This window comes from Centrocercus urophasianus, unplaced genomic scaffold (assembly GCF_019232065.1).
Source record: "Centrocercus urophasianus isolate 14NV4802_14NV808 unplaced genomic scaffold, USGS_Curo_1.0 seq_51, whole genome shotgun sequence".
NCBI lineage: Eukaryota > Metazoa > Chordata > Aves > Galliformes > Phasianidae > Centrocercus > Centrocercus urophasianus.
Genome location: NW_024885100.1, coordinates 318,738 through 601,806, shown reverse-complemented (window position 1 = coordinate 601,806; position 283,069 = coordinate 318,738). Strand labels below are relative to the sequence as shown.

General features: G+C 46.9%; 11 protein-coding genes across 24 annotated transcripts; 1 reads left to right on the top strand and 10 right to left on the bottom strand.

Annotated features, from left to right (window-relative positions):
• Window positions 1-11,940: 11,940 nt before the first annotated feature.
• JPT2 (Jupiter microtubule associated homolog 2) lies at window positions 11,941-21,363 on the bottom strand. Its single transcript, XM_042835385.1, has 5 exons — window positions 21,259-21,363; window positions 17,727-17,875; window positions 17,122-17,264; window positions 15,139-15,184; window positions 11,941-14,388 (listed from the first exon to the last, which is right to left on the bottom strand). The coding sequence occupies exons 1-5, from the start codon at window positions 21,300-21,302 to the stop codon at window positions 14,204-14,206; spliced, it is 567 nt and encodes a 188-aa protein (XP_042691319.1). The 5' UTR covers window positions 21,303-21,363; the 3' UTR covers window positions 11,941-14,203.
• Window positions 21,364-23,137: 1,774 nt separating this feature from the next.
• On the bottom strand, window positions 23,138-66,591 carry CRAMP1 (cramped chromatin regulator homolog 1). 3 transcript variants are annotated; one of them, XM_042835379.1, is made up of 21 exons: window positions 66,524-66,591; window positions 64,188-64,537; window positions 55,367-55,560; window positions 53,789-53,942; window positions 52,567-52,650; window positions 50,608-50,656; window positions 47,712-47,797; window positions 46,899-47,022; window positions 45,762-45,843; window positions 44,047-45,306; window positions 41,841-42,018; window positions 38,686-38,867; window positions 37,809-37,883; window positions 37,158-37,239; window positions 36,302-36,406; window positions 35,129-35,307; window positions 34,503-34,583; window positions 30,702-30,936; window positions 30,273-30,437; window positions 29,445-29,590; window positions 23,138-27,686 (listed from the first exon to the last, which is right to left on the bottom strand). In XM_042835379.1, exons 2-21 carry the CDS (start codon window positions 64,534-64,536, stop codon window positions 27,522-27,524), a joined length of 3,975 nt encoding a protein of 1,324 aa, XP_042691313.1. In that variant the 5' UTR covers window position 64,537; window positions 66,524-66,591; the 3' UTR covers window positions 23,138-27,521. The 3 variants fall into 3 exon arrangements, with proteins under 3 accessions (XP_042691313.1, XP_042691312.1, XP_042691311.1); XM_042835378.1 differs by lacking the exon at window positions 66,524-66,591 and having other exon boundaries at window positions 45,771-45,843; window positions 64,188-64,769; XM_042835377.1 differs by lacking the exon at window positions 66,524-66,591 and having other exon boundaries at window positions 64,188-64,768.
• Window positions 66,592-70,132: 3,541 nt separating this feature from the next.
• IFT140 (intraflagellar transport 140) lies at window positions 70,133-148,820 on the top strand. The gene is made up of 31 exons (XM_042835396.1): window positions 70,133-70,170; window positions 70,362-70,545; window positions 72,122-72,283; window positions 73,257-73,478; window positions 75,443-75,564; window positions 76,860-77,002; window positions 84,496-84,671; window positions 85,837-85,928; window positions 87,788-87,894; window positions 88,681-88,829; window positions 91,150-91,353; window positions 91,695-91,767; window positions 93,446-93,537; window positions 94,348-94,475; window positions 96,258-96,375; window positions 96,834-96,961; window positions 99,384-99,531; window positions 100,622-100,753; window positions 103,163-103,356; window positions 140,295-140,472; window positions 142,929-143,119; window positions 144,139-144,234; window positions 144,594-144,726; window positions 144,818-144,961; window positions 145,363-145,491; window positions 145,668-145,850; window positions 146,784-146,990; window positions 147,201-147,413; window positions 147,498-147,664; window positions 147,984-148,125; window positions 148,305-148,820. The coding sequence occupies exons 3-31, from the start codon at window positions 72,137-72,139 to the stop codon at window positions 148,506-148,508; spliced, it is 4,362 nt and encodes a 1,453-aa protein (XP_042691330.1). The 5' UTR covers window positions 70,133-70,170; window positions 70,362-70,545; window positions 72,122-72,136; the 3' UTR covers window positions 148,509-148,820.
• On the bottom strand, window positions 103,638-130,741 carry TMEM204 (transmembrane protein 204). Its single transcript, XM_042835400.1, has 3 exons — window positions 129,698-130,741; window positions 118,421-118,576; window positions 103,638-105,773 (listed from the first exon to the last, which is right to left on the bottom strand). Exons 1-3 carry the CDS (start codon window positions 129,975-129,977, stop codon window positions 105,529-105,531), a joined length of 681 nt encoding a protein of 226 aa, XP_042691334.1. The 5' UTR covers window positions 129,978-130,741; the 3' UTR covers window positions 103,638-105,528.
• On the bottom strand, window positions 146,413-166,646 carry TELO2 (telomere maintenance 2). 4 transcript variants are annotated; one of them, XR_006171549.1, is made up of 21 exons: window positions 166,381-166,646; window positions 165,803-166,080; window positions 165,209-165,277; window positions 164,482-164,629; window positions 164,023-164,125; window positions 163,605-163,673; window positions 162,541-162,682; window positions 161,191-161,327; window positions 160,140-160,228; window positions 158,830-158,943; window positions 158,163-158,251; window positions 157,779-157,870; window positions 156,763-156,879; window positions 156,080-156,151; window positions 155,352-155,522; window positions 154,580-154,671; window positions 153,751-153,850; window positions 153,318-153,382; window positions 152,451-152,566; window positions 147,858-150,162; window positions 146,413-147,491 (listed from the first exon to the last, which is right to left on the bottom strand). XR_006171549.1 is itself a non-coding variant. In XM_042835398.1 (21 exons), exons 1-20 carry the CDS (start codon window positions 166,644-166,646, stop codon window positions 150,059-150,061), a joined length of 2,433 nt encoding a protein of 810 aa, XP_042691332.1. In that variant the 3' UTR covers window positions 146,413-148,316; window positions 150,052-150,058. The 4 variants fall into 4 exon arrangements, 3 of the variants coding, with proteins under 3 accessions (XP_042691332.1, XP_042691333.1, XP_042691331.1); XM_042835398.1 differs by having other exon boundaries at window positions 146,413-148,316; window positions 150,052-150,162; XM_042835399.1 differs by having other exon boundaries at window positions 150,052-150,162.
• Window positions 166,647-166,797: 151 nt separating this feature from the next.
• RNPS1 (RNA binding protein with serine rich domain 1) lies at window positions 166,798-176,596 on the bottom strand. Its single transcript, XM_042835388.1, has 7 exons — window positions 176,516-176,596; window positions 172,799-172,954; window positions 172,333-172,524; window positions 171,008-171,110; window positions 170,065-170,218; window positions 169,480-169,621; window positions 166,798-167,893 (listed from the first exon to the last, which is right to left on the bottom strand). Coding segments are annotated over exons 1-7 (855 nt in total). The 5' UTR covers window positions 176,518-176,596; the 3' UTR covers window positions 166,798-167,787.
• Window positions 176,597-181,699: 5,103 nt separating this feature from the next.
• Window positions 181,700-194,888, bottom strand: LOC122169313. The gene is made up of 14 exons (XM_042835375.1): window positions 194,857-194,888; window positions 193,054-194,145; window positions 191,135-191,351; window positions 189,763-189,920; window positions 189,290-189,391; window positions 188,206-188,403; window positions 187,208-187,767; window positions 186,276-186,534; window positions 185,915-186,125; window positions 185,057-185,199; window positions 184,572-184,685; window positions 183,165-183,368; window positions 182,643-182,736; window positions 181,700-181,994 (listed from the first exon to the last, which is right to left on the bottom strand). The coding sequence occupies exons 2-14, from the start codon at window positions 193,922-193,924 to the stop codon at window positions 181,931-181,933; spliced, it is 3,195 nt and encodes a 1,064-aa protein (XP_042691309.1). The 5' UTR covers window positions 193,925-194,145; window positions 194,857-194,888; the 3' UTR covers window positions 181,700-181,930.
• Window positions 194,889-219,267: 24,379 nt separating this feature from the next.
• LOC122169328 (UPF0488 protein C8orf33 homolog) lies at window positions 219,268-224,871 on the bottom strand. Its single transcript, XM_042835395.1, has 7 exons — window positions 224,762-224,871; window positions 223,033-223,170; window positions 222,816-222,869; window positions 222,139-222,710; window positions 220,648-220,738; window positions 220,414-220,560; window positions 219,268-220,277 (listed from the first exon to the last, which is right to left on the bottom strand). The coding sequence occupies exons 4-7, from the start codon at window positions 222,496-222,498 to the stop codon at window positions 220,093-220,095; spliced, it is 783 nt and encodes a 260-aa protein (XP_042691329.1). The 5' UTR covers window positions 222,499-222,710; window positions 222,816-222,869; window positions 223,033-223,170; window positions 224,762-224,871; the 3' UTR covers window positions 219,268-220,092.
• A 281-nt stretch (window positions 224,872-225,152) lies between these two features.
• Window positions 225,153-231,961, bottom strand: AMDHD2 (amidohydrolase domain containing 2). Of its 5 annotated transcripts, none has more exons than XM_042835392.1 (12): window positions 231,863-231,961; window positions 231,653-231,789; window positions 231,204-231,343; window positions 230,784-230,838; window positions 230,184-230,396; window positions 229,066-229,154; window positions 228,585-228,729; window positions 228,218-228,325; window positions 227,462-227,530; window positions 226,797-226,898; window positions 226,315-226,395; window positions 225,153-226,176 (listed from the first exon to the last, which is right to left on the bottom strand). In XM_042835392.1, the coding sequence occupies exons 1-12, from the start codon at window positions 231,943-231,945 to the stop codon at window positions 226,031-226,033; spliced, it is 1,368 nt and encodes a 455-aa protein (XP_042691326.1). In that variant the 5' UTR covers window positions 231,946-231,961; the 3' UTR covers window positions 225,153-226,030. The 5 variants fall into 5 exon arrangements, 3 of the variants coding, with proteins under 3 accessions (XP_042691326.1, XP_042691327.1, XP_042691328.1); XR_006171548.1 differs by having other exon boundaries at window positions 226,036-226,127; window positions 226,252-226,395; XR_006171547.1 differs by having other exon boundaries at window positions 226,056-226,145; window positions 226,252-226,395.
• A 6,873-nt stretch (window positions 231,962-238,834) lies between these two features.
• On the bottom strand, window positions 238,835-249,411 carry ATP6V0C (ATPase H+ transporting V0 subunit c). The gene is made up of 3 exons (XM_042835386.1): window positions 249,295-249,411; window positions 240,762-240,945; window positions 238,835-239,668 (listed from the first exon to the last, which is right to left on the bottom strand). The coding sequence occupies exons 1-3, from the start codon at window positions 249,368-249,370 to the stop codon at window positions 239,464-239,466; spliced, it is 465 nt and encodes a 154-aa protein (XP_042691320.1). The 5' UTR covers window positions 249,371-249,411; the 3' UTR covers window positions 238,835-239,463.
• A 6,767-nt stretch (window positions 249,412-256,178) lies between these two features.
• TBC1D24 (TBC1 domain family member 24) lies at window positions 256,179-282,875 on the bottom strand. Of its 5 annotated transcripts, none has more exons than XM_042835369.1 (9): window positions 282,816-282,875; window positions 280,303-280,356; window positions 271,676-272,698; window positions 270,018-270,035; window positions 265,829-265,987; window positions 265,012-265,075; window positions 262,978-263,073; window positions 262,110-262,344; window positions 256,179-259,968 (listed from the first exon to the last, which is right to left on the bottom strand). In XM_042835369.1, exons 3-9 carry the CDS (start codon window positions 272,632-272,634, stop codon window positions 259,814-259,816), a joined length of 1,686 nt encoding a protein of 561 aa, XP_042691303.1. In that variant the 5' UTR covers window positions 272,635-272,698; window positions 280,303-280,356; window positions 282,816-282,875; the 3' UTR covers window positions 256,179-259,813. The 5 variants fall into 5 exon arrangements, with proteins under 5 accessions (XP_042691303.1, XP_042691302.1, XP_042691304.1 ...); XM_042835368.1 differs by lacking the exon at window positions 282,816-282,875 and adding an exon at window positions 282,096-282,500; XM_042835370.1 differs by lacking the exon at window positions 282,816-282,875 and adding an exon at window positions 282,270-282,500.
• Between the last annotated feature and the right edge of the window lie 194 nt (window positions 282,876-283,069).

Here is a 283,069-nt window from a genome sequence, read left to right as displayed (position 1 = left end):
CACATTTTCATTAAGTCGTGTTACTCACCTCCTAATTGGTTTATGATTAAGTGCTGTTACAATGTTAGCATTTGAGCTAAAATTTATCAGTACCATTAAAAATTATCAATACCTCTTGAATTGCTGATGAATAAAACCAAGTGAAATGCAGTTGTCATTTCCTATGATGCCAAACTGGTGGAGTCAGCAGGATTACAAGCAGACTCACCAAATAGTTACAACAACGTGAGATCCAACCTAAGCCTATGTTCCCTGAGGATTTGGCTTTTGTTAAATGGTGTCCCTCCCTCTGCCTTGCAGTCAGATTGATGATTGAAGCCACAGGGCCTTGGGGTTGTGCACAGAATCACACTAATAAACAACTCCATTTGATGCCATCCCCAATGCCAATTTACACCATTATTTTTGCTGCAGCCCTGGAGAAGCTGAAAACGACTGTCTGTGGGAGCATTTCTGACCAGGGGAAACAGAATGTTGCTGGAGATGGCGCCAAGAGCTTTTGGGGTCCTGTTGCCCTTGTAAAGGCCAGTCACAGCCCCCGGTTGACCGCCACTCAATAACAAGCATATTGGCATAGCTAAAGAGGTCTTGTATATGGACTGACCTAGGCCACAGGTTTAAATTACTGTGAGAAGCAGAATCTTCACTACGTTTCTTAGTGAATCTCCTTAGGATCTGTGTCTTTAGGATGCTCGAGTTGCTGTCCCCTGCTTTGTGCAGAGATGATCTGCCTGTAGCAGAAAAGATGAATTATTTCACCCTGCAGTTAAGTAGTGCCATTATGTCTTCAGATGCTGGAGTGGTGGTTATGAAGATCTGCCTCAGGATGTCCTCAGGGTTTATAGAAAAGTGTCCTGAACAACAAAGCAATATGAGCAATCATCAGTGAAAAAGGGGACGTGTATGTGAACTAAATGTCCTCCGAAACTAACCTGCTTGTTGCTCTCTTCTGTTGATGCCAGCACTTGGAGAGAAACTGACAGGCATGGCATGCTGCACCCCATCTGGCACCACCAGTTTTGTGCTCACCTGCACTTGCAAGTGCAGCACAGCAGCTTTGGTAGCCCCTGAAGGGACAGGTTCATCAGATGAGGTGTGCGTGCAGAGATTGCTTTGGCTCTTTGCAGAAGAAAACAGATATAAATCTGTTTCTGAGAGAAGGGTGTTGTCTGCAGCACATGCCCATTGCCAAGGTTGCTTCTGGCACGTAACCTGACTCAAGTCTATGGAGACTAACACACACTAACAGGTGAAATTGATGTGATGCCTGCAGTTGGTCAAGTGAAGAGGTACAACTTGGCTGCCAGTACCAACCCAAGTGCAGCGCCTCTTTGTGCTCATCGACATTTCTCAATCTCTGCGCTGTGTTTACCTTGGGCTTGCTAGGCACAGGCCTGCTGCAGTTCAGAAGCCATTCTGATCACAGCCCAACAAAGTGGCCATCTTCAGAGAGGCGCTTCAGTGTCACAGGCCTCTGGCAGTTCCAGAGGGTGGAAATTTTAGTGGACAAAGAGCTTGAGGATTGTCTTAGAGGGTGGTAAAAGGTAAACAGTCCTACTGTGAGACTGTAGCATTAATGTTAAGAGAAGCTGAGAACAGTCATAGGGAATTCTGTGTATTATATGCATGACATGATTTTGTCACTTGATTTTCTAACACCTGCTGTGTCATTTCCTGCTTTGTGTGCTTGGTTTTATTTCAGCCCTCGTGGTCAGCACACCCGATAATGTGGGTCTGAACTAGCTTGGCTTGGATGGGGTTAACCAGCAAGAATCCAAAAAGGTGGTAGGCTGTACACAGCTTTCCCATCTCTATTTCTGACAGGCTGAGATGCAGAGGTAAGCACTGCTACCGGCCAGGAGAGGGCATCAGCACCGCTGCATTAAATCTTGCATAGGACTTCAAGGGTATCTAAGGATACGGCATCTGCAAGCTGTCAGGCAAATGCAACTTTTCTCTTCAGATCACGTGTATTTGGAGCCTTTGGAGAGCCACCTCAGCACTCTGAATAGCATTACTTCATTGAGGCAGGTATTTCTTACTGGTCACCACTCAAAGGAGGCTTTTCTGGATAAAACTAGATAATAGTCTCCTTCTGAAACTGCTTTCTATCTCAAGATCTGGAATAGAAAGTAGGTTATCTGGCCAATACCAAACTATTTTCTGCCAGCCTTCATCTTCCATTCCTCATTGCATTCATCTGTCTTGGAATAAGCATTAAGACAATACAATACAACTTTTTCTGGCACTTAAAATTAGACAGCTTTCTTCTCACTATGTGTTGCCACTGGCTTCTCTTTCCTGCTGTAGCCGTTTATATGGTATCTTTTGGTTTCTCCAAGGTTGTGCAGTAGGCTCTTACAGCCTGCTCGGAGTAGTGTCCTGCATCCATAGCCTTTATAAAATGGCACTGTGGGATGTTATTTGTTGTGGGTTTTTTTAAATTGAATAAAGAACAGATTCTTCACACTTACAGCACGTGCAGAATTTCTGTCAGAGGTGTGTGAGCTGCTTTTGCATTCTCTGCTACTACTTCTTAAGACTTCAGCATCCTTTGATGGCCTACAGCAGAGTGCTGACTGAGGGCATCTTTTCTTTGCAGAGGACTCAGGACAGCCGGCATCTTCCGCATCACCACTGGCTCCTGGTTCTCACCATCATGTTCTTCCAAATGGAGCTCTCCCCTTTGCAGCAGACGCCATGTGTTACTCAATGGCTGCAGCCCCAGCGACCGACACAGACCTCTCTGAGCCTCACACACCTTTCATTTTTAGCTGACTGGGAAATAGGGGAATGACATACCTTTTCCTTCCACTTGTGAAACACAGAGAAACATGATTTTAACACTTAGCTGAAGAGTATGAGGATTCTTTGACTTTCCCTTCAAAGACAGTTTGAAGGAGGCTTCTGAACAACAACTTAAAGGGAAGTGATTCATTCCATCTGGGAGAAGGGGAAGAAATGCCCTGTTTGAAAAACAGCCCATAGACATTTCACCTTTGAGCCAGTCCCACAAGCTGGCTGCCTGTGCAGACGGGTGGAGCTTCAGCTGCACCGCCGCAGGCAGCTCTGCCCGCAGTTCCAGCTCGTTGTCTGCTGTGCTTGGAATGAAGCTAAGTTTGCATCAGCCTTGCTTTGGAAGCGAGGAAACCTTTGCATCCCAACCCAAGTCTTACAGATTTCCTTTGTTTCCTATTTCCATTTGTTTATGACAGCTCAGCTCAACTGGGACTCCCTTTTCTGTCCTGTGGCTCTGCTTCACGTTTATCATTTTGCTGCTTTCTTCCTATTTGTAAAACATGGATAATGTGGCTTCTCTCTGGTTGTGAACTTTTAAAAGAGCAGAGGCCGTCAGTAAAAACACAAACATTATTTTGGTACTATTTCATTAGTGATACATAGCACAGTCTGCCCTGAAGCTGAGAATGAAGAAATGCCATCAACTGCTGTAACAAATGTAGAACAAACTCTAAATATTAAAACAAATAAATTCAAAGCAAAAAAGGTTCACCTTGATGAGATGGACTTCCTATGAGCTGCCTTCTCATTTTGACCCCAAAACAGTTAAAACTGAAAATGGAATCCTCATTTCTGCAATTCTGCCTCCTTGCATTCTGTTGCGCAGCAAAAACTCAGCCACTAAGTCACACTTCAAACATCTTTTCTGGCAAAATATGCTCTGCATCTTCCCACTTGGAAAACAGCGGGCCCACGGCCACAGGAGGTTGGTAGCTATCACTGCAGTAAAACATCAGAGCACAGCATTGTTCCATGCTCGGATGAGCACAAGCTATAAAGGCTAATTACTACTAATTGGGAGAAGCCATGCAAAGCCAAACGAGGTTCAGGCAGGTACAGATCTCTACACTGGTCTCTCAAAGATGCTATGACTGTAAACCGCAAAGAATCTAGTAAGTTTTTATGCCATTTTTGCGTCCCCCTAGAGAAGGTGAAAGGCTGACTTCCTGACCACGAACACTAAATCTGGTTTGTATAATTTCTGCTTTAACAAAAAGGATCCTTGGAGACTGAGGGAGAATGGGAGTGTGGTGGGAGAATCCCCCACCACATCCTCATCTCCAAATTGGAGGGAAGTGGATTTGATGGGTGGACGACCCGATGGGTAAGAAACTGGTTGAAAGGCCGCAGACAGAGGGTGGTGGTCAATGGCTCTATGTCCAGGTGGAGGCCGGTAACAAGTGGTGTCCCCCAAGGGTCTGTCTTGGGACCGGTGCTCTTTAACATCTTTATTAATGACATCGATGAGGGAATTGAGTGCATCCTCAGCAAGTTTGCTGACGACACCAAGCTGAGTGGTGCGGTTGATACGGTGGAAGGAAGGGATGCCATTCAGAGGGACCTCGACAGGCTGGAGGGCTGGGCTCGGGTGAACCTGATGAGGTTCAACACGGCAAAGTGCAAGGTTTTGCATTTGGGCCGGAAGAACCCCAGGCACCCGTACAGGCTGGGAGGAGTGGTCCTTGAGAGCAGCTCGGCAGAGAAGGACCTGGGGGTCCTGATGGACGAGAGACTGAACATGAGCCAGCAGTGCGCTCTGGCAGCTCGAAAGGCAAATGGGATCCTGGGCTCCATCAGGAGAGGGGTGGTCAGCAGGGACAGGGAGGTGATTGTCCCTCTCTACTCGGCTCTTGTGAGGCCCCATCTGGAGTACTGTGTCCAGGTGTGGAGCCCTCAGTACAAGAAAGACATTGAGATTTTGGAAAGGGTCCAGAGGAGGGCGACTAAGATGATCAGGGGGCTGGAGCACCTCCCCTATGAGGACAGGCTGAGGGAGTTGGGCTTGTTCAGCCTGGAGAAGAGAAGGCTGCGGGGTGACCTCATTGCAGCCTATCAATACCTGAAGGGAACCTACACCCACGAGGGGAGTAAACTCTTCAAAAGGGCTGACAACAGCAGGACTAGGGGAAATGGATCGAAGTTGAAGGAGGGAAGATTTAGGTTGGATGTTAGGGGGAAGTTCTATACAAGGAGAGTGGTTAGGCCCTGGAACGGGCTGCCCAGGGAGGTTGTGGATGCCCCGTCCTTGGATGTGTTTAAGGCCAGGTTGGACGGGGTCCTGGGCAACCTGATCTGATTGTGTATGTTTGGTGGCCCTGCTAGGCAGGGGGGTTGGAACTACATGATCCTTGAGGTCCCTTCCAACCCGGGTGATTCTGTGATTCTGTAATTCCTGGTACCTTTAAGACACAGATGTTCAATTTCTACACTGATCTGTGCTGACATTATTTTGAAATACTTTCCTGCCCCTCAGTGTTCTCACCCTTGGAATGAGAAAGTTTCCTGCCTCTTCAAAGAGAAACATTACAAATCCTGCTTTGGATAAGCAAGGGCAAAATTCTTCTTGTGAGCTGTGCTGAAGTTTCTGAACATAAGTACAACCTTAACCTGCAGTTTTTTGAGTGCAAAAACCCTTTCAAAGCGGCACTTTAAACTAGCAGCTTCCATCTGATGTGTGTCGATTAAAAAGGAAACAAAGGCAAACCAGACTGTACCAAAGTTCCTTACAAATCCTCTCATTAACATCCTTGCTGTATGTTTGTGCTCAGGTTTACTTTCCATCAAAACAACCAGATCAAGTGACCTCACTTTCTTTGTTTTAATTTTTAGCAAGTTTATTCAAGATAAATATTCTGGTTACAATCAGCAGGCTGCTGTGTATACTGCTGTGCAACAAGCACTGCACTGTATATGCAGTAAATATTGCTGGTACAGCACCTCAGCTCCCCTGTTCTCTCTGCAGCAGTTGGCATATTAGTTATGAGTACCCAGTGCGTTTCTCCCACCTTTCCAAATGTCTGCTACAATCCCTCACCAGATTTTGGCTTGTTACTCCTGGTCAAGCACTCTTTTCATTCCCTGTAGCCTGCAAGATGCTCTTTGATCTGAACTGGAGGAAATAACATAAACCCACCTGTATGCAAGCCTCTGTTCCTGCAGTAGCACCAAATGCTAGCAAACGGAAGTATGATTGGAGAAGTCGAGCCTGAGCTCATTTCTATAACTGTTAAGAGCAGAATGGTTTTTCTTCTTCTCTTTATTAAAGCCTGCCACTTCACCTGAATTCTTGACGCAGGTTCTCTGGTAAGGTTTTGTCCCAATTAATGAGTGGAATTAGCAATAGCCTGCTACAATATCAGCCACGTGTCCTGATGAGCAAGTTGAACAGGAATGGTTTGAAGTCACTGGCACTCCAAACCTGAAGAACTTGGCTAGCTGCAAATACCCAGCAACAAACCACCATAGCACAAAACCCAGAGTAAAGGACTGTTTGTTACAGCATGAAGCATTAAGCTTGTTTTTGCTTTTCCCAGTGATTTTGCTTTTCTCAACCAGACTTCCTTAGAGGCTTATGTGCTAAGCCATCATGTCCCATTCAGGAATCTAGTCGCCTTATTCCAGTTTGAAACTACACACTGTCTATGCTCTCTCAAGCTGCTTGAAAAGGATAGAGAACAGTCTTGAACCTGCCATTGGCTGGGAGGGATGTACACCATATTTCTTAAAGAGGAAGCACAGATGTTTATTTAATGGAAATAGTAAGTTCTTAATTCCTCTTAGAACCAATGACAATCTAACACCTTCAAAAACTGCTAATTCTTCTTTTCATTACTCCTGCCAGGCTATCTATACCTCCTGTGGTCTCCCAAGCAACTTTAGGAACAGCTATAAGGCTTGCAACTTCTGTCCAGATGATTGGAACTGGCCTTTCAAATCTTGCTGGGCACATTCTCAGAACAAAGTGCAGGTGGGAATGCTTCCCCTGCCACTCCATACAGAGACATCAGCAGCACGTTAATGGAATATTGTGAAGAGAAATCAGCGTCTTCACAACCTGCATGGAACTAGAGAGGTGCCTTAAGACAGAACAGTTGGTCCCTTGAGATGTTTTCTGCCCTTTTCTAGCAAATTAAAGACTCTCCTGCAGCTCTGGCAACACGCAATGGTCCTTATGTTGGTAAACACTATTTGTGCCTCGTTGCTTCCATAAGCCTCAACATCGCGGACAAGAAACAAGTAAACGTGACAAAGGTGGAAAATAGCCTTGCATCACCAGCTTGCCTTTATTGATGTCACAGCTGTTGGATACATGTATGAGTAATTCCCCAACACAAAAAGAGGACTCCATAGGAAGAGTCAGCTACTAGAATACTGACGCAGCACTTACTGGTCTGACCCAGCATCAAGCTACTGGTGGGTGTAGCATTTTTGAAAGGAGGTGAGGGGAAAGGCCTCCTCACCCTTGTGATATTTGTGCAGGAGGAACAATGACCTTTTTGCCACTAAGTGCTTCTGTGAATTTTTAGGGTGGGCCGCAGAACAGAACAAGAAAGGGAACCTTGTGCAGCAGGAGGGCAGAGTCCCTGCGGGTACCACACTGCTCCTTGGTGATGCAGCAGGAGACAGAGGCTCTGTTAGCTGAACCTCTGAGAAGAATGACAGCTGCCAGACACAGCACTAACCCATCTGAAAGTTGATTTCTAGCGTATGCATTTAAAACATGCTTAAGGGAATCTCAGAGGGAATTACTGCAGACTGCTTCTACTTTCTTGTATCTGGCATTCAAATGAAACACGACAGTCAAGCAGTTCTCCAACACACACAAACCTGCATGGGGTGCTTCAAGAACTAGACTACACTAAGGGAAACCTCTCGAGCCCCAGCTTGTTCATAAGCCACTAGATAGCTGCTTTTCAGTCTTGCATAGAAGCTCCCTCCCTAAGACATGCCTGCCCGTACTACTGATGCTCAGTCACAAGAATTCTGTGTATCAGAACTCGTTAATCCCTGTCCCACCCTGCTGTCCTATATTACTATGCCTCTTGTACAAATCAGATATCCAAAATAATGCTAACCATCAGGCTGGAGGCTGAATACCAAGTTAATCAAAGGGATTGCCTTCTGCCTCAAGCACAGCTTAATTGCACATTGCCTTAGCAGCAAGGTTTCCACAAGCACTGCCCACTCACCCTCAAAAGCATAAGAGGTTTCAATCTGAAGTTTTGTCCTTTAAGCCAGGGTGCTCTCACTCATTAATGGCTTGCTTTACTCAGTTGCACTGTGCAAAATGCAAACACAACAACTGTTTACAGAAGCACAAGTTATGCTTCAAGAATGAAGTAAACTTTTAACATTGCCAAGTGCAAGGCATGCTGAAATAAATGACTTAGATTAATTATAAATTCTTAAGTGAAAAAGTTTTGTTCAAGTTACATTTAACATGAGCACTAAAAGCACTAAAAGTCACTCAGAGCATTGCCAGTAAAGCCACCTCTTTCAGGGTGATCAGAGAAGACAAATCCATCCTTTTGCAGCAAAATTTTCTTAAGCTGTGTTGCCACTGATGGAGACTCGACTGCCTCTGTACAGCTTGTTCTCATATTTGACCACCCTCACCGGTAAAAACAAAAACTAAGTTTTGCCCCATCTTGTCCTGAGCAGAGTCTGGCTCCCTGTTTGCCACTGCCTCCCAGCAGGTATTTACACCCACTGATAAGCTCTCCCTAAGCCATCTCTTTTCCAGGCTGAACAGTTCCAGCTCTCATAGGAGGAGAGGCATTATTGAAAAAACCCACATTCAGCACTTTCTTATGCTGGAGGTTTGTCTACAAAAGAAACCTTGTGTTCAAAAGAGCTGATTTTGTGTGCCATATTTTACCAACACCTGGCTTTAAAGCAATGACTGTCAGTCAAATCAGTCTGATTAACAGGAGGTGATCAGCTCTCCCAGTTTCTACACCATACACTGCTGCAGCTGAACTCAGTGTGGCTGTAATGTGTGCTGGAACGTGCACTAAAGTCCTTTTCTTGTTTCACTATGGAAGCTCATAAACCTGCCAGTCCTTGTTTGTCATCCCATCATCTACTTCTGGTTACAACTTTACTCTCCTGCTTTGAGGAAGAGCTGTTCTTTCCATAGAACCTGCCCTTGGTTAATGGTTCTCATGTAGATGTAGCCCTGGAAGTTTTACTGCCTACCAGGTGTCATTGTGAAGCTTTCCTATGTATTTGTGCATTGCAGCATGTAACATGAGAACTTCTGCTGGTTAGTTTTTAATGGATACCACTGCAAAGATCCCTGCAAATGCTCTTAAAAACTATTATGAGCTTAAAAAGAAATAAAGGGTGGGAGCAACAGGGAATTCCTAGCAGCCCTGCTGCCCGTGAGCCCAGACCCATCTTTGGGTAGGACGACTCTACTAGAGCCTCTTACAGACAAACTGTTTCCAAAAGGCCATTCATGTCTTTCAGGTCAGACTTAAAAGGCTGAATCTGATGTAACTACAGTAAGGAGGCAGAGAACAAACAACAGTACCTGTGCTTCCTCACGTGAGTACATCAGCAGCTTCCTGTCACTCGTGTTTAACTGCTCCTTTCATCCATCACTCCAACGATGACAAGAAAGCTTTGCTTTGCCTGTATTCCTGCTTGTTTGACAGCAGCCACTGCAGTGTCAGAGCTCACTTCTGATAAACTTTTTCCAAAGTAATTAAATGGTTCTTTACATTCATTAAGCCTGCCACAAAAATGAGAGTGGCTTTCACAGGAGTCAATATGCTGTAATAAATGGAAAGTAACAACTCTGTTTGCATCTGTTGAATTTCTGTAGTGTTGCATTTACGTATGCAGGTAATTGAAAGTCCCCACTCCTTACCCTCTCTCTAGCCCAGGGCAACCCTGGAAATAGTATAATCAAATTCTTTTGGATAATGTTATTTGGCAGAACCTTTATTTGCATACAACACACTGGGTAGCAACTTTCACAACAAACTATGCAAAACTAGAAAGGGGACTTCAGGCAGCTCACGCTGAAGGTTTTTCACTCTTTTTGCCAGCACTACTCCACAGCACACTCCCAGAATCCAGCGCGTTGAACTCTTTGACACAGTGGAGCACACAGTTACATGCAGCAGCAGCTGAAGCAAAGCCATCATCTTCATGAACTGACAGGCACAACACCACGTTCCTGATACCCACCACTTTTGATAGACATTTCTATGCTTCTGTTATGCTTTAACACAAAGCATTAAGTGGCATACAGTATGTATCAGGGAGTATAATGGGAAGGATAATGAAAAGCTGCTTTTTAAAATCTATGTATACGTATGAGGGAAGAGATAGGATAGGAGTCCAGAATTAGAAGCAGGCTGGAGACAGGCTGATGGGTAAAGTGAATGAAAGCATTCTTGCAGTCAGCATTTCAAGTCAAGTCATTGACAGTCAGCATTTCAAGCTGCTTGAAGAAGAGGAGATTTGTGTTAACAACAGGCATTGCAACTTGAAAGAAGGGAAAGTCAGATTTGAGTGGATAATCTTCATTCGCAGCAGCAAAATAAAAAAAAAAAAAAAAATAGGGCTGTAAATTTAACACAGCATTTAAAAACCATTCTTTCTGCTCACTAACTACACTTTCAGGAAGGGGAGCAGGAACCCACACATCCACATAACCCACTGCCTGTTGGTTGGGGTCTGTTCATCAGTTTTTGGCCAGCAGTAAATCATTACTTTCTGTACAGATAAAAAGTAGTCACATGAAAGGTTTGTTATTGTCAGTCCCATAGTTTATGCTCCCATAAGTCAGTATCCTTCTGCTTTCTATAGCCAACACATCCTGGTTGTGACACTTCTTTATCTTTCAAGACAAACAAGTTAATGCAAAGCCCCTAGCCTCAGCATTCTAAACCTTCATCTTCCCCACAGCGATGCTACACAGGATGTCAGCAGAGCTTGAAGCACAAGTTAAATAACAGCCAATTCAGAGGACTTGAACAAACCAGCTGACTCCCGAACTACAGACACTTTGACAGGCAGGCATCAAGCAGTTCTCCATCACATGAGCACCAGGCAGCTGCGACAAACCAAAAAGCAGTAACGCGACTTCCTTCAGGCACAGTGCCTCAACTTTCTTCATCGAGAGCGAAAACCGTGGGTGTTGCTTATCAAAGGTCACGCAGTGATGCAAGAGAACAATATCAGAAGATGTTTAAAATGTAGTGCACAACAGTCAGCAGTCTTAACAGCAGAAAAACTGCACCGGTCTTGATTCAACATAAGACAAATTTGCATTTTCGTTCCACAACTGGACCAGTAACCTGGATAACAACCTATGCCAAGGGGGCTTCAAATCCTCAATTTAGGGGCAAAGTAATGAAGTTACGTGCAGAGATGTGAAATGAAACTGTTCTATAGTCTGCAGGGACAATCTCTTGTTACCAGTGCAACAAGCATTGCAACAAGGACATTCACAGGTTCTCACACGAAGATCCTATCCAAAGCATTGTGCATGCTTGAGAGAAGAGTTTTCAACTGTAAGTGGCAAATCTCTCAGTGCAGAATAGAGAAATGACTAGTAACAGGTGCTGAGTGAGAGGCTCTGCAGGGCATCACAGCTTGAAACTTAAGGCACAATGTCAGCAGACACCTCAGCTGACAAGCCACCACGTCCAACTCACCTGAACTAAAATTATGGTCACTCCATTCTCTTGGCAGAGATAACACGGCACAGGAGGGCAGTTTTACACTCACTGGAAAATGTAGGAACACAACTTCTTCACATAAAGAGAATCCTCTGCTTAGGGGGAGTTATTACACGGTACTACAAATACTTAAATATTAAAAATATTTGAATATTCAGACCAACACTGAAGAGCATAACAGCATTCCTGTATTGTGGAGAACATGAAATGTTATCTCCCTCCCCAAAAATAAGCCTAACTAGCCCACCCTCGCTGCATTCCTTAACTCCCCAGGGGTAAGAGATGCTTTCTCATGAGCAACCTCAGGCAGGGTCACATCTCCAAAGCTTTACACTACTGAAGGCCCAGGAACTTTGTGCAACTTCTCCAATTTCAGATAAAATTCAGTGTTATTTGGCGAGGCCACCAATTAGTTTATAAGAGCACACATCTACAGCACACAGTAAAGTAGCAAAATACAGAGGTTTATTGACAAGTGCATGATTCATCATTTGATTTCAAATCATTTCTGTGGCAGAGAAAGGCTCTCAACAGGTTCACTTGAAGAACTGGAGGCACGGTTTAGACAGCAAACAAAAAAACCATGAAAACAAACTAACCAATGTAAAGGCCCAGTCTGAAGTCTGTTTAAAAGACAGGCACTGTAGCCAATGCACTAAGAGATGACAGACCTAAGCTCAGTATTAGAGACAACGTCAACTGTACCAGATCTTTCAATGCAGAAAGCAGCTTCTGGTTGAGGTTGTTTTTGTTTTTTAATTTAGTAACCTCTTAAAATCTTGTCAGGTATGGACCAAGGTTTTGAAACAGAAGTGACTGAAGCTCAGCCAGAGGCATAGCAGCACAGACTTGAGAAAAGCTGCTAACAAATACATGTTTGGAAGTAGCATAAATGCAATATAAGGCTTAAGTTAGAATCCTTGTGCTGTTCTTCAAGGGAGCCAAACAACAGAGAGCCCCAAATCCACGTGAAAGACACAGAAGCTTTGGAACTCCTACTTTCCACATTATTTAGATCCTTCACATTGCCCCATATATTTCACTTTCACAATCTGAAAAGGCAACTAAGTCTTCAAACAGTCATCCATCACTTCTGACAAACTAAGCAGAGCAGACTTTAAACAGAACAGACTAATAAGCACCATAATCAAGAGTGTTTTTAGCACCTGACCCAGAAAGTTCCCTCTAAACAGCAGCGACTTTCAGGGAACCTGGGCTAGAACAGCAGTGGATATATGCAGATAAGGCCACTTGTTCTTTGGTGTACCTGAACAACTCCTGTTTTCAAATGTCAAATTTAAAAAGTCACTACTAAATACACTGGACTGTCTAAGCACTTAACGCTGACATTCAAATACAAAAGCTCTGAATATGACCAGGAGCCCATTCAGAGAAACAACGGTGGGAGCAACCCCCCCTCCCCCCATCCTCTTGTTCAATAAATGCACATTTTCCAAACATGACTTAAGAAAGCCAGCATAAACAAAAGGGCTGTATTGTCTTTGCTTCTCCAACTAGGATAGTCTACAGTATGACTCAAAACAACTACAATCATGGTTTGGGAAGAATTCAAATAGCTTTCTTCCTTAGCAACAAAAATCCGAGGCAGTCAAAGGCAAACGCGAGGCTGACGGAAGACGAGAGGATTCACTAACAGAGTCAGCACAGGCAACGAAAAATGCACTGTGGTGAAGACAGCATAACAGTCCTGGTTTCCACAGCATACAAAAGTGAAAAACCATTGCAGAAACTAAGGCATTTCTATACGGGTTGGGTTATCAAAGCCAGCTGGCTAGACATCTCAGCATATTTTCTACAGTAACTGCAGATCACATGTTGTTTCTGTTCAAAGAGTGCTATGAAGCAACTGCTTGCACTCACATCTTTTCCATAAAGTGTGCAAGCACTCAACCATGATACTTTCATTTAAAGACTTCTAGAAGCACCTACATGAAATGGTACACTGGACTGGTGTTATCATTTAGCTAGAGCTACTCATAGTAATCAGCAGATTACTGAAGGCAGAAGAAAGGCCAGAATGCTCTGGGGAGGGGAAAAAAATAAATCAAGATATCTATTAACATATGGTGATTATGAGAGTATAAAAGAGACCTTCAGCATGTTTTGCACTCATATCAGCAATCACATGCTGTGAAGCAAGAAAGGCAAGAGAACCAAAGACTAAAGTCTCTCAAGAACACGGCAGCACTAGTTGTTCCAGTGGAACTATTTACATTAAAGTGACTGCAAGTCAACTCACACTGTGAAGCTGTCTCCCACTGCCAAGAAAAAAACTCAGCCTACCTGCTCTGCTTCAAAATATTCCAGATGTGACCTCCAGGTCTCTACCCATTCACAACGTCTTACATGTTGACCATACAAAGAAGCCTAGTTCCACCAGCATGTCCTGAGCCACTCGCTAGCCCAATGAACTCTCCACAAAGTAGCACTGCTCTTTCACAAAGTTACACTAATGTTCCCCTCCACCACCCACCTAAGCAGTCCCTTACTCCTGTCTTCCACAAGGCATCCCTTCCCTCCCTCAGCCCTCCCTCCCCAGATCACCAGATTTCTTTTCCACACGCTTTAGCACAACCCTCATCCATCAGCCTAAGGATCTATCCACAAACAATACCCTGAAAACTGACCTTGCAACCACAGACCAGACTTTCTGTGCAGACTCCGTTAGCGAAAGTGAACAGATGACCCTAATAGAATGCAATGCTAGATTTTCCACCCGGGGGATTGAGAACTTTGTTGTGTGAGCGTGGCCTCGGCCCTAATCTGGGCTCATGATTGTCTATCTTGGGTTCTGGCTCCTTGCATCGCTCCTCCTTGCCCACATCTTTTTTCTCGCCACCATCTTGCAGCTGTGGTTTGTTATTTTCTGCAGCTGAATAAAAAGAAAAAAAAGGATCAGACCAACTTGCACACTGTAGTGAATGAAGCACTTTTTGTATGTGTCATCCTGAGAAAATTCTTTCCAATGTCTCCCATCCACAGCACACCAAGGACATGGTTTATACCTATTCATTTTTACTGAAGGAAACAGATACCAGGAAAGAATTTCACTTTTGTAGTAGTTTCCTTCCTTAAGCAGTCTCTCTAGGAAAGATATGTAGGCTAAGCAATGTACCTTCAGAATTATTTTGGCACTTTCAGGCAATTAAGAGATGCAACATACCAAGCAATTCTGTCATATCAAGCTTGAAAACCATGCACTCATCATTCCTTAACTATAATTAGCAGAGCAACAGCACATTTTGTCAGTCAGTTATTTGTTGTTCACTGCTAGAGGATGCCTAGATTACACACTTGTAGGAGATGGCAAAGGAGAAAGAAAGAATCTTGTAGGGTGTTTCATAAATATGCAGATGTATCTCTATCTACAGTACCAATACAGCACCAAGCGAAGTAGATACTCACACTGCACACACTATCAAGACTCACGCATGTGCTGTTCTCCTCAATAAGAGGAAGAGGACAACTTCCCTGAAGTCATGACTCAGTTTCTGACTGAGAAGGAAATCCCCTCTGCAATATTACGCTAACCTCTGGTGTTAGACTTGTGTTGTTAAGAGGAAGCACAAGAAGCCACCCCTCACAGCACACATTCTCGAAAACAACAGTTTCTCTTGCTGACCTTCTGGCTTCTTTGGTGTTTCATCTTCCTTCAAGACGATGTGATCCTGCAATGAAACCAAAAGCAACCTCAGTATACCACTGTTCTCAAACAGTACCTCAAACAGAACAGAATCTTCAGGAGGCTTTGCTTTGTTTCTGACCAAAGTTCACTTGTTTATCGTGGTAACAGCCGATAGCCGCAGACACTGCGCACAGCCCTTCATCCCCCCACCTCTGTGTAATCCCAAAAGCACTACTAGAATTAAACTCTCAAAGTTAACTTCTACATTACGTTCAGGTGCACATCTCAGACAATTCACTGAAACAAGGGAAAACATTACATTAACTCTTCAGATGCTTAAAACCTGCTGACAGACAGCTCAGCCCAAAAGCCAAGAATTGCCCCTGTTCACTGCAGGGACATTAGAATAGATGGCCTTTAAGGGTCTCTTCCAACTCAAACAATTCTATGATTCCAGTCACCACATCTGAAAATACCTAATATCACTTCAGAGAAGTCAATTCTTAACCCAGAGCAGCTGGAACACAAGCAGCCCTGCAGCACTCACACCAATAAGCAGCAGCTCCTGATGTAGGTAGGCATCAACAGCGACCCAAACAGGACAGTAATTACAGGCTTTTGAGACCATTTCCCAGTAACATTAATTGATCATCAGAAACACACAACAATACTTGAGAAAAGTTTCCCTTTTATCCTCACCCACAAAAGCTCATTTGTTACAATCCTTGCAAGTTGCAATCTCCTGTATTTCCCATCATACCAATGCTGTAGCAAAACTCATAGGAGTTTCCAAAGGTCCATCCTCCATTTAGACAGGAATTCATGAGAATTAAAATGTCACATTTAAAAAAAGCTGAGAGGAGTCATAGAGCAGCCCCACAAAGGGTACAGAGGAACACAAAGCACCTTCCTACTCCGGCAGCACTACTCCCAACACAGCCTAGATTCCACAGCCTTTCTTTTCTTCCTCCCTTGTCACCCAATGCCTCCCAAATAAACTAGAGATCTCACATCAAAAGTTAGCTAAGAGCCCACAACCAGCACCTCCAAATTTAATGGGGAAAGTAGAGAAAATTAAATTGGTGCAATCTTTCCTTCCTAAGGTTCCAGGAAAAATGAGACTGCTCCTACATTCCCATCATAAGGAGTGTCAGCTGCACGGCAGGTACCTGACATATCAGAACCACTGAAACACAGCAATCACTCCTTCAAGAGTACCAGCTGACAGGAAAGCAGCAGTCGTTAACCCAAACACAGGGCATTTGAACACAAAAGCTGAATATAATTTGCAATGTTTCCTTTTTTTTTATTTAATTTTTCAAAACCAGATTTGGTTGCAAGCACAAGCCTCTCCAACTGTTCCATATTGCAGCTTTCAGAGCAACAAACAATAACTGATGTACCAAGACATGCATTCATCTGACCTCACAGAACCACGGCAGATCTGGCACTCAAAGCTGACCTGCAGTTTTCTCATGTTGGTCACTTAAGCTTAATCTCCTGCTGGAGTTCTTTCACACTGAATGCAGACGCGTGTATTTGGGAGAGGCAAAGAGGACAGCAAGGTCACTGCAGCTCACTGACATTCACTGGTTTGCCAGAGCGGGTGTCAACATCACCTCTGCCAAATTGCAGAATAAAGAGAAAAATCTCCTACCCTTCTTAAAAGATCTCTCAGCTGCGTGCCATGAGAGCTCCAGCCAAACCTCACCTAAAACCAAATGATTCAGAAGCACTTTTTTCTTAACACAGTTATTAACAGCAATTAACAGTTGTATCACAAACTGGAAACACCCTGAGAACCAACACACCACAGATAAACTATAAAAAGAGATTAGGGCACTAAGTGTCTAATTTGAAGTTACCCCATGCATCATTTAGGTTTGTCACCTCAAGAACAGGCACTGCTGTATGGCTGAGCAGACACCAGGGTGACTCTGAGCTGCCAGCTCCTTGCTCCAGTGAGAGCCAAACCAGTACCTTAGGCTTGTTTGGGTGTGCTCGCACAACGTTGGTAGAGACTGGAGAGCCAAAGATATCACTTGTCTTCCCACCAGGTGGATTCATACGTGGGCGAGGCTGAGCAGTACCAGAATCCTCAAAAATACCACTTTCTTTTCCCCCTGAAAAACAGTTGGTTTTGTTTTTTTTCCACGACTTAGTTTTACCAAGCTATTAAAAAAAAGTAACAATTCAAAGACTTCTGGAACCTTACTAGCTAGAGACTGATTTTCTCTTACCTGAAGATACTGTTTGAAATCCTTTGTTACAAGGATTCAATAGAGATCTCAGATTCCCAGCTGTACTCATGGCAGCTAGCTGACAACAGAGCTCTAGAATAGAATCAGCTTCCTTTCATCACTTCCTAGGCCTCAGCTCAGAAAGAATTAGCCTTGATGTGCTAAAAAGCCTATGAATATGTAAGTCACTGAAATATTCATACCTTCATGCATGAGAATAGATCTAGAGCTCAGGCCCACTCATGCTGTGAAAACATGACATCAGACAACAGCATTCCACAGCACAAACCCAGCTCTGCTCTGCAATTCAGAGCCCAGCCATGCTGTGGGAGTGGCTGCCCTTACCTGGAGGGTTTGTTCTTTTCGGAAGATTCTGTGGTTCTTCTGATGCTCCAAAGATATTGGAGGCCATTCGGTGCGGCTTGCTGGAAGAAGAAACTTCTTCTGCACTTCCGAAGAGATTACTGGACCCTCCTCCAGGGGGCTTCAGTACCCTGCAGCACGGGAGGAGGGAAGCAAGAGATGAATGCCTGTTTGGAAACGTATTTGACGCCCTCCTCCACATTCTCCCTTGTATGCCATCATTAATTACTCTGATTTGAATTTACTTCAGACAAATCCGAGTCCATGAAATATCTACTTTTCAGCAGATGTCCCGATAAAATATTCTCAGGTTTCACATAAGCACTGCCCACCTCCTCGGCTGTTACCTGAAATGGTCCCAGCAGTGGCACCAGAGCAAACTGCTGTGCTGCCAGACACAAATGGGATGAAGACACAAACCAGGGTCAGAAATTTTCTCTCGAAAATAAGCCCTTGATTACAGCCCTGGACTTTCTGCTGAGCTTCATTTATTGACTTTGCATCTCATGCGGTTCAAGCGAATTTTTACAAGTAAAAGTTAGACAAATAGAGTCAGACATCATGCTGAAAATGTTCTAGTTTCAGCCATCAGGTGTGACATGAAGTGCTGCAGAGTTGACAACAGGAAGGAAGATGCAAGAAGATAAATTTTCAGTAGTTGATGCAAAACTATCGAGACCAAAGATCTACACTACAGGTATAGCAAATAGACTCTATTAAAATTGAAGATTATATTAGAAATATATTGACTTATTGAAATCTACCAGAAGTCATGCTTGCCATTAAATAAACCTACAGCTACTTACAATGCCCTGTTGAACACTTTATCCTGTCCTGAAGGAGAACAGAACCATTACCTGGGAGCAGTGCAAGTGGAATTGACTGGAAAATCCACAGAAAAAGCAATGCAGCACCAAGGCAAGCATTGAAACCCACCTTCACACTTGTATCTACTTGATCAATTACCTGCAATCTTAGTGGCTGAGCAAAACTAGCAGCTCAATCACACCTCTTCTAATCCAAACACCTGACCTGTAGCCTAACAAACCTTTCCCTTTATATAAAGAGGGCATAATAAATTACAGGATCTTTAGCACCACCCCTCTAGATGAAGAGAATTCAAATGTCAGTGAATTAATAATGCAATATAGCACAACACTCCATCATCTGCAGCAGAGGCCAGCCAGTGCAGGTCAGACATCAGCTGTAAGAAGGGGCTCCTCTCAGCCAACATCTTTTATTAGGATTTAATCCCACAGAAGCTGAGATATCAGGCTGCCCCATCAGGAAATGGGCTCTGTCAGCACATCAGGATGCAGAAAGCAGTTCTGCTCTCTTTGTGAGGAGGGAGACAGCAGTTCCCATTTTGGTCTGGGAGTAGTTTATAAAGTCAGAAGCAACCTCAGAAGGATCTTGTCTTTACTGGCCAATTCCAGCACTCCAGCCCTTAAGCTGGCTGGCTTCCACAAACCTCTTGAGTTTGAGGAAGCAAGTAAAAGCTGTGCAGACAGGACCCGAGCAGAAGCTGATGTACAGTTTAGTGTTCAACACGCTATGGATCCAACTGCACTACAGGCCTTCCACATACTTCAGAAGACCTAAAATTGCTATTAAAGCATACATCACAGGGGCAAGTTACACGTTCCATCATTCACAACAGTCTAGAAAATGTAAGAAGCACTTTCAGTACTTAAATTTGGGAGATGGAATGGACAAAAGGAACCAGAGCAAACAAGACAAGTTTGAGAAGGGGCTCTGCTTAAAGCAATAAGCCTGCTGCTACCCTCACAGAACTGGGGCGATTTCTGACTTCCAATCATTTCAGCTGTTTTTATGCATTTACTCCTATCTGAGCTCCAGCTGTACTAATCTGAGTATGCTACCACAGAGGCTGAAAGGAAGACAGAAGCACTTTAAGCAGATGGAAATTAAGCACCCCCAGTTAACTGGAAGTCTGTCAATTCATCTCAAGCAGCCAAACTACAAACCTACCCTGTATGTATAAAAGCCTCTACTAATTGCTTTGTTCTCTCCTAGCAGGCTTGAAGAATTTTAATCAGGTCTTGTGGGCTTTTTTTCAACGTTCAAACACTGAATTTGAACATTCTTTCCCACTTAAGCCTTTCAGCCAAGCTATGGAAGGAGCTCCAGGGCTTATCCATTACCTCAAGACTCTGTCTACCCACCCATATATTTATATAAATCACACACCTACAGTTACATACATCTGGAAGTTGAACACTGAAGCCCTACTGGTTCTCAGACAGTTCTATTAAAGAAGGTAAAAGAGAAGAGCTGCATTCCACACCAGAGACCGCCTCTATGCCAGTGAGCAGAAGGCAAACACCAAGGTGTGGATCAACGAGCTCTGAAGCAAAGATCGGAAAGCTGCTGGTCAGCTTCTGCTCGTGGGTCACTGCAGGCTCCTTGCTCACTGAACAGCTCACCTGTCCTACAAACAAACAGCAGGCTTCAGAGCACTCATGCTATTGCTCTGGAAGCCCTGCAGCACGCTGCAGTGATGCTGGTGGGGAGGAGGGCAGAACATGCAGCGCACTGTTGTGTTAGCAAGGCTAACAGTTAGGACAGCATTCAATATCTTCAGCACAGCAGTTTGGAAGCTGCTCACACACCAGATGAGAATCACAAAAATGACAAAAGGAGTGAAAAGCAACAGAAAGGATCGAACACCTCCTCCCATATGGGACAGCATGGACAAAGCAGCAAGGAGCGCTGAGAGCAGCCTTCGATATCTAAAGGGAGACCGTAAGAAAGAAGGGACAGACCCTTCGGCAGGGACTGCTGTGCCAGGACGAGGGAAAACGATTCCAAACTAAGAGAAGGAAGATTAGACACAGGAAGAAGTTTGTTACAACACGGGCAGTGAAGCAGTGGCACGGGGCGCCCAGAGAGGCAGCGAGCGCTGCTCCATCCCTGCAAACACCCGAGGTCAGCCTGCGGGGCTCTGAGCACCGGCGGAGCTGCAGGCGCCCCTGTTCATAGCAGGGGAGTGGGACCGGAGGGCTTTGAGGATCATTTCCGACGATTCTACGAACCGACCGCGATCCACGAGAGCAAATCTGGAGTAGCTCCGCGCCTCTCCCGGCGCCGGCCGCAAGGATCCTCGACCTGGAAGCGCCACGCAGCGAGCAGCTCAGGAGGATCTGATTTACCCACAGACAAAGCTCCGTTCAGAGCCCCGCGGCCGCTCAGGGCGGAGCCCGGCTACCCGCCACGCGGGACAAAGGCGGGCCGGGGAGCAGCGCCCAGCCCGCAGCCGCGGCGCGTTGCGGCTCCGCGAGGGAACAACGAACCCGCAGCCGCTTGCCCCGATGCGGAGCCGGAGCCCCGGGAGCCCCCGGAACGCGGCCTGACCCCCCCAGCCTCCGCCCCTCGGCGCCGCGCCCCGGCCGAAGCCCCCCGCGCGCCTCCGACCCGCGCCGAGCCCTGGAACCGAGGAGCCCGCACCGCCCCGCACCGCCCCGCGGCGCCCGACGGCCCCCAGCCACCTCACCTGGAGCTGGGCTTGGCCGCCTCGGCCTCGGGGCCCTGGAACATGATGCGAGAGCGCGAGCCGCACGGCGCTCCTCCTCGGCCGCCTAGGGAGCAAGTAGCGCCCCGCCCCACCCCGTGGTTGGTGATCGCAGCTGTCCATCAAGGCGAGCCGCCTATCGAAGCCGGCCCGCCCCTCCCGGGGTCCCGCCCACCCAGAGCGCCTCGCAGCTGGAGGGAAGCTTGAACGCGGCACGCGCCGGCGCCGGGCCCGGCCGGCTCCCATTGGCAGCTTCGCGAGTCAATCAGGGAACAACGGAGCGAAGAGGAAGGGCGGGGCGAGCAGGGGAGGAGATTTAAAGGGGCGGTGGGGGCCGAACGGCGTCGGGGGTTTTGTGTGGGTGAATGGGAACCGCGGAGTTGCTCAGGTTGGGAAAGACCTTAAAGATCATCGAGTCCAACCGCAACCCAACCATACGCCCTAACTCTCACAACCCATCCCTAAATCACGTCCCTGAGCACCACATCCAAATGGATTTTAAACACGTCCCTGGCAGCCTGTTCCTGTGCTAACCACCCTGTAAAGTCTTTCCTGATATCCAACCTAAACCTCCCCGGTGAAACTTGAGGCCATTTCCCCTCATCCTGTCACCAGTGAGAAGAGACCAACCCCGCTCTGCTGTTGTCACCTTTCAGGTATTGGAAGAGAGCAGCAAGGTCTCCCCTCAGCCTCCTCTTCTCCAGACCAAACAGCCCCAGTTCCTTCAGTCTCTCCCCATAGGCCATGTTCTCCAAGCCCTTCACAGCCTTGTTGCCTTTCTTTGGACCTGCTCCAGCACCTCCGTGTCCTTTCTGTACTGAGGTGCCCAAAACTGAACACAGTACCCGAAGTGAGGCCTCACGAGTGCTGAGTACAGGGCAGGATGACTGCCCTGGTCCTGCTCACCGCATCATTCCTGATCCAAGCCAGGATGCCATTGGCCTTCTTGGCCACCTGGGCACAGTGCTGGCTCACATTCAGCTGACTGTCCCTCAGCACACCAAGGTCATTTTCCCAAAGTTATCGGGAGGAGCTGAAGATTTTTCTTAGCTGGCAGCAGGAAGGAGCAGCTGAGCAGAGCTCACACAGGGCTGTGCCTTTCCAGCACATGGATGGGAGCTGAATCCTCACCTCAGAGAGGGAGAGGAAGCATGGGATGAGGCGGGGGGCATCGTGCTCCCCAAGATGTGCTTCAGTTCTTTTCACAGGACTACTCTCATGCTTTCCGATTGGCTGAAACGCGTATGCAAAAGGAATCACAAATGGGTAAAGTAGCATAGGCTAATTCAGGCTGAAAGGAACTTCAGGAGTCCTCCAGTTGCTGGAAGCAGGGCGAGCCTCCAGCAGCCTCCAAGAGCTCTGCTGAAGCTGCACAGCTGCTGGTGATCCCTTCAGTGCCTGGTGGCGGGTTTCCTCCAGAGTTACGTGTACAAATGCAACAGCACAACACCTCCATGCCCCAGCTCCTGCTCATCTGTCGTTAGTGAAGATGTATGGGGTGTGTTTGGGTGGGGGAAGAATCAAAATAGAGTCCCCCCCTCAATCCTTGTTAGTGGTGACCAGTGTCCTGCACAGGGAGTCAGGACAGAGAAAGCTCTGGTTTGACTTATTTCTGATGTTAACAATATGGAAAGTACTACAGCCCCTAATCAGAACGTTCCCCATCATGACAATCCAGGGAATTCTGGGAGATATGAATGGTAATTATTCACATTGAAAACAGGTTAAATGAGAAATCTGATAGGCCATGAACTGCAATGAACACACTGGACATGAGTTAGACCAAGTATTAGTATGTATTTATGCACAAGAATAAAAACAGCTTTACAAGTTGAATTGGAAATTTAAACAGAGGAAGTTTAACAGGTTTTGTATATTATATTAAATAACCAAAACACCTTTTTCCAAAATTGGTAAAGAATAAATAATATAATTTACATTATGGTACAAAAAAATAATCAGTAAGGACAAGCATTCTGCTTTATACATACACTATATAGGTATATTTATAATCTATAAAACAAATTCACATCTCAAACAAGCCAGAAACCTTAGATGATATGGCTTAACTATTATTAAAAGAAACAGCATTAAATTCTGCTGCCAGAACCATAAGCTCTAAAGCAGTTATCATGTTTCAATAATTAATGATAACTTATCGCCGTAGTGCTTGCCAAGGTTTCACTTAGTTAACATTTACAAATTGTTTTGAAATTAAGAGATTCAAAGGTTTGAAAAAGTTTAAAAAAAAAAAAAAAAAAAAAAGTGCAGTACTTTCCTTTATAAATGCATCCAAAGTTTGAGAGTAAAAACCAAAATGCAACTTAATCTCCACTCCGGGATCTGAGTCAGTACATGAGATGGTTCGTAAGTTCAGATTTGATCCAGGCTACTTAATTTAAAAATATAAACAGGGGTGTCAAGGAAGGCCTAACAAAGCCATACTAAAAACAATTAGTATTCCTATGCTTAGTAGATTTAGTGATAAAGGCTAAACTAACTGCGTGGCTAAGCGGGGTGCAGCACCCAGAAGAAGGAGCTCTGCCAGCACACAGCAGCTGATTCTCTGGGTGCAGAACTGCTTTTCACCCAGGCTGTTACGACAGCAAATACCTGGCTGAGCCACTCAGTGCTTCTGCGTTGTACATACAGTCACTAAACCAGCATGGGGCAAACCTAGCAGAGGTTTACAAGTAGAACTAGTAAAAAACTAAAGCCTTACAGCAATTAATACCAGAACTGGAGGTTCTTAGCGTCCGTTTGTCCTCTTCAACTGTCCCAAGTGCAGCAGGCAGCTATTAAGCTAGCAAAGTTATGTTTCATTTGAACAATCCTACCCAAACGTCAGCACAGCTTGCTCGTATGTTTGCTTAAGATAAGCTGGCATTGTTACAAACACAAATCCTCTTACTTCTGCCAGGGAAGCTGCAAAAATTAAAACTGAAACAAAAAAGTTTTGGCTTTTAGCAGTATGTATGTGCACACACACATGTACATCCACATCCACCCACCAGCTTTTCCCTTAGGCACAAATTGAAGACCGTTGGTATGTAAAGCACATCCACAGAGAATACAGAAATAAGTCAGAAGTGTGTCTAAGTGACTCTTCATATGGTAAGGTAACGAGTTCCGCATCAATTCAAAATTACCACTATTACTTAAGTTACTGCCAAGTTTTTCCCTGATAAAGCTTTATTGTCCTGAAAGAGTTGTTATTAAAATGCTGTTTGCGGAGCACTGCACTTCTGAAGTCAGAAGCCAAATATGGAAGGCAGGAGTCTTTAGGAACTTCAGTCCAAAAAGACAGGACCACGCCGAGAGATTCTGGTGAAAGAAAGGATGCCAAACTCCGTTCTGTCATCAGAATTTTTCAGAGGCTGATGCTAAACACATTTCTAACCATAGAAGTGTTGGTGCTGAACTGACTTCTGTCATTTCCACTCTGTTATTACTCAGTGGTCCAAGTCTACTTGCAAGGGTCCAGCATGTTAAGATGTTCTGATCTCAAAGCACCATTAGAAATAGCCACTGTGTTAACATTCATTCTTTTTCCTCTATGGCAACTGAATGGGCTGAGAAGGGACAGCCTGACAGCTCCCTGCATCAGGAGGCAGAAACTCTTCACAGAGCTTGATGAAACGCTCTGCCTTGTGGTGCAGCGACACTGGCACCACTTCTAGGCAATCTAAGAGTCAAAATTAGCACGGTATCCACCTAACCAGTGGCATGGGTTGAGAAGATGCAATGTCTGTCAAGCTATCCACATATGTTACAGACCACCAAGCAGGTCTTTCACAATGCTGAAGTTCAGCTTTTTGTTACAGTACTTGCTTGGAATACATCACATCTCCTCCTGCACGTCCTGTAATCCAGTCCCAGCTACAAGAGGAGCCCTCTGCTTCTGTCCTGCAAGGCTGAAGGGTTTTTGGAGGTACAGCATGTACGATAACCAGCACTACTAACATATGAAGCCAAAGCCAAATGGAGACACTCTGGTAAGACTGAATCAAAATATAGCTCGACTTTCAGCAAAACTTCACACATTTTGGAGGAGTGACCCGAGATTCATAGATATTCTCTTCATAACAAGGATGAATGCTCAGAATCACAATCCTCAGCACTCATTCTTCGTTTGAGATTTCAAATGCCAATTTATGTAATTTCCTGATCATCGCATCACCATTCTCAAACAACACTCCCTAAGGATAATGACAGAAATAAAGAGCAAGGAACGTCCCACATGACCCAGCACAGAAAGTTAGCTCACAAGTATGAAATTCTCAGTTTTTCTAGTCGTGACCATCTTCCTGCTACTAATACAAGCCTGACTCCCTGCTGGGAACAACTGCTGATGCTAACGTGGTTTTTACACAGGTGCATAGTTCCTATGCCAGAGAATGTAGCAATCTTATGTGGTGTCTTGGAATGTCATATAAATCTCATGGCTTTTTGACTGACATCAGTAAAGTCGCTCTGGGCTGCACAAAAGGTGCCTCAAAACTCGTCACGTTTTCCCTAAACGATAAGAGCATAAGGCAAACTATGGAGCAGTAAACCAAAATCTGTGCGAGCAGGGTAAAATGGGAAAACAGCAAATGCCACCAGTGCATCATGAGCAAGGTTACAAGCAGAAAGTCTCAGTCAAATGCCTTGTAAAAGCATCTAAAGGCAGGCAGGCAGAATTCCATCCACCGAGTATAGTGCAAGTTGGGAAAGTGAACCCCTGATAAATGCCTAAGAAATGGGGAAGTTTTGTTTATTTAGTAACAATATAAAGTTGAGGTTTATATAGGACTGTCCCCTCAGAAAATTTCAGAGAGACTTAAAACAGCCAGAGGACTGGAGAACAGACAAGTGCTAAACAAAGGGGCATAGAAAGGTACTCTCTCTCTAAACTGGCAGGAAAGGAAATAGGAAAAGTCTCCTGAGTTATAAAGGTAGAATTGAAGTAAAAACCAACTGCAAAAAAAGTAACTTTAGATTCCTTTCAACCAGCTGGAATCAGGATCTGGGTCTTTCAGATATTGAAAGACTATCATTAAATGCATAGGGATTTAGCAGAGGGAGTTCCAGATCCATCAGTGCCTGGGAGCAACGGTAAAGAAAAATGATGCCCTGAGGTACTGCAGAGCACCTGGAATTCATAGAACAAGGAGCAGCTAAGGGATTAAGACAGGACCTGACACCTTTTCTCTTCATGACACAAGACAGATTTCAACAGCTCGAGCATTAAAGTATTTTTTATCTATAGATTACATTACTCTTTCCTATTTCCTCTCCTGGAAAAATTCTCAGCGCTTGCTTTTCTTTTTTTTTTTTTTGCTTTTTTTTTTTTGCTTTTTTTTTTGAGAAAGATAGCAATATATACAGGTTTCCAGCACAGCCAAAACTAATGACAAAGCTTTCATAGTGATAAACTCTTTTGCAGTGTTTCCTGACATGAAAAGCGACTGTTCCTCACGGAAAGTGGAAAAGCACTTTCCAACCCCTGGGGTGAACTGTGAACGTGGTGAAGAATCTCAAAGGTGAAGAACGTGAGTGCAGTCAGAAGGATGACTGAGATGTGTGAAGGGCTTTAAAACTAGAGTAAACTCCCCAGGGATCCATGCAATCTGGGAGAAGGGTAAAGCAGAGCTCCCCTACAAAACAAGAAAGCAGGCATGGGCCCCTGCTGGAATGGTCAGAGAAAGACAGGCAGAGAAACATAAAGGTCTACGAAGCATCAGAGAGTTGCAGCATCTTTGAAGAGAGTGCAACACATTTCAGTTTGCCTGCATTCACACACAGAGTGCCAACCAGGACACGTCAAGACGCAAAACGTTTTTTATACCTACCCACCCCCTTCATTCTCCACAGCTCCAGTGTGGAATCCAAATCATGGTTATTTTGAGAACTATGCATGTAGGGGAGCTTCTGGCAATACTCTTTCCTGCTTGAGCTTCTTGCCTCGGCCATTCCAAAGTACAAGTCCAGGACTGTCTCACAAACCTGCCATCTTATATCACTGATGCAGGGGACACACTATTTCCTGTAATATCATTCCACATTTTCTTGTTCCCAGTATATTGCACATTCCAGGACCTGCAAGCAATTCTTCAGACCTTTGAAGACTACGCTTCTTTTTCAGAAAGAAGTGCACCAAGACAGGGACAACTGAGCGTCTGCAATCTGCTCTTGCCATGATCCAGCACTGCAAGCTCCAACTTAAGCTGAACAGTCTACACCAGCCTGCTGGTCTCAAACACTCACTGGGAGAGATCCCCAATAGGGGGACCACCACCTCCTCCATCAAACAGAATTTCCCTGCGGGTTGGCTCAGGTATGGATAGTTCCTGGGCAAGGTCATTAAAACGAGATATGTAATCAATGCTGTTTTCATTCATCATGCAAGCCAACTGGGAATCCACCACCTGTAAGAGACATGACAGAAGAGTTACATGTCAGTGGAAATTTCACAGAATTGAAGGGCAAGGGAGGACCTGTGATCACCTTGTCCAACTCCCCTGCTCAAACCAGGCCAACAAGAACAGGCTGCCCAGGATCACATCCAGTCAGGTTCTGAGTATCTCCATAGGTGGAGGCTCCGTTACCTCCCAAGCAACCCGTTCCAGTTTCTGACGACCCATAGCAAAGGAGTTTTCTAATGTTTACATGGTCTTTCATGCGTTTCAGTTTTTGCCCACTGTTTCTTGTCTTTCATTCTCAGCCTCCCCTCACATGAAAGATGCTCGTCTCACTTCTGAGTTAGAGAATAGCTCTTAAGTGTGGTTAAATGTAAGCCTCTCAAAAAAAGAAAAAGGCTCTGAACGAGCCTTACCTGCACATCCTTAATTCAGCATGAAGCTGTACCACCAAAGGTGTTGTGCAAAAGCTGTATATATATATTGCATTCTATTTAATACCTGCATTTTTTGTAAATAAAACTTGATTCTGCAGGACACTTAATAATAGGCCTTACAGAATCCTCTCATCATTAAAGCTATTTTTAATGACACCTGCTTCCTCTAAAGACTCCCATACAAACCTGCATCTGCCACAACAGCAACAAAACACTGCAGCAGCTTTGGCGTGCCTAAAATTTTGACTTAACCCATTTTCCTCTGAAAGCAGTTTGTAAGATCAAGGGCTGCACTGTCACTTCAAAACCACAAAGAAACTAAAGGCATGCATGCTAATCAACATGCATACTCTACAGATTCTCAGTTTGCAGAATCTTTGCATTTACACCAGGAAATGGAGCTGTGCATAGACTCTGACGCTCAAAGAAACACTGGACCAACATTAGCTTCCTGCAGCTTCTGGTTACAAAGTTTATATACAATTTCTTTATCCAAATCCAATAGAGGAATGACATTTTCCTTCCCTTGAGACAAGCACTCATGAAGTTACTCTGTACACGTTGTTACACCAAATCAGTGACTGTAAATCATATGTTAATTAAGATTGGAAAGGACCTGAAGAAATGTCAACAGACTGCTCAAAGCAGGGTCACCTAGGAGGACAGATCACCTTATCTGGGGTTTTACCCTCATTAGTCCTGAGAAGTTCTCAAGGCAGAAATTGCACAACCTCTCTGGGTGACCTGTTCCACTGCCTATTTATCCTCAGGGTGATAAAGCTTTCCTTTATAGCTTCTGTAGTCAGAGTCTACCTCTACCTCCTCAAACCAAATGTAATTCCACCAATAGAGAGGATAACTACATTTTTGGTAACTCAGCATTAGCCATTTCATGCTTCTTCTTTCTGGGCCTATTTGTTTTTTTCTACCAGTCCTCCAATTGTAACGTAGGTGCACCAATATTTAATCCTTCTCTAATCCTTTGTCTTTTCAACTCCTGTTCTATGAAGTAGGACACACAAAACAGAAGAATAAAGGGAGGATTAAAACTCCCTCTGCCAAAACAAAGCTATACCCAACAAGGCAAATATGAGCTCTTCCAGCAAAAAGAGCCTGTGTCAAAGTTATCCAAAGCAGTTCCACACAACAGCTCTCACCTGAGACCATTTTGCATCATCCACTGAAGACTGTAAACTTATTTTCTTAAGCTACAGAACAGATATTACAGCATCTTTGTCTTAAGTGCCTCAGGAAGATATGATGGACAAAAAGCAGTAACAGTGTGCTAAAAAAGGAAGCCAAACCAGCTGGATGCGATTTGATTACATACCTCTGCTACGTCTGCCAGAGAGCGCGATACAAAAGAGTCCCGTGAGTTCCCATCCAGAAGGCTAGGTCCCAGCAGGGAGGTGCCACTGGCAGTCCCAACAGGAGTTGGCAACATCTTCCGTCCCTTCTCAGGGGATATGAAACTTGCTAAAAAGAACAGGCACATCAGTAAGACACTGCACAGAAAAGTTTGCCACAACGAGGACAAAGACAAGGAAACTACAAACGAAGGATGACTGTCTCCTCTATCTCCTATAATTATATGTTGCCAGTATGAACACCATCAGCAAAGTGCAGGCTCATTAAGTTTAACTAAAAAAAAAAACAAAAAAAACCACACAAACAAAAAACCCCAGGGCGAGCAAACAAAAAAACCACCTTCCCCCAATAAATAAACTCAATGATCTCATCTCTGAAGCTAGGCTCACCAAGCACACAGCAAAGCCTATTTTCCAGCAGCAGAGCCAAGGGCACCTTTTCATTTTGGCAGAACATCCAAATGTCTCAACCAGCTGATGAGTCAGGCCCCAAGCAGACTCCAAAGAAGTACCAATGAATTATTCACCCAAAGGTATGGGCTTCAATTTAGCAACAGGATTGTTTTAGAACAGATTTGCAAAGGGAAAGAAAATGCATCCAAGGCAAAAAGAACAACAAAAAAAACCCCAAAAACAACAACAAAAAAACAAAACAGTAAGGGAAAAATTCCACAAGTGTCTTAACTATTTTCCAAAGGATCACTTTCAATAAACAGAGGATTTTTCTGTTTTTTGTTTTTTTTCTTTCTTTCTTTTTGTACACATGCATTTCCTCATATACCAACACTCACAAAATAAGCTGCTGAGAGACGAGTCTGTGGAGTCATTGGGGTACCACTGAGGGTCGTGGCTGGGAGAGGCAATCCAGTTCTGCTGAGGGCTACTGGATGGGGACGGAAGACTTTTGGAGCTGTCACTGCCATTCAGCTTTGCAGGAGAAAGAGAAACCCCTTCACCTGTAAGCCAATGTGAAGAGTCACTGGTTCAGTCAATGTGGTGAAGTCACAGAACACCACAGCAATTTACATGAAAAACAACAAGAAACCACCTACACACATCAGAAAAGACAGGTCAGCCACGCAACGGGTTTTCAAAACACATCTTTGAAAAGTTCAAAAACAGCTTCCCAAAAATTTCTGCTGACGTGCAAGATGACAAGGATTTTTTTTAATCTTTGTTTTTAACGCTAACAAGACGACCTTAGCTAAACTCAGACTTACTGTATTGACCAGAGCTTATAGCTATTTCAATGATAGAATCACTGATTTGAGTGGCAGGTTCTCCTTGAGAAAGTACATCTTCAGGTGGTCCAGGCAGAGAAATATCCAGGAGAGCAGAAACATTGGGAGGAGAGAGCCGGGTACTGGAAGCCTCTAGTGAAGGAAGCGGAGGAGTGGAAAGACCATTTTGGAGGGGAGTCTTGGACAGCTCTGACAGGGAAAGGACTGACGTGCCCTGTTACAAGAAGCAGAGTGCAGTGTTCATGAATTTATGGCAGTCCTACATACATCTCTGAAAAAAAACCCAACAACTTAGCTTCTAAACAACAGAATAAAATGATGGAGTTTAAAAGATAGAACAATAACTTAATATATTCTTAACACTTCTTTTAATGATCAAAAATGCCTCAAAATATTCTTCTCACTTAGCTACAGAAGATTGTTTCCGTATTTTGGATATCCACTCATAAGTACAACTCACATTCTTTATATAAAAAAAGATATCTGCAAGCACAAGCAAATGTTTCTCAGCCCATAACCTACCAAGTCATCAGAAAAATATTGGTCGGTAACATTCCAAAGAACATTTAATACATCTACAAAACAGAAATAAGCACTGAACTATAATAATACAATTATTTTCTAGGACCTGCAGGATAGTTTTTAAGAATTAAGTATTACATTTGCCTTCGTACAGACTAAAAAAAGCCCTGTAGCTGCCTAATGATTATGAAGATTTTAAAAGCCTATCTCCTTACAGCCAGACTTGCCAAAACAAAATCTTCTTTTGTAAGCAATCTTGGTTCTAGTGCCCCTTAGCACAACTGTTTGTGTTTTTTTCTGATGTACATCAGAAAATGAGTAATGTTTTGAAAACCCAACTGGTATTACCAGTTACATACCCGTGTTCCCAGGTAATTGCATACCATTAATAGAGTCTTGTGGGAAGTGCCAAGTCCTGCACCTGGGCAGGAACAAACCATGCACCAATATATGCTAAGGGCTCACCAGCAGGAAAGCAGCTCTCCAGAGAAGGACGTGGTTTTCTGGTAGAAACCAAGCTGAGCATGAGGCAGCAATATGCCCTCACCACAAGGAAGGCTAATGGCATTCTGGGCTGCATTAGGAAAAGCACCGACAGCACATCAAGGAAGGAGTTCCTTCCCTTCAGCACTGGTGAGGTCGCACCTGAAGTGCTGCATCTACTTTTGGACTCCTCATTAAAAACTGAGACACAAATATATGAAAGAGAGTCCAGAGAAAGAAGTGGAGCATCTTATAAACATCCTTCCCCTACAGGAAAGCCAGGGAGGGACTTCCACAAGGGCATGCAGTAACCGGACAAGGGGAAATGGTTTTAAACTGGAAGAGGGTAAATTTAGATACGAGAAAGAAATTCTGAAGGTGAAGGTGGTGAAATGCTGAAACAGGTTGCCCAGCAAGGTTGTGATGCCTCTCTCTGGAAACACTCAAAGCCAGGCCAGGTGGGGCTGTGAGCAACCTGGGCTACAGGGAGGCATCCCTGGCTATGGGGGATTGGAACTGGATGATCTTACAGGTCCCTTCCAAGTCAAATCATTCTATGATTCTATAATCTTTCTATGATCTCTCCTACATGGAAAGGATAAGAGAGCTGGGACTCCAGCTCAGAGAAGAGAAGGCTCAGGGGGAATAATATTAACATACATAAATGCCTGAAGGGAGGGTGCAAAGAGATCAGAATCATGCACTCTTCAGTGCTGCTCAGTGACAGGACAAGAGGCAAAGGGCATAAACTGAAGCACAGAGACTTCATCTGAATATCAGAAAGCACTCCTTTACTGTGAATGATGACTGAGCACTGGCACTGGCTTTTCAGAAAGGCCGCTGAGATACTCATCCTTAGAGATCATCAAAAGTCACCTGGACGTCCTGCTCTAAATGGCCCAAGCAGAGCAGGGGGAATCTGGACAATGTGACCTCCAGAGGTCCCTTCCAACCTCAACCACTTCGTGATTCTGTAATATACAGAGTGATTCTGAGAAAAGGAACCAGAACCTAAGACCTCATTCACCACAGATATACCTTAGTAGGTTCATATCCCCAGCATAAATATATATATTAAAAATATATATTTTAAAAATAAAATATATAAATATAAATAGAAGTCTGAAGTAGAAGAGGTAGGAAGCTGGCATGGCTCAACAAGGACGTGCTGATCAAACTGAGGAAAAAGATGGAAAGTTACAGGCAGTGGAAGCAGGGATGGGTGGCCTGGGAAGAATAAAGAGATGCTGTCTGGACATGCAGACACAGGATTGGAATGAGGCACAGATGGAACTGAACAAGGGATATAAAAAACTACAAGGAGTTTTACATTATATTGGCCAGAAAGACAGAGGAGAGTGCACCCCTTCTTATAAATAACAAGGGAAAACTGGTTTCAGCAGTTATGGAGAGGGCTGAGGTACTCAGTGAGTTCTTTGCCTCAGTCTTTCTTCACTGGCAGTCAGGCTTCCCACACCACTCACATCCTGCAGTCTCAAGGTGAGGCCTGGGGGAGCAAAATCCCTCCCAGACTAAGAGCAAAACTAAGAGCAGAGGAAGTCTGAAACTGCCTCATGAGACTGAATGTGCACAAGTCTGTGGGACCAGATGACAAGCATCTCAGAGTTCTGGTTAAACTGCCTGATGTGGTTGCCAAGCTGCTCTCCATGCTATCTGTGAAGTCATGGCTGCCAGGTGAAGACTGAAAAATAAAGAAACATCACTCCCATTTTCAAGAAAGGGAGAAAGGAAGACTTGAGAAATGACAGGCTAATGAGCCTTACATCTGTGCCTGGGAGCAGGGAGCTGACTCTCCTGCTATGTTAAGGCACATGAGAGACAAGGAGGTGACCCAAGAGAGCTGGCACAGCTTCACGAAGCGCAGATCATGCCTGATCAATCTGGTGGCTTTCTGTGATGGGGTGACAGCACCAGTGGGCAAAGCAAAGGCAACTGCTGTCGTCTACCTGCACTTGTGCAAGGCCTTTGACATGGTCTCACATGACATCCTTATCTCTAAAGTGAGATGGATCTGAAGGGTGTGCTATTTGGTGGATAACGAATTGGTTGCACAGTGGCAGTGAAAGCGTTGTGGTCAATGGCTGGAGCTAAATGGGCTTTGAGGTCCTTTCCCACCTAAGCCCTTCTATGATTCTACATCCTGACAAATGTGCTTCCTTTCCTTTATACTTTTCAATTAATTTTTATCTTTATTTTTTTGCCTGTACCTGTCACAGGTCATGGATGTCACGGACCCACTGGAGAAGGAAGGTGGGGACAAGATGACAACACTCTTAGACAGCAAGTATGGCAGCACCTACCTTCTAAGTAACTACGCCTTATTGCATCCAGCATCAAGAAATGTGATTTTCTGAAGCGGATGCTGACACAACAATCATGTTTTTAGGCTTAATATTCCTCCCTTAGCAATGTACTCAAACAAGTATTCCTCTTTCAGCAAAGGACTGCTGAAATCTTTCTTTGTGGAGTCTAAAATACACATGTAATTTATTGCTGAGCAATCATAAACAAGTCAGACTCGTATATCCTTCAGAAGTTAGAGCCTGTCACATTTGCTTTGCATTTTTAGAGAATGGCCTCCAATTAAATTTAAACATTGTTTCTGAATTTCTTTAGATGCTAGATTTTCAACTCTACCAAACACTAATGATGGAATGCAACTATCTGAGAATAAGGGTATCTAGCTAGTAGGAGCAGCGGCGTTTTTAAAACATTACTCCTTTCACACAGCTGTTCTTTCAACACATACTCTACCTGAAAACCATCAGGAACTGTCTCCTGCTCGTGACGTGTTGGTAGGCTGATAAATGGAACTCGACACCCAGAGCCTGAGCCCTAAAAGGAATAACAGGAATCACATAGGTCACACTTTCACATAAGATAATGGAAATATAGCTAGGGAGATGAGAGAAGTGCACATCACCATTTATGCACATTCTTCCTACATACTCTGCCTTTCAAAATGGTCCATCAGCTCCCCAAGAACACGACAAGGACTGACATGCACCAAGGATCTCAGCAAAGGAAACCAGCAATGAGAAATCTGTTTTCATTCCAATTGCATCACAGAAATCCATGTTTTGTCCCCATATTTCTTTCTGAGTCACTGTCTCTTGAAATGCTACTGTTTCTTTTTATGCCCAGATTTTTGGATGGACAACTTGCACAGTGTCACAGATGAAGGCTACTCCATGGGACGGAAATCCATTCAATGCAATGGTGATTTTATCCTTCAGCCCCTGAACACGTGCCACGCAGCACAGCCTAGATTTGCCATGGTAAGTCATGTCTAATAGCAAGTTACAAGACATAGGTCACTGGAGACTCATCATTACTACAGCTTTTCACACAATGGAAGGGCAAACTCAAGAGACTCTGACCTCCACAGTGGTGATGGAGCTTCCATTCTGATGTGCCGTCGTCGACTCCTGCCCTGTTACCACTGTGGTCACTCTGTCTGGTGACAGTGGAGATACACCTGACAAACCATCTGCATCCAGGACAGGCACAGGGCTACCAGGGATAATACCAGCACTTTTAGCTGCCAAGTCAATAGCACCTTTGGTGAAACAAACAGAACAAAAAGACACACAAAAAAGACACGTTTCAGGTCTTTCCTTCACACAATTACCTTGTAGTGACACTCCTAAAAATAAATAAATTAGTTTTTTAAACATTGGCCAGTAAATGAAAACTTGATTCATGCAAAAAGAATGGTTACTATCTGATCATCTCTATCCATTTTTCCCTCATGATGTACAATGTTCATTTCAGCTGAACATTTACAATTTTTTGCTCTTCTCCTGTATGTTGTCAGGTATATCAAAACAGTTTGGTTCTCCCCTCTTTTTTTTTTTGTCCTGAAAATTATTACGTAGTTGGTTATGCATTTCCTAGAAATTTCCTATGGTTTAACAGAGGAGCCATAGAAACAATAGTTTTACTTTGTTACCTTGCCCCCAGCAGCAATTTAGTCTCAGTATATAAACTTAGGTTACTGCATGAACAACATCATCCAGATCTTTGAAAATCCATGTGTGTGAATGTCTTCCCATCACAGAGAGTTCTCTAAGCCTCTAAGAGGAACTCACTGCATTATGTCACTAGGCACTCTAGTTATAGGACCATCTTTTGTTACGAGGCAGTTGCTGCTGGAGCTATGCTGGCTTTTTCTTCTTTTTTGCAGAGCTCCCAGTGCCGTGTTTGTACACGACTGAACGAAACTTACAGCAGATGTCACCACCTCTTTCTTTTTTTCTATAAAGTGGTCTTGCAAAAAACGATCAAACAACCTATCACCCAATTATTCACCAATTCTAAACCCCTTTCTAGCAAGTTAGACACTGCAAAAAAAAACCCAGTCTGGACTTTTCCAGTGACCTCTCCCTTTCTCCAGCCACGAAGTCTGCATGTAAGATGCCATTTACAACATCCCACATTTTCCTTGACTTCAAAAGGCACTAACCATTCTTACCCAGGAAGAAGAAATCAACAGTGTAACATCACACAGATCGCGACAGACCTTAATTTTCACAGCTTAACAAATGACTTACTGGACAGATGGTTGGTAGCCTGCGTTGGAAGAACTTTGGGCACAATGGGACGCGAGACAGCAGCTTTAGTCAGTGAGGACTGGATTGGCCGAAATGAACCTCTCCCTAAGTGAAAGATTAAATACCAATCAAGCAAATGAGATCTGACATCTTCAAAGCAGGGCACAACAGTTCAGTGGAAGAAAAAAATACTCATTCCAAGCAGCAGCTAGCTTTCATGAATGCAAACAGCAGACACAGAAACAGACCCAAAGACTAACACAAGCTAACCAGTGCCTTATCACATAAATGCAACAGCAGGTGCTGGTCTGTAACTGAAGCTGCTCTCGGCGTTTTGAGTGAAGATAACCTCTAAGCTCTGACGTTGATTTTGTGATTGAAGCTGAGATCTGAGACCACCTGTATTACCACTGTACTCAAGAGAAGCACATCAGCAAGAAGGGACAAGTAAGTATACTGCTCCACCAACAAGAAGGGCAGCATTTTGTTTACACTGCATGAAACTCAAAGAGCACCCCAGGTACCAGGAAAAGTTTCTTATAAGACCCAGACCAACGATTACATCCTATAGAAAAAAAATTATCTTAGTAATTTATTCCAGTTTTGTCTCCTTGTGAAAAGGTACTGCTTGCTCTCACCTAATTTCACTGCTGGGAAACGGGGAGAAAAGTGTTGTTTTTTCCAGTCATAATCATGGTTCACTGAACAACCGCATGTTCTTGTGGGAAGTGATTCAATCAATTAATAACTACGGTTTTGAAAAGGTATTTTCCTCTTCTCAAAAGTGATTCCTTTCTGCAGCTTAATGAGAGACCTCCTAACAGCAAAGAAGTGAAAGAATATACCTGAAACTCACCTGTAATGGACGAGTTGGATAGGATAGAAAAGGAACACACGTGCTGGGACGGATTTCCAGATGGCCTGGGGAGCAGTGTTCTCTGTGTGACAGGAACAACAATAAATCAAAACACATTTTATTACAAGTTGAGTGTAAAACGGACTTCCAGGGCACAGAAGTTCATGACACCTTCTAGAGTAAGAAGCAGAATGTTACACAGATACAAATGGTGCGTCCTCTGTAAGCTACGATAAGAAATCTCCATGTGGACAACTCTCAGACAAATGTGAATTAGAACTGAACTCCACTCTGATTATTCATGCAATCATTTTTAATTTTCCCAAGATGCTACAGTATCTTGAGTTTAAGGATTGGATCTGGACAAACTCATCTCCCATCACAATTAAACAAGAATGAATTGAAGAGGGAACTGCATCATTTGTCAGGCTTAAAAACTAACGGAAATGCAGAGAGTGTCTCACTACCACAAACCAATTGCATGCATCTTCTAGGTCTCCTAGAGCTGTAGAGACCAAAGGGTATATTGATATTTGATAACTCCCTTTTCCCCAGACGAGTGTCCACTATTTTGTTTTTATTTTTGTATGTTCTCCATGTGCCACAAGACCCTACAACAACCTGTGGTCCCACTTCACACATTATTCTCACCTGTACTACTAACGGCTTTCGCAAGTGCCGGTTCCTCAGCTTCCTTGGCTTTGGCAAGAAGAAGTCTGACTGCATCTAGGGAAGAACAGGAAATGATTAGGAAGTATTTTAAGCATGCACACAATAAACTACATCCATAAACTCTTTTTCAATAAAACTGCAATTATTTACTAAAACGTTGCTTTGTTCCATACTGTCTAACAGTCTTTCCCAAACTGCAGTTAAGTTACATGCATCTCATTTGATTCTGATGTTCTATCCCCACCTATTTATGCTTTAATTGAAAGCTCCTTAAATACACAGTCCAGTAAAAGAAAATGGAGCAAGAAAATCCCATTTCCTTAACTCAAAAATTAACACATATTCATATCTCCAACCCTCTGCTAGAACAATTGAACAACTGAAACACTGCTAGAAGTTTCTCACTAGCAGTGCATTATTTTTCTCCTTGTTTTACAGGGACAAAGCTTTCACCTCACAGAAAGTCATTTCACTACTTATCTACCACAGCTTGGCAAGAAGCTGTTATTGAGACTGCATGAATATTTCAATTAAATGCAGCAAATGAAGTTGTATTAAAATTCACTGTACGTTTAGCCAGTTGTGATCAACCTGGCCAAAAGATTTCTTTGGAGCAATTTAATTAGAGAGCGAACCAGGTTCATCACGAAGCATGATGGTGGCATTCTGCTCTGAAGAAGTGACATCAACCTCAAAAATAACCAAAATGTGATTAAACTCAGCTGACACAGCTTCAGCACTACTGGAAGCGCTGCTCTGTAGGGACGCCCATGCCTCCTGATGAAACAAAAATCCTATAATCCAACAAGCTGCTCAGGCACAGAACGGCACGTCTTCACACACTGATCTCACTTACACTGATTGTGTCTAAGTGCTGACGGAAGGTCAGCTCTGCTTCCTTGCTAGGCAAGAACAGCTTCCCGTGGCGGCTGTTGGGGGGCAGAGTTGTAGGAACAGCAAAGAGTCCACCATCAGCATCAGCGCTTCCAGAACTCGAAGGTCCAGCCACCAGCAGAGGTCTGGGGAGGTTTCTCAAACCTGGAAGATTTCAGTGCAATTTAAATGAAGACAAAAATAACTATCTGGTAACTGAAGGTTACAGAGAGCTTAGACTTATGGATCCTGGCCCTGCCACTGTTTGTGGCCTTCCAATACTTGAAGGACGTACATAAACAAGAAGGGGAAAGACTGTTCACAAGGGTGGATGGTGACAGGACAAGGGAGAATGGTTTTAAAATGAGACAGGGAAGGTTTAGGTTTGATATTAGGAAGAAGTTTTTCACCCAGAGGGTGGTGAGGCACTGGCACAGGTTGCCCAAGGAGGCTGTGGATGCCCCATCCCTGCAGGCATTCAAGGCCAGGCTGGATGTGGCTCTGGGCAGCCTGGGCTGCTGGTTGGTGACCTGCACACAGCAGGGGTTGGAACTGGATGAGCACTGTGGGCCTTTGCAACCCAGGGCATTCTGTGATTCTATGATCCTATGATTCTATTGCATTGCCTTCACCCTCTGTATCAGAGGTGGATGTTGGTGGGATGGCAGCAGAGGTGGACCTTCCCACCAACTCTGCTGTGTTTTGTTGCTGTGTGTCAGATGGCAGCCAAGGGGCACTTTGACAGAGCAGCATCTGACATGAAAGAGCAGATGAAGCAAAAGGCTGGAACTGAATTCCTCCATGTGGAAAAATGGCACCACTGACATTCACTGACACCTGCTGAATGTTTATGGAGCACAAACAGTGAGTGCTGGCACAGTGAATCAGTGGGTGATGCATTTCAGCAGTGGCAACAACACAGAGGGGCACCTCCACTGGTACAGATTCGTACAAGCGCAGCACGCAGCTCTTCTTCACTGCTGGCAAAAATGCGTAACTAATGGTGATGTCTATATTGAAAAATAGTGCTTTGTAGCTGAGAATTTGCTCTATCAAATACTATTATTGTGTTCTTTGTACCTGCTGTAGTTTCCATGGAAGATAAATAGAAGGCATTACATTCAGTGCAACCCACACACCTGAGGGTCAGTCCTTCCACTACATAAGCTCTATATCCACCTGATCCACTCCTTTTGTAGGCTATGATAATACAAATACAGATTCATTCTACAATAACTAGGTTTTATTTGGACACCCCTCCCCCGTGTGGTAGTTCAAAGTGCAACCTCAGTAAAATGATTCTAGTGAGAGAGCAAACAAAAAGCAGGGATCATTTACCAAAAGATGGATCACCTTAGTAATATGTGCAGCACATTGGAATAATGATATCTGGTCTGAACAAAACTTCTCTGTTTACATTTTAAAGAAATTAATTTCAAAACATTGTATTATTTCACAGCTCTGTGCCAATTCTGCAGGCATTCAGTCAAAATAAACAACAGTATTGTTGTGCATCAATCTTAGACAACTAAGTGTACCTCTCTTATATGCTGTACATACAACACTGCTTCATTACAATAGACAAAAATGGCTTTTTTTTACACTCAGTATGGCATCCTTGCTTGGCAGGTCTCTCAGCCTCCTGCTGGGCTGCAGGTATCAGCAAGGAAGCAAAACTCATCTGCCTCAACGACTTCCACCAAAGCCTGCTGCCGCCCTGGGCAGAAGAACAGTTCAGCACAGGGTGAGCTGTCCTAACACAGTGATGGCTGCACTGCTCAAGAGGAGTTCTGAAGAAGAAACTTCGTAACAAATGCGAGGAATTATTATTCTCTTGTTTAAAAAGCAGAACTGCCACCCCCCTCCTGCCATTCTGCACCACTGCTTTTTTCCAATGGGACAGTGGAAATTACAGCGTGCCAAAATACCCAAAAAACAATTCAATGCTGAACACCCAATGTATTTGTGTCTTCTGATCGACTAGGAATTGTTCACACACAACATATTTCCTTTGAAATCTGTCAAGGGATGTGCCTCAATTATGTAGCGATATTGTAGATATTATTATGTAGCGATATTGTAGGTTATGTTTCACCACAGTTGTTGCTTCAACTCTTCCCTAAATCTCTTAGCATGATTCTTTTTAACACCTGTTATTTTCCCCCCAGCTAGCTGTGTGCCTTTTGTGAAGCTGCCTATCAGCACTTTCAGATCTTCTGCAAAGGACACGAGCTACCTTCTTTATTTTCTACTATGAAGAGCAAATCAATTTATCTTTAGGAAAATAAAGACAACAAAAACAAAAAAAAACAGTTTGCAGCTAGACTGATTCAGGACCTACTCCTCTATGGGAACAAACCCAAAAGACTCATCACCAAAAGCAGCTTGCTTTCTGATAGTCAGATTACTGCAGCCACATAATCACATTGCATATGAAGATACAAAGAAGCCTGATAATTATTGTATACTAAAGGTCCTAATCCATCATTATTTTAGATTCAAAACACCCTCAGGATGATATCAGGGCTAAGTGGGATTAAGTTTATCTACCAATAGAGCATGAGTGAGGACATGCTTGGCTATCAGTATGATGTACTGGAATGCCAACACCTGAGGCAGATGCTGAATATAACAGCTCAAGCAAAGTTGTAGAGGAGATAAACAAACTAGGCAGAATGCTGTATTCAGCACTTCATGCACCTGTGCTCAAGCCAAACAGATTAGCTGAAGTCACTCAGACTGTCTTTGATAGGTACTGCACAGGAGAACGACACACATTTTTCAGCCATGACTTTACCAACAGCCTTTATGCCACGTGTTCACTTCCCAGCTCTGGAAGCCTTCACTCTCTGAACACCCCCTACCTCCTCTCATCCCTTCTCCTAGCAAACACCAGCATCTTCTGACTGCTGAGACATTTTCTGGATTGAGAGCTGTACTGTTGACAGACTGCTTTGCAAGATTCTAAGAACTGAACTTAGGACAACCCCAAAGCAAATATACCATGCTCCTACACAATAAAGTTTGTAACAGCAGTAACACTCGCCCTGCCAGAGTCACTGCAGAGTGGAACATGTCCACCATGGTATGAGGCATTCATAGTCCGATCCCTTGAAACAGATTTCTATGAATACTCACCTGAGGAGCTGGAAGCAGCAGCAGGAGAAAACGTCTTGTTGTTGCGAAGGGCAGACTGATTTCGAGTGCAGCCTGGACTTCTGGTGCTGATGGTAACCACCTTCCCTGGAGGAGTCAGTGACTGCTCCTCCTGAGTAGGCTTGATAGGTGACGTGGCAACAGAGCTCATCTCAGGGGTCTGAAAACACAAGTACATTAAAAGAATATCGGCCACTGTTAGCGCAAACACATTGTTAAACTCGTTCTACTTAGGAAACACTAAAAAAAACACAACAAACCAAACCTGATGTACTAGAATACCTCTAATACTCTAACCAGTGCCTCTGTGAGCATGTGGTGGAAGGCTGAAATTCTTCCCATATGCATTTAAAAGTAGAGGTAATGACAAATATTTGACATAGTAACAAAAGAGGGGCTGCTTTTAATTTAGGAGAAATTTTCATAAGCTCTAATCACCATGAGATGAAGAAGCAGAACCTGGAAGTAGAACCTTGGAAGCAGACCTGGACAAAAATACTTTGCTGTCAAGTCTCATCAAATACAGACAAGTAGTTTTGAAATTTTTCCCATTCCTTCTCCTACTCCGTACTGTTACATGGCAGTAAAAACAGAAGCACATGGCAGGGCACATTACTGATTTTCCAGGTCTATCCAACTAATTTCCTTGTTTCTTGCATGGTTTTCTAGAAAGTGTACCCTTTCACAGGCATAAAATTAACACCCGTGCTTGACTGCAACCCAATTTGATACAGTTTGCTTTATGCTTGTAATCTTCATTTAGAAAAATGAACCATGGAACAATCAAGCATTCTGGTAATCCCGAGCAAACCGCAGGATCCGGCACTTTCAGACAGCAGCATCACCTTGACTCCTGAATGCATACGTCATTCAATGACATTCACTGCCACAAGAAGCTTTTACATTTCATGTTTCAGAAAAAGATGAAGTGGTATTTGGAAAAATAAAGAAAAAGGTTATGTTACTTTTATTGGAATGTATTAGAAGGTACATTGCTTTTCAGGTGTATTAGCTTGCTCTGTTTAAGACAAAGAATGCCAAAAAGAAAGCCAAAAAGAAAGCATTTGTAAATAATAACAGCCTCACATCCTTTTTTTTTTTTTTCCTTTGCCTTCTCCCTCAAGTTTAGTGAGATAACCTTCCTTCCATCTGCAGTTGTTAAACATCTTCCCTGCCTGTCACGTGTGCCACCCGCAGGAGATGCCAAAAGAGATCTGTGCACTGTCACACATCTGCCTGATGGTGCACCAGAAGTCTTGAGGTGAGTCTTTAAGTGAGGAGTCTTTAAGTGAGGAGCTGTAGCTGAACAAAGATGGTTCTACATTTAGAAAGTCTTAAAACGTAAGACTGTGAAATCAGAAACAAAAGGAGGTGCTGTGCTGTTACTAAACCTGCACCAAACAACACAGATCAAAGACTACAGGTGTCAGGGAAGAGAGATTCATTTGCATCCTATGCTGGAATATGATGCAAATAGTATCTTCAGCTCATCACATCTTCATCGCAGGAATTCAGGCAGATCTGCTGAATTTGGCTTTTTTTGATCTTGAAAAGCATGTTTTATTAAGCTTCAATTAATTACAGTAGGAAGAAACAGCAGCCAAGTTATCACAGTGGCAGATCTTAAACATTGGTTACAGCACACAACAAGGAAAGCAAGTTCATTCCCACTTGTCTGCCTAACAAGAAATTGTTTTTCTAGATATGTTAAACATCATCCTAGAGCCTCAGAAGTTCTACAAAAAAAAAAAAAAAAAAAAAAAAAAATCACTGTAGCTAGCCAGTTTCAAGGAAGCGGATTGTTTTTCCACTTGGCATGATTTGAGCTACATTAACATTAGAAATTTAGGATTGTAGTTTTTGTTTGGAATTTTAACTTGAGAGAAGGCACTTAACTGTGCTCATGACTGATCTCCTGAGTTCACTGCAATACTGCTGAGACTCACGACAAGCCAGAAACCAAACGGTATTGTAAAAAGCAAATGTAGCACAGTGAGGCCAAGTCCACCCTGCAGCAGCAACCTGTTCGGACATTTTTATTATTATTATTATTTTTTTTTTAAACACAGGAATCTCCACAATCTTAGGAGAGCTGGTTATTGATTTAGCTGGAACATAATAGGAACAGGAATTATTTCCCAGTTCAAAAAAGAGTGTACCTTCTGAAGGGTAAAGAAGTGCTACTTACTGGTTTGGGATTGACTTCAGTAGAGATGAGTTTTAAAAGGCAATTTAGGAGTTTCTGCTTGTGAAAGGTAGTACATGTAGGAATAGCACTTGATTCAGATGTTTGCTCCCTGGCATCCTGGGTTTCTGGCTCCAAGACAGCCAGCCAGTCATATTCCAGCTGCAGCTTGTTCGGTTTGCCCATCATGAGGTAGACTTCAGCCAGCGTAAGGCTCTCAGAAGTTCGCAGGCTCCATCCTTCTTCTCTAACTTGTTGAGAGAGCCGGCTTGGGTCATCCTTGAGAGACTTCGTGTTAGATTGTCCCTGAGGTGGAGGTGGAAATGAGGAGCTCAGCTTCTCTTGAGAATCCTCCATTACCGCATCTGTTATCTCCTTGGTACATGCATCGAGCTGCTGGCTCTGGCTAGCCTGAGCTTCACATCTGGCTGTGCTGCTGCTGGGTGAAGCCACACCACCTCTCAGTAGCTGAGAATAGGAGTCAGATGTCTCTGCGCTCCTCCCACTTGGAAAAGCCACAGGAGAAGTATCACCAGCTGCTGGAGTAGAATCCTTCCCATGGGGTTTGTCTGTGCAAGAACATTTCTCTGGGACAATCAGATCCTGACAGGACTTCATGTACCGTGGGAATGGATCGAGCAGAGAGAGCTCTTCCACATCAGGGATCTTACTGCAAGCACAAGCTGTGCTGCACGATGCTACTACAGTTGCTTGGTCACCAGCCAAGGCCTCCCTGCCTTCCACACAGAAGGCTGCTGAGCTCAGCTTTTCATGATTCCCTTCTTGATCTTGAAGTCCAGAAGGCGGCTTGCTGAGAGAGTTAGTGATGCCAAGGTTTGAGGCTGCTCCCTCCACCAGACCAGAATCTGCAGAGCCATCTTCAGTGCTTGCAGAAACTTCAGCTGTGGGCTGAGAGGTTCTGCTCGATTCTGCAGTGCTCTCAGCCCTTCCAACACTCTTGCCTTCTGTTCCCCGCGGGTATTTCAGTTGTCCCCTAGCTGTCCCCTGACCACTCTGTATGCCCAGAATTTGTGCAGGTGGTAGTAAGTGAGAGTCTTTTGTGTTCTGTTTGCATTTGCCAGTTTCCTGCCAATGCACCGTGCAGAAAGCCTTGGAGTGGACCACTCGGGCTACCCCAGGCAGTGGGGTGAGTGTGCAGTTCTCTCCTGGAAAGAGATGGAGCATCACCTTCTCCTCTGAGAGGCTGCCTCTTGTTTCTGAATCTCTGGAGTCTTGAAGCTGCCGTTCCTCTAGTGTTTTACGCTAGAAAAGATGTGTTAAAGATTATAACCACTATCTGTCCATTCAAAACAAGCACCTGATGGCCTACTCTGCAAATGAACAAAATTAGCAGCTTATCAGGGGTGTACGTTCTCTATTCAGCATAGATATGAAAGCTCCACGATCAGAAGTTAGTCCTGTGTTGATAAAAACTATACTGAAGATCTGCTCCAAGCACAAACTAAGTTTATGGGGACTTACTGCTAACTAGCTTTTCTGGGGATTGTACTATAGAAGAGTTGAGGTAGAAGTGAATGAAATGCTACAGGATTTCCCACAGAAGGCACCTTCACATTAGTGATGCTGAGATACTACCTCTATCTTCACCAAACATGGGCTGGTACATTTATTAAGCAGACTTACATTTCTTAGATGAACTTTTAAGAAGGGAATTGGTCCCAAGCCAAGGCATACAGAACAAAGGAAGAAAAGGATACAATACGCACTTCATGGAGAGCCCACTTCTGCTTCAGGAATTCAATAAGGCTGGAAACCTTCCGATGCAACTCCACAATCATCCTGTGTACAAGATGAAGCAAACAAGTAGTCAAAAAAAACATCAACAGAAATTCCAATCAGAGCCCCATGCTAGCATGGGAATTATAGGAACAAACTGGCATTCTGTAACACAGCACACAGAACACAGCCACCATTCCTGAACAATACAAGAACAGCTGGCCAGAAATTGCAACATTAATACATAATTAACTTGCAGCTGTGAAAGACCTAAAAACCTATGCAATAAATCTGCCTGCCATCGTTCAAGATACTACTCTACCAGACAGAAACAGAAAAACAACAAAACATCAGAGAAGACGGCAAAATTTGGCTAAACCAGAGTAGTTCAAACAAGGCACAGTGCTACGACATGAAACATGGGAAGAAAAATGGGGACAAAATTGTATTTATTTATTTATTTTACTTTTTTTGCCCTCAAAGCATTTTAAAAATACATCTTGCACTACACATCTTTGTTCTCTTCACATGACATTCAGTCATTATGAAGAAATGCTTCACAAGGAGCTATCAGCACCTCAGAGGCCCATCAGCCACAACTTTCAGACTAGCTGTGAGGACTCAGATGGACAGCCACTGACAGCACTGAGCAACAAAAGCAGGCAGATTTGGTTGGAAGCAAGTCAAGCTAAATATTTCCATTCCTGCTACCACTGTGTTGCATTTGACACATTCAGACTCCTGATGCAGGTGCCTCTGGCTGTTGTTTTACTTCCCTCCTCTATGCCTCTGTCTCACAGCATGTCCAGTACAAATTTTAATAGAAGTAATGCTGCCTGTCCCCAGTTCATTTGTCTCTACCCTGACAACTGGATGTAAATGGCACCAAACAAATCCATCTCCAACTTCAGCATCTCCTATCATTACCCAAATTAAAACATGTGAAGAATAAAAGTAAATCAAACTTTCCATGAGAACCACGTACCCTGGTTGGAAAAGGCTTCAGAATAAGTATGTTTAGGCAAACTGCATTATCAATTATGTACCACAGAATAGAATACTGCCCATACACTTCTCTATTCTGTCTTGAGCCATGAACAAAATCAAGTCTTCGTTACCTGAGCCGGGGATTCTGGGCAAGGCTCTGCACTCGAGCCCATGCATGATTATTTCGTGGCTGCAACTCCACGGGGACCTTGAGAGGAAGACGTACTGGCTTCTGGTCCTCTTCATCACTAATGCCTGAAGGGAGATGAAGCACAGAGGGAATGGATCAAAGCAATAAAGCTCAAGCAGAATGCTTTATGTTCAATTACATAAGAAAAAGGCATCACAGGTATCAGCACCACCTACAGACAACTTAAGCAACTCAGCTTTACCAGCGGTGGGAGCCTGCTCCCTTAGATTACCTCCCGTTCCAACATGTTGATGTTGTGCCTTGGACACTGCAGTGTCAATGTCAGGCAGCTAGAAGCTCTGAACAAGTACAGTATTTCAGATTTTTAAACTGCACTGATACTACTTATTGGGGGTGGGAGAAGGGTTGAAATAAAGAATGTAAAAAAAAAAAATCTGAAATGCTTGATGGTAAAAATTCACTCCTGTTTTTTCACTGATATACTAGGACAACTAATCTTCAAATATAATGAAAGAAAAACTGGCAAAGCTGTAGCCATCTTCTATGGCATAAATATCTCCTCTGTAATTTCTGTAATCTCTGTAAAAAAATGAGTGCCATACTCAGATGGATCTTAAAGTTAGCAAATTCTACAAACAAACAGGGTTATAATAAGAGAACAGGAACATATCTGTGCCCAATACAAATGGAAAACAACACAAATTCCCCTGCCAGTAACACATACATTAAAATAGCTCTACTCTCAAATTCTTCCAACTCTGTTAAAACTCTTCCACATCTCAGCATCTCTTACCATCTGGATCACAGAGCTTCTTCAAAGCCCTGCACATTGGAGCTTTGATACGAAGGTTTCTGCCTTTGTAGCGAACAGTCGTAGCCCTGGATATATTGGAAGAGAAGTATTTACAGGCACCATTAACTTGACACTTAGGTACACAGCTGTGGTACAATCAGACCAGTCATCTCTACTGGAACTAAGAGATTTAGGAGTTTGCAATGCAGATTCAAAAAGGCAGTCAAGTTGTGTTTTTGTTGTTTTTTTTGTTTGTTTGTTTGGTTGGTTGGTTTTTTTTGTTTTTTTTTTTAATATATATTTTTCATTACCTTACTTTTTGTTATAGAAATGCTACTCTTGTAACACTCCCCTTCCAGACACCCACAACACACTGTGTCCTGTTACGTGCACTAAGGGAAGGGTTGTTAAGATACACAGACCAAAATCATGTTACTTGGTTGCATAGTATCCTCAGATAAAGCTTGTTTGGAAAAGACAATTGGTTGTGCTTTCGTCTCTTCTTTATATTCCTAGTTTTCACTATAAAAACCAACCAAAAAACCTGAAGCTCTTAAGAAGTCTTCCACTCCATAATATAAACACAACCATTGCAGAAACGAGGCCAAACCACTTGTGCAGGAATCTGAACAGTCACTTCTACATTATAAGTTCCAATACCACAGGAGTAGCTATAAAGATCCTTAAAAACAAGACTACTTTCTGCTTCCTGAGCAGCAGAGCTACCTTCATCCAGTCAGCTCTGTTGTCTTTTTAGAGGCTTAAAAAAGCAGGCAGGCACTGATAGAAAGGTACTGATGGCAGTATTTACACCTCAAACAATAAGGACCACCGAGCACAGAAGCAGCAAGTTACACACAAGCCTTTGTACGAAAGAAATTATGGAGAATGTTCTTAGAGCAGGATCTGGATGTAAGGAAGGTAACATCTCACAAGATGAGCACTTGTCAATGCAGCCAAGAGGGAAAGTCACAAAGGGGCAGCAGGAGGCAGAGATGCGTTGGAAGAGGTGAGCAGTGCGGAAGTTTCATACAGCACGCTGTGAACCTCTGCAGGCTCAGAACAGGCCAGGGCTGGAAGGGCAGATCTCCTGAACCTGCACTAAGCCATCAGAAGCCAAGGGAACATTGCTGTAACAAAGAACTAGCAAGAAAAGACTGGGCAAACAGCCATTTGGATTCCCTGTACTTTCTGAGTTTTGTTTCACAGGTGTCCTGCTTGGTGATTCTGAAACCTGTGTAAGCAGCCCATGTGTGCCAGTGTGGGCACGAGTGTGCCAAGCTACTCGGATCAGTTACAAAAGCTGACAGTAATTCTCCTGCTCCCCTTGGACTTGTAACTGGGATCCATCTTCTGACATATCACTGACTCAGCCCACTGCAGCTGAACCAAAAGCTATGTGCCAGGTGCTCTTACAGATCCATGAAGTTCTAAAGACAAGTAACGGAAGTCCAGCACTGGATGCTGTTAGCTTCAATAATCAAACAGGGATGTTTAACACAAAGATTCTGCCTTTACATTAAATAACTTAATTATATTTTCAAGCACTATTTTTATATGTAAGCTGGGTTTACAAGCTCAACTAGGAAGAGTTTCAATATGGTTTTGCTACAAGCATCTCAGAGACATTTGATTTTCTTACACCAAGCAATTATTACACAAACTCAGAGACGATGTCTGACAGACAAAACATGCAAACTGCCAGAGACAGCTCCTCGCAGCCCTCGCTTCCCTTGACCCCTACCAAACAACCCCTGCTCACCTTTACCTGCTTCAGGAGAAGATTACTGCAATCATGCATGTTCACATTTGTCATTCTTAATTGCTAATTACTTTCAGTCAAGACTTTCAACATAGCGACAAGTGTTCTGCACTCAAAGGAAAGGAAGGAGGAGTACCAGACTTGAAAGAAAGATGTTAGGAATTGGGAAAAAAAAGAGACCCGCTTACAAATAGAGAGATCACAGAATTTTAACACCTCTGAGCAAGATGGAATGAGAACGTTTTACCTATTGGGATGCATGCATTGTGTTTGTTTGTGGAGCTACAGGGCTGTCCTGCATGGGCAGGGGATTAACTCACTTAGTGCAGATGTGCAGGTGCTAATGAGGAGGAAAACATGAGCACATTTTGCTCCTGTAAGACCTACAGGTTTCCCACCAAGCAGAGTAAGAGGTGTAGCAGGAAAAAGGAAGCCCAGACCATTCTGACTGACACATAAAGTGGATTAAGCAATCTGTTTTAAAAATCCTTTCATTTATGGAAGAAAAAAAATAGTAAGATTTGTACAAAACCCAAATGGAAGCTTCTGCTTTAATTTGAAATTTGGTAAACAAAAGAATGAACCAGTGATCTCATCAGCAATCATATCCATGAGCTACAGCACATCAGCAGGCTGCATGGACTGCAGCTTTCAGGAGAAGAGACTGTAAGGCACTCACATGGGGACTGAACTTACAACCAGTGAAAAATGCAGCACCAAGTATCCCCCTTAAGTAAGCTGAAGTCAGCAGCTGCTCAGTATGACAAGCCTTCCTTTTTTTTTTTTTTTTACCTCTATTTTACAGTACAGCTTAGTTCATCAGTAATTTGCTACAATAACATAGTCTAAAAGCACAAACACCAAGAATAAAAAGCAACTTGTGTGAGACAAAATGAAACTGTTTACCAGTCTCTTCTGAAGACATGATTAGGACAAGCTGATGGCTGCTGAGCAACTGCAACTGGGAAGGCATTCAGTATAATGACCACAGTCCCTCATGATAAAAAACATATACAAAAGAAACTAAGTGTCAAATGTGAAATTCTGGCCCTGAAAAAGTAAAAGTGGTTTCAGAGTCTGGATAACTAATCCAACAATCCATTTTGAGAGTTTCAGAAGTAAGTTTTTACTTACCCGGCCTGAATAAGCTCATTAAGTTTGGCTGCATTCTTGTCATCCAGACCTTCATGTGAAAAAGGACAAAACAGTAAATTAGAATTCTAAGTGATGCAGTCCTGACCTTTATTTCTGTGCCGTTTGGTTTTCAAAACTATTACGTTTTCTTCTTGTGAAGGACTAAGGTGCATAAACAGGCTTAATTTTTAGAAAACATTCTATTCCCATAGAGCACAAGCATCGCATGGTCCTCGGAGTGAAAATTACACTTTAACAATTATATGACCCCAGATTAGGTGCTACACATCCTGGGTTGTTGTGCATTAATCTGACACTGCAGTATTGAAAAGAAAGCTCCCTCATCTGCCAGCTCCATCTCTGTTGCTAAGGCAGCACAGCGTGATGGAGGAGCAGAGCCTTCGCAAGGAGAGGAGAGAGAAGTCAAAATAACAAAATGCATGTGTAAATCACACCTTTCTTACATGCACCACACTGAACGTTTTAAAGAAGACATTATGATAACTTGATTTGTATTCTCTGAATAGTTATGCCCAAATCTACTTACTGTACAATTAACCTCCCCTTGGCAATGATGAAAAAAGTCCTGATGTGCTTTTGTTTTTAAGTGGCTCTACAAAAGTTTTCTCTATTTCTGGGCAGACAGGACTGGGTAAGGAATTGCAAAACAAAGAGAAAAACAACCTTCACCACCTGCAGAGCAGACTCCTTTAAGCTGGGTATAGGAGCTTGTCTGCTCAAGTCCATTTGATGTCAGGGAAGAGACTTCATTGCGGGCAAATTGGAAGGTAAAATATTTAACCAAGTACCAAAATCATAAAAAGGCAGAAGCACAGAGTATGCATGCGTTGCCATGGTGACTGTGCAAACCCTCGTTCCCATTTGGAGCCAAGGAGGGTCTGCTTTTAAGAAAAGATGTGGATAAAGGAAAGAAACACCAATACACGTTTCCACTGGCAATGCCATCTGTACCTTGCCTCTGCACCTTCTTTGTCACAGAACAGTTTGAATGTCTTCACAGAACAAAGTAAGAACGTTCCAAACATCCTAAGTGATGACACAGTTCACTAAAATCCCAGGTGAGGGGATAATCTAACAAAAAAACCTGCAAAAATAACAGCTGGATTTGGGATTTGTACATGGCCACAACTTTTTTTTTTTCAGCTCTCTGAAAAAACTGAAAAAAAATTTGAGTTTACAAATGATAGAATTTTGATTATTTCCCTCCTTTTGCAAACAAAACGTGCAGTACTTGGATCCAGCACCAACTAACTGCACAAAAAACTTGGGAACGAATGAAAAGATACACGTAGGTGGGCTGGAGAATACAACACTTGTTATTTTCCCCATCCTCCAGGTTAGTCCCTCTGCTCTGGAAGCCATCAAGACCACGCACCCTGCTAATGCAACCCATCCATTTCCAGCAGACTGGGGAGCACAGGTAAGGCACGTGCTCATCATCTACACTTGCCACTTGCCCTTGTGGGCACAATCAGCCTGTGGGACTACCATGAGGGTCTCAATGCATTCTGACTAGCCAGGAAAGCTAATGTTTCTAATAATCCATAATGCCTTTTCATCTTCACTGTTCATTATTACTTGAAAGAGAGTGACCTGGAGAAAGGTGCCAGCCCAAACTTTGACTGTGTAAGCAGAAACACTTTGGAGTACAAATACTGCTCAGGTGTAACAAAACAGACAGATAATCCAAACTGCAAATACTTTGACCTGTCATCTGTGGGTGTCACATGAGCTGCATCTCACATACAGTAAAAGCTAAAGAAATACGACGAAGAAAAAGGGGACTTGTGCAATTGACAGCAATAGAATACAATGAACACGAACTCTTCAATAAGACAAAAGTAAAACTGTACCAGACACGCCTAACTTCAAGGGAAGATACTTTTGATTCTACTGTATAAAAATAATTTCCAGTCATCTGAAACAATTCATACTCACATCCCCCGATCTTTTTCCTCAACTCTCCATAGCAGATTAGGCCATAAAGCTCCAGGGATGATTTTTTCAGCCCTTGAGAGAACACTGAAGAAAAAATAGAGAAGGTACAAGTGAGATGACATCATCCAAAATGCAGATACTCATTTCAATTCTGTGAAAAGACAAACGATGCACATTTTTAGCAATGAGACAAACACCTCAAGAAGGTAAGACTAAGCAGCTTCTGCAGGATTTAAACAAGCATCCAATTGTCCAATATATAAAATTGAGCTAATCCTGTGGCATCAACCTTACTATCATGACACTGCTTACAATTTCTGAAGAAATTATCCACGTGCTCCCCAGAAACTGCATACAACTCTTTAAGAAGTTGGCCTGAGTTCTCCAGAAGATGCATACTCCACAGGAAAGCAAATTGGAGATTTAAGGCAAATTCTAGACTTTATATTTTATCTAAAGAGTTGCACTCGTTCAGCTGAAGTACAGTCTATTCACTCTGCAGTAGATTCCTTTAACCACTTGTCAAAGCAGGCTATCCACAAATTGACCTGAATCCTCACTGCCCATTACTGGAGAGTAAGCAACTGACAAAAATCAATGACCACATATTGCTACAAAACACCCCTAGCAGTTGATACAACTTCCCAATTTTGTTTCCATTTAGAATGCTGGGGAAGGAAAGAAAGAACGTTAAGTAGGAAACAGAACACAGGAACTCCTGACTAAAGAATTAATGACACAGTTTCAGGCTTATTTAAAGTGTAAATAACCATTTCATCACTCACATCTGTTTCAGACTACTTATTTATTTCTACCTTCCCCCGAGAAGTGCAATGAAGCGCAAGAGTCAGTTTGCTTGATGAAGTCATGCCTGACCAGCTATCATTCAGGCACATGTTCTCTAGGGCGTGTTCCTGAGAACAGAAAGAGAAACTTCCTCAAACCTGCCTTTTCCCCAGCACTAGCACCAGGATCAGCTGTTACTATGGTGTGACTGATAGGCAATGATAAAGAACAGAACCTTTTCAGAAGTGTTTTGCAAAGACAATGAACCTCCCTGTGGTTACGCTCCCAATCATACAAAGTATTCACAACAGATCCTATTCAGTACTTGTTTTCTCATTCCCATCATTTCTACCCTCCGTGATGACTCCAAAAGGTTGGACTCCCATACGGACAAGCCTGGGAGTTCTGCACTACGCCCACTTCCCTGCATACTAACCATTATCAAAGTCAATGTACTTTGAGATCTTGTGCCAGGTGCGGTAGTAGAAATGGCGGACCTGCTCCTTGTTCTTCACCATGCTTGCTGGCTTGCCTTTCTTCTTGTACTTCAGGGCAATGTTGTTCTGGATAGCTTCAAAGTCCTTCCCATGCTGAAGAACAAATCAAATAAATCCAAACAGTCAAAATCTCTTTTTGTAAGACAACTGAAACAACCCGAAGGATTTGGGGGTTATTTCTGGGAAGTTAGGTTTCAATGTCAAAACTCAACAGCAAAAGAATGACAGTATTTTCCTTTCCTATATGTAAAATGCATTATGGATGACAACTATGGATGCCACCTTTTGATTGGGTTGTTTCAAAATAAAATGTACATTACCAGCAACTTTTTCAAAGGACAACTTTACTCAAACGCACTGAGTGGCAGAACTGAAAACACTGACTTTGTCACTCAGCTCTCCTTACTTTCTTCACTACTTTCCCCTCTCTTCACTCCTCAGTATACTTCTAACCTGGGACTAATGCTTTGTTTAACAACTTCTACTTACAGGGAATTTCACATTTGAGTTATTAGTGCTACATCTGAGTTTCAAGCAATGAAGGGAAAGTTGGTGGTACCTACAGAAGAAATGCTTTTACACGAGAAGCTTATTGCCATGGAAAAATAAAATTAAGAATCTTAAGTGTCCCTTAAAAACTATCCAATCCCTATAAAATCCTTTAAGAACATAAATTACCACTGAACTCCTCATTTCCCAGAATTCAGAAAATGTTGGAGTTGATTTTAATACAACTACAAAATAGGAAAATCTCTTAAATATTAACAGCATTAAAAGAATGGAAGCAGGGAACCAAATTAATAATTCCTCTCAGTGTCAGAAGGACTTGAAGGAAACTGTTCACATGTCTGTTGTGTTGATAAAGCTCACGAATCATAACTAACACTTTAAAAAAACAAACTTGTGACCATTCCTTCAGTTTTCACCTTCAGCACATATTTTTATAGCCATAAAGGCTCTTAAATCAGTATTCCTAAAATAACTTTGGGGAAAAAAAAAAAAAAAAAAAAAAAAACAGGAATATATTGCATTCAATATATGAGACAAGAAGTTAGGTGATCTAACTTTCCTTGTCTCTCAACCCTACCACCAAAATGGTTTTACTCTTTTATCATCAGAGGACTAAATACAGTATCCTGCAACACTTTAAAACAAAACAATTCCTTATTTGCTAATATTAGCATGCGTTGCTTCCAAAAGTTGAGATGGCAACATTGTTTTTTCCTCAGTTGAAAGAGAATCATAATTGAAAATATTATTAAGAGTAACTCACATTTTTACTATAGTATTTAAAAAGAAAAAAAAAAAAAAAGGAAAAAAGGAAAAAAGCTTGACTTTGGAAAGGTGGCTTTGATTCACACTTGTTGTATAGCCAACCGCACGGGCACACGTGCACCAAAAAAGTAATAGAAGCATACGTGGGGTGCTCCTGCAAAACCCACTTCAATCAAGCTTGTTCAGCAACACTCACATTGCCAATGACACCACGTAACCTGGTTATTTTCCTCTCCACGCACCTCATACAGTCCCTCAAAGAACGTGTTTTTGTCCTCCGTGCTCCACGACTCCCACTGCCGCCGGACCTTCTTCCCTTCCTCCTTCTCTCCAGCTGAGGAGCCCAGGTTCCTTGCTGCTGACTTGGAATTCCCGCTCGGATTGCTGGGAGGTATTCCTGATGAGCCACCAGACGCACTCCCTCCATTATCTGCCCCTGCAAAAAACCCCAAAGCAACACATGTGAATATTAAACCCACAGGGGATTCATGGATAAGTGAGGAACTCAGCCTACCTGGGAAAACACAAAAATAATCCAAGCTATCCCAGTGACAACAAGTCCCAGCACTTCCTCCCTCCAAAGATTCTGGTGCAACAACTGTAAGAGGATACAGCAGTGCAAACTTGACTATACCTTTCTCAGTGGTTGGCACCCCAAAGGACACGATCTGCGGGCAGGGGAACACCAAAAAGCAGAGATCAGCAATAGTGGGATGAGGGTGATAAAGCCCCTGATGCAACTATGAGGAATCACCAGCTTTGCAAGTAGCAGAAAGATTAAAAGGACTGAAGAAATTGGGGAGGAAGAATTATACTGCGTATAATGCAGTAGATCACACTCCCCCAACCCTAACTGAGAAGGAAAACCCTTCTTATCTTTTAAATCACCCCTGAAACGAAGTTCTTTTGAAGATATCATTAAAAACATTGTCAATCAACTTTAAATGCATTATTCATCCACAACAGAAGCCAAACCAAGCATTTGTGATGTTCTAACAGGTTATGAGAACCCAGAAACCAGAGAGATTTCCCCAAAAGAACACTCTTCGTTTCCAAGAGAATCCAACCATTCTCAATAGGTTATACTCCCAAAACACACTTTCCCCCATTTTGCTAAAATGCAGCATTTAAGATTTGGCCACACAGATCAGAGCACCAGTGTACCCTATAAAAAATAATCTTCCAACATTAAACATCCTCTTCTTACTATAAAAAAAGAACATATTACCGTTTCCACTTGTCCAGTCACTGTCCCTTACATGGTTTATCTCAAAATAAATTGGTCATTTTAAAGTTAATTTTTCTTTCATTTCCAGGAACCATTTGATCATTTTGAAGACAACTGCTGTCACCACAGGGAAGCACATAAGGCAAAGCATGAAAGAGAATGAGAGAATTCACCAAAAAAAAAAAAAAAAAAAAAAAAAAAAAAAAAAAAAAAAAATCAACCAAAGAACCCCAAGCAAATGAAAAGCTTCTCCATGTCCTAAAGTCCCCTTCTGTGTCTCATAAAATAACTGACGATTAAGCAATTTAATTCTGATACTGTAAAGCTTTCAAAAACGTGAAACCATTGGAAAAGTGTGACGTACTGTAATACATGGCTGAGAAGATAAACAGCAGTTTTAAGAGCCAGAATCACTTATTTACTCTGTAAAGGTGAAGCTATTGTATCATAATTAGCATGTCTTTAATATGTTTAATGTCTTTATTAATGATCTGGATGAGGCATTGGGTGCACCCTCAGTAAGTTTGCAAATGACACCAAAATGGGGGAAGCACTGATCTGCCTGAGGGTAGGAAAGTCCCACAGAACAACTTGGACGGGCTGATTGCTGGGCTGAGGTTCAGCCAGACAAGTGCCGGGTCCTGCACTTCAGCCACAAGCCCAGACAACACCACAGCGTGGGGCAGAATAGCTGGAAGGCTGCGTGCAGGAAATGGACCTGGGGGTGTTGGTCAACGCTCAGCTGAATGAGAGCCAGCAGTGCGCCCAGGTGGCCGAAAAGGCCAAGGGCATCCTGGTTGTGTCAGCAACAGTGCAGCCAGCAGGAGGGAGGTGATCGCCCCACTGCACTCAGCCCTGGGGAGGCTGCAGTGCTGTGCTCAGCTCTGGGCTCCTCACTGCAAGAGATCATTCAGCTTTCAACAACAATTCAATGAGACACGGAGATTCCATACTTGGTACCTGAACTATAACCTCCAGAAAGACCACAGATGAGAGAATCAGTGCTTCAGACACTTGTTTGGTAATTCAGTGTCCTTCCTTAGAATTTCAGATACCTTTTTCTGTAGATGAAGACATCTTCACAGTCCTACGGAAAACTAGAATACTTGCAAAAAAAATACAAAGGGATTTAAAGAGTGCAGCTTGAGATCTAACATGAAAATGACACTCAGTGGAACACTGCACATATCACGAGTTGCAGGCAGTACCAGTGTCTTGTCGTGACTGTAGCCACAAGTTCCTCCTTTTAACCTCCTGGCAGCATCTTAGTGTCTACTCTTCCATTTTCTACCAGCAGCTCCTACCTGCCTGCTGATTCACACCTTCTCCTAGGGATTTTGGAACTTGGCAGAGTCAAGCCCCACTACACTCACGTGTCTCAACATGGAGGCTGGCTCTCCTACTGGCCTTCTTTAGGGTTAGCTGCCAAGTGTGAACTTCTGCAGGAGTCACCAGTCAGCTGCAGGTGGAACAGCTACCAGGAAATACCTTCAGGAGGGAGATGCTAAGTTCACAGACCCGGTGATGTTTTTTTGGACTCAATGTTTAAGGTCCTTTCCAACCTGAGTGATTCTATGACTCTTGCACACTGCAACCAAATCCAGAGTGCAAAACGCTGACTCCCTCTGCAAGGCATGGGATGCAAACACTGACTTGTAACACCTCAGCAAGATTCCTTCAAAGCATTTTATCCTTGCTTTGGATTCTATACAAGCCAGTAACGAGGCTGAACTACAGTGAAGTTCAAAAGCACTTCTTGGTAAGGAGTGCCACTAAGAAAGCCACCGCAGAAAATGCTTGACTGTTTTATTCTCACACACCTGCAGCCTTGGCAGTCCTCAGCAATGTGCATCAAAACACTTGCAGCCAACAGAGTTGCATAAAATGCAAATAGTTTTAAACTTTGCAGAACACTTCCGAACTCGTTCTGCTATTCTCATGACAGAGCTCACCTCAAAATGCATTTATTCCTCATTTTTAATTACTGGAAAAAAAAAAAAAAATCCAAACTTTCTTCCTGATCACAAGGTATACAAGTCCCAGTTTTAGCCACATGTCTTTCCAAAGGTAAATAAGACATCATACATGAAGTGATTGCATTGGTAGTGTACAACATAGGATTTTAAGTGAAGCCACTTGCTCTGCAGCTGGATCCAATTTGCTCTTCTCTCCAAGAACTGCAGCTTAGAACACAGGCAAGAGAGGGAGAGACTGACATATTCCCAGCAAGTCAGTGTTTCAAACTGAGGATTAACATTTTAACTGGAAAGTGAGCTTCTACACTGCATGTCTCTGTAGTAAACAGCAGAGACTTCTAAGAAGGCCTAGGACAGTTAAAGCCATGGCGTACATTCATACCATGTTACACTCATTATGAATTAACATCCAAAGCTTTATAATACAACACATGAATGCCCTACAGAAATCAAACAGCACAGCTTCTTCCATCTCTTACTATTTAGATTAGCAAAACCCAGATGTAGGGTCAAAGTGGATGCCCCAGCCCTGCAGGCATTCAAGGCCAGGCTGGATGTGGCTCTGGGCAGCCTGGTCTGCTGGTTGGCAACCCTGCACATAGCAGGGGGTTGGAACTGGATGAACACTGTGGTCCTTTTCAACCCAGGCCATGCTATGATTCTCTGATTTAGCTGAACGCATGTAAACCAACAGGTGAGCACACACAAAATTATACCAGTGCTTGCTTTTGTATGGACAGTATACATTTAAGCTATCAGTTGCAGCAGTATCTGAGCTAACCAAGCATCATTGTTAAAAAAAAAAAAAAAAAAAAAAAACAAAAAAAACTATTTAAAACTATTTTCTTTAAATAAGTAAGTCTCGTCACTGCCCTGCCTCAAGTAAATCATTCTCTTGCTGTTCCACTAGAAAAAAAATCCTGAAATAGAATAACACATTATAAGCATGTATACTGGGCACAGAGCCTGGTACAGGGTTCCATCTGCACCTGTACCTTGCAGGCACCTTTCAAAGCTCAGTACCTACAGTATAGGGCACATGAAACAAAATCCTCCTGTTGTGGTCTGAGATGAGATACCACGGAGTTCTGGTCCTCAGCCACCTTAAATGGATATGTCAGGGTGGGATGGAAGGAGGGGTATCAGTGGTAAATGAGATGGACAGAATTAAGAACATTAGAATAAGGTGCTGTATGAATAGTTTTTAAAGAGCCATTCATTCCCTAGAGAAATGATAGAGGAACAGTATTTCACTCAAAGGCTAGAATACGTGTAGCACACACATTTGGGAAGATACAGTAAAATCATATTGTTAAGTACATGCATCAGTTACCCTGGTACATTCAGCCTCTTCACAGGAGGACATACTAACTAATTTAATTCACATACTACAGAACAAGCAACTTTGGTTGGCTGAAGCAAACTACGGAATGCTTTCCAGTGAGGTTTACACAGTGCAAAAAGATGGAATGTTTCAATTCTATTCATGTTTTCAGCAGAGGCTGTTTGTGGTTTTTACTTTTTAAAGAAAACTGCTTATTATACATTTTATGAATAAATCTGGAGTAGCAGCACGACAGATATCTTCAAGCTTCAGCTCATCACCACTACGTTTTGTTAGTGCTTCCTCCTGCCTGCATTCTGCATTCACAAAACAGATGATAACCACAGAAATGGTTATGTTAGCTTTTAACCCTATGCTAGCTCACAGCAGAGCTACAGCACACAATGGCAAGACTCTACAATTACTTTTGGTAACATGGTGACAACACTCACGTGTATATTTTCACCACTTACTGCTTCACAGAAAGAAGTCCCCAAACCCACTCTAAAACCGATGCTCAACAACGGCGCAGATTGTTTGTACTGAAGAAGAAAACTCAGAAATCCCTCTTCTTCAGCAACCTTGTAACGGCCTGCTTCCTCTTCTTCCTCTTCCTCAATCAACTTCTGTATCTCCAAACTCTTAATCAACTGCCTCCACCATTCCCCTGGGTTCCTTCTCTGGTTTGCTGCAAATTACTTCAAGACTGACCTCCAAGCATCCGTACTCCAAAAGGAGCGCTCTGTCTGAGCCATGGAACTTGAAATAATTGAGATAGCCAATATTCGAAAATAGGGTAACAATAATTTCCCCCAAATTACACATATTTAGATTCTCATGCAGTGAATTTAATAAACCTTTCAGCAACCAAAATGGCGTGACCTATGCAAGCTCACGATTTCAAACATTTCCCTTCTATTACAATAATTTCATGCTTTTTCCTCTCCCTCCCCCCCCCAAAATAAAACTGCAACACAGTACACCCAGAAAGGGTAAATCAGAATAAAAAATTCAGATAAAATAATCTGCAGCTAATTGTTCTATCGCAGTCATTGGAAATTAGTATTTTCATGCGTTTTACTTGGAAGAATTTGTGAGTACTTATAAACCCTCCCAGAACCATAGGAATACAGTAAAGTCAAAACACCAGCAGATGCTGAGTGCATGAAGTCCTCCAGAGTTATGTACACTGAAGTTGACTTCAACAACAACTTCTTTGCTCCAATAAAGTACTCTAAAAACAGAAGAGCAAAAAAAAAAGGGATGTGACAAACTGAAAATACTACCACTTTGAAACAGCTTTTAAAGACACAACTAGAACAAACTAATGCCTGCTGGGTAACGACTGCTTGAAAGAAATTAATTTTAACATTCACACTCCTTAATCAAAGGATGGTTATGTTGGAAGGCACCTCACATCCCCCCCAGTCCCACCCCTACCATGGGCAGCCTGCCCCCCAGATGAGGCTGCCCAATGCCCCTCCAGGGATGGGACCCCCACAGCCAATAATAGCATTCAAAAGAGATTTCACTTCAGAATACACAGATTCTGAAAGCAGGACCACTTTGATATAACCTGAAGAGTTACATACTGTTATTAAAAGATCACAGCAGAAACAAGTTCCTGGTTTCAGTGGACCAAATCTAAGCGTGGTCTGAACAGCCCTTCTGACCAAGGTCAGTGTTACCTTTGCACTTATCATGCTGCTTGTGACAAGCAAATCATAAAACAGACTCAAATTTCCAGAGCTTTTTATCTTTTTTATACTTTGAGGGGAAGAGAAAGTTGACAGGATAGCAAGTGCAGGGATTTAAGTCTCAACTTTATTGGAAATTTTCAATGTTCAACTGGTTCTCTACTAAAGTCAGCTTAGAGAGACACTTCATCCGGAATGCACAGCCCTATAAATTCTGATAACATTGGATTAGAGAGAACTCAGACAAACCTGGAAAGCATCTCAGTATGGAGCTCTGCACGTAAAGAACTCAAACCATGAGGACTGCTCCGAAAGTAATGCCTCCTTCCTCACTGCATTGGCCCACAATGTCAGCCACCTCTTTTGGGGGGATGGCAGCAGAGGCTGAACCTTCCCACCAATATCCCGTTACCTTTTGTTGCTGTGTGACAGATGGCAGCAGAGGGGCAGCTTGACAAAAGGGCACCTGACACGGAAGTGCACACGGAGCAAAGGTGTGTCACTGAATTCCTCCACGTGGAAAAACAGCACCCACTGACATTCATCAACACCTGCTGAACACCAATGGAAACTAAACAATGGATGTGAGCACAGAGAGGAGGAGGGTGGCGCATTTCAGCAGTGGGGACAGTGGGGCTGCAATCTGCATGAGCATGACATGCAGATCTTGCTCATCACTGGCAAAAGTGCACCACCAACAGAGGTAACAATGCTGAAAAATGGTGTTTGGTTTTTTGTTAGCTGAGAACGTGCTCTATCAAACAGTGCCACTCTGTTCTTTGGATCTATTTCAGTTTCCATTTGAAATTATTAGGAGGCATTACTTTTGGAGCAACCTACGTAGAGAGGACCCCACTGCACAGGTCTGCTCTCCAACAGCTGGCAGTTACAATCCTTTCCATATGACGGAAATCAGCTTTCAGACATTCACATCTAAGCCAGGCAAAGACGTGGCTGGTCTTACAATTCAAGAAGGGAAACTACAGTTGTCATTCTACCAATGACCGTCACTCCCAACAATTTAAGAAAGTCTCCCCAAACCTGACAGTGTAGTCAAGCACAGCAATTACCAGTCTATGACCATCTACTGAAATAAGATGGCCTATTTCGTATACAGTTTTATTATGGCTCTTTTGGAATTTGAACTACAAAATAAACTCAAGTTCATTCTTAGCTGCGTTTTAACCCAGGAAGAATTACTCCGCTCCTCTAAAATCATAAATTGAGTATTTATGTACAAATGTAAATATACACATGAACAAATTATGTCATCTTTGTGCATGTGTGCATTCGCTTTCAGAGCGAAGAAGTAATTTCAAATGCATACAATGCACTTGTCCATGATGGACAATACACTCTACAAACAAACATCTCCTCCCATTTAATACCACTTACAACCCTTGAAATAATTGTCTGTAGCTAAGCACTCCTGGGTATTCCATCTGTTTGTTTATTTGGTTTAATGCAGCTGGGAGAAAAAATTACGCAGCCCTTTCTGCTCTATCTTCCAACAGCACACACAAGAAGACCTTCACTTAAAAAAGTTCAATGTCTTAAAGCAGACTTACTAAGAATCCCTCAGCCAATCATATAAACTGACTGTCAAACAACTGAGCTCAGGGTTTTTTCATTATATGGCAATAACTAAAACACCACCATGTGCAAAGGGCTGCTTTCCTCCCGTAACACAAAACTATAGCAATTCTTAATGCTCACCTATTGCCCAGCATGCACATAGCACTGCAGCAGACTGAAAAAATGAGGTAATGCCCAATACGCATTTGAGCTGCAGTTTGACTTTGTTTCAGCGGACAAGAATAAAACTTGGTTATTTCTAGTCTTAAAGAAACCTGCAAGTGTTATTTTCTCTCAAAATGTATCAGAAATTAATATTTGAGTACTTTCGGACAAGGTACCCAAGATTAATGTCAAGCACCTCACAGTTACAGCGCCAGGTGTTGGCCGGGGAGAGTGGAGCACACACAATAGCACCAAAGACTCACATGGCCTCGCTGCCTCCCAGCTACTTCAGAAAGAAACAGCTCTGACTAAAAGTCACACTCTCATCCTCAGTGCTGAGGCAGGAAAGCCTATATACGTGTGTACATATGCATGCAGGCACGTATGTGCATGTACACAGATGTGTGCGATGAAACCTTAAAAGAGAAAAACAACAACAAACAAACAAACAAACCAAACAACAAAAACCCACCCTCAAATTGTATGGAACTGCCCCCAGCTGCTCTAGAGAATACAGCGAGGGCAACTCACAAACCTTTGGAAACAAACAGTTCAAAACGTGCGCCTCAAAGACGCTTCCGAAATAGTTCCATGGTTAAAATAGTCACAGAAATCATTGGGGAAAATCAGCAGTATATCAGGGTTTACTTTTCCCCCCATTTATGAAACTATCACCCACTGAATTTCTTATTATTCAGTGACAGAGTTCAAGGCACAGCCATCTGATTACACAGCTTGTTAGAGTCTAATTTCCTAATGAAAAATACAGAAATTTCCTAAAACTCAAGTGATGAAACACAAGAAGGAATGGAAGGACTGCTCCAATAATGGAATTTTCCTCTTCCACATACAAACCCAGCCCACCCCCACTCACCCACTCCCCTTTTTTGGGAACAGGACAGTGGGCAGCAGAGAAGTTGAAGCCTTGGGACACAAAAGAAGATTTCAGCTGCTGTGAGAAACAGGCCCCACAGCTCCTTCCCCAAAACCAAACAAAAGATGGCATCTGCAGGAAGAGAATGGCAACCCCCATACACACAGGTGGCCCATCCACACCCCACCCCCCTGCGGGTTCTGGGGGGTGACAAAATACAGTACCTTTGCCTTTTACAGCAGCACTGCTCCCAACTGAAGAGGATGCCTGGGAATCCTTCTTCAGCCTCTTGCTCTGAGGTCTGACACTGGACCTGAGAAAATGATGCTGGTCCTGGCTGTGGGAGGGCTGGAGGACAGCCGGGGCCTGGGCTAAGCTGGGGTTCGGCGGGGGGCTGCTGGTAGTGTTGCTGTTGATGATCTTCTCTTCTTTCTTTGTGCCGCTGCTGCCTGGAGCTGCCTCTCCTCCTCCTCCTGCCCCTTCTTCTTCCAGGGACTCCTCATCTCCTCCTGCTCTCTTGCCCAGCTTTTTCACCCCTTCCTCCCCGCCGCTCTCGCCCAGTTTCACTGTCATCCTGTTGGGGAGGAGAAAAAGAAAGGAGAGAGACATAAAGTCAGGCCGGGGAGCCCCCCAGAGAGGGGCAGAAACCCCTGGGCTGAGAGGGGAGAAGTTTAGCTGCAGAAATTCCTCTCAACATGGCCGCCGTTGTTTGTTACTAAATCCCCTTTCGTTTGCTGTCCCGACCCAACAACCTGTGCCGAGGGCGGGAGGGGAGAGCTCCGCGGGAACCCCCCGAAACCGGCCCAAAAGGCGGCGGGGCTCCCCCGGCGATCACCCCGGCACCCCCCGGAGGGCTCCGGGCCGCCTTCAGAGGAGAAATCGCCGAGGCGAACTCGGGCGCTGGAAGCGCTCGGCAGGCGGCGAGGGAGGCAGCGCCGGGCCCGGCGGAGCGGGGCAGAGCGGTCGGGCCGGCCCGGGGCTCGGCCCCATCCCACCCCCTCGACGGCTCCGGGAGCTCCGGGGGGGCTCCTCGCCCTCCTCACCGTGGGGCCGAGCCGGCCCGGCCCGCCGCGGGGGGGGGGCTCCATGCTCCTCGATGCGGCGGCGGCGGCTTCTCCTCCTCCCTGTGTGTGTGTGCGGCTGGGGCTGGGACTGGCCGCGGCGACCAAGATTTCCAGCTCCCCTCCGCCCCCACCCCGCACCTCCCCGGGGCCGCGCTCCACCCGGGGGGTCCGGGCACGGCCGGTCCCACCGCCTCTGCGGGGAGCATCGCCCGGCCGCGGTTCTCCCGCCAGCGACGGCCGGGCCGGGTCCGGGGCCGCCTCGTCGGCGTCTGCCCGCGATGCCCGGCGGCGGCGGAGGGACCCCCGCATCAATGCGCCCCTGGGCCGCCACGGAGCCCCGCCGCCTCCACGCCGCGCTCGGGAACCGCGGCCTCAGGGAGTTGCGCGCGGTTATCTGCCCGGGGATGGGGCTTCGAGGGGCACCCGGGTGAGCCTACACCTCAAAACGTGCCCGCTGCACTGCGAGCTGTACCTGGAGCACAGCACCCGGTGTGGGCGCCCAAAGGCGCTCAGACCCACTGCCTACTGGAACCCAAGGTTTTGGAGAGAGCGTGGTGGGCACCTCCTGAAGTCCACCTGGAAGGAAGGCCGTCCAGCAGCAGCGGGAGAACAACGCCCGCATTGTGGCTCCCCACAGCAGCAGCAGAGCCAACTTCAGAGCCAACTTCAAGCATGGGCAAAGAGATGCTCACAAGAGAAGGAAACTCAAAACATCACCCATGGAGCAGTGGCATTACTGCGCGTTGGGCCAACATCATAAAAACGCGCTTTAAAGTGCACCAGGTGCATCACCTGCCTGTGACATGGGAGTGTGTGTGCCTGCAGGTCGTGGCACGTGCTCCTGTGACTGAAGCGAAGCTTTTTCCTCTAACATCTCCTGGCCGAAGCACTGCGCCCAGCAGCCCAGAAGGATGCTGGGCAATGTTCCATTCTTCACAGTAGGTACCATATGCTGGTGTGAACCACAAATCTAAACCCATGTTAAAACTTCCATACTGAAATTTCACACCAAACCCTGACGAAGCCCTGATTACCCACACAAAGATTTCTCCAGACAACTAAACCACGATGCTTTCAGTTGTTAGAATGACAGAAATCTTACAACTCTGACAGCTCGTGCTCAGACGTCCTCTTCAGCAGGGCAGGATCTGACCCCACCCTCAGCTCCACGGCCACAGACTGGGCGCTGCACCCCAGCACCAGGGCAGGAGAGTTCCCTCCCCTTTAGCGAGTCCTCGAGGCAAAGCAGACATCCCCGGCCGTCTCCCCGCTCCCGCCAGCCCTCCGGCCGGGCTCACTCCGCTGCATCCCCTCCCTTCTCGCCCAACGCCACTTTCCCTTTCTCTCTCCACCCGGAACACTCCCGTCCCGCCATCACGGGCCCCGCACCGCCCCGCAGCCCGGCCGCTCTCCCCGCACGGTCGCCGGTGCTAGAGCATTCGGCCCCGGGGACACACGAGACCCGGGGTCCCCGCCCGCCCGGCCCGCAGCGTTACCTGCCGCATCAACGCCGCCGCGCTGCCTCCGCGCTCCAGCTCTCCCTGCTGCGGCCGCTCCGGCTCCCCCGGCCCCAGGCACCCCCAGGCCGCGCCTCGCAGCTGCCAGCTCGGGGGGAGGCCGGCGCGCCCCGCGACCCCCGCGGCCTCCAGCGGCCCTCCCGACGCTGCCGGCGGGAGCGGCAGCGCTTCCCGACCGGACAGCCGACCTCTCGTCCCCGGTTCCCCCGCAACCGTGGCGCCACCGGCCGGAGCCGCGGCTCCCTGGCGCCCAGGCTCGGCCCTTACGCGGGCCGCGATGGGTCCGGGCCGCCGCGGCTCCGCTTCCTCGTCAGCCTGCGCCGGGCCGAGGGGGCGGGGCGCGGCGCGCGGGCCCCGCTAGGCGCGCCGCGGCACGCCCCTCCCGCGACCCCAAACAAACCGTCGCATTGGCTGACGGCACGCGGGAGCGAGGCGGGGGGCGGGGACTCAGCCTGGACTCCGACCAATGAAAGCGCGGCGCGGGGCGGGTGACGACAACTTTACGCACAGGAAGAGGTGGCAGCCGGTGTCCGTCTGGGGGCGGGACGATTCCCAAGATCTGGCTGTCGATTGGCTGAAAGGTAACCAATTGAGAGCGCTATCGTTGGAGGCCTTGGGCATGCTCTCGAATATCATTGGCCGGCGAGATGTTGCTTTGCGTGCGGCGTTGTAGTCATTGCCCGCCAGGGAGAGCAGCGTTTGTAGTTGGAGCGAGGACAGAGGGAGAGGTTGGGTTGAGTTGGGTTGATGAGGCACTGGCTGGTGCACTCTTCTTAGCAATTAACAGCTTTAATCAGCTCATTCTTTTTCCTTAGTGTTGAAAATGAAATGCATAAACTGGCAGATGTGGAATCAGTAGGAAACGTTTATCACTTTCAGGGCTTCCAGTTTAATTCATGTGAAGTTCTCAGCGTCTCCAGAATGAAGGAAGCATTACTCAGTGATGTACAAAATTAAGAGGGGTTTAATTTCATTTGCTGTGTTGGCCTGCTTTCCAGTGACTGCAGCATGTAAGTGGTGATTTCTTGTTAATGGCTAGCTAAAACAATTTCCAAATCTTAGCACAAGTACCGTGCAGATTTTTCCCCCAGCAGCTGTTGGTAAATGATGTGTGGAAAGGATACCCTCTTAGAAAAATTTCCTGGGTCTCACTGTAGGAAAAGCTGTTTTATTCCTGTTCATTCAAGGAAAATTGTCAGGTCAAAATTGTCAAAAGCAGGTGATCGTCCCACTGCACTCAGCTCTGAGGAGGCCACAGTGCTGTGCTCAGCTCTGGGCTCCTCACTGCAAGACAAGACAGCGAGGCCCTGCAGCGTGTCCAGAGAGGGACATGGAGCTGTGAGGGTTCTGGAGCACGAGACTGAGGAAATGGGATGGTTCCATCTGGAGAAAAGGAGCTCAGGGGACCTTATTGCTCTCAATAGCTCCCTGGAAGGAGGCTGTGGGGAGGCAGGGGTCAGCCTCTGCTCCCAGGTAATAGCGATAGGATGAGAGGTAATGGCTATGAGTTGTGCCAGGGGAGGTTCAGGTTGGATATTAGGAAAAATTTCTTCTCAGTAAGAGGTGAGGTAATGGCACTGCCACCCAGGTGGTGGTGTCACCGTCCCCGGAGGTGTGCAAGAGGTGTGGAGATGTGGCACTGAGGGGTGTTGTCAATGGGCGCAGTGTGATGGGCTGGTGGTTGGACTTGGTGATCTTAGAGGGCTTTTTCAATTGTACTGATTCTATGATTCTAAGCTATAGTGCAGAAGTCTGCGGCTTAACAATCTGACCTTCAGAATGGCAGGTGAACTGTGGCAGTTCAGGCCTGCCTGGTGTTGCAAGTAACCATCTTATGATGTTAAATTCAAGCATGCCTTCACCTTGATCATCTTCTATAAATACGCTCTAAAGCACAGCTATGAGTAACAAGTTTATTGTTAGAAATTTGTAAACGCAGAAGAGCCAGCTTTTGTCACAACTGCAGAGGTTTGTGTTTTAATCCACTCTTTAATTAGTTTGTAGAGAGTATTTTTTTTTTGTCTTATTATAATGTAGCGTGAGATCATATGGCCTGTATCAAGTATTTTTGCCACTTGGTTTAACCACAAGCAAATTTAACCACGTCAGGAAATGAGGCTTTCTGCATCTATAGTGCCATGTATTTAAATGATGCTCTGCAAAAACACACAAAGACATGTTCAGTTCCCCAAAGGCTCAGAGCTGGAGGTTCCTATGTGTGTAAATAACTTTGTATGCTTGTATGTAGCCCCATTGCCTCAAGTAGACTGGTAAGGTGTATAATAGTCATGTGCGTAAATGTCCATGAAAGAAAGACTGAATAAAAAGGCGCTGGACAAGAGCTGAGAGGCAGGGTGAGGCTGAGATGTTGAAAAGCACTTGAACCGTTCATTTGTTTGATGGTAGGGAGGCCGTGCTTGTGCAAACCTGTGCAGATACAACATGCAAATAATCTTTCAGTGTTTGTTGCCATGGTTTTCTAGACTGAGCAAGAACACAAACAGATTTGTTACTCTTCCAGTGTGTTTTGAAATGAATATAGATTGCATGCACTGTGTACTCGATGTTTTATTGTCTGTGGTGGTCTTAATTTTGTTTTATGTTGTGGTCTTAAGTTTGCACTTTGTGCTTATTACAGTGTGAAACTTATTTCTGAGAGTTCTTAGCCATCACCAAAGTAGGTGTCATCCTTTTAGTTTAGCTATTAATTTTAATAATGCATCCGTTCTTAAAAGACTCTTAAATTGAATAATCTGGCAAACGATGATGGATGATTTCGGTGTTTGTACAGCAGTCCTTCCCCATTCAGGTAAGAGGATTTAAACCAAAGGTCAGACGTCTGTTGTTAATCCTTCATGTCTTACTAAGCAGGAATTGCCTAATCACACAGCTTTATTTTCCTCAGCAGCTGAGGTCAAGCCCTTAGAGGAAGGGATGAAATGCACTGCATGTGACCGTGCTGCTGAGCCTCTTCTTTGCACGTCCTTGGGACCTCAGAGCTGCTAACTGGGCATCTTTCTTGAAGGCAGTGATCAAAGCACCCTAGGATGATGGTCTGCTTATGTCTCCAATAGGATATGAGCATCTTCCAGCAGGGCTTCTCTGCTGAATATTACTAGGAAACGCCAATTTCCATCTAAATCTGCACAACTGGAGATATATAATTTAGATATTGGCCGGACTTGCATTAGTAATGGAATCGGGTAAATGTGAAAGCTGTGAAATGGTCACTCGAGCAAAGACGGTCCACGTTTTTTAGATAATTCTTACTCCTGTTAAGGTGTGGAAGACGCTCACGCGCGTTCCCATGCAATGCTACCTCCCACCAGTGCTGCTTTCTGACAGCACTGACGTTTTTCTGTCCGAAATGTCCCAATAACCGATGTACGCCTCAGTGAGAACGAGAGCTACGAAGCTCTCCGTGGCGCTTCCAGCGGGCCGGACCGGCTCCTCTCGGCTCCTCTCGGCCCCTGCCGGCTGCCCCGCGTCGGCCGCTTCCGTCGCTCTTCGGTTTCGCTTCGGAAGTTTCCGCTCAGGGCCCCGCCCCGTTGTCAGGGGTAACGCGGAGCATCGGAGCCAGCGCGGTCTTCGGGTGGCGCGGCCGCTGCAGGCAGAGCGGGCTGCGGGTACGGCCTGCGCGGGACGGGGCGCCGGAACGCGGTGTGGCGGGGAGGCGACTTCAGCCGGGAGCTGGGCTGCGGGCGTAGCGGGGCCAAGCAGCGGCGGCCGGGCCTCGTCCCGACGGAACCGCCCCGGAGCCGTGCAGGGCAGCGCTTTTCATCCAGCTGTGCGTTGCAGTGAAATTGTACCTCTTTAGGTTGGTAGGTGCAGCCAGGCACAGCTCCGGACAGCTGCCGACCTGCTCCAGCCGGGATCCGGATGGCTGTGTTAGGTTCGTAGTGCTGGGTGCGCTGCGCTGAGCTCCGTGAGGATTCCCCGAGGGCCGGACTGCAGAGCCGTGCCAGCACTGGTGTCCGGAGTGGGGCTGCTCCTCTGGCCAGGTAGGAACAGGAGCAGAGGTTGAGCTTCAATCTCCCTCTGCTTTCCTCTGTTAGCTTTCTATGCATTGTTTCAAAAGTGTCTATCGTGTATATCCTCCGTGATCCGTGTGAGGGAGGGGATTGTCCCCCTCTGCTCTGCCCGCGGAGCCCCCAGCTGCAGTGCTGCATCCAGGCCTGGGGCAGGGTAGGAAGGGTAGAAGATGCTCGGAGGTTGTAGCTGCTCTGCTATGCAGACAGGCTGAGGGAATTGGGCTTGTTTAACTTGGAGAAGAGACTTCATTGTGGACTTTCAATACTTAAAGGGAGCTTATAAACAGGAGGTCTTTAAGTCCCTTCCAACCTAAGCTGTTCTATGATTAAAGAGATCATATAGCTGGGCTTGATCACCTTCCATACCTGAACTTTGTGAGAAATTCTTTTTTCAACCTTGGAAAAAAATAGGACGTGCCATGCCAGGAGCGCTTATGGAAGACAGTCCTCATTTTTCACTTTCTTCTTTGAACAGTTAAGATAGATAACGAATTTTTAAGATTATGCAGATATAATGTTGGTTTGGTTCCCGTGTGTAGTTCACGTTGCTGACAGTGTCAGTGGCAAGGTACAGAACCACCAGGCTATTTAAAAACATTGCCTATCTTTCTAACACATCTGATCAAAGGTGCTGAATTTGATTTTTCTATTTTGGGGGGGAGAAGACAACCCTCTTAAAGAAAAATCTTTATTTTAAGCAGTGATGGAATATTTAAACTAAAGAGACTTTCTGTGTCTGATTGGTGACCTGGGCAGATCTTCTTACCTACATGTGCCTACAGGTCAGCAACTCGTGTCTGAGGTGGTCATAAAAGATCTTCGTCCCCACAGGTGTCAAGGAACTGTTTAAACCTTCGATGGGTTATTTTAACTTTTATTTCTCAGGTCTTGGCATTTTAGCTAATAACTGAGGTGCTTAAAAGGTGGTTGTCTCTGGCTGTTTGTTCTAAACCAAGCCAATGAGATTGTACAACACAAATCCCCCAACCAGTTTTCATATGTAAACTTTCAAAGACCGAATTACCCACTCCATTTCTGAGAAGAGCACCATGTCAGGTTTATTTTCCTTGGAAAAGGATCGCTTATTGAGGGCTTTCATTCAGATGTTAAGATAAGTTGCTTTGGTTTTGCATGACCGGACTGTTGGTCCGGTGATTTCAGCAGTATAAGCTCCAAAATGGTGACAACTTCTAAAGCTCACTTTGAAAGAAAGCTCAGATGTGAGGCTTTACAGCCGTAGGTCACTCTGCACATCGTTCTCTTCAGACATGAAGTGCTCAAAATACTCTTGAAAGAACTCTGAGCTTACCAGAATGTTCTCTGAAATAAATCAGCGTAAGCCACTGGGAGACCAGGTGCTACTCTGTGCACACCGTGCTCTGTGGGCTGAAGGCTCCGTACTGCCCACTACTCTTCAAAAATACCACTTGGCCCTTTTTCATTAAGGTGGACGGGCATTAAGATGGTGATGTGGTAGCTTTGTTTTTTTCCCCGTTTTTCGCATACTTCCCTGTTAAACACCTGTTTTCCTCATGCAAACTTGCAGTCAGTGACTTCTGCCATGGCTGTGTATGTGGATCACCGGACGGAGGCTCCGGATTCAGTGGCCTCCCCTTCTCTTATAACGTGGCACTCTGTCCAACCTCTCCTGGCAGTCGCTTCCATCAGCACAGCGGCAGGAGGCTGTGTGGATATCTACCTGGAGCAGGTGAGCAATCAGCAGCTTTGCTGCTCTGAAACTTCACTTTGGCATTACGTATGCCTGCAATTCCAAGTTTTACTGGTGATGCTTACCAGTTTGCAGGTTAGGCTTAACAATAGAATGGCCACGTGCTTCTTTTTTCTCTTTTTAAACTTAAAGGGAATGAAGTGTACTCAATAATGGGAATTAGGAAAAAAATCATTCTTCCCCTTGAGCCTGCCTTGGGTTGCTAGACCCAGCTCATGGCATCTGAGAGGGCTGTAGACCGCTATTTGCTGTGCTGCTCTCGTAAGCTACGCACAAGGGGCTTGTGTAGCACTTCAGTTTGCACCATTTCCAGGGGAAAATAAGAATCTGTGCTATTTAGGGAAATGGTGCAGCAGATGCACTGAAAACACTGACATTTGTTAATATGAGTATTCTATAAAATGCATAACTTTCAGAGTGTGTTATGAAAAACTGTCATCCACATTTGATAAATAGGAAAATAAATACATGGAGGTGTTAAACAATTTGCCTGAAATAATGCAGCAAACCATGCTCAGAGGAGAGCCTACCTTTTGGAGCTATTTAAGCCTTAGTTTATTGTATTACTGGTGAAGAGCTTTATTGTTTTTCTTCTTTTTTTAAACTGAAATGTGGTGGGGGCCATCATACCGTTCTTGTAGGAATCTCCTGTTTAGTGAGAGCTCTTTGTGCATGCTGTGAGGGAGGAATAGCCTTACAAAGCAGAGGGAAGCTGTCACTTAACACCACTGCGTTTTCAGCAGCTATTTTCAAGTGGCTGTGCTGCATATCGTAGCACACCCATGCATGTGAAATAGCCAGAAATACGTGGTGTAGCCACTTCTTGTGTCTTACCAGATGTTCTGATGCAAGTCAGTTCTTTTAGACAAGAAAATATCTTGTTGGCCGGGGAGTAAATCTGAAGGTTTAGCTGCATTCTTGCATTGATCGTGCCCTTTGTTTCTGTTTGCAGGGAGAACACGTGCCTGACACACACGTGGAGAGAAGCTCTCAGGTCACATCGCTCTCCTGGCACCCTTCCAGGCCGATCCTGGCAGCTGGCTGGGAGACTGGAGAAGTCGTCATACTTAACAAACAAGACAAGGAGCTCCACACCGTGCCGCCAAACCACAGCGCCAAAATCTCTATCCTACAGTGGAGCAGCAATGGCTCCCGCCTCGTGTCTGGGGACAGGGTAAGCACTCAGCTGTCAAACCTTCATCTGGAATACAGTGCGTGCCTTGTGATGGAAAGCATCACGGAGTGGATTGCAAAGGAAGGGAATAGGTGCAGGAGCAGGGGAGAGATACATTTCCTTGCTTTAGGTACAAATTAAAATGGTTAGGGAGTGAAAACAAATGTAATTGTGTTAACTTTTCTAGATTTCTTTCAATTTGTCTTTAAATGAGCATCTCTAACCTCGCTGAGGGCGGTGAGGCACTGGCACAGGTTGCCCAAGGAGGCTGTGGATGCCTCTGCAGGCATTCAAGGCCAGGCTGGATGTGGCTCTGGGCAGCCTGGGCTGCTGGTTGGTGACCTGCACACAGCAGGGGGTTGGAACTGGATGAGCACTGTGGGCCTTTGCAACCCAGGCCGTTCTGTGGTTAGAGCAGTAGGTCAGGATTTCAGGTTGTTTGATGCACGGAATGTTTGAGGTGTGGGTGATTTCAGTTGCTTGTCCCTGTGCATGCAGGAAGTTTGCATTTCAACAGTACGCTAATATGAATTGTACTTACTGTATGGAAAATACTTTGGAAATGGTTGAAATATCAGTCTATTGGTAAGCTTGTTACCCTTTATGTAGTGAAACGAGATGCTAATAATAAAATATCTACTATTCAGGACTAAGCATTCACAGAAGATTCCGATTTGTCAGCTCTTGAGTGAGCAAATGGTGACAATGTGCTTTGTTACATTCTTTCTGATAAATCTAAGCATGCCCAAGAATTTTGCTTCAGTTCTCAAGACTTTTACCTATGATTTGGAGGGAAATGTAATTTTACATCATCCTTGTTAAAATTCTTTTGCCCTTTCTGCATTTGACAGAAATGCAGAAATTAAACATTGAGTCGTGATTGCATTTATCCTCTTAATTAGAAAAGATGTTGCCTGAAGGAAGGATGATAAACAGTAACTGGGAGTTTATGTGGAGAATATGTTAATGTAACTGCTGTTCACATTCATGTGGCACTTGGGAACAGACTTTTTCAAATTGGTTCTTGGTGTTGGATCACAATAAGTCTCCCTAAAACAAGTGTAGGGTCAGTAATACCACTGCTTTTGTTGCCTGCATTAACGAAGCAAAATGAGGTTGAACTTTGCATCGCAAGTTGTTGTTTTGTTCATGCAGTGCTTATACAGAGGACATCCAAATGCCATTTGTTTCCCTAAGCATGAACATAGTAACAAAAATAAATAATAAAGTTCCAGCTGTGAAGCTGCAGCGTAGGTCAGCTTGCTGGGACAGTTCAGGCACATGACATGCTGATGCTTTTTGCATCTCTGCCTTCTTCATCCATATTTTCTAGTCACTGGGGCTCTATGCATTCTGAGCTGGCACTGCCAAATGCTTATTACCTCCAAAACCTGCACCAGGCTCTAAGATTTGCACAGTGGTTGCACTTTGGTGTGTGCTTGTGTTCCTCCTTGCAGAGAAGGCACAAACTGGGATTGTTTGTGTGATGGTTCTCACCTACACTGCAAATACATGTTATAGAAAGTATGTGTTTGAACAGAAAAAAGACAGTGAATATATATTCCTAGTTTTTATATTCAGTTGATAACCAGATTAAATCTTAAGAGTGCAATCTGTCGTAATGAAATTCATTTGAAATTTTGAGATTTGTTTGTAAGATTGAAGTTCTGTTTGGAATGAAGTAAGCAGGTGAAAGTTAGACAAATGTTAAGGGAGGGGCAGACAGCAAGGCTATGAAGTTCTTTCACTGGGAAATGGTAGAAATTTTGTCACTCAAAATTCTTTTAAAATCAGACTGAAAGAAATGGGGCGCAATTATTTTCCAGCATCAACTTCCATTGACTACTGTTGCATTAATTAGCTAACTAGCCTTGCTTTCTTTAACTTGTGATTCTTCTAGAGACTGGATTCTCACATATGTGCAACGTGTGATGAATTAACCGCGGTCTTTTTTTTCTTTTTAGCATGGTATCTTGTTTCTATGGAGAATGGACCAGCGAGGTCGAGTGCAAGGTCCTCCCGTGCTGAAACACGACTATGGAAAATGTCTGTCGCACTGCATCTTCCGACCGCCCCCTCCTGGCGAGTAAGTGCTGTGTCCTGCCGCAGCGCAGGTGGACCAGCTCTATTCACAGACCATTTCTATTTAACATCTTTATTAATGATCTTGACGAGGACATTCTGGCTTGGATCAGGAATGGAGTGGTGAGCAGGACCAGGGCAGTCATCCTGCCCTGTACTCAGCACTGGTGAGGCCTCACCTCGAGTGCTGTGTTCAGTTTTGGGCACCTCAGTACAGAAAGGACACAGAGGTGCTGGAGCAGGTCCAAAGAAGGGCAACAAGGCTGTGAAGAGAATATGTTGGAGAATTGCCCTACGAGGAGAGATTGAAGGAACTGGGGCTGTTCAGTCTGGGGAAAAGGAAGCTGAGGGGAGACCTTGCTGCCCTCTTCCAATACCTGAAATATGATTACAGAGAGAGTGGGGCTGGTCTCTCCTCACTGGTGACACGACAAGGAGAAACGGCCTTAAGTTTCACCAGGGGAGGTTTAGGTTGGATATCAGGAAATGCTTCTTTACAGTAACAGTTGTTAAGCACTGGAATAGGCTCCCTCAGGGAGGTGGTTGAGTCACCATCCTTGGATGTGTTTAAAAACCACTTGGATGTGGTGCTCAGGGATGTGATGTAGGTGTAGGCTGTAAGAATTAGGGTACTATGGTTGGGTGTGGTTGGACTTGATGATCTTTAAGGTCTTTTCCAACCTGAGCAATTCTATGATTCTGTGATTTAATAAATAATAATAATACAAAACTGTCCTTGTAGTTGTCCTCTGGTTCCAAGCTTTTCTTCCTCTCTATTTGCAGCAGAGGCTGTTTGTGTTCTGCACGCAGTGACAAGTCTTTCGTTTTGTCAACATCCCTCTCACTGTTGCTGTTCTTTCTTCTTTCTTTAGTTCTTCATAATCAGGGACATTTGCCAATTAGAAAAGCACAAAGCACACTGGAAACAGTTATTCATGAAATTATTGGCAAGAATAACTGAATTCTTAAATCTGTCTTTTCTCTTCAAGAAAGAAGTAGTAATAAGGTATAATATTATGGAAAAAAAAAAACAAACAGATTTTTCTTTGTCCGGGACATTGTTTCACATCTCTCTAAAAATAATAATGCTTAAAGAATGCTTAGGGAAAAAAGGGTGAAGCAATACAAGTGAAAACTGGTACTAAATGAGCTTTATATCTTTTGCGAGTTAGTTGATTTCAAACCAGTGCATGAAACATCTTTCTTCTCTCTTTACAGTTCTATGAAATATTCCTTTCTTGAGGATGGAATGTATTCTGTTATGTAGGGAATTGGAAATGAAGTATCTTTTGTTTGCAGAGACTTCCTACAGCTGGCAAAAGCTGCTGTGAGTGGTGATGAGAAAGCCTTGGATATGTTTAACTGGAGAAAAGCTGGAACAGAAGGACCTTTGAAAATAGGACTCCAGGAAGGACTGTCCTTCTTTGTCACCTTGACTGATGGTAAGAGCAAGAACACTTTTTTCAGCTGCTGTGAACTTGCCTGTTAGTGGTTCAGAACAGTTTAATGACTTAGATTTCTGCTACATTCCACTCCTTCATGGCTTGAACCAATGGTTCAATGGAGCAGGTTGCAGGTAAGCCTTTCCCATTACAGTGATCCAGTACACCATGATGCTTCATATAATTTGCCTGTCACAGTGTAGGTTGACAAAATGAGATGATTGATGATTGGTTCATGGTTGAAATTCATGTTCCTCTGTGGGCCTGTACTCGATGGTTTCCTGGAGGCACACAGCTGCTTGGACCAGGGAAGATTTGGCTTGCATTTCATCAGTTCCATACAGTCCACCCCCAGGTGTTATGCTGATCTTTCAGTGACATTGGATGTCATGTTGCCACTCCCGGTGATCAGAAGAGACTTGGGGGACAGCACAGATGTTTCGGAAGTACCAGAAGGTGTAGGCCTGCCCTCCACAGCAGGATACATGCCATGTTCCTGTCCTGGGTCAGTACTAAAGCTTGCACTAGGGCATGTCCTGGCCAGATGTACCATACCCGTTGGCTCAATATCAAGGCTCTGTAACTATATTGGGTACCAAAGGGGGAGTCCAGATTTGTCACAGGACCATGATTAAGGTCCCCTTAGGAATGAAAACCAGAGTGCTGACCATGATGCCTGCAGGCCATGTACCTACTACTGGGGGGACTACAGATCCTCCAACCTCCAATAATCTCCCCCAGGGTGCAAGTAGGCCACACAACTTTGGTCTAATTTGCAACTTCCAAGGCCATTCTTTTTTATGGGTACAGGGTTCTAGGTTTTCAGGGGCAGTGAGCAGATTATTGTCTTTGCAATTTGGGGTCTTACCCGACTATCTGTGCCTGCAATTTGGATCCTAAGTGGGGAGGCCCATGTTGTCTGTAGCATCTTTAGGGCACAGGGTTTGCTGTCTCTAGGCCTTTTGTTCAGGTCCCACAGGGTTTTGTAGAGTCTCTTTGTCCACCCCAGCAGGGACTGAGAGTCTATCCCATCGGATTATATGGCAGGTGGAATTGCCACTCAGTGTTGTTTTCTTCTGCCCAGAGTTGTACCACCAGTAAAATGAGTTCCTTAGTCACTCTCAATGACTCGAGGTGTCCTGTAGGCAGCCATCAGTTTGGTGAATGCTCTGAAGGTATTATGCCTGGTTCACTGTTGGCAGTGTATAGGCCTGCATTAGCCTGCTGGCTGTGTTGATTCAGGTCAGGGCATATCTTGCCCCCTCAGATTGAGGGAGGGGCTTGATGTAGTTGACCTGCCATTGCTGGAGAGGATTGTTTCCTCTTGTAAGATGGGCTGATGTTTAGGGCAACAGTCTTTGTCTCATACCGGAGCAAGCATCACAGTCTCAGCATGCCTTGGCGTTGTCAGATAGCTGTATGGGCAGTCCCCATGCTTTAGCAGCTGCCCACTTTTATCCTGCATGCTGCAGCTTCTGACGTAACCAATGGGCGATGTTCTCAGATGGTGAATCCTCAATCCATCCAATTCGGGCCATCATGTTGGCTTCACCATTTCCTGGTGACTGTAGAGGTTGGTGGCCAGAAATGTGGTAGACATGTACAGTCCTGTGTCTAACCACATTCTGTATGTCCAACCACAAATCTCTGCCCCAGATTGGTTGGGTGTGGGTAGTCCATTCCTGGATGGCCCACTGTGCAATCCAAAGGGTGAGCCCACAGTACACAGCCCAACTGCCTGTGCAGATATTCAGTATATCATCACGGGGGTTCCTTGGTTATAACCATCCACACAGCTCACAGCTCTGCCCGTTGGCTACTCTGACCATCCTCATCTTCAAACCAGAAGGTTTGCTGGAGTTACCTTGCAGGACACATCTGTATACCAGGCATCTTCAGGAATGAGATATTTCCCTTCTTGAATGGGACTCTTCTCTGATGGAGAGATCACTGTCTCTTCTGGCACATAGCCATGATACATCATTGGGCCAAAGTGATGCTCTTCTTTCAGTGGTGATGAAGACAGACTATTCCTGTGCCCGAGATAGGCAACCCATCTGCCATTGTCTGTACTTGGGCCACTCCTGTCTTAGGAAGGTGGGTCAGATCTTTCACCCAGCCCTGAATTGGCAAGGTGGTCTTAACTACGACTTCAGTTGTTTGGGTTATTGGCTCTACTGCTTGTAATACGGAATAGGCAGCCAATAATGTTTTTCAGTCATGCTGTACCTCACTTCTGCTCCATGCCAAACCTGAGACCAGAACCCAACTGCAGTTCAAAGAGAATTTTGGAACTGCCATAGGCCCCAGCCAAACCCATCCTGAGTTCCATGGACATCTAGTTTGGCTGGAAGGGTAGGACTGAATATACCCAGTGCCTGGGCCTGTCCTGACAACAGGTTGGTGAATGCACACACGTTTGTGGCAGGCCCTGAAAGGTCTGCTGCCTGCCTCCCCATGTAAATGCAAACCGACCTTGGGATTCTTCATGGATGGCAATAGTGAAGAATGCATTTGCCAAGTCTAGGACACAGTGGTAGGTTTTTATGCCCCTACTCCATCCCTGTGTCCATCAGAGAGGCAATACTGGGTACGGCTGCATGAACAAGAAACGTAACCTTATTTAATGCTCTGTAACCCACTGTCATTCTCCATGTGCAGCCTGACTTCCCCACTGGCCATATGGGGGAATTACACGGGCTATGTGCAGGTCTTATGATCCCAGCATTTTCTAGCTCCTGCAGCATTCTAGAGATTTCTCGTTGCCCCTCCAGGAGTCTATACTGTTTAGTATTAGTATTTTGGCATGTATTTGGCAAGTGAACAGGCTTAAGTTTTGCATGGCCTCTTAACATCACCTGCCCCACCTGGATGCTAATACATCCCTTTCTCAGCCTGAACTGTCATCTGGAGAGTCAGACCCCATGGGATGTCTACACCCAGTATGTACTCTGGGACTGGGGCAACAGACACCTTATACTCGTGGGGTGGGAGACACCCAACCTCCAACCTCTATGTCTGGGTTGCAGGGATGGTCTGGCCCCCAGACCCACCAATCATCACCCCATCTCCATGGAATTTGCTTGGATCACCAGAAATAACTGACGTTTCTGCATCTATGTCAACTAGTGCCATAACTTGCTGTATATTCTTTCAGGACCAAAAAAGTCATCAATTCAACAGAGGGCCTCTGGTCCCATCTGGGAGCTCTAAGTGCAGGGGAGCTGGCATCCCGTATCATGCAAGTAACTGTGTAATTGCCAATTCTTATTCTTCAGGCAGCTCAGGCATAGTGGCCTGGGCCACCTGAGGAAGTTTTTCCTTTTATTGGGAGCTAGGAGATCTTCCAGGTTCCATCTTCTTGTTGGTATTTTTTCAGTAATTCTCACCCCGGGTTTTTTGGGGTGATTTTGAAGTTTTTGATTGTCCTCTAAGCGTCTCCATAGCTGGAGGAGGACACGATAGGGCTTGTGATCAATTTCAGCAAATTGCACCCCAGCCTGGATTGAGTCATTAAACATCTGCTTTCGGGATACCCTTATGGGTCCCTATTGTGTCTGTGGGGTGGGTTTCCTAGTTTTAGTTGCATAGTGGACCTTGGCCCTTTCTAACATTTGGATATTTCACCTGTTCTGAAAGCACTCTGTCTCCTCTAGATCAGCCACCCATTGGACAGCTTGTTGGATGATGGCCTCTAAGGCCACTAAAGGGCTCAGTATGGACATCAGTGTGCCATACGGGTGGGGAGGGGCTGGTTGTAGTATGAGGTCCCTCATCCCTGCTGAGAATTTAACCAGGTCAGGACTCTCAAACGTGTTATTATGAATGACCTCCTTCATCCCTTGTTCTCTCATATAGTTTTGGAGTTCTTCCTCTGAGGTCCATAAACCAGCGTTTAGCAGTACATACCTTTCTTCGGCCACATAATTCTACGTGCTGCCATTATCCATTGAATTAAGGAATGGTTTTGTTTGTTATGTATTCCTTTGCATACAGCCTGAGAGCCGGATGCGTGGTAACAGATGCAAGTTTGGAAATCTCAGGCCCATTATTTACTACATTTTCAGCCCCCATACCCTATGATCTCAAAGGCCAAGCTGGGATGCTCTCTAGGGGTCTTTGCTTAAATTTTTGCAACAAGTCCGTAAGCTCAGCAGCTGCATATGGACACGCTGTTGCTTGCAGTGTGGTGTGGGCAGGGGGCAACTCTCCAGGTGCCCACCCTGCTGGTCTGTCCTGGAGTTTCTTTGTCTTTTGAGTTATTACCGGGCATATTTCTAGAGGATCTGAGGTTCCCAGGTCTTCTAGCTGGATTTTAGTCTGCTTGGCTTTCTTTTTGTTCTTGGGTTCAACTAGGATCCAAGGATCCTGCTGGTCCAAGTCTTCTTCTCCTTCTAATGACATGGGTCTTAATTTCAAAGAGGAAATTCTATTTAAAGGTGGGGCAGTTTGCCCTGTCAAAGGTGTGATTTTCTTTTCCAGTTGTCTAGTATGTGCTTTTTAAAGCTTTTTCTCATCTTCTAATTCCTCCTCCAAGGAATGATGTGCATTAATAGTGAGAAGCAGCTGCCATGCCACAGCAGATGCTGCTGCAACTCTTTGGTCAGTTATCAAAAGATTTTGTCCTCACTCTTTCAGGAAGTCAGCCATTTTTGAAGGGGATTTAACGATGGGGGCACTGGCCCTTATAGGTCCCCACTGTTCAATAATCTGTGCAGAATTTAGCCATGAGTAACCCGGGAATCTCCGAGTTTTCCCTGGGAGTTCCTTTTTCAGTGTATTAGTAGTCCCAGTGAACATCCAATGCACCATTTTTTAATTTTTTTTTTAGATAATCCATCCTAAATAAGTGTCTGACTGGCTCACCAAGTGTAATGCTGTAACATGGTGGAAAGTACAGCAGTAATAGGGAGTGGCACAATCCTAAGCTACAGCAAATGAGAACAAGCCCAAACGCAGCAGTTGCAGACATGAAGGAAGAAAAACTGCTTACCTTTGTAAGGCCTCTGGTAAGCAGGGATCTCCAATGAGATACCTTTGCCTCCATTGCCAGCCCTTAAATGAGGGCTGGGAAGGGATGGGTCTTGGCTTCACCCCTTCTGGTCAGCCAAATGTATTGCATGCACCTGAGCTCCCCTGGATTGGCTCTGCTTTCCCACCAGGTACTGAATCACTGGTTCAGGAATGTGTTAGCATTTCTGCTACAATTACCAACTAACTTTCTTCCTCTTCATGATGCCTTTTGTCTCCTGCTTACCTCTTGGATCTAGAGCTAGAGTGTGAGGCAATCACTGTAATGAATACATAATCCTTTCCATTCAAGTGCTGACAACTCCAAAAACTATTGAAGTTATGCTGGCTCTACAGCTCAATTACAGCATGATTCAGTGTTTACGTTCATTATGGTAGTGGAATTAGACTCCATGATGAACACCAGCACGCTCACTGCCTTACAGTTGCGTCGTTGCCTAGCGGTACGCTGACCTTGCTCAGCAGCAGGCTCTGCCTTCATTGCATCTGGGAGGTGTAAGCTTCTTTCCTAAATATGAACCGTTCAGATTTAAAAGGGTTACAGGACACGTTTTGTTTTTTTTTTAATGCAAAGGTGGTGGATGAAAATCTCTGGCTCGCTGTGTGCCTGTTAGCAGCTGATTTGGTACACATCCCCATCTAGAGACAGACTCGGAGTCCTGCAAGTGGGTGAACTCAAAATTCTCTTTGTTTCCAGGCCTCCTGTTTAAACTTTAATTTTCTACCGTAGGGCACTGATGGTTTCTTTTCTGAGCTTTCTCATTGCACGGGTTGATGTCATTTGGACTCGGTTCTTATTCTAGAGGGTGGTCTGTCAGAATGAGTGAACATTTTCATAGCATTTAAATGTGAACTGCAGTTGTGATTTTTCATCACAAACTTGTTCTAATAAAAAAATTAAATTATTGCTTTAACGTTTTTAATGCTTTAAACATTGCGAATGCAATTGTAAAAGGTCTCAGAATTGACTTGACTAAAGCCAGGAGAGCAGCATCATTTAAAGCTAAACTGGAATGAACAGTGGAGCTCCTCAAAAGATGGTAAACCTCTGTTTTAAGTACAAGCCTAGATCCATTGCTGCACTCAAAATGCTGATCAATGTAGTTAAAAAATAATAATTCATACAATATGTGACACAAGATACTGATCTAAAGAAAGGATGCCTGATTGTTAGCAGTTCTGAAAGGTTGCTTTGTGATACTCTCACGACCACAAAAAATCTTCAGTGCAAAGCATTTGAGATGACTGGCACAGGCATTGGGGATAACATGGGTCTGTAAGGCATCCTGAGCTTCCTGCTGGTGGACTTTTGTTTGTAGCTGCAGGGATCTGTTCCCTTGTCTTGCACGTGTGCTGTGAAGAATGCTGTCTGTGAGCCAATTCCAGGTTCTGTAGATGATGGGCTGTTACAAAGGATGGCTGCAATAAGCCTTTCTCTGTGCGATAAGAAGGACTGCATTGGAGAACTGTTTGAACAAGAGAAACTTCAGTGTTTATTTTAGGTAGAAGATTTAGCAGTATGATCACAGGTGGGACAGGAGTTTGGAACTTTTTAAATGTAGGTAATGGAGATGATGTGTAGAGAGCCATAAATGGAAAGATTCTTTTAAAGCTACATCATGTTACCCTTTAGGTACAACATTTCAGCATAGATCCTCGGTGGTCAGACTTACGCCTTTGTTTTCTACTTCAGCTTCTTTTGGGCATGTTTCATTTCACAGGGCAAATTAAACTTGCAGCAAATTGAAATACCACATTTATATATTTGTTAGGAAATGGTATATCTATAACATTGGCATCTGTCAAGTTGCAGCAGGTGGTTTCAGTAATCCCATTTGCAAAGTGCTAGGTGCTATAGGGTTTTTCATTGCTTAGCTCTGCCTAGGACTTGGGCATTGCCACCATGTAACTGGGCAGTGCACGCTGCTTGAAGTGTTTCAGGTGAGACACAATCGTGTTTGCTTGTTCTGATTCACTGCTACCCTACCTGGTATTTTGTGGAACTCATGTAGAAAAGCTGCTCGCTGTGTACTGGGGTGTTTCTGAACAATGAGGAACTCCATGTGCTCAGGCTTCTTTAATCTAAACTTTGCTGTAAGTGTATTAATTCTTAGGTTCTTTCACAAATTATGACAACTGAAGATTTTAGAAGCCATCATTTGGCCTTTGCATCCCTGCACACATATGCAGAAAGTGTTTTTAACTGAACAGTATTTGTGATGCCACTTAAATGGTTTGCATCTGGATTTTCTAGGTGAGCGAAAGCGAATGATTTTGATTTCTTGCCACAGTCAGCTCTTGTCACTGTCCACATCCAGAGACAAACTGTGAGACAACAGTTGTGGTTGTTTTTCTTTTAGCACTCGAGGACTATTTTATTGAAGTAGCAAGGAGCAAATTCAATTTCTATGGCTACAGGAGTTGTTAACTAAGAGCTGTGTAAATGTCCATGTGTACTACAGGTTCTGTGCACTACATGAATGAGAAAGGAAAGACAAGCCACATATTGTCAGCTGACAACCTTGTACAGAAGCTTCTGTTCATGGAGAAAAAAGATGCATTGGTTGTAATAACGGAGAACCTGCTGTTGTCCTTGCATACAGTTACTCTCGAGGGAGATGCCAAGGAGCTCATGAAGGTGAGAGTCAGACAACAAAGGAGAGCTGCAATATTTAATCTCCTCTTAGGATTTTTTAAAATTATTGTTTCCTTCACTCAGAAATGAATCAGCTTTTTTTCTCTGTTGATATCTTGGAGACCAAATATACGAGCATTTAAAGGTAAAACAGGAGTGTGCTACTGAACTTGGAGAGATGGTTTTTGTCTTGCTCTTGTGTTTTGTCTTAGTTTCTTTCATTGTGATCCTGTTAGGTTTTTTTACTCCTTGTCTTACTGAATTAAAAGGTGATGCTCTTAAAATCGATGCGTAATTTTGGTGCAATCAAGTGTTTGTTAAAACATTTCATGGAGAAATAGTTACAGGTTATATGTCCTCGTTTTCATCACCATCAGTTGCTCGGTTGCCTATTTCAGATTAGCAGGAGCAGTACCTTCCTTGTTGTGATGCTCTTTTTCTGTAAGCCTGAAAGATGGCTTTGTTCTCACTTTGTGACAGTGTCCTCTGCAGCTGCAGAAGTCCCAGAAGACTTTAATCATAGAATTACTTCTGTGTCACTACACTGTTGTTTGTGTAGGGCTGAAAACCAAACTGACATCTTCCATCAGGTACAGCCACCTTGACCAACGTGCAGATAAAATGCTGTACTGTTGGGGCGTACTGCTTTGAAGTGAGGAAGGGCCTTCATATTTGTTTTCTGGTTTTCTTCAACTAAGATCAGAAAAGGGTGGGCACTTCTGTGTCACAGGAGTGTCAGCTTTTTATTAATTGGTGGATGCCCCATCCCTGCAGGCATTCGAGGCCAGGCTGGATGTGGCTCTGGGCAGCCTGGGCTGCTGGTTGGTGACCTGCACACAGCAGGGGGTTGGAACTGGATGAGCACTGTGGGCCTTTGCAACCATTCTATGATTCTGCAGTTAACACAATACTTACCAAATCCCAGGAGATCCAATACAAGAAGAAACACTGTTCCTTACCTGCTTGCCTGACTGCAAAACTTCTTTTTGTGAATTTATACATCTGATTTAATGGTTTAATGGTGGTCACTCCTTGGTCTCTATGAATCATCACACAGGTCAGGGTTTACATTTGAACTCTGGGGTCGTACTGTACAATTCAGATGCTTAGACATTCAGAGTGTTGATTCTACCTTCTGTCACTTTTCTGTTTTCACTTTTGTTAACAGGTGAAGTTGAGTGGGAAAACTGGTAATTCTGCAGACATCTTTTTAATAGACCATAGCCTTATTGTTACAGCAATGGGTGAGACAGTACTCAGGTAAGAATCCTGTTTTTAAGCTGTTCTTGCTGCACATGAGAAATCTGACCAAGCGATTTCTAGTCTCTTGAGTTCTTTGGGTTGTGTGGGTGTTTGGTTTTCTTTACCTTATTGACATGAGAAAGCCACTTTGCTGTTCTTTCCATCTTTATTGTCCGATTCTTATGATAATTATGGCAATAACAGCAGGAAAAAGTGCTTATTTTCTAGGACTTCTCTTTTACTGGAATATAACACAAGTATTATAGTGATTTCTTTCTATAATTCATTGAATACTATGTTACTTTGCCATGCTGGTATGTTATAATGTTATGTAGTTTTAAAACTACTTTTTCTGGAGTCTTTTTAAAGTACTACATTGTTTTTTTTTTCCCCTTCTGCCTTTAGAATCATAGAATCATAGAATCATAGAATCACCAAGGTTGGAAAAGACCTAAAAGATCACCCAATCCAACCGTTCACCTATTCCCAATAGCTCCCACTAAACCATGTCCCTCAACACAACATCCAGCCTTTCCTTGAACACCCCTAGGGTCGGTGACTCCACCACCTCCCTGGGCATCCGTTCCAGTGCCTGACCACCCTTTCTGAACAGTAATACTTCCTAATGTCCAGCCTGAATCTCCCCTGCTGTAGCTTGAAGCCATTCCCCCTGGTCCTATCACTAATGACATGAGAGAAGAGGCCGACCCCCAGCTCACTACAACCTCCCTTCAGGCAGCCATAGAGAGCAATGAGGTCTCCCCTGAGCTCCTCTTCTCCAGGCTGAACATTCCCAGCTCCTTCAGCCTCTCCTCATATGGCCTGTGTTCCAGACCCCTCACCAGCTTTGTTGCCCTCCTTTGAACACGTTCCAGGGCTTCAATGTCTTTCTTGCAGTGAGGGGCCCAAAACTGGACACAGTACTCGAGGTGCGGCCTCACCAGTGCTGAATACAGGGGAACAATCACCTCTCTGCTCCTGCTTGCAACGCTGTTTCTGATGCAAGCCAGGATGCCATTGGCCTTCTTGGCCACCTGGGCACACTGTCAGCTCATGTTCAGCCGAGCATCAATCGATACCCCCAGGTCCATTTCCTCTACGCAGTCCTCCAGCCACACCGCCCCAAGCCTGCAGCGTCGCCTGGGGTTGTTGTGGCTTTACTGTGACTTACTGTATTTATTTCCTCTGAATCTGAGGGGTGAGGAGAGGAAGAAGGGAATTCCATTAACATCTGTGGTTCACTTGTTTGAGTCTCTGCCTGCTACTGCCAGGAAGAATCTGTTAATGTTGTGACAAAGTGATAAAGACCAAGTATTGAGCAAGAAGGAATTTGATAATGTTTAGTTCTAGAGAATATATCAGCAGTCCGAAGGGCTACAGGTTGAAATAGGGAATACTGGAGCCACAAAAGAGGGGGGAGAATACTGCAGCTATGCCTCATTTTCTTGTTGTTTTCCTTAAAACTGGGTCTGCTTCTGACTCCTTTCACAAAATATCTTGCATCCTGAAAAGTCGAAGGCAAACAGGAGATTAAGAAGTTCTCATTCCAGAGGCAGCTGCTGGCAATTTACTTTAAAAATTAAGTATGTATGTGTTATCAGTGACAGGTTGTAAGGTGCTGGAACAGGCTGCTCAGAGAGGTGGTGGATGCCCCATCCCTGAAGGTGCTCAAGACCTGTCTGGATGGGCCTTGGGCAGCCTGACCTACTGGCTGTGTCAGGAGGGCTGGAACTAGATCACCTTTGAAATCTCTTCCAATGTAGTTCGTTCTGTGATTAAGGAAATAGCAGATTAGTGCCTTGTACAAGTCATCCTGACAGTTTAGCAAGATAGCTGGAAGGAGAAGCATTGTTAACTCTTGTTTTATGTACCTTTAGGTTCTGGGATTTGGACCGAGGTGAGAACTATGTGCTCTCCCCAGATGTGCAATTTGGCTTTGAGGCTGGGGAGTGCATGAACTGTGTTTCTTACTGCAGTGCTAAAGGTGAGGAATAATAGGGCAGCTGTGATCTCTGATTCCAAACCCTTTTCAAATTGTCAGCCTTCAGTGCTCTGTAGCCATTTCAGTGGATTCTTCTTACAGGGCGTTTCAGCAGTAGCATGTCTTGTAGAATTGGTTTGGTGTAGCCCTCCCAAAGGGGCAGTGAGATCATTCAGCACTCGGTGCATTTTTTCTCCCATTGAGAAGTTGTTTCTGAGCACACTGGCTGGATTCCCTTTGAGACTGAAGCAGTGAATGTGTTCCTGGAGCACACCTACCATGTTCCCATGTGCTATGGACAGTCAGCAAGCCTACATGAGAACTTCATGCAGAGCAGAACTTTGCAAATGCATAGTGTGGATGCTGGGCCTTGCAATGGGTTTCTCTACAGAGTCACTCCTATCTGTTGCCTTGTTTGCTAATGCAGGCAGAGATTGGGCCTAGCAGAGTGGTTTTAATGGCAACTTGTCTATCTGTACTACAAAAGTAGTTATTTAAAATGAAATCAGTGTCTGATGTATTTAAAAGATAACTTCATCCGGTAGCTTAGAAAACAGCCATTGATTCTCAAAAAGAACTTTTTCCATTTTTTTTTCCTGAAAGGTTCTCCAGTACAGGGTTAGAATGCTGATTTGCAGAGGGCAAAGAAACAAACTGTGCTAGAATAAGGCTTCCCAGTGCCTCAGAAGCAGAGCTAGGCTGCCTACTGCTTTGTGTCCTGTTTGTTTTTCTGAAGCTTGATAAGATAAAAATAAGATAAGAAGTATCTGAAATGTCTGTGAATGGCAGGTCTCCTAGCAGCTGGTACTAACAAAGGGAGAGTGGCAATGTGGAGGAACATGTCAGTATCCAGTCAGAGCACAGGGGCTTTGGAGGGCAAGGAGAAGTGGAAGCTCCATGCATCTACAGAACTTGAAGGAAATATCACTCAGATAAAGGTAAGGAAAGAAAGAGCATTCCTGCATTTTATTAAGGCTTCAGAAACATCAGCTGAGTATGCCATGTTTGTGAAATAGACAACTATGACTGCTAATCTGCAGATGCACACACTGCCAAAGGGACCAGTCAGCTTCCTGAAGGAGGAAAGCCCTTGAATAAAGCAACTTTCAAAATTGAAATGAGCTGCAGTTTTAACTGCTTGTAGCTGTTGTGTTACAGACAGGGATGAAATGCCCAGCAATATGCACCAAAATGCAAATACGTGGATTGCTCCTATTTGTTTCCATGGAAACCACAACAGAAACAAAGAGCACTGTAATACTTTTTGATAGAGTGAATTCTCAACCACAAAGCACTATTTTTCAGTGTAGTCACCACCATTAACTTTGCACTTTTGCCAGCGATGGACAAGAGCTGCATGCTGTGCTTCCAGAAATCTGCACCCGGGGAGGTGCCTCACTGTCACCACTGCCGAAATGCATCACCCACCACCTCGCCGTGCTCACATCCACTGTTTGGTCTCCTTAAATGTTCAACAAGTGTCAAATGTCAGCAGTTGTCATTTTTTCCCTCATGAAGTTCAATGGCACATTTGCTTCGTATGTACTTCCATGTCAGACATCATCTTGTCACACTCTGCTGCCATCCGTCACATGGCAACAAAATAGAATGGAATATGGGTGGAAAGGTTCAATCTCTACTGCCATCCCTACCTCTGACATCTTGGGCCAATACAATCAAATAGGAGGCATTGCCTTTGGAGCAGCCCTTGTAGATCTCTCTGCCCGGGAGAAGTGGGAGTCGCAGCATCCTTAAATGCAAACATCTCTCCTTCATATTTCTCACTGATCAACTCTTTGGATTCAACACCTTGAAATTATTTCCTGGAGAAGACAGTCTGGCAGAAATGTCACCTTTGATAGAAGTGTAGAATATCCCGAGTTGGAGGGGACTGCAGGGATCCTCGATCCGACCACTGGCACAGCAGCACCCAGACCTCAGCTCTGCGTCTGAGGGCAGTGTGGAGCTGTGCCCACTGCTCTGGAGAGCCTGTTCCATGCCCTCTGTTGGCACCCACCCTCTGCTGAAAAACCTCTTCCTAATATCTGAAGTTTATTTAAATGTATTAACAGAGCAAGCAAAAAAAATCTAATTTAAATTATTTTCTAGATAGGGCTTTTTTTTTATTTTTTTGTCACTGTCTCAGTGTGAAGTTTGCTTTCACTGGCAGCTAAATAACAAATATATATTTCCATCTGAATATTTTCCATGTGAAAAGAGGTGCTCCCCAGAAGGACACGCTGTACTTTTACGTATAAAATGATGTTTTGTCTGCTTTTGTCAGAAAATGTTGGTTAGTTTTACAACAAATGAACAAAACAGCAACCAACCACAAAACACAAAAACCAACTACTGACACAGGAGCCTCCTCCCCTGACCCCCAGCCTTTGTGTGCCCTGCCCAGCCACGAAGGCAGCTTCTTTTTCAAACCTGTGATGATAACTTGCTCATCAGGGAGTGTTATCAATAGAGTTGGAGTTCAGACAGAGCACCACTGTCCTGCACTGTGTATGTGGTTATAGGTTCCAGACTGTAAACATTCGGACCATCTCTCACTAACATCTTAAGGAAGAGCTCTTGGATGGTCAGCTGGTTGCCCCAGTGCTTTCTGAAAGGAATTGTCCTGTGGTAGGAATAAACATGATCAGTGTCAGATGCTTTTGCTTAGCTGTGAATATGGAAAGATAATTGAAAAAAGGTGCATTATTTCCTCCTTCATAAAGAAATAATTAATCAGCTGCGTGTTAAAGTCTGTCCTTGCAGGCCATCTCAGAAGCACATCTTATTGTTCTGTGAATTTTTGAAGTGTAACTTCAATTTTGGGGTTGCTCTGCTCTGTACGAGTGCTCTTTTTCAATCCTAAAATAGGATGGGAAAGATGCATCTTCATAACACTCGCTTAAAAAGTTAGCTGGAATACTTCCTCCTTTTCCTTGAAGAATCCCTGTGTTTTTTGGGTCACTTAGTGGTGAGGTAGCACTGTTGAGGAATGTGAACTGCTCTCACTGAGAGGTCTATGAAAACTGCAGGAAAGAAAGAGGTAATCAAATAAGATACTGCATGTGCAACAAATCAAAGTGTTATTAACCCCTTCAAGTGTGATTCTCTCAAATATAAGGTGGTATAACAATTTCTTAAGAAGAAAAATGATTTTAATACAAAAACCAGTTCCTTTACTGCTGTTGGGATGCTGTTGTGACTGTTGAGGTCTCAGATGCAATTACTCACTGTGCTTTCTTTTCTTGCTCCTGCACGCAGTGGGGCTCCCGAAAAAACCTCCTGGCAGTGAACAGCATCAGCTCTGTGGTCATCCTCAGTGAGCAGGCCATGTCGTGTCACTATAATCAGCAAGTGGCTGCTGTGCAGGTGTCTCCCAGCCTGTTTAATGTGACCTTCTTCAGCACGGGAGCCACACACAATCTTCATGTTGATATGACTGTGAACGGAGTCTTCGCTACCAAGGTCACGTTGATCTTTCTGGATATTTGCTCAACTGTTTGCCTAGCTAGGAGTTTAGAGACCAGACTTTCCAAGTCCTTAATGTAATTCTTTGTTATTCCATTTGTATAACAGAAGTACTCTCGTGGCTCATAGTCATCATATTGTGCTGGTTTTCATGTGGTGCACTGACTTGGGAGTTCTCCGGATACTGACTTCAGTTTTTTTCAGTTGCAAATCCTTCCAACCTAATATACAGGGCAACCAGTAAAAGGTGGCAATTGTGTGGAAAATCTCAGTGTTTCTGCATAAATTACTGCATGAGTCAAGATGACACTGAATGCATTTTTAAAAATTTTTTTTAGGATGCTGTAGTGCTCTGGAATGGGAAGCAAGTTACTGTCTTTGAGTGCTCAGAAGATACCTTAAGAAATGCAGGTAGGATTTGGAAAACAGCAATGAGCTAATTGTTCAGAGTTGAAGTGTTTGTGTTCCTGAATCATTGAACCATAGAATCATAGAATCACTCGGGTTGGAAAAGACCTTAAAGATCATTGAGTCCAACCACAAGCCAACCACACACCCTAACTCTCACAACCCACCCCTCAATCATGTCCTAAATCATGAGCACCACATCCAAACGGATTTTAAACTCATCCAGGGATGGTGACTCAACCACCTCCCTGGCAGCTCGTTCCAGTGCTAACCACCCTTTCTGTAAAGTTGTTTCTGACATCCAACCTAAACCTCCCCAGTGCAACTTGAGGCCATTTCCCCTCATCCTGTCACCAGTGAGAAGAGACCAACCCCGCTCTGCTGTTGTCACCTTTCAGGTATTGGAAGAGAGCAGCAAGGTCCCCCCTCAGCCTCCTCTTCCCCAGACCAAACAGCCCCAGTTCCTTCAGTCTCTCCTCATAGGGCAATTCTCCAAGCCCTTCCCAGCCTCGTTGCCCTTCTTTGGACCAAAATGAATGCGAAGTTACATTCTCTTCATTCATATCAACTGTCATGTTATAATAACATTTTTCACTTTGCACTTACAAATGTAGAACATTCTGTAGAACAGAAAGGTTATATTATAAAACTATGGGTCAGTAATTACACAAGTTATCAGCAGAACCAGAACTCAAATACCAGCTCCTAGATCTCTGCTTTATTCACTAAATGTGGTGGGATATACCATGCTAATTGACCTCAGAATATGCTGGTATTCCTGTATGATTTACAAATAAGGTCTTTGATTAAAATGCCTTGGCCTGCTCATGCCTCCAAGTTCTTCTCCTCAGAGCTGCTTTCAACCCATTCTCTGCCCAGTCTGTTTTTGTGCTTGGGATTGCCCTGACCCAGATGCAGGATCTTGCACTTGGCCTTGTTGAACTCCGTGATGTTTGCACATGCCCACCTCTAACGCTTGCCCAGGTCCCTCTGGATGCATCCCTTCCCTGCTGTGTGTGAGTGCACCACACAGCCTGGTGTCATCTGCAAGTCATGTTTGCACAGCACTTGCACAGGAATGGGGAAGGAGTGGGTTCTAGTGCCAGCTGTCAGGAAAAGCTGTTTCAGACATTGCTGAATGTACAGCTGGCTAAGGTAGATTAGTTTGTTCTGTGATGAATTCTTCCTGCATATTCATTCATTGAGAAACAGGATATGCAAAATTTCATTAATCCTCCCCAAAGTCTCGAGGGACAGTTCAGGCTTTGTATTTTAATAACCAAGTTCCCAGCAGTGAAACTATTTTAAAACCACTCTTTTCTGACAGATGTTCCTCTATTCAGTGAAGGAACGTGTGAATTCCCTTGATGGAACTTCATACTGCACTACTTGTTTTCTCTGTCATCACCCATTTCAGCACCTTCCCCATCCTCTCCCGCTTGTTTTTATGTGCAGAATGTACAAAAGCCTGTCCACAGGAGTCCCAGCTTTCACTGTAGTGACAGACTGGAGGAAGACCAGAATACCAAGGAGTTTGGGAACCAGTAGGAGTCATGGGTTGTAAAATGCAGTTGGTGCAAGATGGGAGCAGTCATTTCAAGTCTTTTTAAAACACCAAAACACACACAGAAGTCCCAGCCATCTGCTTTTTGTGATGATGGTTTTATTGTGATCGTTCCAGGCTCTTTTCTTTGTGACTCTCCAGTTCTGTCAGTGCACGGAGAAAATCTGTACACAGTTGAGCCGTATCGGGTCCAAGTTCGTACCTGGCAGGTAAGAGCTGATGAAAACTCAGAGCAAGGAATTCATCTCACTGTTTTTCAGAGACTGAATTTGCAGTTTAGAAGATAAAAGGAAGTTGTGCAAACCTGCTGACTGTACTCTTGTCACAGGAAAAACCTGTTGAGCTCTTTTACAATTTGAGTTCTTTAGTGTGTCGCATTTAACAGCTACTGCACTTCAGCTAACAGTAACAAGTATTTATAATAGAAAACAGAATTCTTTAAGGACCAGACTGCTTATGAGGATCTAAATTGTTAGCATACAAATACATATTACTAATAGAAAACAGTGCATTTTGAGAGGATGAAAATATCCCCTGCATATTGTGTGTTCACTATGGAGTGTCACTTAAAGCTTGTAGCTTATCCTTGTCAACCATAACCAAAGGGAGAGATAAAATCTTTATAGTTCTGATGTATGATTTTATGTAATATTCAAGAAAAGGTAGGTTTTGTCAGATTAAGGAATTATTCCATTCTTATGTATGCATTATTTGTTTTTCCAACTTCATATTAATGAACGTTGAGGGACTGTATTCATGCATCCTTCTTTAATGAAAAAAGGTGTGTTATCAAAGGGCCAACACAAGAAAAATTTGAACTCTTTTGGAGACCACACATCTCGTTTTCAACCTGAAGCAGACTGTGAGACCTTTTGAAGTCTGTGTAAAGAGCAGTTTCTTTCATTTTGCTGATGGTGATTTGTCTAATACAGAGATTCATTGGCTGGCTTAGAGACAAAATAAAATCCCTCCTAGTTAAACCCAAATGTCCAAACCTAGTGTTATTCTTTTCTTCTCAGGGAACAGTTAAACAGCTTCTGGTGTTTTCTGAAGCAGAGGGGAATCCGTGCCTCTTGGATGTCTGTGGAAACTTCCTGGCTGTGGGAACTGATTTGGCTCACTTTAAAATCTTTGATCTCTCTCGCAGGTATTAACAAGCCTTAAAAACAGTCTGCTCATTTTGTGTGTGAGGGGTGGGAAATCTTTAGCTGTCTTAGATCCTTTGAAAAGCAGTAACCTCTTTGAACCTCAAGACAATACGTGCAATCTGTATGAACTGATGGCATTTCTGAAGCAAGGGAAGAGCAGAATCATAGAATGATTGTGTAAGTCATAGAACAAAGCATGTAGGAGCTTAAAGAGGATGGAGAACTGATGGAAGACATGCAGCCTGGAGAAGAGAAGGCTGTGAGGTGACCTGAGAGCGGCCCATCAGTATCTGCAGGGCAGCTACAGGAAAGAAGGGGACAGACACTTCAGCAGGGTCTGTGGTGAGAGAACAAGGGGAAATGGTTTCAAGCTCAAAGAGGGGAGATTTAGGTTGGATAAAAGAAGAAGTGTTTCACAGTGAGGGTGGTGAGGCACGGGAACAGGCTGCTGGAGGCGTTCAAGGCCGGGCTGGATCAGGCCCTGGGCAACCTGGTTCAGCTGTGTGTCCCTGTGCATTGCAGGGAGTTGGACTGGATGGCCCTCAGAGGCCCCTTCCAGCTCTAAGGTTTCTATGGTTCTATGATCGTTTCTGCTGACAGTCTCGGAAAAGCTGACAAAAAGACTCCTCATAGACCAACAAACTTGAATCCAGTGAATCCATGAAGAAAGTGAATTGTGGATGCTGTTCTTTCTCCTGATTAGGTTAAGTGAGAGGTTTATTTAATTTTGTTCAACTTATGCTGTGTTCCCATTCTGACAAACTGCTGTGGCACGTGAAAGATGTGCCTGACACAATGTTCAATTCGAAAAATGATTTCTAATGATGAAGTTTTTCCAAATTACCTGTAAGAGCAAAATAATCTTTGTTCTCAGGTACTGTGACCAGAGAACTGCTAGACTGAAGTTGCCTACATACGACATAGGACACAATTTGAAGGAGTTAGTTTTGGGCAGGCATTAGACTGGTTATGGTTGTTGATAGTGAAAGCTACTAGCTGAACTCATCTGTAGCCTGTTAAATTGTCGTGGCTAATAATGATAAAAGCCCTGACACCCCTTCTCAAATGATGACAGCATAGCAAGCCTTAATTTTAAAGCTAAAACTGATGACTTAAAATAAATGAGAAGTCCAAACGTAACCCAAGAATGTCATTTTTACAGCATCAAAGATCTATTGTATGGAATCATATTATGGGTCTGAGTTACTGTCACTTCTTTCTGTTACATTCTTTAGATTGATGAGGTTTGTCTTCTTTGCTGAATAATTTCTGGGTTTGTATTTGTAGAAGTGATGAGATTCTTCAGAGATGGGACAGTCTTTTGGGACTTGTGCACAGTTGGAAAGCAACTGGTACGACATAAATGAACCACCACTCCCAGTGATTTTTCTTTTCTTTTGTTCCAGAGTGTTTTTTTTTCCATACGCTGAACTTCATTGAAAGGCTATATTCAACATTACAGTACCATTCAACTTGCAGAGCAAAATGCAGGCCTCTGTATTTAAAACTCTGGTAGGATTGCTCTTTTTGGATTCCTGGAGAAGCATGGGAGCTTGTTCTTGCTAGCTCTTTGAGGAATGAGCCTTTCCTTCCTTAACTTCCAGAGGAAAGGCAGGTCACAGCAGGAGAAGCAAGAGTCTGGGGCCATGGTCCTGGGGGGTAGAAATAACTTGTTGGTGTTGTTGATAAGGTTTTTTATTTTTTAACTTGAAAAATGTTTTGGCCAACAGCTGTTGTCACATGCTTGCCACTGTATGACTTGAGTCTGTTCCATTTCACAGAGAGGCAAAAGTGCACTGCAATAGCAAGAATTTCTCTGAGCTGTTTCCTGGCCTTGGAAACATTGCATCTGTCAAGTGCAACGCTAGCGGCAGTAAAGTCAGCATCCTTGTTAGCAAGGTGAGGCAAAACTTCATTTAGCACCCTGTGGCCTCAACACCAGTTAACAGACTGGTGTACAGGTCAAGATGACTCCTAAAGATGCAAGATTAACTTCACAGAAATAAACCTTCAACTTCTGTGCACTGCACTGGGACTGCAAAGCGCACAGCAAGCACGTAGCTGAATGCTTAACTCAAGCTGTGTTAAGGTTTTGTACTTCTGAGAAGAGCACAGCAATGAAAGCAGTAGTTCAGTACAAAAGCTGTTCTGTAGCATTTCAAAGAAATCCAAAGCAAACTTGCTAGAATAGAAGAACACCAGGTAATTTTCTGATACTCCTTGCAGAGAATGTTCTTGTGTGATTACAAGTACACGAAACCATAGGAATATGGATCAGATGAGATAAACATACTATCCAAACTGTCAGCCTTTTTCTTTAACTGTGTGCTTCAGCAATATTTTTTGCCTTCTTGTAGGCAAATGGGAGTACTGATTCCAAGGTCTGTTTCTATGATGTTGAAATGGACAAAGTTACACTCTTCGATTTCAAAGCTGAACAAGGAATTGGTAGAGACAAGCTTTCTTCTGGGCATGGTACTGGCAGGTAAGTAACAATTCTGAGCATTATTACTTGAGACTTTAAGGTAATCTGCCCTGTGAAGATGAGCAACGTCTTGATACTGGCATTACTCTGTGTAGGAGTTTAGGCCATTTAAATTGTTTTCTCAAGAATCACAGATTTGTAGGGGTGGGAAGGGACCTCTGAAGATTATCAAATCCAACTCCCCTACTAAAGCAGGGTTCTTATGGTAGGTCACGCAGGAAAGTATCCAGGTAGGTCTTGAATATCTCCAGTGGAGGAGACTCCACAGCCTTTCTTTGCCATTCGTTCCAGGGCTCAGTTGCTCTCATTGTAAAAAAGGGTGTTTGTATGGAACGTGTGTTCCAGTTTTTATCCATTGCCACTTCTTCCATTGCTGCACACCACTGAAAAGGGTCTTGCCCATTGACTTGACTTCTGCACTTTAAATGTTTAGAAAGTAATGAGACCACCCTAAGACTTCTCCAGACTGAAGAGTCCCAGGTATCTCAGCCTTTCTTTGTGCAGAAGATGCTCCAGGACCCTGATCATCTTTGTCACCCTCCACTGGATTCTCTAGGAGATCCCTGTCTTTTCTGGACTGAGGAATGTGGAACTGGACGCAGTATTCCAGATGTGGCCTCATCCAGTCTCAGTGGTGTGCAGCCACTCCTCCCAGCTTTGTATCATCAGCAAATGTTCTGAGGGTAGATTCTATCCCTTCATCCAAGCTGTTTATGAAGATATTGAACAGGACTGGACACAGCACCAACCCCTGGGAGCACCACTAGTTACAGGCCTCCATCTATACTCTGTGCCACTGATCACAGCCCTCTGAGCTTTGCCAGTCCACCTATTTATCCACCCATCACTCCACTCATCTATCCCACATTTCCTATCCCACACTTCAATATAAGGGTGTTGTGGAGACTGTCACACACTTTGCTGAAGTCAAGGTATGCAAAATCCACCGCTCTCCCTTCTTCTACCCAGCCAGTGGGTACCAGATAGGTCAAGCATGATTTCCCCTTGGTGAAATCATGTCGTCTACTCCTGATAACCATCTTTTTTCCTAACTGCTTGGAGATGTCATCCAGAACAAGTTGCATCATCAGGGAAGAAGGTGAGGCTGACTGGTCTGTAATTTCCCAGATCCTCCTCCTTGCCCTTTTTGAAGACTGGAGTGACATTAGATATTCTCCAGTTTTCAGGCACCCCTCTCATTCTCTAAGAAAGACCTATCGAAAGATGATAGAGACCAGTTTGGCACTCACAAGTTTACTTTGACTAAACTGGTGCATTAGCAGCCAATCAACCTGCATCCCTGGCTCTCCCGATCCATTAACTAAGAGTACCAAAAAAAGCTATGTAAAGCAAGCTTAAAATCATGAGGAGAGGTGATGATTCTTCAGACAACATGCAGCTGAGTGAAAGGTGTTCCTTGTCAAAGGAAGCCCACAAAGGATCAGTTTGGGAAGCATCCCAGGGACGGACCTCATGCTGGAGCAGGGTAAGAGAGCAAGGAGGAAAGAGCAGCAGAAACGAAACAAAGCATTATGGACTGACTGCAAACCTTAGGGGAAGGAGGTAGAAGAGGGTGGATGAAGAAGGGAGGTATTTTTAGTTTGATTTTGCTTCCCTGCTCTAAGCTGCTATTAGTAGGCAAAAAGCTGCGTTAATCTCCTTTCTGCTGAGCCTTTTACCAATAGTGGTAATAGGTGAGTGATCTCCCTGTTTTTTTTTGTCAATACATGAGCTTTTTCTGCATTTTCCCCCCCTAACCTTTAGAGAAGGAAGAAACAGAGAGTGGTACGGTGGAGCTGAGCTGCCTATCAGTGTGCAAACACCACAGCACGTTGGAAATCCTTGTAGCAATGAGAGCAAATGCAGTCAACTGGGCTTTCTAATACAGTGGAACATTAGGGTAGAAATTTCTATTTGTTTTTACAGTGGTTTTTCTTAATGAAGTTTTCTTAAGAAGTAACAGCCTTAGAATAGAAGGTGATTTAGTCCTTTTCAACAACTAGGAGTTATGGGCAAACCAAATTATGGTGTGGTTTTCAGTGCTGCAAAGTAGAATGAACAACCCATTGCAAATCCTGTCAGTTAGGCAAATGTGAGTAATGAAAGTTGTTTTCAAGTGCAGTGTCTTGTGCAGCCCATAAGAGGCCACTACAAGCTGGTATTACAGCTTCACTGACTCGTGAGTAGCAGAGTCTGTGTGAGTGATTCATTTATCAGTGCTTCATTTTAGAGCATCCTGAAATCAAAACTAGTAAACTCATCAGAGAATGATCTACGTTGGATGAACCTGCTTTGGCAGGAGGGCTGGACTCGATGATCTCTGGAGATCCCTTCCAACCCCTACAATTCTGTGATTCTGTGATCTTGGAGGGCTTTTCCAACCTCAGTGACTCTATGATTCTGTGTGTCTCGTTTTTGATAGGTCTGTTGTGGAGTATCCAGAGCTGCACAATCACATCCCTGTTTGCCATTTCTGGGACTGCAGTGAACCGAGACTTTTTGTATGTGAAACAGCTCCTGAAACAGGTGCACGGCGCCCAGGTCAGAAGAACAGTCAGACTGAGAGCACGGTATGGTTGGTTTTGTTTCTCCTTGCTCTACGTGATGTTTTCCCTACCAAGCAGTAAATCATTGGTGTTTTTTTAACCTGCAGAAGTAGTTGTGTGCATCATCTTGTAGAAAAATTGAAAGTTTTTATAGATCAGAAACAGTGTAAGCAAAGAGCTTTCATCAGTTCAGCAACCATTCCCTGCTTAACCTGCTGACATGCTTGCAGTAGCCCTTAAAAATTTGTCTGTAGAAGTGTCTTCCTAAATATTCCTTTAATTTAAAAAGTCCATGTTCAATTAGTGTTCTGATTTGTGCATAGTTTTAGTCAATTCTTTTCCATTTAGAGATGGAAAGCTTTGTTTCTTCTGATGGCTGAACTGTCTGTAAAAAAGATTCTGGGAAGGTCAACATAGAAAGTGATATTATGAAGAGTGGAATAGGGATGGCTCAAAATAGCTTGCTAGGGTCTTCCAGCAAAAAAAAAGAACACTTAACCTAATATTCCTTGTGTAAAGAAGCAAAAATGTTTCCATGTAAAGTTGAAAAAGAAAAGGATGTGAAAGGAGTGTAACTGGATGTTTGGCCCCTATTCCACGGAAGTTTTTGCTGTGGTTACTGTTGAAGAAACGAGAAGTCTGATAAACTTCAGTTGGAAATAAATGCTTGTATTTTGACTTGAATAAGTCAGCCATTACACAGACAGTGTTTAAATGGTTGGTGCATTCCCTGGGAACCCAAAGCAGTGAACTGCTGAAATTGGACCAGAAATAATGCTGTGTTTAAAAAATGCTGGAAACGAGGGGATCTGACAGACCTGTGGAACATCAGCCTGTAGCCTGGGGCTTCTCTTTTCGTGACTGATGCAGTTAGCTCCTGAGATGCAGAGGTCGAGGGCCCTTTGCAGTAGGAACAGTCTGAAACGCAGAGTGAATCTTTGGCAGCTCGCTGCAGGGAGGAAGTGCGTGGCTCGGCTCTTTCCAGCAGGTGTGGGAGAATGGATGTCATTATTTTGGAGAGAAGGTTTTGCCAACTGAATATGGAAAATAAAAACAAAACGAGAGGAGGATGTTGCATCATAAAAACAAAACAATTCTCGACTTTCTTTTCCAGGTGGATGTTTGGGTCGTGTCATTCTTCAGTACTGAAGAACACGGCCTCTTGCTTCAGGACAGCTTCCCACTGCCTTCATCGTATGAGGTTCTTCTGGGCATTGATGTACCACATTTTTACTTTGCAAAAAAGGTGAGGGCATCTTTCACAATTCCTTTGCCTCCCATAGGTTCCAAATTTTCATTCTGTAGGGCTCAAACGTAACCAAAAGCCTGCAATAAGTAGGGCAAATCCAGTGGCAGCTGTAGCAGTGACATGAAGTTAATATTCTTCCTGGGTGTTGTAGACTGGATGAGATGTACAGACACTGTAGTCACCAGGCATTGCAACTAAGGAGGTGCTCAAAAGCAGCAAAACCTCACTGTTATGTAGGCACCATTCTTTTGCATTTGAGGTGTGTGTCAGGCTTGCACATCCCATAACAGCAGACAGTTCCTGCTAGCTTCAGCAGCAGCAGCCCGCTTCCTGTTGGCGTGGAGCTTACTTCCCACAGCACAGCAAAGAGTGAGAATGCTCATTCTGCACTGACACTGCATCCTTGCTGCAAACACTAGAATTGCATGCTGTAACATCTTGGAAACTCGACCATGAAGACAAAATTGTCTGTACCTTAATGCCATGTGTGGAGAAAGTTAAGCCTGTTCTCTACAGATTGGTTTTCTGGTTAAGCTCTGACATGAGTATCTTAGTTAAGATCTGTGATTATAATGAAATCTCCTGCAGCCTTCTTATAGAGGAACCTATTTTGTTTCTTCTGCCAAGGCATTTTAGGAACTTAACGTGACTTCTAATCCCATGATTTTCTTCTGAATAACAGACCAGTGCGATTATGTGAACCGAACTTCATATACTGGGTTAATTTAAACAAGGAGACTTTTATCTAGATATTTTTTTCACTTTAAATATATTTAGCTGTTGGAGCTGCTCTCTTACTTTCCCATCAGTTTGAAACATCCAAGATTTGCTGCATTTTCCACTCTGTTAACATAACACTTCCCTGATCATGACTTGTGCTATTTTACTTTGATACTGCTTCTCTTGTTTTTCTCTCTGCCCATCTGTGTGGATTATTGCTGCCATTAGTTAATTTTTTGGAGGGACTTTGTCTATAAATCTGTAAGTATCTGTTAACTGTAATATCCAGCTCTGCTTCATTGTCTGTTTTTCTCTTGTTTGCATTTCCTTCCTTCAGTAGGGTTACATGCAGCTTTGTGACGAAATTGGTATGTAGTAGTTCATTTTGGAACCGTGTTTTACTACATGGGTAGTGTGCTTTAAATACAACAAATGCAGTTGATGCAACAGCTGATGGTGATAGTCTGACAACGGTAGGACAAGGGGAGCAGTTTTAAACTGAGAGAGAGGCTTTAGGTTAGATATTAGGAGGAAATCCTTCACTCAAAGGGCGGTGAGGAAATCCTTCACTCAAAGTGCTGCCCAGAGCTGCGGGTGCCCATCCCTGGAGGCGCCAATGGCCACAGATGGACCCTGGGGAGCTGAGCTGGGGGGCTCAGACCAGGGCAGGGCGGGGGGTGGCAGGGCCCACCGCAGCCACGTGTGCTTTTGTGAAGAAGTCTGGCCTGACTGAGTTTCACTCCATCGTTTCTTGTTATTGTAGTGTCTTTCCTGGTTCCAGAAATTCCCCAAACTGTAGTCAAACCAAAATGTGCTTTCGGTTTATCTTTTAGCAGCTGTTAGAATCTGCTGCCTCTTCTGGGTGGCATCCTAAAAACCCCTGAGCTGTCTATCCTGAATTGTTAGTGCACCTAATAATTTTTAAAATAGTGCATTTAAAATAGTACATTGCAATGGCTTCTGCAACTCTTAATGCTTTCCTCTGCTATAAGGCTGCTATGGGGTATACGTGAAATTCAGTGTCATGACTGGGATGATTTTCTGCTATTGGGTTGTGAAAATGGCTGCCTTACACTCTAGACAGATAATATCATATTGGTGATTGACTTGATTCTCATTGTCTTACAAAGCCCCTCTGGGGTGGTTTTCAGTGACCAGTGAGGTTATTACTGAAGGTTTAGAGGCTCGAGAACTACGTATTGTATGGAGAACATCTTGAATCTGAGATTTAATATTTATAACCTTCACATGAAGGCAAGAATAAATGAACTTGGTCTCTATTGTTAACTTCCAGAATAGCAGATTGATTTTTCAGAAGGAACAAACCCCGGAGAAGTTTGTCTGAAACTTTCAGAAATCTGCAGACTTGAACTAACAGCTAAGACTACGATAGCAGCTGTGAGAACCATGGCTGCCTCTTCTGGGTGGCATCCTGGAAGCCCCTCAGCTGCCTATCCTGAATTGTTGGTTGTTCATTCTGACTCACGGCACGCTAAGCTCGTCTGTGACATTTCATGCCCTGGGGTATTTTCTAGGAAGATCAGAAATATTGTGGCTGTTGTCACGACTGGTCGTGGTTTTGTAGGAATAGAGATCTTGGCACTGCAGTGGAAATTTAACATTTGGACACTGAAAGGAGTAAACTTCATCCTCCTTGATACCTAAATGACAATGTGCTCATTTTAGCCAGGGGAAACCGGGAAAGGACAAGCGGAGTCAGGCTCAAAGGTCTTGCAGATGGCTTCCAGACGACCCATGAGAGATTTCGTTGGATTAGGAGACTGTGATAAGGCTACCCGGGATGCCATGCTGAACTTCAGCTTCTATCTGACGGCTGGGGACATGGACGAGGCGTTCAAGTCCATCAAGCTGATAAAAAGGTACAGCGTGTATCTGTGTGCATTTCCTTACGAGTGGAGTATATTTTCAATGAAAGTTGACGGGACATTCTGATCCTCTTAATTTCACTTACTGCTTTTATTTCATTTTCCCTTTCATTCTCAGGAAGATGAAATCTTTATTTTACTGACTTTTAATGTAAACTCTGCTTATTCTTTGTCCACGAGGCACTGTGAACTGTAGATTTTGATCACTGACTGGGGGCAGATGAGTAACCTTCCCCTGTGCCTGGCACAAATTCTGCCTTATCACCAGAGGAGAGTGAACATTCATAATTTTATTTATACATCTAAAATACTCACAGTCATACCAAGTATTACAAATTTACTGACCACATAGCTGATTTTTAAATTTAAATGTACATTATTATAATACGGATATTGCAATATTAGAAGAAATAATATAATGTCTTTTAAATATTCAAATAGTTTAATTTTTAAAAATCCCTGCAATTAATCATAGCATGTTGCTTCTAGGAAGGGTAGAGCTTTTCCAGGAAGTAATGCAGGCGAGTGAATACAAATTTTAGTTTGGTTTTTACAAACCTACTGTTAGAAGAAACTCTTTGTCAGCATGAAGGTATTCTGTGCTGATAGTCTAGAACAATAAATTGCTCTGGAGCATCAGTCTCTGCACAGGGTTGCTGACTATGAACATGATGCAGATTAGCAGTTGGGGGTGAGTTTCTTATTGCATCGGAACTGAGTTTGAGAACAGAATTCAAGAGCCAGCTTGATGATCACGTTCTAAGTGTGGCAAACTATGGTGAAAATAATAGCAAAGAGGAGCAGTGTTTGGGCTGGGAGCAACACGACAGCGTCGTGCAGTCTGTGACGTTCACAGCTCACATTCACAGCTCAGCCCTTCAGATCTGTCAGGAAGTGCTCAGAGGAGCCTCTGCTGACAACTCCTAAACGTCTGTCATTGCGGCTGTGTCTGAAGTATTTTGGCATAACAGTTTTTGACCCGTTGTTTTTTCTTCCTGAAGGCTGCATGCATGCCTTGTGAGCCCTTGTGAGGCCAACAGGCATCGTGCCAGGTTCTGGAGGTACTAATTTTCCTTTCATTACCATATGAAGTTAACGGACAGATGCTTTATCTCATGGCAAAGTCTATGTTTGTCTTATTCTCCAGTTATGAGCTGCAGTAGCAGGTACTGTCTCCAGTATTCTATAAGGTGCCTCTGAGCATTGCTGGGCAGAGCTGGACGTCCTAACATAGCACTCTAATCTGGAAGTTACCTGGCAAAAGTTAAAGCAAGCCAGGAAGAAACTTATGTGGGCTGTAATATTGATTATTACTAATAATTTCCTGTGAAGCAAATCAGTAGTATCTATGATTATGAGAGAATCCAGGTCACCGCCTTCTGTAGATCTGCCCACAGCGTAACACTGAAGGAGACTGTCAGCACCGTGTAAGGCCTGTTCTAGTGGCATGCCCTTTTCATTTTCAATGGCATCTATTTACACATAGGATAAACCCGAAGCTCTCTCTTAGGGTGAAGAAAGTAGTGTCTGGAGAAAATGCAGTGAATTCTTCTGCATTCCTTTACCAATTAGAGCTATTAGAGTTGTAGTTCTTGCTTTATGATGTGGCTTGAAAAGAGTAGGTGTTGCAGTTAATGAGAAGTTCCTTGAAATGGATGAATGGGATGCGGATGGAAGGCTAAAAAGCCATGAAATCTTAACAGCTGTTAAAAATCATCACTTACTCTACAGTGAGTTTTCTGCTTTCTCAGACTGCCTGTTAATTGCAAAGGAAAGCTGGTCATCACCGGTCTCCCAAAGCTTTCCATGTTATTAAGGGAGCAAGACAACTTTATCCAGGCAGTAAACGTTAGGTCGTCTCTCCTCTGTGGTCTCATCGGATCTCTCTGCTCTGGCTGACACACAGCTGTGATGCTGTCAGGATTCTGACAGCCCAATATTCTGCGCTGTACAGTAGAGGAAGAGGGCAATATAATATATATAAAATTATATGTTTTATACATATGTATATAGATGGAGCCCATCCAAATAATAATTGAGGGCCTCTGCCCACAAGAGTGAGCTTCGTGATGTCCTTCAACCCTTAGTTTTAAATTATAGCATCTATTTATATAAAACACCAACGCAGATCTCCTTGGAGACCTTTCCCCTTGCAAGTCCACGCTTTCAGCACGGCGACTCCACGTAGTCGTTCTCCAGGCCCCGGCGGAACCGAGCGGTCAGGGTGCGGCTGATGACGATGACCCGCGGCGCCATGCAGTCCTCGCGCCTATGGAGGATGTTCCATATGAGGATGGCAGCTGCCAGTGTGGCCAAAAGACAGGCTCCAATGTTCAGGTAGCAGGACCACGAGAGGTTGGTGTACGGCCCGATGCGGTAGAAGGTCACCAATCCAATGACCAGAACAAAACCTGCAAAGAGCGTGAGAATTGTTCGGTTACTCCTGAATTTCTGCAGTGGCCAGATGCTACAAGCTGGATATTTCTGAATCTGCAAAGCCTTTCCCTCGCTGTTCCACTGTGCTGCGTGTGTTCTTTAACCCGCTCTTAAACACGATGGAATATGCAAAGCGAGGTGCCTGCAAAGCAGTCTTAACATTCAGCTTAAATCTGCTGACACCGGTCTAAATTTCTTACTCCTACTTTGTGTATTTCATGTTTTATCCCTTTGTGTTGCAGAAACGATAAAATATATATTCTGCGTGCGTATGCATGAAAGCAAACAAAAGAGAAAGAAAGAGGTTGAAATCACTGGGTCCTACTTTTTTAATGTGCCTGCAGAAGCTGCCAGAAGCTTCTGTTCCTTTTCTAACAGTAAGCACAGTATTAAATTCCTTAAAAGGCAGTTAATACAGGAATAACAACAGTGCACTTATCTAGTATTTCCATCCACAGATGTCACAACGTCACTTGCAAAAACAGGGGAGAAAGAAAAGATTTTCCTTTTTTTTTTTTGTGAGCACCACTGATAAAAGGTTGTCATATTGCAGACAAGGTAAGGTGACTTTTCTAGTCATGCAGGATGTGCATGTTAGAACAGGCTGAATCCATGTTCCTCGACTCCCACTTTTTAGTGTTAATAAGAATGCCCTTTCCTTGAAGAACGCAGCAGTAAGCACAGGTAGTTTTCTGCTCCCTGTTCACTGTATTTGTTTTTCTATCCCTACTCCCAAATAAAAGTGCTTTTCAGCTTTCTGAGACAATTTAGATCGAAACAGAGGCAAATATATTTCTGACACAGGAAAAGGCTTTCTCTTAGATCTCATACCTTAACCACCACCGTATCACAAGAAATTGCATTGACAAAGGGAGCCCTTCACAAAGGAAGATGACAATAAAGGCCCATAAGCAGCCAGAAGGGTTTGTAGACACTGTCTCCTGAAGTGCATGGGCAAGGACAAGGGGGAGGAAGCCTTTCCTTAGGAAGCACCGGAGTCTGCGTGCTCTGTTTTCTCAATTAGCTGCACTTGGAAACTTCCCACAGATACACTGCAGTGCTCTGAAATGGTCCCAGCCTGGCTCTGCACCTTGGTTTTTTTCAGAGCACAGCCTGAGTGTGCATTCTATCAGGTGTTTCTTCTTTTAGAAAAATGCTAGCAATGCTAGAAATCAGTGAGCTGTGCAGTGACTGCTCATCAGCACTCAACGTGAGCCTGCAGGCTTCTGGATTCCTTGTTAAAATGTACAGCAATTGGAAAAGAGGGCAGTTTTAACCATCGCAGGGTTGGAGAGGGGATGTTAGCACACAGGTCATCCAGTATGATTTGCTCAGTGCACCAGTTTGAAAGTTGCTTCTTGATTTCTGTTTGATGAAATACTGAGTGATGGCTGAGGTAGAAAACTTGTGAAACTTAACTGTCAAGCATAAATTAACAAGCTTGAATCTTGTTTTGATCCTAAGTGATGGACGACATGCTGTATAGCAGATTATGCATGCTTTCTAAAAATCCTGGTTGTTTTGAAGCCAGGCTTGTCATCTACATCCTGGAATATGGGACAGAATGTTGAAGGTGTGTTGTTTGTCTTTGAAGGAGTCCACTTTGCTTTATGTTCATGTGCTTTGCTCACCTGAAAGGGGAAAAGTTCTTTCCTTGTGCAGTCAAAACCCACTCTGAATTTTACGTTGGTTGGCCCTTCCAGAATGCCACTTTTGTCCCCAGAACTCCAATTAATGGTGCTCTTCCTTTTCTGTGAAGTTTCCTTGATTGCTTTTGAATTCTAACTATGTTGTTTGCTGTTTTCTGGGTCCTGTATGAGTTTTGCCTTTATGGTTAGCAATAATAGCACATAAGATTCTGGCGTATCTGGGAAATAAAATAGTTTTGTCTCATTTCCAGAGTAATACATGTACTGCAGTCGTCTTGAGTTCAGTGTCTTGGTTCTGTAATGCCACGGTTTTGAGAGCAGCATGCACCAGCTGTAATATGCTTGTAGAGAATTTGTCTCTTCTCTGTTTGAGGTCTTTAGGTATTCATGCAACTGTTTTGCTCTTTACAGGTTGCCATCCACTTTTCAAGGCTGATAGATACCACTTTTCTCATATAAAGACGGAAGCTGAGAGAAAAGGAGGCTGGTCGTAATTCCTATGGCAAAAGTTGCAAGCCTGTTTCTTTTCCTTCTGGTTTAAAATTCTCAGAGGAAGGAGGGCACTGAGGTGCAAAGCAAGGGACCCATCTTACTGATGAGTCTGCCTGGAGCATCACCAAATTCTGTTGCCACTTTTCTTCTTGAGTTCCTTTTAGAACATTTTCCCAGTTCACGTTTTCACAGGGAATAAAAAACCCCACATTAAATAGTGTAGAAAAAAAGGTGTGATGCAAACCATAAGACCTGTCAGATGCGCTGGCTGGATTTGAAATAGCTTAATTCGCGTGCATTTTAATGATAGGGTTCAATTTATTACTCAGTGAGCAGGAACAAGCTTTGAAGCTAATCAGCAACCACTTACAGGCACCTCTGAGGGTCAGTTTTAATTGCTGATCGTCCACTTTACCTTGCAGTGTGCTCTCGGAAGAGGAAGCTAGGTGAGGATCACCAGCTGCACAGAGTAACCCTGGTGGCAGCAATGCCTTGCAGCACAGTGCTCAGCTGCTGAATTGTGACTGATGCCTTCCTGACAGCAGGTCTATGAGTTTTTACTGTTATCTCCAACTTATGCTTCCCATTTCCTTACTGAAAGTCAGATCTGCTTGTGCTGGGAAAAGTCTTTAGGACTGTGTATGAGCTGTACTCCCCTGGGCATAACTTTGCCCCATCGTGTGCCTTCTTTAGCTGAGGCAGCAGCAGTCAGTTCCTTTATGGCAATATACAGGTAAATAAATGCTGTAGGAATTACTTTCAAGATTTAATTTTTTTTCCCAAACAAACAGCTTTTAATTATATTGGTGATCTTTTTATTTCCTGCTTATCTATCACTTGTGGCCTATTACTGTCCTGAGTGGCTGCACATCGGTGCGCTAGACGGGCTGACTTCATGAGCATCCTTCTATCTGATGGAGAAATTATCTGCCAGGAAAAAGAACTAAGGCTTCCTTACAGGGCCCAAAATAAAACTATTTATGTTAGCAAGACTGTTTCCCTTCACAGGCCCTTTGCCTGAACCCTAGATCAGACGAGCAGCCAATCATGCAACAGGCTTTCTCTTCTTTTGCAGTTCTGTGCCAGTGACTGAGCGAGAGGGAACTGGGAGATAGTTGCTTTCAGAGCTCCCTGATTTGGCTGATAGCAGCAGTGAGTCACTGGAGCTCTTCAGTGAAAAACAGAGCATCTGTTTAGAATTCTTTGCAATGGGCTAGACAGGAACTGACATTTAAGAGAGAAAAAAGCATGACAGAAGTGGGAAAGTTGGAAACACATTGCTCTACAGTTTCCACAATTAATCAGAGAAAGTAGATACATATGTGTGGGTATATAATTTTGGTAGGCCTCTTTTACATGGCCATATCCAAGTTGTCCGTTCTGCCAGGCTGATGGGTAAAGCCTTGAAAGTTATCACGTGTACCACGTGGTTGCAAATCCTAGTGTGTTGATGCAGTAGTAACTAATTTCTGTAATGAAAGAGTGAAACTGGAATTCGACTAATATTTTACTAACATAGCTGAAGCAGAGTATTTTCATAGAGGAAATCTCTATGCTTTTTTACAGCCTTCACTGTGGCCATTACCAGCAGTAGGAATTTAAATCAATATTTTAATGTGTTGTCTTGAATATTCCTGAAAATTCATGCAGTGCACTGGAACGGGCTGCCCAGGGGGTCGTGGAGTCTCCTTCTCTGGAGGTGTTCAAGACCCGCCTGGACGCCTCCTTGTGCGCCCTGCTGTAGGGAATTAGGGAACAGCTTTGGCAGGGCTTGGACTCGGTGATCTCTGGAGGTCCCTTCCAACCCCTGCAATTCTGTGATTCTGTGATTCTGTATCACTTGCAAAAATCTGCTGTAGGAAAGATGGTGCTGGAATTCAACTCCTGCTGGAAGTTATATAAAATGGGTTGTTAAATCAGTTGTTAATGTAAATATAGCAATGTCTTAGTCTTGTTGAACTTCATCCCATTGTCCTCAGCCTGTCCAGGTTGTTCTGCAGGGCCTTCCTGCCCAGGCAGATCAAACTTCCCCAGTTTGGTGTCATCTTACTTACTGAGGATGCACTCAGTGCTCTCATCAATAAAGGTATCAAACAGGACAGGCCCCAGTACTTACTCCATGACAGATGGGTATAACTCCATTCACCACCACTCTCTGGACCTGGCCTTCCTGCCAGTTCTTTACCCAGCAAAGAGTGCACTTGTCCAGGCCACGGACAGGTACAGCTTCTGCAGGAGAATATTGTGCAGGGCCGTGTCAAAGGCCTTGCTGAAGTCCAGGCAGATTCCATCAGCAGCCTTCCCTTCCACCAGGCGGGTCACTAGATCATAGAAGGAGATCATGTTGGTCAAGCAGGACCCACCTTTCATGAACCCTTGCTGCCTGGGCCTGACCCCAGTTGTCCTACATACACTGCATGATCTCGCTCAAGATGATTTCTTCGATAAGCTTCCCTGGTACTGAGTGCAGGCTGACAGATCTGGGTCCTTATGACCCTTCTTGTAGATGGGAGTCACACTGGCAGGTCTCCAGTCCTGTGGGACCTCTTTGGTTGACGAGGAATGCTGACAGATGATGGAAAGTGGCTTGGCTGTCACCTCTGCCAGCACCCTCAGCATTCTTGAGTGGATCCGCTCCAGCCCTGTAGACTTGTGACGGTCCAGGTGGAGTAGCAGGTCTCTGTTTCCATCTGAATCGTGGGGGGTTTACTCTTCTCTCCGTCCGTGACTTCCAGGTCAGGGAGTAGAGCACCCTAAGGATAACTGACCTGACTTTTAAAGACAGATGTAAAGAAGGCATTGAGAACTTCAGCCTTTTCCTTATCTTCAGTGCTCACGTTCCTTGCTGCATCCGGTAAAGGATAAAGATTCTCCTTAGCCCTCCTCTTACTGTTAATATATTTGTTGAAACGTTTTTTCTTCTCTTGGCAAGGCAAGGTTGGGTTCAAGCTCAGTTTGTGCCTTTCTAATTTTCTCCTTGCATATCATAACAAGCTTGCTGTTCTCCCAGAGTTGCCCATCCCTTCTTCCACAGGAGGTAAACTCTTCTTCTCCTGGAGTCTCTAAGTTCCCTGTTCATCCACACTGGTCTTCTTCCCCAGCCTGCTCTTGCACCTCCAGGAGTTCCTTCCTGAGGAGGACCAGCCTTCCCAGACTCCTTTACCCTTCGGGACTGACTCCCAATGGATCCTCCCTACCAATGTCCCAACCAGTTCAAAGTCTACCCTCCAAGGAGGCGGTTTTGCTGAGCCCCCTCCCGACTTCACCAGGTGTAGAGAACTGCACCATTTTGTGGTCACTGCCCACAGTGCCCACAGGGCAGCTCCTGATCTCCAAATCTCCCATCTGTCCTTCTCTGCTTGTGAGTAGTAAGCCTAGTGGTAGGCACTCTTACCAGCTGCATCAGGAGGTTATTTCCAGACATGCTACTGGGATATATTTCTTCAGTCCTCTGAGTTTAGTTATGAAATACTAAATATTTTGGACTAATTAATTTCATTTCTGTTGGATAGCTGTGACGGGGCTTTTAGACGCATAGCTGAATTTCCCTGGAATAATTTCACTGGGAAGAAATGTATTTCAATCAATTTCAGGTCACTTATTGTGCATTGTCTGAAAGTCTGCACAGAGGCCAGATCTTTACTAAAATCCTGATGAGATTACTTAGAGTACTTTATTTTCCCATAGAGCTGCTGTTTATCTCTAGTTGTTTCCCATCTGTAGCAAAACAAGCCTGAATGGGGGGGGGCTTTTCCGCTGGGGAAGGAAACAGATAACAAATTCACTAGGAAGACTTTTGGTTGGGACAGTATTTGACTGTTGGTGGGGGTGGCTTTGGGGGAATGCTACTTTTTGAACTTGTATTTTAGATCTGTGTGCTGAACTTCCTGTTTGAGCGTGGCTGGCCACAAGCCAGCTGCAGACTTCTAGCATTTTAAAAGCACTTTCATAGTCGCTTTGTACTGATGCGATTATTTTTCAGACACATGCTGAATTGTAGAAATCTTCTCAGTACGCTGATGCTGCCTTCTTAGATTCACACTCATTGGGGTTGGAAAAGACCTCTAAGACCATCCAGTCTGCCTGCCTGCCACCAGCACTGCCCACTAAACCCCCGAGTGCCACGACTCCGTGCTCCTCAAACACCAACTGGGATGGTGGCTCCACCATCTTGCTGGGCAGCCTGTGCCACTGCTTAGAAATGCTAGGAACTTCGAATCTTAGGAATCTTTTTTTATGAATATTTTGTAATTCTTTATTTTTTCCTGGGCTGATAAAAGGTCTCTATCAGTAACAGGGTTCATGTGCTTCAGGAAGCAGTCTTATCCCCTAGCTCCCTGCTATGTAAGAGAGCACACAGCAGGCTAATTTCTCTAGACAAAGAGGCAGCTTAGTAGGTCACTGCTGCAAGAGTTTCTAATCCTCTTCTGTAAAGCTTGTCCTGCAGGGTGACTTTTGCTGCCAGAAGGAGGAAGACAGAGGAAAATATAGCAGCCAGCCTGTTCAGAATTCACAAACCACCCTTGTGCTGTGTAACAGCAAATGGATGTGAGGAGAATGCTTCACTCCCTTCTCTACATACTCAGTAAACTTTATAAGGAATGATTTTACCGCTCTGAGTTGCAAGCTTAGATCATCTACTTGTACAAGTGCATTTTTATCAACATGATGTAGATTCCCAGTGTGCATGAGTAGGAGTTGATGTAAATGATGAATCAATTAACATATTTTCCTGTAATAATATCCTGTTATAACAGTGCAAGGTTTGTGCAGACCTTCTGTAATAGTTCTGTGCTCTTTGCAGTAAGAGAGCAGTAGCAGTATGATTGCTGTAGTTGATGATGCCCCGAAACTGCCTCTGAGTTTTCAGCTGGATATTGTGAGTACTATAAAAACTCCCAAGCATTTGGGTTAAAATGTAACATCTCTGAGAATTACGCAAGTTGTGAGTAGCAGAGCTTCTCAGGGACAATAGTGGTGTTCTTTGAACATGGCAATCCATCTCTGCAACCTCCTAAGATTGAGAGACTTGGTGTAAGGCACCAATTTCTGCTTTGTTGGTGGAAATCTCCTAAGGGAGGTGCTGAGCACTGTTTAACAAGTGTAGGTCTTCTGATAATAAGCTGTCTTTTCTTAGTTACCTTCTGGAGATTTCCATAGAAATAATGCAAGCTCTTGAATGTTGGTTAAAAATAATTCCCTGTGAATTAGACATAATTTCTGTTGGCTATCTGCTTAAATAAAAATAAATGTGCAGGCTTGAAGATTGAACTTTAGCTGCAAACACTGCTTGGCACCTCTGAATCACAGACAGCTAGAGATGATGAAACTCTGCCTTTGACCAAGGCAGATCATGAGTCAGACAGGTAAGAGCTCTTGTCAGCCTGAGCAAAAAGCTGCAGAGAAGAATACTGCAGAGAAAAGCAGTCATTGACAGATGATACTTGTAGAAATGTTAGTGGTGGTCATTTGTCTTTAAGGGTTTTCAAGAACTGTCCTCCATCTTCTGATGCATCAAAGGACAAACAGCAGCTCAACGTTGGATTTTGCTAAATGGCTCAGGCTGAAACTTTAGGAGGCATCTAATATTTTTTGCTTATGAACTGATTTTTAACTGTTGGGATCTTTTTTCTCCTGCATTACTGTATTATTTCTAACGCAGCCATAAAACCTGTTCCTTACACTTGTATATTTCTCTGGTAATAATACCAGCTTTATAATCAGAATGTGCCCTTGATGTTGAGATGTTTTAACTAATTGCCTGCTACTCAAATCTGTATTCAGACATGAAAAATACAGGCAGACTATCTTCTGTCTGCAGTTTTACCAGGTGAAGAGTTCTGAGCTGCTGCCCTTCCCATTTGCTGGCTCAGGTGAAGCACGTCAGTCACAATAAGCAGGGTAGTCTTCCATATTTTAAGATCTTTCTGGTTAATTTTGCAGACATTGAAAGCAAGATCAGTGAGGTTTGCAGTCCACATAAAGAACAAGTTTTGGTGCTGCAGTAAAAAAAGTGAGAAATAACAGGAACATTTAGCACAAGTCAAGCAGCCGAGTTCTTCCTTTTTCTTACAATTTTTAGACTTAGAGTCATTAATTTGCTTTTTTTTTTTCTTCAGGAAGTATTAGGCTAGAGCTCCATAGAATCTCCTTTTAAAACAGACCTTGCCTGTGGCTGCTGTGAAGGCAAAAGGTGGAAGGAAGTTATACAGAAATCAGGATCACGTTGCTATCATTATTATAGTCAGTTTTATTCTCCAGTGGCTGCTTTGCTGTTCTGTTCTGCATTAAGTTTTTTCTGGATATCAGCAGATCTAAAGTTATAATACTGAGAAGGAAGAGAGGGTAAATGGTTCAATGCTCTTTTGTTTTGTTTTTTAAGGCTTAGCAGCACAGACATGAATATGTATGAACTCAGGTTTCCTCAGCTGTGTTGGGATCTGGAATGAAAATTTCTGTCAGCTGAAAAACGTAGGAAAAGTTGGTATGCAAGGCTTGAAATTCAGGAGAGGTAAAATTGTAATGGTTTGGCTGGAAGTGACAAGCTTAGTGGGGGCACAGAATGTTTTAATCTTCAGGATAGTATTAAAGTAATTTAATGCTGATAAGTAATTTGAATGAATATTAATCATTATTATTCAGGTTTATTCCAATGTTGGACTTTCAGAAACCGGGATGAGATCTAAAGTAAAGGATATTGTATTCTAGCTTTCCTCCTCTGTTTCCAGCATTTCAATCTACTGCCTAACATTCACCGTTGTACAGAACAGGAATCTTGGCTGGAATACATGAGTTGGGATCCAGTCTGGCAGGTTCCTGCTTGCAGTAGATTAATATTTTCTGAAGTGCTCTTTATTTCCTATCCTCTTAGTATGGATTTCCCTTTACAACTGCTTGGGTGACTCTGTTACCCATCTAATGCTCAGCACATTGAGTCTCTAACAGTTCCTTGGGAAAAAAACAGCAAAGAAAAGCCCTCTGGAGAGAAATTTCTGAGCAGTGACACAAAATTCCACATACAACACTGGTTCCATTTTCACCACATTCCTTTTCCAAAGCAAACAGTTTGCTTTCCTGTTAACTGGGAGGTGTGAGGTTGCAGGGCTCTGGAGCTGTGTGAATCCCATTGCTGGCCCAGGAGCAACACTGTTTGCTCTCTTCTTTCCTTCCTCGTTGCTTCCTGGGGCTTTATTTTCTGTCAGAGGTCCATCCTTTCTGAATGGCAGTCAAACACTTGTGCAGGTGGCAGAATGAAGCCTGGAGTCTCTCGTGGGACCAGAGATGGTTGGTTTGAACTTGCGATAGGGTTTGGAAGATGATATTTAGTTTGCTTAGTTTTTTGAAGCCAAAATGACTTCTTTCAGAGTTGAGGAGACTGTACGCACAATGCTTTAGCAATATGCTGTGACTGAAAATAAGTGAGTGGCAGGTTCACGTTGATTCTGAGCTGCATACTTAAATCTTCCTCTATAATGCTGGATTTCACTCTCAGTGACTGTTAGTTTTGTTTCTGTCTGCTATCGACACAAAAGTTGGAGATCAGATGTGCACTGGAGTTGGAGGGAACACGATCCAAGATACGTTTTCTCTGAATCACTGACTGAGAAATTGCAGAACAAATCTCCCCAGAGCATTTGGTTTTTGGAAAAGAAAACATGAGGTGCTTACATTTTCAGTATGCAGCAGGTTGACATTTGAAAGTGTAATAAATTGCCCAGACAATACTCAGGAAATCTTTAATAAGATCCAAGTATGTACATTCTAGAATGTTTGTTCTTCTCACACGGATGATCTGTCTGGACTAAAATATATTGGTTTAACCCTCAAAATACCCTCTCTCATCCACATTACTCAATGTGTATGGAAAACAGGCTTTGTAACAGGACAGGAATTCAGTGAATTGAACTTGGGTGAAAGCAGAGGGTCTTTTACAACTTAATCTGTAGCTGCTCTGCTTATTTGAGAAGTCTTTGTCATCTTTTGACCTTGAAGCGACCAGCCTGAGGACTGGATGTGATTACTAGGATGTGTGTTCCTGGGAAGTGGTGACAAAGGACTGTACTGTAATACAAATGAAGTAGAGTAGATCCTTGTAGCAATTCAGCTCGGGCAGCTGCATGGGCAAACTACTTTTGGATAATCCACTGTTCTTTTCTGATGCTCTACTGCACTTGAAAACAGATGAAATGTTCATCCTTGGGGTGGAGGCTCAAAGGCAAAGCGCTGCCTGTGGTTTGCAGGGCGAGAAGCAGCCCCTGTCCTCCCCTTTATTAAAGAAATGGTGGTGTCCTAGATGTAGCAGCAATCCCTCACCAGAACAACAGAAATGGTGGGCACACTCACGATTTGCACGTGTTTTGTCTGATATCCATCAGAAATAACATTAGCCATTATAAAATGTCTAATAAAATAAAATAAATAATATAAAATAAAATGCTGTCATCTGGGCTCAGTCCAGGGCATTTGGTTGGTGTGGCTGATTTCTGTGCCCTGTTGGTGGCCCAACATTGCAAAGCATTTCTTTCTGAAAGAAGAAACAGCCTCTTCTGTCAGTGCAGGCTGTTACTTTGAGCTGCCTGTCCTGAGAGGACAGACCACTGCTTTAGCAAGGCAATCAGCATTCATATACCACCGTTCTGGCAGATTAGGGAGGTTTCCAAGAAGGCAGTTCTATATTGAGATCGTGGTGGATTTTAGGATTTTTTTCTTTTAAATACACATTCCCAAAGCTGGTGGTTCTGGATATCTGAAAGGAGTTCGTTTACTGTAAAATTTGCATTATGCAAATGAGGTGTGAAGTAGTACTGACTGCAAGACAGCCATCTGACAGCAAAGGAGAGCACGGTGCAATTGCAAAGGAGGATGACAGGGGGGAACAGCCACCGAAGTCGCTGCATCGTTTGCGCGGATGGGAGAGCTTGGATTCATGCAGCATGACGTCTTTCTTTGGAGCTGTCATGAGCTGCCACATCCTTCTCCTCACACCTTTTGAACACAGACAAGCAGATGAACTCCTTGATTCAGCAGCTTCTTCAGCCATTCTCATTAGTGTTTTGTTAATCACTCTGACTCTGGCTTTCTTCCCTTCTCCCCTCCCAGCTCTGGGGATTTCAAGGTTCAGCTTGCATAACAGGTAATAGCAGGCATTTCCTCCTCCTGTGTCGGGATATCCTGGCGCCCTTCAGTCTCTCTCTGACTGTGTTTAAAACGGACTCCAGCACAGGAAAAAAAAAGTCTAAAATTAGCAGCCTTGATAGAATAAAGGCACAGGGCTGTCCACTGCGCTGTTTGTCAATGAAACAACAAATCTAAACAGGGCCAGAATGCATTTCCTCTGTGAAAAACAGACATGCAGAGTTTTGGGGAGGAGGAGTGAGAGTAAAGCCAGCACTGCACCTGAAGATCAGGGAGAGTTATGCAGAAGGTATCCAGGGTTGCAAAAGACCGTGGTGTGCAAGGCTGGAGGAGGCTCTCTGCAGTGAGGCTGAATGTCTGGCTTCTCATTGCACTGAGCCAATGCACCTGGAAACTGGATGGGACGCTTTGAGAGATAAGGGAACTGCAGTCTCCTCTTGTTTGAAGTTCAGGTTCACCTCAGTGTGGTGGTTGTTGCTATGGGAACCATACTTAAATAACCTGGGCTAGATGCTGCTCCTGCGGCAGTGTGGGCTGGAGATCTCACACTTGTACCACTCTAGCTATTCAGTGTTGTAAGAATCAGAATTGAATTAAAAAAAAACCAACAGTGATTATAACCTATTGGGTTATACATTAATAATAACTATATGTTTCTAATATGGACTTGTAGGCAATCTGAATGTAGTACTCCATTAATGATGGTTTCATACCTGGATTTTTATAGGATTACTATAATAAATACCAAGTGACTTTATGTAAAGAAGATGACATGACTTTATGCAAAACTCTCAATATGATGCTGTGATTTCCTCCTTCCCTCACTCATCTCTATATACAATTTTTGTCTATGAGAATTGCTGTGGGAATTTTAGTTACAACTGTCCCTGTTAAAATTTGCAAGATTGAAAGACACGTTTGTCTCCCAAAGTCCAGCTGACCTTCGCAGTGCAAAATTCAGTTAGCTGAAAGCAAAACAGTCGTGTTTCAGCAAGACTTCAGAAATTCGTCCTGTCATTCTGCATTCAAACAGCTGCTGAGGTATTTTCTGTCCTGCTAAACGGTGGAAATACATTGCATTGATTGTATTTCTTTCAGGTTTCATAAGAAATAGGAATGGCTTAGTCTTCTGCCAACTTAGAAAAAGCATTCTGATATTTCCAGCATGAAAGCTTGTAGTCATATACTGCAGAATCTTGAGGGGAGAGCTTTTGAGAGCCAGTGTGTGTTTACTTTGAGATTTGGGCCTTTTCGCTAAGCTTTGTCACCTGGAAGTTGCTCCATCTTTTCCACCTGGATTTAGTAGGGATGGACGAATTTTTCCTTAAAAAAAGAAGTGTACTTACTGGCAAGCTGGAACACAGCAGCAATGGCCTCCTCCCACCACTGGGTATCCTGAGAAATGATGGGTATCTCCACCAGGCCCAGGACGAAGATGAGCTGGCCAGCAGTCAGAGCAACGGTAGCGATGAGGTTGCAGGCGCGCATCATGTCAAACTGCACTGGGGAAACATGAGAAAGAAGCCTAAGTTAGAATGAGATTAAAAAGAGGGTTTGAGGGTGAAAAGGAAAGAAAAAATCCTGGCTAAGCAGGTATGTAGAATTCTCAGTCCATGGAAAATGATTCTTACATATCTTCCCCACTCCTGACAGCCCTTTAGTCTTAACCCTCTTAACTGCATTTTCTGTGGTCTGATTAGGAACAGATTTTCTTCAGGAAATCTTTCCTTTAGTTAATGAAAATCCTGTCACTTCTGCTTCAGTGCCAAACAATCTGGGCTGAAGCAAGCAGCCCATTTTAAGGACAGCCCACCAAAAGCTCTTGGCTTCTGCCCTGCAAAGATTCTGTGTGTAATTAGCAGTCAGAGTTGGGTGTTGCAGGAACTGTCCTTTTGTTCTGCATTTGTATGGCACTGATTGAAATGGAGCCTTGGTTCATGGCTTGGGTTTTCAAGGCCCTTAAACAATCATCTCATGGCAAAAGAAATCTGCAGCTCTCTTGTCCTTAAGCATTCTGTGGGCAAATGCTAATATATTACTTGTTTAAGAGATGTTGATAATAGAATTAAATAGAGAATTCTTAAATCTTCCTTCTTTTAACATTTATTAATCTTTTGGACCCTCTGAGAAGACCCTTGTATTTCTTGCTGTGTAATGATGTCAGTGTTTGACAGTTCTGATTTAGGTGTTCTGCCATCATGAAAAGAAAAGTTATGTGACCTTATGTATTTGTACACATTAAAGGTAAAGAAATGCAGAAATAATTACAGATATAAATATCTCAAGTCTTGGATTGGAACCCGATTCAGCTGGCTGCTGGACAGAATATATTCACTGCATAGTTCAGTCCTTTCAGTCAGGCTTCTTTTCCTACTTTTCCTGTTAACCTGGTGGATGTCCTGTTTTCATCCTTTTCCTTCCTCTTGAGCAAAAAGGTGGGTTTTGTAAACATCATTGTGCCAGTTCAACATCTCTTGCCAATATGTCACTGCTATTCTGAAATAAAAGCAGCTCGATGTGCAAAGTATTAGAAACACAGAGTATTAGAAAGGCTCCAGACATTAATTTTCATCAGGCTTTCAGAAGTCACTGAGCTGTTAGCATTGAATTTGGATGCAGTAATTTTATTTTCCGGGAAGCTGTTAACAAAGGATTAGTTGTCAGCTAGAATGCTTTGCCTAAGGCCTGTTCCTATTTTGGCAGCAGGTTTTCTGGATTTCAGTGTCTCCAGACCTCACAATGCATTCTTCCTTTCTGTAGAACGTTTCGGAAAGGTCACTGCTCCCACTGCAGGTTACTGGGCAGTAAGGCTTTGTGTGATTCGTTGTACTGACTTCTTGTTGGAAAGATAGGCTTTTTGCACCTTATGTTTCCATGACAGTCCACGAATGACTGAAGAGCTGATACCTAAGAAAGCAGACAGCAGTAGGGAACAAAGAGAGTTTGGAGTGTAAGCTGAAATTCTGATCTCTTCTGTTGTTCAAGTAACGCCTGAGTCGTGCTTGCCAAGTGGTTGGATCTTGTCATTCTTTGCCACCTTAACCCTTTAGCTGAGACTGAAACTCCTGATCCTCTAGGGGGACTGCCAGGAGTGCAAAAAACCCCACAGCTCCTTGATAGAGACAAGCAAGAGTGAACTTCACAGTCGTAACCATTCAGTCCAGTCTACTGCATGAGCCATCAAAATGAGTTTATGTTCTTCGTTGCTCATCTTTAGCTCCCAGTGCTGTAAGAAACAGCTCATGGTTCAATTAAACTTCATTAAAATATGTTGTTTCATTTTAAGGAGTTTAATAAGAATCAGAAGCCACTCCACTTTTTCACATTAAGTAAAATGTTAAGCAGGAGGCAGTTGGTGTGATCTTATGAAATGTGAAAGCAGTTATTGTTGTGGATAAGGTAGGACAATAACTGAGTGCCCTTCCACCCCTCCTACTGGGATATAGCAGCTGTTTCATCCTAAAACTTCTAATGTATGACCTGTCATCTCTTCATTTTATTCCAGAGTTGTAATGACTGCTCAAAGGAAAGGGATCAAAATTAATAGTGGGAAGCAAAATTAACTCCATTCTTTTCTCAGTGGAACTTATTAATTTTACTCAGTTTGGAAACGCCACTCTGCAGCTTACTCTGCTTTCTTATTGAGCCATCGTAACTTTACATGTTGTCAGCTCAGCACCTACTTCTGTTTCGTACACGTGCAACCCTAAGCTGAGCTTCTTCAACCCGAAACCCCCCCACACCACCCCCTTCAAAAAGGTGGTCGATGTGGGAAGCACCCGTGGCCCCAGGGAAGTGGTGCTGTTTCCATGGTTGGTCTTTGCCAACCTGGGCGAATCTGTGATTCTGTTGTACAAGTATCTGTGACTGAGGATAACCTAAAAAATGTGCAATTGAGAAGCATTTTTTCAGAGCTTGCGCCCAAAGTCTTCAAAGCTGTAAATTATGCTGAGGAAGGGCACAAGGCTGTTCTCATGTCTGCGTAAGTGGTCAATCCAGGCATAAGCAGTCTTTCACGAAGATAGCTATAACAGCATTTTTGTGTGAGCCCTGAAATTTGGTGTTTGCTGGTTGATATTTAAATTTTATATTCACAGAAACTCCTTGTTAGCAAGCTGCAGTCCATTCCAGTGGGCTTTCCATGTTTGTTGTAATTGGTATGAATGTCCAACCATATTGATTTCACTACAGCCTTTGTGTCTTTTAAAAGCTTCACTTTTGCAAAATGATGTATATGAGTCACAGAACGTGAAAGTAAGAGGTTCATAACAGTTGTGTAGTCAATTGTAGGCATTTCAGTTAACCAGTAGCTCCTAGAATCTCTTGTGTAAGGCTGTCCTGACAACACGGCTATTTTGGACATCCCACTTTTTTGTTTTGAATTCATTGCTAATGGCACATATCTCCTGAAGCTTCGCCATCAAAGGCATTTCCTAAGCTAGAAAGGGTTGCTTCTAGCAGAACAGAACTGGACACAACAGGAGGTGTTCATAATTACTTTGAGTCTCAATTAAGGGAGGAGAGGAGGTCAATCCAGTACTCCCCTGCTTTCGTCACACTTTTCCTTCACCTCTCTTAATGCAATTTAACTGTTAAGAACAGGGATAGGGATAAGTACTGAATGACTTCAATACTCTGCTCTAGGTGGCTGCTGTTAAATACTACAAAGTACTGATCACTGTCTTTTCCTTTTTGGAAGCTCATCTGGATGCCAGTATACTCTGTGAGTACTCAATTCACGGGCAGGGAACCCAGCTGGGTTTATTGTGCAGCTGGGCAGTTTGGGGCCCAGGCTGTTGACTTCTGCTTTGACAGTGACCAGTCAAGGGTCAAAACCCAAATCCCAGGGATGAGACCAGTTCAAATTCCCCACTGCATTGCTCATTTCCTAGACCAGAAGTATCCATCTGGATTAGCAATGTTGATTTGATTTGCTTATTTGCAAGCAGCAATTTAATGCTACATGATAGCCTCAGGGTTATTTGTGCTTTGCAAAAGCAGATTAGTCGTGCTAGAGGGTAACTCACAGTGTTTCAGAATTATTAGGAAGGATGATCTCATTGCAAAATCAGATGGTGCTGATTGCTGAAAGTCTCAGGTTTTCTTTCTCTATTTTGTTTGCATTTAGGGAAAAAACAGTGATAGGTGGGAATTCGAGCTGTTGACAGATTACATCACGGTGTCTGTATTCAAACTAAGCAGCCCAAGATGCCCTAATACTTATCTACAACTTCCCCTAGAAACAGCACTTCCAAAATTGTCAGCGGAAACTTCAGGCCAGCTTCTGTACTTCAGTTACCAGGCATGGGAAGAGGTGAGCGAGCACAGCTTCCTCACTGTGTAGGAGCAGCACAGGACCTGCACATCTCACCATGGCTTCACAGCTTACTGCTTGTCATCTAAACTGGAGGAACAGTCTGTGAGCACACTGCTCACCTATCCCTGCTTTGGGACAGCGTGTTTAAATCTGAAAGATCAACTTAAATTTCAATCAGCTCTTAGGAATTCATTGCACTGAAGGATAGCAGCACCTTAAGCTGCTGCTAATTGAATTGCGCCTGTGAGTGTGTCAGTACTTCAGGATATTCTTCTCTTGAGGAAACTTGCTTGTTCCTACTGATTGTGTTAGTGTTAAAATGGTTATGTTATGTTTAACTTCAGTTCTCTTAATCCCAAAAGTTACACTCTTTGGTATCTATTTGCAACCTTGGTCTGCAGGCTGAGATCATCTGCTGCTTCTGATACAATTTAGTCTGAATTGGCGAAGTAATTAGATTTCCTCTAACATGATGAAGACATTCTGAGTACATGGTTTTCATCTGGAACTTGACACTTTGCTAAGGCCTTAGCCCAGGAAGGATGCATCTCTTGTTGCTCCTAACAAATCTACTTCAGTAAATACTCTGAGAAGTCTTTGCACACATTTCCTTAACATAGCTGGTAAGTCTTCCGAAAGCCTCAAATGAGAGCCGTGTTCCTCACAGCATCTCTCTGAGCCTGTAGCTGTGTTACAGAGCAGTGTTGTGTCCCCAGACTGACTGCAGCCTTCATGTGTTCACCCCTGGCTTCTGGGAAGGCACTGCATTACCAGACGCAGAGAGCAGAGAGCCAGCAGCTTGGTTTTGCTTTGTGTTCCAAGCTCTGAGCCCTTCCTCCGGGAGTCTGATGAATTCAATTTCTTATCCTGCCACAGTTAAGGCAGTTAGAAAGGAACAGTTGGTTATGCCCAGGCTTTTTGAAGCCTGGCCATGGTTCAGGTTGGCGGTAGTGTGTGGTTCTTTATAGTGGAGTTGTACTATTTCAAACTTTCCAAATGGCTTTTACAATCCACATCATATTTCAGGAATGCAAAACCAAGCATCCGAACGTCAGGAAAAGCCAGAACAGTACGTGTAAGTGTGCTTATACTGGTCTTTCAGGGAGCACTGATTGGATCAGTGCATGAAGGCACATCGGAAAGGAAAGATGTTGAAGGGATGCATGCAGACTTAGATAGCTGTGTGCTCCCAGGCCCCACGCAGCCACCATAGGCCCTGTCTCCGTCCCCACAGAGCTGCTGCAGGCACTGAGCAATGCCATCGAGGTGGGGCTGGTGCTGTATTGGGGCACCACAGGGTGGGGACCTGGGCCATATGGGGACCTGGGGATGGGACAGACGGGGATGTGGGACATCTGGGACGCGTTGGGGTGCACACAGCTATGTGCTGTCTAAGTCTCTCTACTTGATTTGTCTTGCTGTTACTCGTGGTCTTGTTCCTAAAGAACTTTAATTCCATCCCGGAGAAGTGAATTATGTGTTTTTTGGAAGAAACCCTTATTTATCATTCTAAAAAAATCCACATTAGCCAAACTTCTGACTATTAACTGTCTGTTCCTCTGGTTTGGATGTCAGCATTGTCACCAAAGGTCAGATGTGCAGAAAGTCCCCACTGCTCACATAGAGAACAGCTGCAGCTGGGCCTTGAGTGTCAAGAGAGAATAAATACAAAGTGCTGAGAAGTTTTTCTTGGTGTGATTACGAATTCACAATACAAAATTAATGAGCAGTGCTGTCGTTTTTACCCTCCTAGTTATCACAGTTTGAATGCCCACTAATCTCTCCATTCTTAGGTCCTTGAGTAAATGAGACAGGTTTTGTGGGAAGATGATAAGTGATCAAAGAATTATTCTTCATTGTACAACAGAAGCACAAGAGTAAGGCTTTCATTTCAAAACAATTAAGATGAAGGCAATAAACAGAATCACTGTCCCTAGTTATTGACAATCAGCATCACTGTATGCCTTTGTGTTATCAAGTCTTCGGACTTTTCATTTCTCATGTTGATTTTGGTTTGTTGTTATTTATGTTAATCTTTGAGATTTTGGGGGAGGGGAAGAATGAATTAGGAAGTACTGAAGCTCTTTAAAGGTGTCTGTTAAGCAGACAAGAGTGCTGGGATTATCCAAGTGCACCTTTTATCACGTAACTCAGACCATGGGAAGATTTAATGTAAACGCTGCCTCCTCAGTAGTTCTATTTCAAGGGTCTGAATTTAATTGACAGCAAAAAAGATGGGAGTGGAATTTCTCTTCAATAAATATCCCACAGTATATGGAACTTTGGAACCCTTTCTACACAATTTTTTTTTTTGCCTGTCTTATTGTAAGAGCAGGGCTTTCCTTAAAAGTAAAGTCTTCCTTAGGGAATCCCCATCAGCAGGTCTATGGCTTTCAGATCTTAGGAGTCCTCAATGCACTCTGATGCTGGATGGATACATTACAAATTAGAGAAATAAAAGGGGGAAGGAATCAAGCAGTTCTGGCCCAATGAAACAATTCTGGCTATTGCAGCCAGACACGATGATCCTTGTAGGTCTGTCCCAACTGAACTATGACAGCTCGGTAAAAAAGTGGTTTGGAACTTCAGGACTGAGTCCACAGCAAAGTAAAATCTATGTCAAGATGAGCACTGACTCCAATTTGAAGAGCAGACCTCTTAAATTTTACCTCCTGCATATTTGCCTCCCCTGCTGTAATTAGTCATTTCACTAATTGAAATGCTGACCACATTGCAGGTGCTAGGAAGGGAAATCAGAAGCTCGGAGCTGCCATCAGGGCAAACTGTGTCTGTGCAGCAGCCCCAGCAGGTTATATCTTGGGCAGGCACCCATGGACACAGTGAGTGTCTGGCTGTATTTAATCTCTAGATACTGTCTTTTCTAGGTGCAGTGACCCTTCATTCTTGATCTGTCTATGTAAAAAACTAATATGATGCTCGCTGCCTGACATGGCATGGCTTCGGTCCAGCCAAACATCAGCAGCCAGTGTCACTCTGAATTGTTACCTCTGCAAACAAAAGCCAGCACTGTTCCCACGCAGAGCAGCAGCCTGGCTTAGCACTGCTCTTCATAGTGCAAGTGTCTGCATAAATCATGCTCTGAGGCTGGCAGGTGTTTATATTCAGTCCTTCTGGAGTCACGTAGTCACTCGTGATGCCGTGCCTCTCCCTGTCACTGGTTGTGCTGCTTGTAAGAACTACGGATGTCTTGCTCTCGGCATCTGTAGTAGAAATAAGCGTCCCACTGCTGGGATTTGCATTCAGTCCTTCTGGCTCCTTGAAGAACCAAGTGAAGTTTTAAAAAAATATCTATTCCTGCAGTTCCAAATTGTTCGTAATGATCTTTAGACAAAAAGGAACAGAATGTGACCTTTGCTAACAAATAAATGAGCTCCATCTGTCCACAGAGCCGGCAGTGCTGTGGGGCTTAGGGGCACAGCTGCACTGTGCAGCGTGGTCAGAAATACCAGTGCTGATTCCAAGTACTCCAGTGTGCTGGGGTGTGTAGATATGGTGCAGGGCCGGGCGAGGGGAGAGCTGACCGAGCGGAACTCCTTGCCCTCGCTTATGTTCAGGAGTGGTAGGCTGCCTGAGCAGGCAGGATTCCCTGAAGTGCTTGGAAGAGAGAACATGCCGTGTGAGTGCTCAGTGGCCTTAAGTATCATCTGTTGGCTTGCCCTTGTTGGAAAAACTTTGCCTGTTATCCTCCTAACGAGGCTGGGATTCTCAGCATAAGGAAAGATCTCTGATGTGTTGCCTCCAAAAGGGAGCCATCTGCTACCATCACACCTCCATCACTCAGCCTGTGCTCGTTTCATCAACAAGGTTCACATCACGTTTCAACAAGGAGTGACTCCTGAGCCCACTGCTTAATCCATCAGAATATAACCAAGCAGGAAAAAAACAACCCAAACCTGAAGGATTCCTCTTCAAACCTGGGTATTTCCTTGCTCTTAGTCATTTCAGCTGTCTCACAGAAGCTTTCTAGTATCACAGGTGGCTGAAGGAAGGGTGCAGGAATGTGTGGCCAAAAGGGAGGGAAGGGAAAATGTGGTTAAAGCCAGAAGGGACTGATCCCTGCCTTCCAGGGGCACTGTTGGTCAGAACAGAGTTGAGGTTTTCCCCTCAGAACCCAAGTCACCTGCATTTCTTTCACAGTGTACCTTGCAGGAATGGTTCACATTGAGATATTTAATTACTGTCTATTTTTCCTTTAGCATCACTGACTCCTCTCTCTGGACTTTCCCCCCCTATTTCTAATCTCTGTTTCTTCATGGTGACTCTGCAGCATCTATAATGTTGCATATATGTACATCTTGGTATTTATTCTATCTATCCTTTATTGACTTTAATACCCTTGATGCAGTGTTCATATCATATGGATTAAATCCAGAACACCTTAATTTTCCTCTTGCTTCAGTGGTTCGTGTGTTACGATGCAATGATTTACGCAGATGTCCCATGAGTGGGGAATTGGATCAGAGAGGTTCTGGTGTGGAATTTGACTTTCCATCTCAGAGCGGTTTTGGCAGAAGTGCTGTATCACACTGACTGCTGCTGGCCACTGCCTGTGTGATCTTTTGATGGAGCATTTCTGTCATTTTTACCAAACATGCAAGACTCAATTTGCTATTTCTTTCAATGTGGTGTAGTGTATTTTCAGTTGAAGCACGTGCAGACTGTGACATAGTGAGTGACTTCCTCATTCTTATGGAAGTCACTTTGTTTGGGCTGTGTACCCACAGGTGGAGAAAACTTGGCTTTGTGTCCTGTGAAAGGAGGTTTGCCAATGATTTCAATGGAAGAAAGAACGGGCCCTTAAATGATATTCAGTGTTTAAGAATATCCATTTCTGCCAGTGAGTGAGCCTACTTACAGCACTGCCTTTAGTTGGCTGTTACTCACACAGTACCTGGAATTCCCACAGGTTTAAGTTTTTCCTGATGAACTGAGATCAACCTGCCTCACAAACACGTCCACATCAATGTGTGAAGAAATGTTATGACCAATACTGCATCTTTTCTTGCATTCTATTGGAAGAACCTGCTTTTCCACTTATTGCATCCAGAATACTACTACGCCTTAACTCTGAGGAAGGAATTTTTCATTCAAAAAGCTGTGCACATGTATATACATAGAGAGAGAGTAGAATCATACATAGAATGGCTTGGGTTGGAAGGGACCCTTAAGACCATCTCGTTCCAACCCTCTCCTATATGCAGAAACACCTCCCTCTAGACCAGGATGCTCACAGCTGCATCCAGCCTGGCCTTGAGTGCTTCCAGGGAGGGGGCACCCATCCGTATGTATGTACGTAACACACACACCAGTGTCATTCTAACTGACAGATGAGGACTGCCTTCTTACATCACTAATGCGATTCAACATTAGACAGCATCTTTAAAGTTATGAAATTATGAATGCAGGATCAGGCCCGTATTGATAAGGTGTACAACCCATGGAAACGCATCTTAATGTGCAACAGATGAGTTTCTTCATTAGTTTGTCATGGTAGAGCTGCAGAAGTGAGATTTTCCTTTCTCCAGAGACTGAAAATTTGACTTCTGCTTACTGCTGGCTCCCACATTAATGCACGGATGCTGAACAAAATGAGTCACTGGACCTCAAAATCCTTCTTTAAACCAGCATTTTAAGAGCTTTTAAGTGTTAGAGAACTGGGGGTAAGGTGGGAGGCACATGACTGTGCTGTAGTTATAGTGTTTAAAAAAATTCTATCACATTTTGCTTCTGTTTCATGTAAGAAATTGTTGCCACACCATTTTGCTATGAAAACAGTTCTTCTATGCCTATCTTTAGAGCACCACCCATCTTCTGAACTGTTCATAGCAGGAACTGTGAGTTGGTGGGCTTAAAAAGCTGCAGAAGCCCGATTCAATACACAGGAACTTACTCTATCTGTTCCATAGAGACCAGGTACTTTTAAAGTTCATGAATGGTAAGCAAGCTTTTTAAGTCAGAACCTGACTGATCAGTAACAATCAGGGCAGTCGTTCAGGTGATGAAGTTACAGGTAGGCATCAAAGAAGTTTTTCAAAAGTCTAATTCTGTTTGTTATTATTTGTCATAACAAAAATTCTGGTGGGTAAAACCAAAGATCATATTCAGGGATTCATAGTGGTTGACATGTTCTCTACAGGTGACTTTTGGGGATTTGATGTTAGCATGTGCACAAAAGGCAGCTGCTGCTTTCTGGAAAGCATGATGTTGTGTGGGCCCACACTAAAACATATTTTGGAAAGAAATTCCTCTTTTATTTTCATTTGGTCTCAAGAGGGGCATAAGAGACTTTAGGGCAGAACAGCGTTTTTCCTTTTCTCCATATTTCAAACCATGAAAAAAAAACATGGAACCTTTTTTCTTACTAATGTTACTGTTACGAGTCTTCAGAGGTACCAGCACAGTTTAAAAGCAGTATTAAAATCTCTAGAAAAAATCCTAACGTCTGCCAAGGCATGAGCTTTATAGACATTTAATACTTTAAATTCATTTCCTTGAAGGATCCACTTAGTGTTGGTTGAGTTTGCCTGATGGAACAAACCCTGAGGCAGTGCTGCTCAGAGCCCTCATCTGCTGTCTGCTTGCTGGGAGAGCTGCTGGAAGCAGAGGTTCTCAATGAGTGCCTTTGGACCCATCAGCTGTGATTTAACAAAGGTGTCTGAAATCGCATGTGAGAACTATGCCACGCTTCATGTTTTTCTTATTCCACAAGTACTTAGGGTTTTTTCACCAAAAGTGTATTTCTGTATGTTAATACCTAGCTCAGCTTAGTAATTTTTGCCAAAGATATAGCTGTCCTCCAGATGAAAAAAAAAGGGAACTAACATAGAATCTGAAAAATTTGGTTCTCTTTGTACTTTTTCAGTATTCAGAGCAGCCATGATAATGATTTAATGTACTGAGGGGAGATACGCTCATAGCAGGAATCCAAGAAGAGGGAAAGGCAAGGAGGAGGCGTCTGAGAGCTCTAGACTTAAGTTTTCTGGACGGATTTTTTCAAAGCGCGTGGTTCCATATGCCATAAAACAGGACAGTGAGTGCAATGCAGATTACTTCTTTTGGGGAGGGAGGAGGAATCATAGCCAGTGGGTGGACATAATTATTCTCATTTTCCTGATTTTATTTTACTGTTAACCTTAAGAAACTTTTAGAATCGAACGGTCAACACTGATGTGCTATGAGCTATGTGGACGTTGGGCTACACGTTCCTCAGCACCAGGTACTCTGTATCTATGACAATCCTGTATCTATGACAATCCAGCATAAGCAGAGAAGAGATGGAACTTACATTTGACAGTGCTGCGAGACTCCTGGAACCCGGCTGACTCCGAGCCCCAGCCCAGGGCTTCGCACTCGCGCTCCTCCCCTTGCCCGTGCCTGCTGCTCGTGCTCGCTCCTGCCTTGCTCCTCTCTGCCAGCCAGCACATCTTCCAGAGCCCCACGCTGCGCTTACGCCCATCTTCCAGGGTCTGGTACACCCAGTTAGGAGTAAAGGCAGCCGCGTTGTTAAGAATAAGTGAGACCAAGGCTACCAACACAGCTGTGGCTACCAGTTTCTGGACAGTCATATCTGACTGTCAGCTCGCTGCCAGTCTCTATTAGCAGAAGACGCAAGGTCTCAGTCAGCTGCAGCACATTGAAATGGGGCTTGAAATGGAGGCAGCTTGGATAGGATGTTATGAGTGGCTAGAGGACATCACCGTTCATTCTCAAAGTCAACTCCAGATGTGTTTCTGACGAAGCAAATGAGAATTTTGTGAGGTAGGTAGGATAATTCCATAAAATAAGAACACCAGGAAGCTTACTTAAGTTTCTGTCCTTCCCAGCGTTGGCTTATCCACCTTCTTGCACCTTGATGAGCAGTGCCAGGCCGGTGATGAACTGGAAGACGGGGAGGTCCATTCCCTGCGAGCCGAGGCAGGCGCTGTGGGGATCCAGGCTGCGGGCAGAGCGCGGGCGCTGGGTGCCGGCCGGCAGCGTGCCCAGCGCACCCCGGGGCGCGGGATCCTCGCGGTGTCCTTCGGATTAGCGCTTCAGAATATCCCGCGAATGCTGACAGATGGCATCCTTAAAGCCCAGCTGAACTCCAGACGAATGTTTTCATCCCAAGGAGCTAGGAAAGCCTGGAGTATCCCGAGGAATTTGCTCCGCTGCGTCTCTCCGAGCACCAGCGCTGCGAGCGGTGGGGGCTGGAGCGCGGAATGCCGTGAGGAAAAGGTCTGCCCCCCGCCCCCCACCTCTGCACTCAGAGGAAATGGCTGTTTTTGTGGCTGTTTTTGGTGAGCCTCAGGGCGTAGTCGACTGCAACAAACAGAGCCGCTGCCACGGCAGTCAAACATGAACAGGATGTGTTTCCTGAAAGGAAAAGACATATGGAGACTTCTAAAGTTGTCCCTCCTCCCCTTGGAGCGTCCCCTTCCCGCCTCACTCCTCCCCTCAGTGCGAGCCGGGGGGCTGCGGGACATCGGGGTCCCCTGTGCTCCCACACAGACCCCTGGGCGTTGGGCTGCAGCGTTAGGAGGCTGCCATCCCTCCTTGCAACCCTCGATTGGAATCTGGCAGCCAAACAGAAAATGTAAAGCTGGGAGAAGATTCGTGGGTGCCTGAAGGAAGTCGCGAGCGTCTTGGTGTGATGGAAGCTGGGGATTGCTGGACTGTGGCTGTGGGACAGATGCGGCCCTGAGCCCCACGTCCAGCTCTGCTGCAGCCGCTCCTTGCTCTGAGCCCATCGGCAGTGTCTAAGCTGAACAAACAAAAAAACCCCACGACTGCACTAGGTTTAACGTCTGGTAATACTCGTGCCTTGTAAAGGGGGGTGGTGGTCTTGTCAGCCTGCAGAGTGAGAAACGAGGAGTCGGGAGAGAGATGGGCACAGTGCTGAGGTGTGTCAGCAGTTCACATACGTGGGATTAACAAAACGAGAGTGAAAAATGTTTAAAGCAGTTGTTTTTGTTTTTTTTTTTGTCAGCTAGGTGTCATTACCTGTAGTAAACAGATCCCTACTGACATGCAAAGTGGAAATTTGTTTTAAGGAGATTTTTAGTTTTTCTGAGACTGACTTGATGCTAACAGGGGTGGAAAATGGTTCAGTGAATCCCATACAACCCTGTAGTCAGCTTTCAGCCATCAGAATTGAACTCACAAAGCTTGCTGTAAATTCCCGTCCCGTCTGTGTGCTTGATTCATTTCAGTCCTTAGACAGATGAAGCTTGAGGCACTTTGTGCTTTCGCAGCAGTGCAGCATCATTAGTGTCTGTTTTTCCTGTAAGTGATTGGTCATATTGGTATACATCCGTGTTCTTAGAAATTTGGCAAACAGTGCTATTGGCAAACATTTATAATCATTCTTCAAAGAAATGTCTGAACAGCAATGACCATACTTTTGTAGTGAGAGACCATGGATTTTTTTTTTGTTATTTTAAGCCCGCAGCAGGGCAGATGATGTGGCCATCGTAGATGATGCCAAAGATAAACCTGTTCTATCCAGCAGTAAACTCATCTCTGCTCCTTCCTGATTTTTTGGTCACTGATTTTTCAGTGATTTATTGAAGCCTGAGGACGCATCTTGTAGTTACAGTGAGATGATCATCTCAGAACGTGCTGTGTAATTTTATGTCCATGTTGTCCCCCTGTAGGTGAGGACGGTCTCATTGCAGCCAACTCCAGGCTTATGATGGGAATGTTTCTGGGAGCTCCAATCCCTCCATACAGAGCAGATGGGATGGCAGCACTGCGGTTTTCATCCCACCCAGATAACACACGAAGTGTATCTGAGGAGCAATGCAAAGCAGCGATAATTGCTGTCTGCAGTAATTTAGCAAGCAAGTTTAGCAAGACTTTTTTTCCCATGGCAGAATTTCTGGTGGCTGGCCTTGTCCATAATGAGCTGTTTGCCGTCTTCCGTGACGAGGTGCAGTTCTGTTCAGTGGTGGCTTACATTTTCCCATGCAATTTGCAAAGCAGCTTGTAGAGCACTTGGGGCATTTCTGTGTGAGAAATAATGTAATTCTACTTTTGGAGTCTCTGATTTGGATAACTAGTTGATTCTGTACGGAGTTTCTCTGTTTAGTACCTAATAAATTCTCTTTGCATTTGTTTATGCAGGACATGAGCCATTGTTGAAACAGCATTCCATGGCCAAGTGGTTTTTTTAATCATTTATCATTCCATTCAACCAGTAACGACATCAAAAACTGAAAAGTTGGGGCATACTTGAAAGGAGTAGGTTGGACCAAATGAAAAGCAAATGAGTTTTGAAAAGATCCAGTAAGTTTTCCTGGTTTCCTCTTACTAAAATGGCTCAGTTATTATTATTATTATTATCATTATTATTATTATTAGCTCCTCACTGTCTCATTCAGGTTCTTGTTGGCACTTAGTGATGTTCTCTTCGCACAGAGATCTTATGCTTCTAGTACAGAACAGTCAGGGAATCCTGCCTGTCCTTTAAAAGAGAAGAAATCACTGCAGTGAACACTTCTCTGCTGACAGATGTGTACGAGCATGTTCCATTCTTAGTCCTTCCAGTCCTTTCTTGGAACTGAAGTGCACATAATTTCAGAACAGGAAGCAAAGAATACCAATGATAACCAAGCAGCTTTATTTCCATTTGTATAAAAATAGATAATGTGATTTTGCCAAATACTGCAACAGAATACCACATATTGAAAAAATCTTAGGAAAAGGTCTGAGTGGGTGTTTGCAGGAATTGGGTGACTGATTTTCTTGTGCCTAAAGCAGTACTTATTGCAGTACTTAGGACACAAGGTTTTGTTTGATGTAATTCACACAAAACTACGGCTTGCTGTTGACTTTATCAGGATACATTTGGAGTAGGCAAAGCCATGTATTCAATATGACACAAATATCATTCTGTAAGACTTTTCCTGCTTTATTAAGCATTTTGTTTCTGCCAGGGAAGAATTCCTAAGAATAGTCCAGACAGTTTTCAATGTTTTGAACATATATGAAAAATGCTCGACACCTTTCCCAGAATAGCATTCATTTAATATGATGAACTTCCCAATTACAAGAGAAAAGGCAGCATCCCTCCAGCTCTGATATTGTAGCTCTGTGTTGATTTTGCATTGATTTGAAGATAAGATCAGTGTTCAGTTCTTAGATGTCTTTAAAGTTTTATGCTTCTAAACGATGAGGTTGGAAGCCCCGTTAACCTTCGGTGTCAAGTAGTGTCTGATGTGGCCATGTCCGAGCCCTCAGTAGCCACTGTGGTCCATGACGTGATGCTTTTGTCCTGTAACCAGTCTAGCAAACCTTATAATGTGAAGTTGCTTGCAGAATCACCTACTGTTCACCCAGAGGGTGGTGAGGTACTGGAACAGGTTGCCCAGGAGGCTGTGGTGCCCCATCCCTGCAGGCATTCAAGGCCAGGCTGGATGTGGCTCTGGGCAGCCTGGGCTGCTGGTTGGTGACCTGCACACAGCAGGGGGTTGGGACTGTGTGAGCACTGTGGGCCTTTGCAACCCAGGACATTCTGTGATTCTATGATTCTATGATTCTATGATTCTATGCAATATTTAAGACAGATTGCATTATTCTAACACTTCTTTTGGGGCTAGTCAGGTGCAGTTTCAAATTACTGATATCCAGGCAAGGGTGCACGTAATTAACATTTGGAAAATGGTGATATATGTTGTTAATTTTCCTTAGGAAGCAGCACCTGCTTTGTCCCATCCTTTTCCTTTGCATGGAAAACACCCAAGAGCAGCATGTAGGCGATGGGTGGAGGATAGGGACAGGGTGGTGCCCAGTGTTTGTCCAAGACAGCCCAGACGTGGTTTACATTGTGGTGAGTCTCTCAGTAAACACTTAGCACCAGAACAGTACATCCACAGTGTGCCTGTTAGTTGAACTGCTGAGAATCTCATTCTTGTGTCTGCTCTTTGCTCAAGAAAAACTGCCACTTGCTCAGCAGTGAAACCTGGATTTCCCTCTGTAGTGGTGCAGGCAGTGTCTGAAGCACAGGGGACACTCACCCACCCCAGGTGCTGTGCTGGGATGCGGCCTTGTGCTGGAGTTACTGGGGGAGGTGGTTGAGACTGAGATGAATACATGCTCTGTTTTTGTCGCTTGTTCAAATGGAAGTGTTACACCACATGTCCTCGGTGACTGTGGCAGGGAAATCTACCCACCTCCCCACAGCATTACAGCATTACATAAATCACGTAGTGTTGTAGATGCTATGTCTGATGTTTATAGCACGGCCCTGTTATCAAAGTGGGGCCCAAGTTGAAAAGAGAGATTCTTACTTCTCCTGGTCAAGATACTTAGAGATGAGATGGAATGCAAGTATGTGCCTTTTTCAAATGAACCTCATTAAGGGAGGAGAGAGGGTTGAAAGATGCTTCAGACACGTGAATCTCCAGCACTTTAAATAATACTCCTTTTCCTGTTGTGTTTTTTGTTGTGTGGAAAAATAGATAGCGATAGAAGGGTTTGTGAAATCAGATGTTGAATGCTGGAAGCGTCGTTTCACAGAAAAACAGATCCAGAAAGGTGAGAACGCTGTAAGAAAAACTATTTCATCAAATACGTGGAAAAACTTGTGTCTGAAGGGGCATCAAGGTTTTGTTTGGAATCTGTCGTGCTCCTGCATGGCCTGAAGCTCAGGGTGCAGCACAGGCAGTTTGCTGACGTGCTGCACGGGCAGGCACAGCTCCCTAAGACAAGCAGGGAGGGCGTTCCTGCGGCTCTGCTGGGGCTGCATCTGGTCTCCGTTAAGGATCCAGTTGTGGCTAACGAAGCACAGATGTGAGCTGCTTTCCAGAGGGAAGAAAAGAAAGAGGAGGAGGGGAAGAACAGGAAGTTCTCAGAATGTGGTCTGGGGGGGAGGGTAAATCATTCCTTGGCCTTGTGTATGTGACAGCAAGGCCAGCCCTGGGAGAAGAGTTGCTGCCTTTTAAGGATGTAAAGACAGACGTGTCTTTCTCCCTGACCTACCAACTGTCAAAAAAGAAACTGTTCTTGCCTTGGATTACGTGAGAATGTTCAGCTCCTGGCGTTTCTTGTTTCTTAACCTGGCTTGCATTGTTTGTGCATATCTTGAGACAGCAAAACTGAAGCACGGCTGTCCCTGGGGCTGTTCTGATGCTGGAGATGTCTTGCTGCTCACCGAGGAATAGAACAGAATAGAATAGATTCTAGGGCAAAGCAGAACAGAGGTTCTGGCTGCATTTTGGTTGCTGGAGGTCCTCTGGGCTTTCTGCAGGAGTTATGGGAAGATGAACACTGGCCCTGGCTGCCATCAGTGTGTGAGCTCAGTCTGCTGCACCGTCCTGCTGTGGTGTTGGCATGACATGATCCGTGCTGCTTCCCAGCCTCCGCTTGGTTGTGTGCTCTGTGGTGCTCAGCAGCTGTGTGCGTTTTGCCTCTGTTGGGGAGTCAGACCACCTGCCTTTTGCATGAGTTTCTTTTTACATTTCTGGTGACGTCACTCTGATGCCTTTCTGGTTTTTAAATAAGATACAATAGATAAATTAATAGTTAAAATAATAAATGCAAGCATCAATATGTGAATATATATTGAACTTTTATCTGCTCATGAAAATGATCTTTGGAAAGGAACAGCGTGTAACTGAGTTTGAAACCCTTGACCCCATATCAGAAGTAGGCTGCAGTGCTGGAGGCTGGTGAGAGACCAACGATTGGTCTCTCAGAGCAGGAGCAGGAACTGAGCTGCAGGAATGCACGTATGTATGTTTATGTATTCATTCAAGGCCAGGCTGGATGCGGCTCTGGGCAGCCTGGTCTGATGGTTGGCGACCCTGATCATAGCAGGGGGCTGAAAATAGATGAGCATTGTGCTCCCTTTCAACCCAGGCCGTGTATGATTCTATGATGATTCTACGATAATACATGTATATACCTTTATCAGAGCAGAGTCCTTTGTGAGGGACACATCCACAGGAAATAACCAGCTTCTGCATTTGGGCCAAAGGAGAAGATTTAGCTGTGGATTCTCCACCCGTCTGATAACTGAGCTGTCCTTAGCTCCAGTGAGAGAATGGGAACTCCTCTGAATGATTTGGGTGAAACATTCCTTCAAGCATTTCTAGAAGGCAGTGGGAGGGAACAGTTGGAGAGGCGGTGTTTTCCTGTTGCAGGTACTCAGCATGCTGGTGAAGTGAACTGCTCTCAGTGCCTTGCTGGCTTTGGATGAATGCACGCAAGCACTGCCCAGCTGTGAACACTTATAAATTCAGTGTGCTCTGTGCAATCTGTAATGTGTGCTCACCATCTCCTGCCCAGCTGGGTCTGTACAGAAGGTGCCTGGGCGCCTCTGACTGTCTGGAGGGGATTGTCGCCCTAGGGTAACAAAATCAAACCAAACCCAGAGCGCATCACTGGGAAATGTTTCTTCCTCTGTTTCTGTTCCACCCAGTTGGTAGCTGGCTGCTGGGGCCGGTCGGTTTAGTTCTGTAGATGGGTTGCAGTGGAGGAGGAGCAAATGGAATGGCTGAGCTCCAGCTTTTCAGAGCGGAGGTACATTGTGGTCTATGGCGTCTGGATGGCACAGGTGCCAGGGGTGACACGCTGACAGTCTGTGTGTGGGACAGGAGCTCCCAGAGAGGAATCCCTTGGGCAACAGCAGCCCCCACTGAGTTTTCACGTTGTCAGGAGCCACAGCCATTCACAAAAGCGTAATGCTGCCAATAGATGCCAGGTAACAGCAGGAAATGGTTGTCCATTGTATGCAGTGAGACCGTGCCTCAAATACTGGGTTCAGTTTTGGTCCCCTCAGTACAAGAAAGGTATTGAATTGCTCAGGTGTGTGCAGAAAGGAGCAATGAAGCTGGTGAAGGGACTGGAAAGGAAGGCCTATGAGGTGTGCCTGAGGGAAGTGGGGTCTCATTGCTCCCTACACCTACGAGAGGCTGCAGTGAGGCAGTGTTGGTCTCTTTTCTTAGGTGGCAAGGATGCAAGTCAACATCTTCAAGTGACATAAGGGGAGATTTAGATTGAATATCAAGAAGGGTTTCTCCCCAGAGAGGGTGGCCAAGCATTGGAAGCCCAGGGAGGAGGTGGAGTCACCATCCCTGCAGCTATTGGAGCAATGTGGATGTAGCGCTGAGGGATGTGGTTTGGTGACAGGATTTGCTAAGGTAGGTTGGTGGTTGGGCTTGGTAATCTTGAAGGACTTTTCCATCCTAGATGATTCTGCACATGTCCATCCTGGGTCTTTTCCATCCTAGATGATTCTTTCGAGTCTCGTTGTGTTTCTCTGCACACCAGTATTTTTAACTTTGTACAAAATATACAATTTAGTTTATTTTCTTGCAGAAGTTTCCACTCACTGTAGGCTAAATGCAATTCTTACCTTGTCTCTGTTCAAGTCCATGAACTCTCATCTTCTTGCATCCAGGGAACTGCAAGCTCTCAGGGTTCTTAAAGATTTTGATCTCCTTTCAGAAATGCACTGCTTGTTTGGCACAGCACTGCACAAGCCTGTGTTCCTTCAGCTGTTGGCAGCTTCTTCTGGTGTGCTACAGTGTTTGGGAAATAGAGGCCTTTTCCCTGTGTGTCGTGAAGTGCAGCCATTCATACATGCATGCTACATTTGACATCTTGTGCTTAGTGATAGAAATGTCTGTCTTTGTTGATCAAAGCCAGGTGACAAAATCTAGTATGACCTCAGTGTCCTTTAAAGATGTCTTTCCTGCTGTCCCCCGTTCTGGGTATAAGCAGTGGCTGGCTTAAAAGAAAAAAACAACTAAGACTTTACGAGAATGAGAATGGCTGCATCTTCTGCTGGTAGAAATCAGCATTTCTGTGTTGGACAGAAGTGCATCGTAGGCTTATGCTCAGAAGGATGGAGCACAGAATTTCCAGTTCTGATGTTCCATGTTCCTTTTGGCATTTCTTCCTGGAAGGGACTCAGATATGTCACCACAGAGCTGAGGAGGCTGTGTTTGAACCACGGTCAGCGTGGACAAGCAGGTACAAGGAATTCAGTAATATTTTCAGAGACATCTTTTTGCTTTAAGAAGCAAAACTTCTGAACCACCTGAAATTCACCCCTCATTTATTACTTCTGATCCTACTTTATTTCCTCCATACACTTTGGCATTTATGAAGTGTAGGTCTCACGTTTCTATTGATCACCACCTGAGAATTTTGCACTGGTTGTAGTTGCAAATAAAAATATGATCTGATTTTAAAGTAAATCAGGAAAAACATTTTTTTCCTCCTTCACTGACTGAATGTGCTTGACAGCACGTTGCGTCTCATCTCCTTTGCTGCTTCCCGGTTAGTCAGTTTCCCCTGTTTGTGCAGGTCTTTCCCACAGCCACTGGGAAGAGAAAAACATTTTAATCATAGGAAAACATGATTGTCAGCCCCCCCACCCCCAAACTGGAAGGGGATTTGTTTGCAGGTGCAGGACCTGAAGTGTCATTCAGCTCTTCCAAAAAAAAAAAAAAAAGAAGAAAACTTTTTTTTTTCCTGCTTTCATCATCCTTGTCCTTAATTTGTGTCATGGTGGTGCCTGAGAGCCGCACGGATCTCTGCTGAGGCCCTATTTTGAATGCAAATGTTTTGTTAATCAAACATGCTGCCTTTTACTCTGAAGAGCCTCAGATGTAAAGAGGCTCTGTGCAAATCTTTGCTTGCTCCTGTGAAGCTGCATGGCCCTGACCATACTGCATGGGAGCCTGGAGCTGGGATGGTAGTAATGCTGCCAGCAATGACAGGTGTGTTAGCAGTGTTAAGTGTAAACTCTCAACCTTGAGGTGTTCCCATTCTGAGCATCGCACGGCTTTTCTTTGTGCCACTTTTTGTGCACTTTGATCAGAACGCAATGGTTTGGTCAGTTATTTCTCAGACAACATTCCTTGCTGGTGAGTATGGCTGGTGGGCTGCCAATGGCTGATCCATCTTTGAACTACGCAGGACTGAAGCAGCATGTTTCTGCTGTAAGTTTTGTATCTGTATGTTAAAATGTTCCCGTTTTTTTTTTCTTTGTAAATTTCTTTCTGAACAGTGATATGGGAGTATTATGCATATGGAGATGCTAAGATTGGAAAAGACCTCTAAAATCACCAAGTCCAACCATCAATCCATCCCACTGTGCCTGCTGACCATGGCCCTCAGTGCCACATCTCCACGGTTCTTGAACGTCTCCAGGGATGGTAACTCCACCACCGCCCTGGGCAGCCCGTTCCAATGCCTGAGCACCCTTTCAGAGAAGAAGTTTTTCCTGATACTCAAACTGTAGCCTGTCCAGGTTGTTCTGTGGGACCTTCCTACCCTCAGGCAGGTCAACACTTCCCCCAGCTTGGTATCATTTGCAAACTTACTGAGGGTGCACCCAGTGCCCTCATCAGATCATCAGTAAAGGCATCAAACAGGACAGGTCCCAGTGCCAAGACGTGGGGACCAGCACTCACGACCAGTCACCAGCTGGGTGTAGCTCCATTCACCTCCACTCTCTGGGCCTGGCCCTCCAGCCAGCTCTTTACCCAGCAAAGAGTGCACCTATCCAAGTTATGGGCTGCAGCTTCTCCAGGAGAATAGAGAGTCAGAAGATACATATGTTGCTGCTACAGTAAAAGCAGAAGAGATGGGCGCACAATAAATGTTTATATGTGTGCAAATATGACTGCTTTTGCTTAGATATCGGTACAGATCAGATGCCACAATACTTCCTTAAAGCCATGGACCTTCAGCTCCATTACTACCTTTTACGTCTGAGAACTATTTCTATTCCTTTTAAATCTCCGTGGAACAACCCGAGTCTGTTCATGTCTGATACGTGTGGAACATGCTAATGCATTGGCCTTTCTTGCTCCTTGCCTCTTACCTGCTCAATACCCACTCCTTGATGGTGATACCATAACAGCTCTCCCCTTCTTTCTGTTTTATTGCAGTGAGGCTGTCTGGGAGAACATGGCTCGCATGTGTGTGAAGACTCAGAGGCTTGATGTTGCCAAAATTTGCCTTGGAAACATGGGTCATGCAAGAGGAGCCAAAGCATTAAGGGAAGCAGAGCGGGAACCTGAGCAGGAAGCCAGAGTTGCTGTGCTGGCAGTTCAGCTGGGCATGCTGGTAAGCCTGTCAATCATATGCATCCTGCAATGTCCACTCTGTTTATTAGGGAACAGAGTGAAAACGTGACCATTTGAGAAATCTGAGAGAGATGCCAAAACTTTGGAGGCGAGTAATACCTATAACCATATTTCCACTAACCATATTACAAGGAGTAAGGAACAATAGTTCTTACCATTACTTCCTTGAAGCTGTGTTTTTATCCTAAAGAAGTAGGCATCCCCTCCAGTGTTACACAACCCAGTGATGCACAGCTACTGTGCCACATTGCATGGAGTCTTTCTCTGCTACCAGTGGGAATGCTGTAGGCTTATCAGTCCCATGAGTTGTTTTTGTGGTTCTTGAAAGTTAGATGAGAATGAGTATGGCAGAATCCAGTGTCAGAAAATAAGAGTGCCAAGAGCCATAGCAGTATAAGTTTATGGCAAATCAATTTGTCTGTTTTCAGGATATATAATGGCAGTAAAACTGCCGAGTGGAAGAAGCATCTTTTAAGGATGAAATGTTGTAAGCTCTGTCTTGCATTTTTCTTGGGCCATAATTCTTCCAGACTTAATAATTCCAGGTTTGACTGGAATAAGAAAAAAAAAAAAGATGTACTTTAAAATATTCTAGCTAAAATATTTCAGCAAATGTATTTTAAGGTCCAGTGCGATAAATGCTTCAAAGCTTCGTTTTGAAGTGTTTGTTTGTAGAATTCCAGTCTGGAGCTGTGTTTCAAGTCGCTGCCCCAGTGCTGGGGTTGGAAAGCTCTGCCCAGTCAGACTGGCTGCTTGTGTTGTCCCAGGGTCATCTGCTGTCCAGTTGCCCAGGTCTCCATGCCTGCTCCTGCTGTGCTGGCAGTGATGTGCCTGGTTCCAGCACTGAGCAGTTGGGCTGTTCTGCTGTCTCCCTACAGCTTGATGCAGTGGAAGAGTGTTCCTCGTGTCTGGAGCCTGAGCTGGCAGCCAGCGCACACCAAAGTGTCTCTGCTACACAGCTTCCTTTTAGTCTGAATTTTCTGCCCTTGATCATTGTGCTTTACCAATACAGCTGAGATCTGAAATGGAGCCTAGGCTGATTATCACACGGACTGAAAACTGACTGGAGCACCGCCAAGGTCCGTGGATGAAGAGAGCGTGTGTCCTTCTCAGCCTCCACCTCATGTCTTCATCAGTGATCTGTTAGAAAAACACAAGCGAGGTCTTTAGTTCTTAGTCCCAGGCAAATCAGTAAGAGGGACAGAAATAGTGACACACCCCACAGTTCACAGGACATCACCAATGAGACACGAAATGCTGTGACAGCAGAAAATCTGCAGGGGCCTCTGCGGAGACACTGCATCCCGGGGCTGCGGTGGCTTTCATCTGTGTGGTTGTTGCAGCTGCAGCTGGAACGTTGCCTTCCACCTCTTCTCATTACCAGAAAAAAAATGTTGATGAACTGGAAGTTCAGAGAAAATCAGGGCAAACCGTTCAGCTCTTGGAAAGATTTTCAAGACTGGAAGGGCTGCAATTCAGCAATCTGCAGCCATTTTAAGAGTCTAAATGCTAGAGAGGTAGTTGAACTATCCTTAATTAAATAGAGGAAAAAAGGACCTTTTGAACTAGATGTTTGGAAAAGCTTCCTGGCAGAGAAAGCTGTGAGGCTGAAAAGTGTTAATACTCCAGGATATTGGCATCTGTTTGGAGAGGTGGAGGGAAGCTGGAGTAAGGCAGATGCTGCTCTGCTGGTTTATTCGCTCATAGAGTAGCAGCACAGTGCCAACAACTTCCATCTTGACTTTCTATGCTTTTAGAATTTGAAACAATAAGAGACAGAAACTATTTTTCTATCCTGGACAGATAATCTCAATTTACTAAATATAGTGTTCAGCTGAACAGCAGTTGGGTGGGGCAGGAAAGGGCTTCTTCCACAGGAGAGCCTCTCAAAAATAATAGTTCCAAATTTGCTTACCCTTGCGTCAGTACAGGCAAAATCCTCCTGATCTGCTTCTGTCTGACATGAACAGTGCTCATGGCCAGGACTGGCTCTCAGTCATGCAAGGAAGAGTTCCTACCTCTGAGACCTGCTCCGAGGTCCCTCTGACCTTCTGCACGTCACTCCTAGGCAGTGTGGCCATTCACTGCAGCCCCATATGAGCTTATCTCCCCTTTCTGAAGTGATTCACGCTCCTGGTGACAGCGTTTCATTGTTGATGGCTTGCTCGTGTCAGCCCCCAGTTGATACTGTACAGTAAGTGCCAGGATCTGAATGCTTTCCTTATTTTCACATAAACATCCTGTTTCCCAGTAATGTGCTATTCCAGGCTAAGTATATTAATTGGTTAGCCCTCCTGACTGAATTATTGTTGCATTAATTGCATCGCTTGCGTAACTAAAATACTCATAAGTGCAGTGCCTGCTGTGACCTTCTGCTTCGATGGACGCCCATAAAACACGTGCAGCTAACGAGCTGCTTGTATCCTCTCCCTTCAGGAGGACGCAGAGCAGCTGTACAAGGCTTGCAAACGCTACGACCTTCTGAACAAGTTCTATCAGGCCACAAACCAGTGGCAGAAAGCCATTGAAACAGCTGAAGCTCACGACCGGGTTCACCTCCGCACCACTTACTACAGCTATGCTAAGCACCTGGAGGCAGTCGGAGAGCACGCTCTTGCACTCAGCCAGTAAGCATCAGCCTATGGCCGAATTGTGTTTGGGGGATGCGGAGCCTTTTTCTTCCGTGAAGAATAGAAGTGGGATAGAGAGGATGCCTGGCGATGAGGGCTAGTAATTAATTCTTTTTTTTTGGTCTCTTTTTATCTCAGCAGTGTTGCAGTCAACCTGCCTGCACTGTTCTGGGGAAATAAAGCTTATTGTCAGGAAGCCTTGTCTTGTCAGGGGCTGATAGCTGAATGCCAGTAATAACCCAGTCCTGTGCTTGTCTCTGGAAGGTCACAGCTACTCTCCTACCTTTTCCATGACAAAACCAACTGTTTGCTTTTGAGAGTCTCAGTCACAAATTGTATGGCACAATTTGGTTTGATTTGGGTGTTTCTGGTGCCCAGTCCTCTGCTGTGGCTGGCGAGTCCCTGGAAAAGTTTGTGGAGGTGATTTTCATGTGTTGTATTTGTTTGAAGTCCTGTTTTTATATGACTTTTACCGTGGGAAATCTCACTAGAATGATAATATTGGAAAGTTCTGCCCATTCAGCAGCAAAGTAGAGCTGCAGTGTGATCGGACAGACCCATAAGGTGGTCCAGGTGGGCAGGAAGACAGGGACAGACTGCAGCAGTAGATGGGTGGCATTAATGCAGTCATCTCCCAGCAGTGAGAAAGAGGCAGAAATTGCAGTTTGGTGGCAGAAGTACTAAGCAAGAGGAGCCCAGGGCTTTTTCTGCCTTTTCAGCCAGTTGCACAGGGGTATAGTTAATGTTTTGAGAGCTTTCCTGGATCATTCCTCAGAGCATCACTGGTACTTTTGAAGTTTTTACAACTCTATGATCTCATTGCCTCTGTGGTCTTAAAGAGTTTTTGGTAGTTTTGGCTGATTGCTAGTAATCTTAGAGGAAACACACGGAGCACTGTTATCAAGGTTGCCACTTGGTAGCTCTCAAAAAACACAAACCATGAAGTGGATTTTTTAGACAAGGAAGTGAGATTTAAGTCAGTCGTTTCACATCTGATATGTTCTTTTTGCCTACAGCTATGAGAAGTCAGACACACACAGGTTCGAGGTGCCCCGAATGCTCTCTGAAGACCTGCAGGCACTGGAGAACTACGTCAACACGATGAAAGACAAGTCAGTGCTGTGCTCATTCTTTCTCCTGAGTGGGACTTTTGGGTCTAAAATACAGTCTGTGAGGAGAGCAGGGAAGAAGTAGGGATCCTCTCCTCTCTGAGTTCAACACCTGCTTGATGCCTTTTGATCCTCCCTTGGCTTTTCAGGATCATGGCATATTTCACTCAAAACTGCCACACTGGATATTTAGGTTGAGCTCCCTCATAGTGCAGATCTTTGAATATCACCCTTGTGTTTAGGTAAAACCTATCTGCATTCCAAGAAAATAAATCTGGTCTTGAGTTCAAGATCTCCAGGGTTGAAAAATGCATTCTCTGGCAGTTCTGGTTACTCAATACTTATCAATGTTGCTTTTCTAGGAGCCTGTGGAAATGGTGGGCACAGTACCTGGAGAGCCAATCAGATTTGGAATCTGCATTAAAATACTACGCACTGGCTCAGGATTATTTTTCCCTAGTCCGTGTCCACTGCTTTCAGGGCAACATTCAGAAGGTAAAGCAGCCTGCTGCAACTTGTTCCCGGAGCATTCTCATTCCTAGGATGAGTATGGTCACAGCATAAAGATATGTGATTTCCTTTCCAGGCTGCTGAAATAGCAAATGAAACAGGAAATTGGGCGGCTTCATACCACTTGGCCCGCCAGTATGAGAGCCAGGATGAAATCAAGCAGGCTGTGCACTTCTACACCAGGGCCCAGGCATTTAACAATGCCATTCGCCTGTGTAAGGTATGGAAGGACACACACTGTTACGTCCAAACCTGAAGCAGGATTCTGCCCTTAGGTAGTGTACAGAGTGAAAGTGGTACAGGAGATCTGTTCTCATTCTCTCTTGTGAGATACTGCTTGTTCATGAAGACGGTCCCAGTTTCTGCCTGCGTCTTCTACAAGGACATCATTACAAAGGGTTGTGTGGGACTGAGTGTTTTCTTGTCCTACATGTCAACAGAAAACTGTCTAAAACAAGCTATGATTGTTGCAGCTCAAAGCCATTGGAGTTGGTATGGGTTTTCCATAGAAGGTGGTTGATGGGTTGCTATGTGACAGCACAAAGCTGGAAGCTTGAAAGGAGGCAGGCTCGTGAAGTCAATTTGCTGCTTACTGAGACCCAAATCTTTGCTTTTGACCAGGAGAACAATTTAGATGATCAGCTGATGAACCTGGCTCTCCTGAGCTCTCCAGAAGACATGATAGAGGCAGCCTGCTATTATGAGGAGAAGGGGGAGCAAATGGACAGAGCTGTGATGTTGTACCACAAGGTAAATGACTCCTTAGTAAGTATACCAGACATTAAACTGACGCTGCGTGATTTGATTAGGTACAATTATCAGTCATTTCTTCACACTAACACTCTGTTAATCCACACTAGGGTATCTGGTAAATTAATTCTGCAATGCTTATTCTAGTCCCTAAAGTCTCGTCCGTAATTTTACAGGCAGGACATTTCTCCAAAGCTCTGGAGCTAGCCTTTGCCACGCAGCAGTTTGGAGCCTTACAGCTAATTGCTGAAGACCTCGATGAGAAGTCAGACCCAGCTCTGCTGGCTCGCTGTTCTGATTTTTTTATTGAACATGCTCAGTATGAGAAGGCAGTGGAATTGCTGCTCACAGCCAAAAAGGTAAGCTCTGCCTTCCTGCTCCCTCTGTGCACCGATGGAGAGGAGCACAAGAGGTGTGCACATGCATACACTCATGTCTCTCTTTGTTCATAAGCTCCTACACAAAAACATTTGTAAGCTTTAAGGTTTCTTTTCGGACTGCTGAGTCACAGAGTGGCAGCCCACTGCCTCAGGTCCAGAAATGGATCCCTGGCTCTGTCTTATTTCTGGCACCTGCACACACTTTGCATTCTTGGAGAAAAAAGAAATCCTAGTGTCTAAATATATTTGGAGATGGAGGAATTATATTATTACCAGTCAAAAATAAACAAATAAATAAAAACCAGTGGTTTCTGTCCCACCAAATGTAGTTACAGTGCTTCATTTCTCACCTGAAGTTGTTGTCCTCTTTCTTGTGCTGGTAGCTCAGCCTTACCAAAATTCTGAGTCCCAATTATCAATTTGCTGTGACTCACTTTCTCCCATAGTTAGCAAGGGCACAGTAGCTCTTTTCTGGCTTAACAGGAAATAGCTGTGGTGTATCCTATTCCTTTTTCTGTATTTGAAGTAAGAAAACATTTGATGAAATACTTCAAAGTACCTGTATCCTTTTATTTGTATTTGCAGAAAAACCTTCACGTAATCAACCACACCAAACAAATCTGACTCAGATGTCTCTGGTAACATCACACTCAAAGAAAAAATAGATAAATCTTTTCTGCCACTTAATGATGTCCTCTGAGAAAAGAGATGAGAAATCATGTTCTTACAGAAAAAATGAGAGTGTATGCTTGAATTTGAGTTGCTGTTAGGACACTTTGCACAAGCGTTCTAATGAGAGAATCATCTGCTTGCATTTGTGCCTTCATACAGCTGATTTAAAGTGACACCACAGACAGCGTGAAATCACACTGCAGTGCTTGCAGCAGCTCACTGCTTTCTCATTTCCATTAGTACCACGAAGCTCTGCAGCTGTGCCTGAAGCAGAACCTGACCATCACAGAGGAGATGGCTGAGCGGATGACAGTCTCTAAGGACTCCAAGGAGCTCTCTGAGGAGTCCCGCAGAGAACTCTTGGAGCAAATTGCAGACTGCTGCATGAGACAAGGCAATTACCACATGGCAACCAAGAAGTACACGCAAGCTGGAAATAAGTTAAAGGTCAGTTGGGACAGGTAGAAAAAACAGCTGAGGAGGCTGAGCCTCTCACCTTTATACAGTTTTACAAGAGTGATTTGAGAGGTAGATCTTGGAACAGTCAGTAGGCTGTCCAGAGGAGGCTTCCCAATCATTTTAGCAGTGTTTGATTTTTGTATTTGATTTTTGTATTCTGTTTGCTCTCTCTGCCCTCCCACCCCCATCCATTGTTAGGCTATGAAGGCACTGCTGAGATCTGGAGACACAGAGAAAATTGTCTTCTTTGCGGGAGTCTCTAGACAGAGAGAGATTTACATCATGGCAGCCAACTATTTGCAGTCACTGGATTGGCGTAAGGACCCAGAGATTATGAAGAACATCATCAGCTTCTACACCAAAGGGAGGGCCCTGGATCTGTTGGCAGGATTTTACGATGTGTGTGCTCAGGTACACCCAGCTTCTGTCATTCTTCAAAGTGTTTAGGTTGTTAGTTGTGCAGTAAGAGCCTCATCTGAATCTCCCTTCCTGCAGGTGGAAATTGATGAGTATCAGAACTATGAGAAAGCACAGGGAGCACTGACAGAAGCATATAAATGTCTTTCAAAAGCAAAGACCAAAAGCCCCCTGGAACAGGAAAGCAAGCTAGCACATTTGCAAAGCAAGATGGCTCTGATAAAGCGATTCATCCATGCTCGGAGGTGAGTTGCTGTGTTTGGAGCATGTAGACTAATGACGAAAGTATCATGCAAGAGGAAAACACTCACAATTCAATAAATCATTTGCAGAAGACACACTTCTATAAGTAGTTGTAGCAGGGAACCAGAGGTGATTTTAAAAGCTATGTTGGCATTCGAGACCAAAGTATAACCAGAAATATGAGTAACTGTTGACCTGGAGAACCACAGCCATCTTTGGTTGGATGATTATCAAATGCACAGTACAAAAATCTTTCCCGTGCTTCACGTGGCAAGCTGAAAGTCCTCCCCCACACGATTTTTCTGTTTGGTCTTTTGCTAGGGTTTACTCTGAGGATCCCAAAGAAGCCGTCAGACAGTGCGAACTTCTCCTGGCTGAACAAGATCTTGACGACACCATCCGGCAGGGCGATGTCCTGGGATTTCTGGTTGAACATTATTTACAAGTGGAGGAATTCCATGTGGTAAGTTAATTTTCAGCTCTCACACGCTGAAGAGCCCAAACCTGCACACCAGCACACTTTGTCAACTGAAGAGCTCCTCAGCCAGGCTCTGAGGATGGATGCTTTTCACCTTTTTGCTGGGAGCTGTAGAAGCAGCGCACCCTCCTCCCTCTAACAGTGATTTCTGTGCTTTCCTCTAGGCTTACCAGTACCTGGAACAGATGCGGAAAAGAATTCCATGCACCAACCTGGCTTACTATGTCAAGCAGCAGACGATTGAGGCGGTTCACCGAGGAGCAGGAATTCCCATCAGCCAAGCCTTGCTTCCAGAGCAGAGTCAGCACAGCAGCACGGAGAACAAGGACGTGGAAGAAGAAGTGGCTGATGAAGTGGAAGGGCCCTGACACCTCACAGTTAGCAGCACCAAGGCCGAGCACTACATCGTTTATTCTGTAGTCTTTAGGGGTCACAGATCAGTCAGCAACTGCTGCAGCAGACTCTTTTGATTATTACCAAGAAATTTATTTTTTTTCTGCTTGACTCTATAATCAACAGTGATGGATTATTTTAAACACTACATACAAAAAGCAGACTGTAACTAGCCTGGTATGAATCTAGTTTTTGTATTTTAATAAAGAAAAATTTTAAAAGAGAACTGCACATTGCAAGCTCAGGCCTTGTTTGAGGAGGAAGTAAGGTGAAAAATTGTGAGCTGACCAAATTCTCAGGTACAGGTGCCAACATACTTCTCTTTCCTTAGCAAACTTCTGAAAACAATCTCAGTTCCACGTGGCCAGAAGCTTGGGCAGAAGTCAAACCACTGCCCTTCTACTGCACGCTCTCTTCACCTCAAAGCTTTATTTCAATATTATAGGCTCATCCAGGCTGGAGCTGTGGTTTACAAGAAAGCTGGACTTGAAGCCTCTGAATTGTAGAGTGGTTGAGTTTGTAAGGGAGCCCTAGATGTCATCTTGTCCCACACCCCACCTGTCTCTGAGCAGGGTAACCTGCAGCCAGCAAAGCTTCTCACTGCTCTGTGCACGTCAGATTTTAGAATGGAATTTTCTTTCTGGCACAAACGGGACCACAGCCATGCATGGAACATTAAGCCAACATCAATAACCAAGGGCTCAATGAGCTTTCAGTGTCTTATGGTGCCCTATGAAAGCGTCACGCACAGAACTTTCAGATTAATGAGCCCTTCTGCTTGCAGTGATTTTTTTTTGATGACTTTGTGCCAAATATTGGTGTGACCAGGAAAGCCTTGAATTGTATGCGCTCAGAGAAGAAAGGTGAAGGAACATTTTAAGATCAGAATCTGGTCCTCAGTTACTTCAGAAGAATCTCCTGTCTGTATGCGTATTATACAGAAAGAATCACTTTGTTCCTTACTCACCCCAACGCAGCTCTAACTCAAACCTTTAAGCCCTGGCAATTTATTTCAGAACTTTGCTGCAGCTATTCAGTGCTTCCATCTCTCAGGGTCATCCCCTACACCACCTCCCCCTTGAAGCAGCAGCCCTCCAATGCTGCCAGAGGATGGGAGCCTTTGTCAGGGGATGTCACAGACAGCCCTGCGAGGTAAGTGGCTGCTTCCAGCCCTCCTGTTTTTCTGACAAGAAGTCTGCTATGAGATCTTCCCTGTATTTTTAGCAGAGCATTCAAACCTGCCAAGGTTATAAATAGCTGGGGTGGGGGCTGGGGGCGAGGGGAGGATGGCAGCGCTCGCCTGCCTTCCTGCATCTGTACACCCCGTACCGGATAGCAATAGCTCACTAAGTTGGCCTCCACTACAAAGTCCAGATGTCAAGTCAGGTTTGCTGGCTTACAGCACTGCGCCCTTCCCCCTTCTTCCTCTTCTCCAGCCAGGTGACTGCTGAAGAGGCCCCAGCAGTGCCTACACAAGTCCAGCTGGCAAGAGGATGAGGTTAAGGTCATTTCTTTTACCCTTCAGCTAGGACGGGGCAGTTTCCAGTTTCTTCTTCAGGTTCTCCATTAGTAGCAAGTTCTGCAAGGCCAACCTCCTGCAGTCCCCATCCGGATCTTTCTCTACCACATCTGTAAAAGAACATGCCGAGGCTAAGCTGGAAAATGGAGTAAAACGCACTGCTCTTCACCCAGCCTGTCCGTAATGTTACACTGACCATCACGGCCCTAAAGGCAACAGCAAAACATCTGCCATGCCAGAATTCACACTTCTCCCCTTGAGCTATCCGGAACCATTCTGTAGCCCATCCACTAGCATGAATACAGTCTGCAGTTAAAAATACACTGATTCAGAAGCCTAAAGTCTCCATTCTGCAATTCTACACGACTGCTCAGTGCTTCCTCCTGAAACGTAGTCACAGCACTCTTGAACTGGGGGAAAGGAACTTCCATGCCTGCTTCTTTAACACAATTTTCCTTCTGCTGGTCTTCTGCTAAACTAGTACATTTTTTATGTTTTATGGAGAATGAAAGGGAGGGGACGAAGCTGCTTCAAGCAGCTGTTATTTCAGGGGCCCTTACTGAGCCTGCAAAGCACAAACCAGGATGCACGCAGGATGTCTGAGCAGGGGGAGCCTGGAAGAGCAGAGAGCCTGTGCAAGGATATCCTGTACGCACAAGCAGTGTGCTCAGAGCCCAGCACTGTCAGCCCAAACACATGACTCATTCAGACTGAGCAGAGCTATTTATAACCTGACGGAGAGCTTCACTGCAGTGTTTCCACACTCCCTCTACAGAAGGAGAAAACGGGAAGGCTACAAGACTGCTTACTGCGAGCTCATAAGCTAAGAGACTGACATTGGCACTGCTTCCAATTGCACGAGCACAGACCTTGAATTGCTGCCACTTAGGGGGTACTAAGATACACCCAGCTCATTTCATCGAATAAATTTACCCATGACAGCTCCACAGCACTTGCAAGGCTGGGAGGGGGGGGGGAATTCCCTCAATTCCTCAGCAGCTGCCTTTGAAGGAGTAGTTTCCTAGAAATGCTCAGGTATTCCCCTCAGACCTGACTGTCACAAAGGCAGGTCTCTAATGCCTGACCTCATCTGCAGGAGCAGCAAGGAGGAGCCCAGAACCTCCCAGGGAGAGACCTTTTACCAACAATCACAGAATCACAGAATTGTAGGGGTTGGAAGGGATCTCCAGAACAAAGCCACAGCCCAAGAACTTGTGTTTCAGGAAGAAGCTCCATAAGGACACAAGTTTTAAGTGGCACCTAAAAGACACCTGCCTACACGTGGAGCAGAGTTGTGTTCTTAAAGGTTTCTGAATACATCATGTGAGCTTACGCGTTCCCACCAGGAGCTATCGCACAATTTCCAGGCAACAGCACCACAAGAAAAGCCTGTTACACTTCCTAGAGGCACAGAAAAATGCTGCTAACCCTGTTCTCCTCCTTCCAACTCATTAAAACCAGACTACACCCACCCCTCATTCTGAAAAGAGGGCCACAGCATCCCTGGAAAGGCTTTAATTGGTGATAGCAGTGGTTAACAGCTGAGACGAGCAGATTCTTCAGAGCACACCATGTCATGGGGAAAGTAAAGCTTTTGGCCCCACAAGGCAGCTCTCTTTCTCTTAAAGGCCACAGAGCTCTGCAACCTGTGAGGATAAGAAGCCACCTGTGTCAGTGCTGCTTCCTGCCTGCTCCCTGGGGGAAGCCAGCTCACCAAGAGGGGCAATGGTGAAGGAAACCAACCCAGGGAGTCACATAAGGGCCACACAGAACAGTGCAGGCTCCAGGAGCACAGACCACACAGCATCATTTCCTCTTGTGCTTGCAGCATGCTGCAGTACGCAACCATGCCCTTGTGCAGTTCTAGCTGTGCACTACTCATAAAAATTGGAGTTTGCACACATTGTTCAGCACAAGCTGCTCTCTTTCACAGGTTGTTATTTCCTTCAGCAATAGGATGTCAGGAGATGGGGCTCTTCCTCCGCCTATAGAACGTGCACACAGCATAACACAGCCACATAAGCCTTGTACGTCACTGCCTGGCTGCAAGGTGCAACGCGACAGCATTCTGCAGCTTCATGAGAGGAGTGCTTGGAGGCTTAGGCAGAGAAGGGGGTGCACAGCATATTCTAGGATATTTGTTTGGCAACTGTTCTAAAGCGTGAGGACAGCTGCACTTTGAGATGCCTCACACACCTCTCAGCTTGTGCTTTAGAGACCTCTACAATACGTCTCTACAGCACACGGTGTGCTCTGCCACCTGCCCCAGACTTCGAGGCGAGCTGTGGGTATGTTTGTCACACCAGTGTGGTGCACGACACAAGCACACTACTGCTGCAGCCACACTCTTAAAGAGATGCAAACCAGAAAAACACTGACATTCCCCACCACGTCTCACCTTCCAGCCAGGACCGAGCCTCCAGAAGTTCCTCTGTCACATCTTGCAGAAGATGCTCTGCAGGGACACTGAGGAGTATGGAGGAGACACAGGACAGCAGCCCCTGGCGCACGTACCTGTTGGAGAGAGGCAAACCAGTCAGAACCTGCAGCTTCCTGCTCTACCTTGAGTTGCTTCTTATGGCTCACCTTAAGGCTTCTCCAGTTTCCACTATTTGTGATTATAGAATCATAAAATCACAAGGTTGGAAAGGACCTATAAGATCATCTACTCCAACCATCCTCCCACTACCACTGCTACCACAGGCCACTAAACCGTACCTCATAGCTCCTCATCCAGACTTCTTATGACAACCATTGCCACCTTCCTACTAATTAGGAGTGTAATTATGTATCAGCTTGCATGCCACTCACATACAGAGCCTCTCCCACACATGGGCTCAGTGTGCACAGCAGAACACAGAGACCCGGAAAAGTCTGAGGTGAAAACAGAACTTGTGTGTTTCCAGCATTTTAGCTACGTGTTAATTTCCATTCAAGTTGAATGCTGGAGCTGTATCTAAAGTTCTCTGAGCTTATTCAGTTGAAAACATTACAAGGATAGTTGGAGGAACGTGCCCTGTTTTTTATAGGTAATGATTGTACCTCCACACTAGAAGACGCCAGCTAATACCTGTTTGACATCAAAGCCATGATTTCATTACACACTCTAGCAATGCTCAAAGGAGCACAAGGCCAGAGGTCAGCATTGAGAAGAACTGGGGAAGTCACTGGCATTTCCAGCCGGGTGCTGGACAAGGACAAGGACAGGCTGTGGCTGGCCAGCACAGGGGATCTTTAGAAACAAATGCACACAGCTACAACTCACGAGTCAGTGTGGAAACGCAGAGCCCAAACAAACTCCAGCAGTGCCTTTCCCATCGCAGTAACTGCCTGTAAAACAGGATTATGACAAACACTGAATACCTTCACACTCACATCACTTCAAAGGACTGGATCTCGATACGCACTGCTGTGAATGTCAGGGTTAACAATTATTTTACAGAAGAGAAAACTGAGGCAGTCAGAAGAACTGATGTGCTCAACTTCCCATAGAAATTGAAAGAAAAACTACCAGAAGCAGCAGAAGGAAGTGCAGGGCTGCCTGAATCCCACACCTCCTTTCTGATCATCTTTTCTCAGCCCTTTGAGGACCCCTCAGCACGTGACCCAAACTCACTGCAGGCCTCAGAGCCCACTGCTGTGTCCAACAGCACCTCTGAGCTCCCAGGCTGGAACTCACTCCACACAGCCTTCCTTACCATGGTGTTGACAGCCAGGTACATCAGGACTGCTAAAGTGTGGACCAGCCTTCCAAGGACCAAGTGATCTTCTCCCAGGAGATCAAACGTTGACAAAGGTCTGCAAGTGCAAGACACAGTTCTGAACCAGTGACAGGGATGATCTCTGGAATGGTTGGGGTGGTTGTGAAGAGCAAACGGTCACGCACAAATCTGAATTCCTAAAACAGCAGTCACTTCACAGACTCCAATACAGACCAGAGCTGCTTGCTCCCAGACCAGAAACATCCTCTCCAGTGAGGATCACTTGCTTGACCAGCAGCCTAGCTTTGTTAGAAAGAACTGCATGCAAAAGCTAGCATTGCTGCCATCCTAGAAACAAACCATAAAGACACATAGTACAAGAATCTTGATTCCAGTGGAATCAATTACTGACCCTTCCTTTGGTAAACAAAGACTTGAGTGATTGACAATAACCCGTGTCCTGTAACATGATGCAGTTAATTTCTGTTAAAGAGGGCAGCCTGAGTTCTGTGGCTTTGTATGAACCAGCCAAAGTGCTGTTGGATACTGTGAAAATCATCACCCTGTGGACCTGCTAACAGGCTATGCTTAGTAATGCATTCACTTACTGCAGGGTCTCACATATTTCCATCCAAGAAAACTTCATTGGATAAGTGGAGAGCAGAAAATCTTCCTCAGTGTGCTTTATCCACGAGCCAGGCATCAGTGTGGTGTCACAAGACTCCCACATAACCTCTGGGCTCTATTCTGCTGCCCTGAGACAAGCAGAACAAGCAAGAGATTCACTCTCAAGCTGTCAAGTTCACATCCCAAGGTGTTCACTCACCTGTCAAAGTTCTGGATCAACGGAAAAAAGAAGTGTCCAGCAAGAGAATTGAACTCATTTGGATGGGAAGGCTGTTCCACTTGAGACTGCCCCTGTCCAAAAGAAAAATAAACTTAGACACAAGATGCAGCACCCATAGTTCTACATTCATCTATTGCAGCCATCCCACTGCCAGCTATTGCTTACTTGAACACCTATGGCTGCTAGTTTCCAGGCCAGTCAACTCACTCTCCACTTCAGATCCTCTCACACATCCAAATGTTTCACTAAAATATATCTCAGTACTGCTGGGTTACATATAAAAAACAAGAAGAGAATTTTGGAAAGCAAGTCCTCCAGGATGAACCACTGGGGAGTCACAGGACCTGGGAAACTGGCAACAATTTATCTCCCTGAAAAAGAGAGGAAGTCTGAGACAGTCCACTGCAGATGCAGCTGCACTGAAGGAGGATGCTCTCTGAGGTGCAGCCACAGCTCCCTGCAGTGGCCAGACAAGCCCAGAACATGCAAAGAACGGCCAGAGCTATCCTTCAATGCGAGACAAGGAGACCAAGATTTACTTTCATTCTCCTCCTGGGAGAGGACTACAGGATTTGGTACTGAAAAAAATTTAACAAAAGACTGAAGTGAAACTGACATTTTAAGTAATCCAGTCCTGCCTCTGGATTGGGCTCAATTTCACGTCTATTTTGCTCTCTCCAGATAAAACTACAGCAATCCCTCCTGTCCTTGTTTCTGCTGGATTTGACATTTGTTGCTGCCGTGGCCTCACCTTAGCAAACCTCCTCGTCTTGCTTTTGATTCTCTCATCAACAATTCTTCTCCAGTCCTTGGAGCTGCCACTCTCGGGAAGGAGCTGGATACGAGGGTTTTGGGCACCAGAATGTTTGGTCTTCCCATGGCCTTTGGCACAGGATAGTTCCTGAGCTGCTAAAACCAGCACCTAGATGAAAAAGAAGGGGGGATGGTGTTAAAATAGGGATAATCTGTACTGAGGAAACAAGTTGAATGCACCCAAACCAACGGGAACAGCAAGGCAGAAAGACACAAATTTAGAATTAAGAACTGCAAGGCAAGCAATTGAAACCCAGTGAATGGACTCTGAGGTAAGGTGCAAGCAGTCACTGCCATGAAACAGAACAGCAGCCCCCTGTTCAGACTCTGTAACCCTGACACAGAAAGAGGCACAGGCAGACTGCTGGCTTGCAAAAAGCAAAGAGATCCCAGAATGATGACACATCAGGAGAAAATGGCTGCTTTATGGCAAAAGATCATCACACATTTTTCATTGTATGGGCAACAATTGCTGCTTAATTCAAATGTAACAGAATTAAGAGCAAGAGAAGAATGGCAGGCTCAAATATAACTAAGAGATTCTCATGCCTCTGCTTCCTCCTCACCTCTCCTACAAGGAAAAAAGGTCCCCACTGCATCTTAGGGACACTGCACTGGTGCAACAAAGACATAACAGAAGTGGGAAGCGAAGAGAAGAGCGCTTACATCGAGAATATCCATGCGCTGACGAAGGCTGTAGTTCAGAGAGTAGAACTGGGTGGTCAAGTACTGTGCTACCTGTGCAGAAAAATCAAGGAGCAGTGAGCCCAGTCTGTAAACAGCCTTTCTACTCATTCCAAACATTCTAAACTCTCCATTCGAGGCAATGTTCAGTTTCCTGTTAGCTAACAACAAGACTCTGAGCTTGGGGAAGAAGAGCACTCTATGAATAGGGGAAATCAAATACTTCCAATTCTAGATTCTCCCAGAGGAAGTGAACAACTAACAGGACTTTGCTATTCTTCTCTCCCTCTATGCAGAGGTTTTCAAACAGCTGTCATGGCAGCTGATTACAAACAGCAGGCTGCCAGTGTGCCTCAGCTTCCTCCCACATAAAGCCATCTTCCTTTAGTGCAAGAATCCTTTTCTGACTTGTCTCATCAGGTACACCCATACACACAAAATCATGTCCTGCAGCCTGTTACAGCTCTTGAACAAGCTTCTGCTTTCCTGTTGTTTGTTATCCATTACAGATCCTTCCGTGCCCAGCCCATCTCTGAGGCACTGCCAGATTTGAACCAGCTCTTCACGCTCTGAAGCTGCTATTACCAAACTAGCAAGAGACTTCACCTCCTTAAATTTTTGCCAGTGCCTCAACTGGAAAAAAGGAAGCAGTAAGAGGAACTAACAGGTATTGGATCAGTGGTTAAAACAGCTACTTGTGCCTTCTGACGGAGCTCTGCAAAGCCTTCCAGGCAGGTCTTCTCCTCCAGATGCAACAGTATTTTTGCCAGCTCCACGCTAACCTGCTCAAAATAAGACAACAGGAATCATGCCACTGCAGGTTATGCTTCTCACAGGTTTTACAGAGTCCCATCCACCTACCACTTCTAATGCTGTAGCACAGAGGGAGCAACACAGGTAAAAACATGCCCTTTACTCATGAGGGAGAAACAACACATTAAGATAAACATCATCAAGATGGATTTCTCAAAACACAGAACAAAACCCTCAGCTGATTTCTCCATCCATGTTCATTTTTCACTTTGGCTTTTTAGACAAATGCTAACATCGTGAGACAGGAAGACCTGACCTTACAATTCCTGAATCAAATCCCACCTTTAGGTGTTCCCTGCCACGTTGCTGTGAGCAGTCATCACAGCAGCATCTTTGACCTAAGTTCCTTTCACTCAGGCTTTTAATCTTGATAACACAACCCACCTGCTCCCTTGTTAAGGAGCTACATTTGTACGAGCAAAGACAGGAAGTCCATTTGATTTTATTTCATTTTTGTTGGGAAATAACAATTATTCAATTTCAATTCAATGTCAATTACATCCAAAATTAAAATTATTTTATCTGTGGGATTCATGGCAGCTCTACGTGTTGCCTTTCCAAAGCTTTTTCTGCCCAGCACAAAGCATGGAACTTGCCCTGCTGCCCAAGTGACTGGCAAGGTCTACTTGCAAACACATTTCTTTTTCAGTGCAAGAGCTGCTCAGTGCCACTCTGCTGCCTTCACTCCTGCCTACTTCCCTGTAGCCTCAGCTCAAAAGCAACTATTTCCTTCTATTTCCCTTCCCAAGCTCAAAATTCAGACATTAGCTCAGTGGGTTGCTCTGCTGGGAAGACTGATCTCCTCACAAGGCCAAAGGGATCGCCCAGCACCAGAGCCCACTGCTCATTGTTAGCTTCACTGCTTCACCTCTCTTGCTGCTGCTGGATTCTTCCGAACCAAGCTCTCAAGAGCCTTGACAGCTTCTTCCCACTTGTCCAGATCTTCAGAACCTGTCAGGACTGAAGGCAAACAGAAGGCAGGCAAGATATTAACAGAACAGTTCTGCTCAGGTACATGCCCTAATTTTCCTCTGCCAGCAGTTTGTCTTCTTACAAGAAGGCACAGCTGACCCAGCACACAACCAGCATTAAGAGCTGGACTGCAGCTCTTTATGAATGACAGTTCAGTACTTGAGCCCAGATAACTGAAAAAATACAGCTTCTCTGCATTAGCTCCAATAAAAACAACCGAATGAGACTGCTCTCCCCAAAACAGTAAGAAAAAGATGAAGACTCGTCCCAACATTCACACCTTCAATACAGTCTCGAATATACACTGGAGCCTTAGTCTTCTTCAGTTCTTTATCCTCTGACATGTCGTAAGGTGTCAGGTCATCATCACTGTAAACACAACAAGGGCAGGAGTTAGCCCATAGGGGAAGGCAATTCTTTGCCCAGCTGACCTCAAGGAAGTAAAGAAGCAGCACAAACACCACCGTTACACCACTACTACTGCAGTGCAGAGCAGCATGGCTGCAGCCCAGGCTAAAGGAGCTCCCTGGGAAGTTGTAAGAATTACTCTGTAAGCAGATCTCCTGGCCAAGTGTAGGCAGGGGTCAGGAGACCCAGAGGCATGAAGCTGATTCTTGAGATTTCTTTATATATTATTTGTAAAAAGCCAGGATAAGCAGGTCCACTAATGAGTACATATATCAGTAAATCCAAGAAATGTCTCATAAGTCAATCATACTGAATGAATACAATGGTTGTGCCTGACAGTGGCTTTGCTCCAGTTATTGACAAACGTTCTTGCATACAGTTTCCTACATGATGTCTTACTCTGCAGAACACCATTCAGCTGAACAAGGTCTGCTCCCTCATTCTGGTCAGAAAGAACAAAATCTGCTCCCTCCTCTCCAAGGCTGCTTTTAAGAACCTGCTATTTCTTTTCCATTTCCTACCAGTTTCTTGACTCATACCTGTCAAGCTCAGCATCTGACTCCTCTTCTGGCATCACATGAGTCGTTGCTGTAGGTGATTTCCCATTACTTTCCAATACTGGTGGCAGTGCAGCATCTGCATTCTCATTCCTGCTGAAAGCAATGAGAAACAATAAAACCAATAAGGTAACAGTCTGTATTCACAAGCAAAAAGTTCCCAGCTCCATCACAGCCCCACTGCCTCAATAGTATGACAAATTCTCGTTTCTGTGTTGTCCCACCCACACAAGGAACAAAATCCTGAGGCAGAGAACGTGGTGAGGGGAGAAGCAGAATCTCACAGCTGAAAAGTAATAGAAAACAGAACTTGAGTTAGCTCATTTGCTGCATTCTCCCTCTGCTAAGTTGTACCTAGGATTGCTAAGGAAAGACTCGTCTGTGGTAGGTGGATCTCACTGGTCTGGAGACCATCAGTGACACTGACCAAGTGGAGAGCTAGGATCTTAAACCTCTCCTCAGGAGACAAGTGCAGTAAAGTATTTCTTTGGACTTCGGTATGTCCTTTAATCTCTCTACTTCTCAAATGCTGCCTAAGCAGCTGTCTGTGCTGACTACACCACTAAAACAGGAGCTCTACATCTTCTGTAATTCACTGGAGTGCTGGACAGCTTCATTTGCTAATAACATCAAGTGACTGATTTATCTGCTGTTAAGAATAAGTGCTTCAAGAGCTACAGCAGATGCCATGAAAGCAAAGAACACCACAGAACCAGGAATGGTCAACTGACAGATATCCCATATTTTTCTTACTGATGAATGGTCTGGACACAGAAGATCTCTCAGATGCAGACAGAGAGGCCCATTCAACTCTGCTCAGGGGAACGTAAAATCCCTAGAAACTGCAGCATGGTTTCACTACGATCAGCTGTCAAACAAGCAATTCTAACACATGCTACCACTTGAGTTGTGAATTTAAGATAATTATATTGCATTATAACAACAGTGCATTGCAATGCTTTGTAAGAATATAAAAGACATCTTGAATTCCACATATGGTCCTAAAGTACAACTCAAAAAAGGTACACAGAAAGGCAAAAAGAATGACCAGGGGCTCAAAATTGATTACATACAGGGAATGACTAAAAAATTGAGGGCTTGTCTGGAAGGGACAACGATCGACAAAAAAGGCATGAGAAGAATTAAAAAGTTCAGAATCAAACAACACATCTCTTCCAGATGCAGTCCCCAAAGATTATCAAGGGAAAAAATCAGATCAAACATAACTTTTCCAGTTACTCAGCATATTTTTTGTATCTGCTACATGGAAATGAAGAGCAGCAACGTCTTACTTATCGTCTGGAAGACCTGGGAGGACACTGAGTGGTGCAGCTTGTACCAGAAGGGACTTCAGCTCTCTTGCTTCATCATCTTCTTCATACTAGACATTCAGAATAACTGTTACTGCTCTCTAAGATGACAAACATGCCCAGCATGCAACACCTGACCCCTCTGCAGTGTGCAAATGGGGACTGAATCATCCTCAGCTGAACACACAGCCATCCCTTTTGTTTCAGTCACTACCAGCAGTAACATTAAAGCTGCACAGAGATCAGTGCCACGCGTAATCTTCCCCCCTGTATTTCATGGTAGTGCTTGGTCAGACCTTGTCTCAGTGTTATTTATAACCTTCAAAACGTTTCATAAGTGGCAATGCAACAAGGAGAATGAATCAGGTTTTTAAGGAACAAATGGGATTTTATCACATAATTCTTATACCTTATACTGGCAATAACATGACAAAGATCCTCATGTCAATCTTGAAAATCTCAGGGCAGGCGTTCCCAGCGCGTCAGGGAACACACACTCACCACTCCCAGCTCCCATAGGTCAGACTGGGGTTTCCTCACACAATGTGACAATCTTCCAGTGGTCCATTACTTATTAACAATTTACCATAAGCTTAACCATCAGATTACACCCCTAGGGCCACCCTCACCCGTCCACCTGGTTTTTATGCAATTCCTTTTTGTAATCAGGCAACCTCTCATTTGGAAAACATCGCTGACTCTCCTCACTTCCAGATAAGAAGTGTTAGAAGGTTGGATGTTAGGAGGAAGTTTTTCCCCAGAGGGTGGTGAGGCACTGGCACAGGTTGCCCAAGGAGGCTGTGGATGCCCCATCCCTGCAGGCATTCAAGGCCAGGCTGGATGTGGCTCTGGGCAGCCTGGGCTGCTGGTTGGTGACCTGCACACAGCAGGGGTTGGAACTGGATGAGCACTGTGGTCCTTTTCAACCCAGGCCATTCTATGACTCTGCGATAACACTCTGGCTCACCTGCTTTTAAACTTGTACTCCCTCTGTGCCCCACGTACCAGAGAGGAATTTCACTATAACCTTTACCTGAAACTGCAGGACGGGCCCATCCGTGTTAATCTTTGAACTGATGCTCTCGGCCACTATCATCCCCAGGCGCCGTATCTGAGGCAGGCTGCTGTCCAGGTGGCACTTCACGCCCTCCATCATGCTCGTGAGAAGTTCTGCAGAACACAGACAGCATGCAAACAATGCCAGAGCCAAACGTGTGCCTTCAGAGGTCATCCAGCAAAGGGTAGAAAGGCAAGAAGGGCCTAAGCAACCATGACTTCTGCCTGCAATGGCAGTACTGCCTTTCAACACCAACATACTGAAGCCATGCTTTGTTGTGGGCACACAAGCACACATCACAAACACATTATGAATCTGGAATATTTAGTTTTTCACTGGTATAAAAAAACAGAAAGGATTTCAATCCTTAGCTTATGTTTAGAGCTTTGAAACTGGGTAAGTGAAACCCGCATCATGAGGAAATGGCAAATTCTGGCCAGTGCAGTAATCAGAGGGAGGAGACTCCCTCATCACCTAGGCAAGCTGACACAGGTAACTAACATCAGCATTTCTCAGTCCAGAGAGAACTGTGACTGCCATCCTTATCTGGCAGACCTACTGTCAGCTCAGGAAAGCTTATGTGTTCAGCAGCTGCCAGAGAGAAAACAGGTTATAAAACTTGAGCACAGTAAAACTTGAGGCAGTAGCAGGTCTTGTGAAGCACAATGAACTCCAGCCTGAAATGGCAGAACAGGTTGTCCAAGTCAACCTTCCAACAAGTGAAAAACAAAGCCAGACAAGAAGCAACTCTAAAAATTGGACAGATATTACTTTTTTTGCAATAAAAGTTTTATTTTCAGACCAGAACCCCACTCTGCTACATGTTATCTAATTACAAAACAGTCCTTGCCTGTAACACACTATCACTACTCACCTAACAAGTGAGCACACTGAGGGAGCAGAAGAACACAGGAATGCACACGGACAGAGCCGAGCCAAACAGCTTCTGATTCGTGGTGCTCTTCCCTCCCATCTCTTTTGAAGTGTTACTCATGCTCCAGCACCAAGACAATTTAAGCACGTGATTCCTCCACCCAGTTCCAGAACCAATCCAAGTTTTCCTGAGACAAAACTTAAGAGTTCCTAGGGCCACTATTCAGCTAAGAACTTCAGTTCAAAGATACCGATCTCCAACTTCACACTTTAAAGCTCTGTGCTTGGAATCACTTTGTATCACTGCTAAAGGAAAAGGATTCCAGCAGGACACCCAGCCTGACAGGATGAAGACAGGACAGTTTTGTTCATCTACACATCAAAACAAATCATTCTCTCTTCCCAGTCAGACCTTCTGTTAACCACATCCATGCCTCACTTCTGCCACCTCACCTTGCCTGCAGCTCTCTATTTCGGGTTCCTTCAGGTGAGAAAGGCAGATAAGAATGGCCTTACTAATATACTGCTGCTGCTCCACTGGAGAGTGTTTCACTGCACTGCTGCTGCCCCAGGTCTCCAACAGCTCTCGCAGCACCTGAATCAGAGTAAAAACAACTTTGTTCATCCAAACTATCTTGAAACAGATCTTTTCCACATGTCAGTCATACAGCACATGACACCTCAGGATGGCCCACAGGTCTTAATGCCTCTCAGTGCAGTCAGCCTCCCTACCCACGGTGCTAACTTTGTATTTCAGAGACCAAAATGGTCTCGCGCTTGGCCAGCTGAGAAGTTCAGACCATCTTCCTTTAATATCTTGTTAAATGTAAGATTTTTGAATGATAAATACGTTTCTTTTTCTTAAACACAGTATCATACTGCTTTCTGACAATAATACATTGTTCTGCATATTATCTGCTATCACACAATGTTTCCAGTCCAATGTTCAAAGAGCAGCTGCCAGTGGTCTCACATTTTAGAGCTTGTAACCACTGCAAAAAACAAACAAACAAACAAACAAAACCCAACACATCAAAATGATAACAAAACAGGGGTGATTTCCAGAAATACAAACTTCCTGGAAGTTCTGGTGGTACGCTGCTAAATTGGAGAGAGAAAGGATCTGTATCTCCACTGAGGTTAAGGGAGAAAAAGAGATTCTGAAGCATCAAGCATTCAGCACACAGACGGCTCATAACCAACTCCAGCACTTTCTGTCACCCAGGTCAGCTGAGAGAAGCTGAGGAGGACAAAGGGCACCTGTAACAATCCAGACCTTTGCAGTTTTGCTACCTGGAGGACAATTTGCCAAGTGAATATGAAAAGCATCAGCAGTGCAGAACGTCTTTGGTTTTGCACAACGTGTTGGTTTTGCATCCCAGGGCTGCCATTGCTGCCACGAGCAGCAGCAAGAGTGACTTAGGGAAGTTCCAACACCCCACCCCACACGGACAGACATTCATAGCGTAGAATTCCTTCCAATCAGACACCTCACCAAGGCCATGCCTTAACCTTACCTTGATCAGTAAGGCACGACGAAGGCTCTCCAGGGACAGATAGCCAAGAAGATTCTGCAGCACTGCAGTCTGTAATGAAAACCACAGGTCTTGCTTTAACTGGGCATGAAGTCAGCGTCCAGCAATGCTGAACGTGTGTTAAACTTCAATGTGAAGGACTGGTTGACAGCATTCAAACAGAAAAACTAATTAAAAAAGGAAAAAATAAGAACAAAAAAGCAATACAAGCAATTGCTGATGAAATATATGGCAAATCAGGACAGGAATGCAGCACTCGTACCAGCAATACCAGACAAATACAGAACAGACACAGTCTAGACCTGGAGCTCAGCTAAATAAAACCAAACCCAACAACAACAAATTGGCACTATGGCAAAGACTGGCATTGCTTCACTGCTGTTCAGCTCAGAGCCCTTACCGTGCAGCCATACTGCAACAGCAGCATCTTCTGTGTCACGACAAACTGAGCTTTCTTATTTTTCACAACCAGATTCCCCAGCAATCTAGACAAGACATCTGCCCTAGCAAAACAACAGCAAAACATTAGGGATCTATGGAGGGATTGTCACACTGCCTCTCATTACATGAGATTCTTTGAGCAGCTATTTGCACTGAAGTGAACACCTCTAAATGTTACGAGTCACTCAATGATTGCAAATAATGTTTTTTTTCACTGCATGCCATGGCTCAGGCCTGTAGGGAGCAGTGCAGGTTCTAGCTGAGGGGGAACAATCAGCAGTTTTGTCCCTTGGTCCCTCACGAAATGGCACTGTAAGAAACAGACTACACACGTGTGTGTGTGCCAGCATCTGTCCTAAGTGTCTGTGGCAAAGTTCCTCCCTGAAGCAGAGCAAAAGCTGGAAAACAGAGTTCTTACCCCGGCGCTCTCTGAACAAAACCAAGGACCACTGCCTCCATCCAGCGGTCTGGCACACACTCAACCAACCGCCAGCAAATTCTTTGCCAGATGCAGTCAGACTTGGTGAGATCCGTGAGGTGGGGCATCAAAACGCTCAGAATTTCCTCTGAAGGAGGAGAGAAAAGAAAGAAACACATCAGCTGGGAAGAAGGACTGCAACGCTTCTTGAGGTCAGCTGCAAGCATAAAGATCTTTATGGACGGAGAAGCAGAACAGTCTGCAATTCTATTTTCTTTCTGTGGTGGGAACACCGTGCAGCCTAAGAAACTTGCAAGCATTCCTCACTGCAGTAAATAGATGTGCAATCTCTCCTTCTTGTCCCTGAAGCCCTGTCAGCAACTACTGTGACTTTAAACTCCTAAGCCAAGCGAGACTGAAGGCTACTCATAGGAGATGATTATTACATATGGGGAGTGATTTTTGCTGGTATTTACAACACACTTTCAGGTTACTGGATTAGATGCACTAGAAGAGCACTTAATAGTTATGCCCCAAATGGCAAGATGAGGGGAAGGGCAGAAAGCTCACATATTTTCGAGGTATGAGCACATCACACTTGCATGAGATGATAGAAGAGCATCGCCATCTATCAGATCTGTAGCTGAGCGGCCTCAGAAAGCAGAGAGCAGCCTGTGCTGATCCACAAATAAAACCTCAAAGCTACCAGGTCAGGTAGAACACTCACTTTGTCTCCCATGAACACAGACCTTTCCCAGGATATGTGAAACGAAAGAGACTGAGCAATCCAAGCCACCTGGAATGAAACAGACAGAAGCTTAACGAGATCATCACCAGCATCACACAAAGCTGGTACACACATACCTACAGGCCACAAGTCTGAAAATGCAGATGAGTTTTCTTTTGAGGCATGACTTCAGCCACCCCCTCCCTCCCCATCTGCCTTCAGGTACAAACCAACCCAACATTATCCACGCAGAGGCGGAGTGAGAGCACTGAATAGCTCAGTGCTGCTTCAGCACAACGGTGAGTGCATTAGTGGTTGGTTCTGCACTGGTCTTCCACACACTTCATTTAGCTCACAGCTGGCAAGGGATGAGGATATTTAATAGTTCACAGGGCTGCAGCTTTTAGCAGGACTTTTAACAGCCTCAGTCTCAATCCTGGTATCTTATCCTCTTAAAGCACAACGTACTTCACAATAGAAGATGAACTTAAGGCTCCACAACACCCATTATTTACACCTCGAGCACCAGTCGAGGGCTCCACGCACAAAACACTCCAGAGGAGCCGCCTATACGCGCCTGTTCTGCATTCCCACCTCTGAGCGAAGCAGAGACGTTGTGCAGCACCTGGAGAACCGCGCCGCCCAGCAGAGGGAAGTAATGCTGCGGGAAGAACACGGCGGGGCTCCGGCCCAGGAGGCTGTTGCCGACGAGGTCGGGCAGACACACGATCCTGCCCAGCAGCGCGTCCTGCCGCTCGGCCGAGCCGGGTCGGGAATGCTGCTGGCACTGCTCCCAGATGAGCGCGGACAGGCGGCCCTGCCGCAGGAACCGCTCCAGCACCTCGGGCACCGCGGCCAGCCGCCAGTCGGAGCTGAAGGAGGAGAGCTGCGCTGAGTGCCCGCCCCGCCCCGCCGCAAGGAGCTGCGCGCGCGGCTGCCGTGCTGGCACCGCCGCCCCGAGGCGCCCCGACCCCGGCCGTGGGTGGGCTGCAGGCAGCCCGGGACAGGGGTGGGGCTGCGAGGTTCCTCCCAGCTCAACCGCTCCTGGATTCTGCCATCCCCTAAAGGCGACCCCGAGCCGCCGAGCCGAGCAGCACGGCCGCTCCGTGACCCCACGGGAAGCCCCGCTCAACCCCCGCTCCCCTGCCCGGTCCCCGAGGCGCGGCACTGACCGCGGGGCCGCCAGGCTGTCGGTCAGCGCGCTGAAGGCGAGATCGGGCGGGCCCTCCAGGAAGAGGCTCCGCCACGGGCCGGCCGGCTCCTCCGGCCCCGCTGCCAGGTTGCGCAAGAAGGCGCCGAGGCGCGCCCGCTCTCGCTCGCCGAGTGCCGCTGGATCCCCCGCCGCAGCCAGGGCCGCCCGCACGGCCTCCACCGCCTCCGCCTCAGGACGGAGCCCGGGCCCGGCCGCCTGCAGGGCGCTCTCCAAGGCCGCCGCCATGATGGAGATCGTACCGCTTCCGGCCGCCATGGTGGAGGCCGTGCCCACTCCCGGCCGCCATGTGGCCACCAATGGTAGTGCCGGAAGAAGGCCCCGCCCACGCTGTTCTTAAAGGCGCAGGAGCGCGGCCGGAAACGAGCGAGACGGGCAGTTCTCACCTCTACTGCTTTATTATCAGTCGCTCGTCCTATACAAGTACAAACACAGCGTGGCCCCAAAGGCTACAAAGTGATACAAAACGACACAAAAATAATGAAAAAAACAACAAAACTTTATAGTATTGACTGTACAACAGGTGGTTCTTTGCCTTTCCCCAGGCAGCAGCACAGCCCCCAGCCTCGCTCTGCCTCGCAGTTTCCTCGCAGGGGTTGACGATCGGTTGCTAACTGGAGATTTGTAAAAGCAGAAGCACTTGCATCATTTCCTTAAGGAACTGAATAGGAAACTTACCAAAATCTTTAAGAAAAGGTGGAAGGAATCAACCAGGGCAGCAGCTACAAACCCGTTCTTAACATTTCCAGCTTCTTTTCTAAAGCACAGTATTCAGCAGGCTGGGCTGCTGTCTCTGCAGCGTTCAAGTGGTATATGCATTACACAAGGTCAATATGCAGAAACTAATCATAGTTTGGGAATGGGAATAAAGCAAACAGCTCATTAAGTCTCAGACAAATTTTGTAATCCGGACTCCAGCCACTCTGACAATCCCAGCAATTGGGTTCACTGCCTCCCTGCCCTATTCTGCAGCATTTCCAAAATAGCTCAAGATTTACATGCTCATCTGTACAGCATGCTGAGCACTTAGAAATCATCAAGCAGCAGTCTGCTAACTGGAGAAAGCCATAACATCGATCCAGGAGAGATGTTGATTTTATAGCCTTAAAAAAAAATTAAAAAAAAAAAAAAAAATAAATCATCAAAGCCATTTTTCAATAATGTCAATTAAATGCCAGGAAACTAGAAGCCCCACAGCAGAGGCTAACGGCCAGGAACTGCTGCTGCCTCCTCTTGGATTACCCTCACTGCCAGGATCCTCTCTCCCCCCTCTCTCCCTTCCTCACCTAGACCCATTATAAAAAAAGGTACAATATTTATTTTCATGGAATTTAAGTTAAAAAATAAAAAGCTGTCCATTCTTTTTGCTTTATCGTGAAGAGTTGGAGCTGGAGCGGCTGCGATGGCGCCTTCGTCCGGGAGACCTGGACCGCGAGCGCCGGCGGACAGGAGATCTGCGCCTCGGAGAGCGGGACCTGCAGGAAGGGACGGAGAAGAGCTCCGTTAGGAGGCACAGCAGCTTCCAGCAACGTCTGCAGTGTTTGCAAATTGGTTCCTTCCGTATCCTCCAGACAAATCTCAAAGATCACTCTGAAAGAGATCCAACAACTCCAGAAAGCAGAAGGGCAATCCGAACAGGAATATTCTAGGAGGAATCTTCTAGCTATTTTACCATCCCTCTGCTTCAGAATTTGAAAGACTGCTTCACATCCAAATAACAGACAAGGATCTCATCTTCTACCTCACACACAACAAACAAGTTCTTTCTACATCAGATTCTCCTTCATCTGGAAGGCTCATCTGAAATTCTAGCTCCTGAAATATTCAGTATTTACACAGGTCACACAGTACCACAGACACACTTCTCACAGGAAGTCCAACTCTAAAGAAATAGCTGAGCTTCAGAATCTGCAGTGCTACAGTTGTCTGTACAGCCATCAGTACGACACCAAGGTGAGGGCATGGAATATTAACAGAGCCAGACAGGACAGTAGAAGATGAGGGAAGCAAACAGATCATCCAACCTAGCATTTAGTGCAGTAAAAAGCACTTTATGGAGAAGCAATCAGCTGGTTCAAATTAGGAACTGCATTAGTAAGGACAAGAGTTTCAGCAGGTTTCCAGGATAGTGGAGCTCACCCACATGCTGAGAACATCAGTGTTAAGTTTTTTGGAGCCTGAGGATTCAGGCAGCCCCGAGTCACACGACAGATGCACGCGTGTCAGGTCCCTCCTTGGGGTCACACGCACCTGATGCAGGAGGATTGCTTTACTCTCATTTTCCCACTGACAGAAAGGAGATAAGGGCTTCTGAAAAAGGCAACCAGACCAGGCTGCCAAAAGCACCCTACTAGCCAGCCACAAGCCTGTCCCCACTTCACCTCAAAGCACTACACAGAAGGGAACAGGCTGGGATCTAAACATTTCTGATGGACTTTATTCAGGAAATAGACCAGGGTCAACTCTGGCATTAAGCAATTAATTATCATAGAGTCACAGAATGCCTTGGGTCAAAAAGAACCACAGTGCTCATCCAGTTCCAACCCCTGCTGTGTGCAGGTCACCAACCAGCAGCCCAGGCTGCCCAGAGCCACATCCAGCCTGGCCTTGAATGCCTGCAGGGATGGGGCATCCACAGCCTCCTTGGGCAACCTGTGCCAGTGCCTCACCACCCTCTGGCAGAAAAACTTCCTCCTCATATCCAACCTAAACCTCCCCTGTCTCAGTTTAAAACCCCTTGTCCTATCGCTACCCACCCTTGTTGCCTTTCCCCTCCTGTTTATACGCTCCCTTCAAGTACTGGAAGGTCTCCCTGGAGCCTTCTTTTCTCCAAGTTAAACAAGCCCAGTTCCCTCAACCTTTCAAGAACTGCAATCTGAGTTCAACTGATGCCCAGAAGGTGGTTCGTTTGTTCTTTTGTGCTTTGTTTTGGTTTTTTGAACCATCATTGCAGGGGAAGCTCAGGTCCAATGAGATGAAGTCGTCCTCATGCTGGGACTCGGCGATAAATTCTTGTTACAGTGAGAAGGAAATAAGACATTATACAAGGCTCAGCTCTCACCTTCTCCTCATCCGAGGGGGTGACCGACGCCACATCGGTGGTGGTGGCAGCATCCTCCTGGGTGGGCTGAAGCGCCGAGGAGGTGGCCTGGGCCGCGGTGCCAGCACGGCCGTGGCAGTGATCTCCTGCCCATCGATCTGCCCTGCTCAGAAAGTCACAAACATAAAGGGAGCGTTTTCCAGCACCAACAGACCAAGCGACGGAGATTCACAGCTCTGTCGCAAGCAACACAACCCTGTGCTGCTGTTTCCACCACACACTCTGAAGTTCTGCTGACCAAATCACACGCACACCAGACTTCTTAACCCAGTTCCCCATCAGACATTGATCAGGATTTTCACAGAAATTTAAATGATTTTCAGTTTGGAAAAAAAGCACCATTTTAATAGTTTTGTTTTTTTTTTTCCAATCTGCCCTGACACCACACAAAAGCCAAAGGCATCTGCACTGAAAACAGAATGACAGCATATCAGATCAGCTCCCCAGAAGGTACCCCATCATCTCCATCTCATTTTCACATCAAATCCACCCGCTCCAAAGATTGCTTTCAAAGCACCCAGCCTCCTTGCAGCACTTGACACCCACCTCCATCCATGTGTTTCAGGGCTTTCTCAGCATCATCTGGGTTCTCAAACTCCACATAAGCGTAGCCTTTAGAGAGGTGTGGATTTAGCCTGTCAACTGGCATGTCAATCATTTTAATCTTTCCGTAAGTGGAAAAAATTTCCATGATGTGATCCTGCCAAGAAGGAGCAGAACTTAAGGATGTGCAGCTCTCCCACCGAGCAGGTCTGGCCACTACAGAGCACACAGCACCAAACCACCTTTAAATCAATGCCACCTGCAGGAGATACATTCCCCTAATCAGGTGTGGAAAGCACACTGGGGTTACCACAGCCTCTACTGATGTCTCTGTCTATTTTACTTCAGATCATTCCAGACCTTATCAGAATTCCTGGCTGAACATCATCACAGGCTACAGAAGCTGCACTAGTGAGAAAACCTTCCTGGGGTTTTAGGAAAGCGAAGTTGTGTCCTCAGATAGAAAGTCCTCAGGTACAAGCCTTCATCTCTTTTTTAAAATAGCATCTTTTCTGCACCCTAAACCTGTACCTCTGCACACCTCTAAACTACATTCCAGCAAAGACAGCTCCAGCCAATCCAGCTCCCCTGGAGCTCCTTTAGTGAAGCCCCAGGTGACTTTAATGCCTCCCACATGATTTCTACTGTTGTACTGACTTACACAGCTTTCTTCCTAGGAAGGTGAAGTACAAGCTCTGGGGTACCAACAAAGCACACAGAGCTTTTAACACTGCTGAATCTCATAAGGCCGCACTGAATTTGACTTGGGGAAGTTCTACTGAAGCATTCCTCACTCATCAATTTGGACACAAAGCAGGAATGTCCAACAGCACTGTTCTGGCAGCAGTCCACAAACAAAAGAAACACTGAAGGCTTTAAAAAAGCCACCAGCACACAACCCACAACAGAAGCACCTGCTTGGCATTAGAGGAGAGCACGCCATTACCTTGGTGACATTTCTAGTGAGCCTCCCAACGTGCACTTTTGTAGGTCTGGGCGATGGGCTGCGCCGCTTCCGCTCCTTTTCATCTCTCTTGGGTGGCTTGGATCTGATTTTGACAAGAAAACATTTACAGCTTCCAGGGAAAACGAGAAGACAAGAACTAGAAGCCAATTTCTAGCATGCGATTTTAAGAGAAGTACCATTTTTCTTGTCAAGGTAGCTTTTCTCTTAAGATATTACAAGTTAGGAATTGCTAGGGTGGTGGCTGTGCTCCTCTCAGAAAGGAAGATTTGTATTTGTCTTGTCTGCTTTTGCTTTACAGCCTTCTAGAATTAAAGGGGCTTTTTTTTAATTTATTTTAAATACATTAAAGGTTAGCTAGGTTTACTAAATTTGATTTATCAAGGATTTACTCAAAATCATTGCGAGCATTAAAGAACTCTGGAGGTGCAGGAACAAAAATCATCACGAGACAACAATTAAAGAGGCAAACAAGGCCAGGAGCACCAAAGCACAGCACAGCCAAATAATGGATCTAGTGACCTGCGTGTCTTCTGTTCACCACAGAAGACAAGAAACATCACATCTGAATTATTTAAATAATTGTGTTACAGTTTGCTTGCAGGCTTTTACAATTACAAGCCACATTTGTAAAAAGCACCAAAAAGAAAACCCCAAATCCAAGCAAGCAGAATATCTGTATTTATGCCTCTTCCAAATCTTACTGTCCATAAATTGTAGGGTACACAAAGCAAACTGGATTATAATTGATTTTAGCCTTCCACAATCTAAATAATTATTTACAGAATTATCCAAAGAAAAAAAACCAAACCCAACATGTGGGCATTACAAGTTGGACTGCCACCCTTACAGAAAAACTCTTTCATTGGTCTCCCCACTCCTATCATTTTTACACGTACAGCACACACACACACACACACACACACACACACACCTATCCACCATTTTCAATCCCAACTTTCCTGTCAGGCTTGACTACAACTTACAGGAAATACGTGAACACCTTTACTGTCATCTTGCGCCCCCATTTCCCCATTGCAGTGGGTGAACACTGACTCAAACTGCCTCCACAAAATACAGAAGGTACCAATCACCCTTAGAAGAAACTCTTTCCTCATTCACCTCCACAAGGCACGTGTATGATTCGACAGCCATCCAAAGGAACCTGCCTATTCTAACAAAATTCACATCTCTGAGTCACAGAGAAAGTAAGAAGTCCTCGGCAAAAACCCGTTTGATCACCACCTTGAACTGCACAAGGAAGTCGATCTGCTCTCTAGAACTCCTGAAAGACACGGAGCACTCACTTGGAGCGGGACCGCCTCCTGTTGTCATGCCTCCGTCGGGACGGGCTGGGGGATCCAGAGGAGCTGCTGGAACTGGAGCTGCGTGAGGTGCTGGAGCTCCCAGAGCGGCTTGAGGCCGAAGAGGAGCTGGAGCCACTGCTGGAACCAGTGCTGGAACTGGATCCTGAGCTGGAAGTGGAGCTGGAGCGGGACCTGCGAGGGAAAGAAAAATGTGACTGGAATGCCCAGAGAAAGAACGGCTGAAGATCTCCTGATAATGAGACAGAAAGCAACTGCAAGTTAAAGCAATGAAAAGCGACTCTCCATAGTTCACTGATCCAATCACACCTCACCGATCCAAAACCCCTTCAATCGCTTCACCGTGACCAACGCAATTCCAAGCTTGTGTAAGTCCAAGCCATGGAATTCAGCCAACCACGGGTGGCTCTGAAAACACGTACTTGTTACTGCCTGGAATGGTAGCTACCTGGTGCTGCTACTCCCACTGGAAGCACTGCGCCTTTTGCGCGTCTTGTCCCGACCGCGATCCTTTTCACCAGATTCCTTAGTGGCTGCTTTGTCCTTGGATCGGTCCTTTGATTTCTCTTCAGACCTATCCTTGCGTTTGGTTGGTGAGGGAGCCCTTCAAGAACACACGGCAGAAGGGGTTGTTTAATATGGAAAACACACAAGAACAGAAAACCACACTCAAACGAGGCACAGAACAGCAACACAGAACACGGAACTTCAAACGTGACCAAGATTACCGTGAGAGCAGAGTTAAAGCACCAGGTAAGTTGGGGCTTTTTAGAAGAAAGGAAAACTTTTCACGTCGCAGAGCAGCAGCATTGAGGACAACAGCTTTAGCATACAGAAACTGCCATATGCAAGTTCACCAAAGAGATGCACCTCCAACTCCTCTCCCTTGCTGGGAAAGCCCCAGCGCCCTACGACACCCCCACTTCCATTAGGCCTTGAAAATTTGGAAAGTAAACCTAGTGCTGGATTTTTTATTATTTTCCTTGAGTCCTAGCAAACTCTTTCATTCCCATCATTTTTCATTTCCATTAACTCCATTTCCCTTGCAGAGGTGTCCAAAGCAGCTCCAAATGGGCCTCACTTGTGTCAAATCTCAGTTCCAATTCCTCAATTCTGAGAAGCGCCCCCTGATTGAGAGCAGTACACTCCAGAGACCAGCCAAGAGACAAGGTGAGAGCGCTCAGAAACAAGAAATGAACAGACACAGAACAGCAGACCTGCTGTGCAGCAGCGGCAGCATACCAGAGGACAGGTGAGGTCTGCAGGCACTGCAGCCAGGCCCAGTGCTGCTTGGCAGTTACAGCCTGGGCCAGCTCACACCCTCACGGCATACGGACTCGTATGCGTGTTCAAAGCTACAAATTCTGGTAGTCACAGAAGTACAAAGGATCCTATACACCCCCCGTCCATCCCCTACACAAGACACACGTGCAGCTCCTGCCTATTGCCAACATCCTCATTCTCCTGAGGAGCAAGCTCTGCTTTCCTCCAAAGTCCCTCTGTGCCACAGAACACATGCTAGGCAGGAAGAGATGGCTGCTGAGTGGTGATACAGGCTGGTTTGTTCAGCAACAGAGATCAGTACGTTAGTCTGAGGAGCAATATATTAGTTTAGCAGAAGGAAGCAGTGAGCGCTAGTCCTAAAACCTTCCATTTCTGCTTTGCTTGGTGGGTGATCAGCCTTGTTTTCTCTTAATTCCACTTCACAAACAGCACTGCAGTCATGGCAGACTACTGATCTCTGCATCTCACCACGTGCAAGGATGCTTTCCTTGGATTTTCACACACGTTGTGTTGGAAGTTGCTCACTGTGGCCTAAGAAGCAATGGAATTTGGCCAAATTGGGGAAAAAGAGCTACAGCTCAACCAAAAGTCTCTGTGATGAGGCTGGCAGTGGAAAAAATGGGGATAAACTAAGTGGGCATATAACCAGCCACAATGCAACTGCAGGTGCCCAGGGGGACTTGAGCACACATTCAGGAGTTCTTGGAAAAGAATGAATATGTATGGCAGTGTGCTGCACACACAGGTATTGACTGCTCACATGTAGAACCTCAACTCTGAGAGCTCAATTTCAAGCATTTTCTACACGAGGGTGCATCTATCACATACTCTGTGACATCTAAACATGCTGCTGCATTTTGCTGATTCTATCTGGATCACAAAGCTGCCTCCACATATATTTAATAACCTTGAAAAGAATTTGGCAGATATGCGTTGCTGTGAAACATAGTATCTACCCACACAGGAAACACTTGGGAAACAAAGAATCATAGCAGGGCCTGGGTTGCAAAGACCCACGATGCTCATCCAGCTCCAACCCCCTGTGTCGCCAACCAGCAGCCCAGGCTGCCCAGAGCCACATCCAGCCTGGCCTCGAATGCCTGCAGGGATGGGGCATCCACAGCCTCCTTGGGCAACCTGTTCCAGTGCCTCACCGCCCTCTGGGGGAAAAACTTCCTCCTCATATCCAACCTAAACCTCCCCTGTCTCAGTTTAAAACGCCGTTGTCCTATTGCTTTCCACACTCAGAAACAGCCATTCTCCCTCCAGTTCATACAGAATGGGGACGAGCATCTCTGTGAACTGCCAGCATCAGCAGAGGCATTACACAGTAATCACGCTGCATGTTCCTGGTGCACCAACAGCTGCATCGAAGGCAAAATTAGCTAACAAGGTCCTGCTGCTTCTGGTTTCTGGTTCTGACCATCACCACCTTGATCCTCTACACTGCAGTGACACTCAGCTTTGGGAAGAGATCGCTACATTCCTGATTTTCAGCTTTACAGTTTTTCCCTAAGCAGCTATTGACTCTAGTAAGAAAGATGACAGACCCACAGCTTAGAAAAGGTCCCTGTGTCAAAGCAGCTGGCCTACTCCAAAGATCACCCAAGTTCTGGACCAAAGCAGCTGACATTTTCATTTCCTGGCCCTCTTCTCCTGAGCACACCACTCAGGCTTGTCTTTTTTCTCCCTGCACACCAAACACTCCCACACCACTGCAGCCAGGACACCACAAGCTCAAAACCCATTTCCCAATGGCAGCCAGCTCCAGCTGCACCTTGCTGCAAGATGGGAAATGAAAGCTCAGAAGACCAACAAGTGCTTTGCCATTACCCTGCCTGCTGCCAGAGCGCTGGGAAGCACTGCATGTAAACAGCTGCCAGCAGCACCACTCTTCCGTGCACCCACAGGGCTGGCACTTACCAGACACAACAGCCAAATGAGGCTGACACATCCAGCAAACTTCTGTCAAAGGCAGCTTTCAGGCAGCCCTTAGGCTAAACAGCGTTCTTCTTTAACCCAATTAAAATATACCGTTCCCAAGAAAGTTTCACTTGGAAACCTCAGCCTGGGAGATGCAGCCCCTGGGCACTTTCACATGCACATGCTCAGGCGTTCACTGGAACACACCTCCATAAAGAATAACACTGCAGCATGAGTGCATTAGCAACACAAGGCATTCCTAAGCAACACCTCCTTTCCTAAAATGGAAACAAACTCCAATACCCCCCCAACATCTCAGCATTCGTGCAGCACCCAGCCCAGCACAGCTGGCCTCAGAGCACTCTAACAGGCCGGCCACTCCTGCACACAGTGAGCTCTGAGGAGACCTATGCTCATAGACAGCTGCAGCCAAGGCAACGACCTCGGCTCTCCCTAGGCCTTCTTGCCCGGCAGGCGCGTCCTGGAACTGCAACTTGCTTATAGGCCCTTGTTTGTCAAGCATAGGAAAGTTTTCCTCGCATGAATTAAGACTGACCCGAATCGGCAGCTTCTCTCAACGCCGCCGCCCGGCTATAAGGGCAGCGCAGGGCCGGGCCTCAGCCGCTCACAGGCTGCAGTACGGCGCCGGGCGGAGTGAGACCCGCGGGGCGCTCCCGACGCTTTGCCCGCCCGCTGCTGGGCGGCGGGACCCCCGGCCCCAGCTCCGCTGCAGGCCTCAGGCCCGGCTCCGCCCCGGCCCGGCCTCCCGCCTTCCTCCCCGCCCCCGGCCGCGGTAGGCCGCGGCGCCATCCCTGTCTCTCATCTCCCTCCATAACCAGTCCATCGGCTCCCGCCGGCTCCCCTGAGCAATCCCGAGCGGCGGCGAGGCCGCACCGAGCGGCGGCCGGACGGATGGCGACCGATGCCCGCGCAGACAATCAGCTCCCGCCCCACTCACATCCTCGGCGCCCTCCGCAACCACCGCTCCGACCCCGTCGCACACGATTAGCGCAGCGCGGGCGGGAAGAGCCTCCGCGTGGCGAGCAGTGATGACGTCACGGGGAGGGAGGGATGGAGGAGGCGGCAGCAGGTCGGGCGCCTTAAAGGCACCGTCTGAGTGCTCCGTGTTACAGAATCACAGAATGGCCTGGGTTGGAAGGGACCTCAAGGATCATGAAGCTCCAGCACCCTGCCACACGCAGGGCCACCAGCCTCCCCATTTCATACCAGCCCAGGCTGCCCAGGGCCCCATCCAACCTGGCCTTGAACACCTCCACGGATGCACGGGGCATCCACAGCCTCTCTGGGCAGCTGTTCCAGCACCTCACCACTCTCACAGCAAAGAACTTCCCCTGACATCCAACCTCAATCTGCCCTCCCTCAACATCAAACCATTTCCCCTCATCCTGCTGTTATCCACCCTTTTCAGGAGTTGACTCCCCTCCTGTCTGTAGGCTCCCTTTAGGTACTGCAGGCTGCAATGAGGTCACCCCCAGCCTTCTTTGCTCCATGCTGAACAAGCCCAGCTCCCTCAGCCTGTCTTTGTAGTGGAGGTGCTGCAGCCCCTGATCATCTCTGTGGCTCCCCTGCACCCTCTCCAACAGCTCCCTGTCTTGCTTGGCCTGGGGGCTCCAGATCTGGACGCAGTACTCCAGCCAGCTCGTGTCCATCTGGGCATTGCCATGTTCTCCTCCAGCCCATTCCAATGCCTGACCACTCTTTCAGAGAAAAAGTTTTTCCTAATACTCGTGGGAATGCAGTGTTGTTCCTGCATTAAATCTTTAAAAGGACAATTGATTTGAAGAATTAGAACATAATGTATTTGTATTCTGTAACTTATCCTTAGAAATAGTTGATGTAAAAAGTAGGAATACTGTATACCTTAGCAGCCTGTTTTAGAAACATAACTGCTGATTTCCGTGATTAATTCTTTCTTGCAAAGCTGCAATAGTTTTTAAATGTTCCAAACAATGTGGGCATAGTGCTAGGGATTAGAAAACATATTGTAGGGTTGTTTTGTTAGGATAAGAAACTCCCAGCAAAAGAAAAACAGATTTTACAAACATCAAAGAAGCCAGGGCCTCTACACAAGGCTGGGCTGCCTCACTCTGTGGGAAGACTGGGAGGCAACAGGCAGGCATCAAGATACTCCCCTCTATCCTCCTTCCGAGCTTATCTCTATGCAAGGAAGGACAAGCAGATGTCCAGAAACAATGACCAAGTGTGGACAAAGTGCTGTAAGTTAATTAAATAATTAGAGGTTTATGCTTAGCCAGCAAAGATTTAAGTTTAGCCAGGTATGTTTAGTTGAGCATCGGTAAGATTATGAATCTGCAGTCCTCAGCCAACGAGGAACCAGGGGAGAAAGAGATAAGCATCGAGTAATAGGGCACAAAAGATGTAATGCTGTTTTCTGTGTGCTCTCCTGTTTGCAGGGAGGGTTACCATTGCAACTGCAAATAAAATCTGCTTTATCAGAGATACCGTCCTGGATATTTCCAACATACTCAAACTGGACTTCTCTTGCTGCAACTTGAGGCATTCTCTCTTGTCCTATCCAGTAATGTAATACCAATACCTGGACCAGCACTCATGACCAGTCGCCGGCTGGCTGTCACTCCATTCACCACCACTCTCTGGGCCCGGCCTCCCTGCCTGTTCTTTACCCAGCAAAGTGAGAAGGCTTCACCAGAACTGGAGCTGAGCTGTCTGACACTGCATGACATGCTGAGGGCTGGGGATGAGCGAGCAAAGGAGGAAGGGCCCAGCATGCAGCACCAGCCACCTCCTGCAGCAGGCAGCCTGAGACACACGGGATGTAATTTCTGGATGTTCAAATTATTGCAAAAGCGCAGCTTCAAAATGCCACAAAGGTGGGATGTGGCTCTGGGCAGCCTGGTCTAGTGGCTGGCGACTCTGCACGTATCTGGGGGGGCTGAAACTAGATGATCTTTGAGGTCCTTTTCAACCCATTCTACGATTCTTTGATACTATGACCTCCACCACCTGCCCTCTGCAGCTCTCATCTACAAGGTCACTCGTGTGTAACAGCGTGTGAGATGGCCTTTAGCTGCAAACAACTCTGGATCAAAGTGCAGTCTATATCTGGTTAATGCCCCTCTTTTTCGCCATGGAAGAAGTACAATGCAAAGCAGTACAACTAAACAACTAGGGCTGTTTCTTCCCTGGCTTTCTGTAGATGATCTGCAGCAGTCTCTGTACCTTCTTGGCACATAAAACGTGTCAAGGTCTTTTTCAAGACCAGTGCAGGTCTGTGAAAGAGGGATTTGGAGAAGATGTGTGGATGGCATCTGCTTGGCAGCAGCCACCCAATGTGATCCCTGGTACAAGCTGTATTCTGCAAAACATTGTGCTGCGCTGTGCTTTCCGGGGGCTGTTTGTTCGGGGAGGTGAGGCCCCCTGATATGTCTGCTGAGCAGCAGATGCAGGACTGATTTTCCAAGGATGCCTGCAGGTGAACGAAGCTGACAGAAAATGGAAAAAACCTCCACTGCTGTAGAAGACGCGCACACATGTATATGTGCATTGTTCCCATATTTACAAGTATATTCCTATGTACATGTGGTGTGTGACTGTTGTGACCCACTGTCCTTGCCATGCATTCCCTGCATGGGGAAGGGGAAGCCCAGGAGGTGCAGTCATGTGTGTGTACCCAGACTTTCTTTACAGTGACATATAAATGGTTGCTTTTGCTTCTCTCAATGGTATGAGACAGCAGCACCTACAGACCTGATGGGTGGACTCCCAGGCACCAAGCTACAGCTTACCACAGCTTTTCCTGCCACCAAGCAGACACAAAGCTCCAGGAGGGACCTGATGGACTCCCACAGAGACATGCTGCTGGGCAGGACTTGCACCCAGCTCCCCACAGAGCTGAGTCCTGGGGGCCCAGACTGGGCACTGGGACACAGCTGCACCATGGCCACTTGCAGACCTGAGCAGCCGTGGGTCTGAGTGCGGTGGCACACCACCAATGAGGAGCAGCACTCACACATCACTGCCGCAGAGCTGGCACAACCCTGATACCCCGGCTGTGTCTGAAACAAGGGGGCTGCCCTGGTCAGCCACAGCCATCCGAGGAGGTCATAACAACAGGGAGTGATAACAGACCTCAGAATGGCTTTGTGAGTGGATTTGGAGTTACCCTGTTTATTACTCACCCTAGTCCTCCAACAACCCATCTGTCTGTCAGGAGAGATGCACACCCTCCCGAACCTGCTCTTGTTCTGCTTTCTTCCCCACCCTTCTCTGATGCACTGCTCACATCAGGCAGAGCAAAGCCCATTAGTATCCTCCATGCCCTTGTGGGACTGGGGCATCAGGTGGGACCCTACAGAGCATGCGAGCAAAGAAGTTTCTCTGCCAGCCAGAGCCCCCTCCTCGTTCCCTGTGTCTGGGCCCTGTGTCATCACACGGCTCCATGGCCACCAGCCTGGTAGCAGAGTGCTAACAGTGCCCTAGCATTGCGTGGTGCTGTCTAGTGGCCACTGTGTCCCTGCTCTGCTCTGTGCTGTGGGGTTGAGTGGTGGCACCAGCTAGGTATATGTGCTGAGAGTGATGGGATGCCTGGATACTACACCAAGAAGACTGTGGGACTGCACAGGGCTGGGATGAACTTCTGTAAGATCAAGAATGTTCTCGAGCTGGATGGCATCCAGGTGACATCACAGGCTGTCCACCGCTTCGTCAAGCAGAATAGCATGGAGCCAGAGACAGCAGTAGCTGACTGAGGTGCAGAACAGCCCTGGTCCATGGAGCAGAGACACGTGGCTGAGCAACCCCAGCCGCTGGGCACACAGCTCCGTGCACTGCCCAGCACAACTCCTGCCATCAGCCAGGACAGCAAGGAGGACATTCAGATTGTCAGCATGACCTCGCTCTGCCAGGGTGGTGAGGGCTCACCTGCAGGACAGCCCCCTGGGAGGAGCATGGCTGGGTCCCCACCCAGTCCTGCAGGGCGAGGGCTCCTTGCTCCTCTCCTCTAGGAAGTTTGGGGATGGGATTGCCTATTGAGGCATTTCTCTTCTGCCCTTTGCAGGTGACAATGCCCCCACGGCTCCACAGAGCTGCTGACACTAGGGACCTCAGCTGCCCCCATAGAGATGCCACCCATCTTGGTGAGGCTGGTTGTGCCCCCTGCCAGGAGCCCACCCTGGTGGTAAAGACAATGCTTCTAGACAGGGCTCTTCAGCAGAAAAAGGCAGGATGCTGCGTGACAAAGCAGGTTCCAGAGGACCTGTTAGCTCCAGCTGGAGCAGGCACTGTGATGCCTACAGGAGTAGGCCTGCATGGTGCCCTGCTATATCTTGGTCCAGACCAGGCTGGGAGAAGCATGGGGGAAGAAAGTGCCAGACCTCACTGAAGGAGCAGCTGGTGATTTTTCACTTCTCTCATGCCTCCTGCTGTTTCAGGTCAAAGATGCCAGTGCTCAGACTGCCGTGCCCAATCCCACAAGCCCTAGAAATTAAGATTCCCTCTTGAGGAGGAGCAGCACTTCCTGCTGCTCCTGACTCCCATGCCATTGCTGAGTAGCTGGATGCTGTACACACAGAGATCCAGGAGCTGAGGCAGGCACTGCACACAGAGCTGGAGAGGCAGTGCCACCTGGAGCACCAGCAGGAATATCAGCAGTGGCTCCAGCAGGAAATGCTGATGATGCTGCAGCAGCTCAGCTCCACATGAACCATGATGCTGTGCCGACCAACCAGCCCTGCATCCATTCAGCAGCACGGCTAAGCCCTCACCCACAGTGCCAGTTCAGGATGGAGCTCCTCTGACCTTTCGTGAAGGCAGGGTGTTCTAGCACGGCTGCACTGACAGCAGGGTGAGCTGGCACCACAGGAGGACAAAGTCATGAAGCTAATGCTTCTGAGTCTGTGGCTGCTGCCTAAAGGCTACATGGATTATCTGCAGAGAAAGTCTGGTGACCCCAGCTGTTGGTGCTACAGAACTGCTACAGCATGGGTTTCAGAGGCATGATGCTCTGAACTCCCTTGCCTGGACAAGAGGGGATCAGGGGAGGCTGAAAGACTTTCACTGCTGTAGGGCTGTGCATGAGCCAAGGAGGTTTCCTTCTGGTCATCACAGCACAAAATTTGCTTGTTTCTTTCAACTCCTTTAGTTTGAGGTAAAAAATTAAAAGAGTAAAAATAGTTCAGGCATGTTGTGTATGTATGTGTGTGTGTGTGTGCATACACCTGTATATGTACCCACATATGCATATGGGATTTTGCACACATGGGATTTTGCAGGTCCTGGAGGAAGAGGGAGCTGGACAGCTTGTCTGTCACCTGCAGACACAAGCCTGGCCTTGGTGGTGGTGGCTGTGCCACTGTAGGTGTACCTGGGAGCATTAGAAGTCTGCTGCCATCTCAGTGCAGTCGTTCAATTCAATGTTGGTGTAATTTTGGAAACGTCTGAAAAGCAATGGACAAAGTAAAACGAAAGATCAGCTACTCCGTTCTTTGGCAGAAAGCAGGGAATGATTGTTCCATCTCCCCTCCTGTGTCTGGGCACCAGGCTCTCACTCTTCATCTCAGCTTTGCACTTAAAATGAAAAGCCTGGATGACCAGTCTTCAATCACTGAGTTTACCATGGTGCCTGTTAGCACTGTGGGGAAAAATGGGCAGAACACCTACACAAGTAGATTGGCTTTAAGCTGCCCTGATTTCTGGAAGAGACTCTCTAAACCTGGCAGTATTTTTTACACTCCCTTGTAAAATATTTCCTGAGTTTTCCATTCCTCAAACGTGATTTAAGAACTTTCCTCTCTTCTCGCACTTGCATGGCAGCACCCTAGCCAGTGATAAAAGAAGATCACAGAATCTTCATCACCTGAGTTGGTTAAATAACCCACCCACCAACATTGCTTTTGACCACCGGAACGTTAAGCAGCCTGCTAGCAACGCTAGGGCCATCGAGTAATTGTTTAAAGCGGTGCTGTAACATGGAAGCTGTCTCCTCTCAAGCCTATCCTCAACCATCCGTCGCTTCCAGCTCGCTCCAAGGAGCAGCCCTTCCACCCATGGTTTTATCAGTGGTTACCTTAGGATCGGTTTCTCACCTTTTGATGAAGTGCAACGCCAGGCCCACCAGCAAGAGCGCGAGCAGCAGAGCTCCCACGACAAACAGGGCAATCTCCCAGCTGTGGAGGGAGGCTGGGGGTGTGAAGGCAGAGATGGGGTGTTGCAGTCAGGACCCTGCCCAGCACGGTGTGCCACGAGGGGGCCGTCTCCAGCCCCCATCTCACTCCTCTTCCACCTGCCTGCAAACACCCTGTGGAACTCTAGCTCTGGCTGGCTTCAAGCAACCAGCACTGGGGCTTCTTGAATGGGGCTACCCCAGGCCCACCGGCAGATGCAGGCACCCAGACTTCCAGGGGCACCGAGATGGCAAGGTGACTCCTTCAAGGTGACTTCAAGGTGACATCACCCCTTACAGTGAAGCAGCCAGCCATCGTTACCCCACTCCCCATCACCCATCAGTGCCAGAAGACAGCTTTGTGTAAGCAGCAGCACCAGATGTGCGAGCCCAGCCCTGCTGGTGCTGTATGCTGATCCCCGTGCCCAGCTCTGCTCCCACTCACAACTGCTCTGCGATGACACCGGCGTGCTTCTTTGGGCCGTACACTCAGGGCTGGTTTCCAACTCTCTTCCATCCACAGAAAAACGGTGGGGACTGGCAAGGAGGTCCTTGCACCAGCTCTCCACGGGCTGCTGCTGCTCTGGCAGTGGAACATGCATCCGACCTGAGATCTTCACCACAGAGTCTACACACGTCAGGTTCAGCTCTGCAGAGAAGCACCGGCATGCCTTGAGCAGGGGGGAGCCCACCTGCTGCATGGGAACACCTTGCTCCTGCTCCAGGAACCACCTCCTCCCCCCATGCTCTCTTCACCACCCTCCGTAGGACACCGCACTTCATAACAAGCAACCTGAGCACATGCTCTGGCTTTTCTTTTTTCAGCCACAAAATGGGCTGGGAGTTGTCCTCTGAATCCAGTAAAATCCTTTGAACTCTGCTTCATAAATTATGATCTTTACCCACTGGTCAGAACTGTCTGAAACTGCTCAAAGGAACAAAGATGTGTTCATAGAATCATAGAATCACGGAATGGCTTGGGTTAAAGGGACCCCAAGGATCATCAAGTTCCAAATCCCCTGCCACAGGCAGGGTTGCTAACCACTAGACCAAGCACCAGATCAGATTGCCCAAGGCCCCATCAAACCTGATAGAAATCAAATAGTGTTAGAGCAGGGGAGAGCTGACAGCCAGCATGATTGCAAAGCCCTAATTTCCTTCAAGCTCAGCCAATAAATAAGAAATATTTCTTCATAACCTCGAGAAGAGGTAGGGCTCTAAGACTTCCAGAAGTGACTTTTTGCTCCAGGTACTTCAAATAAACATAGGAGCCTGGCTGAGAAAGGGTTGAGAACTATCCTAAACTTTGCGGGTTTAGGACATTCAGTTTGTCTCACAGACACCTGAGGGCACCCTTCACAAAGCCCTTCTGAGGCAGCTGTCCTAAATCATAACCAACATGAGCAACTCAGTGGGGAGTTCAGAGCTGCCACCCCAGGCTGTCTGGCTCAGAAGCCCTGCACAAGGGACAAGGACCATTTCTGAAAGTGTGTGACACCCGTGTTAGGGGTAATGAGGCCCATCTCCACCATCCCATGACATATTGGATGAATTCTGACTTCAGAACTGGCCCTTGGACCTGACTTACAGAAGAATGTGTGGCTTCGAGATGCTTTGGTTAACCTGGAAACTCCCATTTCTTGCTCCCTCAAGGCTGCCCTTCCCCTATAGGCAGCCCACTGTGGACTCTCAGCACGAGCAGCCCGTAGGTGGGGCTGAGAAGGGACTGGCTGCTGGGCAGTGAGCCCTCCTGGACCTCCAGAATAATGGGAACACAGCCCTCCCTTTGGTGCCCAGTGGAGTGGCTGAGGGGGGCACGGTGCAAACCAGGGAGATGTAGAGGGGCACCAACCTTGCAGGTAGAGCTCAGAGACACCACAGGAGCATTTCTCCTCCAGAGAGCTCACCAAGGCCTTCCTCAAGCTTTCCAGCATCCTCTCATGGTTCAGGATCCACACAGAGCAATCTGTGGGAAGAGAAGTGGTTGCCTCTTGAGTGCAGCTCAGCCCCAGTGATGGCATCTCCATCACGCTCCCGATCTAAATACTCAGCTTCCTGCCTGAGCTCAGGAGCGAAGCTCAGCAGGCATGGATACAATTTGGTGGGACCTCAAGCAGGAGCTGCAGCCTGCAGGCGTCTCAAATGAAACATGCAGCCACTTTCACACAAGCGTGCACCAAAACCACGAGCAAGAGTGCCAACTTGGGACAGTGGTGTGTTTTCCATCACATCAACAGTGCAGGGAAGGTTTCCTGCTAGCCCCTCACCTCCCCCAGGCAGCCGTGGCCTGCACCACACTGCTTCCACATTCTGGTGGGGGCACGCAGCTCTGCTTACTGGGTATCAGGAAGCACAGGTCCAGACCCACGGCAAAGGTGCCCTGAGGACAGCTGTTCTGCAGACCAGGGGTAGGCTCTGAGATGGCAAACTGCAGCTCTGTGCTGGCATCACTGGAGGGGCAGCGGCTCAAGGACACGGACCTGTCCACCAGAAGAGCAGTGTAAGCACATCAATGCCATCATCAAAGACATTTATCTGTCTTTGAGGCTCCAACCAGACACCCCCCCTCAGTGCTCCCAATCCCTGCACTGCCAGGGATGACAGACAGTTTGCTGGAGCTGAAATCAGCCTTTACAGGGCTGTGACAGATGGGAGCAGCTGACCCCATCAGCTGGACTGCACTGGGGCTTGGTCATAGTAAACCTATTCAAGGGGACTGGTTTCTGGAGGAGGCCTTTCAGTACAATGTTTCAGCCAGCCAGAAGCTGGAGATTTTGATTTTCTGAGAAAAGGGCGCTCCTATGGCTGCTCCTGGTTCATGTGTGCTCCCAGGGGCAGGCTGCCAACACAGAACCTCTATCCGAGCCATGTGAGAGTGGAGCAGAGGACTTGCAGAGGACAGTTTTAACTAAAAGAGCTGATTTTGTGGAAAGGAGAAATTCTACTAGCACTCCTACCAAGAGAAAGTCTCAACCCCATTTCTCGCTAAACAAAATTCACCTGGCAGTGGAAGAGCTGTCTTACACTGAAGTAGAAGCATTTTCCATTGCAATACACTACCCATCTATCTGCTTTCCAACTCAAGGCTGGTGAATACACCTGGCTGCACAGGACAAAGCAGCAAGTTTGGTGAGATGCCAGCCAAGGCTCTGGGAGCCTAGAGCCCAGGAACATCTTCCAGAGAAGTGGCCTCACCTGTCATAACCGCAGGGCACAGCATACAGCCGGCCGAGGATGTCCAGGTGTCCTCCCACTGTGCTCGGCCCGCACGTGAACACCACAGCATCCACTAGGTTCTCTGATGTTGCCTTCATGGCACCAGGAACCAAACTGGTGCTGTACAGAGCAATAGCGCTGATGCCTTCACTAGCAGCAGAGATGTCCTCGAATGCCAACTCTGTCCCACCTGGAAATATCAGTGAAATAAATGGGTGAACATCTTGAGTGTGGACCCACCCCACAGTGCCCACAGCCTGATTCATGGTGCCCAGTGCCCACCCCATGGTGTCCACACGGTGCCCAGTGCCTGCCCCACTGTGCACACTGCCTGCCTCACCATGCTCACTGCCCAGCAGTAGCAGCCCTGATGCCCCAATGCTGCCTCTCAGTGTGATGCTGCGTTGCACTTTGCCCTCCTGGCCCTTGAAGACAAGTAGGCTGAGCCCAGCTAGGCTGGCCCCTGGCTGCCCTTCCAGCTCCACGAAGTGGACGGTTCCACCGCCCGCCAGGCCCAGCTCGTTGATGCGGATGGTGGCTGTGGATGGTGCAGAGGGGCTGCTGCAGGCATTCTCCTCGAGCGGTGTCATCACAGTCACCTGCAGGACATACAAGAGCTGCTGCCATCTGCCTGTATTCCCCTGGTCAGGCTCAACAGGGCTACTGCCCTTCTGCCTCCCACCCGTTCCCCCGTGCTAGCCTGACCCCAGCAGACATTAGCAGTGCAACAGTACAGCCCTCCCTTATCTGACTTATGCACTCTGCCAGCATTCTCTCATGGGGCCTATTTGATGCTCAACATTAAAAAAAAAGAACAACTGGAACAAATTAAAATTGAATCCTGCCAGTGATCAAAGAGGGTCCTTCATGCACCGGCATGTGGGAAACTGGGTTTGAGGGATGTGAAGTGCTGTGCCACACATTACAGAGTGGCACCAAGCAAGTGGGACTGAAGAGGTGGCTCAGGGTAACTGAAGGCTCCAGAATGCTGCCCACAAGCAGGCTCCCAGGTTTTGGGACTGTTGACATGTGAGCTGCCCCAGGGATCTCCTGGTTCTGAGGCATGGGGTGTGGGGCTGTTATCTGGCCAACAAGAGGCACACAGGAGGGTCAGAAAGGTGAGGGCAGGTGAGAACAGCAGCAGCTCACTGGAGGTGGAATGGCTCAGCAGAATGCCCCACTTTCCCTGGTGGGAATCAGGGACACACTGAAACACGACCATTGCTTTCTCAGTGCCTGCAGATGGAGAGCAGACATCTGCCATCAACCCACCTGGAAGCTGCTCTGCTGTCTAGCACTCAGGCTGTGGCAGCGGCTCAGGGACTCATCCTCTGTGCTGTGTGAGTCATTTTCATACAGGATGCCCTGCCCTGGCACCAGCACCTTGAGCAGCTGCTCTGCCTTCTCTGACCCTCGGGAAGTGTACACCACGGCGTCCACCAGCCCCTTGGCAGTCACAGCCATGTTCAGCACGTAGCGCGTGCTGCTGCTGTAGTAGAGAGCCACAGCGTCCGCCCCATTCTGGATGGTGTTTGGGGGCAGCCTGACCATGGGTGCTGGGCGCACAGCGCTGCTTCCCACCAGGAAGAAACCCAGACTGTCTGTGCGGTGTCCAGACAGCTCCAGCACCCGGTAGGCCCGTCCTGTCTTGCCATTGTAGAGGACCAACCAGTATCCCTGGAGGTCAAAGGATGTTTGTCCAGTGTAGAAGAGTTCAATGTACTCCGTGTCTTCTCTTCCCCCTGGGTTGTCTGGGTTCACCTCGTTGATAAGTAGTTTGCCTGCTTGTCTCGAGGGCTCTGCTGTTCCTTTTGGTATCGCTGATGGGGCGCCTAGGAAAGCAAAAATGTCATGAACAGAACGTGGCCCTGTGCACGGCACCCCGAGCAAAGAACACAGCTTTGCACACTGCTTTGCTGGAGAATGACCAAATTCAGCAGAAGACTGTGGATGTTTGCCCAGCACCCCAACACACACGTTTCCCCTCTTGTACCAACACATAGAGATTCCCAACCGCCTTTACAGTGTCCATTGGGAGCCAAGGCTGTGCCAGCCCTACATGAACCTGATGCCCCACAGGTGACAGGAGCTGCCCCTCACAGCACACCAGCTCATGTTGGTGTCCCCTACACACAGAGGAACCAGAGCTTCTCACAGCTTGTCTGCATATGGACACCAGTAAAATAAAGGAGCTGAACCTGGGACAGCTGGGCCCACATGCTCATCCTCAAACACAGCGTTCCCCAACACACCAGAATGATGACCAGTACCTGGGGTCAAGTCTGGAGCAGGGATATCCTTGAAGCAGGAGCTTTCTGCTGTGATATTCCTTTCATCAAATCTCAGAGCCCTGGGGCTCTCCAGGAAGGTCTGGAAGGCAAGCAGCAGGCTGCTCAGCTGGGCTTCTGACTTTGCAGTGAGCAGGGTGGTGAACACAAGCCCCTGGTCCTGGCAGGCTGCCTTCAGATCTGCCAAGGCAAGCAGAGGTCTGTTTCAGTGTCACCACATCTCTAAAGATGCACTTTCACCTGGAAGGGACACAAAGCTCATCAGCTCCTCATCTACCACCACCGTCCCCTGGTCAGACAGACACAAGAGAAGGGTTTGGTGGGGCAGCCTGTACCACCAGTACCACCCTGCAGCTCAAGTCTGGGACCAGATGACACAGCTCACTGACAGACATCCTCATTCTTTTGGAAGCCTTGCAACCCCAGCAGCAGATAGAATGATCTTTTTGGGGCCTCTAAACATGCTGAGCTGAAAGTGCTGTTGCTGACAATGCACACTGCAGAGTCATGCTGTTTTCTTCATGTATCCACATGTGCCCATCCCATTTGTGCAGAAATCTAGCAGGGATACCAGAAAAACAGTGCAGACCAGTAAGTCCACTCGCACTTCTGCTGCAACTTGGCTCAGTCCTTATGGATCACAAGGACAGTTAGTCTCCAAGCTGGGATGTTGGCCCTGTTGCCACATCAAGAAAAAGGTAGATGTGGCACTTAGGGACATGTTCAGTGGGCAAGGTGGTGATGGGTTGATGGTCAGACGGGATGATCTTAGTGGTCTTCTCCAACAGTTATGATTCTGTGTTTCTATAGTCTGACAGCAAACACTCAACGTTTGCAAACCAGCACTGATGTGTGCTGGCTGCCAGAGCTGCAGATGGAGCACAATGCAGAACAGCATCACACTCTGCCCAACTCTCAGCACTTTCATGATCAGAACCGAGTTCAAGTTAGCTGAGATCCAAGCCAGGAGGATGCAAACCAGAAGGAAAACCAGGGCTAAAAATCAAAAGCAGATGAGCAGTAACCACTGACAGCACTCAGGCTCCTCCACTCCTGACTGCCTCACCTTTGAAGTAGGCTGGAAAAACTCCACAACTGCAGGATCTGTCAAGGGCCTGCACCAGAGTCACCAGGATCTCTTCTGACTTTGGGAGCCACTCCTGGCATTCTAGGAAACAAAAAGCTAACTGTTACCCAACACAAAGCTAACTGCAGCCTCAGGCACAGCTCCAGCTCATTCTGGGACATGGGTCCCTGGGACATTCTGCAACTCAGCTCCTGTTCATCACCTGGAAAGCCCAAAAGGCTCCACTTCACCCCGGGAGTGGGAGTGAATAGTAGAGAGTTTCAGCCCAGAAAGGGCGGCCACAAATAACAGTGCAGCAGAGAACAGTCAGACGTCCTGGCTGCATTTCCTTGGTGTACCTATGTGTACCCCAGCACAACCCTGGGTGGATATTCTAGATATCCTGGCCGTGGAGTACATGCTCTGCTCTTCAGGAGGTCCAGTCTACAGAAGCAGAGGTAACCAATACCCACCTGCTACACGAAGGCAGAAGGAAACAGTCTGACTGAAGCGTCTGCTGGGGCAATCATTGAATGTGCCAGGGGTGGGTCTGCTGAGGATATAGGACAAGGAGTCCCGAGTCACTGAGCAGCAGTTGCACTGGCTCATGGACACATCTCCAAGCTGGTGCCTGAAAGATACAGATGTGAGAATGAGACAGAACACAACCTGCCAGCCAGAGACCGGTCTGCTCATCACCCACTGCTCACACCTGCCTGCACCAGAGGGGGAAAATTCTCACCAGAGAGTAAAGTCTTCTCCTTTCCTGGGGTCTGGAGAGTCATCCCACCCTCATCAGTACCTCCTTGTCTAAAAAAGGAGCCCAAGACATCCCTAAGCCTTAAAAAGAGAAGAGCATGGGCCTCCTTTTATCTTCTGGCAACTCACTTTTTGCCTGATCTGAACACAAATAAGTTAGTACTCATGCTCAGGCTGTGAGCACTGGCAAGGCAGTAGGGTACAATAGGGAAACTGGAAATGCAACACTTGTGGGTGAAATGATTAGGCAGGAGCTCAGTTCAAAGGAAAGGGGATGAAGCCCCACTATGAGGAGCTGCATAGAACAGAGCTCCTCGGGGAAGGCTATAACCTCCTTATGGGACAAGTCCAGGTTTATTTGACAAGTGGGAAGAACATGTGCAAAGGAAGGAATAGGAATGTGCTGTGATTAAGTGATGACTGCCACAGGAGTGAGTGGACCACACTCTTTCCTGATACAGTTGATTACTGCAGTCTCAGGCAGGCTTTTCTCATGCCCACCCAGAAAATCACAGAATCAAATAGAATCACAGAATGGCTTAGGTTGGAAGGGACCTCATCTAGTCCCAACCCCCTGCTGTGGACAGGGCTGCCAACCTCCAGATCAGACTGCACAGGGCCCCATCCAACCTGGGTTGAATGCCTCCAGGGATGGGGCATCCACAACCTCTCTGGACAGCCTATGCCAGCATCTCATTGCCCTCTGAGTGAAGAATTTTCCCCTAACATTTCACCTAATTTGCCCCTCTTTTGGTTTAAAGCCATTCCCCCTTGTCCTGTCACTATCAGACTGTGTAAGAAGTCAATTCCCCTCCTGTTCACAAGCTCCATTCAAGTACTAGAAGGGCCTGAGTGGAGATGCCAAGAACCCACCACCTCAGGTGGGATGCGAGATGACCCAAGGTGCCATCAGCTCTCATTTGCACAGGGCAGCAGGGACCCAACTGGAGACAGATGTACCCACACCCCGACCTCCCAGGTGGCCTCAACCTCCTGGCAGTCAGGGCTGCTCTCAGGAGGGCTGAAGACGTGGGCAGGGATGACCCCAGGCACCAAGGAATGCTGTGACAGCAAGCTCTCTCTCACCTCACGCTCCTATAGGCAGGTCTGCCTGGTGTCAGGGTGTCCAGCAGCTCAGGGCTCGGTCCCTCAGTGCTCGTATAGACGAAAGCATCCAGCAGGCCAGCTGTTGTCACTGCTTTTCCTGGAGCAAAGCTGCTGCTGTTGCCTCTGTAGAGAGCAATGGCATTGGGGCCATCCCTGAGGACAGGATGAGTGGAGTTCTCTGGGAATGCCAAGTCCACTGCACACCAGCAAGGAAAAGAACAAGGACAGCATGTCAGACATACGAGAGTGACACCCCAAAAACCATGCTGCACAAGCCAGGCACAAGCAATTCCCCCTGTACAGGAAACTAGCATGGCTCCAGATACAGTAACACAGAAAACAAGTGGGATACTCAACAGTAACACAGAAAACAAGTGGGATACTCAACACCTTTCTGCTCCCTGACATTTCCCACTCTCATAGCCCAGATTTCCCTGTTCACGGGCAGCTCCACAGGCTGCAGGAGGGCAGAGGGGCATCCTGAGCAGCACTTGTTCTGCAGGTGCTGCAGACTGTGAAGCTGCTTCAGGCAGGAGCAGGGAAGCAGGAAAACAGGTGCAGATGCTCATTTTTAATTCAAAAAAGATGCCTGCAAAATGAACTAAGATTTACGGCAGCAGTTATTCTGACAATACACAAAAAATATTTTAAAATAGCAGTACTTTGTTCTAGCATTTCACTAACAATCCTTGTTATTCACAAACACACATTATCTGCATGAATACAGATAATCAGCAAGAGTCCAGGATACCAGCAGACAGAATTAAGGCTGCAGTTTGGTGGGGTTTCCCTATTTCCTTCCCTGTGCATAGTGTTCCCTTTTCCCCCAGCCACTTCTCTGCCAGCCAGTGAGAGCTGCTGAGCACAGCAAGGTGCAGCACCCTTCCCTACCAACCTCCAACCCTCCCTTGATGCAGCTCTGTGATGGCTGGGCACCAACACATCGTGGGGCTGCCATCATGAGGACACACCTCAGTTGCTGCAGCTTGCCCCTTCCTGCACAGCACTCGCCTGAGCTTTGCTCAGCTTTGTGGACTGTCCCATCTGCTGACTCCAACACAGCCCAGTTCTTCAGCTTTCATGAATTGCAAGTGGGAACCAGATCTGTGAGTGACGAACGCACGCCGTGACTCACAAATGGTGAGTCAGAGAATTGCACAAGGCATCTGCAGTCAGCATCCCCAGCCGCAACATCTCCTTTTGAGCGCCCAAAATAATGAGACGTTTCCTCCACCTCCTCCTCCGGTGGCCTGGGAGCACTGAGGGGAAGGGACAAGTGGGAACTGTGCTGGCAGGCGGTGTGGTGAGAGCACAGCCTCTGCTTCTGAGCAGGGCCCCACAGTGGCCATCCTTCCCGACCTTCTCTGAATCTCTCCCATCCTAATATATCCTTTATGAGTTCAGGACACTGCACCATACAAGATACCAGCAAGTAATGGATTTACATATTAGTATCAAATCACAGAATCACAGAATGGCCAGGGTTGGAAGGGACCTCAAGGATCACGAATCTCCAACCCCCCACCACATGCAGGGCCACCAACCTCCACATTTCATACCATTCCACGCTGCCCAGGGCCCCATCCAACCCAGCCTTGAACACCTCCAGGGATGGACAGGGCATCACAGCCTCTTTGAGCAGCCTGAGATATCTCCTCACTTTTTTTCTCTTTTTTAATAATTTTTTCTCTTTTTTAATAATTGCCAATATTTTACTTGCTTTATGCAGCTCCTTTTCCTTTCATTAGCTCTTTTATCCGTCACCGAGTACCGAGCTGGAATTCTCACATTCATCCATCACAACGCCAAACCACCACAAAAAGAGACAGCATCCTCCAACCCCAGACTCAGCAGACAGCTCCCCCGGCTCCGTGCAGCCAGCAACGTGCAGCCCTTACCTGGGATTTCACTTTGTGCTGGGCCGATCAGGAGAAGCCCATCCAATGAAGTCTTGCCATAAACATCCATAGTGAAATAAATGTCTTTGGTCCGACCATCAATCAGCACCAGGACGACGTCCCTCAGCATGGTGGAGTGGGGACCCTGGAGCTCGATGAACTCAGAATCTTCCAAAGAAGAGGCAACGTGGACCTCACTGATCAGGACGGCGGATGCGTTCAGCTGAGGAGTGAGGACGCAGTGGTTATCTGTGCCTGGGGTCGGCACGGCCACCTGGAAGAACCACTGAGCGCCCGCCCCACGGCACCTTTCGATTGACTCGTCCATAGACCTGAAGGTGGAGTCCTCCAGCAAAGCATCTCTGCCGGGGGTCAGCACCCCCAGCAGCGTATCCGCTCTGTCTGTCTTCTTCGTCTTATGCACCAAGGCATCCACCAGTCCTTTACCTGTGACGCTCATGCCTTCCTTGTAGCTCCCTTTTCCATAATACACAGCGATGGCGTCAGGGCCGTTCTGGATGGTGTTCTTAGGAATAACTATTGCTGGCTTCACAGAGGCAGAGCCAACGAGGAAGAACCCTCGGCTGTTAGTAGCCTTGCCTTGGAGGTTCAGAACTTTGTAGGCTTGGTTTCCATTGCCATTGTAGAAAACCAGGTAGTAGCCATCCAAAGGGGCTGTTTGACCACTGGTGTGATAGAGCTCCACAAACTCAGAAGTGTCCTCTCCTGGGGTGTCAGCGTTGATTTCATTGATCAAGAGGGTGTGCTCTGTTTTCTGGTCCCTGGGGCTTTTTATGGGACTCTGGGCAGCAACTTTGGAAAACCAGATGTACATAAGCCCCATCAGTCCAACCAGCCAGACAGCTCCCATGATGATAGCCGGGATTTGCTTCAGTGCTGACCTAGAGGAGAAAACTGTCCTTCTGACAGCCAGAGCAGCACAGAGGGACACTGCTGCTGGGCCACTGCAGGGCACCAGGATGAGAGCCCTGGATGCAAGAGGCACTTCTCCAGGGAGTGAGCAAAGCAGCGGTCCCACAAAAATCCAACTGAGAAGAGGATGGTTTGAACAAGGATTTCCCAGCTCAGATCCTTAAAAAGGCACGGGGTGGGGGCAGGGAAAGGGGGAAGAAAAGACAAAATCTAGTTAGGAAACACAGAAACACAGCAGTGCAATTTAATGGTTTAAAAGCCCTGCATGTGTGGGCATCTTGAATTTTCCCTTCTCTTTCTTCAGAGGTTTGTCAAGATTCACTGCAGTGGCTGCAGTGGGACAAAGCCATCTCAGGCTTCACAGCCCTGAGCTTTAACACTGATGTCACTGCTAATAGCTGTCTCCATGGGAATTTACTAGGGACGGTGGTCTCTTTTCCCACTCCAGGCACGGGTCTCTGCAAACCCCCCGTTAGCACCCACCGGCAGACTCGGTGCTTCCCAGCATCCAAAGAGATGGAAGCTGAACTCACCTCTCCCCTCAGCCCGTTCCCACAGGTGCCCCATTTCCATGTTCTCTCCTCATTTCACTTAAAGGACAGAGAAAGAGAGGGGAGCTGCGGCTCGGGGCTGCACGCAGACGGAAGGAAAGCCACAAGAAACCACAGCAAGCAACAAGCGACGCGGAGCCGGACGCACAGTCTGCGGGGCAGCAGAGCCGGCGCAGCTCCCTTCAGCTCCGCGAGGCGGCTTTGCCTCGTCCCCACTTCGCAGCCATGCTGTTGCGGCCACCGCAGGGTGACAGGGACAGAGATGAGGCCGTGGGGCCCCGCACAGCCCCGCACAACCCCGAGCCGTCCCCGCACTCACCGCCGCTGGCTGCCCGGACGCACCGCCGCCGCCATCGGGGCAGCACCGGGGGGCGGGGCGGCTGCGCTGCGCTGCGGCCCGGAGCGGCTCCGACGGGCGATGTCCCTCTGAACAAGGGTGTCACCTCACGCGGCCCTGGCTGAAAAAACCCGCCTTAGAGCTCCACGAGCTCCGTGTCCCCACATACGTGTCCCAGGAGCTCCTTCTCCCAAGGCGAGGGACAGGCGGACGGATGTTTGTCTGCTGTGCGCCTGCCTCTCCGCGCTGGGACTCGCAGCCCCACCGGAGCTCTGTGCGTCGCTCCTCGCACAGCTCAGCGTTGGAACCTGGATTTGGAGGGCTCTCGGGCAGTGCCGCGTGGCTGTGCGCAGCCAGCACTGGTGGCTATGGCACAGGGTTCCCGTGGGACCTCCGTGAGCCCTTGCACCCCGATGCCACGTCTGTGCCACAGCACCCAGCCCGGCCTGCAGCCCCCCAGGTGGCGCTGGGCTCCCCCTCCCTGGTGAGGGGCTTCCTGACCCTCCTCCCACCGATCTGGTGCCCTGCTCCCCCAGGCCTGCTGTAGGGCTGCCAGGCCCCTGTGCCGACTTCTCCACTGGTTTGGCCCCGCTGCAGAGCATGGGTTTCTTGGAGCTGCTGGGAGTGGGTCAGCCTGCAGAGCATGGGGGGCTCAGAGTTGCTGGGAGCAGGCCGGCCCACTCTAGGCTAGCTGAGCACCCGGCTGTTGGAGTGCTGCTCCTGCTGCCAGCCAGATGTGAGTTCCTGCTGGTGACTCAGCAGCCTGCTGTTTTCCGTGTTTTCCTCCTTCTTGTAACTGGAAACCAGGGCTCCGGCATGACGGGGAAGCTCTGCCAGAAGGACTGCAGTTGTTCTGGGAAGAGGCTGAGCCCAGCATGCTCCTGGCAGTGCGGGGCAGCCCACAGGGAGTGAGAGCACGGGGTGCTGCATCTCACAGCCGCTGGAGCGATGGTGTCTGGCACTGGGGCATGCCTTGCAGGGATGAGCACTGAGCAGAGCTCTGCAGTGTCACAGTTGCCCTGGCCTGCAGGCATTGCAACTGACTGTCCTGTGAGCCTGTGTTCTTCCTGACAGGGTTTGCTCATTTTTACCATTAAAGACAGGGCCACAAAGATGGTGAGGGGCGTGGAGCACCTCCCTGATGAGGAAAGGCTGAGTAAGTGGGCTCTGTTCAGCCTGGGGAAAAGAAGACTGAGAGGGGATCTGATTCATGTTCATAAATATCTAAAGGGAGATGTGAGGCAAATGGATGAGGTTCTTCTCAGTGGTGTGTAGCAATAGGACAAGGAGCAATGGCCTAAAACTTGAACGCAGGCAGTTCTGTGTTAACATCTGGAAGAAATTATTTATGGTAAAGGAGGTGGAGTGCTGGACCTACTGTAGGGAACCTGCTTTAGCAGGGCAGCTGGGCTCAATGATCTCTTGAGGTCCCTGCCAACCCCTGCCATTCTGTGATTCTGCAGTTCTGTGATTTTTGGAAGCACTGTGTTTATGCAATCACAGGGCTTCTGACGCACAAAGGGTGGTGTAGAACTGTTGGGAGGGGAAAATCCCTTTCCCAAGGGAACCCAACTCAGTCCTTTCTGGCCTGAGGTGGCCACGGCTCCTGGTGGCCCCCATGTGGTCCCAGCCTGCTCCATGTCCCCTCACACCCCTGAGCACTCTGCTGGTGCTCGGGCACACAGAAAGCTCCTGCTGCCCCTCGTGGGTCTTTCATACTGAACCCACAGCTCTGGGGAGGCAAAAAACATGGCAGGCCCACTGCAAGGACAGTGTGAGGCAGGGAGCCCAGGGCAGTGGGGTAGAACCAGGTTGGGTCTCCTGTTCACATCCCACTCATGTCTGATGTTCTCGGGCCCTGTTGCTGATGCTCGCATTCTCTTTGTGTCTGTTTTGCGGGGATGTGAGCCAGCAGCCCTGGGCCACAGCATGAGGAGGAAAGCTTTGAGCTCTCACTGCCGTGGGGGGGGAGGTCCAATCTCAGTGGGGGGCTCCCTCTGGGGGCAGAGCAGGCTGCAGCCTTCCAGTGGAGTCCTTTGGTGTTGGAGCGAGCTCAGCTGTTGTGCCTTGGCTGCAGGATGTGCGCCAGCGGGCCTGGGGAGTAGCAAGGATGTGCTTGGAGCCAGCATGGGGCTGAGGTGACAGTGAGTGGGTGTTCAGCAGGGGGTGCTCACTGCTGCATCACGTCCCACTGGTGACATGCAGGCACTGTGCCCAGACAAGGATGTGTGGCCAGGCGGATGCGGCCGATGTGCCACCAGACACGTGGACTGAGTGGGGAAGGGATGTGGGGAGGTGAAGGAGAGAGGGGCAGCGAGGCTCAGGTCAGCAGTTCCAGCAGGCAGGAGGCACTAAGAGCTCAGTGTTTATTGGTTTTGCTCTGATGGCTCGTGGTTCGTACGAGGAACGGGCTGACTCTGCTGTGCACACAGACACATGTGCTGCTGGAGGCTACCTTGGGGAGGCTTCCAAGCACCCTGAAATGAGGGCAGCCTGCACCCAGCTGCTGGTGCCTGGACAGCTGTGGGAGGCACGAGGTTGTGGGCCATCCCCAGCCTGTGCCAGCACCCAGCTGTGGTGAGCCGTGCCTGCCCGTGTATGTGCGGAGCAGCACTGCTCTGCTGCTGCAACAGAGGCACCTCTGAGCTCCTCCCTGTGTTCACAGGACCTTTCCATTTCACTGCTACTTCTACAGCGCAGGCTGCTGCATGTGCTGCCTCTAAGGCTACTGCTGCAAGCAAGTCTAACACGCACTGCCCTCCTGAAGCTGGAGACCTCTGTACTGCTTCCAGCAAAGCGCTTTCAGAGCCGCTGGCCTGTCCCTTGTAGGCTGAGAGATGTCAGGCATTTGCTGCTCGAGTGAGGAGCTCATCTGAGGGGCAAGGTGAAGTGTTCAGGCTGGAGTTCACAGCCCCCAACAAGGACACGCTCCCCACCCTTAGGATTAGATGTCAGGGCTTAGGAAGACTGCAGGGGAGCTGTGGCAGAGCTACAGGAGCTGCAGGCTTTGTGTGCTGCCAGGATCCTGCCTGGAAGGGCAGCACCACACACAGGATGACCCTGGCAGCCACTGTCTGCTTGGAGGCTGTTTTCAGCACCTCTGTGTTGCTCGCCTGCAACCATTCTAGATGAAATCCTGAGGAAATCCCCACTATTTATCCACTTCAGCTTTTTTCCTTCCCCCATTGCTGGCTGGATTGGCTGTGAATTGAGAGATCGGTAGGGGTGTTTTTTCTTTTTTTCCTGGCAGACTAAATTGATTGGTACTGTGCATCCCACGTGATATCACAGGGACTGTAGCACAAGGATGTAAAGTGCTCACAGCAGATGAGAGAGCGCTGCAAGGCCTTCGGGGCAGCCTTTACATTGCAAAGAAGGGACTGAAAATCTGTTGGATGGGGTTTAGTGGGTTAGTAGATGACGGATCAGCACCCAGTGCATTTCTACCTACTGTTTACTCTTCTTCCCCACTGAGCCTCTGTCACCAGTGTCACTGGTCACATCCAACTCCTGACTTTCAAGTGCTTTCAAGTGCGCCATATGGGAAAGGGCTTTGGAGATGGAAAACCCTCCAGTGTCCAGCCCCAGCACTCCCTGGCTCCTCTCTCAATTTGCAGATATTGAACCGAAACAGCAGGCAACAGCTTCTGCCTCGAATCCCCTGATGGAGCTAAGCACTGCCAGCCCCCAGTGTCAGCAGTGTGTGTGCAAACCCCATCTCAGTTCAGCCAGAAGGGTCAAGCCAGGCAGCTATCAGCTATCGATGTTCTCAGGTCACCGAACAGCTTTGCATTCTGCAAGGTACCTGAAACAGGCACTTACTGCAATGCCTAACTCAAAAAGAAACTGGCCAGGCCAAATCATTTGGTGCTTCTTGAGATTTTGCCTTCTGTTTTTAGGCATTGCTTTTTTCTCTTGGTGCAGAGTGATGCCTGCCAACCCCAGCAGCTGTGTGGGATGCTGCCAGTAAATTTCTGATTGGATCAACACTGCAGCTTTACAAATAAGATGGAGTGTTTATTTCTCAAGAAACAGCAAATGCACCTGACCTGGCCTCAGCACAGGGAAAGCTCTTTGCCCTACCTAAAGTAGAACTGCAATGTTGAATGTTCCTCCTCCCCTCACCCGGGTATGCCATAAAGTTGCCCTGACCTCCCCCCTCCCCTCCCCAAACCCCTTGGTTCATTCCAGGTCTCCTCCAGGAAGGCTGCAATGCTGCTAAGTTCTGCAAGCTGCCACCACACGCCATGGAAGCCGGAGCTGTTGGGGAACAGAAGGAGAGGGAGTGAGGCTGGGCTTTAGTTGGTACCCAAAGACAGAGGCTGCAGGAGTGGGAAGCACACAGAGACTGCAGGAGTAGGAGTGAGCGCTGGTGGACCGTGACCTGGTCAGAGGGCAAATGCAGCAAGGCTGGTGCTGATGGTGGGCTCTGCTTCCTCCTCTCCCTTCCCTTTCTTTTCCCAGTCTTTTCCCAGCAGCAGACTGCTGAGATCTCCACAAGGGCAGAGGAGGGGCAGTTCCTTTTCCTACACCACGCAGGGTAAACATCAGATGTAAACTTATTTGGGAAACACGATGAAATCAGGACGCAATTCAGGTATTTAAGCACAGGTGTCCAGTTTCACCAGAGATTCTATGAGCTCAAAGCTCTGCAAGGTGTGAGAGCTGTAACTCGGGGCTTACAGAAGATCTGCCTTCTGGGAATGACAGCAGGAAGCTGGGGAGATCCCAAGGGTAGCTCCAATGGGACCAGACACTACTGGTGGGCACCTAAACTGCTCCCCAGGAGCAAACCCCTACTACAGGGCTAGATTCACTTCAAGGCAGATGACAGTAATGGCTATAGGGGTATATTTCCATTTCTGGATTTCTGATCCTCCTGACAAATGGGAGTTTTCACCATCTCTCAGCCCCTTGCTGGGCCCTGGGATTTCTCTGGGCACTGAGTAAATGCAACTGCAGCTAATTCAGGTGAGCGGGCAGCTTGTTCAGGTGGCTCTGCAAAGTTCTGCAGCCAGCAACACCTCTACCAGCTCTGTTTTGCTCAGACAGGCTCAGGCTGTATCCCAGCAGAGCATAGATCTTCTCAGACTGGTAACAAGGTACACATGGAAAACACAGAGACCACGAGACCGAGGCAGGAGCCTTGCAGTGGTAGGGCAATACAGACAGAAAGGAGATGGGATCTCTCTCCATCCTCCTCCCCTAAGCATCCAGGTGTGGAGGCAATGGCATGCAGGCCAGGAAGAAGCATTGGGACCCCAAGCCTGCTGGGGATGTTATAGGAAGCGCAGGCTGAGCTCAGGACACCAGCCCAACCCTCGCACCCTGCAGTGCTGCCCAGGGGCTCCCTGGGCATGGACAGAGGAAGTCGGGAGGAGAGGTGGCCTTCTGCAGGGACCGTCTGATTCTCAGTCCATGGACACAGGGTTTAACAGGACAGCCACATGTAATGACCACGGCAGAGGGGCATTGCAAGCTGTGGCCACCTAACGCCATGATGGAGCTGTATGCAATGGGCACTGAGGGAAGGGACACGTACCAGCAACTGCTCTAAGTGCTGTCGGTCTCAGGCTTGCTGGCTGTTTCAGGCCTGCAGGAAAGGAACAGAACAAAAATATGCAGGCAATTACTGAGGGGAAGACAATTGCATCCTGAAGCTAAAGCAGAAACAAACCAGTGGCATCACCTTTGCAGGGAGAACGCTTGCTAGGCAGAGCACTGGTCCTCAGCCCAGCGATTGCAGGTGAGAGCTACTGATGTATCTCATGGCCAAAGGACATGGCAGCTCAAATCATGGGGAGCAAAGTGAGAACCTGCTGGCAGTATCCCACTGCTTGGCTGGGATAGTGCTCTGCCCCGACTGCCATACTGGGGATGGGAAGGGGAGAGAGGAGAACCAGCCCCACCAGGCTGCTCTTTGCCTGCCCGGTTGCAGAGCTTTTTGTACACTGACAGCTCCAGCCTGAGCTCTCATCTTATTTGCAAGGGTGTAAAACCCAGATGGCTTCTGTGTCCCAAGCTGGACTTAACACCAGAATGAAATAAGACCAGGGCTGAGCTGTGACAGTGCAGATGAGAAAACCAGCAACCACAGCAGATCAGATTGTCAAAGACCCTTCCAGCATGCAGGGTCCTGCTGCCCATTCTTGAAGAGCATTTCAGCTATGAAAAGCTGAGGCTGTTTGTCCAGGCATTTGCGAAGGTGGTCAAAACACACTTTAAACCCTTGGCTCTGAGAGCATGAGAAATTCTTGCTTTCAGCAGCCCTGATAGAAAGGAGACTCGCTGCTCCTGGGAGATGGGCTCTCTGAATGCCCTTTCTGCAGTGTGCTGGGATGCACCAAGAGCCCTTCTCCACTCTCCCCACCTCTCTCTGAGCTGACACTGCACTGGTGCAGCTGCCAAGGAAAGGGCTCTAATTATAAACTGGCAGATACTTGGCATGCCTAAGGAAGGTTACTTCAGCTGTCAAGATAACCTGATGCTCAGGGGCTCTGTGTCAGCTCTAAATTGCCCCGACAGAGGATTTGGGATGGCTTACCTTGCAGAGCCAAAACAAGGTTGAACTATCATTGCACATGCACCCCATACACACATGCTGTACATGATATGATCTATTGCATACAGATAGTGCACCACACACATCGCTGGGAGGGCGTACCTAACCATAAGCATGCGTATGTAAACCACCTGCAGCTGCATCTAGTTCATGAAACCCGAACAAACGATTTACGTGTGCTAAAGCAGGAGGAATTGAGCAAGGATGCTCTAGAAGAACACACAGCCACGTGTGTCTGTATGCACACGCATCCATCTGTGCACCACGTCAGACAGAAGCACGACGATGCAGCGTGGCTGTGTGAAACCAGGCCCCCCAAGCTGCAGATTACAGAAGTGTTCTCTGAGCACATCTAAATATTGAGCAATGAAACAGTGAAGGAAAAAGAATCCCAAGCAGGTGCTTTTTAGTAGCTGAACAGCACACGGTAGTCACACTCTTCTCTTGTTTGCACAAACCCTATACCCACACTGCTCTCCTACTTTTCCCGAAGTGGCCAGGAAACTGGACAGACAGCTGCCTGGCTGTGAGAGCACACCTGGGGCTTCCATAGGTGCAGTTTCTCCCCTTCCTGTCACCTGGGTCATGGCAAACTCCAGGCTGAGCCCACTCTCAATCTCCTCAGCCCTAGTCCGTCAGCCTGGCGGACTCTGAGGGATGAGCCTGCATGCAGTGGTTTTGCCATACTAATGAAGCCTTTCCTCTTCATACCCACAGCACAACTCCCAGCACATCTGCACAGCGATGGAGGACAGCTCAGACAAGGCAGACCAAGTGCAGTGCCTTGCATGGCCATTGCAGCCGAACAGGATGCTGGCTGGATGCTGGGTGCCATCAGGGGCTCAGCTGCCACCCAGAGGCATTTCATTGGGAAAGACCTCTCCATTTCCACTGCATTTCCCCAGACAGGACACAGAGTGAGTGATGGAAACCCTTGCTGACATGTCAAGCAATTCAGGTCACTCATGAAAACCTTTCTTCACTGGCCCACATCAAGGAAGGAAATGGTGCCACCTGCTCTCCAGTCCTCCTCCTCCTGCATGGCCCGAGCTTCTGCCACACATCAGAGGAGGAGAAACATCCCGGGATTATTTTGTGTTCCTCCACATCCCCCATTCTCACAATGTCACCCTTCCCTCACCCACTCCTGCAGCTCCTCTTGCCTCCTGCAGCAGCCCCCAGCCCCAGGGCCACCAAACACCCCCCAAAGGGGCCACCAACACTACTGGGAGGTGCCAGCAGCTCTCCTCTCCCCCCGACCGCTTAAGGACACATCTGGGCTTAGCATAAACGGAGCCCAGGAGAGCAAGAAAACAAAGGAGGGAGGTTGCAAGGAGAGCTACAGCCAAAACAAGGGTACCCACAGAGAGCTGTGTTTACCAGTGACCCTCACGGTATCTCCTGGAAGCAGACGGGTGCTGTCTTCTCCTCACATAGAAATCTGTGTCTACAGTCTCCTGAACCGCTTGTTCTGGAAGCAGGACAAAGAGAGAGACAGCTCTGTTGATAAGCTCCTTGAAGTCTTCAGCAGGCCCTGCAGAAGTTTCTGTGGCAATAGTTGCTGGTGGGGCTAAGGAGGTTAGGAATGGCTGCTCAAGTGCCGCATCCCACGTAAACACTGTACTGCCCCCTTTCCTTCGCTGAAAATACCTCTATCCTCTCCAGCCTGATTATGATTTTCCAGTATGTTTGGAAACCCAGCACACTGACCTCCTGAAATCGCAACCGCTGCACAGCACAGGAGACCAGAGCGCACGCACTCTCCAAGAACCAGGAGGGGCTTCTGCAGCTGTGATTTACTCAGCCCCACACAGGCAGAATTAGGGAGCCATTGGCTTCCAGCACGCTCGCTGTCCTTATGTGCATACAGAGGAACGGTCACCAAACGGCTCCGTGGCCATTCCATTGGCCTCCCTTCTCCTCCATGCTGGCTAACAGCAGGCCTGATGAGTGCAGCACACCCTCAGTACATGAATCTGTCTTTCCTGCTTTCCTAGGATGTGCCTCACCTGCTCTGTTTCTCACATTGGTTCAGGCAGCATAGAAGAGCACAAAACAGAATGGCCAGAAATGGGTCCCTTTTGGAGAGCTGCCATCAGTGCGTTGCTGTTTGGTCTCTTCCTTACCTGCTGGTGAACTGACAATCTGTGCCTGTGCTCTGTGTGCTGCACACACATTTCACCATTGTCGAACGGTGCACACACAGTTATTATGTTAAATGTGTGTGCAGTTAGCATAAAAATAAGCTGAGGTTTCCAAACACAGATCTGTAGAGTTTACAAAAAGAGGAAGGAAGCGAGTGAAGTGGCTTTACCTGTGTGTGATAAAGCAGAGGAAATTGAAATTATGAGGACTTCCTTCCTTTTAATACACACAATTCTAAATTGCTGGAGAGCTAGTCAAATATCCAACACATGCCCCAGCTGGTCTGAGAGCTGGTTTTGCAGTAAGCCTTTGGTGAGTGGCTCCTTGGGACGTGAAGATCCATTAGAGGTGCTGCAGACCAAAGGCAAGAATTTGCAAGGATGCTCATGATAGGACTAGTATACTCACATGAGTATTTAAATAGTTGAACAGGTAATGCTGGTATTCCAAGTGACTGCATCTATCTAGAACACCCTCAGATGGGATGCCAAGTGCACGGGTCCAGTGGGAATCACCCACTGTGTTTTCCCACTAAAGCTAAAGGGGGAACAACCAAACCCAGGGGGAAGTAGGGAGGCCAAAGTAGGTTTGGAGGTGAAAAGGTTTAAATATTTTCCTCACAAGAACAGCATCTGAACTAAGATTATCTCGTTACTGATAAATGCTTTTCTTTCAGCAACAGATTTCCTCTAAAACAAAACATGGATTTAATTATTTCACGTTGTTAAAAAAAAAAATAGTTTTGTGGGTGATAGTAGCAAAACATCTAAAGCTTCCAGGAGCTGCCACCAAAAGCAGTTGTTGACTACATGATTTTGAGGGCTGGTTGGGAACCTGCTGGTGGTTGAAGGGCTGAGACAAGCATGAACCCCACACAACCCAGCCTGGTGCAGCTCTCCTTCATTTGACCAGCCCTGCCCACTGAAGTCTCAACTTGTGGTCTCACTGCTTCCATGTGAAGGAAGGGTTGCTTTGTAAGGGGACAAGATAAAGTTTGGTTTTGAAATCAACAACATCCCTTGTGCCTAGCAGATACTGCACAGCACTGAGTGCTAACGAGGAAGGAATCTGAACAGCTGGCTGGAAGTACAGATGTTCATGCACGAGAGGGCAAAGCCAGGAGTGTTTCACCCCATCACTTCTGGTTGAAGTGGCAAAAGCACAATCTTAGAGTTTGGCCCAACTCACCAATCTCTTCCACAATATTCTCAGTGCTTCCAGGAGGAGTGGTTCTCTCCTGTTCAGAAACAAAACAAAACAAACAGAAAAGAATAACAACCTCAGGTGGGTGCCTCCTTGACCTGACCCTTTGCTCTGAGAGAAGAGCAGGAAGCCCTGGGGCTTTCCACCATTGCTACGATTAAGACCACGGGCATCACAGGAGCAGAGCTGGAGCCCTTCTGCTCTCGGCTGCCTTCAGCTGCTCCACCCAGCAAAGTGGTCGCCATCCCATCCGGCGTGAGTCCTTCAGTTCTGCTGCTGTGCAACCACGTCGAAAGCAAAGTCCTTCTCAGGACTTCTTTTCCTTAAAAAAGCAACATTCAGAGACCTGAAAATTGGCACTGCATGCTCCAGAGTTTGGGTGAAAGAGCAAAGAATGGCCACTGCTCATCTTTCCAGAAGACATCACTGGTGTGGCTGACGTGCACAAGGAAGAACGACGATGAACAAACTCAGCAACCACAGCAGAGAAAAAGATGAACCAGGAAAAGAAATGAGGCGAAATGGCAGCTGAAGTCTCACAGAGTTTCTTAGTGGAAACGGACATTGATCCCCAGGTGGTGAGCATTTGTGGCTTTGTAGTTTGGGATAATAAAGGAAACCATTCCACTGACTTCAAAAGATCAGAACAAAGAATCCCTTCCTTTACCATCACAGGGAGAAAAGAACACAACTCCAAGTTGCTTTACTTGACATGCAAGTATCATTTTTGGTCCTATACCCGTCAGCCACACGCTGCTGTCACCGTCAGTGCCCTCTGCTGCTGACAGCCCCTTGCCACAGCTGCTCTTGGGCACAGAGCAGCTGAATACAGAAATCCCCTTTTAACCAACCCCAAAATATCTTCTGGGCTCTTGACCATGCCTTGCATGTTCTGCACTCATTCTGCTTATGGCAGCTTGGAAATGAACGTGACTTAAGGAAGAGGGCTGTGTTGGAGCTAGGGAGGCACAAACATGCAGGGCTGCAGCCAGCTGCCACGCTTTGCTCTCTCTCAGCAAACAGCACTGAGTGCTGCCAGCGAAACTCTGCTGCAGCTACAAACCAGAAGCAGGGATACAAGTGACTCCTGAGCTCTCACACGAGTATTTAATGATAAGGACGTGTTAGATTGTTTCCCTAGAGCCTATGGATTACAGTGGATCAGCTGCGAGCCCAGCGCCTGCCTGCTGATGCTGTGAACAGCGGGTTTGCATTTCGGGTCAGCTCACAGGCGGGCGTCACTCCTCATATGCTTGTAAAATAAATCTCTGCACTCCGCTCCTAAATCTGCTTCTCTTGTCTCCAAGCACAGCTGTGGCTTACTAAGTTTCCTTGCAGGGAGCTGGTGCAAGGAATCACGTTCCTTACTTGCATGGCAGGTGCGAGCAGCTTGATCAGGACCTTGATCTTTAGGCTGACAAGACTCTTGCTGGGTGCACAGACAAACTGCTGCTGCTCAGGCTTTTCTGAATTGAGAGGTCTCTTTATTTGGTGGCTCATGCTGTAGCAGCCAGGGGCTTCAAGCAGCTCCCAGAAGCCATCTGAGCAACCCAGGGAAAGGTTGGCCCACCAGGGCTTCTGCATTGCCCTCCAGCATCCCAAACCTGGTGCCTTCCCAACAGGTCAGTGCTGATCTGTGGGAAGGAGCGGCTGAACAAAGGAATGGAAAAATACAGGACAAACAGGAAAAGCAAACCCAGATATCTCCCCTAGACTGCACTCCAGCCTTCCTTCTGGCAAAGCTGAGCTGTGACATTAACTTGACCTATCTGGTTTAAAGACAGCCAGTGGCTCCTGCTGTTGGTTGGGATATCTGAACGGGTCACACTGGCAGGGCCCTGCATTCCTGTGGGGGCCTGACTGTAACTCAATGCGGTGCTGGTCAGGCTGCCCACACGCCAGCGCCCTGCCTGCAGGAGCCCCACACTGCCAGGTGGAGGGACAGGCAGTGGCCGAGGGCAAAGGGGATGCTGGGACCAAGACTGCTTTCAAACAAGAGGCAGCTTTTAAGAACCATGGGTTTCCCAGCTGTTTGAAACACTTTTGTTTCTACAAAGTGTTGCCCTTTGACACGACCTCACAAACACCAGGATGCCCAGAGAGCCCGCAGCCTGAGAGCAGAGCGTGAACAAGAGCAGCAGGAGGAGCAGACCACAGGGCCTGACCAGCTGCTGGTGCACGACTCAAGACTGCTGGCTTCCCTGGGTATAAACAGTTTATGGGGAAATGACAGCAGCTCCTCCTGCCAAGCAATTACACATGGGATTAGTGCTTCCCTCACACCTGACTTGGTGTTACGTGGTCATGGCTGCCTGGCTCTCAGCAACTTGCATTTCCTAAACCCAAAGGGTGTCTAATGCAGAGCAAACATTATGGACTCAAGCTCAAGCCTGTCGAGGAACTGTCACCCAGAGATGTGCCAGTGCCACCGGACATCGCCAGATGCAAGAAGTGATTTTGCTTCACCCTTCCTCAGACTCACTGCAAGAGCTCAAATGACCACATCTCTGAGCTGAGCCACGTCAAGGCGCATGCTGGTGGCAAAGCAAAAATGACTTAGAACATCTTAAGAGTGATTTAAACTAACACACAGATCTTCACACTTGAGTGGGCTACAGTGGGCACGTGATAGACAGCTTCAGCAGCTCTGCTGGGGAGTTTTATTCAAGCCTACAGAGAGTTTTACCACTTCTTGGCAATTCCCCTCACTGAGTTCCTCCTGGTTGCTCCTCACCGTTCCTCTCACCACTCTGACTTGCCCTCTCCCCATCCTGTGGACTCTCTGCGCTCAGTGACTCCCTGCCCAGTTCTCCACCTACTGAGTTGGCTGTCAGCCCTCTTTGTTACTCTGGGGAAGCTCAGTTAGCCACTCCTGACCTGCTCCTTTCAATCCTCTTGTCCCACAACTTCTTGAATTCATCTTGACTCTTCACTTCCAGCCCTGATGAGAACACTACTGACAGTCAACAAATCCACAAACCCTGGTCCATAGACCTTGGTCCTATCTGTCTTTCTATCCCCAAACACCAACCCTTCATTCTTTCTCAGTCACATTCTTTTTTACATTTCCTACTCACCTGCTTTTCCAATTTACTGTCCTATTCTATTTTTCACAGTCCTCTAGCCCACTCTGTGCTCACATTGCCATCAGTTCTTTCCTTCCAGGTCCTGCTGGAAGCTGCAATCACCTTCTCTGTTCTCAAATTGTGCTGCGTACAATCAAAAACTTTTTTAATATTTCCACCTATTTCCTTAATATCAGTGTTTTATCCTGGTGTCTCTGCCAAGGCATCATCTCCTTTGCCAAACTTGACGTGCCATAGGCACTCTGTCTTTTCCTAGGAAGACCCTTCATCACATCCTTTCTGTCTTACCTCCATAGCCTCAGAGCATTGGCTGGCACCTCTTGACTTTGCCCCTGCACGCAAGCTTTCATTGTTCCTGGTCAGTCCCCTTCCTCACCTCATGGTTAGAATACTAAAAGCCTTAAATGAGCTATTACTCTCCTTCCTCTTGCAGCTCCATACTGCCCTTTCTTACGGCTTACTTATGTATGGGTGGACTGATTTCATTTTCAGAAGGCAGGCTAAGGCTGTGTCTCCTGGGAGTACGGTGGACTCTCCAACCTTCCTCATGTGCATTCAAAGGCTTTGAAGGTGAACAACCTGTGCCATATGCTCAGCAGTGGCCCCAAACAGCCCATCAGAGTCTTTCTGAAGAACACACAGTTCTCTCTGTAAACCTGGTCTTGAGGGCTGCCTCCAAGTGTTCTGCTGAATAAAGCCTGCAGTGAGACTTATCCAAGCTGAAGCAGAGAAGTGAGGCACGGAACCCAGAGCTGCTGAGCCCTGGCCATAATGCTGTCCTACTCACCAAAGACTGGGAATCCAAAAAGGGTTTGATACTAATTATTATTACCTCACTGTCAGCTCCCAAATCCTGGGTCAGTCCAAACTGATCCATCCCAAGAAAGTGGTATTTTTGTCCCACTGGCAGACGGAAGTCTTTCTCCTGTCTAGGAATCTACCTTTGGGCTTATAATGGTTCTTCAAAGGGCCGAACCCAACCAGGCTCCACTCCTTGCTGTAGACCCGTGTGCTCCTTTGGAGCCCTCTGTAATGCACTAGCATTTCTAACAAAGCCCTTCAGCTGTCCCCAACCCGAGGACTGTTATGTGATCGATTGTAAATCTGTCATTACGCATTCTGGCATCGTTGCTCATTCCTGCAATTTGGATAGCTAGCAACTATGTTGGATTCCCTTCTGATGACCAGAAGATCTTGAAACCTGGTTTATCAGAAGTGAGGCAGGCTGGAACAAATGGTGCTGCTGGTTTATCTGTGAGCTCACTTTGTGTGTTTGCCAGGACTGGAGAATCTCATCCCTTCTGGCCGAACTGCAGAGGCTGAATGCTCACCACTGTGCCCTGCCTCTCTTTGGTTTGCTTATCCCATTTGCTGAGGGAAGATGGCCATCGAATCATGGTCATGTCCAAATCTAGGACATGGTGTATACAAGGTAACAGGATTGTTGTTTGCTTGTTTTTTAATTAATCCTATGTAGATATTTGTCCTTCTGGTTGCAATCAGGGAGCTTCTCATGGCCACAGCTTTTACAAAGGCATGTAGTTCTTTAGAAATCCATACATTTGACTGCCATGCTGTTGTTTGGCAGAAATTCGCAGCTGTGCTCTGTGAGTGCTGCTCTTTGCTGTAAATCTGATGCTTGGCAGTTCTGCTGGCTAGCTCACATTTCTGCAAGGAAACAGAGCGAGCACACCATCATCCCCAGCTCACTTCCCTGCGTCCTTCAGGTTGCACAGCCTTGGCCTTGTTCTCTTCATCTGGCTTTCTCCCAGATGCATTTGAGATTCAGATTAATGCTTTCTGAATTGACGTTGAACTGGACGTTTGTCCAAGGGCACAAAGACCAAACGAGCACACCGCCCCATGCACGTCTATCACGAAGGCACGGCGTGGACAGTGATGGCTCATGCCAGGACTCTGGCAGGTACCAAACTGAGAGGAGATGTGTTTACTATCAACTGGACTGGATTAAAAAAGGATGCCACAGCAGCCAAGTCAATAATTCAAGCACCCACCACAGACACTTCTGTCTGCATGCAACTTCCTGAGACATTCAGTCAGTTTCTGTATTGCCTTTAAACCACAGAATGATCACAAGAATGACTCTGCCAAGTAACAAGCATTTTGTTTTAAGACTAAAGTAGAGATTTGCTCGTCTGTTAATCTCTTTGGTAACTTATTTAACTGGGATTGAAGGCGATGCATTCTCTTTAGTGCTAGTGGTGGCAGTGGTGATAAGGAGATGGTTGGACTAGATGATCTTGTAGGCAGTCTCCAACCTTGTGATTCTCTGATTCTCTGATTCTCTCTGGGACACAAGTAAGTCCTGAAAACCCCGAGTTTAGTGGAAAGGCCCTTTTTCTTATTCTGGCCCATTGGCCACAGCAATTAGTTAGACATGTTAACTATGTTCGTCCCCGTCATGAAAACCTGAAAAAAATCTACAGCAGTGATCTGCAAATTGTGAAGCAATTTGAAATAATTAGTAAGGAGAACACTGAGCTAATTAGTGTGAGCGGAGTTCTGCTCCAACCGAGTTGCACTGAGTTTCCACCAGCAGCTCAAGCATCCGCACCACACGGTGCTGCACCACAGAGGAGCCAGGACTCATCACCCAGTTTTGGCAACCTATCTGAACAGAGGTGCCAACGCACCCAACGGATCACCTTCTGAGGATGCCTGTTTTCCTCTTGTGTACAGTAGCAGCAATGGTTAATTAGCTCAGGCTTTATGCGTGGAACTTGCAGGCACCTAAGTCTGCAGTCAGGCATACTCCTCCCTCTCCAGTTAGACAAGTTAAGGGTTTAGGCCTCTTGTAAGTGCTAACAAGCACTGAAAGGCTTTGGAATTTCTGAGCTGTAATGCTGTGCTTCTAGACCTCATTCTATTCTTCAGTGGGAATACCACAGTTAGTCAGGGTGGTACAGGCTAAGGGCAAGGGAGCTGGGGCATGGTTAATCACACCCTTTATCAAGGCTACGTTAGGCATTTTGTTTTTGCTCCTAACTTCAATGCTCCAAATTGTGCCTCGGGGCACCTAAGTGAAATGTCTGAAGTTAAACAGTGTGAATACCCCTGAGGTCACTTCTGCCCACCTGAAGTGGAGGGCAGGGGTCCTGCTGCAGGCCTGGCAACACTCAGAGCAGAGCACAGACAACACTGTGATAGAGATTGCCCTTCAGTTAAACAGAGTCCTACACATCAAAGGCCGGAACACTGCCACTGCAGAGCACAGCACGGAGGACAGACTGACATGCCAACAGGATAAAGCCATACTGATATTATCATTGGTATGATATTAAGAGCTTGCCTGCCTGTTTATGGTCATTTTCCTCTGCTGCTGCCACCTGGCCTGCCTGATCTCATCAATGCCTCATTCAAACAGCCAGGAGAAGAAACATGCAAGGCTCTACCAAACGTGCATCAGTTTTCCATCAAATAATATCCACTCTTTCTAATCTTTCCTCAAATAACTGAATCACTTCTTGAGTCAGCCACGTATTCCTTCTTCATCTCATCTCACCCAGCTGTATGAGCACCTCACACGACTAAAGATGCCCCATCACAGAACGTGATGTGATACCAAATGACAACAATTACAGTACAGCTTAGGGCTAACACCAAGGCTGAAATTTACTTACACAAAGTCCTCAAAACCTGGAACAGAGCTCTTGAAAATGCCCAGTCTGAACAGCCATTCAAGAGCAAAGATCCACAGAGGAACATAAATTTCCATCCTCTACCATTCTAATATACCTGCTTATTTGCCATCTTACAGCCCTCCATTTACCTTCTTTAACAAGAATCTTACATCCACTACTGAAACTAGAAATTATTCAACAAGCCTAAAAATGGGGAGCGTGCAAGATGACAATGTTGACTTATTCTTGGAATATGCTTCTATATCACCTCCCAGACATGGTGTACACAAAACCTCCTACAAGCTAACAAAGCACAAACAATTAAAGAATTTTCTTCTCCTTTTCAGTCTTTGTCAGTCCCTCTCTTGTAAGGCATGGAGCAGATCCATGCACATCTACATTGCTGGTTGCTGGCTCACATTACCCACTGCTGGGACATGCTGGATTCTTATGGATCACATGAAGGTTTATGTCACAATTAATTTTTCAGCCAACTGGAGTTAAATCTTGCAAGTTAAAAAATCCTAATCTGCTACACTACAAATATAGCTGTTACTTAAATGTCACCAGCTGCTGGGGCGGGGAAAGTGATTCAAGGGGAAGGAAATTCTGTACCTGTAAACCTCATTACCGACGATAGGCTTGAAAGGCACTGAGCCTCTGATCAGCTTGCTGGAACGTCCTCGCTTCCTTAACCGCAAAGAAAAGCAGGGCAGAACTGTCCTCTCACGTTAAAAAGAGAAGCTTGGAAGTTCATCGTGCTTCAAGGTGAACCTCAAGTTCCCTGTGCTGCTTGGAATGTGTCTCTTTAAAAGTCAGGGTTGAAGCAAATGTGAAACATCTGTTTTCAGATGTATGTCCTGATATTGTAGAACCACAGCATGGGCGGGTGGGAAGGGCCTCCGCACCCCTGCCATGGACTGGCTGCTCCCCCCCCCTCAGATCAGGCTCCTGGGGTCCATCCAAGGCCATTGGCACCTCCAGGGATGGTCACCCACAGCTCTGGGCAGCAGTGCCAGTGCCTCACCACACTCTGGGTAAAGAATTTCCTCCTCACATCTCACCTCTTTTAGTTTAAAGCCATCTCCCTTGTCCTATCGTTATCAGACCATGTAACAAGTTGGTCTCAATCCTTTCTTTTATCAACTCCCTTTAAATAGGTCCCTGTGCCAGGGCTGGAGCTGGATGCAGTGCTGCAGGTGGGGGCTCATGAGTTACAGACAGCACTGCATTCGTTTACTGACCTTGCAAGGCACTTCCAGCAGCACTGGTAGCACTGAACCTTTTGACTCACGTCAAACACAGCACACACAACTATGGGCCCCCGATGGGGTGTCAGGAGAGTCACTGCCTTCAAGTTGGGGAAGTTACCACGCGTTTACCCAGTGCAGACCCCGCAGAGATGCCCGTTCAGAGCTGGGATTTCCTCTGCCGCAGGGCACATCCCTTAGGATAGAGCTCAGCTCATCCCCAGCTGGGGCACTGTGCTTCCAACCACTGCGTGGCCCAGAGCTGACACCGAGGGTTTTCTAAAACCTGTGGCTGTGTTGAAAGACTTCCAGATTCTGCCTTGTCCTAACAGGAATGCATTCACTACCCTGCATGGTATCACAGCTTGGCTGGCCATCTATTTTACCAGCAAGTAGGAGGCCCACGCCTCTTTGCCATCTGTCACCACTCATTTTCCATTGCTTCTGAGAACAACCTGAGAATAACCCCGCTCTGATTTAGCTCGATGAAGCAGGAAGCCCTCGGAGTACATCGTTCCTACATGGTCTGCTTACTACTCTGTTCTACCCTCACCCATCCCACCTTCCTGCGTTTTGTGGCATTAATTCTGACTGTTTGCTTGCTCTGTTTTGGCTGCCACGAGTGGACCGCTCAGTTTCCATGAGAACAGGGAATCTCTGGAAATGGCTTGTAGTTCATTTAGTACAGTCACGTGCAAAACCAAATAGAAATTCATAAGAAAACGGGTTCTACCTTACTAGACAAAGGCTTAGATGAGTGCAATGAAGGACAGACATCTCTAGATCCCTTTGGACATCAGTTTAAAAGACAGGAGAGCTTTCTCTGGTGGAAGATGAGATAACGGAGGGTGTCTGCACTGACGCTGACCAACCACGACTTGATCAGAGTCCATTTAATAAGTTCAGTGCCCCTAAAGAATCCGCAAGGCCTCCTGCTGGCACCGTTTCTGTTATTCTCAATCTCCACCTGAATGCTTGCCCAGCCTGGTTAGGTGGTGTTTTCTCTCCATCAAAGCAGGTTTCATGCCACCTCCCTCCCACAGCAGCACCAGCTGCCTGCTTTCTCAGAACCAGGCAGGAAAGCCAGCAGAAATTCTGGACGTGCCTGCTTAAGAAGACTGATGTGATCTCCAAAGGAGCTTTTGCTGCAAATCCTACCTCTGCTAGACAATACTGAGGATTTCATTTTCCGGAGATCCTAACTCGGCACCAACCTACACTCACTTTGAAAGAGACAGGAAATGCTCAGAAGGAAAAGAATGCTGCTCCTTCCCTGAGCAGGTCCTCCTTCAGCCTCAGGAGAGAGAAAAGCCCTCGTGTCCACCCAAGGCCAACTCTTGGGGGGCACAGAAACGACACCTCCATCATGCCACGCACCTGGGGAACCATGCCCACTCAAATCCTGCCCCAGAACTGTCCCAGCACACTTTGCATGACCATAATTACAAACTCTGCCTTTCTGGCACTGATGGTGTTCAGGTGATGTTGAAAAGCTTTCCATTGTGCTTCAGGAGGAAGATGGTGTTATTTTGCAACGATGCGTTTTCACATGAAAAATCATTGCTATTTTTGATCTGCAGCAGATCTAATGAAACCAATAGCACTGACTTTAGCAAATGAAAGGTGCCAGTAAATAAATAACCACTGGAATTACTGCCTCCACTCATGTGCTCTGCACAACAGTCTCACATTTCGTATGTTTGCCTCTCTCCCTCCACGTGGATGCATTGATTCCTCCAAATAGCTCAGGCAGCTCTGGACGAAGAAGGAACGATGATCTCTTAGGGAGCTGCCTGGCTCCCCAAAAAGGCTGTTTATAGCAACACCTTCAATGCTATGAAAAGAAACCTGTCTCTTGGTTCTTTGGCAGGCTGTGGTTACCGACATCAAGGTCTGTCTCTCCTCTATGGGGACGGCTTCGTCCCGGAGTTCCCACCTGGACCCAGAATGTGCTCACTGACACAGAGGGGCATTGGCACTGCAAGATACGTGTCTCAAGAATGAAGACTATAAACAGCTGCTAGCATAAAGTAACACAGCCTTGCATAGCTGCCATGCAACTCTGTCATCTCAAGGGCACAATCTGATGTATTGCAATGAGGATAACGATAAAAATATAAAGGCATGCATCTTGTTCCATTCCCTAAATAAGTGCCTTGGCCAAATAAGAGAATTTTGCAGGTTGCCAATAGCAACTCTCATGTTTTCAGAGCACACTGTGCACCATCTTCATGTAAAGCAGAAAAATTACCCAAGTCTCTCCCATGGCTCAATAGCCCGTGTTCAGCCTAGGCTAGGCCAGGTGCCTGCAGAGCTCCTGTGCCCTACCACACCATATCCTTGCTTGAGCAAAGTGGCCAAACAAACACCACTGCCCGTCAGAAAAGTGGGAGACTTTTACAGATAAAAACGTGCCTGATCATTTCTTAAAATAAGGAATGAAACCCGCTTCTGTTCACACAGGAGGGGATGTTGTTTAGACAGACACACACATGCACAGATACTAACGAGAACGTTAATCTCTTATACTTGCAACATATATAAAAGTAAGGTCACACACAGGTTCCTCTCACTGACTGCTCAATGTTGCAAAAATATGGAAGCACTGTTATTCTTCAGAATAGTGAGGCTTTCCGCCCACCTCTTCCCCATCCAAGTTTATGGGCTGTGCATTTCCACAGGCTTAGCTCCCCAAGCAGGAGCTGTAGGTCTGCTGGGGCCTGAAGGTTTGGATGGGCCTCGTACCTGAACCCTTGTATGGCTTGCCAGATGTGGAGAGTAAGCTGCTTCCTTTCCTGAGTGCTCCACAGCTTCAGACATCGCATCGGCGCTTTTGTGCTGGTGATGGTGGGACTTCTGGTCGTGGTGGCCCTCCCTTTTCCTGGCGTCTGTGTCAAAGAAGACGTGGGTTAACCTCTCCAGATAGTGCTCCAGCTCCTCCTGGGTGTGCTCCAGTTGCTTGCCAACGTTACTGGGAAAAAAGGAAGAGGAAGGTGGAGGGCTTTTGCTTTCCATCTCTTTCTTGACCTCCTCCACATGTCGGTTATGCTTCATTAGATAAACCACGATGACAAACAAGATCAGGCACAGATACACAACCCAGACTTCTTCCATTTCGGTGGCTAATGCTTGTCAATGTACTCAAAGGGAAAAAGACAGATGTGCCAAACACAGTAGGTGTGTCAGTATCCACAGGAAAGGACTGTTGCCAGTAATCAGAGCACCGCAGTAACGTAATGTCAACGTTCAATTTTCTAAGGCAGCGTGGCTTGCAAACTTTCCTTCAGTTCCAAGTATGAATGCAGCAATGGTGGACAGCAAAAGAAAATTTAGGCAAAGAAAACAGAACTGTTTTGTCCCTGGAGTAAAATAACTTCAGCAGAAAGATGGAGGATCATCTGTCACAGCTTCATATGTCTTAGAACAGCAGTATTCCTCCTTGGTTTTGTTAAGAAACTGCAGGTACAGTGCTTACTACTCTTCAAAATTCTTTTCTTTTTCTGTCTTGCTTGAAGTGGTAAGGTTTTCTTCTTTCTAATTCAAAGAGAAGATAAGGTAGGATTGGGTTTTTCCTCGCCTGTGGAAGATCATGGATTGTTTTATCCTCTGGGGGTCATGAGGTGCACACCCAGCACTCTGCAAACAGCTGTCAGAAGGGAATCTCAGTCACTTGAGATTGCTACAGATTCGGTAGGCCTGGTTTTGTTGGGAGAGGGGCTCCCAGGCCTTGGGAGGTGGTTCCAGCTGCACCCGGCGGGGATCCCTTGGAGAGCCTTTGTAGGCTGCCCAGCAGTGGCTCTGCCCCCCAGCTGCTCAAGGCAGAGGACAGGCAGCCCAGGGACCAATGAATGCATGTCCACTGACCGAGCCCGAAAGGGGATTGGAAGAACTTACCAACCACAGTCAACAGCCAAAAGGGAAACAGCGACAAAATCTGCCAGGATGGGGGCCAGCCTGTGAGATGGGAGGGCAGCCACCAGCCATCAGCACCGCTCTCCCCTCAGAGTCAGGGTCTGCGTGGAATGGGATTGCGTTTCCTAACCTTTGCTAGGGGATCTTTTTACAGATGAGGCTGCCAAGCCTAAAAGGAGCAGAGATCACACTCTGCTGCCTCTGTGTGTTAATGCGCTCGGTCTCACTCTTCTGCCGCAGAAACAACTCCAAAATTCCTCACTTTGTTCCCAGAACTGAGATCTTTCCCTTGCTTTGCCAAGGCGAACGGTCTGAGAAAAAACAGTGTCTTGTCATCCTCCACTTCTGCTGTCCCAAGACCAAAGCTATTGGTCAGGTTCCACTCTAGAGGCACTGTTGTACTTTGCAGCCCCTTTTTGCCTGGTTTTTATATTTTTTCCTGAGGTCACAACCACTCTGGAGGCTCTTGTGAGCAGTTTGCTGGTACAAGCCTGGCCTGCAATGGGCGCACTAGATTTTGGGGGGCACCACCAGAGGGATATAGAGCTATGAACCTGCCTGCGCCTCTCACACCAATCTCAAGTGGACGGCACAAAGCTTAGGACAGGAATACAGGCAGAGACAGGTCAGCACTAAGCTACATTTTCTGCCAAAACTGGACACTTTCTCTTTTTCCCCACTGCTGCACGCTGTGAATTCTGTAGGGTGATATCTCCAGCTACACATATTATAGCAACTAGTAGAGCTAAGCCCTCCCCTAGATCTGACACTGCTGCAATAAGACATCACAAAAGCCATAAATGTCACCAAAAGTCTAAAGAAAGTAATGGTACAAAGGGGAAAACAATTCAAAAGTCATTAAGACTGCATTATGACTTTCATTAAGAGGAACAGACTGATAGAGAAGCAACAGCATTTCCTAACCTACAATAATATTATTTCCTTCGAAATTAATGAAATGGTAATGCAGCAGAGATACTTCAGACACTGCAGAGCTGACACAGACTACCTGTGGAACTGACACCCAAACCCTGTGCCTAGCCCCAACCCTAATAACTCCAACCCTAACTGAAACCCCAACACTAATAACTCTAACCATGGAATCATAGAATGGCTTAGGGTGAAGTGCCATGGGCAGGGTTGCCTACCATAAGACCAGGTAGCCCAGGGCCCCATCCAAACTGGCCTTGAACACCTGCAGAGATGGGGCATCCCCACAGATAGGCACCACCATTGGTGCTCTCCAGGCAAACCCTGGGCATAACCCTTTGGGCATAATCCTAATGCTAACAAAATTAACACTAACCCAAACCTGAATCCTTACTATAACAACCCTAACGTTACCACTAACTTCAGTACTCTAAGCATAACCCTAAAATAAAGGTAACCCTAATCTTAACCCTCACCCTAAACCCACCCCTATCCCTAAACTCTAATCCTACCTCTGATGCTAATAACCCCAACCATGATAAACCTAACTCTAAACCCTAACACTAACTCTAATACCCCTATCCCTCTACCCAAACTCTAACCCTGACTCTAATAACTCTAACCCAGGCCAAGCACGGCTATGAAGTCCTGCAAAAGGAATATGTGTTGGCTTTGCAAGTCAGCATTATATAAAAACCTCTGAAAAACCACAGCAGCCTCTCACCTATGAGAATGCCTTTTTTTCCCTCTGCTTTCCTTGCAGATAACATGGCTGGATTAAGTCACACTGAATATTCATCTCACCGGTATCTCTATTCTAATAGTGGATACCTAAAGAAAAGAGACCAAAGCAAGAATGTGTAAGGATGCTTCCTAGAATGCTCCTGCAGCCTTCCACAGCACAGGAACATCCCATGTCTCACCAGCTCAAGACTGATCTGAAAAAAGAAAGGAAGAAAACCAAAACTATTTCCCAGGCATATTCTGCATCACCAACTAGGTAAGGAAAGAACTGAGGCTCTGAGCTCATATACAGCATGCCATTAATCTTAGCAAATGGCATGAAAACGTTAAAAGTATGAGATCAGTGCAGCTTTCATATGCTTAATCCTGGAAATACAATGAATCCTGGTTGTTATGCAGAGTCAAAATGCCTGCAGTACTTCCCAGCAAACCACAAGGATCACCTACTCTATTGGCTTCCAGACTGAAGTCTTCTTTCTCGTTTCTACCCACTGCACATGCTACTCACGTTCAGTTTCTCGTTATGCCCTGACAGTCACAATTTAACATATTTTAAACAAAAAATACCCTGGCAGATGCAACAGGCTGCTTAGTAATAAAATCTATTTCTTTTTGTAGGCAGCAGGAGGTTTTTTTTTTTTCCCAGTCGTTCTCTGTAAATGTTTCCCACCAACACTCTGTTGCTCTCGGTACATGCTGGAATCTGCCTACACTTCCATTTCTTGCTTCTCATACAGGATGACTGACTGGACTATAAAAAGGAAGGAAAGCACTGTGGCCTGGGGCCACCTGATACCACGTTTCCTTTTAAAGGACTTCTGTTCCTCCAGCTTTTTTAGGCTGAGTGGGGAAGAACTTCTGCACGAACGCAGGGCACGGGCTGACTGGCTGAAGCAATACAGAGACCCAGGAGACACACATTCAGCCGATCAGAAAGCAAAAATTTAATACAAATCAAATGCAAGAGAACCTTTGGGCTCCCACAGCTCTTTTCACCACCACCCAAAGTTTAGCATACAGCTCAGTAATTCTTGGGCTACTTGAAAGTGAGCTCAGAAACACAAATCTTTCCCTGACTGGAAACTATTGCTCTAACATTTCTAGGCTTGAACAAATCAGCATCTGCTGTTCTCTTCTAAGTCAACACCTGTCAATTAAATAGATGAAAGAGCAAGGATGATTCTCACTCATTTTCGTCCCAGATTCTGAACTTTTTTACTCTATGAATGGCAGTAATTACACACTGCCCTGTGCTTCCTTGACACCAGAAGCTGCATGGCACAGCTGTCAGGTGGAATGGATTCATCCAGACAGCCGGTGCACTTAGATTGCCTCCCCTCTTCTCCCTCTGCAGAAACTGGGTCTTCTTCACAGAGCATTCCATTTTGTGTGTGCTGCTTTCTCACTTGCTAAAAAAGGCCTCCTCTACTTGAAGGCAACAGGAGAGTGGGAAAAACTCTTAAGTTAACAGAAATTCTGCAGGAAGAAAAGCAGAGCCTACCAGACTCCATGCTGCAAAGGTGACTTTCTACAGTGTAAGCATGGAGGACTACTGGAGTAGATTGAGTCTTGGGCTCGTATGCCAGGTTGGCAGATCTGTTTTGCACCTCTGAAGGCACTCAAAAGGAGAATCCTTTCCATAGGAAATAAACTGAGATTCCTCTGTAACATTTTCTATAGCACAGCATCCTTCTTAAGGAGCTTTAGCAGAGTTTTTAGCCATGGTTTCAATCTAAAAGATTGTCCTAGAAGAAATTAAAGCGAAACTCTTCTTGAGAAACCGTGAATTTGAATGTGCCTGTGTCAGGTGTGTTGGCTGACTCTGGAAGGGATTCTGCTGATCCTTGGCTTTTACTGCATGCTCCGGGGCGCTTCCTGATGACCCGGCATTTCTTGTTCTGCACTTCCATGATCTTGGCAGCTTTTGCATCTTAAAGAGGGGAGAAAACAGCAGGAAGGGATTTTATTCACCTCATATGGCAAGCTCCCACACTGCAGAGCTGTACGTAGGGCAGGAGCAGAGTCCCTTCCTCTTTAATTTCCCCCTGCATGCAAAGTTTCCCTACCACATAGCATAAGCTTCAGCTGTTTGCACAGCTCCTCCTCCATCTTCTTCCTGTAGTCTCCAAATATGTTTCTCATGATTTGACGTTTCTTCACCAGCGGAGCCTTGTCACTGCGCAGCGTCCTGATTGCACGGAGAGCCTCCTCAACTGGAGCAGCACAAGGGAGAAACACCTCAGTTTAAGATTCTCTGAACCCTCCAGCAAGGGAGATTTCTCGTTTATTAGAATACTCACCCTGCTTGGGAGTGGATTTCTGTGTCTTCAGGCCAATTTCCAGTTGTTCCACACACCAATCCACCTCTTTCTGCAGCTGGTCATCTGACTGCTATGGAACAGAGTGAGCACGAGGAAATAAAGCACCCCAAAATTAGAGCAGCAGTTGCTAAACAGGAAAAAAGTTGCATAAAGGCAGGACCATCCCGAATTTCAGGCTCTGGAGATTACAAGCTTCCATACAACTCCCCTATTGTCTATATTTTCACTGGATAAACTTAAAGCACTGGACAAACGTTTAGTTGCAATTCACTGTCTCTGTTTGATGGATTTAATAGCTGGCTGTCACTCAGATGACACAGTGGAAAGCTGGTCAGGACCATCCATAAGAAAGAAGCTGTAAATTCAATTTATGGATGAGAGGAATAAGCATTAACAAAACAAAAAGCTACCCAAAAACTTGCCCAAAATCCAACATAAGCAATGGACAAAATCAGAAGCTGAGCCCTGGTGTCTCAGCCCAAATACTTGCTCAACCAGAAATGCATGAAGTCAAGGGAGACAAAGCCCTCAAAGATGGAAGTCCTAACAAACAAAGCCAGCCAGTGGAAAGGAAAAGAGCTGCATCCTACAGCTGAAGCACAAAAGTTCTCATGCTACCTCTTCCTCTTCCTTACAGCAGTCTCTTTCCAGTGAATGGGATGGGATTTGCATCACTTTCAAATCTTTTCAACTCTCTGATATTCAGCAGTGTTTACTGGCAGGGCTGTTGTTCAAGAAGCAGATAATGCATACATATAATACAACTTCAGTCTAGAACATTAAAAGCAACTTTCTTGCAATTTTATGTCTCAGAATTGCTCAGCTGGCAGGGTTTAATGATAACAACTACAACAATGCTGAATAGAAAAATAAAAGGAAGACCTGGACCATAGCAGAACATCAGAAAGTGTCACGATGTGTTCAGATCAGAAAATCTTAATGGTGTCTTCACATAACTTGCAGCTTCGGCTGAACTTGGGCCTGCCTCACGGTGGGAGCCTTCCCGAAAGTTCTCAGGCTTTGCACTGCAACGTGCCATAGCCACGGCTGCACCACCTCAGAGCTTTCCTATGTGCATTCTATGTGCATTTCCCATGTGCACTCATCCTCCCTGATAACGTGCCAGTCAAGAGCACGGTGCCTCCTTCGGTGCCCGCTGACACCAGCATGGCACTGGCTGATGACAGTTCTTGGTTTATGTTAAATAAAACATGACACCCAGCTTCCCAGGATTAGGATTACAACTCTAAACATCAAATGCTTCAGCACAGGTCTGAAACAGAAAACAAAGGAACGTTACATTTGTTTCCATTGATCAGGCTCAACAGGGAGAAAACTGCTGCTCCAAGTCAGCAGCAATCCCTGTCTTTCACATTCACCTCAATTCATGTCACATACTAACTGCACTGACATTAAGTTTCTTTTTTACTGAAGGATTAAAATTATAGGATTCCATCAATATTTGAATACCTGAGAGGTCTCATCCTGATGGGCTGCATCTTTATTCTGGCATCCATTAGCTTCCACCTTTGCCTTCCTCTCAGTCTCAGTTTCTTTCATGTCTATTTTACTGACAGATGCATTCTGTTTCTTCTTCTTTTTCTTCCTTTGTGCAGCTCCCTCTGATGCTGATTTCTCTATCACTGTGCTATCCCCAGGGGCACTCTCTGGCTTGGACATCTTTAGTGTGACATGGCTTTCATCCTCTCTGGGCACAGCACTCGCAGTTTGATCCAAGTCAGACTCCTCCAATGCTGAAATCTGCACCACATCTACTGACTCAGCAGGCACTGCATTATCCAGCACCTCACGATCTGCTGCACCCTCCATACGTTGGCTGGCTGGAACTAATGGGACCAGAGGATAGTCTTCTTTAGGAACGGCAAAGCTGAAAGACAACTTGGGTTCTTGGCCAGAGGCAGCAAAACTCAGAGCTCCACTGCAGAGTTCTTTTGCTCTGTGGTTCTTACACTGGTTTGCATCTGCTTCAGCAGCGCTGACACCAGGGACTGCTTCCAAAGGTGCACCAGCTGCTTCTGGGTCTGCTTTACAAAGCAAAAAATCAAATTGAGTGTTGTAGTGAGATGATGTGAACCCCTCTGGTTTTGCCTTAGAAATCTGGTCTGACTGTTCCCCATATGACATACCTTCTGTAGCCTGCCCACTGCCTTGCTGTACTTCCACATCAACAAGTTTTGTGCCTAGAAAAGAAAAATAATGTTTCTATCATTATGACTGTTTCCTACTATGGGGATGCCATTGCTATTCCCCCTGTAAAGCACTTCCAACCCAAAGCTGTGAGATGGGAAATTCACAGTAAAGAGCCAAACAGCACCACTCCCCAGAGGGACTGCACAAGCTCACCTGCCTTCTTTGTGCTCTTCCAGTCCTCAGCTCTTTGAAGATGACAATCCCCAAGCACGCAGTTTATCACTTCTTGCTTCTTTATAAAAGCAGTCCCATGGGAGCACAGGACCTTGAGAACATGCTCTGTCTCTTCTGCTGCACTCAAGAAAAAGACCGAGAGAAACAAGAAACAGGTTATGGTGGGCCCTAAAAAATCTCCCATGAGACTCCAATGACCGAGTCTCTTCTGAACGTGTACTGTGTTTATACCACCTCTGATTCATGACAGACAGTTAGATGAAAATAAGCTCCAAGTGCTTCTAGGAGCTGAAACAATACCACGAAACATCCTTAACAAAAAAAAAATAGATCCTCTAGCATCTTACCATACATACGTGAAGAATCTTACAGTGAGGCAAATGTGCAACTAACAGCACTGAGGCTACTGACTGCTTAACAACCTCGGAGCAACTGAGAAATCCAGGAGCACGGTGTCTGTTCTCTGGGAAAACTGGGGAAGAGCTGACTGAGCAGCAAGTGCACCCTAAAACACAGGACTCTTGCTTGAGGCTCACACAAACCAGCCAAACAAAGGGTATCTTGCAGGAGCACTGCAGATGTAATGCTGAACATCCCACGTTATGAAAGGAGTAATGGCACTGCATGAGGCAGAAGCACCTCAATGGGGCTGTGGTCACCCAAAAAAGTGGGACGTACCTTCACAGCCCCTGGGTGTCAGCACCCTGAGCACACACATCTCCAGCTGAGTTTAGCTGGCCGCAATCAAGGACTGCTTGCCACTAAGAGCAATTACAAAGGGAGAACTAGAAAAACCCTCAGAGGAAGTGCTCCTCCCCATTTGTGAGCTATTTTCGCTGAAGATCTCATAGCTGGCCTGCCTGAGCTATGCTGCACATCATTGATCCAGGCCATGATCTCAATCCTGATGGGATCCGCCCCATCACCACAGATTTCTATGGCAATCTGCCACTCCACAGCCTGGCTACCTTCAGCAATGCTGCTTCGGTCTCCTCCCTCAGGCACTGCACAGATGGGCCCTTTCCAGCCAAGTCTGCCCCTCCTGCCTTGCTGTAAACAGCCTCTAGGGGCCATTCCTGCTGCCCTGTGGCAGGAGCTTGAAGGTTGAAGCACAAGACACGGGGGTGAGCAAGCACCCTGATGCCCCAGCACAGTGAGTGGGCACGTGTTAATTACTGCTCCATCCTCAGGTGCACCAGCAAACACTCTGCTAGGCATCTTACAAAAGGCTTCTTCCCTAGACACTGAGTGTGAGCCATTCGTAGAAGCAGGACACGTCTTCACATGTTAACAGCTTCTCCTGAAAAGCATTTCACTGATTTTATCTTTCCCCTTCAAACCAGAAAAACGAAGCCCAAGCCTCATAAAGATAAACTTATTGGTGTTTAAGGGCCTGTTTCTGATTCTGTATTTCTCCAGGTCCGGTAAACTAAAGTAGAGCTGTAGCAGAACCAACCGACAGGCAACCAGAGATGAAATAAGAGACAAGGCAGAACACAGGACGATCCAAAGCCATAGGGAAAAGAATAAAGCAGCTTACAGACAGCTCTGGAAGTTCAACGCCTTAATCACAGACCAGCTTCGTGCCGTTTCGCATTAGGAACAAATCCCGTGTCACGCGAGAACAGAACGGAGGAAAGAAAGAACAGAACAAATCTGGCCACGCAAGGCTGGAATTTGGCTGCGGATGGCGAAAGAGGCAACGCACCTGGGGCCGGGGCCACGATCTGCCCACGGGAACCTCCGGCTGAGCGCTCGGGGAAGGGCTGTGCCTGGCTCCAGCGGGACAGCCGGCACACCGCGTGTGAACCCCGCAGCCCCGCCGCACCCCGCGCTGCGCCGCTGTCCGCCGCCAAAAGCGTCCCCGCGGCGCGCCGCGCCCTGCGCCTCCGTTCCGCCCCCGCCCTCAGCTCGATCCCCTCCCCCCGCCCGCTCCCCGTTCATCAGATTTCCTTTTATTTTTATGACACTTTTTATTCGCATTGCTTTTTTTCCGCCTTCCCCCTCCTCCCCCCCCGCATCACCGCCGGCAGCCGAGGCGCAGCGCTTGCAGCGCAGCCCCGGGTGTCGCTCCCGCATCGCCCCGTCCCGGGGGCTGCAGGCGTGATGTACGCGAGGCTGGCGGCTGGGCGGCAGGCAGGACGCGGCACGAGGCCCCGCTGACGGCGGGAGGCTCCGGAACGGCGTCAGTCCTGGCTCGAAATGCCCAAATGTCAGGGAAAGAGCTGACAGCCAAATACGGAAGAAGACAATAATGAGCAGAAGATTAATGAGCTATCAGCAACGGCCTTGAAAGGCCAGAAGGTGGCTGCAGTTCTCCCTTAGGAGCCACGGGGCTCTCTCTCCCTCCAGCTGTGAGCTGCCCACTGCCCATCTGGATGCACCCCTGAAGCAAGTGTCCTCCTCCTCCCAGGGCTGGAGGAGGCGGGGGCTGTCCTGAGCCTGCAGAACCCAGCCAGGCGGCACGCAGAGCTGAGAGAAATGTTGATTTCCAGGGCACGACAGCATCTCTGTCTGCAGACAAAATCATATGCTGTGGGCTCCACGCCCATGCAGAGAAGAAGGCACAAAGGACCAGCAACGCCTCGTTTTCCTGGGTTTGATCTCTGCCCTGAGGATTCAGCCCACACCGATTCACAGCCCCACAATGGCACCAAGTCAGTGAGCTGCACCAGCCTTGCTCCAGGGAACACAAGAGGGAGGGCCGGTCGGTCAGAATGTGGTCCTCAGCTTCCACCGATACAACAGGAACTTTGTAATGGGAAGAGCTGCGAGCTGAACTGGTGGCTGCTGACATCCTGCCAGCTACAGCTGCCCAGGAGCAAGGCAGCAAAGAGAGGGATGGATATGGCTTGAGTCTGCCTTAGGCACAGGCAGGTTGTGTGCTGCATAAACAGTGCAAACAGCTTCACACCGCTGTGAGATGAACACGTGAGCACCTGTCTGCGGACTCCACACAGGACAGCTGTGCAGTCTTTCAGGTCTCTCCACAGACTGACAATCCCTCCTGATTTGCTTGTTCTCCCCACTCCACCAACTGAGCACCAACAGAGTCATTGCAGGCATGGCTGTAACTGGAAGCAGTGGTTGCGCTGGAAAACACAGCTCTTTGGTATGAGGCTCCTTCAGGGGAGTTGCAGGAAGGAAGGGAAAAAAAAAAAAAAAAAAAAAACAAGAAAAGAGAAGTGGGGTGGTTACCAAAGCTGCTAATCACAGTGCCAGGATGCCTTGGAAGGCACAGGGCAGCCCAGTGTCACATGCCTAAGGCATCCCGTCTCCAGACTTCCTCGCCCGCGATGTACGTGGCTTGCACATGCAGGCTATCATCCAGCATCAGGAAATCTGCACCAGATAGGAGAGAAAAGAAACAGCTGTCAGAGGAACAGAGGAAGAGCAACTGGGGCAGCTGAAGCTGGCCCAGAGGAGCTGGGCTCTAGGTTTGCCTCCACACTAAGGAGTTTCTCCCCACTCCAGAAACAGGGCAGGACTGCAGTGTAGAACCATCCTTGCTCTGCTCCAAGCTCATCTGAGATGTGGGATCCTCTCCAAAAGGCTCATGAAGCATCACCAGCACCCACAGGAAAAAAAAAAAAAAATCACCAAAGCAAAAGCCCAAAGCAGATCCTGGGCAGATTGAGGGTCCCCAGTGCCCCCAGTGAAGCAGCAGAAGCATCCTGCATTTATAGCAGGCCCTACTTTTCTCCAGCATGCAGAAACCCTTCCCACCATCCCCATAACAGTACCTGCATCAGAATCATAATTCAGGGTCCCCTTTCTGTCTTCAATCCCCAAGAGCTGGGCAGGATGCAGAGATGCTGCCTCCAGCGCAGTCTCCACTGAGCACCCTTGGACAGTGGAGGAAGAAGCGTTAGTGCAGCAAACAGCCTCATCAGCAGAGCAGCCCAGTCCTTGGTTAAGGCAACTGGTGGCACTGCGGGGACCTTTGTGACAACCAAACCCATGCACAGGGCCCCAGCGTCTTTGTTGGCACTGTCTGTGTCCTGTCCTGGTACAGTAGAGCACTAACACTGATCTGACTGCTACTGCCCTGAACTACAAGGGCAGGAGGAGCTGGGAGGCCCAGTCACAGATGGCTGGAGCTGGGGAGGGGAAACATCTCTGAGGGAAACAGTAGGAAGAAGAGAACTGATTACTTAAGGTACAGGGTGGGGAAAGTCGTTCACTTTTAGGTATGGGAAAAGAGCAGAACAGTTCAACCCTACTTAGTGCTGCAGGTTACAATGAAGCACCCCTCCTAAAGGCGTTTGTCTCCAAGGCCAGTACCACTGATGTCAGCCCTTCTCCTCGTGTCTCGGACAAGAGGGGACATCTATAGCTGAGCAGACACAGCTGGCAAGAACAAGACTTTTTCACGGGGAGGAACAGCTTGTAGACAACGCTCACCCACCTGTAGCTTCCAGAAAGTGTCGCACACAAGTGTCCATGGTTGCCACACTACCACTCAGGGTCTTTGTGCCTGGGAGAGAACAGGACAGCACTGAGCAGAACCCCAAAGGGGCAGAAATCCTGGGTCACGTGAGAAGCAAGTTGAAGGGCTCTCAGCCACTGCTGAGGAGTAACAGAAAGAGGCAAGAGCGTTCGTGCTGGCAGTGAAGGGAGACGCATGAAGATGTCACCATGCAGCTCCCCTGTTAAGACCAGCTGGACTGGTTGAAACTCTAGCTCACAATGCAGGCACCTGCTGCCAGAGACAGAGGGAGGGAAGTGGCAAAGGAACAGCCCTCCAGAATATCTTCCCAGTCTCCAGCTGTTTGCAGATTAGGGAGCTTACTTAGCAGAAAGTGATGATACTGCAGTAAAGACACGGGACAATAAATAACAGTGGGATTTCTTTGTCCTTTCTGACCATGCACCAATTTCTAGCATCCACCCTACTTGGCAAGGAGATCAAAGGTGCTGCAGACAAGCTAAAAATTGTCAAATTCCTCCTCACTCCAACAAGACAGGTCAATTTTCCTTTTCATGAGATGCACCACTCTCCTCGCAATCAAGTTATGGCAGCGATATTAAATGATCAGGCAACAAAACCCAAGATGGCACAAGTGCTGCTTCACACTGACGAGCTCTGCAAGGTGTGCTGAGCTCTCCAGGAATAGGCACGAGTGATATGACCGTGTGCAGCTCTTTGGCAAGAGGCACCTACCTGCAATGTAGGTGTTGAGGCCATCGATCTCCACCACCTGCTGGCCCAGTGTATGCCGACCTGGTGCCAGCCCCATGCCAGCAATAGCATCCGTCACCAGCACCATGCCTGAGGAATGCAAGGAAACAGGCTGGAGCAGCTTTGCAACTAATCCCACTGCGTTATAATCTGAGCTCTGTGCCACGCCAACCCCCCCTGAGAGGTACCAAGACATCTCCAGCCGCATCCAGCTGAGGTGACAGGCTGCGGATTAAGACTTCTTTCAGACAGCACGATAACAAGCCACGGCAGTCGTGGGAGATGGCACAGCATTTGTGATGCTGGTGACACCACGCTGCTGCCACTGTGTGGGCACAGTACGGCCTACCTTTGGGGTGGGCTCGATGGGCGATCCGCAGGGCAGCAGGGTTGGTGTGGATGCCATCAGAGATCATGCCGTAGAAGACCCTCCGCCCAGCAGGAATCTTATCACTTGTCAGCAGCCCCACGATCCCAGGGTCACGATGGTGGAACTACCCAAAGTGGGAGAGGAAAAGATGATGGGTGTCACACCAGGACTCGCGGGCTGAGACCCTTCCTGCTTCATCTCTATCAAACAGTGCCTGGCAGCTGGGCACTTCATCCATTATCAAGCGTAACCAGGCAACCCCTCCAATTTCAAGAGACTGCTACAGCTTTGACTCTCTTAAGTCAGGCAGTAGAAGCATGAAGCCAGAGGTTCTGTGCTGAAATTCCACTGCAAGGCCTGGTACAAAACAAGTTGATGGTGCAAATAAGCGTTTGTGGGGAGCAAGAGAGAAAGCAGTGAAAGCAATGCTGGCACAGGACAAATGCCCTTGGCAACTCACCGGCAGCATGGCATTGAAGAGGTGAGTGATGAAGGTAGCACCGTGCTGCACAGCCTCCTCAGCCTGGGAGAGGTTAGCCACTGAGTGACCTGGAACAGAGACCACTGTGTGATTCTTCTGCTCATCTCTGCATTTATTTTCCTAGAGGAACACCCAAGAGTAAAGATGCTCTGTTAGGGCTCTGCTCTGAAGCTCCACCCTGGGCTTAGGTGAGCACCAGCCTTGTTGCTGAGCTGTCTGACCACAACCAGTGGGGACTGGCAGGAGGGGATTCACCTGAACACACTGGTCACAACAGTCACAAACGCTGCCTTGCTCCTACAGGCACTGGGGAGAGTTGCCTTCTGGCTGGGCTACAAGTCCTAGGATTTGCATTTCCGCACTCCTCAGATATTTCAAGGCTTTATACAGAGAGGTGTCAAAGATGTAGGGAGAAAGTGGGCAGTTCTCCAAGAAATGAAATGTTGATAAAACAAAATCCAGAAAGAAAATGTTGTTTTCCCTAACATGGACAGCAGATCTGTTGCCTTTCTTTGATTGTCTTTACGTGACTGTGAGACAAGATATCTCTGCTGCACAAATACCCAACTGAATTAAGGTTCAGTTTCACCTTGAAGAAAGGGTGGTGGGAGTGGTGGGAGAGGTCTTCAGCTCTTCTAGTTGTATAACCGAGTTATCAAGACTCAACAGCAACCTTTGGAAAACAGTATCACCTGTCAAATAAGGCCTAAAGCTGCTGAACTTCAGAGTTTGAACCTTTCCAAGTAGTCAGCCTGGAATTACATCCTTATTAAACTGAATGTTAAAAAAAAAAAAAAGAAAATTATGACTGCTGTTCTTTCCTGTGTTTTCCCAGCACCAGTGCTACCCTGTGCAAAACTACAGGAGCCCTTCGACCAACCTTTTGTTTGCAGACAGGGTGACAGATTTACAGCATCAACTGAGTTCCCTGTATGTCACACATCTGTCACCCTCCCTGAAGGCCAGGAAAGAGGCGACAAAAGAAAATACCACCCAGCCCAGCCACACAGAGACACCATTAGAGATATCACAGCCCTGGGCTGCCCGACCCATGCTGCATGTGACACGGACAGACCGAGCCTCCCCCCAGCCCTTACCGAGTGAGACACAGATGCCTCGCTTGGTGAGTTCCTGGATCACCTCGTTGCTCCTCTTTATCTCTGGGGCCAAGGTGACAATGCGGATGCAGTCCAGGGACCCGTAGGTGGCAAGCAAGTCCTGGAAGGCATTTTCCTCGAAGGTGCGGATGCAGTGCTCTGGGTGTGCCCCCTTTTTCTCCTTGCTGATGAATGGTCCTTCCAGGTGAGCCCCTGCTCAAAGGGGAACAGAGTCATCTTTCTTCCTCTTCCAGCCAAGGAACAAGAAACCTGCTGTGTCCATCCTGCTCCAGCCAAGCTCTTCCCATTCCCCCACAGTAAAGCAGAGTTCAGGTAAATCAGAGCTCAGTACAGCAACAGATGCAGCACTGGCCAGCCCCATAGCCGTTACTCTGTCAAACCCCATAGGGCTGATGGCAGAGCACACTGCAAAGGCTGGGGACAGGTTCAGGGAGACAGCAGGCCTGTGCCCACCTATGTATCCCTGCCACCGAGAGAGCTTCAGCTCCCAATTCTTCTGTTCCTAAAACAGCTTCTTTTTCTTAAGAAGGAAAAGGATAAACAACAGGCACCAAATAGGACAGTGACAAAATCACTTACCCAGGATACCAGCTCCGTGAGCTCCACCATTTCTTACACTGATCTGGGGAAGAATCTACAGAAAGGGGTTAGTCAGACACCTCACATACACAGCACTGCCAAAGCAACCCAAACCTTGGGCTCCCACAGAGCTGCTGCACCACCAGAAATGAAAAGCCAAGCAGCTCACAAAGGAAAAGCAAGCTGCAAGCCCCTCTGTGCAAGGTAGCTACCTGCTGGCCTGGGAAACACCGCTGCCTCAGTGGTGTAAAGCTTAAGGGCAAGAAACCTGGGGCTGTTCAGGTCCTTATGTCCACAACTCATCCACTATGGCAGCCGTCTCATTGTCTGAAGATGAGACTGAGGAACCAGCCTTGGCTCTCTTGTACCAGCATCAGCTCTTTATCACCCTAAGGATAAGAGGAGGAGAAAGTCACTCACCTGGTGGTACACAGATGGAGGGGATGTCACCAGGGTGGGACAGAAGGAGGTCACTCCATGGGAGAGTATTTTCTGACCGACCAGGTCAATCCCTGATCTGAAATCATCCGTAGCCAGGGAGAAATCCACCCCAAAGCCTCCTGCACCATGAACAAAACAAAGGTGAAGCCGCAGGCTCCGCAGCAGCCAGGCAGTGCTGCCCAGAGCCCCATCTCCAGCCCGGGCCCAGCAAGGCACTGGGGCTGCACCTGACGATTCCCAACCCCAAAACGCTGTGGAACCATTTGGGGTGAGCAGTGCAAGCCTCCAGCTTTGCACAGCACAGCCTGGAAGCAAAAAGGCTTCACCAGCACTTCTGCCCCAAATTCCCGAAGTTCTGACAGCGCAAACCCAGCCAACGCCATCCATTCCCCCCAGCACAGAGAAAGGGGCAGCGGCGTGCACCTCACCGTTGATCTGCACGTCGATGAAGCCCGGGGCGAGGATGCAGCCCTTACAGTCCAGCTGGACGTCGGCAGAACCCTTCTCGTCGAAGAAGAGTTTCTCGGGGTTGAGGATCTTCCCCTCCCGCACCCACAGATCCTCCCTGCGGGGACACCACGCTCACACCACGATCACACCCTGCCCGGGGCCCCCGCACCCCGCGCCGTCCCACTCACCGCTGCAGGCGGCGGCCCCGCAGGAGGCGGCAGTTGGTGAACTGCACGATGGGGGCGTCCGACACGGATTTGTTGGACGGCATCGCCGGGCCGAGGGAGTCGACCCGCAGCGGGGCTGCGCGAGGGCAGGGCAGGACCGCGGAGCCGGCGGCCGGGCCGGGGCCGGGGCCGGGCTCCTCCCAGCGGCCCCGGGCCCACGCTCGGACCAAAGGCCGCAGCCGGGCCCAGAGCCCGGGACCGCCGGCGGAGGGCGGCGGGCAGCGGGGAGCGAGGCGGGGAGAGGAGCCGCGCTTACCCCGGAGCACCGCCGGTCCTCTCACGTGAGCGCTCCGAACGGCCGCCCCGCCCCGCCCCACACATGACCGGCCCAAGGGCGCCGCCATCTTGGGGAGGTGGCAAAGGGCCACCGCCATCTTGGGGAGGTCGCGGTTTCTCCACAGCCGCCGGCGGGCAGGGAGCTAAATTCAGATGTCAAAAGTCACAGAATCACAGAATGGCTGGGGTTGGAAGGGACCTCAAGGATCATGAAGCTCCAACCCCCTGCCACACGCAGGGCCACCAACCTCCCCATTTCACAGCAGCCCAGGCTGCCCAGGGCCCCATCCAACCTGGCCTTGAACACCTCCACGGATGCACGGGGCATCCACAGCCTCTCTGGGCAGCTGTTCCAGCACCTCACCGCTCTCTCTGTAAAGAACTTCCCCTGACATCCAACCTCAATCTGCCCTCCCTCAGCTTCAAACCATTTCCCCTCATCCTGCTGTTATCCACCCTTTCCAAGAGAAGGCTTTGAGGTCTTTCCCAACCATAACAGCTCTGCAATGCCACATCTGAGCTCCTGTGGAGGCTGGCAGAAGCGTACGCTGCTGTTCCAGTGCAGTGTGCTTCAGGGCTCTTGAGAAGGTGTGCAGAGCACCAGTAGGAAGGCTGTGATTGCTGGGGAATCCCACCTCAAACACAGCATTTCAAACACGGCGGGCTGGAAGAAGTGGGAGGCAGTGGGCACCCATCTCCTGCATGGACCATGGGAGCCGTCTCCTCATTACCTCATCCCACACAGCTCCCGCTGCCTCCTGCCTTGTGCTCAGATTATGAACGCTTGGGGCAGAGTCTTTTTGCCATTGAATCTGTGCTGATTCCAGTTTAGAGCCCTTTAGAGCAGAAGGTGGCCCAGAGGATCAATGCCAAAGGACTGAGGCAGCCCTGGTGCCTTCATCTCCACAAGTTAGCTGTGTTCCCAGCCCTTGTATCACCCAGACAAGGCTGCTGCAGCCCTCAGTGAGCCATGCATGGCACAGCTCCTGGCCCATCCTTGCTGTCAGAGCCCTGTCGCATCTCCATGCTGTTCTCCCCAGCACTGCTGAGCGAGCAGCCCTATGCCAACGCCAGTTAAATGGCATTACATTCGAGTATTCATGTTTTATCAGGCAAAGTTCAAAGGCCTGGGAGGTCAGACAAGAGGGATTAGTGGTTCCTAATGGCTTTTAAGCCTGAATTTGTGAATAAGTAACTCTGGCTTGAGTGGCTGCAGTGGCTTGTTCCTCCCCAGGGAATGAGGAGTCTGCCTGGAGGAGCTGCTCTGCTTTGTCCTCGTGCATTGCACCCGCATGTGACTGCCTGCTGCAGGCATGTGTACGGCGTGGGGCCGAGAGGCCGTGCTCACTGTGAAGGGAAGTAGTGCTGCAGGCTGTGATGCATCAGTCCTGCTCGTGGTTATTTACCTCCTGAAAGGGAACCATAGGCAGATGCAGGTCTGCTAATTGCTGAAGGAGTGGCTGATCCTCAGCCCCAAAAGCTGGCAGTGTGCTGGAAATTGTGTAGCTGCTCAGAAATCTGGCTAGGCACAACACTACACCACAATAACTACACGAACAAGATGAAACCATAATTGTTTATTGGCTTGGGCAAAGTAAGGTTTCTGGAACCCCTCACTTCGCTGTTCCGCTCTCAGCTTCAGGGAAAGAAAGTTAACTGTGACCTGGACATGTAAGTCATTCCTTCTTTTAAATGTTACTTCTAAGCTGACAGCATTGCTGTAGGCAGGCTGCTCCGGTCATCTGACAAGTCTGCAGCAGCCTGGGAGAGAAGACAAAGCTATTCTGTGCTCTAAGTGCCAGCCCTGGGCTGTCCTCACCAGCACACCATGCCACCAGTGGTCCTTCTGATGTCTGCATCTCTGTGGGCAGAAGGGAAATCATGTCCGACCACCATAATGTTAAACTTTGTTCTAATTAAAGCAGCATCCCCACCGAACTCTGTATTTACTCCTAGATGTCTGCTTGCAGACTTTCCCTTCCATTCTCTTTGCTCCATGTTGCTGCAGCAGTGTCCAACCAACACTCTTGCTCTCATTTTATCTAGTTCAGCGTCCCACAGCATTGTAGAGTCAATTACCTCGTCAAGAACTGTGTCTAAGCAGGGTGCTGATGTGAGCTCCTCTGATGAACCATGTTGAGAAAAGAAAAATGAAGTGAAACGTAATGGTCCATGAACATAACATCCCCGTCTAGCCAGGAAGTTAATGTAGAGATCAGCATTTAATACTGTACTTATTCCATATGTCAGTGCTTGTCTGCACAACAAAGCTACCTTTCAGTGTCAGCAGGATGCCAGTAAAGGCCATTGGAATGGAGAATGATGTTAGTTTATCCCAAGAAAACTACACACAGCCTGGTTTGGGAATGTGAGGCTAGGAGCAGCTTCAGGCCGGTTTTACTCATCATGGTTGAATTATCCATCCTCAGGGGCACCCAGCAGCATGTCAGTGAGAATGACTTGTGGCTTTAGTACGGCTAAAGAGACTCCAAAACCAGAAAATTAGAAAATGAATCCTAACAATGTATCTCAGGCCTGTTTATTCAAGCCAATAACTTTCTAAGGGCAGAATCACCTTTCCAAACAGCTAAATTCAGATGTCAAAAGGCACACAGAGCACCCAAACGGCTTACAGCGAAACGGCGTTTTCACATGCATGTACATTCTGACAGCATGTGTGACAGCATGTTGTGACAGCAGTTTTCCTTGGCCGTGGAAGAAACATCCAGGTAGTTACACGTGGTAACGTCCACTATAACAGAGCTTGCCATGGGGCCCAGCCTGCCAACAGCTTCACCAACCCTTTGGCAAAACATCTATGATGAAAGCCAGAAGCGAGCCACTGAATCACAGCACTGGGAGATGGCCCTGACCTCCCTCTGTTCTGCTGCATGAACAAACAGAACAGCCTGCTCTGAGACAACAGGTATGGGAATCTGCCTCAGCAATGCTGTAGGTGCGTTACCCAGCCCAACTTCATGTCGCCCATCTGCTCCACTTAAGGATTGTCCCTTTGGAGGCTCTCTATTTCACAGAATTAAACCAACCCTGCCTTGCCTCACCAAGAATCACACGCTCCTCCTTTAATAAATGCACGCTCTTTCTCTCCACTGCTCCAGTAACAGGCTGAGGGAATCACAAGCAGTAGCTTCACTTGTTTTTCCCTTAGCAAATCATTTCTTTTCCAGGTCAAGTTATTTTTAACCTGGCTCAATTCCCAAATCAGATTCACTGCCTCGCCACAGGAAAAGCTGTAGCAGCACGTTTGGGAGAAACGGGGGAGGCTTACAGATGTGAGCAAAGGTACAGTTACCAAAGCAAGGAGGGCTTAGGCTAGCTCTGCTGCCAAAATAAAGGCTTGTGGAGATGCAGATTTGGTTTCTCATTTTTCACGTGCATTCCCAAGGAGGTCTAAAAATTGTTCTAATGAACAGAGACCAGAGATGCTGCTCATATCTATGAGCTGGACACCATGCTGACCTTGGGAACTCCGGGGGTTTCCTAAGATTAGCCCTCAGCCCGAGAGACAAAAACATTGGACCAAGGGGGTCTTCACCCTCTGCTGCGTGAGGCCGTCCTGTCATCCTGCCCCCTCTGAATGAAGCTGGACACTGCATGAACAGCTAAATCCACATCACTGACAAAAAATAAAGTGCTACCTCCATTTCACTACAAAACTGCAGCGGAGACTGTTCAGCGTCACATTCAAACTGGAGTAAAGCTGGAAATGGGATCCAGATGTTCAAGGGCATCTCCAGCTTTCCCCTTATATACACACCTTTCTGCAGCTCTTATTGCTTGGTTTGGTTTACACTGTTCTGTTTGGCGTTTCTCACTTCGATCCCCTGTAATGCAGCAACCACAGGAACCCAGGGCACAGGAGCAGGGGTTTCACTGGAACAGATCCCCCATCCCTGCAGGCATTCAAGGCCAGGCTGGATGTGGCTCTGGGCAGCCTGGGCTGCTGGTTGGCGACCTGCACACAGCAGGGGTTGGAACTGGATGAGCACTGTGCTCCTTTGCAACCCAGGCCATTCTGTGATTGTAGAATTCTCCAAACAGGAGTTACTTTATTGCAATTAATTTTCAGATGCATTTGGATTTTCTAAAGCAGTCCTAAAAAGCAGTCACTGACCAACATAGGTAGGTTCTGCTTCTACAGCAGAGCATTAAATAATTTAAAAAATCACAGCATTTGGTGAGGAAAAAACCCCAACATACGAAAGCTAACAAAGCAAAAGGTCAGCAAGCTCTTCCAACGCATTGTCTATGCTGACAGCATTGGAGAGCAGGCATCCCTCGCCTTTACCTAGCTTGAACCGACTGCTAATGGACATTACCCTCTGCTGCTGCTGCTGCAGAGCCATTCTGTTCTGTTCTCTCTGCAGGGCTGACTCACTCTGCAGTGCACGCAATCTGCCACATTACACAGAACTATTTATGTGCCAGCAGACGCCACCTCTTCTCAGTCAGGCCCGCCACGAGGCTGTCGTTCCATGCTCTGGGGCTGCCTGCTCTGCTCTTCCAAAGCAAAGTCAATCCCTGGTGGATGCAATCCCTGATGGATGGGGCTGCACTCAGACCTAGCAGAGGAGCGGTCAGTAAATGAAGGAAAGGAGCTGAAAGGTCTGTAATTTTCCTAGTACCTTGACTCACCTCAGAAATCTGGTGACACAGTAGCCTCACCAGAGGACTTGAAAGGCAAGTTTTCACCTGGGAGTCACCAGTGAGGATCTAGAGCACGGCTGTAACAGAGAACAGCCGACGGAGTTAGACTGTTAATTTTACTCCTGGTGTATTTGCAGGTACTAATGCAAGGCAATCCTTTCCCTTTCACAATAACCCTGGCTTTTTTTTTAAGCTGTTCTCACGATTTGCGTGGGTTTATAAATGCAGAAGGCTTGGCACTCCAAGGCATAAATCAAGATGCTGTTGATGGCATTTTATCTGTATTTGGTTATGTAAGTATCCATCGTGATTCTAAGCCTGGTAACCAACACTGTGGCTATGCCAGGGTCCAAACAAGTTCCTATAGGCTGGTGCCTTTAAATTGCTTTTCTTATCCCAGAGATCAGACTACCACAAGCATTTGGTTGCTCCCAAACACGTTTGCTTATATTCTTCTAATCTGGCCAAAAGCAAGGCTGGCAGCATCTCCTCCTCGTAGGCAGACCTCAAATGATTTCACCCAGCCAGGCCCTCCACACAAGACTCCTGCCACACAAGAGCAGTGCATCTCCTCCAGACAGCCCAAATCCACCATCACCTCTCCCAGCTACAGGCTCTTCACAGAAGCACTCATTGCAATCACTGCAAGGAGACTTTAGTATATGGTATTTTTTTCCAGAAGTGTTCAGAATATCTGAGAAAACACAGCTCACAGGGTCCGAGTCCACTGCTGTTCCTCAGGAAAATGGGATCGATGTGATTCAGAACAGGAAACACTGAAGAGACATTTTCCTCCCCATCCAATTCTGTTTCCATCCTCATCCCATTCAAACATGCAGGGCTTTCCACGAACCAGCCCACATCTCTGTACCACCGAGCACTACTGAGAGCATTGCTGAGGGTGCCCTGAAGTCGAGCCACTTGAAACACAAAAGCCATGGTTCTCTCCAGCCCGGAGCCAAGCAGCTGACAGCCTATCACATGAACCCAGGCAGACATCTTTTAGCCAACAAACCAGTTAGCTTGTTAACAATGCTGCTGGGTGGTCTCTAGTTTAAAGATCAGCTATTCTGAAGGTGCACATGTTCCTACCAGGTTAAAGCTCAGGGTGGTGATGCTCAGTGGCTCCCAGAGCTCTGGCCACAGCTGTGTTGTGCAGAGCTGCCCATTGCACTGCTATACCTGAGATACAGCTCTGCCATACCAGCATTCCAAGTGACACAGATAAATCATTCCAGACCTCCCAGCTTGATTACCAAGATGCTACTACATATTTAAGTAATGTTAACTTAGATAATGAATCAGAAAAAGCTCTTTCTGTTCCCCAAAATATTAAAGGCCACATACTTCCCAAATGGGCTCTGGATAACATCTGCAAGCACTAGCTTTGTAAGGGTCCAACATACAGCTCCCATGGGAGCTCCAGCATTGTTTTGTGACATCCACAAACCCCCTGGATGGGAGAACTCTGCTTCAGCACTTCTCAGCTGCAACAGCAGACTTCCCAGCTTGAATGCTCCTGACTTTCAAAGTATGAGTTCCTAAACGAATCCATTTTGTTGAGGAGACAGTCGTTCAGGTACTCCAGCAGCAATCCATGCTAACAGCGCAGCTTCCCCTCCATCCAAGTCCTGCAGAGCAATCAGGACACATGGTCACTCAGCAGCTCCCATTCCTTGCCACACACAGCAGTTTGTACCCTTACTCCCACACTGCACAACCACACAGCAAAGCACCACCTGACCAGGCAGAGCTGAGCGCTGACAGCACTGCAGCAGCCCAGCATTCTGCTCACAAGCACAGCCCAGGCAGCAGCAGCATCCGTCGCTCTTTGCCCAGGAAGAAAAAAGAATGCGTTCAGCAGTCATCAACAACTTCCACATAGCACTCAGTCACTTCCAAGGCCCTGCCTCCCCCTCTTAGAACCCCTCCTCTCCCCAGAGCGGCAGCAAAAGCATTAAATCAGAGGCAGAAGAGTCATTACAGCAATGTAGTGAGGAAGTTTTATTTGGAAACATCGTATAAGTTCGTAACCCAACAGTGGGTGCACAACTCTGATGCCAGAGCATACGCAGTTACTACTGAAACACGGGAGTGTTTCGGACAATTGCTGTAATAAAACACAAGATTCTCATACTCCAATACCATGACACTACAGCAATCTTTAGAATCAAAGTTACATCCAAGGAATTCTCTGCACTTACAATTGACCCCACAGTGTAATCTACCTATATATAAGATTAATATATATAGCATGGGAAATTGAAAATCTTTGCTCCATAGATGTATGAACATGTCAAGTCTTTTATAAATAAACATCCAGTGAAGAGAAAAATTACATTTCTAGTTCATATTTATACATAAAGTACTAACAGCAATGGGTGGAAAATTGCACGCAGGCCACCCCAAGCCACACAGCAGGCTTGGAACTGCCCAACCAATTTAATATTGAATTACACACATGACGGACAAGTCACTAACGTACATTGCGCATTTACAAGAGATCAACTACCAAATTGGGACAACTGTACACATTGGAGAGACCATTTCCATTCTGGAGCTTTGTTGTTTTTTTTAAATGCTGATTTGTTACATCTCTTTACACCATACTGCGACGTTTACTTTGTGGAGAGGATAAGGGCAACAATGAGGCCGTAGAGACCCAAGACTTCAGCGAAGATCAAAATGAGGATCATGCCCACAAATAACCTGGGCTGCTGTGCTGTGCCCCGTACTCCTGCATCACCCACGATGCCAATGGCAAAGCCAGCAGCCAGACCGCTGAGGCCCACGCTCAAGCCAGCACCCAGCTGAAGAAAGCTCCTGTAGGACAGATGAAAAGAAGGCTCAGTGGCGAGCAACAGGACGTCACCTTCCATCTTCAGGATGAACTCAGTCCCTCTCTTCGGGAAGCGGGGGCAAACAAACATCTAAAGAGAACCTCTTTCCTGCAGAAAGATCTCTACTCATTTAAGTAAGCACAGCACATCTCATGAAGCAGATGCTTCCCACGACTCCTAGCTCCAGTGCTTACTCTGGGCTCACTGTAGCATTCACACTAACACCTATCCCAGTGATGTGCAGCCTATTCATGGCTGCTTTTCCTTCCTGCCTTCAGCAGCCATATTACACAGCCATGGCATACACTGGTGAGAAGTCCTCCTGCAGCACAAGAGTTGCACATGGAGTTAATATGGACAGGTCAGTCAGGGATGCTCTGGCTTTCCAGATGAGGTACCTGAAGAGCAGTCCTTAAGAGTCTGACCACCTGGTTCCTTTGCAGTTACATTTCCACCTGCTGTTTCTTAGATAAAGGCTTACAGCTCAGCCAACCACAATGCTCATCTGCACTCACATGTACAACAGCACAGCTACCTGCTCTGTTAGGCCTCAGAAGCATTGTTTTATTCTGACATCCATCAAGCTAGAGCTAGCTACTCTCAGAAGCTGAGCAGATTAAGTTTCAGACTATGGCTGGTATAGAGGTACAATGCATAGCCTGAGGATTGATTCACCACCTTGCTTCTTTAGAAGCAAGCAACATTAATTATTCACTGCATCTCCCAGGCAACAGGAAAGCTATTTAGATTAACTTGTGAGAAGACCTGCGTACTCCATGTCTAGAATGTGACACTGTGAAACAAACTCAGGCCCCCATCCCATGGCTGCACTACTTTTCTGGAGACATAAACCATGACTGTATCTCACAATACTGCTTCTGATCTGTCAGCTAACACATCTCTATCACTGATGCTAAGACACTGCGTAGGACAGCTGAAGTCCAGTTGCTGTTCTTGAGGTCAGCTTGGGAGCATTCAACATTCACGGCAACCCACGCTTTCTGAAGAGCTTAATGGAAAATCTACCCATTCCAGAGCATCCAAATTTCAACGAAATTCACAGATACAGAACTTACTTGAATAGTGTGATAGTTGGTGAAAGGGCATTGGCAATGAGGACCGCCACTACGAGGCCATAGATAGCTATAATACCCGCCATGACAACAGGAATAATCGACTTCATGATGAGCTCAGGCCTCATGACAGACATGGCTGCAATACCCGTGCCACTCTTCGCAGTTCCATAAGCGGCTCCCAAGGCTGCAAGAGAAAAGACACATTAGGAAGTTCCCCAAATAACGCTGCCTTTGTCAGACCGCAGCATCAGAACAGCTGAGTCAGCACAGGGAAGAATTGTGCAAGGCTAACTTGGTCACTTGACCACCTGGTGTGTCAGGGAGGCGCATTCCCTTAAAGGAAGTGACTTACCCACAGTCCTGGAACGAAACTGCTGCTGCTCAAGCACTACTGGCCACAGAACATCCCCTGAGCAGCCAGCTTCACAGCAGGCCAAGCACTGCAGCACAAACGCATTCCCTACTTAGGTCTGCATTTGAACTTGTTACCTTGGCATTTGTGCCCTCCCTGAGTCCAGAATGCAGAGGCTCTCCTCAGTGGAATTTGGGAAGAAACGTAGCAAAGCAGGCTTTGCTACTGCAGCAGGATGCAGCCTGATTGAGAGCCATAGCTCTTAACGTTACTGAACTTTGAGTTCTTAAACACCCCCAGTGTTTAACAGATCACCTTGTGTTATCCCACATGAGGCCTTTTCTACCAGAGAAGGGGTATCTGCCCCATGCTCTGACATGGGATGAAACACACAGCTTCATCAGATAGATTGAGATAGCAGTGACTGTTCATATTCCTGCTACACTTTGTTCCTTGGAGAAAGGACTCCCTCCTTCCATGCAATACCTCCACCTGATGAAGCATTCAGGTCCAAACACTCGCTAACCCAACTGCTGGACTCAGGAAGAGCAGCACAGCTTGCAGTTCACCACCACAGACACCACAGCCACCCTCCTCACCACCACCTTGGAGGTACTGAACATGCAGCCTGCAGCACACAAACCCAAAGCTTGGTCTCCAAAGCAGCAAATGGGCTCATCACCTTTAACAGAGTACTGCCGGAAACAAGAGCCCCAAAGTACTGCCTCAAAAGAGTTACTTCTGACCTGAAAGCTTTAAAAGTCTCATAAAAGTTCATTCTTTGATTCGGAAGTGTTTAGAAAGACCCATTTTGTTTCAGCCTTGCTCTGGAGTACATTAGGAAGTCCACCTTTGGACTGCACTCAGCACCACTGGAAGATGATGAGTAGCTGAGCAGCCACCCGTGACCACAGCTGAAACAGCACCAGCAGCAAGGTAAGGGCCACCTCATTCCCTGACACCATGGCATCAATACTCAAAGGTTTGAGTCCTGATTAAGTAGCATGAAAAATACTCCTGCCTGCTCAAAACGGCCACTGAAGAGTACTGCAAACAGGCATTTCAAATGCTTGTGCTGTCCAGGCACTCCTTACATGCACGTCTGGCTGACCCTTCATAAGAATTCAGCTTCCTAGAGGGCAGAGTTGTTTGTTCCACACGGATGTGTAGCTGCCTCTTACACTAGTGGAGGATGTTACAAAAGAGCTGCTAGTTTTTCAGATGGTTTAGGCTCTGCTATTCTCCCGTATCTAGTTAAAGCCAACTCAAGCAGCCAAGAAGGAAGGGTAATCCTCTCAGCTCTGCACAATGAAAGTTCAGGAGAGTAAGGGCTACAATCACATAAGACTCCCTCCCAGAAGTGGTTTTAGTTAAAGACTGGAAGGAAAGCCTCATCAACTACAAATTAGTTCTGCATTAACAAAGATCTAACCTCCTCTAACCCAGATCCTTTTCAAGTCTTTCCTAGAAAGAGACACATAAAGAACTGTTTGGTGCAGTTCAGAAGTAGATTGTTCCATCCGTTCTGCAGTTTTATTGCAACTAGGAGATGGGTTTCACTTGCCTTGCATGTGAAGTCCAGAATTCATTGCAGAAACTTAGTTACAATATCAGTGATGCTAGCTGTACATGGCTACACCCTGGGGCATCTAGAAGATTGCTCTGCCTTGAATTAGGAGCCTTTTCTTTCATATTAAACATCCAAGGAATGGATGCAAGTGAAATCAAGATTCAGGTCACCTTCCAGCCAAAGCTTTCAGTAGAAGCCACTTCTGCCTAAGCTTGCACAGTTCTCTCTAAGGCCTGCAAGGGGAGAGAAGTTCACTGTTCAAAGCTACATCTGTCATTACTTCCTCCAAATCTGAGGTTTCTTTGAGGTGTTGCAATTAACACAGCAGTGGATTACAGAAATGGGTTTTGCAATAGTGCATACAGAAAGCCAGCCTGATTGAGTTTTTGGGGAGGGGCAGTTCTAGTCAGTTTCTAGTTATCTATCCCAAAAACCTACAGAACAGACAACTGTTAGCACACTGACTTTATCTAGGCCGTTTATGAAACAAAGTCACCCACACTGTGGCAGCAAGTTGCCACACAGCTTACACTTAGCACTGACCAGCTGCTTGTCCCCCACCAGAACAGCACAAGCACATCCAGCCTCGGAGCTGGCACATCTGCACCCCATCAGCATTCATCAGCATTCTGCCCAGCAGCCTCACACCAGAGGTCCCCACACTTCCACAAAGCTTACAAGGCAGCTTGCCTCATCCCTGTCCACTAGCCTCAGAAGCGCTCCTTGTGCTTTTGGTGCTGCCCTTGAGCTGCATCCCAGGGAGCAGGCCCACCTCCCCACCGCACAGCTGCTCAGCACGGGCCATGCGGCACCCAGGGCACTTCTGTACTTCTGGGCTTCCACTTCTTGACAGCCGTGAATGTTTGAAGCACTGCATGCACTACGTTCAGAATGCTCCAGCTGAGTTGCAAATCAAGTACTTTCGGAATCTCAGAGAACAAGGCTTGAAGGGATCTACGTGAACAGCAGTAAGAAGCGAAACAAGAGTTTTGTTCATCAGCGTTACATACCATGACTCCAAATACTGACATCAGATCAACACAGCTCAGTCTCCCTAATACACAAGCCAATTAGACTGTCATTACTTTCAGAGCAAACCCTGCCTTTATGGCAGCTATCAAGACACCTCAGTAATAAAGAAGGAACAGCACTTTGCCATCTAGCTTTATCAGGGGAAGAAGCCACGCTGCCTATAACCAGGAATTGTGCCATTCAAAAGCTCAAAGGTGTGCAACACAAGTTCACACATCATTTGAGGCTTACTCCCAGTACGCCTGTTTCAAAGGTAACTCGAACATGAAGAATTTCTGTAGGGTAATGCCTTGAACTCATGCTACAGCTGCTTTAGTACCACTCCTAGGACAAAACAGCACCTCTATCAGCCAGAGGTGGGAGCAGCAGCAGTGTGACAGCACAGCTCTGAGATGAAGCATGCACTAGAAAGCAATATGCCATGCAGGCAGTGGCTGCAGGAAGACCAGTCTTACCAGAGCAAAGGCTTTCACTGCAACTTTGACACTGTTAGCACTTGTCATCTGTGCTGTAGGTCAGTGCTAGCACAAGTGTCAGGACCAAGCTGCTGTAGCTATAGCTGCAGTGCTCAGTGAGGTCATGCACCAAGCACATCAATCCTGCAGCTAAGACAGCTGCAAGCCACCTCATGCAACACCCCAACACCCCTCCATGCACAAAGAGACTGTTCCCAAAAGCCTTACAGTTCCTGTGCAACTCTGCGGGCACACATGGACAACTCCTGCAGCCCCATGGGCACTGACACACACTGACCACCACGAGTCTTCAAGTCAAAGCACCACTCCTACAGATGAGACTTCTAGCAGTCTGAGCAGCTGTGATGAATGCAGATGTGGTAGGAATCAGTCATGCACCTCCAGCAGCATCTGACCCATTCAGAGCTGTGATTCCTCCTGTCCCACCACAGGGATGCAGGTTTCCACACAGCAGTGGCAGAGGAAAAATTCCCACAGTGCTTCAGCTGGACTTCCTTGGATTAGTAACACAAGTCAAACTTCCAGACAGACAGAATGCTGTCTGCTATCATGGCAAGACTGAAAGACCATTCTGGATGAGAATGTGCACCCTGAGCCTTCTCTAATTAATCCAGCATCAAATGGGCTGTCCTGTGCAATAGGCAGGCTTGCCTTCTACCAGACAGCAGGAACCAGTTCACCTGAAGACCTGCTAATCCTCAATCAGGCTGTTAACCTCTGCAGGATTCTGCTAGAGGTGACAGCTGGGTCAAGCACAGCCCTTGCTCTGCCGTGCCGGGCTCATGGTCATCTTCAGAGGTGGGAGGCAACCCAGCAGTGCTGAGGCCCCTCCACACCACCAAGTTTAACACGAACACAGCCCTACCTCAGATCACGGTCACAGATGCTCCACAGCTGCTTTGGCAAAACCCTGTGATGCACAGCTGCCCCTTCACAGGGCAGCCACAAGAGTGGAGAAGTACCTGGAACCCACACAGCATCAGAATGCAGAGCTGGAGAGCAGCTGCAGCTCATCTCCAGGGATGGCTGCAGGGGTAACAGGCGCTGCCCTGCAGGGAGAGGCAGCCTGCAATTCTTGACTTGCGTCACCCACAACAGCATTAGGCACAGCATCCTTTTTGTCCTTCCCTGACTGTATGAGAAGACAGCTCTGCATTTCCAGGCTTAAGAATGATGAAAAAACATCAACCTGCAAGAGGCTAATGAGCAATGTGCTTCTCTTCAGTCAATGTTTGAACTCACAAACACCAGGTCCTTGTGGTTATAGCACTCCAGAACAGACAACCCAAAGAGGTTATCAGTCAGTTACCCAACCAGCTGAGATGGCTGCAGCTGCACTCTGCATGCAGAGCACTGTGTAGCATACAAGCCAGGTTTGTTTTACTAAGCTGTGACAAAAGGAATAGGTCTTGCCATGAGTACTTGCCAGCAAGCAGCAACATATACTGGTTCCACCACAAGCCAGCCCTATTGATACTTATCCTCATCATTCGGCCTCCCACTGCCCTGATGAGCCATTCACAGACAGGTGGCCCACTGCAAGAAGGTGCAGATTAGCAGAGCTGCTGTTTCTCATGCCAGCTGGTTGGCTGAACAGCTTACAGTGCTCAGCACGCAGCAGCCATAGCTAGGAGGGCCCTGAGGAAGCCAAGGTCATCCCATTCAGACCCATGTGATAAGACTGAAGCCTTGTGCTCACAAGTTTCACCACTCAAAGGAAGCAAGGTCAGCAGGTTACGCCTTGCTGTCTTGTGAGGGCAGTTAGCAAGGAGAAGCACAGTTCTGTGGTCCCATGGTTTCCAGTACCACAGAACAGCCTGATGGAGCTCTAGAATTTTCCAGTTAGCAACCACCATTTGCGATTAGTCAGGCTCCAGAGAGATGAAAGAGGCTCATTTTAGGAATTGAAAGAAGTCGATTAAGAGGTCCCAAGGCAACTGGTGGTCATCTTTACTACTGCACTGAAGCTCCATCACAGTGAAAATGCACAAAGACTTCATAGTCTACAGTGACTCTGGGGCCAGATCAGAATCCCACCAGATCAGCTGGAAGCCACTCATAGCAGCTTCAGCCCAGTTCTACACAACTAATGGTTAAGGCTTTGCTTATAATGGTTTTGGATGTTCCAGACACTAGTATTTGCAGAGCAGAAATCATGCACTTACTTATGTCTTCCATTAAGTAAACTCACCTGTAGCAGCACTGCTTGTGCCTTCCAACACTCGTGTTGAGAGTCCACCATTTTACCTGCTGTTAGTTTAAGACAATTTTATGTGGCTCTCTATTGCAGTCAGTACAGCAATGTGAAGTGCTGACCACATTTCTCCTGCCCCAACCACCTGCCTCTGAAGGTCTTTGGAGTGTTTGGCAGAGCAGAGTGATTCTCTGTTCCCATTCATTTCTCACCTGCAAGTTACACCTGGGCAGTATGCTGTTCCTCCTAGGCTGAGGGCTGTAGAGGCCTTCATACTCTCTTCCACCAACCCCTCACCCACCAAGAACAGTATTTCAGGAAGCATAGGAGTCACCTGCCCTCGGGGGTATGAGCTGTTTGCAGTCAAGATGCCTCCTGGAATCAGTGTGCAGGCTGACAGCTGCACCAAACACACACTGAGCCAGCAATTCCATGGGGTGGGATGTGCATACGTGGGGGGCCTGAGCAGCTAACCAACAGCTATAGCACACCTGTGGCCCAAGCTTAAAATAAAAGTTCTGTTAGCTCCGCAGCAACAATGAGAAGTAGGACACAGGACTGCCTTCTCACTGCTGGCTGGAGTCCTCCTCATTAGCAGTGTTCCCAACGCCTGGCAGCACAGCAGCATCACATCACCCGCTCCAGCAGGTCCTAGCAAGACTCCTATCACACCCTGGGGACCTGATGGAGCAGCCTGGCTCATCCCACTCTTCTGGACAAAGTGCCTTGCACGCTGCTGGGCAGCTTTGCTCAATGCTGTGCTTCTTCATTTCTGCATGCAGAAGTCACATGGAAAAGTCTCTCACTGGATCACTCAGCAGCATCTGACACTGAGCCAGCCATATGTTTTAGACATAGGAAATAAAGCAATCTTAGCTCCCAGAACAGGCTGTGATCAGTGACAGCAGGCCTGGGACAGCCAAGGTCACACAGCCTGCTCTGGGCTTCTCGCTGCCCTCAGCACGAGCTGACCAGAACGAGTTCTGCTATCTATTCTACATCAGCTGTTAATGTTCCAACACCAAACAGAACTGCTTGAAGTCACCTGTTTTCACATCAAACTAGCCTGGGCAGTGTCAAACCTGACCATGTTTACTAGAAACATGTCTTTAATACAATCAGCAGCCTCGCCAGAAGCTGATCTTTAGGCACAGCATGAGTCAGCCATGATCACTGCGCTGCTCAACACCCATCCACAGCAAGTTCAGGTATTTGCACACTGCTTGCCCACAAAGCCTTAGCTCCCAGCTCCCAGGCAGCTTTCAGATGTGCTGCAGTGGTCCTACTCACCAGATGTACTCAGGCCCAACAGGCTGCTGGCTGCCTGAAGCCCAGCCCTGCCCCAGCAGCAGCACAGTGACCAAACCCTCACTGGTACAGCTTGGGTGGCCCGAGTTACCCAGTCCAAACCCTGCCCTGCCACCTGCAATCCCACAGTACAGCACTACCAGACCTGCAGCTTCTAGGAAATACCTCATTTCTACTTCAGAGGTGCCAGGCAATGCTCTGAGTTCTTACTGAAAGGTTGACTCAACACTGCATCCCTCACCAAGGTTTCTACTGACGCAAACTTTGCACAGAAGTCTGAAATGCCATACAGTGCTCTTCTGCTTCTGCAGGAAGAATGAGATGCTGAGCTTCCTTGGGGAAGTAGTCACTGAAGACTTTAATCATTGCTATTGCCAAAGGCGTTCATCTGCCAGCTCCATTTTGCCTCCCTCTCCTGTGAGGTGCTCAGCCTGCTCCTGGTGGGCAGGCGGGTGGGCAGAGCCTGCACTGTGCGTGCCACGTTCCAGGCAGCATCAGGCACACGTATGATGGTTGAGCTCCATGACAGCTGCCACCGCATGCCCTCAGTACTGGGCACAGCTTCTTTCGTGCTGAGATGTGAGCTCAGAGCAGCATCGAGCCCAGCTCCCAGTGCCCACACCAGCAGAGCCACAGTCGCCCCTCAAACGTTTTATATCTACCGTACATTCCCAGCTTGAACTGCTGCTCTAACCAAGAGCAGCCTCCACCAGTCTGCCTTTCAGTCTTCAATACCATCTCAGAGGCATCACTGACACCAATGAAGATGGGTGTAAGAGCAGCAGCGACGTGACTGGAGCTGCAGTGGCTGCTGAATGAGTGCAAGGACTCCTCCGCACCAGCCTGGGTGGAACACGGACACTGCAGTCCATGCATGCAGATGGGCAAGCAGGTCAGGGTGTGCATGCAGAGCACACTAAGGCTTCGAAGCAGAAGCTGCTCCCTGCAGGTGCCTGACACGTTCTGGTCATATCAGTGCTGAGAAGCACCACCTCCTGGGCCACGGGGCCCCGCGACCCACAGCACTGCCTGCAGTGGGGCAGAACCGCAGAGCTGTCGGGGCTGCTCAGCCCCGGGGCGGCTGTGAGACAGGCTGAGGGACTCCGTGCTGATCTCAGCCACCTACAGCACAGACAGCTGCGGACGAGAGCTTCCCCGGCTGTGCGAAGGGAAGGCGGAAGCCCAAAGGCACCATTCAGCATCACCAACGCCTTAAGACCGACCGCACCGGCACGCCCATGGAGGCTCCGGTCCCAGAGAAGCGCAGCCCGGCGCTGCCCCAGGGAAACGTCAGCGCAGCGCAAAGCGGCTCCGCAGCGGAAGGTCCGCCCCGGGATGCAGCGGAACGGCCCGGCGTGGCTCCGGAGCCCCACCGGCACCGCAGTCACGTGACAGCGGGGGCTCCGCCGGCGGCGGTGACGTCACCGCGCGGACCCTCGGCCGATGCCCGGATGGAGCCGGGAGGAGGAGGGGGGGGAGCGGCCCCCCATCGCCACCCCCGCGCGAAGCCCGACTCCCCCGCCCCGACAGCCACCCCCGCCGGAGCGCGACCGCACGGCCCCGGGCGCGCACCCCCACCCCCACGCCGCAGGAGGGCTCACCGCTGAAGACCATGGCGGCCGAGGCGCCCATCACGGCGAAGAAGGAGGCGTACTCGGGGGTGCTGCCGGAGGACATGGCTGCGGGGTCGGGGGGGCCGGAGCGGGGCACGGAGCGGGCAGGCAGGGAACGGGGCTCCGCCGCGGCGCCGTCCTCCGCAGGCAGCGGCCGGCCACAAAATGGCGGAGGCGAGGAGAGAGGGTGGGCGGGAGAGCGGCGGGCGGAGGCCGGCGATGGGGAGGGCGGCGCGGAGCTGCGTCCCGGCGGCACTGCGCGGCGGCTCTGCGCGGCGCCCTACATATGGCCTCCGCAGGACAAAATGGCGGCGGCCCGCCCGTCACGTGATCGAGCCCCTCCCTCCGCCGGCCGCTCCCACGGGTCACGACGTAGGGGGGATCAGCCTCGCCGCTCTCCGCCGCTCCCCGCCCGGCGCTCCCACGGCCAGGTGGGCTCCGGGGCCTGCAGAACACCGCACCCTGGCCGCCAACGCGGAGCTCGGCCGCGCTCTGGCCCCCTCTCCGCCCGGACTCTCCCCCCTCCCACGGCGGTGGTTCGGTCCCGCCCGCCGCGTCCCACAGAGCGTGATTCAGCGCTCATTAGCATAGGGGGCGTGTCCTTGAGATACCACGCCCCCATGTCCGAGGAGGGCGTGGCCTCGCGTGGCGCTGAGGCGGGCGTTCTGCCCCACGTGCCCGGCCGTGCCCGCATCTCTCGCGCTGTGTCCCCGCGGTGCGGGCTCTTACCGCATCTCATCCGCTGTGCCACCTCCCCTGCGGCGCACCCGCAACCCTCTGCCGTGTCCCAGTGCCGTGCTCTCTTGCCCTACCCCTTGCACTGTAGGCAGGCTCGTGTGCTCAGCACCAGTGACCATACTCTGGCATTTTTTCTGGCTCGGGGCCCCTTTCCCCATAGCGTGGCAGTGCCCACAGCCCTCCAGCACGTCCCTGCTGCCCCGTGCCGTGTCCCTGTCCGTTGGCAGCACCAGAGCTGGGCTGTGTCCTGCGTGCCACTCTCTGGCCGCCCAAGCTGAGCCTGGTCCTGGGCCATTGCCATCCCCACAGCCATTCTGGAGCTACTGCTGCTGCTGAGTGCTCCAGGGCAGCACTGTGCTGGCTTTGGGGTTCATGCAGCTTCACAGCCTTCCCTTTGTGCTAATTGTGCTTCCCTTAAGCATCAGAGCTCTGATGGAGGACCTCTGTGCATCACTGCCATCCCTTGGTCACCTCTCCGCCCGGTCAGATCTGTGAGGAAATAAGAACTGATGGCACTGAGCATCAGTGCCCTGGGGGGCAACATGCAAGGTGCAGGACCCACATGTGCTCCTCCCCCATCACCACCACCATCACCCCCAGCCCTCTGCCACCTCTCTGCTTTTCCTGCAGCACTGCACCCTGGGAGCTGTAGTTTGCCAGCCCAGCACAGTCACTGTTGCTATGGCAGTGGTTGCCATCACTAATGAGGGTTTCCAACAGCCCCAATTTGCAACAAGAGGCCTTTCAGTAGTGCAGGAGCTGAGGCAGGGACAGGCCTTGCTCTGACACGGTGGAGCAATCGGTTGCGTGTTGATTCCCATTATCTGGGTGCTGGGGTGGGCAGGGCCGTGGCTGGAGGCAGTGCTGGTGGTGATGCTCTGCGTGGGGTGGGGTTCAGTGGGGCTGTGGGGTGCTCCTCCCCCTGTGCCTGCAGGCAGCCCCCACTGTGGGGGGAAAGTACAAAGTGCTGATTCATTGAAGGGATGTTTTCTATGCTTTTAACTTTTCCTCAAAAGATTTCAATTTATACTCCCACAGCACCTCGTATTTATCCAACCCCATTCTGCCCTGCTTGTCCCTGGGCTGTGGAAGCACCAGGTAGGGGAAACACTCATGGCCTTGCCTGCCTCTGGCTGCGTGATGCCCAGGTGCTGAGGGGCTTTTGGGCGCTGCTAAATCCTTCCTGGGCCATCACTGGTTGAAAACAGACAACTTCCTGGTGCTGCTTCCAGCTGGGGGGGACGCAGGCACTGCTGCCAGGGCTGCAGGCATGAGGGTGCCCAGCCCAGCCCTGTGGTGCTGCCATCACACAGTGCCATCCATAGAGCTCCAGGGACACAGCGCTGCTCTGCTGGTTGGGCATTTTGTGCACGGGGCTCTTCTGCTCTGCTTGGATCAGAAGTAACTGATTTCCATCCTGAGCTGTCTGCTCTGCTCATCTCAACAAGGCACACTGATGCCTCTGATTGAATCCAATCCCATCTCATCCAACCACACCACCATCTCCTCGCTGCTCGGAGCTTCCCTGCCCATCAATCCTCTCTCGTCTCCGTTTTCCATATCACAGTTTTTCTTTGCTTCTCCAAGGATGAAAGCGGGTGGGAAATCACCACTGCTGCCGCTCTCACCCCAGAAATCACCCCTGGCTCCATTCCTCTCCTGTGGATACAGCTCTGCCCCAGCTGAAGCTCCCAGCTCCCAGCTCTGCACTGCATCCACAGCTCCAGAGCACCCAAACGAAGCACTGCAGGGAGCCAAGGTAAACAGCAGGGTTATCGCCTAGTTCAGCAAAGAGAAACTGAAACAGAGCAGGAGCTGTTTGGTTTTATTATTTCTCTTGGCCTGGTGCTGCTTTGTGGTTTGCAGTGGGAGCCCAAGGTCACATCTAGGCAGGATCCCAGCAGCACTGACCTCAGGGCTGCACAGAGCTGAGAACGGGGATTTTGGAAGCAGATGGCCAACTGCCTTTGGTGCTGGAAGAGGCAGAGTGCTGTGGCTGGGTGTCACCTCTCCTCCAACGCCCAACGCAGAATTGTGGCACCGTGCTGTAAGGTTGGCTGCAGATGGGGACAGGCACAGCTGCCTCCCCAAGGTGCAGCCCATGTGGCACAGCTCGGGGGATGTGAGTGAAAAGGGCAAAAGTCACTGTGGATGACAAAAGATCACACAGGGAGAGCTGGCTGGAAAAGCGGAAGGGTTGGTTGGAGGAGACTCAGTGGAAATATGGGATGTGCACGGCGACACTCAGATCCTCCTCTTACCACGTCCCCAGGGGACTACAAACCCTGGCGCTGTCACAGTGTCCCTGCTGTGCGAGGAAAGGCAGCGGGTCCCAGTGCTGTGCCAACAGGACTCTGCAGCAGCGCCCATCCCTGCACCCATGGGCTTCCCAGGAGCCCTGTGCGAGGAGACTTGTCCTCGTGTCCTCAGCTGGAAATGGCCACGATGCTCCGGGCAGCACACAGCACTGCAGCTCTGAGCCCCTTTGCCACAGACACGCTAGGATTGCCTTAATCCAAATTCGGATCCAAATTACTCCTCTTCCCTCACTCAGGACTTGTGCTGTTCGTACTCATCACTGCACCGTGCACAGCTGGGGCTGAGCTGGGCAGGCACGGGGAGACGCGCAGGGCCTGGGGCCCACGTCAGGTGTGCGCTGCTTCTTTCATAAAGGGATTTTTTCCCCATCAGCTGACACAGTCAGGATCACATGGGGCCCTTCAGGAATAGCTCATTCTGTCGGAACGCCTCCGTGGCTCCATGTGAATCAGGAGCACAGCTGACGTGCAGACACCAGGCTGGCACAGACTGCCGCCCATCCTCATGGCACACAGCACAGCCGGCACGGGCTGGCTGCAGGCTGCGGGGTGCTTTCCTGCACGCCGCTGAGGGATGCAGGGCAGCAGCAGTGCAGTGCTCCATGTGATGCATCCTCGACAGCAGGGGAGGGCACGGCCTGAACCACAGAAGCACCGTGCAGACGCTCCAATATTCTTCCTCCCTCTTCCCTGAGCGTGCAGCACTTCCTCGTGCCGGGGGTGGCTCTCAGCACACAGCTCTCCCCACAGGAGCACTGAGATTTCAGTCCCTGCCCAATGCAGGGCTGTGGGCTCCGTGCTGGGGGAAGGACGAGGAACACAGATGAGTTCCCGGCCTCTCTTAACCTTCACAAGTTCTTTGAGCTCGCGGGATGCAGATTAACCATTAAGCCCTTAAACACATCCTTTGCCTCCAAAACCAGTGCAATGGCAGGAGCTGGCTGGTGCCACTGCTGCTGAGTGTCCCCGTCCCTTGTGTACAAGGAAACACAGATCCAGCCCCTGCAAGCACATTCTGGCTGCTCCAGAGACGGATGGCAGCAGAGATCATAAGGCACAATTCAGGCCAAAGGAACTTGTTTACACTGACTTACGGCCAAGGTCTGCCCTTCCCTTTCCTTCTGGGCTGCCCCAGACCCTGCCCTCCTCACACAGCCCCTGAGGGCAGCCTGGGAGCGGGGGCAGCAGCTGGAGACCCCCATGGGCAGAGCAGGACCCCAAGGAGGGCACAGCTCCCTTTCCATATAGACCAGCACATTGCACAGGACATCCATCAGAGCTCTGGACCTGTCAGGGCTGTCCGGTGGGGGGAGAGGGGCTTTTCCTCTCCCTTCAGAAACCTTTACACTCATCCATACTTCCCTCTAGGCTGTGTCAAACACATCACCATCACGTTTCCTCTCCCAGTCAGTTATTCCCCTTCCTGGTTTCCACTTCTGCAATTTCTGCACACACATTGATAGGGCCCCTTAGAGAAGGAAGCTGTACCAGGAAGACCCACAGCTTCAGCAGTGCTTGCAGCCTTCCCTGAGCAGTGTGAGCAGTGCAGGAGGCTGAGCTGCTCCTCCTGCAGCCAGCACTGACACCGGGGAACAGCAGCACAGCCCCAGCACAACTCAGGTGCAGCTCTGGCTTTAAGAGCTTCTCCTTCTCCTTTATCTGCCCCAAACGATGGCACTGTTAGTTAGGAGCTACAGCTGAGCAGCCAGGAACTTGAGATATGGCATCAGCTGTGATTGGTCATGGCAGCTGGTAAAAGAAAATAAAATATGGCAGATTCTTAGAGGTACAGTGTAAGTCAGCGCCTGGAACTGCTGAAATCTGTCAAAGCCAGAATGAAACCTGCAGGCATTGTTTCAGCAAAACCCATAGCTGCCAGCATAGCTGCTTGGGTAGGTAGAGCAGTCCTGATGCTGCCCTGGAGCCGCTCTATGGGGCACTCAGTTCTGCATGCAGGAGCCCAAGGAACACAGTGCCAGCCTGGACATCCCGCCCTGCACAGCCCAGCAAATGGATGCTGAAGGGATTTCTGAAGCCTCAGCCCCAAAGCTCTCCTGAAGGGAGGACAGGTTGGTGCTCTGCAAGACTCACAGCAAGCAAGCAAACTGGCTGCGCTGTGGTCTGTGATGTGTGGACAGTCAGAGCACCAGAGTCCATCAACCCACGGTATGCTCAGAGCCCACGTGTTGGTTCTGGAAAGGGGCCTGAAGCAACCCCTGCAGCACAGCAAGGGGCTTCTCCATGTGGGGAGGCAGATGTGGGTCTTCATGTGAACACGGAGGGCCTGGAAGGAAGCAGGATTTCAGCGTGATGAGAAGCACTTGAAGAGAAACGCCCTGCGCCAGCCACGGCCAGCAGGACAGCACGAGTCATGGCTGGCAGAGCCACGTGGGGACAGACAGACACAGGCAGGGACAGGCAGAGGTCAGGCTTTGGGCTTCTGTTCATGGCACAGAGAATCCAACTCCTGTGGGCTGGCAGGGTGACGCGGCCCAAGCGCTCGATCCCCTCTGCCATGGGGCTCTCCCAAGCTGAGTCCTTTCCTGGTGGCTGTGAGGGATCAGAAGGGCTCCAAGAGCACCAAAAAAAACAGTCAATGGCAGATGGAGGGCGCAGACCTGGGAGGACGCCTCAGCTATAAAGAGGGAGGTGAATCACCAACAAACAGAACCAAAGTTGAATCAGTAACAGGAAGGCACGCGTGCGGGGTCAGGGACAGCATAGTCACTGCTGCCTTATCTGCACTTGCTCAAGAGGTACAAGCAGAACAGAGGCCAAACGCCCTCAGACATCACCCAGCTGAAGGATGGGCTCAGTTTCACTGATCAGACCATCACACGTTTTGCCAACAGTGAAAAGCAGCCTCAGACAGCAGAGCCAAGGGGCCCAGGAGAGATGAATCCCACCCCACCGAGCCCTCCCACTGCTTGATGCAATCAAGCATTCCATTCTCCTCTCATGTCCACGGCCACATACTTCAAAGCAGAGGCAAAGTCCTGAGCCAGCAGCCCACATTGCTCAACCTGTCCTGTCCTGCTGCACAGCACCTTGTTGGTAGGCATAAGGTCTCTAACGCAGTTGTAAAATTGAGTTATGGAGCTAAATGCTTAAAAGTGATTTTTAAAAGTGAGCTCATCTGTAGAAAGCCTCCTGCTTACCCCTCTGCCCGACCCTTATGTCTATTGTAAGAAAAAAGTACTCTGATGATCTGAGTTTACTCAATCTTGGGACTGTAAAATTGGTTCTGTTTGTGATGGAGGAAGAAGGAATGGCTTTTCCTAATCATGATGAATCAAAGGGGAACCTCTGCTGGCCACGGGCTTTCCCTGCAGCAAACAGCAGGCACAGAAACAGCCTGAATAGTTTCTGCAAGTTCAGTAAACTTTTTCACAGACCACAGCCTTGCTTTTGGAAGCACCCACAAAAAACGCACAGGAAGCCCCTATGCTGTGTTTCTTTTCCTCCTGCCTGGCAGACATCTCACTCAGAACCCCGCTCTGCTCAATGGCAGTACTGCATCCTTTGCACGCGAGCAGCACTGCTGGTTGGGCTGATCTGTTTTCAACACAGGGTTGGGGCAAAACACTCAGCCCTGGCCAAGGGAAGGCTGCTCATCGCAGAGTTCTCCAGCCTCGTGTTATTTGTCAGTTAGTTTGGCACCAGATCTCAGCAGGAGTCAGTGCAGCATCTCACTGCGGTGAGACAGAACACACATTCAATGATTTATTGCTCAGTTTTACCAGATCGTTTGCTATGAGGTCTACAGGAAGGACAAATCCAGGGACAGCTGTGCTGAAGGATGAGGCCACTCACTTCCACAGTCCAACGCCTTTTAATACAATCCAAGATTCTACACGGTGACAAAAACAGCATCGACACAGGGCAGCAATTTCAAGAGTAGAGCTGGACACCAATTTGGCAGCACATCACCCGAGAACACGCTCATCTCAGCTCCGAATGGTTCAGTACAATACCCACGGCAGCAGTGCTGGCAGAGGGCACCCTGGGCTGTGAGGGGGATTCCTGGGCCTCCCATCTGCCCCACAGTAGTGTTCCAGGTGTTGGCTGCAGCAGCTGAGCTCCTCCGGGGCCATGGCTGCAGGAGAGCTCTCGGTCCCACTCACTGTGGCATCAGCTTTGCGACAGTGACTGCACGGTCAGCTCACTCCCCATAAAAAACGTGGACATATTTCATAGGAGAAAGAACAAAACTTCAGTGCACACACACAAATAGCAACTGATTGATACGTAAGTTATGCCACTTCTCCCATGGCAAAACACAGCTTTCCTATTGGCATTAATCTTTAACTCTTCAGAGAGCAGCACTGTCTGCCCCTTCGATTTGCCTTCAGTTATCTCAACACGGAGGAAGTTGAAGTTTTCCTCCCTTCCTCCTGCCTTAAACATCCTTCATCAGAAAACAAAGCATGTCCAAGTGCAGGAATGGCAGCTTGTGGATCTACTGAAGAAGGCTGTCCAGCCTGGCCAGCAGCTGGAAACAGCTCCTGTGGCCTGGAAACAACTTTGATGCCATTTACAAACACATGCAAGTTTCCAGTGTCAGGAATTTTTGCTCTTTTCTCCCTTCAGTAGAGAATTACAAAACAAAACCAGCTCCCCAAGAAAGCAAATGGCTCCCGAAGAACCGTGGCAGCCAATGCTCAGCCTTCAGCTCTGCATCTTCACATCAAACTGTCCCTGCAGTGACAGCCGTATTCCTGCTGTCACTGAAAGCAGCAGGAGGGCACACAGAGTCATCTGTAACGGAATCAAAACCACTTTGCAGCTGGGGAACTTCAGATAGCCTGGGAAGGTGCCTGCTGAACCCATTTTCTTAGAAAGCCATTTGTTTGTGGCCTATCTGAAGGGTTTTGCATGTTAGCACATCAACTGTTGGCTCACTTACTTGGACTGCTGATACACTCATGGACAGTGACAATCATTGTCTACAGGGACAAAAAATGCCTCTCTGCTACTGCAAAGAAAAATCAACTCACAGTACAGCTCCTCGAGGCTGCCTCACAACTATTAACAACAACTACCCAAGGATTTGCACTGGAAAAGAAACAATTTTTACTGAACCAAAGGAATGTGTGAAGACGACAGAGCTTTGTATAACGTATCTGGTTAGACTACTGCAGCCTCTTACTTATTTAGGCTATTCAAAGGCAACACTACATTGCAGGATGTCTGCAAGAGGAGAATGCAACAAACAGACTAAAACCACTGCTGCAATACATGCCTCAAGATTGATGTGAGTAACGAACAGAAGGAAAATCACCTGCCAGCACACCTACCTGCCCCAAACGGCCCCCACAGCCTGCTGTGATCTGCAGAGCTGTGCAGGTCACAGCTCAGGTTGTGCTCCCAGCTGCAAAGCTGTCACTCGGTGTCACGTGTCCTTGGGGGGGGATGCCAAAGACTGGTTGGCCATTCAGAGAAGTTACCCGAGAGAGGGCTCTTGTGCACCTCCACCAGAGGGATCAGAAGCTGCTCTTATTTGCTCAAACATCCCCATCTCTGTGTGCTACAACAGAGCAGGGAAAGGAACGAGGTTTTGTAGATATGGCTTACAAAGTGGTACAGCACTCAGGCCTTGCTGACACCGTTGCATCCAGTGGGGATGGAAAGGGACAAAAAGTCACCACCAGTGACTGTGGGAACAAATCTGCACAGAAAAACCTATTTGTTATTTTGAGAGTAATTCTGAAGTCCCACAAACCCTGCCAGCACGCAGCTCTAGGGAATTTCTGACAGCTTAACAGAGCTGAACATCAATCTTATCATTTTCCTGCACGGGCACTTCAAAGATGAGCTCAGAAAAGGAGATATGGACCAAGTTAGAAATCCCACCTCTGTTTAAGAGATCCTACTAAATGCAGTATGTTTTCCAGCTAAATTGTCACAGGAAGATGATGGGATGCTACCTAGTGCAACAGGATACTGCCAGCTTTGAAAAAAAGGCATGAGCAGTGCTTATCAAAACCAGATATGATTGTCAGGATCCTTCCCATTCTATACCAGCCCCTCCACTTCAATCAAGCTATGAAAACCTATGAAAAGAACATGCAGCATGAGAAATGATGTAATTGGAAAATATCTGTGGGGCAAAAGATGACACCTTGGATTTGTATATGCAATCAAGTATTCCAAGGAGTTATTCTGAAAAAAATAAAATATTCAAAATGGCTTTTTAAATGTTTTTGTTTGTTTTTTTCATTTTTGCCAAGTTTGCTCATACGCTTTGCAAGCAGCAAAGACACAAGGTATTTTCTTTGCTAGCAAGCTGTACAAGCTAACATTATCAACTTGATTGACCCTGTCCAGCCCAAGAGATATTTCATCACTGTAAATTTTTAATGTTAACCCTTTATGGACTTCATGTGTAAGCAGCAATCGTGCTTTCCCCACCCCAACACAGATGTTGGATTAAACAGCCAAAAAAGCCACCGGCGCTTTCTTCTTTGCTTGTGATATGGAGCAAGTGTCACCAAGAGTTCTCCTGGGAAACTTCTTCACTCCCAGAGTAATGCTGCACAGAATATTTCCCTGCACATCCCTCCATTTACTTGAGGAGGGTGCATTCTGTACCCCAGTGCCTATTTCCCTACACATTCAGTGATACTGCACAGTTATTCGTACTGCTAATGCTTCAGTTCAGCTTCCGTGAACAACTCAATCACAAAGAAGTCTAAGCACTCCATACAATCTTGTGCTTTCTGCTGCCTGAAACTTGAGCCAGACTGAGCTATTATACTGATATGGAATAGGAATGTAAACAAAATCAAGCCTCTGAGATATCCCTGTCCAGTCTGGATGCCCTTTGCAGAGGCAGCCTCCACAAAGAGATGCAACTGGAATGTATCAAGGACTCAGAAGGGGAACTAGCAATCACAGTTCCTTCATAGTTGACTCCTAAAACAGTACTGATGGTTCATCAGTGGTACTCATGACTTGTCTGCAAAGTATCTGTTTACACTGGGGCAATGGCTCTGTGAACTACTGCCCTACGTCAAATCCGAGGCCTCCAGTGTTGCTATAAACGAACATTTGATATCTGTGGCTGGGGCCAGATGCTCTACAGTACACCTCAGCCAGATCAGCACCTCTGAGGAATTGTGCTGAACTGCAGAATTGTCCTCTGATACAGACCTGTACACATTTAAGATTGTTTGAAATAACATAGTTTTCATTTTGCCTACTATCAAACACCTGAAGCCAGCCACACTGGGTCTCTGGAGGTTCCAAGCTAAGGAGCTAAAAGAGTACATCACTTTCACCTGCCTTAAATAAGAGTAAACACAACTAAGCCCTGCATCCAGGTGCACTGCTTAGTAATTATTAAGGAACACTGAGTCCAGTGGGAACTATGTTCTAACTTGGCTCCTGCATTAGAATTTGCCTTGGGAATCCTACCAGAACTGAAAGCTAGTTGAACAACGATAGTCATGTCAGCCATTCATGGTGTCCCTGAAGCCCCACACCTCCAAGACGGAGATCTGGAAGCTTTCAGAACACAGCGGTTGATTGTTGAAGGTGTTGCAGTGGCTGGTCCTCCCATGGTTCAGGTCTGCATCGAGGTAAAGAGCCTGGCCATCACCGCCTCCTGGGAAGAGAAAACCCCGAGTTAAAGCTGTCTTTGCATGTCTCAGGGTGAGAAACTGTTATAGAAGCCGATTTAAACACCAGAAGCCCTAAATCAGGCATGTCCGACGGGCGGGAGGTCGACAGATGAGGACTTTTTGGTTCAGACAAGTCAGTCACTACGCGTAATTCGCAAGGAAATCATGTCAGTTTTCAAAGATCACAGTTTGAAAAGACAGCATATGCCAACACCTGCTGCCAAATCTGATGAATGTCAAGGAATTCTTCGTAAGGCCAGAACAGCAGAAATGAAGACAAGTCTTAACATCTTTTTAAAGCTAAAACTCAAACAGACTGCTATAAAAGCTTGTTTTGCAGCAGCGAATCTGCCACAGCAAACACACAGCACCACGTACCGATGTGAATTCACGAGGCAACGTGTGGAAAGCGTGGCAGATGTAATCTGTCCTGACAAAAAGCACGGATTTTCCTCACGCTGGTTTGCCTCCCCAGGCTGCAGCTGGGCAAACCAGAGGAGCAGCAAAATCTGCGGGAAGAAATTTGGAGACTGAAGCTGCTCATTTCCAGTGCCGTGCTTTGGTGACAGGTGAAGGCATCGATGCTACAGGTATGGCTCAACCTGCCAGTCTTATTATTGGTAACAACCATCACGTCACTGAAGCAATGGCTGCTTTGGTGCCATTAAAAGACACGACCCAATGTCTTGATTTGTATGGAGCAGTAAAAAAAAAACCACAAAAAAACACTGAAGTGATTTTCTTTATCCTTTGGCAATGTATGTGGTACAGCCACTGATGGAACCCAGCAGTGGTTGGTAATAAAAAGAAAGGGAGACTCAGAAAATTAATAGACAACAATGCAACTGTGGCCCAAACCAATTTTTCTTCCCTCAGTGTGGCCCTGGCAAGCCAAAAGGTTGGACATCCATGTCCTAAGTGATGTTTGCTTGTTGTCTTCAGGTGTAATTGAATAAGCTCAGATTCATTGCTTTCCAGTGATAATATCAGAATAAGGTTTTTAAAATAGACCCATGCAATTCCTTAAGAAAAAGAAAACTGACTCAGCTTCCTGCCTTCAGGCCTGTCTTTCAGTGCTGGATAATCCATCCCAACTGCACATTTTCCCTCTGTAAAGAAAAAGCTGAGGAAACTTAGCAATCAAAATCAAATCTAGGAGAAGAACAGAACTGGCCTGGTATTCTTAATCATGATTAAACACATCAAAGCAAACTGCATTTTGATCACCTGTGTCACTTGGTCAATACTCACAGAGCTTATGGCCAGAGATGCAGTAGGGTAAAATAGATTTAGAGACAAAAGTGCTTGGAAAATGAAAGACCTCCCAACTGCCTATAGGGCAACTGTGTAACAAAACAACAAAAAACAAAAACCATCTGAGGAATCAAAGGAGCGGAAAGTCTCATCTACAGCTGGATTACGTGCAACATTCACTTCACTACTGCTCAAGCTTGTATTTCTTTTATTACTACCAATAGTGAACAGTTCAGATCTCTCAAATACCTGTGATCTCTAATTTTCAGTGCTTCCCAATTCAATTACACATGCATTTCACAAGCCCAGCTGATAGTGAAGCAGCCCAACTTATGGCTGAGTAGTGCATGTGCTGTTAAGTGGAAAATCAGCAGGCATTTGATGGTATTGTTTAAATCACGGGGTTAGTTGCACTCCTAATGTGTGTCAAGTGAAGCTTTCTGGAAGAAGGACAACTACAGCTCTGTATCTGCCACCACTGAGGTGACAACTTTGCTAAGCATCACCACAGATCTGATACAGTTCCAGAAGAAGGAATGTCTTTCACATTCCACTCTATGAGTCAAAGTCCTCAGTGCCGAGTTCCCCTTCGAGAGCTGCTTCTCATCACTATGCAGGACGAAGGTATTGCTGTGCTCAAAGCTACAAGTTACTATCAAAGACCTTACTTACAAATGCACATTTTATGCAAGTTGCCAAAAGAAAGCTTTTGTTGGTTAATATCATGTTTTGGCAACTTTTCTCTCCAAACAGTAATACTAATAGTACTAACAATACTGAAATGCCTATGTGGTAAATAAATGGGACTCTCTCATCTAATAGTGATGAGAGGCGGTGGGGAATACATGCTCACATTCTCACACTGACTTACCTATAATGATGCATTCACTGCTGCCAGCCATGAACATGGAAGCTGTTTTGGATGGTAAGTTGAAGTGCCGAGCTGATAAGAAGGGAGAAAGGCGATCTGATGGGTCTGAGGGGGAGCCTCTGAAGGAGAGGGTGTTGGAAGCTGGCGAGGCATGATTTTCTGGCTCAGAACCACTTGCAGCCAATTCCGGGTGCTTGATGATCACCCACTCATAGCGTTCCACTTCTGGCTGCAGCTATGCAGGTGAGGAGAAACAGAACTTTCTATTGGTGAGCAGTAACAGTGCTGAGAGCTCTGCAGGGAAAACAACACTCGAGCCCCTCAGGATTCCACCCACACCATCAGGGGTAAAGATCAGACCAAACCATTGTTAGGTTGGATATCGTTTCTTTTCTTCATATCTTTGCTTTTTAAGTGATTGAAAAAAACAACACAGTGGTCCCCAAAGTTACTTTAATAACACTTGTGAAAAAGAGCTCTGAGCATCGGGCAAAAAAGGCTCAGCACAGAACTGAGAAGTAACATTTCCTCCACCCAACCTGAAGTGCTCGGCAGGCTTTAAGAACAAAAGTATATTAATGCAGCCTCTTCCACTGGAAGGGAAGCGGGAGTTAGTCCCACCAGTACAGCACAGCCTTACAGCAGGGCAAGGAGCAAGGAAACTGGAACAGCTGCCCAGAGAGGCTGTGGATGCCCCGTCCATCCCTGGAGGTGTTCAAGGCCAGGTTGGATGGGGCCCTGGGCAGCCTGGTTTAGCATTAAACGAGGAGATTGGTGGCCGTGCATGTGGCAGGGGGGTTGAAGATTCATGATCCTTGAGGTCCCTTCCAACCCTGGCCAGTCTGTGATTCTGTGAAACCATACTCACCCTAAACACAAAGCACTCCCCAGTTCCAAAGAAACTCAGCTTGTTCCCACCTCGCCTGCGCTCGCTCCAGTCGGTGGACAGATAAGCACCGCAGACCTGGTGGGAACAGGAAGGTGTGAGCAGCAAGGTAGAAGAACAAAGTGTGTTTCAACAACTGAGAGCAACACTGCAGAGTTCAGAACTGAAGCTTTGATTTCCAAAAGCTCTACATCAGTGGATTAAAGCAGCACAAGTACTTATATCTAAAGATAGATTTAAACTGCTTTAATCTGCTGGGGAGAACCCTTTAAATACGAAATGTTTCATAAATTATTTTACATCTGTGAGGCCTTAAAGGAGAAACGTTCCAATGTACCCTCAGTGACCAAAACACAAATGACTCCAGACTTGTAAATCCTTACATTACTTCATCCTTTCAGCATCCAAAGTCACAGTATAAGCAGTTCTGGCTGACTGTCCTCCCCTGCTAGCACACAGTAGCCTTGAGTCCTCCCCATAACAAGCTATAGGTAAAACTGGCTCAGCTAGACTGATTTTAAAACTAGCTCCAACATTTAGAGCAGCCTGTTCAAACAGCATGGAGCTCAGTAGCTTCCATAAGAACAGGACAGCCTTACAGGTCTGATTTTTTCTGTGGATTCCCCCATTTGCACTAGAAGAGTTTCTCAGTACCAGCAACAAGCATTCCTACCAAGGGGAGACAGACCAAACAAACAGCAAAGGTCTAAGAACACCAGCAAAGCAATATAGCACATTCTCAGAGCCATGGTTAAACAGTCGTTCACTTGCTGTTTGGACTCTGCCAGCATTACAAGCAGAGCTCCTAGGACAAAAGCTCTCAAGAACAGTTTTGTTAATCAGGTAAAGCACGTGAATGAAGTAAATACCCCAGAATGTCATTGGATGCATCCAAAGTTCACCAGAGTCAGAAAATGGGAAGGTTAGCTTTCTTCTTTCCAAAACACAAAGATAAACATTGGAATAAAGGACGAATGTGACCCCCACCCAAAGCGCACACACACACACACACACACACACACACACACACACACACACACACACACACATTCCCAACAACCAACCAAACAGCAACACCCCACACTTCTCCCTGTTTCCACGGGGGCCTTCTTTTTGTTTGAGAGGTAGGAAACTAAATATGCTGTCAAAACAGCATCACTTCACCAAGCTGGAAAGGACAAGAAGCAAAATAATGCCTTTTCCATTTTCCTGCTTCTCTTTAGATATAACGGACATCATATGAACCATTGGTTGGTAGCACAGGTCTGGGACTGCCAGAAACACACACAGCTATGAAACAACCTGCATCACTGGCATTAGCTGGATGTGAAAAAGAGCAGTGAGGAGCTTGCTCCGTGGGGCAGCCATTTTGGGGAAACAAGCAGAAATACCAACCTACGGGCTGTACCTACAGCTCCACATCACACACAGCTTCTGCAATTCACGCATGGCAGAGAACAGACCCTCATCACACACGGTATTTATGTGCAGTCCTTCTGAGGGTCTGGGAAACTTTCTTGTTGTAAGCTTTTTTTTTTTTTTTTTTAATAACTATGCAATAAAACTAATGTGTTTGTTTTCACGTTATTTAGCCCACTATAATTCCTACCATACAATTTCTGCTATTTTCTCTCTTTGTGTCCTGGAGAAAATGAAAATATCCTCTATGAACCACAAGTTTACACATTTTCACAGCATCTCCTTCTGATTCTGTAACTAAGAGAGTCTGTCCAAGAGCTCAGTGTGTAGCTACTGCCCATCATCCCCCATTACTCACGAAGAACAGCAGACCACAACCTACTTTACAAGACTTACCCACGAACGTCTAAGCCCCATAAGCAACAAGAGGAATAAATTAAAGCACGCAATTGTTAAAAAACAATCAGAAAATCCCAACACTGGAGCAATTCCAGGCTCCCTGTTTCTTCAGTTTCTTCGAAACTGCTGCATGGAATACTGTATTAAAACACAACTGCTCAAAACCTAATTTCTTCAGTCGCCTTTTACCTCACTTACCTCTTTTGCTGTGGTCTTGATCAGAACAAGAGTAGGCTCGTGTCCCTCACTGTGAGAATAGAACCTGAGGTGCAAAGCACACAAAAATAAGCACTCAACAACCATTGCCAACTGCAGCTCTCCTCTCGTCAGCTTTTTCAGGGCTTTTTGTGCTCCCTCAGAATAAGCCTAGCTATGGCCACAGCAGCATTTTACATAAGGCAATGGAAAGCAAGTTGCATCCTGAGGGCAGGTGATTATCAATGCTTCAGTGCTGTGTGTCTGATACCAAATAATTATGATGCATTTTTACTTTTCCTCATGGCTCTGGGACAGCTCACTATCTCAGTTTCAGAGTGGAAGTACTTACTAGGAGCTGTACAGTCTCGTGTGTCAAGAGCAAGTAAAACTCATGTCTATTTTATCCCACTTTAATAACAACAATCAGAATCACGGACAGAAAGAAACTGTAAGGGAACCACCAGTTTTCACTTCCCTTACTTCCCTCTGATAATCACACTCAAACTAATCCCTCAAAAGAGCCTAAAGAGTAGCCACCAATTTAAATCATTTATAACCAGTGGAGAACGAACCAATCTCAGAGCAGAACATTCTGATGTACGTTTGACCTTTCCAATTGGTTGCAGACATATTAAAATGGTTCTCCACCTTCTGGCAAATGAGACGCCCTGATCAAATGCTGAAGCCAAGAGGAATCTGCCACATTTGTGTTCCACCTCTGACTGCTTTTCAGACAGCTTGACTACACCCATCCAGTCAGCAGCTCATTAAATGCTCTTTTTTGCCCATAAAGAAGCGCAGGGAAAGCTGTCGTTACCTGCTCAGACTACAGCCATGTTCCAAGGTGGTGAAGAGCAAGAGGGGCTGGCAAAGCGCAAAGCGCTCCGGGATCCACGACCAGATATCTCGCATCTCTTTCACACTGACAATTTCAGACTTGAAGTTCTCTGCGTGGACTGCCAAGTGCACATTCTGCCTGAGAAACACAGCACAGAACATTGAGAGACAACGACTGAACAAAACCAGCAGGCTGATCACTGGACAGCAACAAGAAAAGGGCTGAACGCCTAACGACTCTACAGACGTGTCAGTACCCAAAGCTCCAGCCCACGGGATTAGATTTAGTGAAGAATGTGAAACACAGCAGTACAACACAGCCTGTGACATGAAGCCATCCTTACTGGGACACCTGAAGCAGCTGTGGCCTGCACCTGTGCATACAGAGGGCATAATGGCGAGGCAGCTAGCAGCTAGGCACGGTCTTACCAGTGCTGGCACTGAAGTGCAAAGAACAACAGACCTGCAGAAACAGCCAGAAAAAAAAAAAAAAGAGAGAACATTTTCCCCCTCTATTTTGCTGCCTGTATTTTGGAATTAGGGAATTTGTAAAAAGAAATGTTAGAGGAATCAGCACTACCGTGCTAAGCAATGCTAATCCAAGCCAAATACTTGAAGCTTCTGCAAAGTTCCTCCAACTGGAAGCATTTCATTATGAATGATTTCACTTAATTAAGAAGTGAAGAAGTTCCCAGCCCTGCAGATGCAGACAAAATCTGAGCAGGTGAAGTGAAGGAATGCCAGGCACTCCCACTGGAAACCACCCCCATCCTCCACAAAGGGGCCTGGTACCTTTATGAAAACGGACTCATGGCTTTCAAACACTTGAAAGTACTAAAAGTAGTAATAAGAGCGGAACGCCTCAACCAGCCTTCGGTTCTCAGATTAAATAAACACACAAACTTAGAGCCTGGGGATTAAATGAGGGTTATTGAATTCATGAGTGATGTTAAAGACTTTTAAAATGCAAATGTGACAGCCAAGAACATGGGAGAAGTGACAGATGAACTCACACAAGATATTAAGTTACCGAGTGGCAATTAGTTGCACCAAGTTTTGGGGAGTTTGCTCTGCATGCAAGAGTTCAGCTTGTGCAAGAACTGCAAGAGTTTTCCAATTCAGGGCTTCATGCATTTTTTTTTTTCTTTTAATAGTTTTGCATTTCCTTCCTCCTGCATTCACAGAACACAGAAGTCCTCAATGCTACACACCTGCACAGCTGGGCTGCTCCCTAAAACACATCACACATCTTTTTTCCTTGCCTGTGGCACAGAGAGATCAGCATTTGCACAGCACATTAGAGCAGAGCTTGCCAGGAACAACTGGCAAATGCTCACTGAAATGTAGCACAGCTGCCTTAATGCCAGCATTACTAGCCAGGTGACTCCTCAAGTCACTTAAAACAACCCAGCACCACTGCTTCCTTCAGCAACATGAACCAAGTCACAGCTTGCACTGTTGCCCTGCATTATTTGTTAGTAAGAAACTCATTTGGACACCTTCTTAAACAGCCTCCAACAATCAGTGAGCAGCAAAATTTACAGTATTACTCTGCCTGGGATTTTATTTTTGCTTTTAATCACAGCACACTGAGACACCAGAGAGGTCAGCTAGCCTGATGCAAGCCCAGACTCAAATCCACACTGCCAAGATCTTACTGCAGGCCTCAGCCCTTCTGGTCCCATTTGGTCTCAAGGCTTGGTGGAACTGTGGAACACAGCTGGCAAACAAAGGCCTGGTTTGAGCTCATTCAAAAGCAGGGTTTTTCCCACATTTGAGGAATTAGAAGAACATTCAGCACTGTCAACTGGTTTATCACAGTGAACTTCCAGAGGAAAAACACAATGATGGGGGAATGGCTGCTTACATGGGTAAGCATGGGGGTCTTAAACTGAGACAGGGGAGGTTTAGGTTGGATATGAGGAGGAAGTTTTTCATCAGAGGGTGGTGAGGCACTGGAACAGGTTGCCCAAGGAGGCTGTGATGCCCCATCCCTGCAGGCATTCAAGGCCAGGCTGGATGTGGCTCTGGGCAGCCTGGGCTGCTGGTTGGCGACCTGCACACAGCAGGGGGTTGGAGCTGGAGGAGCATCGTGGGCCTTTGCAACCCAGGCCATCCTGTGATAAATGGACTAGCACTTTCCCATGTAGGTGGATATCATCTTTACCAGCAGAGCCTTCTGGTTCACTAAAACACACCTTGCATTCCATCAGCCTCATGAACCTATTCCAGGCTGCCCCTTCAATATCACCATGAATCATTTTACATTTCATGTCACCATTCAGAGAGTGAAACTGGGGTCACTGCTTGGCTGCAGAATTCTGTATGAAATGACTTATTTCCCCATCATAAATCACAGCCGTAGGTGCCTAAGACTGGAAATGTAATCCAGTGTTGAAACCAGTCCCCCTGGACATCAGCCCCCTCCAAACCAAATTCTGCACTGCTTTATAAATCCTATGGCTTTCAGAAAACTGCAACTAGAGTTGCAAGTGCCTGACCTTCATTCCTCCTCTCCTTTTTGGCAGCATTTCTGTTAACTTCAGAAAATATTTGTTAGTACTGAAAACCATCTGCTTCAGCTGGGCAGCCGCGTTTCAAGCAGTACAGGAGTGAAAACGAACAGCACACAAACTGGCTAAACAGAGAGGTTTCATTTGATGCCAGATGCTGAAAATGAAGTTTAGGTGCCATCGCCACCACAGGCCTTTCAAAGTCATCCAGTGGAAAACAAAGCTAAGCACACTGGATGTGGACTGGCAGAGCATGGAGATGTGCCATGAAACCATCACCAGAACTGAACTGGAGTTAACTGGGATCTCACCCCTAGTGCTGTCCTCTGCTGGGGTGTTGGGAAGATACCTTCTTATCCCAAAGGACACAAGATACGACTGGGTTAGAAAGTAGCACAATTTAAGGGCGTAAAGGCCTGGTGGAAGCGATAGGTTTCCTTTCAGTCATTAATGGTCAGCTGCAGGTGTTTAAGGCTGAAACACAATCTGGTGTTGCAGGCTGTCTGTTATGCCCTCTCATCCACACCCGGCCCCTCAGCTCTGAACTCCCTGCTTCCCAGCAGAAATTGATTCCTGCTTTTTGCTGCTTTCACAATCTTGTAACAACAGTAAATAAAAGGTGGACCTTGCAGGTTTGCTTGGCTGGAATTAAAAGCACTCGGACTGAAAGGAGACAAAATCCACGACATACTGTATATGAAACATGCTCTGGTGAGTTTGCTCTCAAGGTGTTCTTCCAGACACGAACGCACATGGAAATTAGTCCCACTTTGATTTTACAAGTTAGTACAAATATTAGCATGTATCTCTCACTGAAGTTAACCCAGGGCACCTGCAACAAGGCCAAAGATGGTCCCAGCGGCGTTAATTTGGAGCCACACATCTGTGGGACTTAATGCTCTCTCCTTCTTTGCAAGTTCTCTGCTTATCGGGCATTACAATCACTGGCTTTTGTTCTTAGAGAAATGCTTTTTGGGCCAAGACTGGATGAATGACTTAATTACCCATCAATGCTAGACGGCTGAGTAACTCTGACCTTCTTGACACAGAAGTATTTCTGCTTAGAAATAAATACAACGTAGCATAAATCGAGACAAGTTACTTTCAGGAGTGTGCCAAGTAGGATTCAGGCCAACAGTTTTTCAATCAGCTGCAGAAAGCTTGCAAAGAAAAAAAAAAATAGTCAAGCATGTCTTGCATAAATTTGCAACAGCACATGCCAGGTCTGAATGTGGGCAATACCTAATGGTACAAAAAGCAACAGGGCCAACAAAAACAAAACGCCACAACAGAACCCCTCACCCCTCGAACAAAAAACAACAGAACACTTGCCACAGTTTTTCTTTCAGCATCGTGATGACTTCAATTTGCTCGTTAGCACCAAGCTTTTCCATCCTGGGGCACACAGATTCGCACCACTGCATGCAAACCACCGTGCTGAGCAGCTGTGCCCACGACCCCCAGATCTCACAACTGTGCAGGTGCTTTGAACTAACTTTGTAAGAGCGTATGCAGATGTTATGCAGCAATCTGATGCTGTGATTGCTGCCTTGCTTTTCTTGCCCCAGCATTAGCAATAGTGACAGCTTCAGAACAAAAGCCAGGCAAAGACAGAGGAAGCGAGCAGAGTGCAGAGATCCAAGTGTTGGAACCTACCTTTTTGGAGATGTAACACTGCAAACAGGAGGGGTGCAGTGGGTATGGAATTGACAGAAGGAGAACGTATGAGGAGGAAGACAAAAAAAGACAGAAAAAGATCAGTGATTTTCTATAGCCTTGACAAAGTGAACGTAAGGAGCCTGGAAAGAAACAAAAGTACAGTTTGATTTGAATCACCAAGCAAGAGGAAAATAAAAAGACAAGCTCTGTTAACGTATTTTCTACATTCTCCCATCTGTTTTTTCCCCTTTTTGCCGCCTGCTCAGTTATTGGATTGGAAAATAATCCATCATCTCTTTGCACAGGCCAAATATGCATCTGGATGAGAAAACTGACATCCTATCGAGCACTGGAGAAAAGCTCACTTCTCCAGAAACCACATCTGCCGACAGCAGGATCCAAACTGAGCCTACTTCACAGCAGCGCCAAGCCAATGGATGACGGGAAGCTCTGGTACGTTTATGAAAGCAGTTGAGAGAAGATAAAAGTTATTCATTAGCAACACGGTTTGGTAAATCAGTTTCTACAGGAGTTACGTGGATATCAACCAACTAAGTTTTGCTTGGAAGGTACCTCTGTTCTGAGCAATACCTCCACAACACCTTTCAAGGCCAAGCTGGAGGGGGCCCTGAGCAGCCTGATCTCGTGGATGGCAACGCAGGGTCCTTAAGGTCCCTTTCAACCTAAGCCTCCCCATGACACAACATTCAGTGCAACAGGGGCTCCTGCTTAACTTTCATTCTGTCGCTGAAGAATATTCTAACACACTCAGAAAGATATTTACAGCTCTTCTGAACTTCAGCACGTGAAGAAAAGCTGACATTCTCAGATTGGAAGAGGCAGTGCTTCTTTTCGCAGGTCCTGAACTTAATGATCAGAACTCTGCCTAATGTGACCCTGCAGTTGCTAGAGGCCTTGAGCCTGGCAGAACAGTGTCCTCCAGGAGACAAGCAAAGTAAAGCACGAGCCAGCTGTACACTAACCTACAATTGTAAAAATATACCCTTGGAAAAGACTGGGAGCTTCACGCATACACTATACGTGTAAGAAGTTCTGCTATCACTTATGGTATTGCTCTTCATTTTCAAGAGGCTTGCAGTCAAACTGCTTTAAAAACTAACCTGTAAGCATGACTTCTCCCTTCATCTACCAGAGTAACTCTGCAGTTGAGCAAAACATTTCCACCTCAGATAGCATTTGTCTACTTACAGTAAAAGAACAGTGGAATATATGGTACCAGACACCAGGAAATTGATCTTTTATATGAATAATCTCGTATTTAAGAATTATTGTCATGTTTGCTTGGGTACTTTTCTTGCCAATCATTTATTGGCTGTTTTTCCAGCTTTAAATGCTTTCCCGTTTAAAAAGCAGCCTGGGAAAGACCTTTTTGAGATGCAATAATTGCAATTAACATGAACCTCCAAAAAGAATTATAAACACACCATACTTCCCACTAGAATCCCAACAACACTTAATTCGGGGCTGCTGACTTTTTTTCTAATCAAGTGCACAGAAAAGTCAGCAGAGATACCGGGTGTGCAGCCCTAGAGCACTCCTTCTTACCCAAGGCAGGCTGACCACTCATCAGTGAGGAAACCTCAGGATCTCACGTTTGAGGAGCTCACTCGGACCGCCTGCAGGGAGACCCCTACCTTTTCTGTTTGACTGTGATGCCCTTCTGCTGTAAAGCTTTCTCATTGGCCATCTGCAGCAGCTGGATCTCCTTCCGTGAGAACAGGCGGATGGCAAAGGCTTTTTCCAGAAGCCTCTCAGGAGACACCGACTTGGCAATGTCTCTCACGAAAGCTCGGATATCCTGCTGCACGCTGTCAGACTCCATGGGCTGCCCAGCCCTGACTTTGTGAAAAAACTTCAGAATAGCCAACGCAACGCGATAGAGGACTTTGTAGCCCTCCACCAGAAACACATCGAAGACCCGAGCAACGTAAACCATGGGCAGCTCTCCAAAGAGCCACCGCTGCCAGTCAGAGTACACCTCCAGCACGTCCTCAGACACTGCCACCATCAGCTTGTGTGCTGCCTGGCAGTACTTGTTCACCAGGTCCCCAAAGGTCATGCAGGAGGACTCAAAGGCCAGGAACGTCTGGTCGATGAGCCGCTTGGACGGGTCGTTGCAAGCAAGGATGCGACAGACCTGTTCAAAGCACTCCGCCTCATCCCTGCTGTAGTGGAGAAGCAGAGCGATCACAGAAGGCAGCGCGGGGCAGAACGATATGTCTGGGAACTGATTTGCAATGCACAGTATAATCTTCCTAACTGCCCCAATGCCTTCTGCGTTCAAGCAGTACGTGGGAACGAGGCTGTCGTCCACAAACTCTGGCAGTGGAAGGGAGCTGCTGTTACGTTTTCCAACTATCTTCACCACAATGTCCCGGTAAACATTGGCATCTGGGGTCACAGTCCGACACGGGATATTGCTGATCAGCTTGTGGTACACCTTGGCTCTCAGCGAATGGCTCTTGGCCCAGTAGCCTTGCCGAGCCAGCTGCTTCAGCTCCTGGAACTCGGTGCAGGTCAGCTCCTTTACATCCTGGCTCTGGACAGTAACATCCATTTTGTCCCAATCCACAAAGCGGTTGTATTCATCCATGGCTCCAAGGGAAGCATAGGAGAAAAGCTATGAGAAGTGATCATTAAATGACTTGCTGCTTTTCCTGAGAACAATAATAAAAAGCAAGTTTGAGTAAGAGATGGCATCCCATTTTCTTCAGGAACACATGCATACATTTGACTTGCTCTCATACTTTTTTTAATTATTTTTATGCTAAACTTCACTTCCATTCCCATTAAGTACTCATCAATAACTCATTGATGGATTCTGAGCACATCTGCACATAAAGTGAGCTTCCTGACTGCAGCCCCAAGCAGAGGCATGGGCTTTTGCAGTAACTTCTCACTTAAGAGAACAGATGCATTCTGCTCAGAAATACACACTGCAAAGTTTGTTCTATTTGCAGTCTCTATTCCTAAGTTGCTGGGGGAAGTAACCACTATTTATACTAAAAGTAGGAATTTCATGAGCAGCTTAAACTGCTCCAATACTCTGCAGCTAGTGAAAAGAGATGCTGAACTCCTGCTAGACACAACCATGTACTCCCACAGTTGCTTCTCCACATTGGCACTGGCTCTCGTGCAGCCACATGGTCACCAAGATTGGTCTGTTGATCTGGTACAGCTTTTCATTTGCAATGGACAAGCAAGATGTGCAGCCAGCTCAACATCAGTGTGCCAGTGCAAAGACGACTGCAAGGCAGAACCATCCTTTTAATGGCAATACAGGCTCACATCAGCTTAGAGCAGCTTCACGAAACTGCCTCTTAAACCCCTTAAGCTCTGCACTAGACGTCTGGTTCTGATCTTGTACAAATGTCAGTGAGCAAATCACCCTCTAGAGGGCCTGCTATCACCGTTAGAAAACTCAAACCATGAAGCTGATGCCTGATCTTCCTGCTCCCGTTCAGACCACTCGTTGACATGATCTACTAGTTGACTCCTGCTCTGAAGTTTACCTGGGTCCCCACAGCCAGGGTGACCGCAACCACTAATGGCCATACTTGAATTATGTTTAATCAGTTAGTGCAAAAATAGAAGTGGAGATGCAGTAATACATTTTAGTGACAGCAGGAACGCCCTCATCGGCGCCAGGCTGAAGCTGGGGAGCACACCTGCACTGATGCTGCAGACTCTGCAAAGGCAAATAAGCCCCATGAAATGCAACAGGCCTACAAAACTGACCTGTGCACCAGTGATATTATGCAAAAAGGGTAAAGTAACAAAACCAGTTACTGAAATGCTTCTGAAAATTCTTTTATAACTGGTGTGTCAACAGACTAGCCAATGCATGGAACTTGACACGGCCTTTTGTACAACGGCTGCATTAAAATGATCTGAACTCAAATACTAATTTGGGATTTTTGGACCTCCACGCTGAAACTCCCAAATTTAACTTCCAGTTCAGAAAGTTGTCAGCAGCACACAGGAGCCTTTCACAAACAGCTGAGGGTGGAAATATCTTTCAGGTTATCCAAAAAGGATCTGCTTTTATAAAATCTCTTACATCACAAAATGTAAGAGCAATAGAGAAATGCTCACCATTTCTTCTTGTTGTACACTTATTTAAAGTTAATTCTTGAAGAGGCAATGTGTATTCCCTCATTCACTTCTGCAAGCAGGGTGTCAACAGTGTTTGGAAGCACTGCCTGTCTTCCCTTTCTGCCATCAGCCCTTGGGAGCCCTTTGTACTTATATCAGAAAGTGTTCAGTAAAACCTCTCTGAGTCAATGCATAAGACAGTCAGGTGACACCTGGGCTGTTCTTTTTCCTCATTTTCTATCACTCAAAGTCACAGGCATATTTAGAGCTTGCATCAAACAAACACCTTCCCCTCTGGAAGTTTCTGCCCATTCCAGAAACTAATTAATGTGACGAGCTCCTCAGCAAGTCACTGAGGTCAGCAGCTCGGGGTCAGAAATGAGACTGACAGAAGCTGTGATCAGAGCTTTCACTCTTACACACACTTTGGGATAAATCTGCTGGCTATTTATGCAGGTCTGTCAGTTCATGCTTTTCAAAGACCTAAATTAAAACAAACAAACAAACAAAACAGCAAAGCAAACAGGCTTTGTCAAGGTCACCAAAGCAGCTCTTAATGGCAAGCAAAGCCAACAGAATCAGAGTGCTACAGTGTAATGGTGCATAGCTCCTGACACTGTGCCAACAGCTACAAGCAGCAGGCCTCCAACTGGGAGCATTTACTTGCCAGAGAAGAGCCTGAAACTTCAGAAAAGTTCTAGCCAGCCTTTGCAGTGTCCTCCTCCCATTCCTTTCCAATCTTCTTTCATCCTCCACTCTACTTAGCTGTCACATACAGAGAAGGGGATAAGACAACTACAAGAAAACATTTCAGAACGACACATGCACAAATACATTGGTCCAAGGTCCCCAAAGGTCTCCCCGTGAGACTGATACATCTGCAGCGCAACAAAACCTCTCTCCTACTTGCTAAAGTAACTTCGGAGAAGTTAGCAACATATTGCAGGAGTGTCCTCCAACACAGCCTGCGGATAACAGAAGGGCCCAGCACTGGGCTGCAGAGAACTGGGATACTTTGAAGCACCTCAGAGCAGAACAAGGAGATTCAAAACATCAGCAAAAAAAACCTGGCAAAGCTTAAGAGCTGCACACACCTCTTGAAGGGAAAGTCCCTGCTCTCCTTTCTAATTAGACTGACTTCCCCAAGCAGGAATCAGCACAGAAAAGAACAAACTTTTCTATCAGCAACTGCCACGCAATTCTGATGTTGCTGAATCTATGGACCTCTAATGGAGCTGCCAGCTCCACCAGCAAGAACAAGAGGGAAGCAGAAGTGCTTACTGAAAATACACCAAAAATGGCTGCAGTACAGACAAAGGACTTTTCCAAGTTCGGTTTAGAACAGTGAAGCAAACAAATCATCATCATCATTCAAAACCGAGCACTGGCCATGGAACTGGAGCTGGCTTAATTTCAAGTCAGTGACTGCACTGTCAGGAAACATTTGGCTTGCCAGCCCGGCCACATTTTCATTCCATTCCCCTCTTTTTCCTGTTGTTACGTGGGCTACTTTCAGAAGACGTCTGAAAAATGAAGCTGTATAAAATATTGAGCAATGAAGTGAGGCAATCAGAAGTCAGATACTGCCTGCAAAGAAAAAAAATGAAATCAGTTCGAAATACATCATTCAGTACAGAAAAGGTTTGGACTTGGAAGTGGACGACCTTTAAGGTCCCTCTCAAGCCAAGCCATTCTGTGATCCTATGAATTATGACTTCCCTTCGTTAAAGAGAATATCAGGTTGCACTTTTACTAAAGTTAACACATGGACAACTCGAATTTCACTGCCAAAGAACTTTGTACGTTTTCCAAGCGGCACTTCAGTATATTTCAATCACAAACTGAACCAACCCCACCTCCAGTTCACTAAGATCATTGGTTTTTGCTTTCCAAACTGCAGGAATTAGCAAACTGAAGCACGTGAATTACGACTAATCCAACGTACATGCATTTCTTTCAGCCCTGCACACATCCACAGCAGTGAAACAGCTGTATTCCAAACTTGTAAAAAATAGAGTCCAACTCTGCTTGAAAGCTGAGGTGACGCTGTTTGACATGAATTTAATAAACAGGAAGGTTCCTCAAAGCAGATACTACAGGGAAAAGGGCATGAGATCAGGAAACTCGTGTTCTCTATTTCAGCAGTCTTGCAGTTCTGCCTTCTGAAACTCCGATGACAGATGATAACCAGGATACTCTGCCCTGACACAGCGTTCTGGCCGCATAACAAGAAAGTAAACTCTGGCAATAATATTTAACCGTGCACTGCTACACTGGTTCTAATGAAGACTGTTTTCCCAGCACCTTTTGCTATGTACTGCACATATACACATAGATACAGACAAATATGTCAGCATGCTTTCTATAACGTGCTCTGCCATCCCTGGACAACGCTGAATCACACCTGAGGTTTTCACTTTATACACGAAAGAACAAAGCGATGCAGCAAGCTTGTAATGCTGCTGAGAAAAAGCAACCAGCAGGCTCTTAAGTCTTTCCTACCCAACTCTTGGGTGCATCTTTCAGTTCCTTCTGAGTCCAGGCCTACAGCAGTTTACCCTCACATCTCTGCTACATGGATCAGGAAACAAGACTGGAGTCACAGTGCCACCCTTCCTTCCCCCAGCACCTCCTGTCTCCTACTTACAGCTTCAGTGATTGCCCATTCCACAAATTAGCTGAGAAGAAAAAGGTAACAGACAAAACTCAAGCACCCCATTTAGCAACAAAACAAGCCGAAGCGATCAGCAATTCACACCGCGATGCACTTTAAGCAATGATCCTTTTCAGCAGAGGATATGAGTTGCATGGATTGCTTTGATGAGTTAAATGCAGTTCGATCTCTTCATGCATCGCCCCGGGCGTTGTGTTCAGCACGAGCTGTGCTCCAGCTTCGGGAGCACAACCGACGCTATAACAGCAGCCTATCAGTAACAACAGGAGCGCCTTTGCTCCCCATTGGATTTTCATACTCTTTTGAACCCTAAGAAGTATTCAACGCTCACTTCACTGAGAAGAGGTAAAGACCTGACAGCGTTGGGTAGCACTGTTAACAGTACACAACAGGACACATCATTTTAAGCACCTGTATAATTTCTCTTGTACGCGAAGCACAGACACAGAAGGTTTGCCTTGGAACCCTCTGCTTGCATCTTCTGAAAAGCACCACTGTCTTCTTTAACAGGGTCTTTTAATTACCCGTGACTGACCTACCGTGTCCTTTACAACAGCAAAAAGCTCAGAAGTGCAAGGAGTGATAACGGTCAGGTAATGGTCAGCATGCACGTGGGGGACAGCTGCAAGCACTTCCACAGGAGGCAGCCAGCCCTCCTTCCCACCTCCTGCCCTGGGACAGCACAGGCACCTCTCATGCTCGCCATTGACTCCATGAGCCGTGCTGATGAAAACCTTCCACTGAGGTACAACACTCCATCGCTCCCAAAACAAACAAGACAGAGTAAGAATTAAAGACTGAAGACTGTACGTTCACTGTACATTTTCTCTTCTAAACACCTGACTTCCTATCTTTCTCAGTTTGGGAACTGAGTCCACTACATGCAACCAAAGGCAAAGGGCAACAGTCACTGAAAAGCTCTGACACAAGAGCTAATCTGTATGCAATAAAGCAATCCGTTTTCCGCCCTCTAGCATTGAAAGCTTGCCACCAGTTTGACATTTACCACCTCTACATCTTAACCCATTACAAACTTCGAATGGCAGAAAAATCTCTTCAAACATCTCTGCTTTGAGACGTTCTCCTCTCACACACAGCGTCTGCGTTTATTTATGCTGGACACAGATTTATTTCTCTTTTTCCTCCTATCTAAACTTCCCCCATAGGAATACCTGGAACCATGCTTTATTTCTTGCCTTAGGTTCAGCACAAGCAGCTGACAGCACAAATGATGGAAACACAGATTTTTACAAGTAGAAAACAGAATAGGAGATATCAGAAAAGGGCATCACTCAGCTCACAGAATCACAGGGTTGGAAGGGACCTCAAGGATCACGAATCTCCAACCGCCTGCCGCGTGCAGGGCCACCAACCTCCAACCTTTAACACCAGCCCAGGCTGCCCTTGAACACCTCCAGGGATGGACGGGGCATCACAGCCTCTCTGGGCAGCTGTTCCAGCACCTCACCACTCTCTCTGTCAAGAACTTCCCCTGACATCCAAAGCTCCTGCAAGACATTTGTCAGAAAGCATTTCACAGACAACGGTGATGATTCAAGTGTATGAGGAAACCATCCCACAACACGTTGTAAGATTTTTTTTTTTAAAAGCACATACATGTCCTAGATCTTTCCCTCCCCAGCTGAGCAGTTTGTAAGTGTACAGTTTTCATGACCAGGTGTCACAACAGTGAGCCCAGGGATCTCCTCTGAACTATTTTGCTTTGCTCAGGGTCAGCCTGTGCACACCAGTGCACCCCACGCAGCCACAGAGCTGCAGAACACACCGTACGCAAAGCACAGCAGGAGCAGAACCCCTGACCAACACAGCCTGCCTCCATCACTCTGCAAGTCATGCTATACCATGCTGCTGTGCTTTCCTGTTCCTGCCTTCCTGTTTCACAGAACAGTAGCCTTTGCTGTGCAGGATTGAACAACAGGCTGGCAGGACATTGAGATCCAGGAGTCTTGCTTGCAGGCTGCAGGGAATCCCTGATGTGCAGAACCAGAGCATCACAGTCACAGCCTGCATCTTGTCAATACATTCTCCACTCACATATAGGTATAGTGTGTGCACACACGCACATAACCAATATCAACAAAAAGCTTTATTCTGGCAATCAAGATTGCTTAAGAGAAACCTAAGTCAGAAGATGGGCAGAACCACTAACTGTGGGCTAATTGAGAACACAAGTCCTTACCCCGCAAGGAGCCTGTGGAAATGCTGCATGCCTTCCTGTAGTTTGCAAATGGTAAGGCACACTCCACTCACACCAGCAGCTATCAGCAGATCTTGTTCATTTCAGGGCAGGTTCTACAGCCTCACATTTTCAACTACCGGCTGAAAAGGGAGCAGGAAAATGCTTCTGTCTCAGACTACCTTATTACCCTCTGCACTAAGTGCTAAAGGTATGGAACTTGGAAAACAAAAGCTGATTTACAGTAGAAGAACATTACGAAAATTACAAAGTTAAAGCTGTCAACTGCAAAGAAACCATCCTCTTCCAGCTCTGTAAAACTCTGTGCATCTGCTCCAAGGCTGCCCCAAAGAAAAGCTTCAGTGACCTGCTGTCCCTGCTCCTTTTCTGAAACAACACCAGGTAGGCCACCCCACACCAACAAAACGTTCACACACCAACACTAGGAAGCTTACAAATACACTTTACAGTGAAAGGAGGGTCCAACTGCAGGCAAAATGCCAACGGTTCTATTTCAGGGCATTTGAATCACAGAATCATAGAATCGCTCAGGTTGGAAAAGACCTTAAAGATCATCAAGTCACAGCCTAACCATACTGCCCTAACAACCCTCTGCTAAATCATTTCCCTGATCAGTGAACAATACATTGCTTTTGATTCTCATCTCCGTAGCCTTTCCAAAGCCTTACTAAAACCCAAAGAGTAGCAAGTTGCTCTTTTGGAGCAGCAATGGTGTCCATACAGCATTTCACACTGCAAAAGCAAGCACTGCAGAATCCCAAACCAGTGCAACCTTGTTTCAACCCTAATTTCATAACCAAATGGCACTTACAGCAACACAACAGTTGCTGAGGTTTTAATCTCAATGTTACTGCAGACTGCTAAACACTGGTCAGAGCAGTGGGGCAAAACTTTGGGAAGAGGAGCCCTGTGAGAGGGCCATGGAGATAGATGAGGGGTTAGGAGAGGGGGCAAATGAGAGGCCTTGTGCTGGATGCCATTCTTCATCCACACATTCATTCTGAATAAGCTTAAAGGTACTTAAAGCATCCTACACACCTACTCCTCTGGCAAATGTGGCTGCTCTGGCCCATGGACATCAGTCCCTCAGTGGGAGGAGAGGGCTGGGGCTGTACCAAGACACAGAGCACAAGCTGGACCCCTGGCCCCCTGGGGTATCAGATCAAAAAGCAAACATTTCCTCTAAACGTTGAAGCTATTATACAAAACTAGGAGATGAATGAAAGAAATCATCCAAACATCCCTCAGACTGAAGCGATCTTACTACTCCTTACCTTAGAACTTGTCCTTGTGTAGATCTCCTTGTGACTTCCACCCTTCTGCTGGGTCTGTTGGGATGGAAACAGAAGTTAAAATCGGACCAGCGATGTGGTGGGCAGCATTCAGTGCCTCAGTGACCTCTGTAACCTTTAAAAGGCATCTGCCTGAAGCTCTGCATGGCTCCCAGCCTCCACAGAACAGAGAACAAGGGGACAGATACCCTCACAGTTCAGATGAGCAGCTAATTAACCATATTATCAAAGTGCTCACAGCATAAACAACTTCCAGTCTCTCAAACCACAAGCAGGATTACTGTTGGTGGCACCTCTGCAATAAATACTTTCAGCCAACGTTCCCCTTGCAGTTCATTTCTGACACTCCTGCCCCAGCGCTGCCCAATGTTTTCATCTACAAAGTTACAGGAAGGGCCAAAATTTTTTATGTGAAATGGGCAGCTTCTAGAAAGTGAGCCACATTTTGGACGAGTCGCTTCTTCCTTACGTTGTTTCCCCCTGAATAAATCCTAAGAAAGCAATCCAGCACCGGTGCAGCCACACACAAGTTACACCTATTGCCAGCACAACCCAGCACGCTCACTCATACAGCCAGCCTATGGAATTCCTTCCCTGAGACAGCGCACGTCAACAACCCGTGGTCTTCTGCAACACCTTAGAGAGCTCAGGAAGCCATCCTCAAACTTGGAAAGTTTAAGCAAGAGGAGAATAAAAGAGATAAGGTGAAGCCTGAGCGCAGGTGCAACACAGATAAGAGCACATTCACGCATTAGTTCAGAGAACTTCCAACAGCTGGTCACACAGCTGGATGCCTTCAGCCCGTACTCCCACCCAGCACACAGACTCCACATGAGTCAATCATTAATATAGTGCAGGTAGCTCTATTTTTATATCAGACAGGTCGTGTGACTGCCTGGTCAAGTGCAAGGGGACGCAGCGGCCAAAGACCAGCATTACTTACTTAAACTCTCCTGCAAGCCACCACTCTAAGCTACACAGCATGCAAATCTGAGTATTTGCACAGGACTTCTAAGAGAAACTTTGGTGCTCAGCCACAATTCAAGGCTATCTATACATGGAAAATAGCCACTTTTCTTCCTGACAATCAACACAGCTTATTTTGAGTTCTACCACACTGTCTGCTTCACAGCAGGCATCCACACAGCTAAACAAGCAACTTTAGCAGCCTCTCCATCCTAACAGAGCAGGATATGTTCTGAAGAGCTGCAAGAACAGCAAGGACCGAAATTTTCTGGTCTGTAATTTGCTTGCCACCAACTCCATGCAGCTTCATCACTGAAGCAAAAGCACTTGTGAGCTAAACAAATACCAGGGCAGCATTATCAGATTGCAGTAACCTTGTTCTTGGAGACACTGAGAGACATAAGCAGTGCAGACTGGTTTGCTTTACCTGCTTGCTTGTCCTGAATTTATGGGCACGTTAATTTAGTGCAGCCATAGCTTTCACCAGTTTACAATCCAAATAACAACACCGATGGAGTTTGGGGGCTGTGCCAAGGTTTCAAGTTAGCAGAATGAAGAAAAAAAACCAACCAAGGGGAGTAACCAAAGGCTGCGACAGAAGGAGAGGGCTGGGATGCGCAGAGGTGCTTAAAGATGTGCAAGGTTCACGGGCAGCCTGCTACAAACATTTACTTGGCAGCATTTAATTATTAACAGCGAGAAAGAGAAGCAGAAAGCGCTCTCCCTCGCATTCAAACTTGAGCCGCACAAACGCCTGCAAATTTTCAAATATTAATGAAAGAAAAGCCATTCGGTAGCAAGATTCCTACCTGCTGACCGTTGTGCAACAGAACCCACATCCAGCTCACTAACGATGAAGGACGTAAGCACCACGCATTGCCTGGAAGCACCAAGAAGCTAACGCAGCACCTGCCCGAGTCCTTACACACAGGTTATCAGCACTGCTTCTGCAAAGCAACCATCTGCACGAGATGCCTATTTACCAGCGGCGGCGAGAAGCAGGGCGTTCCAGCAGGGAATTCCTTTTTCTCGTAATACCTAGCTGCGATCTGCCTCATTTCTGCGCTCGGAGCATTCCCGGACACTCCAGCAATCCAACCCGGCCTGCCTTTGAGCCAGAATCGCCGTCGGACGCGGCAGCTTGCTGCAGGAACCGGCCACAAAGGCTCCCCGTTCCGGGGCTGTAACGCGGGGTCCCGGCGCCGCTCTGCAGGATCGCGTCCCGCCGGCCAGCAGCCGCAGCAATCCTCCCTACAGCCGACAGCGGCCGCGGCGCATCCACGCCCGGAGAGCGGCTCCCGGACAAACAACCGAGCAGCCGCACGGCGCTCGGGGCATCCAAGGAAACCGGCCGCGCTGAGAGCAGCGCAGCCCCGCGTCCCGCCCGCACCCCGCAGGCGGCGGCACCACGGCGACGCCACGGCCTCCCCGCTGCCACTCGCGAGCCCTCAAGCCGCCCTCCAAGCCCCAGCCCAAGACGCCGCAGCCCAGAGAAGCTCAGCTCGGCCCGCCGCCCGCGCCGCCCTTACCGCTGCCGCTCCCGTCAGCGCCGCGCGCACGCATCCCCACCCACCCGCTCAGAGCGACGGGGGCGCCGCGCGCATGCGCACAAAGCGCCAAAGCCTCGGGCCAAGAGCGCGCATGCGTGAGCGATGGACGGGAGGACCGATATGATGCGATGAGTGTTGGTGTGCGATGGGTGTTGGTGTGCGATGGGTGTTGTGGGGTGGGTGTTGTGCGGTGGATGTTGTATGATGGGTGCTGTGTGTGGTGGGTGTTGTGC

Excerpts from the sequence above, each read along its gene's own strand:
- JPT2 (XM_042835385.1), bottom strand. The coding sequence starts at position 21,302 with ATGTTCCAGGGCCCCGAGGCCGAGGCGGCCAAGCCCAGCTCCAG. Across the intron at positions 17,265-17,726 it reads GAAAAGAACAAACCCTCCAG|GGGGAAAAGAAAGTGGTATT; the intron begins GTAAGGGCAGCC and ends ACTGTTTTTCAG. Across the intron at positions 15,185-17,121 it reads CACACCCAAACAAGCCTAAG|GATCACATCGTCTTGAAGGA; the intron begins GTACTGGTTTGG and ends GTTTCATTGCAG.
- CRAMP1 (XM_042835377.1), bottom strand. The coding sequence starts at position 64,572 with ATGTCTCTCTCCTTTCTTTTTCTCCTCCCCAACAGGATGACAGTGAAA. Across the intron at positions 42,019-44,046 it reads CTGAAGTCAATCCCAAACCA|ACCCCTGAGATGAGCTCTGT; the intron begins GTAAGTAGCACT and ends TTGTGTTTTCAG. Across the intron at positions 29,591-30,272 it reads GTCTCTCAGCAGCTTATTTT|CAAGTTTCATATCCCCTGAG; the intron begins GTGAGTGTTGGT and ends TGTTCTTTTTAG.
- IFT140 (XM_042835396.1), top strand. The coding sequence starts at position 72,137 with ATGGCTGTGTATGTGGATCACCGGACGGAGGCTCCGGATTCAGTGGCC. Across the intron at positions 77,003-84,495 it reads CTTTGTCACCTTGACTGATG|GTTCTGTGCACTACATGAAT; the intron begins GTAAGAGCAAGA and ends TGTGTACTACAG. Across the intron at positions 93,538-94,347 it reads TCCAAGTTCGTACCTGGCAG|GGAACAGTTAAACAGCTTCT; the intron begins GTAAGAGCTGAT and ends TTTTCTTCTCAG.
- TMEM204 (XM_042835400.1), bottom strand. The coding sequence starts at position 129,977 with ATGACTGTCCAGAAACTGGTAGCCACAGCTGTGTTGGTAGCCTTGGTC. Across the intron at positions 118,577-129,697 it reads GTCTCGCAGCACTGTCAAAT|TGCAGTTTGACATGATGCGC; the intron begins GTAAGTTCCATC and ends ATGTTTCCCCAG. Across the intron at positions 105,774-118,420 it reads TGCTGTGTTCCAGCTTGCCA|GTTTTGTTCTGGTCATTGGA; the intron begins GTAAGTACACTT and ends CGCTCTTTGCAG.
- TELO2 (XM_042835397.1), bottom strand. The coding sequence starts at position 166,646 with ATGGCGGCGGCCTTGGAGAGCGCCCTGCAGGCGGCCGGGCCCGGGCTC. Across the intron at positions 165,278-165,802 it reads CGTCTCTGCTTCGCTCAGAG|GTGGCTTGGATTGCTCAGTC; the intron begins GTGGGAATGCAG and ends GTTTCATTCCAG. Across the intron at positions 153,383-153,750 it reads ACCTGGCTGTCAACACCATG|GCAGTTACTGCGATGGGAAA; the intron begins GTAAGGAAGGCT and ends CCTGTTTTACAG.
- RNPS1 (XM_042835388.1), bottom strand. Across the intron at positions 171,111-172,332 it reads AGGAGGCGGTCCCGCTCCAA|ATCCAAGCCACCCAAGAGAG; the intron begins GTGAGTGCTCCG and ends TGTCAAAATCAG. Across the intron at positions 169,622-170,064 it reads CCTGAAACACATGGATGGAG|GGCAGATCGATGGGCAGGAG; the intron begins GTGGGTGTCAAG and ends CTTTCTGAGCAG.
- LOC122169313 (XM_042835375.1), bottom strand. The coding sequence starts at position 193,924 with ATGGGAGCTGTCTGGCTGGTTGGACTGATGGGGCTTATGTACATCTGG. Across the intron at positions 186,535-187,207 it reads GACAGCAGAGCAGCTTCCAG|GTGACTGTGATGACACCGCT; the intron begins GTGGGTTGATGG and ends TATGTCCTGCAG. Across the intron at positions 183,369-184,571 it reads CTCTGAGCTCTACCTGCAAG|AGCTGAACCTGACGTGTGTA; the intron begins GTTGGTGCCCCT and ends GCTTCTCTGCAG.
- LOC122169328 (XM_042835395.1), bottom strand. The coding sequence starts at position 222,498 with ATGGAGGGTGCAGCAGATCGTGAGGTGCTGGATAATGCAGTGCCTGCT. Across the intron at positions 220,561-220,647 it reads GAAATCCACTCCCAAGCAGG|TTGAGGAGGCTCTCCGTGCA; the intron begins GTGAGTATTCTA and ends GTGCTGCTCCAG. Across the intron at positions 220,278-220,413 it reads GCTGAAGCTTATGCTATGTG|ATGCAAAAGCTGCCAAGATC; the intron begins GTAGGGAAACTT and ends CCCCTCTTTAAG.
- AMDHD2 (XM_042835392.1), bottom strand. The coding sequence starts at position 231,945 with ATGCCGTCCAACAAATCCGTGTCGGACGCCCCCATCGTGCAGTTCACC. Across the intron at positions 231,344-231,652 it reads CATCGACGTGCAGATCAACG|GAGGCTTTGGGGTGGATTTC; the intron begins GTGAGGTGCACG and ends TTCATGGTGCAG. Across the intron at positions 228,730-229,065 it reads TCTTCAATGCCATGCTGCCG|TTCCACCATCGTGACCCTGG; the intron begins GTGAGTTGCCAA and ends CACTTTGGGTAG.
- ATP6V0C (XM_042835386.1), bottom strand. The coding sequence starts at position 249,370 with ATGTCCTCCGGCAGCACCCCCGAGTACGCCTCCTTCTTCGCCGTGATG. Across the intron at positions 240,946-249,294 it reads GGCCGCCATGGTCTTCAGCG|CCTTGGGAGCCGCTTATGGA; the intron begins GTGAGCCCTCCT and ends TTTCTCTTGCAG. Across the intron at positions 239,669-240,761 it reads CCAACTATCACACTATTCAA|GAGCTTTCTTCAGCTGGGTG; the intron begins GTAAGTTCTGTA and ends TCTGTCCTACAG.
- TBC1D24 (XM_042835369.1), bottom strand. The coding sequence starts at position 272,634 with ATGGATGAATACAACCGCTTTGTGGATTGGGACAAAATGGATGTTACT. Across the intron at positions 265,076-265,828 it reads CATGGCTGTAGTCTGAGCAG|GTTCTATTCTCACAGTGAGG; the intron begins GTAACGACAGCT and ends TTTGCACCTCAG. Across the intron at positions 263,074-265,011 it reads TCAAGACCACAGCAAAAGAG|GTCTGCGGTGCTTATCTGTC; the intron begins GTAAGTGAGGTA and ends TGTTCCCACCAG.